General features: G+C 32.6%; 8 protein-coding genes and 3 long non-coding RNA genes across 42 annotated transcripts; 1 reads left to right on the forward strand and 10 right to left on the reverse strand.

The window, feature by feature from the left end:
* Positions 1–17253: 17253 nt before the first annotated feature.
* LOC148606942 (uncharacterized) lies at positions 17254–21401 on the reverse strand. Of its 3 annotated transcripts, XM_088545026.1 has the most exons (4): positions 21298–21401; positions 20695–20764; positions 18869–18970; positions 17254–18160 (listed from the first exon to the last, which is right to left on the reverse strand). In XM_088545026.1, the coding sequence occupies exon 4, from the start codon at positions 18158–18160 to the stop codon at positions 17330–17332; it is 831 nt and encodes a 276-aa protein (XP_088401152.1). In that variant the 5' UTR covers positions 18869–18970; positions 20695–20764; positions 21298–21401; the 3' UTR covers positions 17254–17329. The 3 variants fall into 3 exon arrangements, with proteins under 3 accessions (XP_088401152.1, XP_088401151.1, XP_088401149.1); XM_088545025.1 differs by lacking the exon at positions 18869–18970; XM_088545023.1 differs by lacking the exons at positions 18869–18970; positions 20695–20764; positions 21298–21401 and adding an exon at positions 18468–18776.
* Positions 21402–25572: 4171 nt separating this feature from the next.
* LOC148606943 (uncharacterized) lies at positions 25573–28141 on the reverse strand. Its single transcript, XM_088546583.1, has 2 exons — positions 28058–28141; positions 25573–26485 (listed from the first exon to the last, which is right to left on the reverse strand). The coding sequence occupies exon 2, from the start codon at positions 26483–26485 to the stop codon at positions 25664–25666; it is 822 nt and encodes a 273-aa protein (XP_088402709.1). The 5' UTR covers positions 28058–28141; the 3' UTR covers positions 25573–25663.
* Positions 28142–28170: 29 nt separating this feature from the next.
* LOC148606944 (uncharacterized) lies at positions 28171–30844 on the reverse strand. 2 transcript variants are annotated; one of them, XR_015915422.1, is made up of 3 exons: positions 30662–30844; positions 28743–28812; positions 28171–28295 (listed from the first exon to the last, which is right to left on the reverse strand). It is a non-coding gene; the product is annotated as an uncharacterized LOC148606944 (long non-coding RNA). The 2 variants fall into 2 exon arrangements; XR_015915423.1 differs by lacking the exon at positions 30662–30844 and adding an exon at positions 29488–30654.
* A 1980-nt stretch (positions 30845–32824) lies between these two features.
* Positions 32825–87737, reverse strand: LOC148606945 (uncharacterized). Of its 15 annotated transcripts, XM_088545292.1 has the most exons (5): positions 87595–87736; positions 81135–81277; positions 52672–52740; positions 39807–39959; positions 32825–35685 (listed from the first exon to the last, which is right to left on the reverse strand). In XM_088545292.1, exon 5 carries the CDS (start codon positions 35601–35603, stop codon positions 34617–34619), a length of 987 nt encoding a protein of 328 aa, XP_088401418.1. In that variant the 5' UTR covers positions 35604–35685; positions 39807–39959; positions 52672–52740; positions 81135–81277; positions 87595–87736; the 3' UTR covers positions 32825–34616. The 15 variants fall into 15 exon arrangements, with proteins under 15 accessions (XP_088401418.1, XP_088401413.1, XP_088401410.1 ...); XM_088545287.1 differs by lacking the exon at positions 39807–39959 and having other exon boundaries at positions 87606–87737; XM_088545284.1 differs by lacking the exon at positions 39807–39959 and having other exon boundaries at positions 87595–87735.
* An 8012-nt stretch (positions 87738–95749) lies between these two features.
* LOC148606946 (protein retinal degeneration B-like) lies at positions 95750–162588 on the reverse strand. Of its 11 annotated transcripts, none has more exons than XM_088543643.1 (26): positions 162492–162588; positions 152930–152980; positions 136622–136701; positions 136289–136388; positions 131647–131779; positions 127968–128171; positions 124313–124558; positions 122973–123332; positions 121881–121976; positions 120970–120987; positions 119284–119328; positions 116288–116395; positions 114560–114691; positions 113876–114056; positions 113185–113392; positions 112260–112770; positions 110784–110954; positions 109594–109740; positions 107832–107980; positions 106237–106362; positions 105794–105910; positions 105133–105278; positions 104633–104782; positions 103684–103867; positions 102500–102628; positions 95750–101429 (listed from the first exon to the last, which is right to left on the reverse strand). In XM_088543643.1, the coding sequence occupies exons 4-26, from the start codon at positions 136364–136366 to the stop codon at positions 101097–101099; spliced, it is 3972 nt and encodes a 1323-aa protein (XP_088399769.1). In that variant the 5' UTR covers positions 136367–136388; positions 136622–136701; positions 152930–152980; positions 162492–162588; the 3' UTR covers positions 95750–101096. The 11 variants fall into 11 exon arrangements, with proteins under 11 accessions (XP_088399769.1, XP_088399765.1, XP_088399770.1 ...); XM_088543639.1 differs by having other exon boundaries at positions 136289–136439; XM_088543644.1 differs by lacking the exon at positions 136622–136701 and having other exon boundaries at positions 136289–136439.
* An 8053-nt stretch (positions 162589–170641) lies between these two features.
* Positions 170642–171793, reverse strand: LOC148606947 (uncharacterized). The gene has a single exon (XM_088546285.1). The coding sequence runs from the start codon at positions 171791–171793 to the stop codon at positions 170642–170644; it is 1152 nt and encodes a 383-aa protein (XP_088402411.1).
* A 5-nt stretch (positions 171794–171798) lies between these two features.
* Positions 171799–175609, reverse strand: LOC148606948 (uncharacterized). The gene is made up of 5 exons (XM_088546297.1): positions 175507–175609; positions 174889–175037; positions 174536–174615; positions 173888–174218; positions 171799–171958 (listed from the first exon to the last, which is right to left on the reverse strand). The coding sequence occupies exons 1-3, from the start codon at positions 175607–175609 to the stop codon at positions 174541–174543; spliced, it is 327 nt and encodes a 108-aa protein (XP_088402423.1). The 3' UTR covers positions 171799–171958; positions 173888–174218; positions 174536–174540.
* Positions 175610–180240: 4631 nt separating this feature from the next.
* Positions 180241–180892, reverse strand: LOC148606949 (uncharacterized). The gene is made up of 2 exons (XR_015915408.1): positions 180762–180892; positions 180241–180339 (listed from the first exon to the last, which is right to left on the reverse strand). It is a non-coding gene; the product is annotated as an uncharacterized LOC148606949 (long non-coding RNA).
* Positions 180893–181037: 145 nt separating this feature from the next.
* LOC148606950 (WD repeat and SOCS box-containing protein 1-like) lies at positions 181038–211057 on the forward strand. 5 transcript variants are annotated; one of them, XR_015915406.1, is made up of 10 exons: positions 181038–181171; positions 183243–183338; positions 198675–198855; positions 202091–202353; positions 203877–204109; positions 204645–204817; positions 205730–205843; positions 206444–206557; positions 208483–208576; positions 209469–211057. XR_015915406.1 is itself a non-coding variant. In XM_088546469.1 (9 exons), the coding sequence occupies exons 2-9, from the start codon at positions 183281–183283 to the stop codon at positions 209641–209643; spliced, it is 1311 nt and encodes a 436-aa protein (XP_088402595.1). In that variant the 5' UTR covers positions 181038–181171; positions 183243–183280; the 3' UTR covers positions 209644–211057. The 5 variants fall into 5 exon arrangements, 3 of the variants coding, with proteins under 3 accessions (XP_088402595.1, XP_088402597.1, XP_088402596.1); XM_088546469.1 differs by lacking the exon at positions 208483–208576; XR_015915407.1 differs by lacking the exons at positions 181038–181171; positions 183243–183338 and adding an exon at positions 188865–189028.
* On the reverse strand, positions 184782–192487 carry LOC148606951 (uncharacterized). The gene is made up of 2 exons (XR_015915409.1): positions 192404–192487; positions 184782–186625 (listed from the first exon to the last, which is right to left on the reverse strand). It is a non-coding gene; the product is annotated as an uncharacterized LOC148606951 (long non-coding RNA).
* Positions 211058–213147: 2090 nt separating the features above from the next.
* On the reverse strand, positions 213148–226412 carry LOC148606952 (splicing factor ESS-2 homolog). Its single transcript, XM_088546467.1, has 7 exons — positions 226149–226412; positions 222412–222565; positions 221189–221296; positions 219990–220135; positions 217154–217630; positions 215773–215888; positions 213148–214713 (listed from the first exon to the last, which is right to left on the reverse strand). Exons 1-7 carry the CDS (start codon positions 226305–226307, stop codon positions 214347–214349), a joined length of 1527 nt encoding a protein of 508 aa, XP_088402593.1. The 5' UTR covers positions 226308–226412; the 3' UTR covers positions 213148–214346.
* Between the last annotated feature and the right edge of the window lie 17381 nt (positions 226413–243793).

Below are 243793 nucleotides of genomic sequence, written 5' to 3' on the forward strand. Positions count from 1 at the left end.
TAATACTAGTACTGTATAATAACACAGTCAAGTCATGTAGTAAATACTAGTAGTTACACTTTGAAGTCTAAGCATTCACCCATCGACTGGTAAAAAACGATCCTTTAGAGGTTTTTGTCGCGAAAATAAGTAATTATAATGCTTTTTTGACATACATGTAGGTTGGTATCAATATGACGAGTAGGAGAGACACAGATAGAAATTCTTTTTTATTTTTAAATTCACATGCAAATATAAGAATCTTTTTGAACTTTCTAGATGGCCCTGAAAAGGGCCGTTTTAATATGTGGAAATTGACAGCTGAGGCACGTTGTCAAGGGATTCCATTCTGCGTCTCAGCTGGATATCTTGATATCCTGTGGCACGACAAGATTTAAAGTTTGGCGCCGTTGGTATAAGAATTTGTTTCTTCGTAGATCGACAGGCATGGGGTTTGTTGACTTCACGGAGAACTCCTGTATCGTATGTCAGGCTTGACTTTAGTCTAGAAAAATTTCTATGAACCGGTCCCGCTTCTATGGTTTCTTGCTCAACTTGAAACTAAGACAAATAATAAAATTCGCATTGACTGGTCGTCTGTCATGTTCATTCATCTGAAAAGAAAAAAAAACTCAACCCACTAAATGAATTCAAAAACGTTATAATAGAGAACAAAATGTTCAATTATAGGATCGAGCTTCCCTTTTATAGGACGGATTGAACCAACGTATTAAGTATTATCCAATCGACTTGGTTGTTATAGATAATGAATGAAGCAGCGAAAATGTACAGTACAATATATATAGTCACAATGCGGCCGTGATAGAAAGACACGCACTTTAAAGAAGCTTAGCTGTCATTGGTCATTTTATTTTTTTAATAAAAGAATGCTATTAAGAGATCAAAAGGGGGGAGTTATCAACAGGCAGACATAGTTCTGACCATATTGACATCAATATACTTGAGATGAATAACTCCGACATCCGCCATTTGGGGGATGAGATACATGTATATGCTTCTCGCTATCTCAGTATCCACAATTTTCACATTACATACACTGTCCCATCACCCGTATGTTAGCAGTTCACCCAATCTCTCTCTTTTTTTTTTAAGTTTTGAGACAATCAACTGTTATTTAAATTCATCTGTGACAGTCTTTTTATTTCATTGGAAAAAGTTTTGTTTTGTTAAAATTTTATTTGATCCACATGTTGTGCATATGAAGGTGGCTAATTATTGCATGTACATGTACTTCACTGCCGTCTGCGAGTATGTCCAATCTAACAGTAATGGAGCGATGATATCTAAGACATCAACGTTTAGGGAAATGTATGAGGAACTCAGATGGACAAGACTTTCAGAAATTGCTGTTATCCATGGCTATTACATGTAGTTGAAATGCTTATAGGGAGATAGGCAGTGAGTAGTGTTCACGACTCCTAACGGCTATATACACAGAAATTTTTGTTTCATTGTCTATAAATGGGTTTGCCTTTGTTGTATAATGAGGGAACATGAAAGAAAATGAAAAGACCATTTTGCGTTTGAATTGCTTTGTCGTAATACTAGTACTGTATAATAACACAGTCAAGTCATGTAGTAAATACCAGTAGTTACACGTTAAAGTCTAAGCATTCACCCATCGACTGATAAAAAAACGATCCTTTAGAGGTTTTTGTCGCGAAAATAAGTAATTATAATGCTTTTTTGACATACATGTAGGTTGGTATCAATATGACGAGTAGGAGAGACACAGATAGAAATTCTTTTTTATTTTTAAATTCACATGCGAATATAAGAATCTTTTTGAACTTTCTAGATGGCCCTGAAAAGGGCCGTTTTAATATGTGGAAATTGACAGCTGAGGCACGTTGTCAAGGGATTCCATTCTGCGTCTCAGCTGGATATCTTGATATCCTGTGGCACGACAAGACTTAAAGTTTGGCGCCGTTGGTATAAGAATTTGTTTCTTCGTAGATCGACAGGCATGGGGTTTGTTGACTTCACGGAGAACTCCTGTATCGTATGTCAGGCTTGACTTTAGTCTAGAAAAATTTCTATGAACCGGTCCCGCTTCTATGGTTTCTTGCTCAACTTGAAACTAAGACAAATAATAAAATTCGCATTGACTGGTCGTCTGTCATGTTCATTCATCTGAAAAGAAAAAAAAACTCAACCCACTAAATGAATTCAAAAACGTTATAATAGAGAACAAAATGTTCAATTATAGGATCGAGCTTCCCTTTTATAGGACGGATTGAACCAACGTATTAAGTATTATCCAATCGACTTGGTTGTTATAGATAATGAATGAAGCAGCGAAAATGTACAGTACAATATATATAGTCACAATGCGGCCGTGATAGAAAGACACGCACTTTAAAGAAGCTTAGCTGTCATTGGTCATTTTATTTTTTAATAAAAGAATGCTATTGAGAGATCAAAAGGGGGGAGTTATCAACAGGCAGACATAGTTCTGACCATATTGACATCAATATACTTGAGATGAATAACTCCGACATCCGCCATTTGGGGGATGAGATACATGTATATACTTCTCGCTATCTCAGTATCCACAATTTTCACATTACATACACTGTCCCATCACCCGTATGCTAGCAGTTCACCCAATCTCTCTCTTTTTTTTTTAAGTTTTGGGACAATCAACTGTTATTTAAATTCATCTGTGACAGTCTTTTTATTTCATTGGAAAAAGTTTTGTTTTGTTAAAATTTTATTTGATCCACATGTTGTGCATATGAAGGTGGCTAATTATTGCATGTACATGTACTTCACTGCCGTCTGCGAGTATGTCCAATCTAACAGTAATGGAGCGATGATATCTAAGACATCAACGTTTAGGGAAATGTATGAGGAACTCAGATGGACAAGACTTTCAGAAATTGCTGTTATCCATGGCTATTACATGTAGTAGAAATGCTTATAGGGAGATAGGCAGTGAGTAGTGTTCACGACTCCTAACGGCTATATACACAGAAATTTTTGTTTCATTGTCTATAAATGGGTTTGCCTTTGTTGTATAATGAGGGAACATGAAAGAAAATGAAAAGACCATTTTGCGTTTGAATTGCTTTGTCGTAATACTAGTACTGTATAATAACACAGTCAAGTCATGTAGTAAATACCAGTAGTTACACGTTAAAGTCTAAGCATTCACCCATCGACTGATAAAAAAACGATCCTTTAGAGGTTTTTGTCGCGAAAATAAGTAATTATAATGCTTTTTTGACATTCATGTAGGTTGGTATCAATATGACGAGTAGGAGAGACACAGATAGAAATTCTTTTTTATTTTTAAATTCACATGCAAATATAAGAATCTTTTTGAACTTTCTAGATGGCCCTGAAAAGGGCCGTTTTAATATGTGGAAATTGACAGCTGAGGCACGTTGTCAAGGGATTCCATTCTGCGTCTCAGCTGGATATCTTGATATCCTGTGGCACGACAAGACTTAAAGTTTGGCGCCGTTGGTATAAGAATTTGTTTCTTCGTAGATCGACAGGCATGGGGTTTGTTGACTTCACGGAGAACTCCTGTATCGTATGTCAGGCTTGACTTTAGTCTAGAAAAATTTCTATGAACCGGTCCCGCTTCTATGGTTTCTTGCTCAACTTGAAACTAAGACAAATAATAAAATTCGCATTGACTGGTCGTCTGTCATGTTCATTCATCTGAAAAGAAAAAAAAACTCAACCCACTAAATGAATTCAAAAACGTTATAATAGAGAACAAAATGTTCAATTATAGGATCGAGCTTCCCTTTTATAGGACGGATTGAACCAACGTATTAAGTATTATCCAATCGACTTGGTTGTTATAGATAATGAATGAAGCAGCGAAAATGTACAGTACAATATATATAGTCACAATGCGGCCGTGATAGAAAGACACGCACTTTAAAGAAGCTTAGCTGTCATTGGTCATTTTATTTTTTAATAAAAGAATGCTATTGAGAGATCAAAAGGGGGGAGTTATCAACAGGCAGACATAGTTCTGACCATATTGACATCAATATACTTGAGATGAATAACTCCGACATCCGCCATTTGGGGGATGAGATACATGTATATACTTCTCGCTATCTCAGTATCCACAATTTTCACATTACATACACTGTCCCATCACCCGTATGCTAGCAGTTCACCCAATCTCTCTCTTTTTTTTTTTAAATTTTTGGGACAATCAACTGTTATTTAAATTCATCTGTGACAGTCTTTTTATTTCATTGGAAAAAGTTCTGTTTTGTTAAAATTTTATTTGATCCACATGTTGTGCATATGAAGGTGGCTAATTATTGCATGTACATGTACTTCACTGCCGTCTGCGAGTATGTCCAATCTAACAGTAATGGAGCGATGATATCTAAGACATCAACGTTTAGGGAAATGTATGAGGAACTCAGATGGACAAGACTTTCAGAAATTGCTGTTATCCATGGCTATTACATGTAGTTGAAATGCTTATAGGGAGATAGGCAGTGAGTAGTGTTCACGACTCCTAACGGCTATATACACAGAAATTTTTGTTTCATTGTCTATAAATGGGTTTGCCTTTGTTGTATAATGAGGGAACATGAAAGAAAATGAAAAGACCATTTTGCGTTTGAATTGCTTTGTCGTAATACTAGTACTGTATAATAACACAGTCAAGTCATGTAGTAAATACTAGTAGTTACACTTTGAAGGCTAAGCATTCACCCATCGACTGGTAAAAAACGATCCTTTAGAGGTTTTTGTCGCGAAAATAAGTAATTATAATGCTTTTTTGACATACATGTAGGTTGGTATCAATATGACGAGTAGGAGAGACACAGATAGAAATTCTTTTTTATTTTTAAATTCACATGCAAATATAAGAATCTTTTTGAACTTTCTAGATGGCCCTGAAAAGGGCCGTTTTAATATGTGGAAATTGACAGCTGAGGCACGTTGTCAAGGGATTCCATTCTGCGTCTCAGCTGGATATCTTGATATCCTGTGGCACGACAAGACTTAAAGTTTGGCGCCGTTGGTATAAGAATTTGTTTCTTCGTAGATCGACAGGCATGGGGTTTGTTGACTTCACGGAGAACTCCTGTATCGTATGTCAGGCTTGACTTTAGTCTAGAAAAATTTCTATGAACCGGTCCCGCTTCTATGGTTTCTTGCTCAACTTGAAACTAAGACAAATAATAAAATTCGCATTGACTGGTCGTCTGTCATGTTCATTCATCTGAAAAGAAAAAAAAACTCAACCCACTAAATGAATTCAAAAACGTTATAATAGAGAACAAAATGTTCAATTATAGGATCGAGCTTCCCTTTTATAGGACGGATTGAACCAACGTATTAAGTATTATCCAATCGACTTGGTTGTTATAGATAATGAATGAAGCAGCGAAAATGTACAGTACAATATATATAGTCACAATGCGGCCGTGATAGAAAGACACGCACTTTAAAGAAGCTTAGCTGTCATTGGTCATTTTATTTTTTAATAAAAGAATGCTATTGAGAGATCAAAAGGGGGGAGTTATCAACAGGCAGACATAGTTCTGACCATATTGACATCAATATACTTGAGATGAATAACTCCGACATCCGCCATTTGGGGGATGAGATACATGTATATACTTCTCGCTATCTCAGTATCCACAATTTTCACATTACATACACTGTCCCATCACCCGTATGCTAGCAGTTCACCCAATCTCTCTCTTTTTTTTTAAGTTTTGAGACAATCAACTGTTATTTAAATTCATCTGTGACAGTCTTTTTATTTCATTGGAAAAAGTTTTGTTTTGTTAAAATTTTATTTGATCCACATGTTGTGCATATGAAGGTGGCTAATTATTGCATGTACATGTACTTCACTGCCGTCTGCGAGTATGTCCAATCTAACAGTAATGGAGCGATGATATCTAAGACATCAACGTTTAGGGAAATGTATGAGGAACTCAGATGGACAAGACTTTCAGAAATTGCTGTTATCCATGGCTATTACATGTAGTTGAAATGCTTATAGGGAGATAGGCAGTGAGTAGTGTTCACGACTCCTAACGGCTATATACACAGAAATTTTTGTTTCATTGTCTATAAATGGGTTTGCCTTTGTTGTATAATGAGGGAACATGAAAGAAAATGAAAAGACCATTTTGCGTTTGAATTGCTTTGTCGTAATACTAGTACTGTATAATAACACAGTCAAGTCATGTAGTAAATACCAGTAGTTACACGTTAAAGTCTAAGCATTCACCCATCGACTGATAAAAAAACGATCCTTTAGAGGTTTTTGTCGCGAAAATAAGTAATTATAATGCTTTTTTGACATACATGTAGGTTGGTATCAATATGACGAGTAGGAGAGACACAGATAGAAATTCTTTTTTATTTTTAAATTCACATGCGAATATAAGAATCTTTTTGAACTTTCTAGATGGCCCTGAAAAGGGCCGTTTTAATATGTGGAAATTGACAGCTGAGGCACGTTGTCAAGGGATTCCATTCTGCGTCTCAGCTGGATATCTTGATATCCTGTGGCACGACAAGACTTAAAGTTTGGCGCCGTTGGTATAAGAATTTGTTTCTTCGTAGATCGACAGGCATGGGGTTTGTTGACTTCACGGAGAACTCCTGTATCGTATGTCAGGCTTGACTTTAGTCTAGAAAAATTTCTATGAACCGGTCCCGCTTCTATGGTTTCTTGCTCAACTTGAAACTAAGACAAATAATAAAATTCGCATTGACTGGTCGTCTGTCATGTTCATTCATCTGAAAAGAAAAAAAAACTCAACCCACTAAATGAATTCAAAAACGTTATAATAGAGAACAAAATGTTCAATTATAGGATCGAGCTTCCCTTTTATAGGACGGATTGAACCAACGTATTAAGTATTATCCAATCGACTTGGTTGTTATAGATAATGAATGAAGCAGCGAAAATGTACAGTACAATATATATAGTCACAATGCGGCCGTGATAGAAAGACACGCACTTTAAAGAAGCTTAGCTGTCATTGGTCATTTTATTTTTTAATAAAAGAATGCTATTGAGAGATCAAAAGGGGGGAGTTATCAACAGGCAGACATAGTTCTGACCATATTGACATCAATATACTTGAGATGAATAACTCCGACATCCGCCATTTGGGGGATGAGATACATGTATATACTTCTCGCTATCTCAGTATCCACAATTTTCACATTACATACACTGTCCCATCACCCGTATGCTAGCAGTTCACCCAATCTCTCTCTTTTTTTTTTAAGTTTTGGGACAATCAACTGTTATTTAAATTCATCTGTGACAGTCTTTTTATTTCATTGGAAAAAGTTTTGTTTTGTTAAAATTTTATTTGATCCACATGTTGTGCATATGAAGGTGGCTAATTATTGCATGTACATGTACTTCACTGCCGTCTGCGAGTATGTCCAATCTAACAGTAATGGAGCGATGATATCTAAGACATCAACGTTTAGGGAAATGTATGAGGAACTCAGATGGACAAGACTTTCAGAAATTGCTGTTATCCATGGCTATTACATGTAGTAGAAATGCTTATAGGGAGATAGGCAGTGAGTAGTGTTCACGACTCCTAACGGCTATATACACAGAAATTTTTGTTTCATTGTCTATAAATGGGTTTGCCTTTGTTGTATAATGAGGGAACATGAAAGAAAATGAAAAGACCATTTTGCGTTTGAATTGCTTTGTCGTAATACTAGTACTGTATAATAACACAGTCAAGTCATGTAGTAAATACCAGTAGTTACACGTTAAAGTCTAAGCATTCACCCATCGACTGATAAAAAAACGATCCTTTAGAGGTTTTTGTCGCGAAAATAAGTAATTATAATGCTTTTTTGACATACATGTAGGTTGGTATCAATATGACGAGTAGGAGAGACACAGATAGAAATTCTTTTTTATTTTTAAATTCACATGCGAATATAAGAATCTTTTTGAACTTTCTAGATGGCCCTGAAAAGGGCCGTTTTAATATGTGGAAATTGACAGCTGAGGCACGTTGTCAAGGGATTCCATTCTGCGTCTCAGCTGGATATCTTGATATCCTGTGGCACGACAAGACTTAAAGTTTGGCGCCGTTGGTATAAGAATTTGTTTCTTCGTAGATCGACAGGCATGGGGTTTGTTGACTTCACGGAGAACTCCTGTATCGTATGTCAGGCTTGACTTTAGTCTAGAAAAATTTCTATGAACCGGTCCCGCTTCTATGGTTTCTTGCTCAACTTGAAACTAAGACAAATAATAAAATTCGCATTGACTGGTCGTCTGTCATGTTCATTCATCTGAAAAGAAAAAAAAACTCAACCCACTAAATGAATTCAAAAACGTTATAATAGAGAACAAAATGTTCAATTATAGGATCGAGCTTCCCTTTTATAGGACGGATTGAACCAACGTATTAAGTATTATCCAATCGACTTGGTTGTTATAGATAATGAATGAAGCAGCGAAAATGTACAGTACAATATATATAGTCACAATGCGGCCGTGATAGAAAGACACGCACTTTAAAGAAGCTTAGCTGTCATTGGTCATTTTATTTTTTAATAAAAGAATGCTATTAAGAGATCAAAAGGGGGGAGTTATCAACAGGCAGACATAGTTCTGACCATATTGACATCAATATACTTGAGATGAATAACTCCGACATCCGCCATTTGGGGGATGAGATACATGTATATACTTCTCGCTATCTCAGTATCCACAATTTTCACATTACATACACTGTCCCATCACCCGTATGCTAGCAGTTCACCCAATCTCTCTCTTTTTTTTTAAGTTTTGGGACAATCAACTGTTATTTAAATTCATCTGTGACAGTCTTTTTATTTCATTGGAAAAAGTTTTGTTTTGTTAAAATTTTATTTGATCCACATGTTGTGCATATGAAGGTGGCTAATTATTGCATGTACATGTACTTCACTGCCGTCTGCGAGTATGTCCAATCTAACAGTAATGGAGCGATGATATCTAAGACATCAACGTTTAGGGAAATGTATGAGGAACTCAGATGGACAAGACTTTCAGAAATTGCTGTTATCCATGGCTATTACATGTAGTTGAAATGCTTATAGGGAGATAGGCAGTGAGTAGTGTTCACGACTCCTAACGGCTATATACACAGAAATTTTTGTTTCATTGTCTATAAATGGGTTTGCCTTTGTTGTATAATGAGGGAACATGAAAGAAAATGAAAAGACCATTTTGCGTTTGAATTGCTTTGTCGTAATACTAGTACTGTATAATAACACAGTCAAGTCATGTAGTAAATACTAGTAGTTACACTTTGAAGGCTAAGCATTCACCCATCGACTGATAAAAAACGATCCTTTAGAGGTTTTTGTCGCGAAAATAAGTAATTATAATGCTTTTTTGACATACATGTAGGTTGGTATCAATATGACGAGTAGGAGAGACACAGATAGAAATTCTTTTTTATTTTTAAATTCACATGCAAATATAAGAATCTTTTTGAACTTTCTAGATGGCCCTGAAAAGGGCCGTTTTAATATGTGGAAATTGACAGCTGAGGCACGTTGTCAAGGGATTCCATTCTGCGTCTCAGCTGGATATCTTGATATCCTGTGGCACGACAAGACTTAAAGTTTGGCGCCGTTGGTATAAGAATTTGTTTCTTCGTAGATCGACAGGCATGGGGTTTGTTGACTTCACGGAGAACTCCTGTATCGTATGTCAGGCTTGACTTTAGTCTAGAAAAATTTCTATGAACCGGTCCCGCTTCTATGGTTTCTTGCTCAACTTGAAACTAAGACAAATAATAAAATTCGCATTGACTGGTCGTCTGTCATGTTCATTCATCTGAAAAGAAAAAAAAACTCAACCCACTAAATGAATTCAAAAACGTTATAATAGAGAACAAAATGTTCAATTATAGGATCGAGCTTCCCTTTTATAGGACGGATTGAACCAACGTATTAAGTATTATCCAATCGACTTGGTTGTTATAGATAATGAATGAAGCAGCGAAAATGTACAGTACAATATATATAGTCACAATGCGGCCGTGATAGAAAGACACGCACTTTAAAGAAGCTTAGCTGTCATTGGTCATTTTATTTTTTAATAAAAGAATGCTATTGAGAGATCAAAAGGGGGGAGTTATCAACAGGCAGACATAGTTCTGACCATATTGACATCAATATACTTGAGATGAATAACTCCGACATCCGCCATTTGGGGGATGAGATACATGTATATGCTTCTCGCTATCTCAGTATCCACAATTTTCACATTACATACACTGTCCCATCACCCGTATGTTAGCAGTTCACCCAATCTCTCTCTTTTTTTTTTAAGTTTTGAGACAATCAACTGTTATTTAAATTCATCTGTGACAGTCTTTTTATTTCATTGGAAAAAGTTTTGTTTTGTTAAAATTTTATTTGATCCACATGTTGTGCATATGAAGGTGGCTAATTATTGCATGTACATGTACTTCACTGCCGTCTGCGAGTATGTCCAATCTAACAGTAATGGAGCGATGATATCTAAGACATCAACGTTTAGGGAAATGTATGAGGAACTCAGATGGACAAGACTTTCAGAAATTGCTGTTATCCATGGCTATTACATGTAGTTGAAATGCTTATAGGGAGATAGGCAGTGAGTAGTGTTCACGACTCCTAACGGCTATATACACAGAAATTTTTGTTTCATTGTCTATAAATGGGTTTGCCTTTGTTGTATAATGAGGGAACATGAAAGAAAATGAAAAGACCATTTTGCGTTTGAATTGCTTTGTCGTAATACTAGTACTGTATAATAACACAGTCAAGTCATGTAGTAAATACTAGTAGTTACACTTTGAAGGCTAAGCATTCACCCATCGACTGGTAAAAAACGATCCTTTAGAGGTTTTTGTCGCGAAAATAAGTAATTATAATGCTTTTTTGACATACATGTAGGTTGGTATCAATATGACGAGTAGGAGAGACACAGATAGAAATTCTTTTTTATTTTTAAATTCACATGCAAATATAAGAATCTTTTTGAACTTTCTAGATGGCCCTGAAAAGGGCCGTTTTAATATGTGGAAATTGACAGCTGAGGCACGTTGTCAAGGGATTCCATTCTGCGTCTCAGCTGGATATCTTGATATCCTGTGGCACGACAAGACTTAAAGTTTGGCGCCGTTGGTATAAGAATTTGTTTCTTCGTAGATCGACAGGCATGGGGTTTGTTGACTTCACGGAGAACTCCTGTATCGTATGTCAGGCTTGACTTTAGTCTAGAAAAATTTCTATGAACCGGTCCCGCTTCTATGGTTTCTTGCTCAACTTGAAACTAAGACAAATAATAAAATTCGCATTGACTGGTCGTCTGTCATGTTCATTCATCTGAAAAGAAAAAAAAACTCAACCCACTAAATGAATTCAAAAACGTTATAATAGAGAACAAAATGTTCAATTATAGGATCGAGCTTCCCTTTTATAGGACGGATTGAACCAACGTATTAAGTATTATCCAATCGACTTGGTTGTTATAGATAATGAATGAAGCAGCGAAAATGTACAGTACAATATATATAGTCACAATGCGGCCGTGATAGAAAGACACGCACTTTAAAGAAGCTTAGCTGTCATTGGTCATTTTATTTTTTAATAAAAGAATGCTATTAAGAGATCAAAAGGGGGGAGTTATCAACAGGCAGACATAGTTCTGACCATATTGACATCAATATACTTGAGATGAATAACTCCGACATCCGCCATTTGGGGGATGAGATACATGTATATGCTTCTCGCTATCTCAGTATCCACAATTTTCACATTACATACACTGTCCCATCACCCGTATGTTAGCAGTTCACCCAATCTCTCTCTTTTTTTTTAAGTTTTGAGACAATCAACTGTTATTTAAATTCATCTGTGACAGTCTTTTTATTTCATTGGAAAAAGTTTTGTTTTGTTAAAATTTTATTTGATCCACATGTTGTGCATATGAAGGTGGCTAATTATTGCATGTACATGTACTTCACTGCCGTCTGCGAGTATGTCCAATCTAACAGTAATGGAGCGATGATATCTAAGACATCAACGTTTAGGGAAATGTATGAGGAACTCAGATGGACAAGACTTTCAGAAATTGCTGTTATCCATGGCTATTACATGTAGTTGAAATGCTTATAGGGAGATAGGCAGTGAGTAGTGTTCACGACTCCTAACGGCTATATACACAGAAATTTTTGTTTCATTGTCTATAAATGGGTTTGCCTTTGTTGTATAATGAGGGAACATGAAAGAAAATGAAAAGACCATTTTGCGTTTGAATTGCTTTGTCGTAATACTAGTACTGTATAATAACACAGTCAAGTCATGTAGTAAATACCAGTAGTTACACGTTAAAGTCTAAGCATTCACCCATCGACTGATAAAAAAACGATCCTTTAGAGGTTTTTGTCGCGAAAATAAGTAATTATAATGCTTTTTTGACATACATGTAGGTTGGTATCAATATGACGAGTAGGAGAGACACAGATAGAAATTCTTTTTTATTTTTAAATTCACATGCGAATATAAGAATCTTTTTGAACTTTCTAGATGGCCCTGAAAAGGGCCGTTTTAATATGTGGAAATTGACAGCTGAGGCACGTTGTCAAGGGATTCCATTCTGCGTCTCAGCTGGATATCTGGATATCCTGTGGCACGACAAGACTTAAAGTTTGGCGCCGTTGATATAAGATTCTACTTGATAGCATAAGAAGCGATTTTCTGGTTTGTCTTCGTAAGTAACGGGTAAAACAGTGACCAAAATATTGGAAAGTCGTACAGACATCAATACTTGAAATGAATGACTCCAACAACTGCCAATTGGGGGATGAGATACATGTATATATACTTCTCAGTATCTACAATTTATCAACTGTTATATAAATTCATCTGTGACAGTCTTTTTATTTCGTTGGAGTTTTATTAAGATTTTATTTGATCCATAAGTTGCGCATATGAGTTTCGAAAGTACCAGTCGGTAAGTTTTTTGCATGTACATGTACTTCACTACTGTCTGCGAGTTTTCAGATTAAAATGTGTCCATTCTTACAGTTTTCCTCATTCAGGAAACATACATGTATTTTGGTAGATTTATATCTGTCTTGTTGGATAGTATCAGTTGTTTTTCCTACTTTAATCTGACATTTACCATTTCCACATGTAAACTTCGATCTTCTGATTTACTTACAATGTATCAGATTACAACGATCAACTGAACGCGATGACTAACTCAACCGTTTCTCAGTACTTCGGTACTGTTAGAAGAGATCTTTACTATTGATCACAAATCTTGATGTGATTACATGTTTGTCTACATATATGTTAGATGGTAAACTTGACCAAAGGTAAAAGCTTACTAGTTATGTGGTATCTGAAACGTTACAGTACTTATTGATCTTGAAAAGGAAATAAAAACAAATAACGGTACAACAAAGAATAATAATAGGTAATTGACAACTAGTTCTAATAATACACAATGTCATGAACGCACCTAAATCCAAAAGGAAGTCGCCAAAAAAGAACAAGAGAAAAAATGGATTGCAACAAATGGGATGCGAATTCGAAGGAGATACAAATACAAAAATAACTGAAAATTAACGGGGAATCAAGGAATTCATAGATAAGGTTACTTGGTACATATCCACACTGGCCTGTTGAATATAGGTATGAAAACAAGTCAGAACGCCAGTCCCCGTGGTGTTTCAACAAAATCTCGGGTATACCTGCCTTAGCATATGGCAAGCCAAAGTGGACAAAAATCAATATTTTGTAATATTAGAAAATGAATTTTTAATATTACAAAATCATTTTTTGAATATTAGAAATGATTTTTTAATATTAGAAATTCATTTTGTAATATTAAAAATTCATTTTCTAATATTACAAATTCCTGATTTAGTAATATTATTAAATATCACACATTTTGCAATATTACAAATTGAATTTGTAATATTAGAAAATCAGTCACATTTTTTAATATTACAAAATGATTTTCTAATATTAAAAAATCGCAACTGAAAACAGCAAATCCATTTTCTAATATTAGAAAATCAATGTCTTATATTAAAAAATCGTTTCTTGACATTAGAAATTCAATTGAATTTTTAACATTAAAAAGTGTTTTGTGATATTAGAAATCTAATTGGTAATATCAGAAAATGAATTTGTAATATTAAAAAGTCATTTTTTTAATATCAGAAAACATTTATTTTCTAATATTACAAATTCATTTTCTTATATTACAAATTCATTTTCTAATATAATAAATTCATTTTCTAATATTACAAATTCCTTATTTAGAATTATTATAAAATATCACACATTTTGTAATATTACAAATTGAATTTGTAATATTAGAAAATCAGTCACATTTTTAATATTACATAATGATTTTCTAATATTAAAAAATCGTCAAATCAATTTCTAATATTCAAAAATAGTTTTTTAATATTAGAAATTCAATTGAATTTTTAATATTAAAAAAGTGTTCTGTGATATAAGAAATCTAATTTGTAATATTAGAAAATGAATTTGTAATATTAGAAAATGAATTTGTAATATTAAAAAATAATTTTTTTAATATTAGAAAATGCTTATTTTGTCCACTTCGGCTTTTCATATTAGCAGCTAACGCAGCACCCCCGTGTTTAAGTGAATGGAATGAATACAAGGCTGGATCAAGATCAATAAGAACAAGCATCTCCTTAAAACGTGAGTTCAACACAGACTTTGAAACAGGAACGAGAATACGATTGACGGGAATGTCAATTAGGCACAATTAGTTGTGTCCGATTGTGCACAATGAAGCAGTGCAGTGGACAGTCTCGTAAGATAGTAGTTGCATTTGCTTGACACAAAAATTGTGATTTAACTGTAATACACATTGTATCAAATACAAGAAACAGAAGTTAGACTTTGAAAGCTATGTATCCATCTACCGATGATCAGATGCCTTTAGAAAATATGCTATTTTAACATAGATGCATATGTAAAGGCGGGTAAGAAAGTGAAGGACATATATTTCTACATGTACTATTTTTTATTTCATTTTCACCTAGATACAAACTTCAACATTTTCATCATTGTAAGTCCATCTGACATGAAATTCAGGACTCTCTAGTGCCTGAATAATACAGGAGACAACAGATTTGACATTTATGTGTCGCTCTGAGTAAGATCAGGCAATGGGTGAAAAATGGTATGAAAAAATCCACCATTTTGAAAGTTAAATTTGACTATATAATTTCACTCTCAGAATCATGCAAAGGAAAAGATTGTCTTATAAGTTATCACTATGATAAATTGAGTTATAATTTAATTGAAATACACTGAAAATGAATATTTCAAGGGCAGATAACTCTGTCAAAAATCTAATTTAATTTTTCTAACATTCTATTGAAAATTTCTCAGCAAATCAAATGATGTAGAAATCAAATTAATGGCCTATTCAAATAGAGAAAACATCCTTGAGTGAAATTATATTTTCAGATCATTGGGGTTTATACATGCATATTATATTTCTGATTTTCCCATTTTGCCTGATTCTTACAAAAACTTACATTTAAGGAGGTAGATTGCATTTGTAGTCTTGTTAGCAGAACAAAATGAAAACATGTTTTCATTACCACTGGTTTTTCTGGCTTAAGTGAAAGAGGCCTACGTGAACATGTGTGACAACATTTACAACACATATCACTCTCCAATCCTTTTTACGTGTACTATCAGACCGACTTCTACCAACAAGTTCCTAATGGAATTATGTTGTTCAAACGGCAAAAAAATTACCTCCAGAATGATTTTGGAGAGGTTGAGTTCTTTGCAGTCAGCTTTCACGCGCGGATTATTCTGGACACGCTGAAGTCGGTGCCAAGTCAAGAAATAAGGAATCTTATTTGATATCCCCCTGTTTTCGTACTACTGTATCATCTGTTTGGACCCCGCTTTCCGAAAGTATTTTTTTTTGTTTTTTTTTTTTGTTTTTTTTTTTGTTTTTTTTTTTACTCGGAAGTCACGTCAGTGGCTTCGAGTATTGTAAGTATAAGAATGAAAAAAGCGCCTCCGGCAGATAACTTCACCGACTGAAATGCTTTCTTCAAATTAATGCGTGATTCTCTTTTAAACTTTAAAAATTTCACCGATATCCAAAATGAATGATATTTCAAACATTTTAAGCGTTAATTTTCAGATAAATATTGTCGAACTGGTAAATCGAGACGCCAAACTATTTTTACTATTTTTTTACGCTTGGCCGCGTAATAATTTCATAGAAGATAGTTAAAAGCCAATACAATTTAATTGGAGTTATCTCTCTTTGGGTGGTGTTGGATTTTAACTATGCCCCGTGAATGGTATTATAATCAAAATCATTTTATCAAGAAGTGTCACAATCAACATCAAGTTTAAGGTCTCAAGAACGTAAACAAAGGCAATAATCTTATTTTCACGATATTTGTGTACATCTTGATTTTGTTTTGCTGCAGGTTGCAAGGGAAATATGGGTTCAACACCAAAACATTCTAAAACCTTATTCCATGTCATGACCGGCAATCTAGCACATTGCTTAAAAATAAACATCGGAAACTTATCTTGCAGGTTGCACGCCAAGCGACTTCCAAGTTTCAGCACCTACGGTGCTTTGACTTTTTTATTTTTTTGTTTGTAGCCTCTTTGTTTGAATGACCTTCAATGAACCGAGTTGTTTTATTGTGTCGTAATTGTTGAAGCAGACCTTTTTATACGAAGATCTTACCTATAAGGACTGCTTCTCAGACAGGCGGGAGGAAGATTAAGCGTCATCAGCTTTTCTTGAAACAAAATCCCAGTCACTCATGTTATGCCTAGTGCACTACGGAATTTTTTATTCTAGATACACCTACACAGTCGTTCATGTAGTGTGAAGTACACTTCGGAGAAATTTTCTAGAAACATAGCCCCAGTCGCTCATGTCACTACGGAATAATGCTGTCTACTGAAGTAGTATGGATATGGAAAAACGTATTGGTCGACAAACTTAAGATAGTGGAATAAGATCAATACATACGTATATGTATATAAATATTTTTATATGAAGCGCTAGCGCGTTGCATTGAAAGAAAATGTGCTAGGGTTTAAACCCTTTTACACACGGATGAAACATCAAATATGGGTGATCAATTATTAAATAGAAGGAGATGTTGTAGTACTAGAAGTTTATCCAAAGATTTATAATTTATGAAAATGCATGTTGTAAATAAAACTTTTATTAAAAAATGTATATAAATAACAAATAAAAAAATCGTTGTTCTGTGAAAAACACTGAACATTAAATAATGTTCTATTTAGCAGACCAATAAATCTTTTTTGCTTTAACTTGTAATAATTTCTGCTGGTTTAATAAAATACCAGTCAATGCAAACCCGTACAGGCCACCAGTATCTAATCCAGTTGCATATTGGTATTGCTGTAGTTTCCTACGGGCATCATGGCCGAAATAAACGTGCTCCGGTCCTTGCCACAACGATGCCCAAGCCTCTCCTTTGTCTAGGTGCTCATAAGGCTTTAGAATACCGTTTTCGGTATACAAATTTCTCATTGTAATAAAGATGGAAGTGTCATGATTTTCCAAGGAAAGCCCTGGTACTATCCCTGCATGAACTATAATGACACTTTTTGACGGAATTCGTATTGTATATGGAAGATCTCGTAGATATCTTAAATCATTCACATCCAGTTCTTTAGTCCAATGTAATTTTTCAGGCAATTCATAACCTTTATCTTCAATATATTTCAAACATCGTTTAACAATGGCGTCGTCGTGGTTGCCTCGTACAGCATAAGCGTCCATTTTTCGAATTCTCCTTAATGTAGCTAAATTTTTGGGTCCCTTGTTGGTTAAATCCCCCACAAATATTGGCAATAGAGTTTTGTTCTTTACTTCAGCTTGAGCCAGCCGTAAGAGCTCATCTAATTCGTCAAGGCAACCATGAACGTCCCCAATTATGAATATTTCTTTGTTTTCAACAACTTCTTCTCCGAGTATTAAATGTTTTAAAGGTGGATTTTCACTAAAACTGTGAGCTTCGACCTTTGAAGAGGATACACGTTTAAACTGTCTGTGAAATAATGTTTGTTGAAAATAGGCAAATAAAGCTGCTATGCTCAGCATCTGAAATTAAAGAGGATAATATGTAAAGTTATTAAGCATTTTGCCCAGTCAGAGATCTGCTCAATGATGAAAAACCATGAGAACACAATGAGTACTCACTGTGAATTGGACTCTTCTTTTATTGAAAATGTTTACACGCGACTCCGTTTAACGCGTTAATTGCTCGACCACAATTGGTCACGTCTGTATTCTACGGTACATTGAAGCATGAACATGGAGTTGTACATATTCGCTTACTACCACAACGCGACAAGTACATTTAACGCGATAAGTACATTTAACTCATAAACTTATAATTAGTACTCACTGAAATTCCAAGTAGTATTCTATTCCTGGTAAATCGAAGCATTCAGAAAGTGTTTAACAGAATTATTTGCTCAATAACTTACAAGATGATAGAACCATGCGTTAAGTCAACGATACGTGTATATACTGCCCGGGGTATACGTGTCTAATATGCCATGTGCATCGGATATTCAGTATTGATGAATTATTAAAGAGCATATCGATCCACTACGTTACAGTAGGCTTACTTCACGTGTTATTCATTTTATAGTAAAATATGTAACGGGACATTAATCTGAGACAAACCTTTTTAAAAAACAACCACCAGAATACAGCACACACAACGTAAAACTTACTTCTGTTTTAAAATTTTAAAATTTTCATGATTTTAAGCAAAAGATGAAATGATATAAGGCTACTTACAGTTAATACCCAATTAATGTTTGCAATAGAAATCCTTTCTTCAACCCACCAAAGTTATTCCGTGTGTGCTTGCCTGTTGATTCTTCCGTTTTTGGGATTTTACTAATTTTAGAAGTATAAATACTTTCATTAGAAGTGCTAAATGCACTAAATTACATAAGTTAACAAACATGTGCATTTATGTAGCAACGGAAATTTATTTTTCAAGTGGTTAAAAAACATTGCTTTTCTCCGGACATTTTTGTGCCTATTTGGCGATATTCGATATTCAAGTTCGTGGTAAAAGATTAATATATCTATCACAATTTAGGTCCCACCCTTGCACCTTGTAATGTCATTTATTTATATGGTTATTCATTATTATGTAAAATGTACTGTCTTGCTAAAAATCAAATATTGAATAAATGATTATTTCACTCAATTCTAGTCTTTGAAATGATGCAATCAAAACTGCGTATCCTCTGCGACCGCAAAGTGGTTCACGTCATTATTGAAAATTTAGGCTAACGAAAATATATACATACCACAGAAATTAAACAAACAACAAGCACGACATCTATTTGTCGCACTTAATTTATACTTATGATCCAAAAATATATGGTCTACACTTAAAGTATTTATTATTAAATGAACCGAAATTGGAAGTCACACCCAGCATCTAGTACCTCTAAATGTACCACCTTCCCTTATTATTTTGTTCATTTCTATCGCTACAAATGTTTGTTTTGAAAAATGTACAACAATGTATTTTGTATACTGTCTCGGTATGTAATTTCAATTTTTCTAAGCTCTGTCTGATCATTTTATCTTTCTTCTGTGGCAATAAATTCTGAAAAATAGCTTGCTCACTTAACTTGATTTATGTGTATGTGCTATAATAGATAAATCTGAAAAATGGTCTTTATAAAAAAAATCAGACTGGAGGTGAATCATGTATGTCAAAAACTCGCGGAATTTACTTTTATTTCTTATTCAGGAACAGTTACAGAGCACATAGTCATAGTTTTTCGTTTATTTTTTGCACTTTCGAGGTAATAATCATATAGATAATGTATGAAATTGGCACTTTGCACGAGTTATCGTTCTTGATTTGGTTGATTTTGGTTGGATGTAAATGTAGTTTGTTTGTTTGTTTGTTGGGGTTTAACGTCCGAGCAGCAATATTTCAGCTATATTCAGACAATGAACATGAAAAGGATGACAAAATGAACATGAAATGAAAAAAAGGATGGGTCACAAGGATAATAGGGTCGACAAATTTTGATTGCCACTGGAAAAAGGGGGGATGGGTAAGGTAGGGCAATTTAGCCTCCTGTGGCGGAGCGCAAAGGTTCCTACTCCTATCGAATACCACAGCAGGGTTCTTTAACGTGCGAGGAACGTGGCATCTTTCCCAACACGGTGCACCACTATGGTTTGCGGTCAGGTTTTCCGTTTTATAGCCTGACAACTCCAGCATGTAACACGCCAGGGGTACCCCATTCCACCACCTGGGGCACACATCCCAGTTGCTCTGTGGGCAGAGCGCCTAGCCCCCGGCTAGGTTTCTGAGCACTATTTAGTCGCCTTATACGACAAGCTTAGCGCTGCTGCAGGCCTATTCTTTTAACACCCGGACCTGCACGGGGCTGGATGTAAATGTAAGGTTTTCCCCAAACAGAAAAGACTATCGTTGCACAAACCCAATAGCATACGTAAACCGAAAAAGCATAATTTGTTCGCTGAGCAATTCTACCCCATTAATCACCTTTACCATAGGCAGTGTATGGATTGGTACGTAAGTTAAGTAAGGTCAAATTGGAGTGATCGGTTGTAAAGAGACTTACTATTTTCTGTGTTCCACCATTTGTATAATTCTTTTGCTGCGAGAAACAAATACATAGCTGCGACAATCATCTGTTCGAAAAAGACATTTATATCGCGCTTAATGTGTGTCTTAATTCAATATTAAGGCTATTACATAAATATATTTTTGCGTATGCATTATTATTTCTGAATATGCATAATTATACGCTTAATTATATTTGGTTTCTTCCTATTGTTATGTATTATTAACCGTTCATGTACATCCATGTTCTTACAGTTGTAAAAATTCAATGAAAAATAAACCGGTTTTAAAAATTTATGTTGTCACTACCGTGCAAAATATTTAATTTTGCTGCATTTTTAAAATTTTTTGTTATGGGGAAAAAAATTAAAACAGCTCGCCTGGACTCTTTTCATACAAACTATGTATGTCTGAAAACAAAAGGCAATATTACATCACAGGCACTCAATGTTATATCAAAGGCACTCAAAGTTACTTCAGTAAATATTGTGGGAATACTATCCATGAGCAGAAATACTATCCATGTGTTGGAATACCATCCATGTGTGGACGTTGAGTACCTGTGGTTACATGTACAATAAATCTTTAAAAAAATAACCACCTTGAGCCACTTGCATTAGACCAGACTATTAAGTTACAACGTATACAAAGAAAGCAATATTCATCTGAGGGTATGAGAATACCACGCAAGAGACTTTTGTAATAACGCCGCTATGGTAACAGGTAGCAACGTCTGTAGCCGATCACGTGATTCAATGACCTGCCATCCTTTTGCAATATTTTGCACACTGTCACATATCCGTTGGCTTTTCTTTCTTGGAAGGTAATTCAAGTTATAAAAAAAAGTCACATTTACTCAAAAATTGTCGCAGAAGATACAAATTAAAGAAGATAAAATAAGTTAAAAACAACAAAGCAGGCGGACATTCAAACGGAGCGGACACGGCGAACCCCCTCCCCGGAAAAATAGGTAAAATAGATTTTTTTTTCTGGCACGAACTGTTTTTTTTTAAATTACATTAAACAAATTCGTGCCTCCTTTTGCTCATCCTTTTATCTCTAATGTCCTAACATGAAATCCTGGATTCAGAAAGATAATGTGAAAGAAATCAAAAAATGAATTGCATTTTCGAACAATAAAAAAAGGGAAAAATAATTATCTGCCGTTATATTTCTGTATACTTACTTTATAAATATAGTACATAGTTTGAACATTTGAACATTAAGACGTTGATAGAAAAATGTTATAAGTATGTTGTGGCAAACTACTTAAGCAATAATAATTATAAGTAGTTGTAGTGCAAAGGAATTCATTACCTTGCAGAATGGATCCCCCCTCACATGAAGGATGCTAAATTGAGACCAAACATCTCCAATCAACGGGAAAAAATAGAATATTGCGTGTGGATAAAGTCAAATTGGACCTAAAGTTATAAAGGTGAAGAGAATGGATAAAAGAAAAGCAATACATAGAAAATGAACAATAACAACGACTACAGGAGCCGTAGATCTCTGTTATTATATATACACTGGTATAGTACAAAGCCTCCTGCTCACCTGGAACACACATCGTGTTGCACATGCCAATTTGAACATGGAAAAGAGAGACCATTAACAGAAAACATGTTGTTCTTGTGGCGCATACACTAAGTATATGGAAGTATTGCGCGAAGTTCAACGTAAAATGTCAATAATTTATACGGTATGCGAGATGCATCATGTGAAACTTCATTTTGGCATTTATATATACAGTATATATAGGGTATATATACAGCTTAGATTTCAATTCGTCATCCCTTCATGAATTAGGCCATCGTCACAATAACTTTGCGACTGATACAACGTGTGCAACCATAAAACATATTTGTTTGTCTTCTAGATCTGAGACATCATCCTCTCGGACGGTACTAGAAAGCAGAGAATGCTTACCCTGCTGACTACAGTGATTAATAAATACTTCTATATTTTTATCAATTTATATCGAAGATCAGAATTGATATAGCAGTCGCCAGAGCCTTTAGATTTGTAAAGCCTGTTAGCATCTGTAATTATCTTACACTGCCGCAGGAAATTAGTTCCATTGGTATATATATTGCAGATAGTTAGGTCCACTTTGTATGCATCTCTAATATGCTATTTTCAATTATGTGTTATTGACACCAATAAACAAACCCAATAAACAACTTTTACTGTGAACTAAATAATTATGCTGATTAATTTATGTTGCAATTTTTAACAGATTACCTCTTATCAGTACCTGTTTATTTCTATGAATTTACCCGAATAAACAAGTCGTTCAGTGTCGATATATTCAAGTTGCCTATTTATTTTCAAACGCATAATAAATAATTTGATGTTAAGCTAGAAATGAAAACCCTGCAAGATTATAAATAGTCTTCAACCATAGAATTGGAATGTAAAGAAGAATGCTGAGTACCAATTAGAAAAACTGTCTTCAGATATCTCATGCAGGCCCTGACGGATAAAAGGGGCAGTTGTTCCGATCAAGAAACATGTATAAAGAAGGGGATTTCAGGCTATTATTTGCCGCTCATCTTTTGGCAATTTTTGTCACAAAATGGTAGCATAACTCCCGAGACCATCCTGATGTATCATTCACTGTATCGTGTATTTTATTACGGTTACGGCCTCGTGACATCGGAAGCCCGGCGTTGGCAAATACAAATGAAACTTTGCATAGACGATGGCATGGAAATTTCGATAATGCATTTCTCGGGAATCGTCATTTTTGGTCTGATTTTATTGCTTTTTGCAATAATCATTCTATTTGGCTATTTTTGCCATGTGTATGTTATTATAATAGAGCTGCTGGTGTTCCAGAGTCTTAAAAGTGCATGTCTAATGTTTTCTGCACCAGGCATGATTGGTGAAATTATATCATAGGGTCTTGCTACCGCTATCAAATATGCAACCGACTGTATATAATAAAATGTATTTGGTGGTGATACCTGTGTTTATTTATTAAATTGGTTGCAGAGCAGTAAATAGTAATACGTTCGATTTTATTAGGGGGAATGAGTTGAAGCGAGTTACTCCCAAATCTGGGACCCCCCTTTTCGTGTTATATACCAGTCAGGCTGTATATTTGATGTTGGGAGCAATCCCCTGTGACTATATCGTTTATGTTAATGTACTCGTCTCTGGACTAGGTGCCCAGAAACTAAGCGCTTTCACATGACACATTGGTAATAACTTGTAGCATTTGAGCTATAAAGAGTAATCAAGGGAACCAAGGTTATAGCGGTAATCAAAAGAATGTAATCCAGGGACAAAGACCAGACATGGAAAACAGACATACACAACAAAGAACATAAAGTAACTAAAACCATACATATAAAGTAACAAAAGTAAATGAGCAACTCGGACTCCACTAAAAACTGGGAGCATGGACCAGGTGCACCGGTAGGGTAAGCGTCCTCTGCTTTTCTAGAAACACCCATCGAGTTGCTAATAAAAAAGTCAAGTCCGGGGTAGACAAAAAAGGAAAGGAAAACTATGACCCGTTGCTTAGCAACTGAGAAATGTATCTAATTGAGAGGAACATGTTTGTAAAGATAGGATTTATTTCAATGATTGTGACTTAAGTGTGAATGATTTAACAGACAGTTTCGACCCGGAGGTCGATTAATTGAATTTCAACCTGAAAATTCAAAAACCGGGAATGGTCAACTAGTAGTTTGTAGTTCAATCATGCACTATGTCGGAGAGTTTTGTGTTCGTTCATCTACGTGTTCCATGTAAACCGATATCGAACCCGAATATCACGCAAAATGGAGCATGAGAAGCTATTTTCTGGTTTATCCTTCGTCAGTAACTGGTCAAAATATTGGAAAGTAGTACAGGCATAGTTTTGACCATGTTGATATCAATACTTGAAATGAATGACTCCGACACCCCCAATTTGGGGGATGAGATACATGCACAGTATATGGTACTCAATATCCACAATTTTAACATGACAGACACGGTCCTTTCAACCGTATGTTAGGAGTCCATCTAATATCATGATAACACCGAAGACAGCAGAATTGACATTTAAGGAGGTACATTACATTTATGGTCTTGTCAGGTGAACAAACAGATTTTTTTCCCTTGCCCCTGGTTCTACCGGCTTGAGTGAAAGAAACCTACATGTACATGTGTCACAGCATATACAACGCTATTATTCTCCAATCTTTTCTACGTCTACAGTCAGACAGACTTGTACCAACAAGTTTCTAATAGAATTACGTTGTTTAAAGGGCAAAACTGTTCATTCCAAGTCGTTTACTTTTTTTTATTTTTGTGTTTGTAGTCCCTTTTTAAATTACTTCCATAGAACCAAGTCGTTTAATAGTGCTGTTGTTGATGAAGACTTTTTTATACGAAGATCTTAGCAATAAAGAATGCTTGTTGTTGGCGGGCGTAATATTAAGCGTCATCTACTTGGAATGGAATCCGCTTTCCGAAGGCCATTTTTTAATAGTGTAATAGTTTTTGTCTATAGTCCCTTTTCAATGAAAGTCTTATTGAATTAGACTTCCTAGAAACATATATCCAGTCGTTCCTGCCACGTCTGAAACATTAAGTGAATAAATCTATCTAGTAGTTTGAAGATGGAAAAACCTTACTGGTCGACAAATTTGAGATTATGGAATTAGATCAACACATAAGTCGGTTGCAAATTTTTCATATGAAGCCTAGCTAGCGGTTGCATTGAAAATGTGACACAGTAAACGCTTTTACACACCAATAAAACATCAAATATGAAAGACCAATTCTTAGATAGAAACAGTTCAACTATAGATGTTTTAGTACTATTAGTTATTCCACAAAGGTGCCAATATTTATAAATAATTATTCATGAAAATGACCGTTGTATTTGAAAATTTTATAAAAAAAATTGTATACAAATAACAATTAAAAACTTTTGGTTTTGTGAAAAACGTTGTACAATAAATAATGTTCTATTTAGGAGACCAATAAATCTGCTTGGCTTTAACATGTAATAATTTCTGCTGGTTTAATAAAATACCAGTCAATGCAAACCCGTACAGGCCACCAGTATCTAATCCAGTTGCATATTGGTATTGTTGTAGTTTCCTGCGGGCATCATGGCCGAAATAAACGTGCTCCGGTCCTTGCCACAACGAGGCCCAAGCCTCTCCTTTGTCTAGGTGCTCATAGGGCCTAAGAATACCGTTTTCTTCATACAAATTTCTCATTTTAATAAAAATGGAAGTGTCATGGTTTTCCAAGGAAAGCCCTGGTACTATCCCTGCATGAACTATGATGACACTTTTTGACGGAATTCGTATTGTATACGGAAGATCTCGCAGATATCTTAAATCATTCACACCCAGTTCTTTAGTCCAATGTAATTTTTCAGGCAATTCATAATCTTTATCTTCCAGATATTTCAAACATCGTTTAACAACGGCTTCGTCGTGGTTGCCTCGTACAGCATAAGCGTCCATTTTTCGAATTCTCCTTAATGTAGCTAAATTTTTGGGTCCCTTGTTGGTTAAATCCCCCACAAATATTGGCAATAGAGTTTTGTTCTTTACTTCAGCTTGAGCCAGCCGTAAGAGCTCATCTAATTCATCAAGACAACCATGAACGTCCCCAATTATGAATACTTCTTTGTTTCCAACAACTTCTTCTCCGAGTATTACATGTTTTAAAGGTGGATTTTCACTGCGAGTCCCGAAATTTGAACAGGATTCACGTTTAAACTGTCTGTGAAATGTTTGTTGGAAATACGCAAATAAAGCTGCAACGCTCAGCATCTGAAATAAGGAAGATAAAATATGAAGTTATTAAGTATTTTGCTCAGTCAGTGATATTTCAATTCTGCTCAATGATAAAAAATCGCAAGAAAAGGCCAATGCTATTGGGTTTTCTCTTCTTGATTGAAATTTCAGTTCAGAACGCAAATTTTTGTTCCATTCTAATCAACATCATTATTATAGCGAGCGCCGCGAAGCGGTGTGAGCTCTACGGTTATTACGTGTATTTTCTAAATTTCCCTTAAGGTTCCCCAATATACTAACGAAAAAATGTCATGTCCCGGAAGTAAAAAAGTGACTGTCCTTACGGAGAAAATTCATCATTTCCTTCAATCAAACAAATAAAAAAATATATGTCAAGATTACCTTTCAGTAAAAAAAAGTTCACCTTATCATTATAGTTTCCATGTCTTTTTCTAATTTGTTTTACTTATTTAAAGAAGTGAATGTTATGCCATGTTTTTAAAAACTTTGGGAAACACGTGGATGTACGTACGTGTATCTCCGTGGTTACACTGTTGCTGTTGTGGAGAACCTAACCCGCCTTGGAAAAAAATATAAATCCGATTATATTATCAAAATCGAAGCATAGCTTTTATAATATAAGAAAGGCAATCATTTTCTGGTTTGGAATTGGCAGCTGTCGTCTGAATTTTGTTTACTTCACATGATATGTGTAAAATATTCCCACCATCCGTGGAGAACTGTAATATTTCCGGTATCTGTTCATGACATGCCAAAATTGAAATGGATATTGCTAGAGATGTCCTTAAGGGATAAAAAATGTAAAGTATTGCGAGGTGGTATAAAGTTATTGACCATTTTGAAAGCGAGGGGAAAGGGGGTATGGGGTTGGATTTTTTTTTTGGGGGGGGAGGGGAATTGTTCAAGTTATTCATTTATTGAAAAAAACTTCCCCATTAATTAAAACGACAGATTTTAAAATAGAAATATTGGTTGCTGCTTAAATACAAATGAAAATATTGCATTTGCGAAGCAAACATTTTCAACAGGGTCGCCCCCTCTCTTATTTTTTACGAGTCTCGTACAGACGGTATACATATGGTAAAGCTCATGGTGCTCGCTAATTTAGGCAATACCTACCCCATATTAACTATTCGTTATATGTCTAGTTCACTATATGTAGTCATTGTGACTCTTAATAAAACACGACTCCGTTTAACGCGTTAAAAAGTAGATCACACTTGTAACGTCTGTGTCCTACGGTTCAATAAAGCATGTACATGGACTTGTACATATTCGCTTAACTTATAATTTGTATTCACTGAAATTCCAAGTAGTATTCCATTCTTTGTAAATAATCCAGGCATTCAGAATGTGGTTTATGGAATATGCTCAATGATTTACCAGATGACAAAATCATGAGTTAAGTCAACGATAGATCATTACATTTGTAACATGTAATGCGTACCAGTCATGCAGTTGTTCAATATTGATGAATTTAAAAAGAGCATAACGATCCACTACTTAACAAGTGGCTTACTCAACCTGTTATTCATTTAATACTCAAATATGTAACCATCTGTAACGGGAAATTAATCGCAGACAAACCTTGTAAAATAGCAAAGGTAGACAACCACCACTAGAATACAGCACGCACAATGTAAAACTTACTTCAATGTTTAAAAATGTCAATTTTTTTGCAAAAGATGAAATAAGACTACTTACAGTTGACACCCAATTATTTTTTACAGTAGGAATCCTTTCTTCAACCCACCAAAGTTATTCTTTGTTTCCTTGTCTGATGACTCTTCCGTTTTTGGGACATCAGCAACTTTAGATTTCTCCACTATATAATTTAGAAGTATGGATACTTTCATTAGAAGTACTAAATGTTAACAAACTCACGGAATTTACTTTTATTTCTTATTCAGGAACAGTTACAGACCACATAGGCAGTCATAGTTTTTCGTTTATTTTTTGCACTTTCGAGGTGAAAGTCATATAGATAATGTATGAAATTGGCACTTCGCATGAGTTATCGTTCTTGATTCGGTTGATTTTTTTTTAGACGCATTTGAATGCAAGGTTTTCTGAAGAAAAATAAAAGACCTGAACACAGAAAGGACTATCGTTGCATAATCATATGGCATACGTAAACCGAAAAATCATCATTTGTTCCGTGGCTAATTCTACCCCATGAATCACCTTTACCATAGGCAGTGTATGAATTTTATGGACTGGCACGTAAGTAAAGTAAAGAAATATTGGAATGATCGGTTGTGAAGACACTTACTTTTTTCTGTGTTCCACCATTTGTATAATTCTTTTGCTCCAAGAAACAAATACATAGCTGCGACAATCATCTGCAAAGGTGAAGCACACATCTAGATTGTAATTTGAAAAAAAAAACCGCTTAACTGTAAGTATTTGTAAGAATCAGACAAAATGGAAAAAAATCAGAAACATGCATGTCAAAAACTCACCGATTTGACAATAAAATTTCACTCCAGGGTGCTTTCTATATTTGAAAAGACCATTATTTGATCTCTGCATCACCGGCTTTGCTCAGATATTTTTCAAAAGAATGTTAGAAAAATGAGTTATTTGCCCTTGAAATGTTAATTTTCGGTGCATTTCAATGAAATTGTAACTCCATGGCCCAGCGTGATATGGAAAATCTTTTCTGTTTTCCTTGATTCTGATGGTGCAAATATTCAAATTACACTTTCAAAATGATGGGTTTTTCATACCAACTTTCACCGACTGTCTGATTCTTACAAGGACTGACACTTAATTATAGTTGGTGTTTAATCGCATTCATACATGTGCTTACAGTTGTAAAAATTCAGTAAAAATAAACAAGTTTAAAAGAAAGTTAGTAGTCACTACCGCACAAAATTATATTTTGGTGCATTTTTTTGTAACTTTTTGCTACAGGGAGAAAATTTGAAACAGCTTTCCATGACTCCATATTCAAAAAATGTATGAATGAAAAAAAACCTCATTTTTAGAATAAATCTTTAAAAGAAATAACTCACCTTGAGACCCTTGCGTTAAAACTGGTAACCCGAACTAATAAGTTACAACGTATACAAAGACAGCAATACAAATCTGAGCGTCTAAAAATACCAAGAGACAAAGCGTCTTTGCCTGACTTGTTAAATGTCGCTATGGACAGTGGACTGCGTAACAAGTAGCAACGTCTGTAGCCGGTCACGTGATTATTATTTTTTTTTTTATAAATTCAATCGCTGGCATTTGTGTGTTGGAAGCTAACTAATATATACGCAACACTCACTCAAATATTGTCGCAGAAGAAAATAAAGTAAAAGATTAAAAAAATGTTAAACAACACAGTAGGCGTAGATCCAAAAATTGGGTCTTTTTTGCGTGAGTTCTTGACTATTTACAAATTATACCCCGAGGCCTTGCCTCGCATTGCTCAGCCTTTTATCTCTAACACCCTAACCTGAAATCATTGATTCACCACTATACTAAAAGATAATGTGAAACAAAAACAAAACAAAACAAAACAAAACAAAACAACCAACAAACGATACTAAATATATTTGTACAATGTAAAGAGTTTCCCAACATTTAGACGTTGAAAGAATAAATTAGATCTCAGTGTATGTTGTACAAAAAAAAAAATGGCAAACTGCTGAATGCAATGTGAATTGTAATTGTTCACAGGGTAGTTGTCATGCAAATGAAATAATATTTGCCCAAAACAATTTAATTACATTTCTGAATGGAACCCCTTTACGTGAAAAATGCGAAATATAAGCACATAAATTGAAACCAAACGTCTCCATTAAACAGAGCCGTAGACGTATTATGTACACGGATAAGGTGTCTGGCCTCCTCCTCACCTGGAAACACATCGTTTTAAAATGTGGAATAGAGAGCCCATGCACAGAGAACAGTTTGTTCTTGTGGAGCATGCCGGTGGAGCATACACTAATTATATGGAAGTATTGTGCGTAGTTCACCGTAAACAATATTACAGACTTTGTCAACAATTTATATGGTATGCGAGATAATTCTTTCTGGTGGACTTTGTTTGCATCACGTGAAACTTCCTCCTGGTATTTGGAGCATAGTTATATTACATTTTTTTTTCAATTCAAAATTGAAGTCATCTCTTCAAAATTTAGGCTACCGCCACCATTAGTTTGCGAACGATACAACGTGTGCAACCATATAACATACGTTTTTGTCTTCTAGATCTGAGACATCAGCCTCTTGGTGGGTGGTACAGTACTAGTAAAGTAGAAGTTCCTCATCCAGTTGACCACGTCACTTCATATTTTACTCCTATATTTTAGGCTAGGTGACTAAGTCATTTCTATTTTTTGTGTGTGAGATTTTTCTATCTGTACCTGCATGCTGCAACGTTACTTCTGTGACGTTAGAATTTCTAATGTCGCTTTGAATTAACCGTGGGCGCCTTTGATTTAATTCAACTAGTAAACTTACTGAACTTACTTTGTTTCAACCAATCATCTCTCAATTTGCATTTTACTTCGTTGGTAAATGTAAATGCATCAACTTACTATAATCCACGAGATGCTCCTACGAAAGAAGCATTGTCCACGATTGAACACGGCACCAGATCACACGCAGGCTTTTATGGAAAGCTAGAGTGATCATTGGTGATAGTTCCAGGCAAAATCAATCACGCCAGGATTTAGCGGGATTGCCTTCGCACGCCGGTCTCCAAATCAGCCAGAGACAATACCAGATCGTATACATTATTGTATCTATATCTATCTATCTATCTATCTATATATGTATATATAAGGGTCTGAAAAATTTTTGGTCTTTCCCTCCGCGGGACTCGAACTCGCACCGCTGTGACAGCTATGGCAACACCGTCTGAACAGTCCAGGTCCTAGACCACTCCGCCAGCTAGGCTATGTAAAACAAAGCTTTCGCTGGCCGGGTCATTCCTCCTCGTAGGATTAATCTAGGGCTGTAACTAAGTACCATGCATCGTGTACTTTGTTATATAAATATATATTGAAGATCTCCCCATTACATAAAATTGCATGCTATATTTTTATCCATTGCCTACACCTACAGAGATTCATTTTCAGCTCCATTTCACGTTGTATGGTTGCTGCTAATAGGACCAGCAAGTACACGTGTTTTAATTGTACGCATTTTTTTTAAATTTTAAATTTTTATTTCACTACTAATTGCTAATGACATTGCATTTACATAGTATACTACCCTGTTGTTCTTTGAGTGTTGGTTTGATTAATATCAGAATAGTAATCTCGATGTTAATACAAAATAAAATGTTCCACAGGCGCAGGTTGAAAACATTAAACATCATGGACAAGTATAGAGACCGAGTATAATATATAAGCTTTACTCATAGTTAATGTGGATTGTCACTACATCATTTTCTGACTATATGTGAATATAATTTTATCCCTTATTGTACCAGAATATTTCTTCTTAACTTCAAGTCATAATATTTGGTGAAATTACAGATAATTATGCTTCTCTTCAATAGAGAATCATTTAAAATCGAAATACGGCTTTAAAAATGTTCAAAAGTGTTCGAATTCAGTTAAATAAATTCCAAAATAATGAGGTAAGTATTCCCTCCTTTGACACCTTTAATGGTATCACAGAAGTGTGCAGGCCATGTTTATAATCAAAATGATGCGGTCAAAATTGAGTAATTCCCCTTTGTACCATAAAAATCAAATTGTTTTAAAATACCAGTATATCTCAACAACTTGCAAAATCACTTAGAATATATCTAAGCAACATGATATACTTTTTTTTTATCAATTTGTTTGTCCTACAACTATGAAAAAATGGAAGACAATTGGAATACAAAAATGAGGTTCCTTCCATGAAGACACACACTACCAAAATATTATTAAAATCCATAGACATATTTTTGAGTATATGAACTGAGGCTGTGGTTACTATGATCCTATAATAATCCAAGTTGATTTGTAACAGGCTTTCTGATTGGTTGGTTCTCTCAATATGCAAACCAGGTTAATTTGTTTAATCCACCCTGGTACTATGACATCATTAATATTGACTGGTCTGTATTCTGCGATTCAAATAATCCAAAAACAAAATAATGTTTGAATCACACATCATTTATTAATATTAAGACTGTCATCCAAAAGGTATAAAATTATAAGAAATATTTCTAATTTTCAAACAGAATATACTCAATAAGCAGGTTAAGGCAGCAGGTTTACACTCTGCATAAAATGCCTCATGGTTATATTGAAAGCTGCTGCAAACCAGGTTATTTTGTAAAACCTGTTAAATAATTAGAAACATTCCTCAATTTAACTTTAGGCTCAAGACAGACCTATGAAAATACAAGGCAAAATATGTGTTGACTTTTTTTATTTGATTGAAACATGTGAAACAGGAAAGACAGATGTATGAAAAATAACATGAAGTAAATGTCATCATCAACTATAGTAAGAATAAATGCATAAATAACAAAGTCTGGATTGTTCAATTGTCTTTCTATTATCACAGGGTTGATGAAAATTTAACACTAGAAATTGGACAGATGTGAATGTACAGTGAAAACTGTGTAAAACAAACTCCTTTAGGACTTGAAAAAGGTTTGGTTTAGGCAGGTGTTCAGTTTATAAAGGTTCAAAATATTTAAGGAGTAGTGTTTGTAAGAATCGTGCAAAATCTGTTAAATGTGATACACCCCAAAAAAGGCTATATATTTTTATTTTTGAAATTAAGTTGTTTTATGGGTCTATATTATGAAATGTGTAATTATTCATTCAAATCTGTCTGCTCTTAGAAGATAATCAACATTGAAAATCCAATAGATTCTATTGTATTTCAGTGTCATTTAAATAGTAATCTCCCTTAATTTTGAAATCTACAGTACATTCTATGACTTTTATCTCCTAGAAGCACAGGTTATATGAAAAACTGAATGTTAATTTCTTTTTACTATGGCAATTCAAACATAATATCAAAATAAAAATATGTAGGCTTTTCACCCATGAATCACATTTTGCATGATTCTTAGCTGCAGTGCTACTTAAAAAAAATGATATACCGGGTATAGGGACTATAAAAAGTGTCTGTTCAAGACAGATTTAAAGGATTTCTCAGAGTTCAGTTAAGACAGATTTTACTGTACATGTATATGAAATAAATTGTACAGTACATTGTATTCAGTCTGACGACAGGGACTAGTTCCAACTCAAGAGTTTTCAAAAGGAGGTAATATAGGAGACAATTTCATCTGCTAAATTTGCTGCCTTCTTTACCAAGTTTTGCATTGAACTGTATGGAAATGAAGCCTGAAAGCCACTTAATTTGGAATTCATATCCTATTACTCCTGGAAATTTTGAAATTTTGTACCAAATTTCAGCAGATGTCAAGTAACGCAAGTTTTATTTCTTTAGAAAAAAAATTTATGGGTCAGAAGGTAGGGGAAGTCATGTTAAAATTTGAAAAGACAAGTCCTTAGAATTGCTTTAAAAAATGGTTTAGGACTTCAATGTATGAATAAAAGAATTTTGACTTAAGTCTGGCCATAACTTCTAAAACATAAACTTAAAATGTATGCCCTATCTATATAACGCTATACACCGAATTTGCAATCAATCCATCCATTCAGGGCTGAGATAATTCCAGTATACCACCCTCTTTTTGAGTAGGAGTATAATTACAAAAGAAAACAATACATGTACAAAGCCTGTTTTCCTCAAACGGATGTTTGCTAAGAAATTAAACAAAATTATTACATGAAATGAGTATAACTACCATGTAAATCTTGTCTTGTCTCATACCATACCCTAAAAAAGCAAGATTGGTTCTAGTTTCACACAACTGTCTATATGTTATGGCACTTTGTCATTTGTCATCATGTATTAGAAGTTTTAAAGTCCATAATCATGTTTCCTAAACTTAAAGAAAGATTCTTATTACAAAAATGTAAAATTTTGACTATCAAAGTTAGATGTTGGAATTGAGAAGTCTCTCCATTTCTGTCGATTTCAGCACCTCTAGGAAACCACATCATAAAATGAATAACATTGAATTGAAAAACAAAGACTGGAATGTACAAAATGACACAATTATCACATAAGGCAAGGGAGACAATTCCCTGATATTAATGGGGGATAACTCTGTCAACAACTCTCATGTCACTTTAGATGGTTCTGTTGGTGTTTTGTCTATATATCCTAGGGATTTGATTATCTTGTATTGATGGGGAATTTCCATCATTGAATGTAAGGCTAAACTTGCATCAGGATTTTTTGTTTTTGAAGTCACAGTGTGATAATTTACAAACTGAAAATTGTCAAATTTTCTATTTGGTAGAAAATCATCATAGTCCTCCATCATATCCCATGGACCATCACCAACTCCTACAACCACAATACTTAGCGGGTATTCAGAGGCACGGACTATTGCTTCAATTGTTTTACTTTCCTCTGTCACTTGACCGTCTGCTATGATAATAAGTATGTGATATGATTTACGTAAGTTCACTATATCAATTGCTTTGCTTATGATTGGTTCAAAATTTGTTGGCCCACTAAAACTGAGGCTTGTTGCATATTTGTTATATTTTTCTAACACTTCACTAAATCCTTTGCATGCATTTCCATTGCTAAGGAAACAAAACACATCTTCGTCATTAGTCACAGAATCTCCAAATCCATACGCTGGAATTAGATTGTCATCATCAAATGGCTCGAGAGTCTGCCCTATTATTGAGATCACTTTTTGATATGGATTATAAATTCTCCCTGGAACAATTTTATGTAAACATTGACTACTAAATGTTTTTCGTCCCTGCCATTCATTGCTTGCTGTAAAATCAACACCAATTATTAAACCACACTTTTCCAAGCCAGCTCTCTTACATGCATCACTAACTTCTGAAAAACTATGGAAATGATCTTCTATAGCTGTAAATGTCCGAAAATTATGTTGTATCCCAAGCAAAGCAAGTAATGACGGCTGATGTTTTAAACGTCTTTTCCGTATTATTTCATTTTCTACGATTTCTGATTCTGTTGGTTTTTTGGTTTTATCATGTTTTTTGTACAGCCAGAAGAGAAATATGCCCACCATATTGGCAAGAGTGTACATAATAAATGCTGTAACAGTCATGGTCATGCTCAATGTCTTCTTAATTCAAGATTATTCTAGTGTCGTCATGGTTTTTCTATAGGTTATGGTTTCTTCTCATGTCATTAATCTGAAAAAGAAAAACAGATAATTAGATAGGTTGATTGATTTTGGTTTTTCATGCAAATATTTCATGCACTTCAGGAAAAAAAACGTTTGGTCAAACATGTCATACTTAATTGTACTAGAACCACAACATTGCACTGAATTTTATTTGGACCAGCTTAAAGAAGCCCACAGGTAGGTATGTCACCCCTATGGACTCTATCTTCTATATATCAACTGATCGGTGGAAAAGCAGTGACCACCAATTTCAAATTTTTTGGTTCCTGTAGACTCAGCTGGTGATCTACAGTAATTGAAGTAACTATACTATCATTTGACCTGCTGGTGATTTGAAGTAACACACAAGTTGATTTTTGTCTTAAAAACATGTTCCACAAAATTATATTTCTCAAGTATGAAGGCCTTGATTCTTACTGCTGACTGGGTGACTTGACTTTCAAGATAATCAGGGGCCATACATGGATTTTTGGTTAGGGGTGACAATAAATAGATTTAAACAACAACTAAAGTGAGACAAAAACATTTTTTGAGGTAGAATTTGTGACTATGACCATGAAGTGCACCAAATCATTCTGTCGGAAATAATGCATGTAATACAGAAACAATTATTTAAACTACTAACACAGGCACAGAGCGGATATTCTAGGAAGTCTCGGTTATATATGCTGGTCAAGACATTAACAACAAAGCCAATATTTGACCACAAATAGCTCAACCCTTTTCTCATTCCATATATTGAAAATAAGTGGCAAAGTCCCATTAAACAGGAAGTTGATTCTTGAGAGCACCCAAAATTGCTTATTATGTATACCCTATATCTACATACCAAGTTTGAAATCAATCCATCCATTGGGAACCAAGATATTTGTGACAAAATTGGGATGGCCAGAATGATAGATGAAATGAGGGACAGAATGACAGATGGACAAAAAAGGTGATTCCAATACCACCAACTTGCTGAGTTGGGGTATAGATTAAAAAACAAGATTAAATACATAATGCTAAGAACTTTAATTAGTTTTTGGCATATTTGAATCAAACACATGATTGTGGTCAACAATTTGAATTGACAAAAACAGAACATCTGAACTAAAAATCAATTAGCATCCAACTATAAAGCGATGTAATCTCCAGCTAATCAAATTGAAGACCTGGGTCTATAATTGAAATTCAAGGAAATCATGGTTTAGATTGCGACATGATGAATTAAAATTCCATAAAAGATGTCTGATAAGATATTTATTCTTTTCGAAATCTTATAAATGCTGAATCCCATACCAATTTAACAACCTTCATGAGAGCACTTAAAAACTATTTTGGTGTCTTTCAGCAAAGTAGACTATTGAGTAAATGAAGCTATAGTGCCTAAGAAGTTAAATAATTCTGTACCAGAACATTTTGAAGGCACTTTGAATGAATTTGGAAATAAGAATTCTTGAATCTTAAAACATGGATTGTGCATATAATTTGTATAAACACTGCTATAATCAAGTAAAAAAAACACAGTTCGGATTCTTTTCAGCAGTAACAAGTTTTGATAAGTTAAGGAAAACTACTCACTGATCAAACCAGTCATTTAACTGCAAAGACTCCCACTCAATGCAATTATTTTACTGCAAAATCTTTAAAAAGTTCAATTCCTGATTCAAATCTTACACACAGAGAATCTTTAGTTTCCATTTTAGTCTTCAAAATTAGAACAATAAACTTCAATTACTTTAAAAGATTACTAGAGCAAGAGTGATCCTACATTTCTGTGACAACAGCTAAATGATCACTAGATACAGTAGTTCATCAGAGCTAGGCAAAAATGTAAAAATAGGCATTATTTGAAGATGAAGTGATACCTCACAAGTAATGGTTAAAAAAGGGGGTTGGCAAAATGTTCAAAATGAATAAGAATCAGGCAAAATGTGATTCATCGATGGATATCTTTTTTTTACATTTTGTGTAAGATATTATAGTAAAGAGAACTTAACATGTGGCTTTTCATAAAACCATTGTTCTTAGGAGATATAAATAAATAGAATGCACTGTAGAATTAAAAATTAAGGAAGATGGCTCTGTAAATGACACTAAAGTACAACAGAAATTGTTGGATTTTCAATGTGGATTATCTCAAAAGAACAGGCAGATTGGAATGAATAATGATACATTATCACATAGACCCATAAAGTAACTTTTAAAATAACAAAAATAATATGTGTAGCCTTTTTCAGGATGTATCACATACTACAGAATTTGCATGGTTCTTACAGGGACTTTTACTTAACATTTGTGCAAAGGTTAAAAAACAATCAATGATCCATCCCCATGTTATCAACAGGAAACCACTGGAAAGAGGAAGGGGATGACAGATGGACATATATGCATCTTTTCAGAGGGTATCACAAAATTATTAAACTTGCCACTTTGTGTGACTGCAAGCAGGGTATAAAAACTGGTTCATTGCATAAATTTTTGTCTGGATCTCTTTTTTTCTGCACTCTACTATGTTAGAACATTACAAATGAACTGCAGAAATACCAGTAAGGTGCATTAAAATAGATATATATCCAGGTCAGGCCTGGATCTATAAAATATTCTATGAATTCTTCCTCTATCTTAATTTTTAACCAATCAGTTCACTTGAAATAAGGCTTGTAAGTCTCGTCACATGACACTTTGAATTCATGAAAATAGGTCCTAACCTTTGTTCAAAAACATATAAAGTACAAAATGTAGTTGGTAATAGAATAAAGAGTGTAATATCATTATTGAAAACCCCTTAAGTATAAACACAGTGTTAATAAATAGTCCTTACCTATATCTTTTGTATGATAAGTTTGATAATAATACTAACTAGAAAATTCTGATAATTTTGCAGAATACTGATGTACCTAGATGCAGCAAACTAAGCACAAATCAATCTTTGGTTTTAAATGCTTATTATAGCAAAAAAAAATTCTAGATTATAAAATACTAGAACTAGACCTATAGGTTCTGTAAGTCTTGTTCTAGTTTCAGTTTCCCTTCGGGAATTTCTGATAGAGAATATATTGAAATCCGAAGACCGATCTGTATTTTATTGTTCACTTACGGGAAATCAAAATGCTGCATCACAATGCAAAATCATCTATTTTACGCTTTTCTTAAAATTTTTATCCTGTAGTGTAGGACTAGATATTAGTCATATTTTATCAGTATTTTTACGCAAAATGATATTTTGGTTTTAATATTAAACCCAAAAATATATTAATCTCCATGCATCTAAGTGGTAGATGAGGACCCATTCTAATGATTCCACATTAGATTCCACAATACCGCTACAACCTTGGTTCCCTTGATTACTCTTCCACAGAGTCACATGATCAGATTTACATACCCTATTAGAAGATTTAAGATCTGATGAAAATCACCATATGAGATTTGTTCATGTCTGAGATCCATATTTATATTAAAATTCAATTATTTTGTTCAATTCTATTTTTACATTTTTTAAACAATCATTTAAAGATAGAAGGGGAAGATGAAGATACTAACAAAAAAGTAGTTTTATTGATTGGAAACCAAAATAATACTAGTGAATTTTTCAGAAAATATAACAAAATGTGATTTTTTTGTTTTTGTTTCCAAACATTTATCTTGTTTTTCTTTTGACATCAATTTAAAATAATCAGAAGTCAACAAACCACATCAAGTTAAGCACATTAAGCAAATCTTCCTGTTAATGAGCCTGGAGATAAAAGGAAAACAATTTAATACATTGTAGATGGGAGATAACCCATATTAATCTCAGTCTAGCATTGTTTTTTTCCAAAGCTTCAATTTTCAGGATTTTTTATTCCAACAGACAAGACATTTTGTTCTCACTTTGCCCACATATTTCTATCCAGAAAATGTAGTAAATATTTTATTTTTCTGGTGCATTTAGGAAAAATAACAAATTTTGGAACACCAGTGAGAACAGGGTCCAACTATTTCTATGTTCATTATTATTTTTTTAAGCTTAATTTTTCATGAAAACATTGTTTTGCCTTAAAAATAACTTGAAGTGTTATAGTTAGAATTTGGATGAACAGAAGCAAAGATCTAAAAAGTTTTATTTTGATTTGATGAAAAACAAGGAATCTCTGAGCTACTCACCGAGTATACCCACACTTTTACCCCAAAATGTACTCTTTTTAAAGTTGGGAGACAGGAAGTGGTTATCCGACAGGACCGTAATCTGTAAGCGCAGTATTAGGACCACTAGCTGAGGCTGCATACCAAATATAAAGTGACTATGATCAGTAGTTCCTGAGAAAAATGTTAGGAAAGTTCTGGTTACAGACTGACTGACAGGAAGACCAACACAGCTAAACCAATATGTATACAGGGATATAAAGATAATCATTTGTAAGAAAACTAGAAAATCAACAGGACAAAAAGGGAATACACTAAATATACATTTCAATATATCTATAAATTATGGTTTTTTTTGTGTAGAGTACCTGAACCGATACATGCAACAAAAATTGCGATCAGTCGTCAATCACCGATCAGTTTTCGATCAGTCATTGGTCCATCAAACTGATCCATTAAACCGTTGATCGCATCACGTGACCACAGAGCGGTCAATGTATTTTACAGTTTTCGTTGTTTTATGCGTCAATTTTACACAAATTTACATAATGCAAAAAATTTAAACATCAATTCATACTTTTATTTCACATTTCTTTTATTTTAAACAGATCAACCGCCATTTTACATAACAAAACTGCGAACAGATCAGTCACCGGTCATCAATCTGTCAGTGATCAATCAATCAGCCATCATCGATCCATCGAATCATTGCGCATATCGGTTCAAGGACTGTAATTATATTCATGTTCAAATATGAAGACAAAACAAATTTTGTCCTGCTGCAATTCTGCAAATTTCTGTTCCAATTTCATGTAACAGCTTCAAGTAAAATTTCTTTAAAAAAATGTTAAAGTATGCCATAAAAATCAAATCTAATATAATTTTTCTCCTTTAAGTTTCCCAAGTTAGTAAATGAGGTTATATATTGTCATTAAAAACCTGTTAAGACAATTAAAATTTACTTACTTAAAATCTCACTTAAATTATGGTAATGGCCAATTAACATTTCAAGCTTTCTATAAATGTTGTTGTCTTTTGAAGCTGTATTCAATTTCAAACACCAAGACAAAAAATATTAGTCCTGCTGAAATTGTGAGCATTTCTGTTCCAACTTCCTTTTACAGTTTCAAAAAAAGAATGCATTTAAGACAAATGGCACACCAGAACAGGACTAACTAAAATAGACTTTTTAAATAAAAAAAAACCTGCCTAGAATTTAAATAGAGCTATACACAACAATAGTTCAGTTTATGAATGCCTGTCTAGAATCTAAATACAGTGATACACAATAACAGTTCTGTTTATGAATGCCAGCTTAGAATTTAAATACACGAATACACAATAACAGTTCTGTCTGTGAATGCCTGCCTAACGCTTAAACAGAGATAGACATTACAGCAGTTCATTTTATGAATGCCTACCTAGAATTTACATTGAGCTATACACAACAATAGTTCAGTTTTTGAATGCCTGCCTAGAATTTAAATACAGTGATACAAAAAAACAGTTCTGTCCGTGAATGCCTGCCTAGAATTTAAATACAGTGACACACAATAACAGTTCTGTTTATAAATGCCAGCTTAGAATTTAAATACACGAATACTGTGACAATAACAGCTCTGTCTGTGAATGCCTGCCTAACGATTTTAATAGAGATAGACATAACAGCAGTTCATTTTGTGAATGCCTACCTAGAATTTACATTAAGCTATACACAACAATAGTTCAGTTTGAGAATGCCTGCCTAGAATTTACATTAAGCTATACACAACAATAGTTCAGTTTGAGAATGCCTGCCTAGAACTGAAATAGATATATAACATAATAGAAGTTCATGCAGATAGTGAATGTCTGGCTTGAACTTTAGTAGAGTTATAAACAACAAGAAGTCAGTTAATGAATACCTGCCTAGAATTTAAACAGAGTTATACACAATTACCTTTGAGTTTATATTGCCTTCCTTGATTTTAAATAGAGAGTTCAGTTTGTGAAAGCCTGCCTAGATCTTTAATAGAGTTATAGACAACAACAGTTCAGTATGTGAATGCAATAATTAATAATCCTTACAATGTTAAACAAGAGAAATGGAGAATGTTTTAATTTAATTTCTTAGGTTTTTAATTAGGAGAATGAAACATTTATATTGACATGAACCAAAGAATATATATTTATGGAACATTAAGATATTGAAATTAAGGCAACTATTTTAAGTACATGATGTGACAGGTGAATAATATTGAGCAAGTCATACACATATATTTCAAACTATTTTATTCTCCATTCAAATGTTTGGTTATTCTCATTGAAATCATTGAAGAGTGCAAATCTTAATTTCTACATTCATTCATGTTAAATTAATTCATATTTATCCAATACGAAGATGAAAAATAGGGCATTAATGGAGCATGATGTGATGTTTGTTTGTTTGTTTGGGTTTAACGTCCGAGCAGCAATATTTCAGCTATATTCAGACGATGAACATGAAATGGATGATAAAATGAATATGAAATGATGATGAAATGAAAATAAAGGAACGGACACAAGGAGAATATAGGGTCGACAAATTTTGATTGCCACTAGAACAAGGGGGGATGGGTAAGATCAGGCAATTTAGCCTCCTGTTGCGGAGGGCAAAGGTTCCTATTCCTATTGAATACCACAGCAGGGTTCTTTAACGTGCGAGGAATGTGACATCTTTCCCAACACGGTGCACTGCTGCGGTTTGCGGTCAGGTTTTCTGTATTATAGCCTGATTACCGCAGCATGTAACATGGGGCACACATCCCAGTTGCTCTGTGGGCAGAGCGCCTAGCCCCCAGCTAGGTTTCTGAGCACTATTTAGTCGCCTTTAACAACAAGCTTATCGCTGCTGCAGGCCTATTCTTTTAACACCCAGACCTACACGGGGCGAGCATGAAGTGATATCCAATCACTTATCAACTGGTAAACAAGAGGCTCCCAGGAGCCTGAATCACTCACCTGGTTGAATTTTGCCTTTCAAGGGCAATAAATTAAACAAGAAGTTGTCCAACAATTTTGACTCAAGAAAACTTTGATATGACTTACCATAAAGATTATTTCAGTAAATGAAAGTCTAAATCTATCATAGTTTTCAAGACATCGGCTGAAAACTGAAAAAAAAAAAAGAAAATAAAACCTGTCATTTTCCCCTGTCAAGGGCAATAACTCTTATAAGAAAGTGTCTGAAAAATTTTATGCCGGAAGACTTTTGTAGTCCTAAAAATATGGATCATTTCAGCCATTGAAAGAATTTGGCTAAACCTAACCGTTTTGGAGATGTATGCAAAAAATTACTGTCTGACCCCTATGTTCTATTTTTAGTAACAGTGGCCATGTTTTTCGACAGATCAAAAAACCCCACTTCAATTCTATGCAGGATATCCCAAGAAACACTTATACCAAGTTTTGTTTCAATTGGTAAAATAGTGTCAGAGGAGAAGATTTTTGAAAGAAATAGCATAAAAAATAGCAAAAAAAAACGTTGAAAAAAGGCAATAACTCCAACATGGCTTAATACATTACAATGAAAATTTGACCGCAGATAAATCTTATCATGCTGAACACTTTAACCCTGTCAAAATTTGGCTATACCTAACCGTTTTGGAGATATATGTGAAAAACTACTGTCTGACCCCTATGTTTTATTTTTAGTAACGGTGGCCATGTTTTTCGATGGATCAAAAATCCCCACATCAGTTCTATACAGGATACCCAAAGGAACATTCATACCAAGTTTGATTCCAATTGGTCAAGTAGTTTCAGAGGAGAAGAGTTTTGAAAAATTGTTAGTGATGACGACGGACGAGGACAACGATGGATGACGACAAACGCCAAGTGATAGCAATACCTCAATGGCCTTGAGCCTGGTGAGCTAAAAAAGGGGAAATTGCAAAATGTTCAAAATGGCATTACTGGTTAACTGCTAGAAATTTTAAGTTAACATGTATTTTAAGGTACTAAATAACTGTGCAAAGTTCAAAACAAATTTACTGATCTTTTCTAGAAAAGCAGAGGACTCTAACCCTACCAGTGTACCTGGTTCATGTAACCAGTTTTAAGTGGAGTCTGAGTTGCTCATTTATTTTTGTATCTTTGTATAATAATTTGGTTATTTTATTGAGTGTGTTTGTTTTCTCTTGTCTTTTTGCTGGATTACATTCTTTTGATTTCCACTAGAATTTCATCAACTTGATTTCTCTTTCACAAGTTATCATCTGGAAACCTTCGGTGGACAGACATACAAATAGGTAAGAGGACACTTTTGGAGGGTACCCCATAAAACCTCACCATTTTTTGTGGTGTGGTATAAAAATTGGTCCTGTACATTATATTGTAAACCAATTTATTTTTTCTAGCAAGAAAATAATGAAAAAAAAATAAATAATAAGGCTCTTTATACTAGAATTTGTCTTTAAAAGTGTGTTAAATGCTAACATATATAGCTGATAAATTAGATTGACATCTCAAATTTCAAAAATAAATATAAATATATATATATAAAAATTTAAAAAAAAATTGTTGACAACATCATGTTTTCTATATAAATGTATCTGATACCAGTGCTCATTTTCAAAATAAATGACAAAAATATATTTTTTGCATCTTAAGAACATTTAAGCTGCAGTAATCAGCAGTAATCTAGCTTTCATGTAACACAGGGATAAAAATCAATGAGGCACCAGGCAGAGGAATATGTCCAGATTTAGTCCGATTCAATTCTAAAACTAGAGTTTGAATTTTTTACCATTACTTTTTTTTTTTTTGGTTCCTAATTGCTTTTCTCTGAAATTCTTGGAAGAGTTATTGTTCTTTATTTATTAATCTAAATTTTTAGCGCCATCTGGTGGATAGAAATTGATATGCATATCACTACTATAACGGCAAATTTGTCAGGAAGAAATTCTCTTTTCTGCATCAGAGGTTACTCGTTATTTTTTAGTGAAGCGAAAATGACAGAGTACCGGTAGTTCTGATGAAGCTGCAGTAATCAGATTCAATGAAATTATCTATTCCTGATAACAAACGATCAATCTAGGTAAGTCAAGGTCAATTATTCTGTATGAGCATTTTTTGTACCCATGAGACTGAAAACATTCCAAATTTAGATACTGACTAGATATATAAAAGCCACAGATTTTAATACTGGTAATACAAACAATCCTAGATAATTGTAACCATAATTTCCACAGAGATACAGTAATACAGTTAGTTGTTAATACACCCCCAACTTATAATTACTGAAAAAGTCTGATTGATGCTTTAATAGGAATGGATGGGCAAATGTTGTTCAGAGCTGCTTTGAATCAGAATTGTACTTTACACTAAAGAGCCACATTTGATTGAAGTTGGCACATTTTATGTTTTCATGAAGAAAATTGATATGTACATCAAAAATGCTGAAAAACCAAGTAATTTGGGATGATTCATACTAAAATAAGTTATTAGCTATCTGCATTGAAATTTCCCATTCAAATTCTACTCAGCAGAATATCTGCCTCATTAGCTTCTATTTATTCAAAAAGAAGAAGCACAACAAAAACTAATACATTCTAAAATACACAGGGAAGGAACTATTAAAAGACAAAACTGTTCAGTGAAAAAAAATCTTGTTTACAGGAAAATGCACAATGATGTCACATGACTACATGCTTGATGTATCAACCATGTTCCGATATATATGACCTTGAAACAATTTTTCAATCTGCCCTTTTGTTCTTATAATTGTATAAATACAGCAGGTGAGTTTTTTTCACATAAAAAGTTCATTGTGAAAAGTAATCCTTCTTTTACCAACAGAAAACACATGCAAAAATAGTGGTCATTGAAATCTTATATTCATCTTTGACAAAAGAATATTTGCAACAGCTTTTTACATACTATTGATATACTATAAAAATGTTTAAACTTTTTGCCTTCAGGGAAATTCATGGCCAATTGATTTATTGTTTTTAAACATATTTTTAGCATTTTAATATATACTTGACTGGCATACCACTGTATATCAAGATGTCTATGCATAATGCAGTAACTCAGAAAAATCCTGGGTTATTTTATCATTTTTTTAAGAGTAAAATATTTTTTAAACTTAAGAAGCAGTCTTTGTAAGAATCATGCCAAATCAGAAAAAAAGTGATACACCCCCAAAAAAGGCTACATATTTTTATTTTTGTAATTAAGTTGTTTTATGGGTCTATATAATGAAATGTGTAATCATTCATTAAAATCTGCCTGCTCTTAGGAGATATTCAACATTGAAAATCCAATAAATTCTATTGTATTTGAGTGTCATTTACAGAGTTATATCCCTTAATTTTGAAATCTTCAGAGCATTCTATATAATTTTTATCTCCTATGAACATGGGTTATATGAAAAAACCACATGTAACTTTAAGCTTACTATAACATTTCAAACAAAATATCAAAAATAAAAATATGTAGGCTTTTAACCCATGAATCACATTTTGCATGATTCTTAGCCGGAGTGCTACTTAAATATAAAATTGACACTTCAAGACTTGTGTTGTTTGTTTCTTATGTATGGGCATCAAATAATATTTTCCTCGTGGCACTGCAAATTTATAATATGCTCCTGTTTTATATATTATTAAGGACCTAATATCATAACGGGCAAAATGATTATGAATTAAAAAAAAGTCTGTAGCCATAATCTTTCTCACAATGTCACAAAATTTCTAAACAAAACTTACTGGTAATTAATCAAGCAAAAAGCTACAATCGTGTGAGAGATTAAGAGGCAAATGTTCAAAGTTTACACTGAAAACTTAAAAAAAAAAATGCAAAGAAAAGAAATAAACACCAAACTTACCCTTCCACACAGTAACCAATCCAGACCAAAACAAAAAACAAAAAAACAAAAAACATTAGCTTTCAGCGTGATAGCAATTATTAAACTACAATAAAGTAGGTTTCCACATGAGCAACAATACTTAACTTACATCCTTTGTAAATAAGTATCTAGTTCCAATGATTAATCCTACCCAATGTAATTGGGTTTACCGGGAAATATCTTGATTCATTTCATGGTTCAATAAAAAGATGATGGAGATAATTAAAATGCTATATTGGTCAAAATATGATCTCTTAATCAATTGTTTTAGTTGTGTTTGGTCAAGTACATATCGTGATGGTAAATAAAAATAATTGTAAAAGGTCTGTGGGGACAGTCAAGGTGATGCATCTATCAAAGATAACTGTTGTCAGGATGAAAGACAAGACTTGGGCAACATAAAACTCACACAATACTCAAACCATTTAGAAAGACTAGGACTGGGCAACATGAAACTGGTAAAATACTTAAACCTATTAGAAAGATTAGGACTGGGCGGCATAAATCTGGCAAAATACCCAAACCTTTTAGGAAAACTAGGACTGGGCGGCATAAAACTGGCAAAATAGTCAAACCTATTAGAAAGACCAGGACTGGGCAGCATAAAACTGGCAAAATACCCAAACCTATTCGAAAGTCAAGGACTGGTCAACATAAATCTGGCAAAATGCCCAAACCTATTAGAAAAACTAGGACTGGGCAACATAAAAGTGGAAAAATACTCAAACCTATTAGAAAGACTAGGACTGGGCAACATATATCTGGCAAAATACTCAAACCAATTAGAAAGACTAGGACTGGGCAAAATAAATCTGTCAAAATACTCAAACCAATGTCAGGACGAGAAATAGAAAAGCGACCAGGGCAACATGAAATACTTACCCCTGAGAATATTTTTACTTTCAATGATTCCAAACCAATGATAAGAATGCTGTGAGCAGGCTAATAAAATGTCATCCCCAATTGAATGTTTTAATTAGAGTCTTTGCAAACTTTTGATATTTATTTCTGCTCACATGTACATTTATACATGATACTTGTATGTAAAATTTCATCTAAGTCCATTGATACTTTTAGTATGAGTTAAGCTTATATAGTACATTGATAGACAGAGAAACAGACAGACAGACTGACAAACAAAAGTCAATATGTTTAAACTTAGTTCAATGTGTAAAATTGTGAGAGACACAGAGATAAGATGTCTTGTAACATGATCATTCTCATGCCAATGGAATACCAATCAAACTGTAATCTAACCTCCCAGTACTAACAAGCACAAAGTAGGCTCCACTTCAATTTATGACTCATATAAACATATGTTCAATAATCCTTTTATTGTCAAGCAATACAAGATAAATCATTTATAATTCTATTGACAAATGACAGAAAAATTTTATCCCTAGTGAACAATTCTATAATAGTTTAACAAATGAAAACAATACTGGTTCCGTTACATCAGCATTTTTTTATCAAGTTGTGCAAAGCATTTGCTCCAAGCTGAAAAGTTTCAAACGTTTTTTTAATACTGTAGTATAAGTCTAATTTACATCACATATAATGATGATGTTCAGAAGATAGAGTTGGTCTTACTTTGATCAGGACAATTGACACAAAGATTTTTAAATTATATCATTCCATAGGTATTTAAATCTGTGTTTAATAGAATATTTTAAAATCTCCTTGTCAATTATCAAGTTTACTACCAAAAGGCATTTCATTTGTTGATTGTCATTTAAACAAGGGAAGACCAACTTCATGAACCGAACAACATCATTTTATATGCTATAATCCTACAGAACGAGTATTTCACATCATTTCCCATAAAAACATTGTCATGCGAAGAAATCACAGACAAGGTATATTCCCAGCTTGAAGATACTATGACAGTTTTTCAAAATATTTGATATTGATATTCTGTTATTTTTTCACAACAGAGTATTTATATCAACTCTATTCATGTTACACAAGAAATGTTAAATGTAATTTTTTTTCTCTAATGCACGTGCCACAAAAAAAATTTTAATCTCTGACAAGTTGAAACTGCTGTGAAAGTATTTTCTTTTTGGGGTACCAATCTTCGTAGTTTTTTTGGTTGGTTGGCAAGCTAGCTAGTAAGATTCCCAGGATAAGGAATTTCCTATCCTGAACTTTAATGTTAGAGGGTGGGGGTTAAATTCATTAATTTAAGAAACTATGAACTGAAGTTTTTTCCATTACCACAAAATTTTTGTATCCATAAATTAAAAGAAATCACTGAAAAGGCATATTGAAAGGTCCTGTGATAATTTTTTTTTCATAAATTTTCTATTGATTCTGCCTTTTTCCCTGAATAAACTAAAATCAATTGTATTCATGTTATACAAGAAATGCTAAATGTTAATTTTTTCTTTAATGCATATGCCATAAGAACTATTTTAATCTCTGACAAGCTTTGAAAATATAATTGTTCTCAGGATTACCATGTTTGTGACTTTTGTGGATTTGACAAACCACAGATTTAAGTTACTAACAACATGAACATGATTAACAAAACAACTTTCAATTCATTTGATTGCAAACAAATACAAAATCTACACACGGACTTTTTCCCTAAGCCACAGAAACTGGTACCCAAAAACTGGTACCTAAAAACGAAAGTACAGTGAATCTGTCTAAACCTTTAGGAATAATGAATAAGTTGGTTTAGTCAGGTGTTTGGTTTAGACAGATGTTTGGTTTATAGACAGGTGTTTGGTTTACACAGGTGTTTGGTTTACACAGATGTTTGGTTTAGACAGGTATTTGGTTCATACATATTTGAAATTCATAAAGTTTGTGATAAAGGGACTTTAGAGTAAAAAATACCAATCATGTAGATAAAAGAAATTTCAGTTTACTGTACATATGTTACAGGAGTAGCCTCTCAGCAGCATTAGAACCAACTTTACAGGAATTTCAAGTTTAACGAATAAATTGTATTAAAGAGTAATCTAAACCAAAAATATCAAAATAGGAACCAAACAATAAGTTTTCCCAGGTTTCTGATTTATTCAGTGTTTGGTTGACAGGTTTTGTAGGAACCAAACTCCAATAAATTCTCCCAGGTTTCTGATTTATTCAGTGTTTGGTTGACAGGTTTTATAAGAACCAAACTCCAATAAGTTCTCCCAGGTTTCTGATTTATTCAGTGTTTGGTTGATAGGTTTTATAAGAACCAAACTCCAATAAGTTCTCCCAGGTTTCTGATTTATTCAGTGTTTGGTTGACAGGTTTTACTGAAGTAAAACACCAGCCAGGAACTTTTTAGTTCTGAATCACATTCAATATTTGTACTAGGTAATCATGCAGTCATTATACATCCAATCTTCATATAAAGTTACACCAAATCCATTTAAAGTTTCAGGGGAAATGTGTTTACAAGATACATATACATGGAATGATGAGTGAATGAACAGACAGACAGACTGACTGATAAAGTATGTACTAGTCAAAGTTTGTTAGCTAAAGTGAGGATGATTTATACAGTTTTTTTCTAATACCCATGTTAGATTTGAAACTTCCCACCTGAACAAACTGCCATAACAGGCAAAATTATTTCACATGATCTTCATCCGAATTGAGCAAATAAACTTTGTAACAAGAGTTCACATGAAATTCGGGTGAATTGAGCCTTCATGTGAAATTCACGTGAATTGTTCACATGCAATTCATGTTAAATTAATTTCATGTGAAAATAATGTTAATTTCATGTGAAGTTCACATGAATTTCATGTGAAGCTCATTTAACATGAATTACATGTCCAAAGTATTTGCTGGTGTAGACATCACATTTGTTAAAATTTTGTATACTAAGGATTTACAGTTGTTGTCAATAGTTTTTGTTATACAGTGAAACTTACATAAACTGAACCCTGAATAAACTGGAAACCTGTCTAATCCTGTTATACGGTTCACATTGAAGTCCCTTCTGATCAATTTCTATACATATGAACCTGTCTGAACCAAATACTTTCCTACACAGCCAAATGTGCCACATATGATATGATATATGATATATCATATGGTGCTCAATTCATATGATAATCATATGGTAATCATATGATTCTGATATGTTAATTTTGGCTTGAAAACATATGACAATCATATGTTTGTGAAAAACATGATTATCATATGATTATCATGTGCCCCTGTGCAGGTCCGGATGTTATAAGAATAGGCCTGCAGCAGCGCTAAGCTTGTCGTAAAAGGCGACTAAATAGTGCTCAAAACCTAGCTGGGGGCTAGGCGCTCTGCCCACAGAGGAACTGGGATATACGCCCCAGGTGGTGGAATGGGGTACCCCTGGCATGTTACATGCTGGGGTTGTCAGGCTATAATATGGAAAACCTGACCGCAAACCATAGTGGTGCACCATGTTTGGAAAGATGTCATGTTCCTCGCATGTTAAAGAACCCTGCTGTGGTATTCGATAGCAGTAGGAACCTTTGAGCTCTGCCACAGGAGGCTAAATTGCCCGACCCTGCCCATCCCTCCCTTTTTCTAGTGGCAATCAAAATTTGTCGACCCTATTATCCTTGTGTCCCATCCTTTTTTTCATTTCATCATCATTTCATGTTCATTTTATCATCCTTTTCATGTTCATCGTCTGAACATAGCTGAAATATTGCTGTTCAGATGTTAAACCCTAACAAACAACAAACAACAAAAGATAATCATGCGATTATCATATGTAAACTGAAAAATATGATTCTCATGTGTTGCACTTTTGACTGTGTAAACTGGAAAAAAATCCTCAAGTCCCCAAAAGGTTTTGTTTAGACAGATTTCACTGTACAATGAAACTGAAAAAAATATCTTCTTTAAAACATATAGTATGTGCTTAAAAACCTTGACAATTCCCATCATAAAAAGGGAAAAAATTAAAAACATAAAATAAAAAATCCTATTTAAAGATCACAATCATTTTAAAATTTATTATCTATAATAAAAAAAAAGGTAAGTTTGGTTGAAATGAACAAGATCCATCTCTTCAAGAATTTTTTAATCATCTTTTAATCTTACTTCTTTTAATTTTGATAAAGACTAATATTTTTAAAGTACAAACTCATTTCAACAATAAAAGGTTATTTTTTAAAAAGTAAAAAAGTTTTTTTAAATTCCCAATAAAAACTTCAATCATGGTTGTCAATTATGATGTCAAGTGACTACAAATTAATGACCTATGAACTTGACAAACATCAATAAAATACTCAATCCACTATTTATTTATTGTAAGCATATTTTTTATTTTTAAAAGCAAAATAAAAAGTACTTAATTACCACAATGCACTTAAAAAACGAAACATGAAATTGCTTGTGTTGTTATACAAGGCATACCCCAATGGTACTGGGAATTGATATCAGAGAGCAACTAAAAAGTCTAACCATGTATGTTTTATCTTTATGAAGCTACACACCAAGTTTGAAATCAATTCATCATTTGGAAGCCAAATTTTTGTAACAAAATTTTCTATATTATTCTACTGAGTGAAAAAAATGGCAAAGTCCCAAATAGCAGGAAGTTGTTATTAGACAGCGCCCAAAGTACCCAACAAAGTATCCTCCATTTATATGAAGCCACACACCAAATTTGAAGTGGATCCATCCATTGGGAGCCAAGATAATTGCAACTAAAATCTGGACCGATGGACAAGGTTATTCCAATATACCACTCACTTGTTTAGTAGGATCTGTTTTCTAATACATTAACTTTTGGAAAATATTAATCAAAATTAGCCAAAAATTATGGTCAGACTATGTTCCTTTTCAGCAGTTTAAGCAGAGGTAAATTGAAGATTTTAGATTATGGGAGACTGAAAGAGGCTTGAAATAATTCTGGTGAAAATTTTTGGGAAAATAATAACCTCAAGCAAAAAATTTTCTTTTTCTCTCATTTCATTCCCCTCCCTCCACTGCTTGTTCTGAATTAATCATTGCTTAGTTCACTCAAATCAACATCCCTCATTAATGCTGTCACCGAAGAAAGCAATTTAGACTTACCTTCATCTTGAGAGAAAGTCAGCATAGTTGTGTCAATAAATCCTAGTTCTATTGACTTTATTTCTGTTCCTGAAAAACACAATGTCAACAAAATATTAATTGGATGTTTAACACAATGAAACTGACACTCTTGGAGAACCATAGACAACTCCTCACATTTCTAAATTATTTGATTACAGTTTTTTTTAAGAGACAGGCAGTATTATTCTATATAATTAATAAAGCCTGGAGAGTTGATTTGAGGATAACAGATAATCCAACTTTCCTAATTTCTGAAGGAAGAAAGGGGAATAAACAGTTAATGCTAAATTCACCATAATCATAACCCTTTTAGGTACAATGGTGTTAGGTCTATTTAAATAAGATTATACTTCTTGAAATTAAGGCATTTTCAGAGCACAGTAAACAAACAGCTGCACTTTAAGCACATGATACACCCCTTGCCCTTATAATTTGTCCTTATGCTTTTAATGAATTTATATGATCAACTTAAAATACTGTAAATACCCTTCCCCCACAAAAAATGCACAAAAAAATTGATACTATCAAGACTACCTGTTTGTTGTCTTGATTTTTCACCCATACATTTCTATCTTGTTTAAAACACACTTTTCTGACAAGGTTACCAAGTACCTTTTATATTTATTAGTCGATCATCATAACAAATGGTCTGTTTTAAACAATTTTTCAACGTATAAAATTTCCTTGGCCATTTCTGGCCTTTCTTAAAGAGTAAAACTTCATAACATGGAAAAGTAAAATTTGACATTTATACAAATCGGATGGGAGCTTACTTCTACAGATATGAACAATTCACCAAAGTTTCATGAAAGTTGGTGAAAGTGTTTCTGAGTTATTGTTTAAAAACTTGAAAATCCCCCCTTTTTTAAGGAAGAAAATTCATAACATGGAAACGAAAAATCTGAAATTTATTAAAATTGAAAGGAAGCTTAAGTCAATAGATATGAACAATTCACCAAAGTTCCATTAAAGTTGGTGAAAGCGTTTTTGAGTTATTGTCCTAAGTATGGATGATGGATGGACGGACAACGGTATACCATAATACGTCCCGTCTTAGACTGGCGTATAAAAACTGGCAATGGCTGACCAAGATAGTGGCAAATGGCCTTCAATCTCCCACCACCCAAATAAGTCAACTGCATGACATCTTGAATTTCAGCAATTTTACCCCAAAAAATTCTTCAAATTCATTGCCTGAATATAGCTGAAATATTGCTGCTCGGGCGTTAAATCCCAACAATCAATCAAACTCTTTTCTCATCAGTAATTAGTAACATAAAAGCCAATTAATCTAATCTAATTAGAGATTAATTATTATAACATCATCTTATATTGTAAAAACATTAATTATTCTTCCAATGTTGGAATAGATAGAATATGAATTTTTTAAATAATGGAATAGCCAAAAGACACCAAAGCCAATCATTTTTCCAAGCAGCTGTAACCAATAACAACTAATGTGGCTGTGTTATGACCTCTGTTCCTAATTGTAAATTGCCCTGTCCCAAGTCAGTATAATATTTTGAAATGATTGCAAAATTGTGACATTTTCAGTGATTTATAGCTGTGACTATAAAGCTCCAGAGGCTGCTAAAAGTATTAGAATCTATTTGATCAGGTGTAAATTGCTGGAAGTTACTGGCACCAAGTTGATGAATGAACACTGGAGATCAGATAAAAACTTCAAACGCAGTACTTTATTTTATGCATTATTATTGAGTGGTAGGTGCTATTTCATTATTAATGACAGCAATTAAAGTTTTAAGGACCATTCTGTGTAAGAATCAGGCACTGAGTGCCACATCATTATTCTCAATTTGGTCTTTTTTGCCTCAAATATATTCAATACATATAAGAACAACTGAAAAGCTTTTTAAATTTAACCTGAAGCATCCATGACATATTTTTTTATTGCCTCTACAAGGAAAAAGTACAGGAAAATTTTCCTACCATTTTTTTCATAGTGAATCTCAACTAAATTTGACCTATCAATATCTTAAAAATTTTACAAACACTTTGATGGTTATTTCTGGAGGTTATCAGATATAAATATTTGGCTAATGCAATAAAATCTGTGTTTTTTTTCCTTCATGTGCCAAAGCTTTTATACATATTGCCTGATTCTTCGATGGAGAAATACTTTAAAAAGAACATACACTGTAAAGTATGGGTAATTTTCATATCTCTATTGACTACCATAAAATAAAACTAACAAAACTGTGAGCATGCATCTTTTGGCCCACAATTGATTTGGACCAAAATCTAAAACAGGGGGTGCACAATTGGAATATGTAATGAAGATTCTGTGAAAGTTTCATTCAATTCCATTCAGTGCAAGAGAAGTAAAAGAAAATGGATATACCCCTTGTTCTCACATTCATGAATGACAATGTCCATGTTTTGCAAATGTAAAACTCTTGAATTGATTTTGATCAAAATCTAAAACAGGAAGATCACAATGGGAATATGTAATAAGATTCTGTGAAAGTTTCATTTAACTCCATTCAGTGGTGCAGGAGCAGTATTGGATAAGAGATATGTACCCTACTGTGTAATAGAAGGACTGGGCAGGCAGGAAGGAAGAAAGTACTGATGGAAGGAAGGACAGATGCTCCTTTCACTTTATACCCCCACTTTAAGCAGGGGGTATAAAAAATTTAACTCAACAGTTTCTTACTGGCACTACACCAACTGTATCATATGATTTACAAAATATTTGGTTCCTACAGTTTTATTTTTCCAACTAATTTGTTAAACCAATTAAGTTTATCTAATTGAGATACAAACTGACAAAAGCATAGTAAAAATAATATTTTCATTTCCTAACACCATCTGTTTAAATTCTTTACACTGATGCACTACCACAACACAGTCATATCAAAATATCTTAATAAACTTGACACAGACAGACAGACAGACAGACAGCAGGAAGTCAGTAAGTACCCATCATTGTTTAGAAAACAAACAATAAACAAAACCATATTTGCCAATGTCACAGAAATTTATCAACCATGCTCCTAAAACGACACTCTGACATTTAAAATCAAATTATGTTCTACAAATAATTCTGATCCTAAATATCATGTATCCCCTCGTGTGTCGGAAATTAATAGGAGATTCAGTCTACATCATTTGGTTACTTGTAAGATTGTATAGCAGGCTTGTTTACATGGTGATTACATCCAAACTCAGCAGTGGAATTGAAAACTAGTGTTTTTTTTTTATCTTCTAAAAATTTGCAATGATGTATATATATTGTTAATGGAAATATTTTTTTTTATAAATGGAAATCACATATCTCTTCATCACTACTTAAAATATTCAGTTTCAAAATGTTAAAACATAAAAAGCATTTCTGACAACTGTAAACGAGCTTGTTATACATGTAGTTTGAAATCATTTAAAAGAGTTGAAATCATTGTATCAAATTCAGAGGCACACAATACAAAGCGATTTTGCTAATTAGGCACAGAAAAAGCATCATGGGCAATACATTCTGTATTTAAAAAAATATATATTGACTATGTTCTGTTTTATTTTTTAAACAATTATTTCAGTTATGGTGAATTACTTTATGTAAATTGAAATAATGAGTGAAAAACTATATTAGTAAAGATAACAAACAGACAAATTTTACAACAAAAACAATATCAACAAGCATTCTGAGAATATTACAAGGTATTACAAAGTCTCCTACCAAAAGAAATCCATGTTGAAGAGAACAGAATGCAAACTTCATGCATAATTTGATAAAGACCAAATATTTAATGTATATCTGTAATCATGACCAAAAAGGTGGAAAACTGTGCATGAATTTTCTTTGTCCATGGCAAAAAAACAATAGAGAGGAACAAAATTGGATGTTGATCTGTAACTTGTCATGGTTAAGCAAAGTATGAAATATCAAATGTTTATCTGCAAACATGATAAAAAAAAAGTGCAAAAAAATGAATTGTTGGACTTGTGTACTGATTGACCGATGGAACCTGGAGTCCTACATGGCAAAAGTCATCAAAAGTCATCAAAAGGGGACAAATAAAAGAACAGCATTCCAATGTCCCATGTTGCATTTATGAAAATTTTCAATTGGCAATAACTCTTACAAAAGTGATCTGTCAGCCTCTAGTTTCCAACTTGTCCAATATATTGTTGGTAGCAATTAATATAAATTTTGTGAAATTTTAGAAAGAAATGTAGATGCATGACAGAGCTTTTAATTTTTAGACAGACACATGGACACCATTATATCAATGTCCCCTCTGCATTGCTATGGACTAAAATAAATACATCAAAATGGCAACATAAAGCATCAAGCATCCTTCACCTTTATTTTGTAAAAGTGAACTTAACCTTTGACTTTACTGAATTTTCAAAGAATTGAAAATGCATACAGTTTTGTAATATAAATTGTTAATAAAAAGTAGTCAGACGGATAATGCTAACAGAAAGACAAATCAATAATTAAAAACTAAAAAGAAAATACCAACCGTAAAATTGACAAAAAGTCATAACAATAATATTGGTCATGATGTCATTATATTTTTGTATGTTAAAGTCCAGAATGAAAGAACCATAAGTAAACATGCTCACATACCCCACACACCTCTGCACATCAAATAGTTTCAGAGGAGTTGGGCTAACAAAGTCTTTTACCATTATGAACTGCTGAAAATTATCAAGTCCCATAACTCATACACAATTTGTTACAATCAAAATAGTGGTATATTATGCACATCTTTACCTTACAACAATACATCTTTCAAAATATGGAAGGAATCTTGAGCAGTTTTAGAGGAGTTGTGCTCACAAGGTCTTTTGCCTCTATGATCAGCTGAAAATACTGTAAGTCCCTAACTCCTACAAAAATTGTCGATCAAAATGGCTGTATAGTGTGCACATCTTCACTCTATACATCCTACTAAATATGGAAGGAATCCATCAAATGGTTTCAGAGGAGTTTCAATCACAAGGAAGTGATAACTGATGGAAGGGATGACAGATGGAAGGACCAGTAAAAAAAATTAAACTCTTTGCAACTTCATTGTGTGGGGTAATTACTGCTGATTTTACTTACAACTATTCATAAATATCCTTATAAATAGGTGCAAGTACGGACTTTTTAGATACACCTTTAAAACTATTTTCAAAACAATTGGAATAAAACTGATGTGAAACAAACATCTGTCAATAGTAACAAACTAACATTACATTAATTGTACAATTGATCATTTCATTTTTCCGATGTGATAAAAACTGACATGCAATAATTATTGTCCTATTTCAATTCAAAGCGTAAAGGCTTTAATTATGTATTCCAGTCAGTAAATGTTACATAAAATACTTACAATAAACACATTACAAAGGACTTCTTTTGCTCAATAAAAAAAAAGAGAAATTTCATCACTGTATGCATGTCCAACAAAATTTTACAGAAGCACCTGTCCAAATAAATTTAACCATATAACTGCTTGTACACACATACGGTACATGTAGTTCATCTTTAGAATATGGAGTAAAATAAAACTCTGTGTAGATTAAATTGTTCCTAACAAAAACATTTTGTGTACAAATCTTCAACAATTCAAGTATTTCAAAACTGAGAATTTTATTACCAATAATAATAAAAAAAAGATGCAAAGACCAGAATTTCTATTGTGCATTAAAAAAAAAGTTCAATTTTCAGAAAAAAATTCAAATACCAGAAGAAAGAGTAATCAAGTGAACCAAGGTTATAGCAGCAATCAAAAGAATGTAATCCAGGGACAAAAACCAATCATGCAAAACAGACAAACACACACAAAAAAGCAGTACCGGTAACTGAGCATTATAATAAATATTTATTCAACAAACATGCACTAAACATTGCATGACTAGTTAAGTGAAACAAACAGTTCAAATATTCATGAGTTTGGTTTTGTCTCCTGGCATTTATAATAAACATAAGTTTATGAGAAGCATATAATTGTTTTCAGAATATCCTAGCAGTAAAAATGATTGAAAAGAACAAATAGAGAATAATTTACACCTGTAAGTACTGTATGTCTAACACACTGATGAAATCCCATCAAGAGCTTACCAAAAGCTGATATATGAACGAAAGTTATAACAAAATGGTTTGCTCAAAACATTATGTGCCAGTCACACCCCTCCATTTTTCAGTGTTTAAAGTTGCATATCTCAGATTTAAAAAAAAAAAACAATTATCTAAGAAAAAAGCCTAATTGAATCTTTTCATGATGACATAGTACAAAAAAAATCATTAAAATCCACCAAATCATTTTTCAGTCAAAAAAGAAGAAATATCTCCCTTTTCAAAGGAAGACTATGTTAACAGAGACACATAGTTCAAATAAGTTTCATGAAAATTCCTGAAAGCATTTTAAGATTTCCGCATGCACAGCCTCCCATTTTCTTATACTTCAAAGGCACAACAGCAGGGCCGGATCCAGACACTTTGAAAGGGGGGTGCCAGCCATGGTTCCTTAGAAAGAGGAAGATGCAAGGACATGATTTGCCATTTTTTCTCAATTTTACACATAAAAATGAAAAATTTTCCAATAAAAAGGGGAGGGGTGCCAACCTCCTGCATGCCCCCTCTGGATCCACCACTGCAACAGTATATTGACTCTATATTGTGCCAGTATACCTCTATGATTCTTTTTTTGTTTCTTGACCCCAGGCCCTCCTCGTCTTGTTTTTTTTTCAACAGCTAATCATTTTATATTTTATTTTGTAATTGTTAAATGAGCCCTCAGACATTTATGATACACTAGAATGGAATAATAGTAGAAAAATTACATACCAAATTACTGTCCACAAATAATCCACATATCATAATTTCCATTGAACATTTCAGGATGTGAATCAAAAGACAACACTTGTCTACTGTAGAATATTAACAACTTCACAACCCATTAATCTTTCAACCTTCCCTCAAGGAAAAGAATCCTATGAAACAGAAATAAGCTCAAAACCACAAATCTTTCCGGACAAAACAAACTTCTCTGATTCTACATATAAATACTTTTTCTTCCAAGCAATAGTCTCTTGACTAAACAAATCACTAAACAGTTCTTCATTTGGGTCTAAAGTGCCGTATAAACGAGTATGTATGATCATTTAAATAAGAGAATATTATCGTCAGATCAATGTTTGGTTAATGGAACACCAGTAAACTCCAGTATCCAAGATTCATGAATGATTTGACAAATGACCCAAAAATTATTTTGTATTGATCTTAAAATAATATTCCATCTGCGGCTTTTATCTTTGGTCAAAACTTTTAGTAGTTTGTATCTTAAAAGTTACTTAGTTTTGTCCTTTAAGATTATGTTTTTGCCAAGAAACTGAGTAACTAGTTTCCTGATATGTATTTCATTTTAATTTCTAACTTTACATTCTTCATGCACTACTAAAAAACAAGTAAAGAATGATTGTTATATTTTTTTCAGTCTATGAAGAAAATAACCTCAATCATGTGGTGCACACATATAACCTGTATAGCAGCTTATGTTCAAATGTGCACCACAGGCATTGAGGTTATTTCAAATAGATCAAAAATATAACGGTTATTTCTTATACTGGTAATTTAATTTTAATATTAAAATTTTTAAAAAAAATCGTTCAAAAAGGTTGATGTCAGTCACTTTAGAAAATTTGGTCTATGAGATAATGGACAATTTTTTTTATCCAATCAGAAAGCGTGCTACTTCTAAAATTAAATTACTTACTTGTTAGAGTGATTATTTTTCCATAAATAAGAAAAAAAAAGAACAAAATATAAAAAAAGTAGCCCAAAAATGACATACTAAACAAAAGAATGTTTTCATTTGAGAAAAAGGCAGCTGAATAACAAAGCACAATGTGTTATATTCTAAAAACTAGTATTGCTGTTTAAGCCACCAGTCATAGGCAACAATCCAGTCGACTGACTTTGCCTAGTAAAAACATGAAGTTATAAATACCCCCCCTTGTACAGCATCCAAAATCACTTATAATGTAAGCCCCATCTATATCTTAACCCTATTCCCAAATTTGAAATAAATCTATCCATTGAAATCTAGAGGTGACATTTTTCAGATGAAAAATTTCTCTATCTTTACATACGTTAAAAATTCGCAAGAAAAGTTCTATGAAACAGGAAGCTGATATCAGGCAGCACCCTAAATTGTTTAAAAACTTATGCCTCATCCCCATAAAGCCACACACAACCAGTTGAGTAAGAAAAAAAAACCAGTTATTTTTAGTCAATATTTGAAAATAAGTTCTGAGAGTTTTGGTGCTGACTGGCCAGGCACCATTTACAGTGATAACTGTCTATACCAGATGCTGATTAAAACCTTAAACCTGTCTAAACCAGACCCTGATAAAAACCTTACACCTGTCTAAACCAGACCCTGATGAAAACCTTAAACCTGTCTAAACCAGACCCTGATTAGAACCATAACCCTGTCTAAACCAGACCTTGATTAGAACCATAACCCTGTCTAAACCAGACCCTGATGAAAAGCTTAAACCTGTCTTAAGCAGACCCTGATAAAAACCTTATACCTGTCTTAACCAGACAGTTTTAAATCCTTTCCTATCAGTTTAAATGTATTTTGCGTCTGAATATACAAAACACGTCGAAATAGGTCATATTCTTTAATCTACAAGGGGTTCAATTTAGACAGGCTCAAATGTACTCAATATTACTTGAGGTAGACAAAGTGTGAGGGACATAACTCTTGAAATCAGTGATATGTTTGTATTATATTCAATTTCACCAAAGCCTATCAAGTTTTCATTTGAAATAGTATGAAATCAATTCAAGTTACTTTAATGCTTACATGAGATTAATGTAAAATGCTAAAATACAAACGTTCCAATGATCTGTAAGAGTTGTGTCCCTTACCTTAGGTCTACCTCCTTAAAGTCTACTGTGTAAAACCACCACATGAAGTGTGGTAAAGAATTTCACACCAAAGAGACAAATATAATCCCTCTAAAATGCAAGACTAGGAGATCTAGAACAGCCTCGATTAAGATTTCATTGTTCCATAACTCTGAAAGCCTCCTTAGAGAACTTGAAATTTTACCCTTAGGTATCTGTGAATTCTCTGTCTTGCATTCCCAGTGGTGTTAGATTCTTCATATCCATAATCTCTTACCTTAAAATGAAATTCTCTAAAGCTAAGACGTAACATTATTAAATACAAAAATACACTTCTTCATAGAAACTGGAAAGTTTCTTAATTTAAATAAATTGAAATTATAAATCAATTGATCATACTCTAGGGCCATGGAGGCTAACTTTATAGGATATCAATAATGTCTGTAAAGCTGTTGAAATCATTGTGTTAAATACTATAATAATGACTTGCAAAATTATCGACTTAAAAGGTCAGATTAGTAATGTCTTCCTTGGGCTGAGTTTCCAAATTACTTTAATAACTGAATATAACTGTAATTACTGAAAACATTCAGGGGCATTTTAGAAATGGCTGCATGGTACCAAGATTGCAAAGGTCATAATGGAATGAATTTCCTAATATGTTTAAGTTGTTTGAGCACAACTTTAATCAATCAATCAATACATAATTTTGTGGTAAAAATCCAGTGACATTTTAGTGGTCCTTACATAATGGAGGCAGTAGCAGTGATTGATATAACATACAATTATGATAATACTCCCTTTTCAACTGATATTCAGATTTTCAAAAAAACAAATTGATGTTTTTATGTAATGGGACATTTGACCATGCTAAACACAAGAAGGTTAATTTTTATATAAAGAAATGGACATGTTTCAATGGCTGCTTGCCCCACTGCTATCAGGTCAGTTAACAGACAGGGACATGTTTCAATGGCTGCTTGCCCCACTGCTATCAGGTCAGTTAACAGACAGTAAAACACCACTGAAAGTTGAAGTCCAGCAATTGCTTTATTTAGGTTTACCAGTAACTTACCATACATTAAGGTTCAAAATTTTGTTCAAATCTAAAAGTCTCAGCTGTAGAATTTCAAATAATAATTAAGTTTGCCAAGTAGGATTCTATGCAAAGTTTTTTGTGATTCCATTTGACATTGCTTAAGCCTCTCTTACATCTGCATACAGATAATACAGAAAATATCATCTTCTAAACTACATGTATGTCAAATTGAGTAGGCTCAGGAACTAATTTTACTAGAGCATAAAACAATCATAAGCTTCCAGTGAAAGTTAATTAGTTTCTCCATATACCTATTACAATCTAAATGCTAAGGATAAAATTCGTAGATTTTATTCTGACTAAGTTAATGTGATATTGGCATATTTAAAGCAAGGATGGTATCATTCTTGAACATAGAATCATAAAGTATTGGGAAAATAGCTACGTTAACATAATACTGTCATTTTTTATAGCAAAGATATAGTTGAAAACGATAGAATCATAAAGTCTTCGGGCATATAGACAAGGTATAATGAATCCCTGGTAGCCGTATTTATTTACTTCTGTAATGAATAATAACATGTGATTGACCATCTTAACATCGCACAGCAATAATTTGCTTAATTGATTCAATAATGTAATTGACATGCAAGCGTACATTGCAAGTATTGTTATGTCATGATGACCTTTTTGATAGCTAGGTATTTTACTAGGAAATTGCCATTAGTTTTTTCTTCAAGGGAAGATTGGTACATAAAGTGCACATTTTTTAATTCAGGTTTTGTGTGCTAACTGCTAGTCTGTGCAATAAACTTTTTCAGTTAATAGCCCGAATAGTCTTTTTCAGTAATTTTACATAAGAACGCACCTGAAATTCTCAGATTTTTCACTAGCCCAAATCAATTTTTACTATCTGTAATCTCAGGCTTCCAGCTAGTGGCTAAATGTATAGACTGCACTTAATGCCTAAATAAACTAGAAAAACTGTAGACAAGCCCACTAAAGGATATTCCTTAATGCTCCCCACTTCAGAAACGAGTAATGGTAAAAATACAGACAGTTGTCACAAGAAGTTACTGAAATCTGAAATCTATCCTCACAATAGAGCATTCCTATAAAGTATATGTCAAAATGTAAAAATGACTGTGATAAGTAGTTTCAGAGAAAACTGTCATGAAAAAGCTGTGGACAGACAGACGCCATGACCACTATATACCTCCAGCTTCCAACTTAGCAGGGGTATGATAAGGGTCATTTTCTCCTGAACTTTAGATCTATAGCATCCCAATTTACATTGCTAATAATAGGCCAGAAGAAAAAACTTTTCTGTTTTAGATTACTCTACCTACCCTAGCACATTTTATAGGTATTTTTTCAAGAAATGCCTTCCCATAAGTATATTTATAAAATAATTTAAAAAAAAATAAAAGGATTTTACCCACCAACTTAACCTCTTTTTTTAATCCAATGTAACCTTAAATAGACATATGTTTTTTCTTGACCTAATGGAAAAGACATTTGTTGGCCATACTCTATCTACTGTGAAAGTACTTTAATTCATGGATACCAATTTTTGTGGATTATGGGAGAAACATAAATTTATGGATTCTTGAATTCATGGCTTTGGGGTTTTCAGTACATGCATCAATGAAAATCTCCTTTTCATTTGGAACCAAATTTTGTGGTTTGGCCTACCCATGAAAACTATGGAAATTGGTATCCCACAAACAATATTACTTTCACAGTATCATAAACTAGAAAAGTTATGAACAATTTTCACTTACCCATACAACCGGCTCCCCACCCGTTAACCAAATAATTACTTCATAAACAAAATTGTCAAACATGGAGTTAAAGTCTGAAATCTAATCCCATAAAATATCATATGTATGTATAAAGAATCTATCAAAATATCAGTAGTTAGAATGTAAATTGTTACAAAAAAGTTGTGGACAGACGGACGGACACCATGATCACTATATCCTTCTTGCAAAACAAAGGGTATCAACATCAGAAAAGTTTATATCCACGATATAAAGATCCACTATAGGTACCAGTATCGTATTGCATATCCCTGAGCAGGTGTACGTCAAAACATGGATGCTATAAAAATATAGTGCATTTTCTTTTTGCCTCTCTACAAACTAATATTTTGTCAAAAGATATGAACAATGACTTATAAAATAGAGCAAACATCACACTGTAAGATGAAGAACTTTTTTAAAAGAAAATCTAACATAATATCATAAAAATGTTCCACTGAAAAGGTTGGTTTGGTGAGTGCAAAACGAAAGTGGAAGTAGGGAAAATGGCTATTTATAGTTCGAGACTACTTTTCTGTCCGATCTTCGTGGACTCACCCTATTTTCTTTGCGGGAAATTATTTTTTCACATGTCCTTAGAAATGCTACATAAGTGAGTTTTATTGAATCAATTTACATATTTTTTTAAAAATCCTAAAAATATGCACTTCACTATAGAAGTCTATGGGAAAATTAATACGATACTGAGACCTAGTAAGCCAGTTTTTCAAGTAAAGTTGGATATTCAGCAAGTGGTCTTTACCAGCTGAAAAAGTAGTACCCCAATGCAGGTAACACTTTTAAGATGAATTAGCCAACTTTTGAACCTGATTTTTTATGGTAGCTCTGGTTTTTTGCATTTATGGTTAATCTTTACCAAATTTGGAAATGCATTTTGTTTTCATGAATTTGTATAATATCAGTTCAATAAAATTATCATCTTGACTGTTTATGATGAGCATATCTATATTCATGTAACCTAAAGCAAGTAATACTCCTGCATAAAGGATAGTTTTCAAGTTACAACACATTTTTAAGTATGTGGTTAGGACTTGAAAATAGTCATTTTCCATACATTGCCTCTTATATATGAAAAAATGAATATTTTTTTTATTTTTTGTTTTTCTTTCAAATGAATAGCTAAAGTGAGTTGCCATATAACTGTGTGGTTGATTTAAACACAGAAATGTCACAAAAGTCAACAGCCAATTTTTCAGTGGACTTTTTTTAGTGGTTCAAATGGACAGATTCTAATGTGGCAAGAAAAATAAAGGTGTTTTTTCATATAAAAACTGAATTTTTTCAAAAAGTATCTAAAGCAGACAGTTGTTATTATAATATTTATACCACAAAACTATTTTTCTTACATCATAGCTATCTGTTTTAAAGAAAAAGTCCTTTTCCTGTCATATTGAGGTCTTTTTGTATCTGCCTGGGGTACCAAAATGGCTTAAAATCTGTATTTTCTGCATATGAAAAGCTATATTTTTTTATAACTATGATATTGGTATAATTTTCTTTGGATTTATTATAATTGAAATGACCATATCTATAGTTTAAAACAGTTGGTTGTACCAGTCATTATACTTTACTTTAAACAAGAGGCTCCCTTGAGTTAAAGACAAAAAAGGAGGTTCGAATATTAATATTTCCATATATGGAAGTCACAAGTGGGGATTAAATAATGATTTGGAACTCATAGTACAGCTCATGTATCTACCATGTCAGAATAAACCACAAATTTGCTTAGCTTGACTAATGCAGCAGCTTTTTATCAAACGTAATATTTTCTGGCTAACACTGAGATATTAGTTTCATGCCTGGAATAGGGTACCTATATAAAAATTTTAATAGAAAACTCATGTTTATAGCAGGGAAATGATGTTCTGAATTTTCAGTATGAAAATGAATACTCTAGCAGAAAAACAACAACTTTTATGATTATATTGAAATGTTTATTAGTAATAGGTACCAGTATCGTATTGCATATCCCTGAGCAGGTGTACGTCAAAACATGGATGCTATAAAAATATAGTGCATTTTCTTTTTGCCTCTCTACAAACTAATATTTTGTCAAAAGATATGAACAATGACTTATAAAATAGAGCAAACATCACACTGTAAGATGAAGAACTTTTTTAAAAGAAAATCTAACATAATATAATAAAAATGTTCCACTGAAAAGGTTGGTTTGGTGAGTGCAAAACGAAAGTGGAAGTAGGGAAAATGGCTATTTATAGTTCAAGACTACTTTTCTGTCCGATCTTCGTGGACTCACCCTATTTTCTTTGCGGGAAATTATTTTTTCACATGTCCTTAGAAATGCTACATAAGTGAAAGTTTTATTGAATCAATTTACATATTTTTTTAAAAATCCTAAAAATATGCATTTCACTATAGAAGTCTATGGGAAAATTAATACGATACTGAGACCTATACATCAGTACACTGATTAAATTTAAATGCAGAAGATGAAAACAAGATCTTGAATGAAGGCTAAATTTAGCTCCACAATCCAAAACTAATGAATGAATTTCATCCATCGCTAGCAACTGGAATCAAGTTATTACAGTCTGGAGCTAATAAACTTTTAAATCAAATTTAACTTAAGGATCAATTTTGCTGCATTGTTTTAACAATTATAAAACACTTTGACAGAAGATAGTTATAAACAAGTAATAGCATAGCTAACAAACCAACTGTCTCTTAGTTTTATCTAATGTTGAGAATAAAATTTTATCCACATTTTTTTATAACAAAACTATTGGTATTCTGATTGAAACCGTATTAGGATCTTTTTAATATAGCTGTCTTTACAGACATCCAATGAAGAAAAAAGCCACTGATATAGTCTTGTATTATGTATTTTCAGTCGATTCTGTATACCTCCATATTATGTTTCTTAAAATATCTTTTAATATACACAAGATGGTCCTCTGTTTTTTTAAATTACTTTCTCCTCTAAGAAAACTTTAACATTTCATTTTTCTTTCATTTTTCTATTGTTCAGGTGTGCCTAATTTAAGAGCCACCATCCCGTGCCTTGTACAGATTCCCATCCATATTTCAGCCAAACCAATGACGTTATTTTCTGTTACCCACGTTGTGAGACTAGTTGCCCATTTATAGTATTTGATTATTCATATCATCTCGCATGCTGGACAGGAATAAAGCCGAGAAAAAATGACCAACCATTAAATACAGAAAAACCTGTCGAAACTGAAATTGTTTTGAACTTAAAAATTGGTTAGGTTTCAAAGAGGTATCTGGTCTACCAAGATTCAAAATACATCTATAATCTATTAAATAAGGGATTTTTTAAATGTCTAGTCTAGACAGGTTTTGGGATTTTCAGGGTTTGGTTCAGACAGATTTATTGTACATAAACAGGACAATTAGACTTTTACTAATAGGAAGACTATTCAAAAACTGCATTGTACCAGTAGTTAATTAAAAAATCTCTGGCCTGGTAATAACAAGTACTTCACCATTTCCAATTTAAAGTGACAAAGGGCAATAACTACTGAGTGCAGAGTTATCAAATTTTCAAGAGTATTTTAAGGACTATATAATATTTTATCTATAAAGACTTAAGAAGTATTCTAGAAGCCAAAATTTGACAGACAGACAGAATCACATACATTAAATCACAATATACCCCATGACTATGTGAGCCCTGACTAATCAAGCCAGAGTATAAATTGACTTAGAAAACTTTTGGATGCATATGACTTGTCAGTATGTATTCCTGAAATCTACCTATTTAGACTTCAACAGATACTAATCAGATTCCTCCTACATCCTAAATTAATACAAATTAAGTACAAACTGGTTTTCTCATAACTTATTCAATAGACCCTTTTGTCTTGACTGTAATGACGTAAATTTCAGTGAGGTAGGACCATGGGTACAAAAAAATATTCTTGCAGAAATATACATTTTAATGGCAATTTAAAAAAAAAAAGTGGGTGTATCTGTAATAATAAAAAAGAAGGTATTCAGGCTATTGCCAAAATATTGCATTTAATTGACAAAAATGTCCAACAAAAGGGGTTCAAACACTGGAACCACTTAGCTCCTCTTTGTATTGGACAAGTACAAAGATTACCCTGTAGTTAAGACAAATTGTCTACACAATATAACAGCATCATGTACAGTGAAGACATTTTTCACCCAAAAAATCTATCAAAACCCATAACTCATTACATCAATGGCCACTGAATATTACAAGGGAAACATCTGATTGATTGCACAACAACAGAAGAATACAATCTCTGACCTAGGCCAATATTTATACAGCCAAGAAGGATGAATGACATCGCATCATCTACTGTAATCCATATCATCTCAGATACATATAATTAACATTGCTGGTCAATTAAGTGTCAGTCTTTGTAAGAATCAGGCAGTGGGTGAAGCAAAAAACTTCATTTTTCTAAGATTCTATTGAAATATTTCTGAGCAAATCCAAAGATGCAGAGATCAAATAATGGTCTTTTCAAATAGAGAAAACATTCTTGAGGGACATTTTGTTGTCAGATCAGTGGGGTTTAGACATGCATGTTTTTGGTTTTTTCCATATTGCCTGATTCTTACAAATACTTATACTTAACAAAGTAATGGATCAATCTGCTACAACAGTTTCTACAAAAAGGTCAGAGAGAATAAGGAATTCTCAACAACTTCTACCAAAAGGTTGTGGTCAGTCTGAGATTTCATGTTTGAAAGCCATCCCTCACCAATTTATGATTTACAAGTAGAACTGAAGCTGATGGTAAAATGGGAAAATAAGAAGCAAGAAATTTTAGATACATAGAATCTACAACGGTAACGAGTTGATTATGTAATTTCTCACATCAAGTGAAATAAATTTTATAGTTTTGATCGCAAGGCTTGCCGAGCTATTCAAACTATAAAATTTATTTCCCTAAAAACGTCAAAAATACCCAAAAATGAAAAGCACGTGAAACATTATGATTCTGATTCGTAGGAAACATATGGATGTCATACAAACACAAACATTTCAAACAAAAGAAACCAGACAATTTCAAATGTTTTTTTCATTTCAAATCTTCCCGAGTCCCTTCATAATTCTTATTTAAGGTAAGAAAACACCAAATTATCTCATTTAACTGAAATATAACTACAATGGCAACTTAGGCGATTAAAGATGGAGTCCAAGTCAATAGATTTCTAAGCCAATCGAACTCTGAGAACAAAAAAGTCACTAGTGATGAGAACTGAAACAAAATTAGAGAAAATTATTTCATAAGCAGCCTTAAATGTAGTGACAAACAAAAGTCATTAGAATTGACATCCACATGACAGAGTTAATATAAAAATCATGTTATATTCACATGAATATCTTGTAAATGCAATATTCACATAAAAAGCCATTAGAAAATCTATTTGCACCATTCAGTTGAAAGTCATATGAAATTCACATGAAGATTACATGAAATTAATACACAGATTCATATCATATGTAAATCATTTTTTGTTTTTGTATTGGTTATATATTGTGAACAAATTCTTTAAAATATATTGTACTTTTAAAAATGTAACATAAGTGTGTTTTAATAACATATATTAACCTTCATTTCAAAGATGCCATCAAATCCCAAAAAATATAAATTATCAAAAAACTTACCCACATTTGTGCTTGTGTTAACAAGAATCATCATCAAAGATCATAAGAATTAAACTGCAAAAGTAAGGATCAATAACCTTAATTGGACCCTCCAAACCACTGGAACTTTATTTCTATACTAATACATGCTTCTTCTTAATTCTAAATAATTATATTTTCCTCAGCGTCATATTTGCCCATATGTTTACAAATGACATATTTTCCCTGAGACCAGACTGACCAAAGTCATGCTAAATATGATTATTGTATCATAAAGAGACAGCTAAAACTCAATAAGAGAGACAATAAATAATAAACAACAGTTCTACTAGCAATATTACCTTACAATAAAATACACGAACATCCCGCTAATGTCATTGATTTTGATTTTACTTGGCCTTTTACATACACTGTAATGGACAAATAGACTTCCTACTGCATCATAAAAGTAGAAAATACTTCATTATAGAAATTTAAAATATTGTTTCATCTAAAAATCGGGCAGTGATTTTCCGGTCATGTGATGATAGATCTTGAACTTTATGTACCAATACCTTATAATACTGGTGTATATTGAATACCCGTGTTCCTTCATATCTTTCTACATTAGTGTAATATTTAGGCCACACTTTAAATAATATTTGTTTCTCCTCACCTGGCCATACCTCCTGGCTTTGGGTAGGCAGGTACGGAAAATATTTCATAGAACATTTTGTCAGAGAATGGCAATAAAGCTATTTAAGTGGGGCCAATTTTTATTGATTGGTTGGGTAAGGGAAACAAACTTGATTTTAATTGTGGCCTTACAAATTGTCCATTTTGCTGTTTCACTGTCACCAAAATTTAGTTACTATATATTGTAAATACATGTATCTGTTTTACTGTCTGCAGTTGTTTAGTTTACTTTTATAAAAAGCATGCCTTTTGAAAAACAAGTATTTCAGAAAAATAAAATTTAAATCTCAGAAAAAATATCTATTACATTACTGGTTTCAGTATCATAATGTCCCCTTCTGTTTGGCATTTAGTTAATATCAAATATATAATTATCATGACTTGCCAATTAATATAAAAATTTCATTTTGATTGAAATACCTTTTATTTTTCAAAATGCAGCCTTCATGAACAATTGAAATAAAATTTATGAAATTGTATGACTGTGTCAGTTTTAGCTTTATCTTCCATGTCCAAATTTCATTGATTGCAGAAACCCATGTCTTTGTAGCCTAGCCAATTTTCATCCAGCAAAAGTGCATGAGATGCAAATAGCTTGCTTACTCTTGTTCTCTACACATTTTTTAGGTTGAGCAGTATTTTAAAGATCTTCCTCTCCTACTTATATGCAACATGTTCTGTTTTAACATTGATCTAATCATGCAATTTTCTTGAAACAGAAATTTCATATTCTTTTGTGTTGGTAGAAATAAAAAAATTGAAAGGAAATTACACTTAACAATTATGACACATACTCAAACGATAACTTTCAAGAGGAATAAAAAGTTGGTCTAGTGGAAATTTAAGGTCAAACTTAAAAAAAGCATGCATCATGCAAGCCTGATATACAGGGGTTCAATTCTAATTTCCAAGAATGCAGGGTCATGAACTTTTGCAAGTCTCAAATCAATGATCCATTTGATAACTTTTGTTTTTGTTGCATGTTTATGCTTTGGTATTTGGGTTTTGGGACTATCACTTGATGGGTTTAGTCAAGTAATCAATGAGTAGAATATCTGAAAATTTATCAGTAATCTAGGATTTTTTTAAGATTTGAGATTTCCACTGGAAAAATCTAAATTAAGATTAACCTTGCCAAAATTGAAGACTGCTTTCCAAACTTAACAAATCGTTTACAAAAATCAAGCTTTCTACTTGCCAAAGGGGAAAGTGGGACATAATAACCAACTTTCCCAAACCAAAATTGCACATGCTCTGGGTGACCGGGACGTGGAAATGTTAGAACACTGACTATGATGATTTCCCATGGAAAAAGGCAGCTGATTAATGAATGCTCCTAATGTGACAATATGTCTGGTCAGTTATGATTGCATTACTAATTGTATATGTTATGGACATAGGTTACCAAGGAAAAAAAAAGAACATTATTTCTGTTTATAAATACTGTTGCTCCTGTGTTGTGAGTGGGCCCATTACTATAAACCTAATAATTTTGGCTGCATGCTAATTTTCACTATTTTTATGGTGGACAGAAAATCGTGAGAAATCAATTAATTTTTTACAGTTCATAAGGTTTCTCATATTTTTTAAAGCGTGAAAATTGATAACTGGGAATATGTTCACTTGATGAAATCGGTGAAAACTAGCAACCATGAAAATTAATACAATTACAGTATTGTTATTTGACACCACTTGTGAAAAAAAAACCAAAAGTTCCTGATATAGTGTCAATGAAATTGGGATTGATTGATTGATGGTGTTTAACATCCAAACAGCAATATTTCAGCTATATCCAGGCAATGAACATGAAATGGATGATAAAATGAACACAAAATGATGATGAAATGAAAAATGGGATGGAACACAAGGATCATAGGGTCGATGAATTTTGATTGCCATTGGAAACAGGGAGAGGTGGGTGAAGGTCGATGACCTAGCTAAGTGAATGATCAAAACCTAAATTTGAAAAAGTTTTTGAAAAGTGGAGTAGTCAGAATGGAAAAGTTATAGCTTCATGCTCAGAACTTCATTTGCTTAGTATATTAGGCCAAAAATAATAAATGTCTTGTTTCCTGCTACCAGCAAGACGAAAAATAGGGTAGGTGGGTAGGCATGGAAATTAATTCATTTTTCAAAAACATTTTACATTGAGTTAATGGGACAACAACCTAAACTGTAAAAGTGCTTGAGCCAATTGGCCATAAAATGTTTAGGGTAGGGGTAAAAAAGTAGGGTAGCAGAAAACAGACATACTATTTATTTTTGCCTTAACATGAAAATGAATAAAGACCAACTGTACCTACAAGTGGAAATGTTTCCATCATTAAATAAACCATAGAATGGAAGCAATTTCTGCTTTAACTTTTTCTGGCAAAAAGGCACCACCACAAAACTAAGTTCAAATATGGTAATTAACCTATCCTTCACCTATTTTCATCAAAGTACTATAAAAAAGCTTACTATCAAAATGTCCTAAGGTCCCATATTTAATACAAGTACATGCAATATAAATACATTGTAAGCTATCAAATCCTAACCAGAGAAAATTTACTACCAAATAAGAATGTACTATCCAGTATCTATAATTATATGTAACAAGCCTTTAAGAGATTTCTACAGATCTTATTCTGGTAATTTTTTTGTAAATTTGTAAGAAATATAATTCAAAGGAAGATTTTTAAATACAATTGGAAAAAAATTGCTAATATGAGGAACCTATTAGAGGACAAAGTTGAATATACCATACGTTATAAGCTCCCAGGTGACCATCTATGATTATTTAGAGTCAGTAGATTCTGTTGGAGTGTGAGGCATAAGCCCAATCCCTCCAACAGATCTACTCACTGTTTTTAAGTAATCATAGATGGTTACCAGAGCTTATATCATTTTTGTACAATCTGCTTATCAATATTTTGGGGAAATGAATTTATCTTAGTATTGATTTATATTTCTTTTAAGGTTTTTTAGAAATCATTCAGTGGTAAAATCTATTTTTGTCTTTGCATTCAGGACAAATGTACACACTGGCCGGTGGCGTGATTGAACTGCCTTGGTCAAATTGTTTAAAAATGCACACTTAGCATGCGTCATTTCATTGATTGAGCTATATTTGTCTCATTGTCATTCTGTAACTATTGTCATCATTGGTGGATGGAATTTCCTTTAATGGTACATTTGCATATTGTTCATTCAAATATTTTCACAAATGGTGGATGGATTTTTCTTCAATTGCATATTGCTGCTTCCATTATTTAGATGAATGGTTTTATCCCATCATGAGTAGTCAAAACAACACCAAATCATACAAAGACATTTTTTCAAATAATACTGGGGGGGGGTGCTAACCCCTGGGTCCATCATTATAGTCATCCTCATTAATTCTATAAAATCTACTGATTTATTATTTTATTTCCTCAAGTACCTTATTCCTGAAAAGTAGACACAAAAACATCAAAATATACAGCTAAATAAGTCATACTTTTACAAATACAAATATTTATTCGTTCTAACACATTTAATGATAGATAATTTTATGGGTATCATTGTATCATTATAACAAGAGGCCAAAGAGTTGAAATATACAGTGAAATCGAAATCTGCCTAAATCCAACACTGAATAAACCCAAAAACCTGTCTAAAGCAGATATCTTTATGACCCCATCATATTAGTTTTAATGTATATTTAACCTAAGCAAACAGAACACCTGTCTATACCAAACAAATTTACAGTCCAAAAAAGTCCAAAAAGTCCACTTTTGACAGATTTCACTGTACATGCCCCTTTTTAGAGATATTTCATCTACTGTAAAAGTACTATTGTTCGTGGGGTACCAATTTTTGTGGTTTTGTGGGTGAGCCAGACCATGTAATGTGGTTCCCAACAAAAACAGATTCCCACTAATGTGTGTACTGGAAAACCTCAAAACCACGAATTCAAGAATCTACGAACTTGTGTATTTTTCCTAATCCACAAAAATTGATATATATGAATTAAAGTACTTTCACAGTATCTTCACTGATAATTTATCATTTAATTTCAACAACAAATATATTGGGATTTTTATTGCTTATAATGTGATTGGCTTAAACAAGATGCTTAAAGAAAAACTCACAAATGTTAAGTATAACCTGAAATGAAGCATGAACATGAAACATTTCTAAGTATATACTGTAAAGGGGGAAACTTTTGCTAAGATTTAATTTTTGCTACATTCACAATGATTTGAAAATAGGGAAAATAAAGGCTCGCCAAATTCAAATGCAGCTATTTCACAGTTAACACTTGGGTGACTGTATCTATGGACATGAAAACTAAAGACAGTGAAAAATGTAGTACTGCTATCCATAGAGTAGATTGCGAAATCTGGATCCCATGAAAATTACAGTATAATGAAGCAGCATCTTTATAAAAAAATTAATAACTTTCAAAACTTATTATGAGTACTTTGTTTTAAAGAGTTTTTCTAGAGACAGGTTTTATATAGGAGCTCCCAAGGGTATTAGCAATAACTGAACTGTCCAAAGAATGTAGGCGATGCCAAAAACTAGAAATAATACTTACATTGATAAAATCTAAATAATAAACAACAGGACCCAAAGACTTAATAAATAGAAAATTTTATCACTAATTAGGTACTTCTCCGCCTAAGAATCAGGCAAAATGTGTATAAGGTATAGCACATGAATTGAATATATTTGAGGCAAAAAAGACCAAATTGAGAATTATGATGTGGCACCCATTGCCTGATTCTTACACAGAATAGTAATTAAGACATGAAAAACTACTCCATGGAATAACAATTGAACTTTCGCAAAAACTGAATATTAAACTTTCATCAATGTTTTTTTCTACTAAAGGTATTAATGCTGGATCAATAGCTAGTACAGTCCCATACCATCCGCCAAGAAAACAAAATCGGATGACATACTGTACTTTATTAAATATTTATAACCTGCATTTCCGTCATTTGATTAATATCATCATAACCATATAGTAAAATATGCATTTTTTTGTGGTAGGCTTTCAAAAGAAAAACAAAATGAGACCCACACGACAGCATTGACATTTAAGCTAAGCAACTAGATTTTTTTCAATCAGATTAATAACTTCATGTAATATCCATACCCATTGTTCTTATTGGCTTTCACAAAAAAGGCATCTAATGAGACATTAAATGTAAGTGTTTGTAAGAATCAGGCAAAATGAGAAAAATCAGAAACATGCATGTCAAATCCCACCAATCTGACAATGTAATAACAGTCTATGATACTTTCTCTATTTGAAAAGACTTTTATTTGATCTCTGCATCACTGGCTTTGCATAGAAATTTTTCAATGGAGTCTTAGAAAAATGAGGTTTTTGACAGAGTTATCTGCCCTAGAAATGTTCATTTTTAGTGCATTTCAATGAAATTGTTACTCAATGGGCCAATATGATATGGAAAATCATGTCTGTTTTCCTTGATCCTGATGGTGCAAATAGTTAAATTACACTATCAAAATGATGGGTTGTTTTCATACCATGTTTACCCACTGCCTGATTCTTACAGGGACTGACACTTATATGATACTCCACCATGTTGCAAAACAATTGAGGGGGGGGACAAATTAAATTTAAAATGGCCATAACTTTCGTGTTAAAAATCCAATCAACCTACTTTTTTATGATACTGAATAAATATACAATGTATAAAGTTTGAAACAGATTCTTTCATAAATTTTAAAGTAATGATCTGGAAACAATGGGAAAATGGACAAATGGACGGACACACAACTTGTCAGAGGTACCACATCATACCCTGCTTCTTTGTGTGGCAAGGTATAAAAACTAAATACCAGTACTCACATATTTAGAATCAAACACAGTCTATGTTATAATCACTATGGATCTCGATAACTTTTCAATCCATAAATATTTCGCTATCAGAGAGGTTATCAATAAAATCAAAAACAATATCATGAAATGTTGAATACCACCATATATCCTCAATTAGAATATAACTTCATTTTCTTGAGTATGTTTTTCCAATAGATTGGCTTTAAAATATTCTGGATGAGGTCAATATATCCCAAGGGTCAATATCTAAACTGATTTCTAAAAAATATAAGTCAATGAAATATTGCCACTATGATTCATATTGTTGTCAACTCAAACCAGATATGTCAATGATAAATCCCATAATTTTCTCAATAACTTTTCTATCTGTAAATATTTTGAAGAAAGATTACTGGTATCCATAAGATCACAAACTATTTCCTAAATTAGACTATAACTTCATTTTCAAGAGTATGTATTTTCAAAATTTTTACTTTTCAAAAATCTGGATGTAATCAATATATCCCAAGAGTCTATACTGTAATTGCATATATTACTCACATTTCAAAAAAAAATCCTACTCAATGAATAACTACCACTTTAATTCTCAATAATTTTCCATCAATATATAAATCCCTACCAGTAAGATTGTCATTGGATATAAAACAGTAAAGCCCTAGAGTACATAGTTTATCACCGCCAGACAATTGGTAACAGATGGACTGATATAAAACTGATTTATAACTACATGAAAAGGGCTATTAACCAATTACCAATATCACATGGTCAATTTGTGCTTTGGCATCAACTTGTCATACTTGGAAGGTAGATCCTGAAATTTAGGCTAGGATATATTCCATAAAAATTATACTGCCAAGAAAAAACTTTACTGTTAAATATCTAACAGTAGATTGATTGATTGATTGAAATTTTATGTCCAGGGCAGCTAGCTATAGATATTTTAAGTACTTTAAAAGAGTTATATGGCAATTCATGAAGATTTACCATGTAATATTGAAGCCTATAAAGATACAAATCAATTCAAGTTATGCCCAAACCTGTTTTAACAAGATCTACACAATTAAGTAGTTCTATTTAAAAATACCATTGTTATCTTGAACTTTGACCTTGGATCTATGACCTACAAATCATCATGATATTGAACTTTGACCTTGGATCTATGACCTCCAAATCATCATTGAGATATTGAACTTTGACCCTGGATCTATGACCTCCAAAATCAGAACATTGAATTCCTACCAAGTTTTAGTTATATGTTTACAGGGGTGTCAGTAAAACTGGTCAATGACTAACTAATAAGCCTTTAGTTTCTCGTTATAACTAATCCAATATGCCGCTATAGCGGTACATAATTAAGTTTTTACACCGGATATAAAATGATTTATATTCAACTTTATGCCTATCACAGATGTGCATAAAATCTGTGAAACAAATTAACACAACATAGCTGACAAACTATAAAACATAAAACAACAGGCACAGACTGTTGCATACAAATATATGTACTTGTAAGTTTGAACGATAAACATTTTATTTAAACATGAAATAACTACATGTACATGTAAAGCAATCATAGAATTTCACCCATGGTGTCATGTTTAACAATACACTAGAATTGAGTTTCAACACAATGATAACCCAGATACCTTGTATATAAAAATATTTACTTTGGAATTTAAATCTGTAATATTAATTGCATTATATGTATCCTGGATTGTGTACAACCCTCAAGTTCATAAAATTGCATGAATATAGCTCAAATATTGCTGCTTGGGCATTAAACCCCAACAATCAATCAATCCATCAAGTTTATAATGGACAAGGGTTCAAATTCACTTTCAAGAGTGGGTGGTCTTTGGCTTTTCCAACTTGAAATCAATTGTGGTAAAACCAAAAGTTCCCAATTAAGCATCAATGAAAAGGATTGATTAAGATCCAGGATCTAAGTAAATGAAATTTCATAGGTCCATGGTCAGAAACTGAGGGTCAACTTGTAACTCTTTGAACTAATTTAACTTCTAATGGGGCCAACAATTTTACCAATTTGTTTTTTTTCAGTGATGCTTGAATAATACAATATGATAAGTTATTACTAACTCTAATTACTGTCAAATCCAAATGTTCCTGATAATTCTGCCTTAACCTACAGAGATGGAATCTAATACCTTTAGAATAACAATATTCATCCCAGTTCTAACATTAATATAAACATGCTCTTCCTGGTTTAATATTGATGTAATACAATATACTTTCTCTTAAAAAAAAACACTTTTATTAAGTTTACTTATGAAAACTTTTTAAAATTAATTTTAAAAAATAACAAGTCTTTTAGTGGTATATAGCATGTATTAGCAAAGTCCATGAGTAAATCACACACATCCAGAAATCCCCAAAAAGAGGGGCACAAGGGGCATAAGAAGCCTTAAAGTGGGAGGGGGCTTCTCCAGTGATTTCCTATTTTTTTTATCTATTTAATCAAGCAACTGTTTTAAGTAAAAGGAGGAGCACAAACCTCCAGGCCCCAATCAGATCTCCCTTGCAAAAGTTTCCTATAAAACTTTTTTTTTAGATTTAGTAAAGTTGTTACTGTGATTTTGTAAATGATTTATGAATTGCCCAATACACCCATGTACATGTATATGCTTTCCATAAATGTTTTTAATTTGCTAAATACCACTAACATAAAATCAAACTGCTTGTTCTAACAGCATTTTCTTAAATGAATGTTTATAAAAGAGCAAAAGGCTTACCAGGCAAAGCAAGTAAGTAGCTTTAGTAGAAACAACTTGGTACAAACCTTCAAAAACTTAATTGTGGTTAAAACCAGGGCTTAACAGTGTGCTTGACTTCCTTGCTCTTATGTCCTTAAAAACTTCATACCATTATTTTTTTTTCAGACAAAAAAACATGGAAGCTGACACCAGAAAATCTACTGGTTAGTACTTTCACAGTAGTGTTACACACAGGAAAAGAAACAAGTATTTACAGCTGCCTTCCAAATCCTTGTCGTTTTGCCCAAAGCTTCATGAAATAATGATAAGATTTATGTGGATAAGACTCAGTAAGGAATATCTATAAATATGGTTTAATTTATTAACCTCTTTAACTACATAATATTACATTATACAATATTTCTTAGATTTTTTACAACAAGAAAAGTGCTAGTTAAGCAAAGATTTTCATATATAAATGTTGAATTTCCATATTGAGTCTATAAGCAAGCAAGTTGGCTAACTTGGATAACAGCTATAGTACTTTAAAATTGTGTACATTTTTATAGACACCTCACTCAAAGTTGGGGATATTTAGTGATAGGTGAGTCAATCCTCCCTTCTTTCATTACACAAAGGGGTACCAGTCTCTTATCCATTACTCCTCCTATACCACTCAATAGAATTTAATGAAACTTTTCCTGAATCTTTATGACATATTCCCATTGTTCACCTCTTTTTTTTTAAGATTTTGATCCAAATAATTGGGAGTATCAAGTTAGTGAGCATTACTTACAGTTTTTTCTAGTTTGTATGATAACTTTATTTTTCCTCACCAACCTTACATACAGCCAGTTTTTCTTTATAAAATAAGCCCTTTATCAGTCAAAGATCAAAACTGCATTTGTATCTTTGAAAACATCTCTATTTTAGATCAGTAACTTTTTTTAGCTTAAGCTACCAGCTTCCTTGAATTATGACTGATTTAAAGTGTCTTCCTAGTTGATTATCAGACCCAACTTTATGAAAGATTATATCTATCTTTTTTCTTCCTCATTCTGTCAGTACTTTTTTAAAGGTTATAATATATCAATAAGATATTTGCCAATAAATAAACAAACAAAACAAGGAAGGCAAAGCCAACCTACAACTTCAGAAGATATTCAGTAAACCGGTCCCTTTGGAGCCATCTGAAAAATTTTCAGAGAAAAAAAAAACTAATAACCAGTAGAAAAAAAGATTGCTAGACATAGCCATGTGGTCCCATTCCCCCCACCCTGGCAGTAAAAAAAAATAGCATGTAAGTCCTATAACTCCAATCAAAATGGCAGTGCAATATGGTGATAAACAATCCAAACAAAATTTGAAACAAATCTGTTGAGCAGTTTCTGAGGAGTTGTGTCTACAAAGTCAAGTGTGACTGATGGTAATAATGAAGCGATGCAGCAGGGGACAAAAAAAATGTTACCCCTTTATGGAACCTGTATGTACCGGTATAATTAGTTCAGCATATGATAGTTAGTAATTAGTTGGAACTAAATTCCCTTCTTTAATTAAATTCATGTTCATTCAAACTGATGTATTTAATTTTAATGACAAAGTTCAAGGTGATATGGAGGTCATAGGGTTTTCAACAATTAATTCATCTACATACAACTATTCAAGTTCTAGCTAAAATCTTGCAAAAAATGTGTATTAAAAGAAAAAATAGAATCTTACTATCATGGTTACCTCTAAGCCTCCATTTTAGAATAATTAAGAACATGTTTGATGGAAAACATAACTGAATTACATGTCTCAATAAAAATGTCCATGTGCATTTTGTTCAAAGTTCAAAAACTAGGATGATTACAGTTCTGTTAAAAAGTACCACCTTACCTTTTCAATAAGATTGTCCAACTAGATTTTCACCTGTTAACACACCTGTGAGTCTCCTAAAATAATTTCCACTTCATTTAAATCCACATAAACTGGACATACATATAACCATGGGATTTAATTCTTCAACTGATACTAAAAAACTAAAAATGAAAAAGAAAACATTGCATAAAATCCTCAAAATAATTGTCATAACAATAGACCATAGCGACTGAATTATTTATGGTGTCTGTCATGTTTATCATACTGAATTTTTCTGTTCTGTTTCCTAGGATGACTGATAAAGCCTTTTGATGCCATTTAAGAGAGGATTAAGAATAAAGGTTGGAAAATTTGAAGTTTTGTCAATAAATATGCTACTTGTATCTAATAAGGTATTTGGTAATTCTTTTATTAGAAGGTAGGTATGAGATGTTTCGATTCTATTTGAGAAGAACTTGATGGTGTAGAAAAATATTGGAAACTCGATTATCCTATAATGAATTGTCAATAGACAGGTGTAATTATTTAATACAGCTAAGTACAAAAATCAGGCAGAATATTGTGAAATGTTTAATGGCAGTACCAACCAGTAAAAAAGGAAACCATTTGAGGGAGAAAAATGTGTGTTTTAGACAATTGTTCCTTTCATTACAATACTGTAAATTCAGAAATGACTGTGATGTTTTTTTTTAATTGTGAATAATGGGATTGATCCTAAATGGCAAAAATCAAATCTTGCATTTGTGAATTTATACCATAATTGATGCATGCAATATTTTTTAAAATTTTTTACATGACATTTTTCATTAGGAAGAAGTATAAGAAATGAATGCCTTAAAAACTTTAATTTTCACACTTTTCTGTTTTGAGATATATTATATATGAGGGGGAAACATATAAATGGGAAAGAGACGACAGTCCTATCAAACTATGAAAAAAAAAAACAGCAAGAGGCGTCTAAGGGCCTTTCATGCATAATGAGAAATTTCCAACATTTTCCAAATATAAGGAGAAAATGAGATACTGAAGTTCAAAACAAGAGGAAATCTGCCAACAAAACATTGTCGCAAACACAAAATGAACAACAGGAAAACAAAAAAACAAATGACAAACACAACAAGAAATAAATAAGTCAAAACAGAAAAAGAACAACAACAAAAAAAAATATTCTGGTACCACACTAAAAGCCAAGAACAATGAACACATGATCATTCTTCACATTTTCCACCAAAAATTGTGTCCTTCCTTACAATTTCACTGATTGTTTTACCTGTAAAAATTCAGTCAAAGATCAGTCCGACTTAAAAGCAGGTCAAAGGCCAGATTCCAGAATTTTTGGCCTAAGAAAGGGGTTCCGACTTACATGCCGATCGACTTATACACGAGTATATACTGTAGATGTCAGGGAATGGTGAGCCGTTTAAGGTCTATCAGGTTGTCCTATTGCCGAGGATAAGTAAAATTACCTTTCAGACAAATAAAAGTTAAATTATACTTGCCCAGAGATCATTTCATGTATTCTTTTCATATGCATGAACTTAAATTTTCAAATATGGAAATTAGAATGTTCACCAACTAGCATGATAAAACAAGTTTCACAAAATGATCACCTCATACTCTGTAGTTCTTAAATTTGGAAATATTTCATCAATCTTTTAAACAACCAGAAATTTCAAATTGTAGGTTAAGACTCCAAATAAAATTCAAAACTTTTAATATGATGAAGTTTAATCCATTATTAACCCAAAGACCTACAGGACCTTTTAAAGGCAGACATAATTAAATTTGTAAATATGTAATCAAACTAATTATGGAATAATGAAATCATAAACCTTTTAAATATAAATAGAATGGAAATATGTCCTTTGATAATTCAAACAGATACAGTTATCAATTTACTTAAAGAATGTCAAATATTTATTTATCTATATTATGTATGCCTTTGGGTATAGGACTCATAGTTATGGGTATGATGCCTGCTCGTTGTGTTTGGAAATATTCAAAAGTAGATACAGGATCCATGCTTGTTGTGAGCTGACACTCCAGCTTGTTTTTTAGGATAAACTATTTAGCAAAGGTACAAATTAGTGTGGGTTCCAGGTCTGGGTCCTCTATTTCGGGCCTAGGACCTTTGAAATTTTATTTAGGAAGGTCCTGGACCTTCAACCCTTTTCATTGACTATTTAAGACTTTTGGTTTCATCAACTGGACCGTTAATTTGATACTTGGAAAATTCCAGGACCTTCCAATCTGGAAAATAAATTTGAACCCCTGTTTAGGTTTACATTCAAACAAGAGGTTTCCCAGACTGTGTCAACAGGGACCTAGTAGGATAACAGGGACCTAGTAGGATAACAGGAACCCAGTAGGATAACTTGCATACTTTTGCTATTTTCAAGGTGGAAACAGAAGTACATAAAATAAGTACCTGTAAAATTGATTTGTAACACTGTAAATAACACTAATTATTTTTTCAAATCTGTGAAAACTGTATAATATGTTCACTTGACAGAATCTGCAAAAATATAGTAACCACAAAATGCATTTCTAGTACCTTCTCTAAAAGAGATACTACTTCAGTAATAAGAATTTTTAATTATTTCACCATTTGAGATGGTAAAATTTAGACTTTCAAAATGCAACCTTTAGCAAAGATGTTAAAATCTAAGTTTTGCCATAGAAAGTGGAGAAATTTTAAATCAAGAAAGTGTATAATGACAGGAGACGTCTTACAGAAATTTATAATCACTGCTGAGTGGTTAAAAAGTCACATGCATTCTCAACCTATGGAACAGAGATACTTTTTTTCCCTCTGTAGACTTGAGAATGATTTTCTTTCTAAATGGATTTGATTGGTTTTAGATATAAGAAAACATAAGACATAAGAAATTTCCAAAATAGGGACCTGGCATTTTTTTTGTTTTGCAATTTAAACAATCAAATTTTTTTAACATGCATTGGTGGAAGGAATACTAGTTCTTAGAGGGGTACATTAGGTAAGTCAACTCACTCACTAACAAATGTTCCTTCTCTTTGACAAACACAAATGTGTTGTTGTGCTAGGCATACCCCAACCTGTACAAGAAGTTGACATCTTAGCCTGAGGGCAACCAAAATCACTTACAACATAAGCCCTATCTATATGAAGCCAAACAACAAATTTGAAATCAATCCATCCATTGGGAGCCAAGATAATTGCAGCAAAATTTCAACAGACCGACAGAATAACAGATGAACCAGGTAATTCCAGTACATGGTCCACACATTCAGCAGAGGTATAGAAATATAATTAACGTGTGAAAATCTATCAATTTGGAATTTGACATCATTCATTTTTACCGAAAGTGGACAATAAGTATCTTCTTTTCCCACAATTTTCATCATGTAAATGATGCTTTTATTAACATGTAACTGCAAATTATGATTAGATGCAACACTGCATGCTAGTACATTGTATGTCATTTGGGAAAAAAATAACAATAAAATGCTTGATCATTTCGGTGTTTTTTTTTTAATACTGACCAAATTATACCTTATGTATAATTATTAGATTACAATTATTGTAAATGTAATGTTTCAAAAACAACATTTTTATGCTTCATAAAAACTTTTAAAAAATCTCACCAAAACTGCAAATTATTTCCATTACAATAATTTCTAGTGTTCAAAACTACTCTGCATTTATGAAATAATAAATTATTATAATACATACTTACACAACTTTTATGGCACATTAAATTAATCCAGGTTCAATGTTTCCATTTCAATAAAGGGCCCACCTGGTGTTAAATTTTTTATAAATTACATAACAATTGGTTTAATCAAATCATGGATGAATCTACCAGTGTTAAATTAATTCAACAATTCAACATGTTATTTCATATACATGTAATTACTGTAATATACATGTAGGATATATTGACATTGGTCAGTGGGACATTAAAACTATTAAAATTTTTCAACAACTGATAAAATTTGTGATTTTATTGGCTCTGATTATCACAAGTTGTTAGGGTTTGGTATTGTAAAGAATGTTAAACAGTCTAAGTGAAATGACTAAAATATTTATAAAATCTAAATGATCAGAGTATCTATGCCGTCATGTGACATATTCTGCTTTTATATGGCAGCAGAGACCTTCAGTAGCTGTCTTTGTAAGAATCCTGCAAAATCTGAAAAATGTGATACATCCCAAAAAAGGCTACATATTTTCTTTTTTGTAATTAAGTTGTTTTATGAGTGTATATTACGTGGTGTGTAATTATTCATTCAGATCTTTTTGCTCTTAGGAGATAATCAATATTGAAAATCCAGTAGATTCTATTGTATTTGAGTGTCATCTACAGAGTTATCTCCCTTAATTTTGAAAATCTACAGTGCATTCTATTTAATTTTTATCTCCTATGAGCACGGGTTATATGAAAAACCAAATGTTAATTTCTGTTTACTAAAACATTTTAAAGAAAATATCAAAAATAAAAACATGTAGGCTTTCCCACCATGTATCACTTTTTGCATGATTCTTAGCTGGAGTGCTACTTAATAATATGGTTCAAATTTGTGAAAATTTTGTTTCTTTTGGAGGTTTATATATTTAATGACAAAATAAAAAAATATAGGCCTTGTAACAAGATAAACTTAACGTTTGGTCAAGGACATATAAAATGAATAAATGTCCCTGGTTCAATCTAGAATAAAGTAAAACTCTGACCTTTACTGGATAATTCAATCATCTTGTTTAAAATTTAACTGATTCTCCATGGCATGTGTAAAACAGTCAAATTTATTAGTAATATATGCAGATGACTCTAATCTTGGTTTATATGTCAATAAATAATCTTTGATTCCTAAACTATTTAGAGAACGAAAATAGGATTTTTATTGGCAGTTCGGATGGAATTTTCTATTCTAATAGGCAGATCCAAACAGGGGGTCAGGGGCCTCCCCATTATTTTGAGAAGACATAGGTCCTGTACATGTCTTGAAAGCCCCCTAAACAAATCCAATTTGTATCCCTTATGACGTTTATAAACAAATCCAATATTTATCCCGTATATATGATGTTCAATTTTTTTTGCATTTGAGTGCTGAAATACGTCCAGTCCGAATACACAAAGAAGAATTTCCACGAAACAAAATCGTACCAAGTCACAATAATGAAATTACCACGTGCAAGTTCAATCAATTGTCATGAATTTCAAAACCAACAATGTGGATTTCCAGAAAGACACAAAAAATATTCTTCATCATAACTCACATGTCTATCTTTCCTCGTATAGATGAGTTTCCCGGCAGGGGAGCGAAACGGTAATAGCGCCGAAGGTTTTCACGAGGGTACGGTTGACAGGCCTCTTTTATTTACTTATTTTCCTTCATTTATTTTAATTTGGTGTTCAACGGTTCCTCGTCATTTTGACCTTTCCGTAAGTCAGCGGTCAATATGACTGAGCTTACTGAATACGGTATGTGGAACTGCTTGCATGTTTATTGTAATTTGTGGTATGACTTATTGCACTCAGTTATCTTACGAACAACTATTCATTACACTTACATCCTGTTAATATCTAATTTAATTATAAAAATTATTTTTTTAAAATATCAAATTTACATCATATATAATGATAATGATTTCGTTAACAAATCTGGCTTCTCCTCTAACATGTTTTTTTTTTTTTCTTTTTTTTTTTTTTTTTTTTTTTTTTTTTTATATCCACAAGAATTAAGAACCAAGCGACAACTTAAATTTTGTAAACACATTTAAATCGACCATAAAATGAGAGTAATATATTAACTGAAACAGAGTATATGTATACTCGGCGTCACATAAATAACATACTGTTAAAATTTGAATAAAAATATTTTCTACGACTTTATTGACACCTACCGTCGTTTAAATTGTCTTAAATGACTTGCTCATTCGTTTAGCCAAACGGTTTCTCCCTAAACATTGAATCGTTAAATTCCGGTCAGATTTTAATTCTCGGTGCCAATATTTACATTGTAAAAAGTCGGCCATGTTTACAGTGATCGGGTTGCTAGGAGATGTTGTTTACGTTTAAATGGTTTGTCCAAAAACCGAAGAACCCAGAATGCATTTCGGTGTTATTTCGGATATCTCGGATTTATTTTACGCGAACAACGTACAATACCGAGAAGTTGATCAAGCAGCCGATTGTCACCGGAGTTCGACGGGAACTTACGAACTTCGTTTGTAAACAAATCGCCCCGTAGAAACCAACATGGCGGATATTAGTATGGGATTTTCCCGTAAGGATTTGTTACGCATGATTTAAGCTAATAAGCGACTTGTTTAGGGAGAAGCCGTTTGGCTAAACGAATGAGCAAGTCATTTAAGACAATTTAAACGACGGTAGGTGTCAATAAAGTCGTAGAAAATATTTTTATTCAAATTTTAACAGTATGTTATTTATGTGACGCCGAGTATACGTTGAGTAAAGATCTCTTCCATTGAGCTTACCTGATAATTACCTGTACAAGGACTGTGGCTCATCAAGTGCATCGTACTCACAAAACAGAAGTTGCCTTTCACTTTATAATCATAACAATATGACTGAATGTTAGCGATTTACAAGCAGGAAAACCACACATACATAGCCACAATTGCCAAAATTACATTAGGAAACGTATACAATTAAACAAATTAAGTGTTTATTTTTCTTTCTATCCGTAACGTGATGGGGCGTTTTGTTTTGTTTTGTTTTCTTTTTATTATTGATCGAATGACAAACAATATGACATTTTGTTAAATACGGAAACAGCTATGAACTTGGATAAATTGCACCCACATAACACCGAGCATGACACACATACTGACAAGTGCAGTTATGTTTGTGGTATATATAAGTGAATTCTATTATGCATTTTGTTTCTTCATCTTAAACTTGGAGGTTTAACATCGACAGAACCCATGACTATTGGGGAAAAAAGACAAAACAAAAAACAAAAAACAAAACAAAACAAAAAAACAAAACAAAAACAAAACAAAACAAAACTATGAGATAATAAAAATCTTTTATCAAATGACATACCAGTGAATGACCTAAGTGTTCCTATGTAACATCCACTGTGTATCATCAATTCCTTGGAACTGCTATGTATCTTGAAATATTTTTGTACTACTGTATGTAGCCACATTAGTGGCATGATTTATGTACAAAGCCAGTGATTTAGAGATCAAATAATAGTCTTTTCAAATAGAGAAAGTATGCTTAAGTGATGTGTCATTGTCAAATCGTTTCTGATCTTTTTCCAGATTTGCCTGATTCTTACGTACCAACACTTACATTTTAAGTGTTAATGTTTCTTTACAACCAGAGATAAGCATGAATATTTGTTTAGAACCCAGAGTTTTCGAAGTATAGAATATTTATGAATGAAGAACAACCCTCACAAGTTCATGGCTTCTTGGTACAGTTGTGTACAGGACACTGGAGTACTTACACTCATTGAGACGTTTAGGTTTCCCGCACGCACGATACATAAACGAACGCTCCTATCGTGCGTTTAAAAGAATGCTCCTAGCGTGCGTTTAAACGAACGCTTCTATCGTGAGTTCATCGAGCGTTTAAACGAACGCAAAACGATGTGCAAACGCATGATAAACGATGCACGAACACTAAAATGGGAATCATGAACGCTTCAAGGAGTGTACATCAAGAGCAAGAAAGATAGGAAAAGGAATAGTATACAAAGTTTGTGATATTTTAGAAAAGAAATACAATTAAAGGAAATGTTATCGTGATATTTACTAATAAACTGATCATATAAATATGATAAACATGTTTTCATTTCCTTAAAGAAAATAAACGTTGACATGGCCTTGCTCCATTGCGTGCTTCATTTGGTTCATTTTAGTCATGCAAACCTTCCTGTTATTGTCATTGTATCACAAAAATATCTGTCCATAGTGCTTGCTCTGTACTTAATTTAACCTTTCGTGAAACTTCATACCTGGAGAGAATATTACAGTTTTCTTAAGCACTCTCTAAATTATTGTATAAAGTTTTGCTTCAACGCTGGAGAGTCCACCAGACCGATTCTCAGTCCGAATTTCTTTTTCATCGAGTGAAATCCTTCATATTACAATGGTGAATCCAGGGATTTTGGTCCCTCCCCTTTTCCGTTTCATAATTTTGATACTTATGTACGAAATTTGGGCAAAAATGAGCAGACAATAAATAGCCTGAACCCGCTTTAAAAAATCTGATGTATTGATATACTTAAATATGTCACGAGGGCAAGTAAAACCAACTTATGAAACACGATTGTTCTTTAAGTCAGAAAATAACTTGCCAGCCAAACCTCTAGTCTAGCAGAGGTAACATTAAAAAAAATATCAAAATCAACGGGACACTCGAATTTACCGATTGGTTGACAATACTTTTAACTTCCTATGTGAGATAGTGAACTTCCTGCATTTCAGGATGAGCGAACAGCCCTTGCTCTGTGTTCTAGACCGACTCGCTGAGCCGAATTGAACGAAAACAAAACCAAAACCGTTGCGCAAAAACTACCTTCAAGCACAGACCTGTAATTAAATTAAATTATTGGTTTCTGCGTCAAGTAACGATATCACTGCAACATGAAGGAAATTTCTGGTGAATGTATGGAACGCCATAGCTGTCGTATCTGTGAATGTATGGAACGCCATAGATGGTCAATTATATTTATACGTGGTGCTAATTCCTTTATATTCGGTACTTTCTTATATATATGCGGTTGTATTATCTTTATATGTAGTGGTTTTATCTTTATCTGCGGTGGTTCTACCTTTATATGCGATGGCTTTATCTTTATATGCAGTGAATTGACCTTTATGTGCGGTGGGTTTATCTTTATATGCAGTGAATTTATCTTTATATGCGGTGGTTTCATCTTAATATTCATATATGGGGTTTATTTTTCTACATCAGAACTCTCCTTTATATGATGTTTATACATCTTTATATGCTGTTCAAACTTCATTATATGCTGTAAAAAGCTTTGATTATCTCATTGCAAGGTTTGAATTTTCGGAACTTTGAAACATGATCAATTTTGCACAGCACAATGTGAAAAGAATGGAGGAAATATGGCAAGAATTAGGCTACGAGAATCTTGTAGAATCATTTTAAGGGTAAAAATAGCACCCGACATTATTTGATTTTTATCTATTTCTCAAATGGAACAGTTAGGCGTAAAGGATATGAATCCGAAATGATGATATTAGGTCTGAAATATTTGCCTTAAGGAAGTCGAAAACCAAGTAAAAATGGTGGAAATTTCGAGATTCAAAAAGAATTACTTGAAAATGTATTAGAAAGCAATTCACAATTATGGGCATCAGTAAAACTCTTTCGGTTTCTGAAAGTACAGTCTATATAAAAATGGAGATGTACAAGTTAAGCAAGCATGACTTTGATGACGTTGAAGATGATGCAGTATAAACCTGGTAGTCAAACAAATCATGCATAAAGGAATTCCTCCGTAGAGGGGAAGTGATGATAAGTCAGTTTTTGCGGCAGAAAAACACAAAGGCTTGTATTCCGTCAATTTCTCGCAAACCGTTACACAATTACATTTGTACTAACGTTTTACAATTTCCTGCGCAGATATTAATCAACTTTCTTTTGTCAGACATTTATCTCCAGTCTCCTATTCACTACGTTAAGGACAGACCATTTAACTTGGAAAGGGGGAGGGGGTTGTTTTTTTTGTTGTTGTTTTTTTTAGACCGATTATTTTTGCGCGTAGAGCGCGAAAATTCTTATTTGTTTTTTTTTTTTTCATTCGGCGGGATTATACTGTAGCTTCATTTAAGGTTGTTGTAGTTTAAAGGATTTATCTTAAGAAATATTTTTTTCAGGTTCCAAAATTCCGACTTAGTGACAGCCTATATACGCCAGATGAAGACAATACAAGCGCGAAAAATCGACGACGAGTTTATAACGTGGGTGGTGTCGTTTGTGGCACATAGGCACAAATCACAAGCCAATACGATGGCGGTTTGTCATTGTAGGAGGCATCGATTAAGAAAATCAAAGACTGTCGTCAAATATTCACTGTCACTAATTTTGGCATACTTTCAACATCCGATATGATACAAATGCGATATGCTCTAAAATCGGGTGAATTCCGCTGAAATCTTGGTTCCCTTGATATTATTGCGAACTCTTTCGTAACCGTTATGACCCGAATGATTATATTTAGATATCGGTGTCCTGATAATATATATGATCTTTTTATAATCAATTGACCCTTTTCTGCTAACGTTGGGGTAGTCGATGAGCATGCGTAAAGCATGCTCAATATACACTTCCGCGTAGAAAATTCTTACGTTCTACCCAAGCTCTACCACGCGGAAGAGTATATTGAGCACACTCTCCAACTTACCATAAAAGGGTCTATTGTAAGCACGACTGTGTTTGAATCAGAAACTGGCTAATATTACATAAATTCAATGCTAACTTATCATTATCTTTTAATGTAAACTTCCCATTCTAATACAAGCTAAAAACATAGACATGTGTATGTTATTTGTTAAAGAAGGTACGTTGTAGCGATCTTTGAGTCGCCTATGATATTGAGTGCAAGATGTCGCCAACAGTATTAGCGACTTAAAAAGGTCGTAATAAAAGCAAAGCAGTCCATCATGCAAGATGTCGCTAAAATTATTAGCGACTTAAAAAGGTCATAATAAAAGCAAAGCAGTCCCTCATAAAAATGTCTCTACAATCTTTCTATGCCCTGTTTGTGTGTGCTCTTTCCTGTTATCATGCATTTTTTGTCCATCAGCCCTCGCATTTTTACCATATACTCTGCTACTTAAATATTTTCCATTCCTTTGTCCGATTGAACTCTCAAAGAAAGGCCAAACTCTTGCACACCTTTCTCGATGCTGAACTCCCCCTCGTATTGTTTCTGCAGAACAACACAGTTAAGTTGTTCTTAATGACAGTGAGGTAGAAGATGTGCTAAAAAATGGATACAGGTAAAGCATTAGGTCCTGATTTGATAACCCCACCTTGTTAAAAGAAGCAGCTCCGGTGTTAAAGTTTCCATTAAGTGAACTTTTTAACTTGTCACTCTCATCCTCTGAATGGAAGACAGCAAATGTAACGCCCATTTTTAAGAATAATCACTCCTGTGAAGTGAAAAAATTATAGACCAATTTCATTATTATGTATTCTTTCTAAATGCGTTTAAAGATGTGTCTATAAACACGTCCACATTTTTTTTGTTGGAAAACAAGATTACTCCAAGTCAGTACTATATAATGCGTCTACAAAGGGTGATTCATGTGTAAATCAATTAATAAGTTTTTCGAATGATATTTGGTCGAGCTCTTGATAGTAGTCGTATTTTGTGATATAAATAAAGCATTCGACCGAGTTTGGCATGCTGGACTCTTATTTAAACTGGAAAAATACGGAATTACTGGGACGCTGCTACATTGGTTTTTACAATTATTTGTCGGGGAGGATTAAAAGGGTTTTCTTCTGCGGAAGTAACTCAGATTGGAGACCAATTAAAGCGGGTGATCCGCATGGCTCCATTCTGGGACCTTTATTGTTTATTTTATAACTGAATCAATATTGTTTCACGGTAGTCAGTAAAGCCATTACATCCACCTTTAGTGTTGAATGGGCAGGATCTTCAGGAAATTGAATCCCATAATTATCTTGGTATCATTTTTTTCAAATATTGGTTCTTGGCAAGACCCTATTGATTACATAGTAAAATAGGCTTATAGTTGGATTAATATTTTACGAAAGATGCGTTTCATTCTTGATAGAATCACCTTAGAGAAAATGCATTTTTCTTTTATACGGCCAATTTAAGAATATGGTGACGTTATTTTGGACAACTCGACAACGTCCTTAGTTAACAAGCTAGAAAGTGTTCAGATAGAAGCAATGCGCATTGTGACGGGAAGGACAAAATTAACAATAAATTTTGATATGAGGAAACGGGATGGGGAAAACTTTCGGACAGAAGGGAAAACACAGACTCATATCAGTATGTAAGATTGTCAACAAGGAAATACCAGAGTATTTACAACCGTTAATTCCAAACTCGGATGATTCATTTTTGCACTTACATTGTACTAGACAATCTCAAAATATTTCAGAAATTGGCGCAAGAACTAACTTCTACTCTGAATACTTTTTGCCTGCAACAATTAAACTGTGGAACAAACTTCCTCGGAATACCTGGAGTTCTAGCTCCATTAACATTTGTTGATATTTGATATATGGGTATATCACCTCAAATGAGGGTACAATTAAATTTCGCCAAATAAAAAAAAAATAAGAATTTTAAAAAGAAAACAAGCCCCATCCCCCTTTCCAAGTTAAATGGTCTGTCTTTAACGTAGTGAATAGGAGATAAGAGATAAAAGTCTGGCAAAGGAAAGTTAATAATTATAAAAATTAATATCGCGCATGAAATTCTAAAACGTTAGCATCAATATAATTGTGTAACGGTTTGCGCGAAATTGACGGAATAAAAGCCTTTGTGTTTTTTTTTTCGGCCGTAAAGCTGACATACCATCACTTCTCCACTATGAGGTACTCCCTCCATGCATGATTTGTTGGACTACCTGGTCTAGTGCATCATCTTCAATGTCATCAAAGTCATGCTTGGTTAACTCGTACATCCTCATTTTTCTATACACAACACTTTCAGAAACCGAAAGAATCTTACTGATGTTCATAATTGTGAAGTTGGTTTCTTATAAGTTTTTAAGTAATTCTTTCGGAATCTCGAAATTTCAACCATTTTTACTTGGTTTTCGACTTCCTTAAGGCAAAAATTTCAGGCGTAATTTCATCGATCTATATCCACTACGCCTAACTGCTCCATTTGAGAAATAGATAAAAATCCAATAATGTCGGGTGCTATTTTTCCCCTTGAAATGATTCTACAAGATTCCCGAAGCCTAATTCTTGTCATATTTCCTCCATTCTTTTTTACACAGTGCTGTGCAAAATTGTTCACGTTTCAAAGTTCCGAACATTTAAGCCTTGCAATGAGATAATCAAAGCTTTTTACAGCATATTATGAAGTTTGAACAGCATATAAAGATCTATAAACATCATATCAAGAAGAGTTCTGATGTAGAAAAATACACCGCATATATGAATAAAACCACCGCATATAAAGGTAAATCCATTGCATATTGAGATGAACCCACCGCATATGAAGATAAGACCACCGCATATAAAAGTAAATCCACTGCATATGAAGGTAAAGCCACCGCATATAAAGGTAAAACCACCGCATATAAAGATAAAACCGCTACATATAAAGATAATACAACCGCAAATAAATAAGAAAGTACCGATCATTAAGAAAATAGCACCACGTATAAATATAATTGACCAGATATGACAGTTATGGCGTTCCATATGAATGAATGACTATCTGAATTTTAATGAAAGAAAAAGGGGGTAGTATGTGGGTATAATAATTCTTCAATCTAGAAATTTTGCTAATCTATGGTAATTTCTGTCTATAATTGATTTCTTTTATTCTACTGTAAGAATGTTGTTTATAATGAAATGATTTTTACCTGGTGTAGAACAGTGTACTAATTAAGGTGAGAAGTGTCCTGTATTTTTTCTAAGTAGAATTCGACCAATTAAAATCTACCTGTAAATTTCTATACCGTACCTAATTTTCATTTACACTCATACTTTTGAAAGCATTTTTTAGGTTCCAGTTGGTGTTAAAGATAGAAAAGAGTTACTTACTTTGTGTCAGGTTTTCCATAATCTTTAAGTAGAACTATACACATTTTTAGCAACAGCAATGTGGACATTGCTTTCCATGTAAATATCCAACTTTGTGATAGGTTGAATTTTAACCTATGACTCTGAGTTCTAGATACTTCTAAGGAAATGGAAGCCATGATATGTTGACATGGCAACAATATGCAACTTGAGTTTTATGGTTTTGTATGTTATTTTTTTTTATCATATTGAAACATAATAAATAAAACTAATTATCAAAATACCACTATAGCATGCTTTGCATTGTTCTTAGGTAGAATGGTACTTAAAGGGCAAAATCTGCCAAAAGCTAGGATGCTGACAAGGGGATGAATGGATAGATGGATGGATGGAAGTGTTACTATACCAAATTACAACTTGGGTATCATCTTAGAAAGAGTATAAACATTCCAAAAACATCCTTGCATATGGACGTACCAAAAAACTAAATAAAACTAGCCACAGATCTAAGGGGGGGGGGGGTCAAAGAGTTGGACTTTCCTGGATATTCACACCATAATGGAAGCTGGAGGTTTGGTACTCTGTAAAACCTAGATTTAACCCTACACTTTATTTGAAATCCCTGAACCATCAAGACCATTGTGGTAGGTGTAATCATTTAGTCAGATTTAATTTGGACTTGACTTGATTATGGATCATATTAGTGTTCTATCATATTTTTGTTACTCTCATTTGTTGGAAAATTTGTTCGCTTTGTGCAAAATAACCACAGGAAGGAACAAATGATAGCCAGGAACCCCCTTTTATAAATTTGTGGATGGGAATGCCCCCTGGCCCCATTTAAAATCTCTAGACCCCTACAAACTAAAATATAAGACACAAAAAGACAAAAGAAATCTCTTATACCACCAAGTTTTTAATTATTGTTAAAGAAAACAAACTATTAAATAATTCATCTTTTTTTTACAATTAACAACAGATATTATCACAACATCTATATATAGATGTACCAGAATTAACACTAAAAATCAACAATCTACCAAGGTCTTAACAACACAGTGCTTTTGATGCTCAATGCAGACATGATAAGAGGACATCAGCAAACTTTGAAATAAATGTATGATAAAAAGTAGAAACTGAAAAAGGTATTGAAAAAAATTATATTAATAACAGAAGAAAATCAGGTCTAGCAGTACCTTCAATTATACTTAAAAAAAACCCATTCTTTCAACTTTTATTTATTCCTTAGAATCAAATACTTCATGACATTCAACTTTCACTTTTAATTCAGCAACTTTAAGAGACAGGGAAAAATTCAAATTTCTTCACACATTGAATTTTTGTAATTTCAAACCCATATTTTTTTCAAAAGACATAGAAATATGGATAGAACAGTACAAATTCAAATAAAAATCTTTAAAAAAACATGATTTTGAACATATTACAATAAATACTTTGAAAAACATATAAATATAAGATAAAATAAATGCAAAAAGCAAAAAAATACATACTAATACTTTGACAGAGAAACATAACATCTGAATAAGTAAAGCTAACAGTCTGATGCAATATACCAAGAAAATTCATTTTACAATTTAAAGAAATTGTTCTTTGTAGCCATTAAGCTGATTCTAAAGCTTAAAACACTTAGTAAATAAGCTGCTTTTATCACTAATAAAGAAGGAAGGGAAAATAAACATTAAGTTGCATGTTTTGTGGTATTAAATAATGTAAAAATACTTTTATTCGTGGGTATCAATTTTTGTGGTTTATGAAAAAATGTCAGTTTGTGGATTCTTGAATTCGACGATTTGACAACTCTATCAAACAAACAAATGGGAAATTTCCTCTTTGTTGGGAATCAGATTTTGTGGCTTAACAAACCCATGAAAACCACAATAATTGGTACCCCACGAACAATAATATTTTTAGTTTCCCCCACTTGAACAAGAAGTTGACACTGCACAGCAACCAAAATTACAACATATTTCTCATCTACATAAAGCCACAAACAAAATTTGAAATCAATCCATCCACTGGCAGCCCAGATAGTTGTCACAAAATTTAGACAAACAGAATGACAGGATACCAATATATACCATCCACTCATTGAGTGGGGTTTGATGAATAGGCTTGTTCAAATATATAACTATCAGTAGTGGAAAAAAGTACTGGTTGGGGGAATGTTTTCATCAGAATTGAAATAAACTACTTTGACCAACTTGTAAATTTTCAAATGATTTATTTTTTCAATCACTTGATTGGGTATAAAAAACTTATTGATCTAATTCATCCTTTGAACCTATTGACACACAGTCACCTTTCTATGATACAAAGCATCAGGACAAATCATGATTGTCAAATATCTCTTTGATTAAAAACAATAATAAAACAACAAGGGTGAAGCTTCATCAACATGGCTGAATACAAAATTGAGAAAACAAAATATTAACTCCTCAGGAAGAAGTTCAAAGCAGCTTGTAAAACAATTGGAAGATGAAAATAGGAACAGATTGACCTCAGGAAAATTTCCTTAAATCTTTAATTTCAAGTGATCTGATTATATCAACATTTGTGTTGAGGAAGGAAGTGAAGAAAATCTCATACTGGATTTTTTTCTGAAAGTAGGTCTATTTACTATAAGCAATAGAAATTGAACACCAGTAGAATATGGGAGCACTGCAGATCTGAAACAACTTAAAAATCTACCAGAAGGCTTGTGAATACAGAGGTGAATTAAGTACCAATCTGTGTAAGAATCAGGCAATGGGTGGAACATCATGTTTCTCAATTTGGTCTGTTTTGCCACAAATATATTCAATTCATCTAGAAAACAACTGAAAAGCTATTTAAATTTATCCTGAAGCAAATGTGACTTAGATATTTTTTGACTGCTTATATAAGGAAAAAGTATGGGAAAATTTTCCCACCATTTTTCCATAATGTATTTCAACTAAATTTGATCTATCAATAGGCAAATTTTACAAACATTTTGATGGTTATTTCAGGAGGTCATCGGGTATAAATACTTGGTTAGTGCAATAAAATCTCTGTGTTTTTTTCCTTCATGTGCCACACCTCATACACATTTTGCCTGATTCTTAGACGGAGAAGTACTTAAAAAAAAAATAAAGAAAATACGAAGAAGTCGCAACAAAACAAAATACATGTTGTTTAGAAGATTAGATTTTATAAGTAACAATTCACAGTTGTGCTTAAAAGAACATTTTTCTGTCATTGCTTTTTCCAGAATTCAAAGTTCCATAGCTGAAAAGAAAGGGAAGACAACAAATAATAAAAGGAAGCTTCATGTCGTCAAAGTAAACATTCTAACAGAAATTATTAAAATTTCTCAAAGATTTTGAATTTATGGTACATGCAAATGGAAACCTTTTCAGTTAATCCTCCCAGATTAGGAGGGAGACTCCCGAAAAAACAACGAAAAATTTTGAATCTCCCTCATAAAAAAGTAAGATATGTGTGAGGTTTTTGGTTAAAATTACTATATTTTCTGTGAAAAATTCTAAATAACTGATGTTTACATCCAAAGTTTTATGTAAAAATTTTTGTCATGAGACAGTGTCAAATGGGGTATAATCTCACACATTTACAGTTCCGAAGATTAACATGTATGTGGATGGATAGAGAGGCAGTAAGTGGTACTTATAAGACGTCCATAAATAGGACAGGATAAAAAAGGTGTTTATTGCACACTAATTTGTTTAATATGACCCCCAATAATAATAAAATAACAAAAATAGACTATAGAAAAAGTACACAACAAAAATCCATTCTGTACCATTCATACATAATAAATCATAATATACATCTTAAAAAATATAACAGTAGCATCTAAGCCCTATGATTTAATATGTAAGTATAATATATGATATAATAAAATAATATATCTCATGCATGAATTAAAATCGGCAGATATAGAAGGGATTTGGTTTTTCACTTGTTAAAGGTTATTTTTTTTTCTTTTTTAAATCTCTCAAAACTAAAACTTAAAAAACTTAAAACTTAAAAATAACCTCTCTGTTGTTTAAAGTACCATTCTTTATAAAACTCTGACAGGAAGTGATTCATGACTGTAAAACACCCTTTAAATCCACTTTTATTTCTAACTGGGAAAGAGTAAGAGATCACATAACTAGTCTTAGTTTGTCCTTAAGTTGATGCACTTTCAAGATAAAAATTATATAGATTGTACATGAAGTTGGCACTTTGGAAGAATTATTGTTCCTCAATAGATTTTAGTGGGGAATAAATGAATATTTGTTTTTTTTTCTTCAAAAATGCTATTGTTAATGCAGAAAGGACAACATTTACTTAAAATATAGCATATGTAGACAGAAAAAGTATCCTTTATTTGTTGGGTTTTTCTACGTCCTGAATCACCTCTACCATTGGCAGTGGCTGAATGTTAAATGGGCTGTCTTTAAGGACTGTGTGGCTAAGAATGTTTTAACACTTTGGTAGGTTAATTTGCAGTAGGAGTACTGGACTTTTTAAAACACTTTGTTAACTGTACATTGTAAAGTAAGCATTCTGAAATTTCAAACTTTATAGATTTATCACCCTATTGCGAATGTGCTTATATTTGTGGGGTACCAACTTCCGAGGTTGACTTGAACCACAAAATTAAATTTCTGACAAAATACATATCTTTTGTTTATTTGTACTATGAGAAATGTCAAACCAGATATTTAAGAATCCATGAACAAACAATATGTCTGCAATCCATGAAAATTAATACCCATGAATAAAAAGTACTTTCACAGTAACTGTTATTCTATACAAAATTATCATTTTTAAGAGTTGTATCAACTCAACATAATCTATCAATAGCCACAATGCACAGAAAATAGGTAATTGATAAATGAACTTCTGATTAACAAAGAACCCACCCCCACCCCACTGAACTTGATGGTACAATTTTAGGAGGTTATTTGCAAGAACAAAATATTCATTTTCAATAAATTTACCCTCCAATTAATTCTGAACATATATGTACCATATAAGTTAACAATTTGAATGTTAACTGTGATAATTGTAATCATATTTATTAAATTCACATTTTGAAATATTCACCAGTAAGGCCAAAATTAAAAATATCCCCTCCTGACCTAATTTTTTGTCTCTCTTGAAGAATTTTAAATGGATTTTTTTCGCATTTTAGGTCAATTTCTTTCATACTGACAGCATTTTGCACTTAAATCAAAGTCAATAAAAATATCATTAAAAAAATAAAATCTGCCTGCTGGCCCCTAATTTTGAAAAATGAATGAGAATTTTGGAAATTTTTTCAAGATGGCTTAATATAAATGTTAGTAGAACTTTTCTCAGCATCACATTAAATGAAATTGCAATTTGGTCCAAAATGATAAAACTGCAATAATTTCTCAATTTGCAATACATGTATACATTATATAGATACAGTTAGAAGTAAACTGTGGTTAGTCTCAGAGACAGATAAAAAGTTCCACCATATTTTATTAAAAGAACAGCTTCCAATGCAAATCTTTCTCAAGATCAATTGAAGATTATTGTGCATGTACATGTATAGTATTGGTTACAGGTAGTAATTTATGAACTAGAACTAACAATGTCAAGTGGGGGGCAAAAAAAGTGGGGGTAGTGCACATGACACCCATCCCCCCACCCCTGTCACTAGACCATCCTGATCTACTGTGATGTAATACCAACTTTATCATTTGAAAATGAATAAATTTATTAAATATTCAATACTTCTAGAAATTTATTTGAATGTATTTCAATGAAAAGGTTTTTGAGACATCAAGATAAGCTTTGGATTATTAATATGAAAAGCTCTTTATCCAAGTAGACTGAAATGTATAGATCTGACCTTCCACAGAAAACGCCCTATGAACAAGTTAAAATTTGAAAAAAAAATAATACACAACTTTTTCTACACAAATGACAAAACACAAAATGTTAAAAATAAGTACATATATATTATGCTAACAGATTCGATTTCAAACATTACTTTGAATGTTCAAGTTCACCTCTCTAAACCTGTTCTGCTGAGATCTTTAAATTTCATCTTGTGACCTGCACTTCACTATTTCCCATTGAAAGTACTCATTAACAACATGCCACCCATATCTCCTCACTGAACAAACTTGCCTCAGCACCACAGACTTGAATCTATCAAATCTTGGTGTACCACAATATTATGAAGTTCTTTATCAATAAATACCCCTATTGAATTCATCTATATATATTATCTCAAGCCTTCAGGTAAACTTGACTTTAACCTAGGGGATGAGCCCCTTGGTCTGACAATCCCGCCAAAATCACCCTGTCCTGGTTGTAAAATTGTGTTCCCATGTTCTCCGATTGTAATTCTGATCTGGGAGGCACTGTTTTCTAGTTGTTTGCTCAAGTCCTTTCCTGAAGGGTTGCTTGATGAAGTACGCTTCAGCTGCTTTTTGCCATCTGCTTTTTCTGGATAAGCTATACACCCTCTTCGTAAAATTCTGGCATTGCTGGCTGGTCTCAATGATCCTACTACCATCAAATCATTAAGGTGTGAACCATAACCATCTGACAGTACCTATTATAACATTAAAGATAGAATATGAGGAAGTTATTTCCGTTTTGTGAAAACAAATGAAAGAAGCATTTTAATCAGGGAATTTTAATAACACAGTATACTGCAAATTCAGTAAATATTGTGTGCACTTAAAAAGTTTTTATAAGAATATTTTTAAAGACAATTTTTTCCATTTTAACTCTCTGAATTGTAAAAATAAATATCATGAAATGGAGTGATCAACATTTATTTTGAAATAGTTTAATTTGATTTATAACAAGCCTTCAAGTAATTCCGTATAACTTGCTTAGGTGTTGTGACATTATTAATGATGATTGGTCCACATTTCTCAATTAAAATATGTTTTGATAACAATCAACTTCTTAATATTTTGGAATTCAATTAATTAGAAGTTAGAAAGTTTATAAGTGTATACTGCTGCAAACCATGTTAACTGGTATAACATGATCAAAAATTAGAAATATTGCTTAAAAATGTGTTTATAAGGAGGTTCTTTATCTCAGCATTTATTATATAAACAGCAATGATTTCAAATGTAAAATAACTTTCTGCTTTTCATCATCAGACTCTATCATGTCAATGTCACTATTTTTCTTGTGACATACATGTTATTTCATGCGCTAAATGGTTGGATATTCATACACCAGTCTAAAAATCATGCTTATTGATTGAAACAACAACCAATGATTAAAAAAAAAATGGGACAAAGACAGAATAACAGGAAGTAGATGTCCACATGCCTGAAATCAGATCCTGTACCTGATACTTGATAACAAATATTAAGAGGGTGTGATTAGTAGTTGATGAGAGAAGTGTTACGAAAATAATTTCCCTGTCAAACCATCTTCATTCATCATACTATAAGCTGCTTCTCATATGTGAAATTCAGCCAAAAATCTTTCAAATAAATAGGATAATCAATTGGTAGTTGTTAATTACCAAAATATGACCGTGTACGCTGATGTTCTAGATAATTCTTAGTCTTCTTCAAAACTTGTGATCATACATTGGTTAATCATTCTTCAAAATGAACTACTATTATCTTATATGTATATACTCATTATATATACCTGGGCTTTCTGGGCGTCTTTCTTTGAAGCCTTTCCTACAATAAATATTTGGGCCTGTGTGAGTCCCAGCTCACGATAGACATGTATATCTTTACTGGATCCATAAGCTGCTTGTATCTGTACCTGTGTCTGAAATATTAGCAAGTAATGATAAATAAGAATTAAATAAAGCTTTGATATCGCAGACAAAAATATTTCATGATGTTATATGATTCAATGAATAATCTATTATTCTTAAAGTTTCTTAACTGAAATTTATTTGAAGTACATGTCTGTAAGCAGAAAAACAAAAAGACAAAAAACAAAACAAAAACAAAAAATAACTGAGACTGTTATGCTAAACTCTGCAAATATAAAAAGGGTATATTTGTTTAAGGGTCTGTTATTTACTAAAAGTTTTAGTTTATGGGCTAAAAAGTCTTACTGAAGTATTTTTGAGTTAAAAAGATGACTAAACCAAGAGAAAAAAGATTTACAAATTGTTATAACATTTATGCATCAAAATTATGTAACAAATTATCATTTATATTCAACGTTCTGAATTTCTTACAGAATTGGGAGGTTTGTGTGTGGTTTTACCAATCAGACATATCGATCACAACGAACAAAACATATTGTAAGAAGTTGTATTGATACAATAGGACTCCATGGTTGGAATAATCCACTTGTTCATACATGTGGCTAAAATTTTCTACAAAGAAAAATGTAATGAAATTTTCCCAGAATTTACACATTGTGACTCTATTTTGTGCTATAAAGGTTCTCATGTTATAAACATGGACGAATTGTAAAAAAAGTGTTGTTGGCAACAGCACACATTTAACTAAAAATTATGTAATAACTACTTATTTGACTAATTTATTTTCAGAACAGAATTTGATATAAACCAAGCATAACCCTTTGAATATCATGAACTACAAAAAATTGTTCAGTTTGTTTATTGAACAATACATGTACAATACAATACATTGTACAATCCATGTACAATACAATGTACAATACAATACATTGTACAATAGATGTACATGGAGAAAGGGTAGGAATGATGGTTCATACATGTATATAAACAGGTAATTTCTATTAGTGCAGTAAGTTTAGTGGAAAAGAAAATGCTCTTTTTGGCAATTATGATCAGAATTTCATTTTATCTTATCTACTTTTCTTATTTTAATTGTCTTAAATACCTCATTCTGTAGTCCTTTTAAATAGTTCAGTTTCTGTCTGAGTGGATCTTTAGTAATACCTTCCATAAATGCTACCATCCCATGTGGGAAGTTATGCATGGCTAACCATGAGACAACTTTTCTATGCTGCATGTCTGGACGGGCCGTAACATATATTATCAGATATCCTTGGTCCTGCCAAGCCCTGTTCATGGAAAAGAATATTTGTTCATGCATATATCAGTAATATTTCCATTTTTAAACTTTTTTTTGAATAGCAATTTTCATTTCATTTAATTTGGCACTAAAAAAAAATTGCTCCCAAATCTGATCCTTTTTTTTTCATTTTCACTGACTTTCAACAGATGTAAAATTTAAACTCTGTGACATTTGACCCAAAACCTTAAAAGTGGACAGGATTCTAGTTATTCATGAACAGTGATCACAAACATAGTACAAGGGGGAAAAACCAATGGTCTAACAGTGCATTTAAATCCCTTTGCTACTTGATTGGCAGTCATAAATTGGGAAACTTATATATAGGTAGCCTGACAGACACGGAAAATACCCAACACATTAGGAAAATACCTCACAAAGAAAATACCTAACTAACTAGGAAAATACCAGCCCATTGAGGAAATTCCTGAAAAATGAGAAAAATACCTCAATATATCAGACCAATGAAAAAATGACTGACAAATGTGGTAATATCTGACAGACAATGAAAATTCCTGATAAACTAGGAAAATACCAGACCAATGAGAATGTGGTAATACCTGACAAGTGTGGTAATATCTGACAGACAAGTAAAATACCCAACAAATAAGGAAAATACATCACGAACTAAGAAAATACCTGACAAATGAGAAAATACCAGACCAATGAGGAAATGCTTGACAAATGTGGTAAAACCTGACAAATGGGAAAATACCTCAAATATGAGGTAATAACTGACAGATGAGTAAAATACCTGACAACATCTACAGCTCCTCCTCTGACTTTTGGATCCTTCCCTGATATTGATACACTGGCAGTAAATGAACCATCTATACTGAACACAACAGCTTCAGTATTGGGTGGTAGTACAGCTAGGAAGAAATCAGCAAAAGTGTGGTCCCCTCTGCAAAACAAACAATAAACCATATATATAAAGAACACAACAGCTTTTGTATTGGTTGGTAACACTGCCTTAAGGAATTCAACAAAGATGTGGTTCTCTTTGAAAAAAAAAAACAACAACAAAATAATATAGCTAAGACTTTAAAAATGTCCTGCTTTATGTGAGAAAAATATTCGCTACATGTGTATAACACACTATTCTAATAAGATGTAACATACACATTTGGCTGATACAAAAGTAGTCTAAAAAAAGTTTTGCATTGTTAATATGTATATCACTGTTAGAAATATTTCAAATTTTCTTTTATTTTTTGTATACATGTATGTTCTGAAAAAGAATAACAAACTAACCTAACAACAACTTTGACTGGATGCATGCCTTGTGGTAACATTTTCTCCTTTGGTACTGTAAACTGGAGTCGACCATGTTTGTCTGTGACAGCTGTTCCCAAATACTCCCAATCACCTGTGGACTGATTGTTAACATGTATGTCTACCTAAAATGAAAATGGAAATGTCTAAAGTACTAAACAGAAAAACTGTGAGCAAGCTTTAAAAATAATAATAAAAAAATCATTGTTTCATGTAGACTTATGGAGAACCCCAAGTTGGATTATCTCCCTTTTTCAGACAACAATCATTTCATTCCTTCATTCATGACTAAGATAATGTTCAAAGCCCAAAAAAGGTGAAGTAGGAGTTGTGCTTAAAAGATATATGGACAATGTTTACCCATCTACAGCAAATGTAATGATGATGTTCAGGGGATTAATTAAATGACATTCGCCTGATTAACTGCCAAAAGCAGTTAACTTGACATTTGTTTAAGAGTTTAAAAATTCTCTATTATCCGGAAATATTTAAATCTGTGTCTGCTAGGAAGTTAAAATCACCAATTTTAACAATCTAAGGCAGTTTATTGGGTGACTGTCATTTGGTCAAGGGAAAAAACAACTCTGTCCCACGAATATCATTATTGTATTTATTGTACGATCAATTCAAGTAGACTTACTTTCTCTCCTGACAATGACGTAACATCAAATGATCCATACATAAACCTGGCTGTGATCACCTGTTCCTTCCCATCAACAACCATTACATCATTACCACGATGATTTGCTTGGAGATTCTGCAAAAAAAAAAATAAAATAAAAAATCAATATCAAAAAATTGTTTTCATGGGTGTGGTGTATTCCTGCCTTTTCATTTCGTGTTGGTTACAACAACTTCATCCATATATATACATGCATTTAACAGAAGTGAATAAACAATACTTTTGTAAGATCTTGAACTTAAGTAGATGGTAAAAATATATACAGAGTCGTCAAACAAGAAATTGTTGTCATATCTGTAGTCTGAAATCACATTCCATGATAAAGAGCATGTATATAGCTGATGAGAAAACTTTTACAAAAAAATATGACAGACAGACAGACAGACAATGGTAAAACATACCTTCACTTTGATGGTTGTTCTTCTCTTTAACCACTTCTCCTTTGGTTGTTTGGCAGATGATATAGAATCTGGTAGAGAGTTTAACATCTTGGCAGCATCACTCATTAATGTGTCATGTCTTAGAACCTATCAAACAATATCACCCATCATTAATGTGTCATGTCTCATAACCTATTGAACAACATAACACATCATTAATAAGTCATGTCTCAGAACCTATCAAACAATATAACACATCATTAATGTGTCATGTCTCAGAACCTATCAAACGATAACACACATCATTAATGTGTCATGTCTCAGAACCTATTGAACAAGATAACACATCATTAATGTGTCATGTCTCAGAACCTATCAAACAATATAACACATCATTAATGTGTCATGTCTCAGAACCTATCAAACGATAACACACATCACTAATGTGTCATGTCTCAGAACCTATTGAATAAGATAACACATCATTAATGTGTCATGTCTCAGAACCTATTGAACAAGATAACACATCTTTAATGTGTCATGTCTCAGAACCTATTGAACAAGATAACACATCTTTAATAAGTCATGTCTCATAACCTATTGAACAACATAACACATCTTTAATAAGTCATGTCTCAGAACCTATCAAACAATATAACACATCATGGCAGATCTTCTAAATTTTATTTGTGGTTAATTCAATTTTAAAATTATGTATGCAACTGATTGATTGATTGTGGTTTATTTTTTTTATGCAGACATTTCACACATATCAAGACAAGAAAATTTACTCAATTGAACATACTCTGTTTTGTACTATTCCTACTACCTAAGCCAGATTTTTACTGTGCTGATCATCAAAGGAGCAGATTGCTGATACGGATATACCCCACTGATACACATTATTCTGAATCAGAACAGATCAGTCATCACTCTTTCTCCTATATGGCCCATGCTTGGTAGAAAAGTTGTAAATACACGTACCAATTTCAAAGTCTTAGGTGTGATTTAGCCAGGGATCAAACCACTGACCTTCCACAATCATGGTAAGCATGATAAAATCAGACCTTCGGTTCTGGTTTTGAAATTATTTGGCTTAATTTTTAATCATAAGATTAATGGTAGCATTGATTTTACATATATTTCTTTCATTCACTATGCTTTCTGAAAATTCTCTTATCAGTTCTAATCTATTGCTGGAATTATAGTATTATTTTTTGTAGCTTACTAATTTTGCTATTTTCGCAATGTACAACTAACCACTAAATCATTGTTTTTTATTTTTACATCATGGAATACTTATTTTTTTTTTCTAAATAAAAAAAAAAGTCTTCACAAACATGTTATTCCGTAAAAAAATGATAAAAATAACAGCCATGTCATTAGATATTTCAACAAAGTAAACAAGGTACATTGTATTATTTGAGTTTGGAATTATTTAAGTGTTTAGAAAACAACTAAAAAAGAATTTGCAAAACTTACCCCTACTAAGGGCATGGCATGATTTCCCCTCCCCCCATTAGTAGGGTAAATTTTATATCTTTTAGTATTTCATTTTTCCTAAAATCTAAAAGAATTCCAAATTCAAATAATACCTTGATTATACCACAACTTACCTGTCTAAGTATGAATGCTGCTAGATCTGATGACTCCCAGAAACTGGCATGGAACAAGGGAGGTAATGCAGATACAGGAAAGGAATGGAGGATATCTGGGCTATATAAAACATAGTCTAATCTCTTGTTACCCCACCATTTACTGGTCACTGTAATAAAGGAAGAAGCCATGAAGTTTGGATATTATTGAGAAAATGTGACTTGGTTGAGATAGCAATAATTGTAATAAGTCCCCCATCAAAAAAGAATGAAAAATCTATCCCATTTAAGCTTTCATTGCCACTAACCTTCAGCAAAGTTAAAAAGAAATCTGATGACTCCCTTTTCATTGTGTTGGATATAAAAATTATCTTTCACTTTCACATTAAAGTCTAATTGTAATTTAAAAAAGCCCCTTCAACAATAAAAACAACAAGAAATCTGTAAGCCATGGCTCACTAGTGTTACCCACTCTTTCAATCATGATATAAGGTAAATGAACAAAGTGCTTGCTTAACAGGAAAGTGTTTTCAAATTTTTCCTGAAATGGATCCCATTATATGGCATACCTACAGGAAGAATTTGCTAAGATGAGTTGTTGCTGAGAAAAGTGCAAGAAAAATTTCAATTTTCAAAAAATATAAAGTAAAAAAATAAGTCCTCAGGAAACAGAAAGTTGTTTTTTTTTTTTTTTTTTTTGTTTTTTTTTTTTAAATGGATCCCACCATATAGCATACCTACAGAAGAATGTGTTAAAATTTCTACCGCTGTAATGAGTAGTTGCTAAGAAAACTATGATAGATATATTGTTATGGACACACAGAAACAGAGACAACTATAAAATGATATACCCAACTCACCATGGAGCAGGTGTATTATAAATCATTTCCAAACAGATTTATAAGGGTACATGTCTCCTTTTATAGAAAAAACTATCATCTAAATAAAACCACAATTATTAATCACTATACTAACAATTATCATCCATGTATGCCTTTCTCTGCCAGGTAAAAAGTGCAAAAACGAAACAAACTTGATGTTGTATCCCTTTATCCCTTTCTCTGCCCAGGTAAAAAGTGCATAAACGAAACAAACTTCATGTACTAACTGATCTAATTCAGTGATTTTTCAACTTTTGTAAAAAGGTTTCTGCGCATTTCAATTTGGTAAAAATATAGCTATATAAACAAACAGGTAAATTTACAAGACAATCGTATTTCATCATACAGCTGGTTACAAGAGTCCTGAAATTGAAACCTTTTTACACAAAAGATGAGAAATGAGAGAAAAGTGAATTTTTCAGTTCTTTTAAAGGCAAAAATAGAAAGTTTTCACCTAATTTAGTAAGCCATGACTTGACATGTCAAATTAAAAACAAGTACCATCTTTGAAAAAGGATAGCTTTTTCTCGCTTTGTTCATTCCATATTAATTTTGTGAACTGTGTGAACACTGCTTTGTTTAGTAATTCAATTATTTAATTGGTTCAACAAGTAAGATATTTCCAATTATTCAATGTATTTAAGATTATAATTCAATGTATCAACATGATTGAAATATTCCAGACACCAATGCCCCTAATGGAGCCTTGAATTTCACTTTTGTCCAATGAAATGCGAGGTTGTAAGCTCTATCAATTACATTGCCATGGTTAAGTATCATGGGTACCCCATAATATCAAAGCAAACTCAATACTAATATGGGAAAATGATGTTTTTAGCATTTGGTAAACAGGCCAATTTTGGTTCCATTTCAGATATAGACAAATCATTGAAGCATCATACCATTGGCGATAATAGAGACAGTAGATTCTCCCATCCCAGACATATTACTGGCTACACTTGAAATGCTATTTTGTCGTTGTAAAATATGGCCGCTAGAACTCTTCCTTGTTGTCAAGAACATGGACATATTACTTTGCACTGTCTCAACTGAAAAAAAAAGAAACATTCATGTTTTTTTTTTGTAGATTTAACTGCAGTCTTCAAAACAAAAGTTAAATATAAATAAAAATATATAACTAATGGGGTACAGTAAATTCAGAAATCATCAGGTGCATTAATTATCATGATTTTGTCATTTAAGCCCAGAATGCAGAATTAGTTTAGGCAATTTTGTGAAAATCTCACATAATTGAGTTAGAAATTCCACAATGCCAGTTCTTATATATGAAATTCTAAGTCAAATAATTTTTTTGCAATAATAAAACATCCCAATAATTTTTTGAATTTACAGTACAGAGATGTACTACAGTTCAATTAAAATAACATGAAGTTACCCCCGTTGTTGTGTTAGTTATAACACCCCCTCCAAAACTGTACAGGAAATTGATATCAGACAGCACCCAATACTGCTTACAACATATATCCCATCTATATAAAGCCACACACTAATTTTGAAATTAATCCATTCTTTGGGATTCAAGATAATTATGATGAAATTTGGATGGAGAGAAGAAATGACGGACAGACTGACAAGGTAATTATAATATACCATCCACTCACTGAGTTCCAAAAAATAATATTAGCATTACTTGGAATGACCTTTTGACTGTCTCAGGAACTGTGCAATTTAAAACTGTGACATAATTAATCTAAACACCAGGGTACTGAATTATTTTATGCATAATGGCTGACATAAATGTAAATATGTTTATCGTTCGTAAAAATCAGGCAGAAATGTTCACACTGATCATTAGTTTCATATATTTTTTTTCACTAAAATCCACTGCTATGATTATTTCAAATAATTTTTGGTATTGGTTCATGTAATAAGAGCGGATTTTTACAAGGTCAACAGACAAAAAGAAAATGGCAAAATTATAACAAATATACAGTAAAAAAAGAATCATAACTTAAAATATCAAGACTTAAAAAATAACAGTAAAAGAAAAGATGCATAAGTAATTTTTTGCCATTTGATGAGGCACTAACAAGACCAAAGTACCTTCTGCGATATGACCCCTGTAACTTACCAACATGTATTGGTTCCCCGTCACCCAAAGGATATTTATTATACCGGGAAACTTGGACTGGAGTGATGTTTCTAAATGTACCATTAATTAATGGTTCTAATCTGAATGCTGAAGGATCGCTATTATGGAATATATTATACACTTGGCTACATCCAGGACTGTACGGAGAGACTGGAAAAATAATAAATATGGAATATATTATACACTTGGCTACATCCAGGACTGAATGGAGAGACTGGAAAAAAAATCAATATGGAATAAATTATACACTTGGCTACATCCATGATAGTATGGAGAGACTGGAAAAAAATCAATATGGAATAAATTATACACTTGGCTACATCCATGATAGTATGGGCAGACTGGAAAAAAATCAATATGGAATATATTATAAATTTGGCTACATCAATGATAGTATGGAGAGACTGGAAAAATAATAAATATGGAATAAATTATACAGTTGGCTACATCCATGATAGTATGGAGAGACTGGAAAAAAATCAAACCTGAATCAATTTTTTTCAAAACTGTTTAACAGAGAAAAATTGTTCAGGATCAATTTGTAAGAAAACCAGATTAGTCTTAATTAACACTACTTAAACACTAAAAGTTTTTTTAGCAATTTATTAATTAGTGTTTCGTTCAATTCATTTACTTTATCTTCTCTGAAAATTCAGTATATTTTAAATTTTCTGACCAATCCATTCTCAAATCTGGTAACACACACTGATACATTTTCAAGTGAGAAGTCACTGATATAACTTATGAAAGATGTTGAATATACAGATATTTTCCGTAAAAAGGTACATTCCAAACAAAATTTAAATGGCCATGGATTACTCAGCTTTCTATCTACGTTCTTCCTGCAGTACAGGAATTCTGTATTTCGAATTAGAAACATAGTATTTTTTCTGCAATATTTGAACAATACCACAAATGTTATGCCTTATTTTACAAAATGAAAAATACCTATAAGTAAATTGTATTACTTATAATATAGCTTAAGTATTTGTCAAAACACTGTTTCATTTTGTTAGCCTTTCTCAAATATGCCACTGCAGTAAGTATTAGATGAAGGAAGGCTCTACAACCAAGACTTCAGTCAACTTTGTTTCATACATAATAAACAATCTCCATTGAGAAGTAAATTTTGAGCGAAGTTATTTCATTATTCTTTACAGTCTTTTTAATTCTTTTATATACTCTGTTAAGGCAAAGAAAATATTGCATTTTAGGAACTACATGTAACTTAATTTTTTTTTTAAGACCCAAGAACAATCACTTTTGTTCATATTTTCAAAATAAGATTTTCTGTCATTCTTCTAAATCTGTGGTCATTTTCACAAAAAGTTTGTAGCGATTTTCAGTTATAAAGACAAAATGTTCCTTTTTTTTATGTCAGTTTTACAGATATGGCATTTGTGAAATCAACTTTACAATCTTAAAATATATGAGCACCACATAAAGATAGATTACCTGTTCTGTCTTCCCCCGATATCATCCTACGATACGCTAACACAAGTCCTAGAGGTGAACCAAGAATGAAAAAGTCTGAAATGTCAAAATCCAATTTCAAATAAGTCCCTTCAAAGTTACTACCCTGACTAGTCCGTCTAGAAGGATCCTTCTCATTTACATTTAGATATGAGTGATGTGAGTGGTCATTAGGCGGATCACGAGTTGAATGAGTCCGCTTTATTTTATAATTCAGAGAAACTATATCACTTTTACTACATGAATTATTTTCCGTAGGATTATTTAATGTTAAATCAGGGTCACTATGACTCAACTGTCGGCTATTGTCCATGTTTGTTTTTCCGCTACAAGATTCTGTTTTTGACCTCTCCCGTCTGAATGATGCAGCTGAATCCACATCTGGCAGTGCCTCTCGGCTGTCGTAGGTGCTCAAAAATCGACTGCAGGATGGACCATGAGTAAGGGCATCATAGGCTAGAATAGAACTTGTACCATCAGCAAGGAAACATACCTAGAAAGAAACACGACCGTTAGGTTTCACTGACGATAATTTAAATCAACAAATTACCAGTATGTCACAATTTTTTCCACAGCAATGAAATTGTTGTATTTTTAGTAATATAGTTAATTTATTTATTTTCATGATTGCTATATATTGCTTGTAGATAAAACATGAGTATTAATTTTCATGGTTCTGAAAAATCAATTTAGCAGGATTTTTTCTTCTCCATCAATGACAATCAATATGTTTACAGTATGGGAACAGGCAATTCTAAGGCTAAGAGCCAAAGAAAAATAAGTGATGCAACCTGATAACTGCTGGAAACTCTATAGCATTACTACAAATAAACTACTTTTTCTATACTTATCATATAATTAGTAGCAGCTCAATTTTTACAGGAAAAGTAAAATGATGAACCCATACCTGGCCATTGAATCCTTTGCCCTCATCAGATATAAGGAATTCCTGATATACAAGATTGGCTTTGGAAACAAACTTATTTACGCATTCATGGTATTCCTGGTTAGAACTAGCAAATAATGCTATTGCACCAAGGGGAACAAACTCTTGTGTCCATAATGGTCCATCAACACTGTTGGGGGTCTGTGATTCAAAAGAAAATGGAGCTATGCTGAAAAAGCAAGAGAGACAATCAAACTCAATTTTTATATAGTCCAATACAAACTTATCCGTACTTTGAATTCATCATCTCTAAATGCTAGGACAGATCTTTACATTAAATGGAAAAAATAATTTCAAAACATTTATTATACATTTTCCTCCTGTGGCATTGTACCTATAATCCTACTTTATTGATAGTTGGAGTTTTTTCTCATTAATGTTTTTGTTTGTTTGTTTGTTTGTTTTTTTTCTTGTAACTTAATGTGTTCTTTTTTTCTTGTATTCCTTTAAAGGTTTTTGTGGTTATGATAAATTATAAGTGTACAATCAATTTTATTTAATCATTGCAAAAAAAGCAAAAGTTAGTACTCCATGAAAGTTAATAAGCTTACAGTTACCTCTAGAAAACTTATAAAAAAACATAACTTCTCACAAAGACATCCAGAAAGTCAACATAAATACAATGTTAACAACTTATTATTAATGATCATACCTAGCAATAATATCTTGTACTTCTGAACATATTTGTGGACAGGGAACAAGTCTAAATGCAATATGGCCGTAAGCACCAGGGTAATGTGTCCGTATCACATTTTCAAATGATGTTTTCATTGTGACAAAATCATTTCTTTTGGAAGGATGTTGATTTTCTACATGTGTATCTACCAAGCAACCTAAAAAATAAATGATCATTTAGTTGAGTAAAGATTGAAAATAAAATTATTTATCAAATTTATCTAGAAGTTAAAGTTACTTACACAAAGTTAAGCACATCCCTTTCTATAGCAAGCCTGCTTTATGTAGCAAAATGAATAATTGATGGATTGATTGTAGTTTAATGTCGCATGGAAGATATATTTTATGCATGTTTGATCAATCTGTATTAGCACAACACACTGTAAACGATTTCGAATGTGTAACAGCTATAACAGGAAAACGTGTAACTCCACAAGGATCAATATTCTGACCCCAAACCAATCAGTCATCACTCTAACACCTATAGGCTGTATGCTTGGTTAAAAAGCCGTGACTTCCAATATTGTAAGATCTCCCTTCAAATACAGGAAAAGATACATTACAGCAATAAAAGTCTTACATAAGGCTGACATATGTCACTTCATGTAAGGAAGAATAAAATGGCAATGTGTTAAGTTGGTTGTAGTATTTTTATACTTACCTCCGTGAAGCACCATAAACAAAATACTAGAACGACAACTAGCAGAGTCTGGAGGCGAAGTCTGAGGATGTGTTGTATGATCTATACTGTAGTGCTGGCGAATCTGTTCCATACGTCTTTCTAATGGTGTGTCTGCAAAATAAAATAAATCTTCAATAACAACATACTAGAATCTGTTTCACCCAGTCTTTTATTAATTGGCATAGCCCATTTGAGTAATGTACATCTGTTTTTAAACTGCAAAATTTCCATAGTGTGAGGATTCAATAATTTATAATTCAATAAAACAATTTAATTTGTCAAATATATTTAAATGATCATTGGTCAAATGATGTAACATGGAGCATTCAACAGTAAAACAAATCAGTTTAACAGATCGATGACGGATCTGAAACTGATTGATGATCAATGAACAATCGCAATATAGGTGCACAGATCCATTTAATTACTGTAAACTGAATGTTTCATGCTGTCTTTTTTATGCTCCCGCAATGATAAGTTGGGGGGCATATTGTTTCACCCGTCTGTCCGTCCGAAATTCTGTCCATCCCCTAAGTTTTCCACACTTTTTTTGAAAATCCTTGAAGATATTGAACTAATTTTTTGTATGTCAGTCTTTCATGATTAGTTACAGATCCAGTTAAAGTTTCATTCCACTACGCTGAGTTTTACCAAAATTATGGGCCCTGGACTTAAAAAATTCCATGGAAATAACAGTTTTCCGCACTTTTTTTGAAAATCCTTGATAATATTGAACTGATTTTTTGTACATGAGTCTGTCATGATTAGTTACAGAATGAATTAAAGTTTCGTTCGGCTACGCTGAGTTTTACCAAAATTATGGGCCTTGGACTTAAAAAATTTCATGGAAATAAGTTTTCCGCACTTTTCTGTAAACCCTTGAAGATATTGAACTGCTTTTTGGTATGTGAGTCTGTCATGATTAGTTACAAATCGAGTATAAGTTTCATTCTTCTACGCTGAGTTTTACCAAAATAATGGGCCCTGCACTTTAAAAATTGTATTGAAATAATAATAATAATAATAATAATAATAATAATAATAGTTTTTCGCTTTTTTTTGTAAATGCTTGAAGACATTTGACTGGTTTTTGGTATGTGAGTCTGTCATGATTAGTTACAGATTAGCTATGCTGAGTTTTACTCAAAACCACATGTGGGGGCATCATTTGTGTCTCACAGACACAATAACACATCTGACAAAGTGCTTTTTACAATTATGAGTTACGATATAGCTGTATGAAGGTTAAATGCGGGGGCATCACTTTATCTAGTTTTTTTTAATTTAATGCAATCAATCTACTTTCTGCAGTTTTACACTTTTACATTTGGGATGATTCTACTTTCTGCAGTTTTACAGTTTTCATTTAGGATGATTCTACTTTGTGCAGATGTACAGTTTTACATTTGGAATGATTCTACTTTGTGCAGTTGTACAGTTTTACATTCAAGATGATTCTACTTTCTGCAGTTTTGCAGTTTTACATTTGGTATAATTCTGCTTTCTGCAGTTTTACAGTTTTACATTTGGGATGATTCTACAAAGAAAAGTTTCAACAATGTAATTTTGCTACTTGATGTCTTTAAAAAAGTGAAAAATACAACGGTCAGAAAATTTTACAGTTCACAGTAAAAGATGGATTAAACCTTTAAAACACATTAAGCATGAATTAACTTTTTAATTTCATTTGACCTTTCAACTTTTTACCTGATGGATCAAGTGAGATGGTAGACCTGGCATCAGCAAACTCATCATTAAGTGACTGCCCATCAACAGGAGAGGATCTTACCAACAGGGGATCTGTTGTTCTCTCATCTGGAAATAAAATATAACATGGAGCTGCAGAGATTGATGTTGAAGTGATATTTTTTTTCTAAATGTTAGAATTCATTATGTTTTTTCTTCTTCAAATTTTTAGAGTTCTAATATCTTTGCTTTTCAAAAAAATTGTGAATGAAGAAGCAAATCAAATATATTTGGACTTAAATTTAAGAAGATTTCTTTTGTACATTCTACTAACCTCAAAAGGCCTTATTAAAAATATAGCTAAAAATGGTCCACTATACTGTATTGAGTTTCATTGTAGCACATGGTATGTGATAGTGACTGAAATTTATAACCTCACCAAAGCAGACCAAAGAAAATTTGTACAGAAGATTTTTCGTAACAAGTAGTCAGTTCTGAAAGTTAACATTTGTGTATAAAACTTCAGAAATAATTGTGCTGATGTTGTTATAAAGAGAAATAGAAGTAATCTCATCAACCATTCTTAATTAAGCTTTCTCATTAACATTTTTAGGCTTCTCTCTTTACAGAAGCTTGCAAATTGCAAATAAAGAATCGAAAAAAAGTCCAAGTGTAAGATGAGTCTTGAACAAACTAATCATTTAAGCAAAAAAAAAGCAAACTCCTATTCTATATTTTCTCTACATCTTATTTGGGCAGCTAAAAAGCTTGGTTTCTACATTGGAAGCAAAGTAAACAACACCCTTTTACCACCTTTAAAAGAGGAAATCTTACAGCATTGCATACTTAATTTCATAATAATGATACACTACTTAATACTACATGGACATACCTATTAAATAGCACTCCAAAAAAAATCCATGCAAAATGTGATTCATGGTTGGAAAGCCCACATATTTTTATTTTTGATATTTTGTTTAAAATGTCATAGTAAACAGAAAGTAATGCGTTGCTTTTCATATAACTCTTATTCATTAAGAGATAGAAATTCTAAAAAATTAAGGGAGATAACTGTAAATAACACTGTAAATACAATAGAAACTGTTAGATTTTCCATGTGAACTATCTTCTAAGAGCATACAGATTGGAATGAGTAACTATACATTTCCCCATATAGAACTATAAAGCAACTTAATAACAAAAATAAAAATATGTAGCCCTTTTTTAGGTGTATCACATTTTACAGATCTTACAAAAACTGCTACTTAAACAGTACAAATATAATTGCATATACAGTGAAGCCTGTCTAAAGTGAACTCTGAATAATCCCAAAACCTGTCTAAAATGAACTCTAAATAATCCCAAAACATGTCTAAAGTGAACTCTGAATAATCCCAAAACCTGTCTAAAATGAACTCTGAATAATCCCAAAACATGTCTAAAGTGAACTCTGAATAATCCCAAAACATGTCTAAAATGAACTCTGAATAATCCCAAAACATGTCTAAAGTGAACTCTAAATAATCCCAAAACATGTCTAAAATGAATTCTGAATAATTCCATAATGTCAAAAAATAAACTCTGAATAATCCCAAAACCTGTCTAAACCAGATGACTATTTAAGTAAACTTAGCCATTATATCAATTTAAATATATAATGAACCTTGCAAAACCAAACACTTGTCTAAACTGAACACCTGTCTAAACTAAACACCTGTCTAAATTGAACACCTGTCTGGACCAAACACCTGTCTAAATCAAACCAATTTTAAAGACCAACAGAGAGTTCAGTTTAGACAGGTTTCAGTAAAAGTCCACATTATATCTTGAAAGAGTTTCAAGGGTACATCTATATACTATTAATTCAGAAATAATTGCCATGTTTTTTATTACTGTGAAGAATGTGACTGACTGAAAAACGCATAATGCAATTTATAAGATTATTGATGCGGACTTCTTTTTCAAAACCACAAAAATTTAAATCATATATGTGTCTAAAGACTTAAATAAAAAAAAATGATGTACTCAATAGTTTCTAAATGATGCAAACCAATCATCACAAAGAATGACATAGTTTCACCAAATTGGAAAAGCATCATCTGGACAGGTAAATATATAAAAAAATATTTAGTTAAGTATTCTAAAGGGGGTTGCGATGCAATTTACACCAGTTCAAGCAAACCCCACTGGCCTATACCAGTCAGGTATTGATTCAGCGCTCCAAACCATTATATATTTTGTTTACCCCAGTATATATGTACAAATACATGCAAAATACATATTAGTGCTAAAATCAATACATGTGAAAAGACATAGGTTTTAAAGATGCTAAAGGTCATTCAAATTCATTTTCTTGGTTCCAAGACCACTTCTAAGGATAGGACCAGGTATGTATTTTTACCTTTTCATTGCCCCCCTCCCCCCAAAAAAACATAAAGAAGTTATAAGGGGCTTTTACAATGTCCATTGCAAGAAAAATCAATGAAGAGATGCTTTAGTTTTTTTTTTTTTTTTTTTTAAATATTTCATTATTAATTCATAATTCTTTTTAAATACAGTATACCAGGTGAGAAAGTAAATAGAAATTTGTTACAAGAACTTTAAATAAGTTTAAAAAACCACAAACATAAAAACAAACTTTCAATTACTGTAAAAGTTATCATTGTTTGTGGGTTACCAATATTCATGGTTTTCATGGATTGGCTAAATCTTGAAATTTGGTTCACAACAAAAACGAAATTTCCCATACATGATAGAGTTGTCAAATCCACATATTCAAGAATCCACGAACTGATAATTTTTTTTTACTAAACCACGAAAATTTATACCCACGAATAAATGTACTTTCACAGTATATGTTGCAAACAGATGTTTTTTATTGTACAACGATGTACAGATACCATTTATTTCTGAAAACTATGGTTACAGATCTACAGTGAGAAACATTTAATACAGTGAGATTAGATAGATCATCTGGCTAATTAATGAGAACTAGAACAAGCTCAGGAAATACTTACAAAGATCATCATCAGAGTCACATATATAAAATTCTATAAGACTTTCTGAAAATATATGTTACTTAATTCTTAAGACTTACACATGCAGTAAAAGTTTTCAAGTACAGATCTATTCAAGAATCAGGCAAGTGTCAATAACCTAATATTATGAAAGTTTTTATTGCTGAAATGCTTTCAACACATCTATACAGCACATACGTAAAATGTCACACATGAGAATCATATGAAGTGTAACATACAATTATCATATGAACTGAATGTAATATGATGAACACATGTTTCAGTTTACATATATGATTATCATACAAATGTATGAAAATCATGTTTTTTACTAACATATGAAAATCATATCACTACATATGTAAATAATCATATGATAATCATTTAAGTTCAGCCACATATGATTATCGTATATGGCACTTTCAACTGCTTTATAGCATTAATATAGCTCAGACAAGATGGTGAAAAAGAGAATACTTGACAGGTGATATAAAGGGACAAAATATGACAGGAACTGATCTGCATTATCAAGAGCATTGGATATATTTCTGAGGTGAAACGGTAACATTTAAGTGATAAAAAATACTACAAAAATGTATCTATGTATCACAATTAATATAGGACCAGCCTACTTCTTACATAGATCTATACAGCTAATACAAATATCACATATTTATGAGCAAGCTCACAAACCAAATGACTATATATTGTCAGGAATAAACTTTAAATTTAACCAATTTGAAGAGTAATAGCCAGGTTCTTTAGATCTTTTTTTTTCATGAACTGAGACAACAGTATACGTTTCTTATACCCAGGGTTTCTTTTAAATGTACGCAAGATAAACAAAAAATTGTGAAACTACAACTTTGTTAAATCAAAAATTCCTATGAAAATGAAAATCTGAAGGAAAAAAAAAAGAAAACTTTCAATTTATCAGAATTTGATGCTATGGATTTCACTTACAAAATGTCATATAATGAGTAAAAATACATTTGTATTATACCTTCCTGACAACTTGGCAAGTGGGTTAAATTCAGAAATATTAAAGACCATCATGCCACTTGAAAATGAAGATAAATAATATTTCTAGGAAGTTATTGAAAATAATACTGACATGCAAAATATTTTGAATGTACAGTGAAACTTGTCTAAACCGAACCCAGACCTGTGGTAAGGAAAGTAACTCTTGAAATCAGTGATATGTTTGCATCATATTCAATTACACCAAAGCCTATCAAGATTTCATTTGAAATAGAACGAAATCAATCCAAGTTACTTTAATGCTTTTATGAGATTGATGTAAAATGCTGTACACAAAAGTTCCAATAATTTGTAAGAGTTACGTCCGTTTACAAAGTTTCAAAATATATATTTAACTTCATATAAAGTGACTAACAAGTTTCTGGATTAGACAGGTTTTCAGACTTAATCAGTGTTGGTTTAGACAGGTTTCACTGTATGAAACTCATAACTGTAAGAACATGCTTTAAAAGATACAAATTTAACATAATAAAAATAAAACAGAAACATGAAGTGTAAAGAAACACACAAGTTCACACAATAAAAAATATTGCACTTAGTACCAAAATCTGTCTTTCAATGCACATTTGAAGTTTGAAAGTTCCTATTTGATCTGCTAAGCCAACCTTAAAACTAAGCCATGTCCCAAAAAAAAAAATGACTCACCTGAGTTGACAATTTGTTCTGTAAGTACAACTCATTTGAATTTCTCTAAACATATTTACCCCTGGGAAAGTTACAGATTGCCAACTTGAATTAGATTGCTGACTTTAATTTAAATCTTTTAAAACAAAGTGTCTATTGATACATAATGAGAATAGGTATGGTGTATATGACTAAGAGACAAAAACCCCTTTGTTCAATGGAAACGGATTTCTGCTATGTCGTTGTTAGGAACCTTTGTTGCCACCCAAAGAATCTTAAATAAGGGAGCTAAATCTATTTATATACAGTTGATCTGCAGTTGAAGTATTCCCAGTCCTGTTTATGATACCCAAACTTTTACTAAGACCCTTCTACCTACTATTTTTATCCTATGTTTCGTACATGTATGCTGTAAATGTACTAATTTTTGTGGTGTCTTTATTTTCACTATTTTCTAACAGAATAGGAAAGCATGGGTCAAAGACAGAAACAGTGAGGTTGTTGTAAACAGGAAGTATAAGTGCAACAGACCTGAAATCACATTCCATTAAATAGTTGCATACCAAATATCTAGTGGCTCTGATTTATAGTTGCTACAATAATATTTTCGCCTCTTGCCTGCTTGACATTTATCATTTTGTAAGCCAATTTGAATGAAAGCAACCAGCCATAATTAGTACCAACGAAATCAATTTTTAACACTGTATAACACTTGTCATTTTTCAAACTGCTAAAACTGATACCTGCAAAATCATGTTCATTTGACAGAATCCACAAATATCTACCAAAATTAATACATCCACCGCATATCAATGTGAGAAAAATCCAAGATACACGACACTGCAAGTTAAATAAGTCTATTTTGTTGATATTCAATGAATTTTAAACCTGTATCAAACATACTCAGCATTACAAATCAAGTCTTAAATTACCTTCCGCATCAAAGAACTCCTCTTCATCAGAGCTGGATTCTTGCAACTTTTCTAAACTCTCAAATATCCTTGTAGTAGACATTTCTCTGGCTGAACCTGTAACATTTATTTATTTATTTCATTTAGCTCTTAGTATCTTCATTAAGTCATGTAAGTGCTAGTTATAATAACACATTAATATTGTTTCCATACTGGTAATTTAAGCATATTTTATTTGTGAAATCAGACACGTTATACCAAACTCACATGGTCTAAAACATACATTTTCTGGACATGTGCTAAAGGCAGAACTTTTCAAGGAAAAGAAATGTTTACACCACCATAGGATTGATCATATGAATGTCCAGATGTAGACAGAATATGATATGTTTTTTTGTAAATTTCACATACAAAAACACCCCTTCTACCCATGTAAGCCCTAAAACAAGCTCTTGGATGAATATGGGCATCTGAGAATTCATGGCATATTATGGGGAAGCTAATCATTATTTAGATTACACAAATATTCTCTATCATCAGTATTTCAAAGTGAATTTAAGTAAGGTATTTTCCAGAGAACTGATCAGATTGATTATTGTTGAGATTGATCTTCTCCCTTGAGCTGGCTGGCCAAGCAAAAGCAAGAAAAGCAACAGTAAAAATGGCCAATTATAATAAGCTCTATTTTTCCTAAGATATAATTGATGTTAACATTGATAATTATACATGCAGTCATAGTCTCAGCCACAATGTCAACTCTGATACTACTGATAAAGGAAATAGTTTCTAAAATCATAAATGTCACAAAATAGCAAAATATTTTGTAATACTTTTCAAAAGGTCCTAGTCTTTGTTTCAGGTCATTATTTAAAATAAAAATGAACTAGAAATGGTTACATTTTCAATTAATTCATTGTGCAGCAATCATCATGTAAAAATATAGCATAGACAGAACATTTCTACACAATGAATCACCTCTACCATAAGCTGAGCCTGAATACTACAATGGACTGGTACTAAAAAAAAATATGTTTTGTACATCAACAATTTTCTATGACATATTTTTGGGTATAACATCCAAGATATAATCTCATTAAGAAACCAAGTACATACTACCAAATGACCTTGACTTTGACGAAGTTGACAATGATCTACGTTCCTTTATAGATGGTGAATCCTTGGACTGGTGCCCTGCCAACATTTTGCTGTCGGAGGATGTTGATACAGTATCTTCGGACTTAGAAGTTGGAATTTTTGGACGTTCCTCCACAGAGGAAGAAGAGTTTTGTTTATTTACAGGTTCTTTGACCTGTTCCTCACTTTCTTCATTATCGCTAGAAAAGTGCATTTTTTCCGCCAAAGCTTTTTGTGTCTCTAATTCTAGCCGACGTATATCGCTGATCTGAAGGCCATACCATTCGTCCTGCCAACACCATGCCTGTCTGTGTGCTCTAAGCATAGTTTTCCTAAGACCTGCAAGCAGAAAGGTATATAAGTAAATCAATATTACATCAGATATTTTTAGAGCAATAAACAATGAAAATTATAGATATTCTCTATAATATCACATGTGACCTTTTTGTAAAAGTTTTACTTGTTTACTTTTTTATCTGTTAGTCCATATATACCTTGCTTTCAAATTAAAGACGATGACATCATTGGAAGTTGTGAATGCTTATTACTTTCTTCCACTCAAAGGACTCAGAGTAAACTAGATATAAAAAGTATAATATAGCAAATAGTATTCAGGTCCAATTGCTATACATGCACTGATTGGTGACCTTAAAATCAAATGAACCACAGCTACACTTTAGTCCATTTAGTTTTTATTTTTATATTTTCTTTCTTTCTTTCTTTTTTTTTTTTTTTTGGGGAGGGGGGGGGGTTGGGGGTTGGGAGTGGCAACTTTCAGCATAATGACCTATTGGTATATGAAGTACTACTGGTAGACACTATGTCAGGACCTTTTCATCGTACAATTATTGCAGTGCAAAAATAAAGAACTCATCCAAACCTGTCCTATTTTTCTCCAAAGAAAAATCTCATATTTTTTGTGTTCCTCAGGTAGTTGTTTATTATACTATAAAATGCCAATCATTTACCAAAACTGTGAAGACTGATACACACAACTACATGTATGTTCATTGGTTTTCAATTTTTGCAGATTAATAGAAACAGATTTTATTTTGTCGGATCACAGGCATTAGTTCTTCCAGAGCTTGCCACTGAATGTGAATTCTACCCCTCACCCCCTGCATGCTTGAATAGAAAAGAAATAATAGAATTTGCAAGTCCTCATTTTTTTCAAAGTTAGAAAGTAACCTTAAAGTTCCTATTGCATTACTTAAGCTATATTATGGTTGAAATAAACATGAGCTATACCACCATGTGAAATCAGTTGAAAAAATATCACAAGAATAGAAGGATGCCTCTATTCTCCTATTCTACTTTACCTATTTCATGTATAAATCTTTCAATTTTGTTCTGCATGCCCCAATATTTAAACTCCACACGACACAGTTTATATGCAGTCATGATTGTTTTGCCTGAAGCGCCATCCTCAGAAGCCTTTGTGTATTCTTTCCACCAGTTATCCAACAGAGGACCCCTTTGTGTCTTTGATGATTTGTACAATTTAGGGTCTTCCTCTTTTCTGTAGTCCCCACTTGATATTGGGTCTTTGACTATATCTAGATAATCTGAAATAAACAAGGTTCAGTTACATCAAACACAGTTCACTCTACACAGTGACGTACTCCTAAACAGAGTGGGGAAATGCTCTTGGACCCACATGGGGTCTAGGTGTAAGCCAGGGCATCAACAGAGCAGCCCAACACTAGTAGGATAAACTCTGAGTCGGGTATCCCAAAGGCTGGGCTCCGCTACCTCCAACAACTAACAGAATCCCCGTAAGGGGCGGTCGTGTGAGATCCATAATGACAATCAAGACTGAAAAACCCCTGATCATCATCAAACACAGTTCAACAAAATGAGACAAAAAATCAACAACAACAAAAAAATTAGAAAGAAATATTTGAATAAGAGGACAAATTAACATTTCTTCATTTTTTCTAGAATCATTCATAAATTGCTTCTGATGTTTTAATTTTTATAGGGATCAAATTTGTTTGTTTTGAAGGGGTACCTTACATCTTCTCTGAAATTTAATTGGCTCAAATTTCTTTAACTTTTATTCAGTGTTTTACTTTGATAAAAGAAGTAAAACATACAACTTTTCAGAAATTTTAACCACATGGGAATAATTTCAATGAGTATATAGTAGCTCTATCAACAATTCTTTTGATTACTAAGATGCTTTGAGTTTGATATTAAAATGTCACAAAATAATTTCACGTTTTGCTGAGTTATTTCCCTTAGGTGTTGTGAAACCCACCCCACCTCAATATTGGAAGGAACTTTGTTGATACCATTTAAAGTGCTTTGTAGAATTTTTTTAAGAGGCCTTGTCCTACTTTTATAATTCAAATTAATACTTAGTCCTGCAAGATAAATATATGAAATTGCTGTCTCCTCATCATGCATGCAGTCATTGCCAATTTTGAGAGTTAACTTTCAAAAATCTTTTTTGCAGTAAATATGATCATTTCTGTTGGTCCTGTCCCAAACAATAGCAATGATAAGTGCAAAGTGTTCCTTCATTGTGTGAAGCTTGTGATCTTGGCATTTAAATTTGATAATTGATTGGGTTCCAGATTTTTGAAAGGACTAGTTCAGTTATATTCAGTTAAGTCAAAATCCATCCAAGAATATTAATACTTGCATGTTCACAGAACTGTTGTAGAGTAAACAACAAATGGTAGATAACTTACATGTAGTAATAAAAGATTCAAAAAGCAACTTAAACCACTAACTTTGCCAAAGATGAAAATCATAAATATGGAGTGCAACATATGATAATCATATGAAAGGATCATGATAAAAATGTATTGTTACCATATGTTTCAGTTTACATATATTCATCATATGAATATCACATGATACTCATAGGCAAGTAAGTGGTAGTGTCAGAGGTGAAGGTTTTTGAAAGAAATAACAATAAAAATAGCAACATTAAGGTTGAAATAGAGCAATAACTCCAACATGGCTTAACAGATTAAAACAAAAAACTTGAAACACAGACAGATCTCATCATGCTGAACACTATAATCCTATGTCAGAATTTGGCTAAATCTAACAGTTTTTGGATATATGCAAAAAACTACTGTCTGACCCCTATGTTCTAATTTTAGTAATGGTGGCCATGTTTTTCAACAAATCAAAAATCCCCACATCAGTTCTATGCAAGATTCCCTAAGGAACATTCAAAACAAGTTTGGTTCCAATTGGTCAAGTAGTGTCAGAGAAGAAGAATTTGGAAAAATGGGTAATGATGATGAAGACTGACTCCAAGTGATGGCGATATGACCCTAGGCCAGGTGAGCTAATAATTGATAAATATATGATAACCACAATATATGGTTATCATATGTTGCACTTTAACTTGGCTGTGTAGTGGGAAGAGAAATTATACCCATAAGGTCCAGTGGTTCAAATGATTGAAAAGAGTTTTTACTTTTTCCCTGACATCTATACAGTGCACCAATACCTTCCTGAAACAGCTATTTTCAAATGTATTTTTAGACAACTGAATAAGATCAAGCCAGTGAGTGCATGTGGATAAAATTCGGTTTAGATCTAATACTACATCTTGGCTCAAAAAAAAATAAAAAAACAACACCCAAAGACTGTTCCATCAATAGAAAACTGTCAGATAAGTCAGCAAGAAATATTATTGCACAGAGAGCAACTGTTTTCAATTTCCTTAAAGACAAATGATTGCAAGTACTTTTAATCTTATCAGAACAAAGCGTGCATAAAAACAAAAGCCTTTTGGAATTCTAGACAATAAATTCTTTCAAAAGAGCACTTCAGTACCTTAGAGTAAGTTCAAAACAAAATCTTAGTGCAGAAATTCTAAATTCAATTTAAAAAAAAAATGTTATTTTGATAACGCCCACTACATGTCATCAATTTAAACATGGGATGGAATTGTGTTTATAATTTCCACTTTTCGGGGTGAAATGAGCCAACATTTTTTTTTTTGTTTCCCAACTTGCACAACTTATTGAGTGAAGTATTTGTTGATGTATAAAATATTCTACTTTTAAAATGATAATACCAAAATTATCTCCAACAAGACAGCAAATCTGATAGGACAAAAGGGGACCACAGACCAACAAGTCACAGAACACGAAGGAGCTAAAAAGTTTTTGTTAGTGTTTGAAGGTAGCCATATATGCCAAATCCTACTTAAGCTTCAAGTGTCTTAGAAATCAAATTTTAAATACATTTGCCTCAGATATTTCTATGCCTTAAATCTTATAAAAGTGTCGCTAATGCAAATTTTCACTATATCTAACACAAAAATATATACACTGGAACCCGAACAGAAAAGAACTGAGGTGCTCCAAAATGATAAGTAGTTATTGTTTCTTAATGAAGGACAACTCCAGTGGAAGACAGGATTTCAATTCTTTTCTCAATAGTGTAGGTAGCCCACAGGACTCTTTGATAGATAATTAAAGTAATGCTCAGAATTACTTTTTCCCTCCTGCCCTCAGGACTAAAAAAAAATAAGAATTAATTTACATAGCTAGCCCAAAGGACTACCAATTAGCATTTTAAGGTACCTGCAGTGCTCCTTCAAATAAGGTAGGCATAAGATTACTGAACTACTGTTAGTGCTGAAGAAGAAGTATATAATGATAATGGAAATGGTGAATAAGTCAAAGAGATAACAACCCCACCAGTATGAAAAATGTCAGCTCAAGGCCACTCATGGGTCTTCATAGAATGAGAAGGAAACAGTTACACCACAGATCAGGCTGCAGCTGGCCCCAAAACAATATTATACACAGGTACAGCAAATAGTTGCCCATATATACTCCAGGGACATAAAAGTAAACTGAAAGTGAAAACAAAGCAATAAATACTGAGGCAAGAAATTCCTGTTTTGGGATAGGCCCAAAAACTGTTTGTCATATTGGAAACAGACAATCCATATTGGCCAATCAGACCATGGTTACAACAACAGAACTTAAATCTTACCAATTTGCCTCTGTTTTAACTCATTTGATGCAAGTTTAAACACATTATCCTGTGCACCACCATCATTTAAGTATTTAGTTTCTATCTCTAGAAGAAACTTCTCGACAAATGGACACCTGTAGCGAGTCTTGGTATATGGGTATGAGTTCCAGGCTTCCTCCTCTACCCTTAATGCTGACTTTGGCAAAATGGCTCGAAACCAACCTACAAGAGAAGATGAAAATTTCTTAAATTTATTAACTGGTATATTTGTTGTGGAATTGTACGTCTTGAGCTTCTTTGTTATAAAATTATTTTTTTATACAGAACCCTAAAAATTACTCAAACTGATTCACAAGTTCATCTTTAGAAAAGGAGCATGTTATAATTCACTTCCATGAGACCCATTTCTTTTTTTCGTCTTACAGGCTGCAAATCTTTCATATCTTCTAGAAAATTCTATTTAACTGAATGTAATAGTCAACAGCGGGATATTATCTTTATTTTACTACAGTACACATAGGTTGAATTACATCTTATCACTTCTACATGGTGGATAAGCATGGGCACATGATGAACTTTTTTTAAAACTAGTTATCTGACACATCATTAATCTGATATGAAGGTATGAGATGGGACAACTTTTTTTGTATATATATGTACTCAATCTACATTTTCCAAAATGACAAAATCCAACCATATGAACTGACAACTTTTTGAACACTTAACTTTCACATACAATTAGAGCACAGCCATATTTAATTATTACACAACAGTAGTTAGTGTACAAATATTCATCCACAAAAATTAAATATAATGAACTCTGTTCAACAGTGCTCGCCGTTAGCCACTAGCTGAAAGATGGGGATAGTAACAATTGATTCGGGCTAGTGAAATGATGAGTACTTTCCTTGTTTTGGACAAGTTGAATCCTATACAGTCCTCTATTATTCAGGCTAGTCATTGAGAATTTGAAGGAAAGGACAGAAACAAACAAAACAAGTAATGATATATAACCAGGTGCAGCAGAGAATTCAGTTTAAAAACTTATTGCTTCCACCGACATTGACCAAGATAAGTGTAAGTAGCAACATCCACACCAGATGTACTGTACATGTCAATAGCATTAATGTCTTAATTGTCTGAGTAAAGTACATCATTATATTTTTCATGACAAACTAATTTACTGCCTGCAAAGATTCATAGCAACAACATTTACTCTGTGTCCCACTAAATCTTTAATTTATGATGATTTTTATATTTATCTACAGGAAACAGATGGAATTTTATATGATTGTGCTTATAAATATGCTATCATGCCATCATAACAATATTCAACTATAATAAAAATATCAAATCATTGCTATTTTATTTGATTTTCAAATATCTTTGGCATCATATACAGATACTGTGCTATTCTATTCATCAACCTTATTTGTGTCCAGATGGATGCTACATGTACATGTTCCAGTGAAGTATTCTCTAACTGTATATTCAGACTGAGGTACCACCTTCACTTCCTTTTTATTCTCAACAATCTCAACAAAATTCTTAGATTCAGTCCTTGTGAAATGTATTTTAGAAGAGGTCATTTTCAGTATTTCTGAAGAAATATAAAAATGTAAACACAGCAAGAAGGACCTGCCAAAGATTCTACATTTTACACCCTATACTAATAATATATGCCAAAAGTCATTCTATCCTTTTTCTATCCTTTCCTAATTGTTAATGGAGGACACATTTTTAAGTAACATTTGTGTAAATGAAACTGGGATAACCTACATGAAGAAATACTGAAAACTTAATGAATATGCAAAGTATACTATTTAAATACTGTAAACCTATTAATTTTTGTGGTTGAAAATTTTTGCAGATTCTGTCAAGTGAGCATATTTGCAGGTATTAATTTTCGCAAATTCAAAAAAAAATGATATGCATGATACAGTGTAAACAAATCAATATCACATATACTATTTTTCACAGTTTTCTGCCAACCGCGAAAATAGCAAAAATTACTACACTGTGAAAATTAATACGTTTACAGTACACAAGACTGACAGATAGACAGTAAAGATTGGTTGATTGACTACTTATGGTTTAATGTCCTATGGTCAATATCTCATGCATGGCAGGATAGAACAATTATCCAATCAAACACACCCTGTTTCATTCTAGTCTGACATGCTGAGTTGGATATTTATGGTGCTACCTCACAGGTAAGCATGCCACCCCTATCAGACACATTATTCTGACTTAATCACTTGAATACTACCTACTTGGTGGTCAAACTGTGACTACCAATTATAAAGTCTTTGGTACAACTTGGCCAGGGATCAAACCTACCACCTCCTACACACCAGGTGAGCACACAACCCAGAGACATTCATGTAGTAAAGAAGTTTTGTTCAACATGAAAACAATCACTTTGAAGCATTGATAAGTCTATTTACATTCACACAATAATTTGCAAAATGGCAAAGTTCAATGAAACAGGCAGTTGATATCAGACAGAACTCAAAATCATTTACAGTATATGCCCTATCAATATAAATCCACACACTAAATACGAAATCCATCCATCCATAAGAAGCCAAGATAACTGAGATGAAAATTGGAAGGACGAAATGACAGACAAAAGTGGCATAGGAATGGACAGACAAGGTTGTTCCAATATACCATCCTCTTGTTGAGTTGGGGTAAAATCATAACAATGCGCATGCATCCATTGTTAGTGGCATTACAATCTAGTCATATTTCTTGCAACAACCCCATATCGTAAGAAACAGCAGCAAGCTTTGTTGCAAGTTCAAGTTGCTCATTTACTTTTGTTATTTTGTGTGTATTATTTTAGTTACTTTATGTTCTTTGTTGTGTTTGTCTGTTGTCTATGTCTGGTCTTTGTCCCTGGATTACATTATTTTGATTTCCACTAGAATCTTGGATCCCTTGTTTATTCTTTGTATTAAGAAATAATTCTCCACTTTTTAAGTCATGACTTCTTCAGTAATGTATTTACCCCCATCTAAAATTTGCATAATCCCACAAACAAATTTTAGCAATTAGAAATGATTTCTACTCTGTACTATAGAACACCCCCTCCCCCCAATTTAGAATTTAGGACCTGTTCCAGGACTTCAAGGATAACCTTGACCATCAATTGGATTGTTATTATAAAGTGGCCAAAGATCAATGGCCTAATGTAACAATCCCTGCTTTGTTGTACATCCTTTGTTCACAAATTGGCTTCATGGATTAACTCCCCAGAATCGAAAGCTAATTAATAAGATGGGGAAAAATCTATCTTCAAGAAAATAGACTTGACTTATACCATTAAACTTAGGCAAGTTAGTGTCTTAGTGATGAATGCAAAATGGAGGTAAACAAATCAGGGTCATTAATTGTAGATTTAATGATTCAAAATATGTTTGAGGAGGAAGAGGGAACAGAAGCAGATAAAACATTGTATGCTTTCACCAATTCATCTATTTAACTTAAAATACTGGAAGTCTAAAGCATGTGTACATGTTTGTTCCCTGTTTACACATGTTGAAGTAGCAATGTATCACAATGCACCAGCAACCCCTCCTTTTTCCATGATATCTTTCTTCATCTGATGACCAAATTCTGAATGGTATATTTTGTGTGTTATATACCCATTGCCACCACCTGACATCCCACCCCGCTTTATCTCTTTCTTTACCTGGTAAATGAGATCCTATATGGTATATTTTGTATGTATATTGTCCATTCCCACCAGGTCCATCTGTGTAGGGTTCATTGACAATTATCTCCACTCCACTCCCCTCTCCAGAACTTTCCTCTCTGCTTTTTTTCTACAAAAGAAATACAAATATGACCATTACCATCTAGCTTATTAACCATAGCCAATTTTCTTTCTTCTTAAATTTTCCTATGAAAGAAAAAATGTACAAATAAGTTATAGGGCCTCTCACTTTCTAGACTATTTCAAGAATTGTTTATACAAAAGTGCAATGAAATTTGACAAGCACACATTTAGCTAGGGATTACCTTTTAGATATATTATATCCTGATTTGTAATGACAACTTAGTGTGACGATAAGCAGACGGAGTAAAATGATAAGACCAGACACCATCTGACATCCCATGAAGCAGTCATATTCCTTAAGTCTTCTGAGGTTCAAATTTACTTTCAACAGCGGAAGGTTTTAAACTGTTTTCTAATTTTCAAATAAATAGTCCACTTAAGAAAATCATAAAACCACATTAAAGTGTCAAATTACAGGAATGTTAAAAGTCCAAGACATTAATGACCCCAATAAAGGTAGGACTGCAAACTTTTACTCCAAGACTTTGGTTGAGGTAATTTACAGGTGAAACCTGTGCCAAAAAAAAAAACATAAACAAAAATTTTAAAAACTTGGTTTTGCAGTCTTGTTTTTTTAATTTCATACCTCAATAAACATTTATAATACAATTTTTCTTTGTATTTGAACCCTGCAGTTCATGGAATCTATGTCCATTAACAAAAGAGTAATCTGTGAGTCAATGCCAATTAGTGATACTCCTGAAGTGTATGGTATAATAGAACAGAAAGTTACACAACCAAAAAATTTGGGTTTGTGATTGCCTTCAAAAGTGTATGTCTCTTTCTGTTCCAAATTCAAAGGAGTATAACTCTCACAAAATTCAGTGGATCATAAATTCTTAGTAGAATTGCCTGACCAGTGCTCGATAATTTTTTGTAATGTTTTGGTAAAATATTATTGAAGATTTTAATTTCATCACTGACATTTCGTTAGTTAAAGTAAACAATGGTTCCATCAATCTTAATGACAAGAAAGACTCCATAAGGGTGTTACATCATCAGTGGGCAAACTTGTTTACAACCACTGAAAATTCCTAAATCAAAGCATCACTTAGCCAGTGCTTGATAATGAAAATAAACCTTGAAGGCATTAACGTTTTTTATTAAAAGTTTACATAGTTTGTCATTTACAATATGCATTTTGCTGATAAATAAGCAATTTATCACAGAAATTGAAATAATTGAAATTCTTTGACAACTGAACCAAGATATGTTTTTATTGTTATAATGGAATGGCATCTACTTTTTACAATTACAGAAAGGTAATTTACCTCGTCAAAGAGTAACCCCCCCCCCCCTCCCCCCGAGCCTATGTAAAAATATTTACATTTAATGTCAAAATTATTATCTGCCACAGACATTCTCAATCATTTTCCTTATTGAACTTTTATATTGGAACATGATAAACAGAAAAACACCAACATTTAAGACTATTACCCATTAATCCAGGAACAATACCAATCAAATTATTTATCATCGAGCACTAGTTGCTATTGAGCACTCATGAGGGTAGTCTAATATGCACAACTGCATATCATGTCCTAACTAAATGTTCCTACAAAGTTTCATGAATTATGGTGCAGTAGCGCTTACAAAAGTGTGTTATACAGACAGACATATATACAAAAGTCAGACTTCTGAAATTGCACTTCTATCTTACTAAGGAGTATTGAAACTACAATTATACAAGTATGGTAGGTACTAGGTGTGCTATCATACATCATTACACAAATTAACATGCAAACTTTTGACCTACAGGCAGTACCCTCAGATGCCTCATTATTACCAGTAATTTATTGTCCATCAGTGGTCACATGAGACACACAGGTCAATATCTACTGAGATTCATAAGAATGTTCCTGCTATATATCATGTCTGATCCAGGAAAAGATGGACAGTCATTCAACTTAGTCATACTTCATTTATATCAATAATGATTGAACTAGATTTTGCATTATTTTTATTTCTATAATATTTATGTGGGAGGATTTGAGTATCTTATTACAATACTACATGTGTGTATGGATAGAAATCCATAAGCTTACTTAGCATTTATAAGAGAAGCAGCATGACACAAATATATAAATGTACAAATGTACATGTACATTGTAGCAAAACCTACAGGTGTACTGTAAATGTACAGTTGTATTTTAAAATATGGGTAGGTGGGGAATGTATCAACTGAAGCAAACTTGCATGTACATGTATGAATGCTTATTGCTAATTACATGAATAAATAAGGGACAGATATGAGTTGTTCATTTACAGGGAGTCTGGTAGTCCTAATCCATGTTGAACATATAAAGATTGTATAATCATTGTGTATATTTATGACAAATAAAAATTCAGGATAGATCCTACAAATAAAATACATTTTTTGAGGTAAAAAGTATATAAAATGTCCATTCTTACCACTCCAGAAAATTCATGTAAATGTATAAAGTATGATGTGTATATATACATTAAGTCATGACAACCAGGGAAGAAATGATGCGCTAAAAAAATTAGCTTACTGTAAACAATTTCACGGCTTACATACTAATCTTCTCCATTTTCCCTGATATACAAAAGTGCAAAAAAACAATTCACAAAAATTGTAATTTTATCTCTATGATATGTATAGATGTACATCAACTACTCTTTCAAAACTTTGAAAATAGTCATTTGACAAAATCAATAAAAAAGACAACCAGGAAAAATTATTACACCAACAGCTGGAACATATATCTTTGATGCATGTAATTTGATTAATGTTTCAACAACCGGGAAAGTCTTTCTTCCAGACAGACAGACAGGCAGGTGGATATCATCAGATTTCAACACAAAAAGCCAGACAGCTCAGCCTCAAGATGAAGTATCAGAGCATCTACATGTTAACAAAAGTTCATCGCTTATAAAAGCATAAGATTATCATAGTCATTAACAAATATCTATTGTATTTATTTTCTATAGTGATCTTTTCATCTGTTTTTCAAATAAAACAGTTCTTATCACACTTTAGGGATAAACTTTGATTTGTCTATTTAAATACACTGATAGAGTGCTAAAGGATCTAAAAACATATTGAGAAGCAAATTAACCCTTTATCACAAAAAAAAAGAAAAATCACTTCATAGTGTATCTCTTCAAAGTAATTGTCTTTGATTTTTTGGAGATATCTGCCAATCTATAGCTTCACCACTGATTGAACGGCAGTTCATTATTTTAGTAATGTAATATATAGTAACTGCTACTTTTTGCACAAAAATTGGCAACAATAGCGGTTACGATAACCTCAATTATAGGATCTGCTTTGATGAGATCTTTTATTCAAGTGGAACAAATGACTTTTAACTCATTTCCCAGTTCAGTTCCTTAAAGACCTCATAACTAAATTGTATAAAGAATCATTCTATTAATTTTCATTTTTACCAAATTGTAGGCAAACGAATGGCCTAGGGGCCACAATAACTTTCACCTGCCATGTGTATTCCAGCAGAGTCCTACTGCAACCATGTTCTATTACATGTACAAAAAATTTAGGCCATGAAAAAAAATTGTTTTAGGTGCAGTACCTAACACATTTTTCTGATACCCTAGCACATTTTATTTGTATTTCATATAAAATGCCACTAAACTGTCAGTTTTTGGTTGAGCATTATAAAAGTCAAGAAATCTTCCAATTGGTGTCTGTATAAATTTTTTAGAATATAAAATGATTTCACCTACCTTCCCAATTTTTTCATCATATGTTTATATTAAACATATTTTGTCTTGGCCTTATTTGGAAAGCACTGTGAATACTAAACAACTGGTATGTTTGAATGTACTGCATTTCATTGCTCATGGATTAGTCAACAAATTTTCTTAGTTTTCACAGTTTACTAAAACTACCAAATTCAATTTCAAACAAAATGAAAATTTACATCAAGAAAAACATCAAACAAACAAAGGATATTGATAAACTTTAAAACTTATAGTGCCCAATATCCTTAAATCAGTATGACCTGTTAAAAAATGCAACCACAGTGACCATTGGCAGGGATAGATCCTAGAAAAATTTTAAAATAAGAAAAAACAGGAGTGGGGTCCAATAGGGTAATCTATAAATAAAGTTGGCCCCTAATCTTCTTAAAATTGGACCTACATGTATCAATTGTTCCATTAAGTCACAGCATACCCATGAAGTGACTGAATGGAACAGTTGATAAGTCTTGTGTGGGTCCGAAGCAATAAGTCCCCCAAAACCCACCAAGCTGTTAGAACATACCTGTAAAGTCCCCTAAAATCCACCAAGCTGTTAGAAAATACATGTAAAGTCCCCCAAAATCCACCAAGCTGTTAGAACATACCTGTAAAGTCCCCCAAAATCCACCAAGCTGTTAGAACATACCTGTAAAGTCCCCCAAAATCCACCAAGCTGTTAGAACATACCTGTAAAGTCCCCCAAAATCTGCCAAGCTATTAAAACATATCTGTAAAGTCCCCCAAAATCTACCAAGTAACTGGAACATACCTGTATCATATAAAGCTGGGCAATTCTATATTCCTCCACACTCATAGGCAAGGCAATTCTGTATTCTTTTACCAACATCTTAGCTAGTTCCTATTACTGGCTGTAAATAATCCTTAAATCGATCACGTCAGAGTATATTCCATGTTATCAACTTTAAAAATATATATGGATCTTATAATTTTACATCCTTTATACCACTATTTACAGCAATACTGTAAGTCTATGTCTCAATACAAATTTGAAATCTTAAGAAAATGATCACTTTTGAGAATGTACACTTCCATAAGCCATAAAACTGTATAATCCGTGACCAAGCAGAAAAACTGTAAGTACCTAAGTAATCATCTTTAACATCTTAATTTAATCCCAATCAAGTCTTTCTTCCAACAATAAGTATTAATACTTAACCAGACCTGGAAATAGAAAGAATTTATTTTAAATTACAGGAAGATAATTTTTTAAAAACATTTCCTATACAGTCTCTTGCCACTAAGAGAAGTTTTCCTGCTTTCCAAACAAGACAATGCATGTAAATGTAGATATATACCATTTAGATGAAAAATATTGTATTTATTCTTTTTTTTTGATAATATCAATAAGCATTATTATCACTCAGTTATTCACATTAAATTTTGAAACTTCACCATATTTCTCTTTGAAAAAATCTTTCTAAAAAAAAATAGCATGATTTTAAATAAGTTGACTACAGACAAACAGACAAATGGAACAAACTGTTGGTTTTAAAGACAGCCATGCCTTAAGTAGCACTCCACATAAGAATCATGCAAAATGTGATTCATGGTTGAAAAGCCTAGATATTTTTACTTTTGATATTTTGTTTAAAATGCCATAGTAAACAGAAAGTAACATGTGGTATTTCATATAACATTTGTTCATAAGAGATAAAAATTATATAGAATGTAATGTACAATTCAAAATTAAGGGAGATAACTCTGTAATTGAGACCAAAATACAATAGAAACTACTGGATTTTCCATGTGGATTATCTCCTAAGAGCAGACAGATTGGAGTGAATAATTATACATTTCATCATGTAGACCTATAAAGCAACTTAATAACAAAATTAAAATATGTATCCTTTTTTTTCAGGTGTATCACATTTTACAGAATTTGCATGATTCTTAAAAAGACTACTACTTAAAATCCCAGTTAAGAATTCAATTGCACCAAGTAAGAGTAATCAATATTCGGATCTAATCTAAATCATTAATTCTTGAAAAATCTTCCAAGCCAATAACTCATATGAAAATCAGCTGTTTTAATTACCTTAATTAACTTTTTCAATTAAGATATGCCTCTTCTGATTTAAAAGAACTTAGTTTAATGCATGTTTAAAAGCTTTTTATTAGACGAAAGTAAAGTAAAACTATAAAGAAGATAAATAATTGGAAGCATCCCTTACATAAGTAGGAGATAACTACTGTATCATGGATTTGACAGAAGAAGTAAACAGATATTTGCCCCTGTCAAATCTAGCTTGACAATGACTTATCTTTAAATACAGTTCAGTTATCTCCATTCTAATGCCACTGTCAAATATATCTGTGAAAAAAAAAACAATTACAAATCTTTAAAAACCGCTCTATATCTGAGCATACTTTGAAAACTGTGGAATTGATGTCCTGCAATTTTTGGTTTCAACCACTGAAATCCCTCGATACAACAAATGTTGCATAAGAATTAATAAACATCAACCCAGAAGAGGAAAGTTCACAACAAGAAAACCAACAAAATCATAAATCCACTCTAGTGTACACAACATGTTTTTTTAAATGGTTCTTTGTATTTTTTGTTCATGTGAAAAAAACAAAATTTATGAAATGACTTATTTTTTCCAATCAGATGAGTATTGGTTTTGCTTTCCTATACATATTGATCAGAATTCAAATTCATGTTTCTGTTAAAAAAAAACCCAATAATTTAACTACCAGTATATATATCTAAAATGAATATTTAAGAAAACAGTGATAAGTCTGACCTTTGATTCCAATAATAGGTCCTATCCAGTCTGTCAAAACTCGAAAAATATTTAGCTCTGTATTTAAGTTGAATTACAGTATGTCATGCCTGCCTTCAGTCATGACTAAGGTTAAAAACTATATTTACATTACACATATTTCAAAATGTAAATAAATCAGAGCTATATAAACAACTTTAAGGTGTTTAAAAGTTCAATTACCCAAACAGGCGGTAGTGACAGGTATGCAGTTTATTTAAATACACCTGTCATCCATTGATTTAACATAAGCTTGAATTCAACAAAATTTAGGAAATTCCTCATAGAAGTAATAGCTTCAAGAGTTAAAAAAAATAGCAGACTAGTATTCAAGGATCAATAGTTTTGCAACTATAAGGGTATTCAAATTACATTAATGAAATGTCGGCTATCATAGAGTTCAGATATTATGAAAGCAAGCCACTATTTATGGAAAGTACTTAAATTAAAGTTCGAGGACAGACCCAAGTGGAAAGGTCAATTCATAGAAAATTAAAAGTTTTTGCCAATACAATAAGGTGGTGCAGTCTCAATCACAAAGGTCCCTTTCAAGAAAATATGGACCAAGGACTAAATACATGTATATAAACTATCTGCAGTTGAACCAATGTGTGGTTTTCAATCAGATATCACAATAAAATGCCTTGCAGGGTGCAGCTTGATACAACAGCAGAGGTTAAATATTGAACAGTAGGGACATTTAAGTATGGACACACTATCTAATCATGCATTTGAATTTTGATTGCAATTAGACATTTGACAGAGCCTCACAGAATATGAATTTGACCAGATTTAACCTAGCCCCTTTTCAGGCATAATTGTTAAATGATTATGGTCATAACCTCCAAAATAAATTCTTTTCTTTGAGGGTAATTGACATCTTGTGGTACAATATCAAAGAGTTCCATTCCCTTTAAGTCAAGTTATCATTCAGAAATCAGCAGAATGCTTGTTTCTGGATCAATTTCTGCCCTTAAGCCTAAGTTGGTTCCTGTCACAGCCCTAAAAAATTAATCTCAGCCTTCCTTTGGTGGTACGGCACCTTGTGGTACAATTTCAAAGAACTACATTTTAACTCTAAGTCAAGTTATTGTCTAAATATCAGAAAATCAGGAAAATGCATGATGTATGCTTCTTTAAAGACCATCGTCACTCAGCATTTAAACCCCCCAAACCAACCCGGGTCTGACCTTTGTGGTACATGTATAGAACACAGTGAAAAAATATCTGGACATCCACATCAATTTTATTGCAGTTATAAAGTAAATTCTATAGATGCTTATTTATGGTCCCTACATTCTCTGAACTGGTAGGTGCAACTATTTGACGAATCAATGACTGATGAATGATTGAATGATCACTGACGGCTTGAAAACAGATGACCAGTCTGATTGATGTTTTGCTACCGCTATGAGTAATGATTGGTTCGTGTAAATTTTAGAATTTTGATCGAATCAAACAAAGTGACATATTAAATTTACTTTGAACTTAAAATGATAAAGTTAAGATTTCATTAAAAATAGTAAATTTAACAAACATGTTAATTGAATAATGTCTGAATTTATATGATTTAGTAAATTTGTGAAAAATGGAAAACCAAATCAAACCAATCCATAAAACATACAGTCCACTCATTGGTCACAAGATGAAAAAAGGAAACAATCACCTGTTTAACGGATTGTTTTGTTAAATTTTTTGACTGACCAGAAACTGATCAGTGATTGATGAACAATCCCAATTATAGTTGCATGGATCCGTTCAGGTACTGTAATTCAAAAACAGTTGGGACTGAATACTTACCTCCTTTTTGCAGTATGTAAAATTTTATAAAGATAAGCCAACTTGTTTTCAAGTTATCGCATGAAACCAAGAAAAATATGGACAATGAAGACACAGAAAATGATGAAAATTAACAATATGGACCACGACACAGAGTTGATGACAACACCATACATACCATATTATATGACTGCTATTTTTTTGGCAGTTGTATATAAAATACATAGTGTTCTTCACTCCATGGTTAGAATAATACATTTTAAAAGTATATGTATATATATATAGAGCAAGAATTCAATATGGGTAATGGATTGCTTTGAAATCCAAATGGTGAATATTCACTTCACCATAATAACCTTATAGTAAATAGCATGTCAGTAGGATCATTAAAGTCAATTTGTTCACACTGTACATCAAGCTAAGTAAAGTAACTCAATTTATGGTGTATCTAAGTTTTAGCATCTCTATCATGATTTACAGAGAAAAAATGAATTCAAACACATTTCCTGCTATATAAATCACTTCAGATTAAAACAGTTGAAAACACAATAATTCATTTGTTCATTCATATTTCCAATCAATCTTTGCTGAAAAACTATTCGCAAAATGAAAACATGTTGACAGGAACAAAAATCTCAGAAAATCAAATACAGTTGAAATTATAGTTTTTTGTTCATTTCTTTCAAAAACAAGAACAGAAAGGACGTTTAAATAGTTCTATAATAGTTCTTTCATGTCTTCTTCAAAAGTTAAACCTCAATGTACTTAAGTTAATTGAATTAACACATCTTCCCCAAAACATTGACCTTTCACATTTAGAGGAAATCCCTTAAAGAAAATTAGCGCTAAAGTCTAAATAAACTTTGACATTTAGAAATAGACATATATCAGCTAGCTTGAGAAAACATTTTATGTAAGATCAATGAAACAACTTACGATCACAGAAAATCAAATGGCAAACAGAGAGTATCATGAGTATTGGAATAGTGCCACAAAAGCTAATTTCAAAATTGCTACTAAATTTGCTGAAGACTGGGTCATGTTCAGAGCAAGTGCACCTACAGTAGAGCTACCGCCAGCCTATAATAGAAAGGCTCAACTTTTTTTACCCTTAATGTGCAACGATGTGATTCAGATCATGCCCACTATTACATACCATCTTTACTCATTTGTATTAAATCTGCTGAAGACTGGATGTTATCTAACACAATGCATTTACAGAAGAGCACCAGCAAGCCAATAATAAAGGGACACTATAACAGTATACACAAAATTGGTTCAGAGACTACTTGACCAAATTTCAAATTATGTACTTTTCTCCTACTTGGCCAACTAAAACAAATCTAAAATTTCTGCTAGACCGAAGACATATTTAAATGAAAAAGATTCCAAAAGCTCTCTGCATTGTTGCAGAGATCCTAATAATACCTACTTGTATTGAAATGCAAATACAATACAACAGAACATGGAGCAGTTTTCATGATATGACCAGGAAAGAACCATTTGAAAAGTTAGTAAATTTATGTTTTTTAGCACTAAGTACCAAGGTACACTTGTAGTACATAGAATATGTCACAAGTTTCCCAAGACAAAATACAATGCTACTCTTGTGTAATTTGTTTAACCAAAACATACCTAACACAAGACATGCAAAAAAATACTAACATTCCTACAAACACAACCTGTTCCCCCTTACCTACAGCATTAGCCACTCTAAATCACCAAACTCTATAAATTAACAGGTCTGGTTAAAATATCTGTCAGGCACAAGTTTGCAGACATACCTATCTGCAGCATGTTAAAGTATGCTATTACAGACATACCAATCTGGAACATGTCGAGAATGCTGATTACAGGTACAAATCTACACCTGTCTAGGTAAACAGGTTAATTACCTTACAGTAATCAGAACCACACCTGTTGATTGGTGAACTGATATCCCATTCATCCAGAAAATGTTCAGGAACCCAGTGCCAGAGATAAAACATAAACAATCATCTGTTTTATGTACTGTCAGAAATGGGAGCAAATTCCAGTGTTTCTAGGAGATGGTGAAACTTATGTACTGTAAATAACTAATGACTGAAGACACTATACCATAATCTTAAGATTTCCATTGAATGCTAAATTTTTTTAACTATAAATGATATATTACTGATGAGATAACTAGATACTGGACTTGTGCACAGCAACAATCAAGTAAACTATCAATAATTTTGAATCTGTAAGAGTCAGACAATATTTAATAAAAAAAAATTGCAGGGCACAGCTTGATAAAACCACAGAGGTGGAACCATGAACAGTTGAGGCAAGTATGGACAAACCATTCAAACTTGATACAGCTTTGAATTTAAGTACAATTAGATATTTGACAGAGAAAAAGAATTTGACTAAAATTTAAGAGCTCACTTTATGGCCCCTAAATGGTTTAATTCAAAATCTCCAAAATCAATCCAAATCTTCTTTTGGAGGTTTGGCATCTTATGGTTTGATTTTACTATACTTATTATCCAGACATCTACATTTCAGACAACATTTTGAATAAGATTTCATGGAAAGATTGTGTTTTTTCCACCACGATTAACCCATTGTCTGATTCTTATAGAGAATAGCACTTAAAAATTCAACCCCCCTGAGAGAGCAAAAAAGAGAAATATCAGACGCCTAAGGGTAACATTTTAAATTCTCTAAGGGGGATCTGCTAGCAAATCTTACCTTAGGGAGTAAGAGGTTTCCTGGTTTTACAATTGCATGTGGTGTTTGATTCTTGACACAACAGAGAAAATTTTTCAGAATTATACATAACTCAAATCTATTGTCAGTAACCTTCCAAGGGAGAGAGGAAAATCATAAACACACAGGACAGGTGGTCTTTCTATACAGGTTAATTTTATACAGAATGCTTAATATAAGGCTATTGTAATCACAGTGTTTTAAGACTGGTTATTGCTGAATATATGTGATCAGCTCAAGGTCACCCATGGGTCTTCAATAAATGAGAAGGAAACCCTCACACACCACAGGGCAGGTTGGTCCCAAAACAACATTATACACAGGTACACCCTCAAGCCACAGGGCAGGCTGGTCCCAAAACAACATTATACACAGGTACACCGTCACACCACAGGGCAGGCTGCAGCTGGTCCCAAAACAACATTATACACAGGTACACCGTCAGACCACAGGGCAGGCTGGTCCCAAACATCATTATACACAGGTACACTCTCACACCACAGGGCAGGCTGGTCCCAAAACATCATTATACACAGGTACACTCTCACACCACAGGGCAGGCTGGTCCCAAAACATCATTATACACAGGTACATCCTCACACCACAGGGCAGGCTGCAGCTGGTCCCAAAACAACATAATACACAGGTACACCCTCACACCACAGGGCAGGCTGGTCCCAAAACATCATTATACACAGGTACACTCTCACACCACAGGGCAGGCTGGTCCCAAAACATCATTATACACAGGTAGATCCTCACACCACAGGGCAGGCTGCAGCTGGTCCCAAAACAACATAATACACAGGTACACCCTCACACCACAGGGCAGGCTGGTCCCAAAACATCATTATACACAGGTACACCCTCACGCCACAGGGCAGGCTGGTCCCAAAACATCATTATACACAGGTACATCAAAACTGTTGTCCCACATATACTCAAGTAACATAAAAGTAAACTAGAGTGAAAACAAAACAATACATACAGAGGTCAAACCACAGGGCAGGCTGGTCCCAAACATCATTATACACAGGTACACTCTCACACCACAGGGCAGGCTGGTCCCAAAACATCATTATACACAGGTACATCCTCACACCACAGGGCAGGCTGCAGCTGGTCCCAAAACAACATAATACACAGGTACACCCTCACACCACAGGGCAGGCTGGTCCCAAAACATCATTATACACAGGTACACCCTCACGCCACAGGGCAGGCTGGTCCCAAAACATCATTATACACAGGTACATCAAAACTGTTGTCCCACATATACTCAAGTAACATAAAAGTAAACTAGAGTGAAAACAAAACAATACATACAGAGGTCAGAAATTCAAGACTTGGGGCAGGCACAAAAATAAATGCAGAGGGTTTAAGTACAAAATGTACTTTGACATGATCACAACTCTCCCCCTTTTAAATCTGGCCACTGTGGAAAACATATAACAAAATTAAACACATTAAAAAAATCAGTTCAAAAAGTTCTGGTTCCTTTGTTAAAATGTATGTTCATACAATACAGTGTAACCTAACCAAACTTCTGAGTATTTATTAATCCTGATTAATCTGAAACTTCTTTTTGGTTTAAACAAATACTTTTCATCCTATTAATAGAAACAACCTGTCTATACCAAACATTGTTTTCTAATCTATTTAGACAGATTTGTAAAAAAAAAAAAAAACAGTGCTAGCTTAAATTGATGTCAAGAGTATAATTGGCATTGACAGTACTCCAGACTGTTGACAATGGTAACTTTAATGGCAGGCAAAACGGATGTTTTAAATAGTTACTGAATATTTATTACAAAATGTACAAATCAGAAAAAAAGGAAATTACTACAGTCAAACAAGTCCTCAAGGGATTGAAAAAATACATGTTATTTCAATAACTGGGCAACAGCTTGTCCAGCATTACATGTAGGTCATGTACATACATGTACTTCACTAAGCTTTCCTTAAAGGATGATGAATGTATTAACATTTCAACATGTTGCCAAAACAAGCCAGGGGATGTTCATGCACTTAGTTTGACTTGCTACAAGTCTCTCTGTATCAATATTTTAGTAGGTATCTACATTACTAACTTTTCATTATCCGTCTGCTGTCTCTGTACTGCAGTTGGATAGTGAATGAATATTTGATAGTGATGACATTATATTTAAAAAAAAAATCATACAAAGAGACTTGTGGTTAGTACACATTTCTGATAAAAAAAACAAAACAAAAACAAAAAAAACCTGCCTCTCCATATTACCAATCTCTGCAACCTGTTGATCTTATAAAGTACATTTACAAAATTTCCAATTAAAAATCAATCACACAGAAGCATATGTCTATAAAATTTCAATATGATTAACACATTTAGTAAGAAAGACCTTGTACAAGTTAAATTATAAAAAAATTATAATATACTATTCAAGAGAGACATACTGATTTTGCACTGATTGCTTTAATGAACCAACCAAAACTAGAAGAGAAAAATGTAAACAAACAGGAAAAGTAATCTTCAATATATTACCGATCAGACGTGAGTTAATCCACACTAAACTATTCAATATGGTATTGAATAGTTATAACACTCAATTTGACCAATTCACACCTCTATATTCCTTTGTATTAATCAAATATTCCAGGGATAATTAAAGAGGAAGATTCATAGAAAAACATAGACATTCATTATAATACACTGATATTTAAAGCCAGATCAATACAATGCTTCTATCTTCGGCAAAAATCTGACATGACTCGGATACTCTGCAGTATTGATCGCTGTTCGACTTCAAAAACGTTGGTTTTCTTAATGACAAGAGGCGCTCCGAGATTCTCACTTTTGTTGAGATTTATTTATAATTACTGGTTGATAAGGTTTGTATGAAACATAAGGGATAATTTACTTAGAAACAAAATGAGTATGAAATAATGACAATGTAGCCTGAGTTACTGCCTCTATAAAGGTGAATTAAGAAGTTTCTAATGAATAAAATTTTCTTGAAAATAAAATGAATTACCAGTATATGGAATAAGGACATTTTTTTTTTGCATACTTCTGGCAAAGAGTAATCAAGAGAATCAAGATTAAAGCAGTAATCAAAAGTATATAATCCAAAGATATAAACATGGAAAAAAAACATGCACAACAAAAAACATGAAATAACCATAGTAACATGAGCAAAAAATATAGTAAATTAGCAACCCAGACTCCACTTAAGACTTGGGACATGGACCAGGTGCACCGGTAGGATAAGCACCAGAAATGCACACATATAATAAAAAAATTGAGGAAATGAAGCAAGAAGATTAAATTGCAATGTTTAAATTGCAATATCAGTGAAAATATCACATTTACTGCATTCATTTATTCCAGTGTGGTTGCAAATTTAATGTGTAAAAGCCACAAGCCATATTGATAACAATAATAAAAAACAGTGAAGCGACACAGTTACAGTTATACTTCACATTCTTTAAAGCATGGTCACAAAACTTATTTGGAAGATTGTCCATGGGAGATAAAAAGTCAGTATAAAAGTATGAAATTAAATACCTGGTACTACAAAAAGTATGAAATTAAATACTTGGTACTACAATACAAATGTGATACAAGTAGCTTTATGCATGTATTTATAAACGTCTCAGAATGTGACGACTCTATTCGCTACACAGCTCCATCGGATCAAATTGACACAGGGAAGATAACATAAACTTATAGAAGGGTTTAATAAATTCCCGACGATGTCAGAACTGTCAAATTTGCAATGCAAATTTTTGGTCGTTCCCTCCTCTGGACTTGAACTCATCCGCTGTGACATCTATGGCTACACGGCTTGCATTAAGTCCAGCGCCCTAGACCACTAGGCCAGCTAGGCTATATAAAATATAGCTTTCGCTGGCTGGGTCATTCCTCCTTGAAGGATTAATCTAGGGCAGTAACTTAGTACACGATGTACAGTAGTATGGGACAACTCATCTAGGTTTTATTATGTAGGATAATTAAATCCATTTCTTTAGAAAATGATACATTGATTGATACATGGCCATACATGTATATTTTTTAAATAACCAGCCTTAAATGATATTCCTAAAAAAAATGCATTTCTCGTTACAGTTTCATGAGAATCCAGCAAGCAATATAAGAGGAATTACAGAAAATGTTATCTTTGAAAAATAGAAATACATTTGAACTGACAATCTTTATTTGAAGGTAATATAAAAATACAGACTTTTAAAAGATACTTCAGGTAATTAGGACAGAGGTTATTTTTCATTTTTTTCTAAAGGACAGAAAGGCATTGGCAGGAATGCTTCAAATCTCTGAAGATCACTTATAGTTACTATATTTCCTCTAGTAGACATTCAAAATAATTAAGAACAGTGTCCAATACATATTTAACATGAACAAAGTTAATTTGAACCTCTGATAAATTACAAAATCTTACAGGTAAACTATAAATCAATCACTATTACCTGTAGGCATCTGATTCTGACAGGCGAGATTGCATCAAGGTGGATCTAAAATAATACCTATTTAAAGTTGCCGAGAAAAATCAATTCCTGAAACTGTAGAAGAGATGCCTTAGAGCACAATGTTTAGCCAATTTCAGGAAAATTCAACTTCAATATCGCCAACCCACACATTCTTAAGAAATGTGTTCTCGCTTCAATCAAGATTTTCTAAATCTTCCAACAAACTTAAAATAAAGATCTACTTTAAAATTAAGCCATCACATTTGAGGAATTCTAATTGAGTAAGACTGACATATACATTGTACTTAAATAAATCTTAACCTGATGTAACCATGAAAGTACAGTTCTCAGACATAACTCATAGAAAATTTAAATACATTTTAGATTTTCAAAAAATGCAAGGTTTCAATCCCAGAGGGTCCATGGTCAGTGACTTACAAATGCACCTCATCATGAGCATAGGGACCTCTGATGAGGAAGCCCACATCCTAGACTTTTCATCATTTCTACACTTTATAAAGAGATATTAAAGTTTAATTCTTGACTCATTGTATATTGAATCTAAAGTACTTGGAAATTGTACTGCTTCACAATGTAAAATTCTACTAATATTTACAGCACATCAATTGAAGATTTTAAGAGGATATAGTTGGATTGTTTTCAATTAACCTGTCTAAACCAACTTTCTCTTATTCTACTTCCGGATTGTCTCCTTCAAAGTCTGAAAGCACACTATTTCGTACAAACTGATAATGGAATATGAATCTGTGGTTCTAATGGAACGAAGTAGTTATTTTTGTGGTGATTCACTTTGTATTATCACAATCAAAGTTTGAATGCCAAAATTAAATCATGCGAAATATTTATGAAGATAAAATAGACTTATTCATCTCATCGCCACAATTGTCTGCCACTAAAATTACATAAAACACAAGAAAAAAAAACAAAAAAAACCTCACCCAGTTTTGGACGAAAAATGTGAAATCTTCCACACACGATAAAAAATCACTTATACGGGAATGAAAAGCACTGCTAGTTTTCTACTGACTAAATGACAAACACCTGATGAATTTCTTTATGTACAGTGAAAGTACTTTAATTTGTGAATACCTATTTTTGTGGATAAGGGAAGAAACACAAGTTTTCATGGATTCTTGAATTCATAGTTTGAGGTTTTCAGTATACACACCAATGGAAATCTCCTTTTCATTGGGAACCAAATTTCGTTGGTTTGGCCTACCCACAAAAAACACGAAATTTGGTACCCCACAAAAAATAGTCCTTTCACAATACATACAATTAATGGATATTTCATCTTCCTATCATATACATAGGCATTTAAATAGAAAGTTCATAATACTGCAATTGTTCAGTTACAGTGTATAACTACATCCAACTTTAAGGAAGTTCATCAGGTAATTGCCATTCAATCAAGGGAGAAGATTACCTCTATCACCTGGACACCATCATTGTATGGGCTGTAAATGTGGACCAGTAGAATGGAACAGGATGAAAAAATAATGATAACAGAAACACTAAGGACCAATAAAACAGGTCAAATTAAACAGGATTCTGAAATAATTTAGTGTCAGGTCCGGCAGTTCCTACTGTACTATCTTTCTACATACCAAGAGAATATCTTACAATGAATCTTACTTATTAAAGTCACATGTTCATGTGCATACTAATTATATTTAAGTGATGCCATAATGCTATAATTCATTTTACACCATCAGGCCACTCTATGTTTGTTCTTTGATTATTATCAAAAGTTTATTGGTATAAAAGAGCATTTTTTTTGCTTTTCTTTTTTAAAGAGTCAGTACCATTTAGACAAGTCTCTCTTCTTATTAACCAGAGAAAGGACTCTGTAAAACAATACAAATTTTCAGTCCAATATCAAACTGCCTAAGTTATCTAGTGGTAGTGCATTCTCAATGTCATGCTTAAGACTTTAAAATTGGCACTCATGGTTTCTTATCCATGAAGCATGCAATAAATAAGAGATTGAGTGATGATTCAGGTGAACTCGAATCTCAAAATAGTCAGAGTTGGGTGACATGCCTTCATAAAACATTACAAATCCACCTCAAAATAGTACAAAGGTCTGTTGATTGATCAAATTACCCTGAAATGAATAAAATATCTACCATGTATAGGACATAAAACCAAAATCAATCAATCAGCATTGTAGTTTGAAAAAAAAAATCATGTACTGTACATTAAGAACTGTTCATTCCATCTGTAGCTAGAACTCACAGAATGTTTATTCATGTATTAGCTTATTTTAATTAATTAGTTGGTACTCACCAAAACAAACATACTAACTATTGGCATGGTCGTGTAGTATTTGTAACCTTTCTATAATGAGTGCAAATCAAAGATTTCTTACAAGAAGTGAACTGGAAAATGAACTACTAACAAGTAGCAAATCTAATATCTGGAAAACAAATGCTCAAAAACTGATTTACAACACCAAGACAAACTGGTAACTTAATTCTGTTGCCATTCCGACATTTGTACACTAGCTTGTGCTGACTGTGGTGGATTCAGGTCGGGACATTAATATTTCGCTTATACTGAACTGAAATGTACATATTCATGCTTTTGTACAAAATCTTGTTTTTCAACCAGACATAACCTAAAAAATTCCGAAGTTGGAAGAGTAATCAAGGGAACCAAAATGCTAGCGGAAATCAAAAGCATGTAATCAGGGGATGACAAAGACCAGACATGGAAAACAGACAAACACAACAAAGAACATAAAGTAACTAAAATAATACATACAAAGTAACAGAAGTAAATGAGAAACTCAGACTCCTCTAAAAACAGGGAGCATGGACCAGGTGCACTGGAAGGGTAAGTGTCCTCTATTTTTCTAGAAACACATGCAAAGTTGCTCATAAAAAGTCAAGTCCAGGTTAGATGAAAGAGGAAAGGAAAACTATGACACGTTCAACAAATCAGTTTTCATGGTGCAGATGGATACACCGTCACGATCCACCAGTTCTAGACGACGGCCATAAAATATTTGTAGTGCATTTCATATATTTTCATCTATGAATATAATACACATTGATGAAAACATATCAAATACAATAAATTCCTCCCTGTAGCTAGCCCTGCATCAGGTTTCATAACTTATATTGAAATCAAATAAGTGCTGTTTTGATCTGAATCCGAGGCAATATCAAATTTGATAAAAATAAGAACTTTTCTTTTTGCAATACATGCACTAACATCTTACAAATGCCTCTCCTAATTTAGAGACTCTAAAGTATACTTTGGATGTTAAGCTATGGTATAAATGTTACCACTTAATGATAAATGAATGTCCTTGTAAATCTATGATACATGTACATTTTGTACATGTGTATGCGTATCATAATATTTTGTTACTAAGCATAGTGAATTTAAAAGAGTGCATAATGCATTCTTACCAAAAAAGTTTCAATCAATTTCAAATACATGTAGCATATAGCACTGCGAACCACAATGACACAAATACTTCCATCAAATTGTCAGTCTCTGTAAGCATGAAGCACTTGGTGAGAAACATGGTATGAAAAAAAAAAACACTACATTTTGAAAGTTGATTATTTGCACCATCAGAATCAAGGGAAAAAAACAAGATTTTCCTCTTTGGTAACTTGAGTTATAATTTCATTGAAATGCATTGAAAATGAACATTTCAAGGGCAGATAATTCTGAGAAAAACCTCATTTTTCTTAAATTCTATTGAAAAATTTCTGAACAAATCCAGTGATACAAAGATCAAATAGTCTTTTCAAACAGAGAAAGCATCCTTGAGTGATATTGTACATCAAAATTAGTCAGTATTTGACATGCATGTTTCTGATTTTTCCCATTTTGCCCGATCTTACAAAAACTTTACTTACATATAACAAAGTAAGAACATAGAAAGTCAAGTTCGCTGTACATTTACAATTATTTCCTTGCCCTAAACCCAAGTCAGTGCCAAGTAAATTATATATCACAATAATATTAATTATTTCTTAATGACCCAGAAATAACACATAATTGTCTCTTATTGTATTCACATTGGTGTACATATGAGCAATAATCAGTGTATAAAACATATAATTGCATTCATCAAGTCATATTACTAATCAAGGATTTTTCTCAAGACTAGCTTAAAGGGAACATAAGCAGGGTTCTCTCAGACAATAAACAGGTACATCTACATTTACATTTTTTTGTAACTATGTATTTCTTCATTTTACAAACACAAAACTATCAAATGGAAATGGAAATTTTAAGGGTTTAGATCACTATTCCTATGTTTTGTTTAGAAAAGCATAATTCAATGAAATACTTTAAATACAGTGTATATGACGTGTGATAACACATTATTGTACATTATCTCAACTCTCATAATTTTTGAATGAAATTTTACCACTTAAACAATATGCAGGTAAACAACTGCACTTTATACATGTGTACATTGTAAAAAAATAGGCATGATCTTATTTGTTAAAACCTTTCCTTTTTTTCATAATAAACAATGCTATTTAAAAACTACTACAGTTCCTTGAATTATCATAGATATCAAACTGGTATGACAAGTTACCTGTAGCTTAAATTGTCCTTTAGTGAAAATATCTCTGAAGGGCATAATATTAAAATGACCATTTCTTTAAGTCCTATGTCCGTCTTTTTTTTTTTTTAATTTTGATCTTATTAGACTTGTATTACCACAACCTTCCTAACTCCTAGATTTTCTGAGCAAAAATGGTTACTTAGAAAGAACCCATTTAACAATATAATGAGAATAGGTATGGTGTTAATGTCAAAGAGACGACAACCCCACTGGAATAAAAGTGTCAGCCCAAGGCCACCTATTCTTTTTCAATGAATGACGAGGAAATTTTCATACCACAGGGCAGACTGCAGCTGGCTCCAAAACATCATTATAGTATAAATTATACACAGGTACAGTGAAGGAGTTGCCCCTATATACTCAAGTAACACAAAAATAAACTAAGGGTGAAAATGAACAAGAAATATATTGTTCTGTTCATTTGTATAACAAAAATTGAAATTACAGCAAAACACTTATGACCCTTTCATTAACTAAAATACTACTAGTTTTCTTAAAAGTCTTAAAACATGCTTCCACATAATTTTTTGCAAAAATGCCTAATTACATACATGTACAAAGAAATACAATGCCTAATTACATACATGTACAAAGAAATACAATGCCTAATTACATACATGTACAAAGAAATACAATGCCTAATTACATACATGTACAAAGAAATACAATGCCTAATTACATACATGTACAAAGAAATACAATGACATTCAAAAGAATTTTTTTCAATGTGTAAAGTTTGAGACAACCTCTTATCAATTACTTTTTGTATTGATTATAATACATTGTATTTTGATATTTAAATGAGAGGTTTTCCAAGGCTACCAAGCCTTGAAAATCAGTTGTGACTCCAGCTGTGCTTAATGTTTTACTTTAAAGTCTCGACAACATATTTAACAAAAAAAAATTAAATTAAAATTAAATTTCCATTGTTCCATATACAAATTTGCTACTTGAGTCATGACTCAATAAGTCTAATAGTTATTGGCAGCGCTGAATCCAAAATCTTAAATTCAACATGACTTACCTGCTTGACACCCCTCCTATCACCTATCTCTTGCCAGGGCAGGCTAATACCCTGAAATAACAAGACTGATATTAATTAGAGCTTTTAGAAAGCAATTGATTTCTGTAACCCTATAAGTTGATTAACCATGATGTATTATATTTCCATTTCTAGCTCCGTTTAGTATTAGTCTGTCATGTCTATAGGGGTATAATAGACCGGACAGGTAAGATAGGACTCAATCAATAACTACATGTACATGCGCGTATAATGTTAACGGACCAGGTACTCGTAAATTCTAAGAATTTTAAGTAAATACATGCATTACAAGAAATTAACAATGCACTTGTACAAAGCTTCATTTTAAATGATTTAAATCATTGAGTCTTATTGATATAACATTTAAAATCTAAGAAAAGAACAGAGAATATGAGATCCTGAAAGAACCAATTAATAATCATCTACAATAAAATGTTCAAGAAATGGAGACAAAGCCAAATTTGTCAGTTTGGTCTTCTGTCTTAAAGGCAACTTTCTATAATGCTGTCTAGTGTAGTCCATTTTTTTTTTATTCTGAACCATCCTTAATACATGCATGTGCATGTATTTAATTGCAATATTACATGTTTGTGAGCACATTTTAGAGTATGCCATAAATAAATTCAAATACCTCCAAGAACTTCGAGTTTGGAATGAAAATCTTGTAACACATATCATATAAATACCAATTCATCTAAGAATCATGCAGAGGTGATAAGTCAATATTTTTATCACCTCTCTTACATTTAAAGCATATATCGAGACAATTTACATGGGATATAAGGAAATTTATCAGATGGATGTTATTTAACTGAAGGAAAACCATCTCTGTTCCTGAACATCATCATTGTATATGCTGTAATTGCATAATGACCCAGAAAGTCTCATGACAATTAATCAAAGAAAATCCATCTTTGTTTCCTGAACATTGCCATTATATGTGCTGTAATTGCCTAATGCATCCAGAAAGTCTCATTATTGATTTGATAATCAACAAACCTTATGAAGGAGGTTGGGAAAGTTGAGTCTGCTTTGACTTGTTTTATTACTTTCCTAACATTAGATGCAACTCTTATCATATTTTTATGATAAATGTGAATTGCTGAGTCTAAATTTTCAATTTACAGTGGTTGAAAATGTTTCTTCCTTCTAACCATGTTGCACATATAACTAGAAAAGGTACAGTGTATATGTCAAAGAGACAACAACTCCACTGGGGTGAAAATATCAGGCTGAGGCCACACACTGGTCTTCAACAAATGATGAGGAAATATTCATACAACAGGGCAGGTTGCAGCTGGCCCCAAAACAGCATTATACACAAGTACAGCAAATAGTTTCTCCTATATATATTTAAGTAACACAAAAAATAAACTAAAGGTGAAAAAGAACAAACCATACAAAGACAAGAAATTTCTGTCTTGGGACAGGCGCAAAAAATGTGATAGGGATAAAGTACTTTGGCATGACCACAACCCTGTCTCTTCAAAATCTGGCCACTGTGGACAAAATTTAACACAATTAAACACACCTTATAATTTGTATTTAGTTAGAATTGTTGTATGTATGTAAGTATGTACAAAGTAGTTTTTGTAGTTCAGTCAAACTATGAAATTAAATTCAACCAAAAATGAAAAAAAATCCATTTAAATCTGTATTTTTTCTATAGCTCTACAAATTTATATACTTTTGGATAAATGTACCTTCATATTACAAATGTGTACTAGTACGTTAATGTATGTACATGTAGTTGGATTCTAGCTCCATTTATTATTAATCTGTTATGTCTCCTAGTTATGAAAGTGCAAGTATATTAGCCTGAACAGGTACAATGTACATGTACAAATGTACAAGGTTTATCGGTTAAGTTGACAGATTGGTACATGTAAAGATTTGAAATGAAATTCTAGAAAGAATAGATGAAATAAATACTACATGGAAACCTAGATTTGTAACAAGAATGAGGTGAAATTCATAGACTGAAACAAATGTACAGTATTCCATGAAAGTTTCTAAAATTCCATTAGTGAGCCATGCTTTGCAGTAGTACATTTGCACATGTAGCTGCACAAGTTTTTTAGTACATCAATAAAAACAATTTTCATTATGACATTCTTAAATGGCTTTCTGACCACAGCCATGGTAAAACTCTGATAAACAGATGACCAGTGTCAAGGACATATGATGGTCTTATTTCCAATGTTTTAGGTATGTTTTACTAAATTCTACTGACATCACAACAGAATTTTACTCCATAATGATGACCATTTGGAGTAACACATAGGCTAAATCTTTTAAAAAATATGAAGAGGCTAGTCGTATTAGAATCAAAACAAATCACATAAACTTACAGAGACACCATTTTAGCATTGTTTTACCATGGGCTATGGGCCTAGCCATTTATGTTGATATTTAACCCCTTGCTGTTGCTTGGGGTAAAATAATGAGACATAAAGGCCAGCCTGCTGTAAAGCAATGATAAAATGGAGTTTCTGTGATTTATTTCTTAATTAAATATTTTTGTATAAATACCAGGATACAAGTTGCCCTTATATCAAAAGGATTACAATACTGAACTAAACATTTTCAGTAAGCTTCCTTCATAACGTAATTAAGTTGTAAATCATATTTTTTCACAAAAAATTTAATTCTAGTGAAAGCACCATTATTAATTACAATTGTTACAGTACATACTGTTAGCTGTCATTATTTTCTTGTTTCCCATCTTTTAGATATCTATGGCCTAATCTTAAAACACAAAAAATCTACCAGTATGAAGACACTGTTACATTTGTACATGTACAATGCATGTATAATTGCTACATATGCAATTACAGTATCATTGTTACATTTGTAATTGTATCATTGTTACATTTGTAATTGTATCATTGTTACGTATGTTATACATATGCCATCATTACATGTGTAGTGTCAGGATCATTGTTACATGTGTAATTACTGTAACATTGTTACATGTGTAACATCCGTACCACTGATGCATGTGTAATGCCTCTATCATTGTAATAATGTACATGCGTATTTCCTGCATCATTGTTACATGTATGTACATGTGTAATGCCCTGTACATGTATTAACATTCAATGTACAAGTATATCAAGATTCATAATGGTCAAGAAGAAAAAAACGATGAAATGAACCAAAAACTAAAAATTAAAATCTAATGGGTCACTTATTTGATAATTTTTTTAAATTTCTTTGGGCATTTGATATATTTCTTTTACAAAATAAAATCTGATTTCACACTAAGATTTCTCTAAAATAAAGACTTCCAGTTTTGGCAAGTACATTTGTAACTAGCAATTTGGGATACAATAAGTCTGTGATAATCTGATTATCTGTATATTTATTAATGGAAATCTTGCTTGATTTAATTACCTTTTCCTACTTTGTAACTACCAGTACATGTACTTGTACATGAAGGTGAAAAAAACTGTTTTCAGAGGTACACAAATTCTGGACAACAAATAACAGTGATTAATGGCAAATGGCAATATGACATACATGTACATGTAAATGTAAACATGTGTACTACACATACAATGTACACTAAATACCTGTAGAAGTTTAAATATTTGTTACTTGGCTTTTGGTGGATGATTTTCACCACTGGTTTTCTTCAACAAAATTTAAACTGAAGTGTCCATGATTATCCTGGCAGCTGGCACTGTGAGCTTACCCAAATGAGTACATGTACTCTATTTCATGCATGTGTATATTATCCTGATTATGTAGCATACATGTAGCTTGTAACAGAAGTAAAGTAAACAAACAAGTGCACAGAAGTCATGCCTACAAACTTGAACATATCAAAATGGAATGGCTAACCCAATAAGTTAAGATCAGGGCATGACAATAACATTTTATTAACCTTGTCCTATGGGGCAAGTTAATGAAAATTCTACGCAGCCATGTTGAAATTTAGCTTGACCTTCGCTAAATGTTCTCTGAGCAAGTATGATTTAACTTTCATTCGACAGAATGATATTTTCACTTGTTCCGGGCAATAGGACAACCTTTAACTTCATACCCAAGAAGATGATGATTGCAGTAGTAATAGTGACCAAAATATAAATTCTTAGCCCCTAGAAATGAAAACTCAGTGGCAAAAAAAATTCAATGTTACATGTACAATGTACTTTCAAATAAAGTGAAATAAAAGAACAGCGTTCCAATGTCCCTTGCATAAAAAGATTCACTGAAATTTTCTAAGTCTAAGGGCCATAACTTCTGTAAAAATCATTTAAACATAACCAGGGTCAAACTTAATCTGTAACTTCTTATAGTAAGACTTCATATACAAAATAAAATCAATTGGTAAAAGCATTACAAAAAAGTGTAAAAAACTTGAAATTTAACTTCTGTAAAAATCATTCAACTATAACCAAAGTTGAAGTTAATCAGTAATTTCTCATAGTAAGACTACAAACAAAAGATAAAATTAATTGGGAAAAGCATTACAAAAAAGTGCAGAAAACTTTAAATTCACTGAAATTTTCTAAGTCAAAGAGCTGTTACTTCTGTGAAAAATCATTCAACCATGTTAACTCTTCATAATAAGGCTACATGTACATACTAAAAACAAACTTACATGGTAGGAGCATTACAAGAAAAAAGTGCGGAAAACCTGGACGGACAGACGTATGGACCCCCAACATTTCCATTACCCCTAGTGATTGCTATCGATTTCATGATCTCCAATATTATCCCACAGATATGCATTGAAGTGACCAAAATAGGGGTCAATGAACCTAAGCTGAAATTATAATCTCATTACTGAACATGTATACTTCATGTATTTGTCCATTCACAGGACATTGCAATTCTACAGCAGGGTAATTAAAACAAGCACTGTGAAACAATGTCAGCAACAGTGTTCTCCCCAAGCTCCATGCAGCGGTAGTCATTTGTTTCCTCTCTTACACTGCATAAAGGCCTTTCAAAATTCTCAGACATTATTCAAATCAAATGTTCTTTGACAATCACATAATGTCGTGTAAAATCATTAACATTTTCCCGAATTTTCAAAGTTCTTGAAACTTCTGAGAGGGCTGGCTGCAGCGTTTAGAGTGAATATCAAATGTCAAACGCTGTTTGGAGCTTGTGTTCTCCCGAGAATTTTTGGATAGTGCTGTATTTAGCATGCATGACAGGAAATTATTACGTCATGTGTCGAAACGTACCACTTTCTATTTATTTGATGTATATATTGATCTGTGTATACAAAATGTATTATATGCTGTTTATGTTTATCTGAATAATTCCTTGGTTAATAATTTGACACTGCAGTAATAACTGCTTTTATACTGTCTTATTTTCTTTTATATACATGTACACATATTTAAAACAAAAATAAAAAAATCTTTTAATACTCAATCAAATTAAGATTATAGATAATTCTTCATAAATATTCCTTCAAAACATACACACAATCAGGAATCTCTATGGATGATGAAAATTTTACCTGCAAAATTTTTGCTTGTAGTCTTTTCTAGTCTTTGTAACTTTCAATATACATTGTTACATATATTTAATGATTTAGAATTAGAAAAAAAAATCAGGTACATGAACATATACTAGAAACTCTCACCTTTAAGGTATCCTGAGTTGAATGATAATGGTGGATAGGTTAATTATAAACCTTGTTTTACTTCAGCATCTGTTTTTTTCTGAATATTTGTGTAAAGCAAACTATATAACTCAATAATACAGGGTATAGGTTTTTCTGCCTTTTGTGCAGCTGTTGGGGCAACAAAGGACAAGGAGGCCCATAAAACACATCATATTGTGTTACCAGTGTGTAGAGACTACATTATTATTGGCAAAATACCACCTACATGTAAGAGAAATCCAATAAAATTAATTATTTCAAAATATACATAGTGTTATTTGATACATCTGACATGAGGGAAATGATAAATTGGTACACCCTAGAACTTAAAATACTGGCCTATAGTGCTGGCTTGTAATTTCCTATTTAAAAGTACCAAAAATAAAACAAATTTCCCAAAAAAATAAAATATTTTACCTACCTACCTATCCACACCTGACTTGATAGGGTTGGATTTGGGGAAACAAACATTTGTTTATTTTTGGCCTTAACTTAAAAGTTATGTTGCTACAGAAGTATCAGTTTCATTATTTTCAGGAAGTCATTAGTGGAGCCAGAAACAATTGGTAGAAAAAATACACTGCATAAACATTCTTTCGACACAATGGATTTTTTTAAGTCCCTAATATTGTTAGGAACTTCTTGCACTTGTAATTTCAGTACTTAATATTCCCATATGATTGGCATAAATACATGTATGTAGTAATACGCCACATAATGCTGCACATCCTAGCCATGTTTACCTCCAAAGTTCTGTATACCGCAGCATTTAAAGGGCCTAGGGAGAAAAATGCATGTACTTGTGCATACATGTATGTGCATATGTACAAAAATATTTATGTTTCTTTATTTCCCTTATGGTTCCTCAATACACAAAAATGTATCAACTGAAAAAAGTCATGTCCAAAAAGTAACAAAAAAGTGGCAATACAGAACAATAAACAAGTCCTTTCACCCAAAACAAGTAATAATACATTTGTTGTCAATGAATGCAAAATTAAAATCTTTTTACAGGACATTCGGTACAGAAGACAAGAGAATTCTATGTGAGTGAACCAATTTACACTGAACTGAATATTTTCAGAATATTTTTGCAGCAAGTGAAACTTATTACAATGTACAGGTACATGTACAGTCCACAATCAACTGTATTTTGTACTTTGTCGTAACCTTAGACAACCGAAACAGAAAAAAATAGCATACATGTGAACACCAAAACCAGATTCTGGAGCGATACTGGACACTCAATCTAGAAATCAATTTTCAACAAACCTGCCACAATTTTATCAAACTTGTCAGTTGGACAGATTTTCGTTTTCACTGCAAAAAGATTTTCAAAGTTGGAAATGTAAATTTCTTGAAAAAAATCTATTTCAGGACCCAAACTCATTCAATTTTGGCATAGATCCATCCCATTATGATGAACAATATTACCCAAGCCAGATTTAAGCTAAACACAACTCTTATTGAGTTATTTCCAAAATTCTGCAACATGACCCCTATGGTCTATTTTTTAGTAACTGCAGCCATGTTTGTTTGCCGAATCAAAAATCCCCAAATAACGATTGTAAAAAATACCCTAAGGAATATTCATGCAAAGTTTTGTTACATTCTATCAAGTAGTTTCAGAGGACAAGATGTTTGAAAAAGTTATCAGACGACGACAATGAAGGATGACAGACAAATAGTGATGGCCATTTGGCCAGGCAAGCTAAAAAACCCATAAGATTACATTTCAGTAAAAATAACTTTGTCTTTCTGAGCCTTTTTCAATTTTGAATATTTGAATAAAAGAAATAAGCATGCTCTGTTTAAAAAGTCTGGGAATAATTGGATGTTTGTACAAATGTAGCCCTCTCTCTGATGTTCCAATGATCTCTACAGGCTTTCCAAGAAATTACCCGGTCTAAAAAAAAAATACAGCTCCAAATGTATTTATCAAATTGGAGAATAGCTAAAGCAATCATTATCTGTTAGAAGTTAATACCATCAGTTTTATCAGAAATTTGTACATACATGTGTAAATATTCCTGTCTGTCAGTCATCAGTGAATAACTGTTATAATGTGTAAATATTTCTGCCTGTCGGTCATCAGTGAATAACTGTTACAATAACTAACATGTATATTTCCATAATCGGTATAAATTATCATTCATGGAGAGATAATTTGATTAAAAATCAGACCCACTAAACTAAAAAGGATATGATTGGAGCTTTTCATGAACAGTGTGCACCCTAAGATTTACAGATAGCACACTGAAATTCAAGGTGGGTTGGATGTTTTGGCCTAGGATGTTTCGGTCTAGGACATTTTGGCTTCTGATGTTTCAGCCTAGAACATTTCAGCTTAAAAAATAAAAACAGAAAAAGTTTATACAGTATTTGTTAAATTAACACTTGTATCTGTAGATAACATGCATGTGCATTATTGAATATGTCACCAGTCTGGTTCCAAAAATTCAAAGGTTAAAACTTGACAATAACAAAAAATTTCAAAGGATGCGTATGGCAACAGATGTACAAATGTAGCAGGTCCTGCATTTTGTCTGCAATTTAAGACTGTCATCATTATTTTTTTTATTGGTCTAAAAAGTGAATGAACATAATGAGTAGTAGTTTACAGATATTGATGGGTCAATTGGTTGCCCCGCAAAATTATTTCATAATAAATTTAAAACACTTCTTTATTCACATAATCGTAACTTTCAAAATTTTTTCTGTGATCTGAGATTTATTAATAAAATCTTGTAATGCTTTGTCTTGATAAAGTTATTTTTTACTGTATTACTGTACATGCAATATTGAATTAATTGTAATAAATAACTACTTAAATACCTCAAATGAAATTAAAAATTATTAGTAGATGTTGTTTATTTATTATGGCACTCTGCTGACTCAAATTGTCTACATTTTGTTGTTGCAGCTCTACTTAAAAATTAAGAATCTTTCTGTTCTTATTGGTATCATATCCCACCCAGGCCCACAGACATTCAGTTTTCCATTTTACTCAAATTTTCTAGTCACCAGCTATTCCCTTTATTTTCAGTCAGGCACCTTATCCGTAATTCATTGAGTGCCATCAGGAGAGTTAGTGGAAACGATGGTGTCCCTTTGGGCATCGTCTACAGTTTCCCTAAGTTGTTTGACCAGAAAAAGTTTTACTTTCATTTTTTCTGTTACAGTCAAGACCACTGGTGCATTAAATAACAGAAAATATGCGTCTGGACATGGAACCCAACAAAATTCAGATATTCAGAGATCAACATACAGAATACTGTGTGCTTGCAAGGCACACATGCCATTTTTTGTGTACCATATATAAAGTATCTGTGCCAATGGTGCAAGGGCATAGTCTTGAATGAAAACTGGCATGCTGGTAAAAATATAGCATCAGGGCAATGTGATGCAACATGTACATGTATATGGCTCTGGGGAGATCACACCATGAAGGTAAAAAGAAATTTTGTTCAAGTAACTGAAGTAGTTGAAGCTTATTGTGCTGCAAAATTTAGTTAATATAGGCAATACCTACTCCATATCAATAATGAGTACTGTGTGTGCCAAACATATTGCATTACTGGAAATTATAAACTACAAAAAATGTACACTGTACATGTAAGTGAGCTTTCAGCGAGTACATGTACATCATGTGTAGATAATAAAATGCAGAAAATACATGTAAAACCAAATGGATAAGACATGATATTTTGATATTCAGAAAATAAGATAAGCTAAAGTATTCTTCAAAAACAGCAACCGGAGTCACAGATTGTGACCGTCCGTGATCAGCTGAGCTGATTACGGATGATCATGCCAGAGCAATTTGTTTTATAGAATTATGTACGCCTACCGGGTGCAATCATAGAAAATAACCACAAACTAGACTATCGAAATTAGCTTAAATGACATACTTGCCTTCAAAAACGTACAAATGAATGATTCTAGAGCTCATGAATAGGTTTCTGTGAATAACAAATCAGGAAATGTCGCTTACAGCATTGCAAAATAAAAATTATGTCTGTCGATTCCGATATTGTTAAAAGAAATGTAATGAAATATACGTTACATAGTATTTTAGTTGTGCCAGCATCTGGAGATGTTCAGTTATGTATTGTTAATTGATAAATTAGTCACAAATGGAATTCTTTACTTTTAAGTCGCTAATATTGTCAGCGACTTCTTGCACTCGTAAATTCAGTACTTTATAATATTCGCATATGATTTGCATAATAGTCCTTTTCATATTCCCGACTTTGGCTTCGTTTATTAAGATTTTAAGCAAAGGGGTAACTTTCTACAAATTTGTTATCCGACAGGCTGGTTACTGTCAAATTGGAGCAATGGATAGCCGTAAACTTCAATTTCAAGTATTCTATTTATTAGAGCCGCGGTAAGTACTTGGAAACTTTTAAATAACTTATTTCAAACCATTCAGGTACTTACCGAAGTGAAAATAGTTTCAGTTTGCAAGAAAAATATTTACTGTTTTCCATTTCCCCAATGAGACTGCAAACCAGGTTGTCGGGTATTGGTGGGTTACGTCCCTTTGAAAAACGTGCGAAAATGGATTGCATTCGGTAAATATGAAAACGACTATTATATATTTATACTCCACTTAATGCTGCTGATCCTTGCCGTGTTTACTACCATAGCGTCATAGTTCTAGCTTTAATACAATATAAAAATGTACCTCTTAAAAATCATACGTTTTCTACGTGTTTTTCTCGCTTGTGTGAGAACGGGAAGTTTACATGAAATGATCGGTAGTTTCCGATTCAGGTACTTGGGCTTGTTACAAGACTATATCTGGTTCCCTAGTCCCCTATCATAGGCGACCCAAAGATCGCTACAAAGTACCTCTTTTTTAAAGTTTATCATTCACATATCTATGTGTGTATTTTTGCTTGGAAGAGAACGGGAAGTTTACATTAAAAGATGAAATGTTCGGTCTGCATTGAATTTATGCAATATTACCGAGTTTTTAATTCAAACGGAGAGACTCGGTACAATGGACTATATATATATATGTCATATATATTATCAGGACCCCGATATCTAAAAATAGCCATTGCCAGTTATTTAACAGTCTGGTTTCGGGTAATTGATAACATTCGGATCATCACGGTTACGAAGGAGTACGCAATTATATCAAAGGAGCTAAGATTTTAGCGGAAGTCACCCGATTTTGGAGCATATCGCATTCGTGCCATTTCGGATGTTGAAAGAGTAATCAAGGGAACCAAGGTTATAGCGGTATTCAAAAGAATGTAATCCAGGGACAAAGACAAGACATGGAAAACAGACATACACAACAAAGAACATAAAGTAACTAAAATCATACATACAAAGTAACAAAAGCAAATGAGCAACTCGGACTCCACTAAAAACTGGGAGCATGGACCAGGTGCACTTGAAGGGTAAGTGTCCTCTATTTTTCTAGAAACACCCGCCGAGTTGCTCATAAAAAGTCAAGTCCGGGGTAGACAAACGAGGAAAGGAAAACTATGACCCGTTGAATAAATCAGTTTTCATGGTGCAGATGGATACACCATAACGATCCACGAGTTCATGATGACGACCATAGAACTTCTGTAGTGATGACTTCAATCTTGTAGCAACATAACCCTGTTCCAGAAGCCTAATTGTTAGAGTTCTAGTGCGATACAAAAAGTCTGCGTAGTTTCGGCAAGCTCTGGCATAACGTATGAGTTGTGATATGAACACTCCATACGCAGGTGCTGAAGGGATGTTGCCACAGATGAAAGGAAAGTTGACAATTCTGAATGAAAAAGTCATCACGTTTGTCGTAACGTTTGGTTAATAGTTTTCCTTTACCATCGATTTCTAAGTGTAGGTCAAGATAAGAGGATGAATTCACAGTGTCTGTAGTATACTTTATCTCAAGTTCTTTTGGGTAAATGCGATGTATCAAATCCCCGAAATTAGGATGAAAGTAAGCCAAAATCAGTCACAGAGAATATTTGACGATTAGCGACTTTGAAGACTTCTACGTTTTATGCTTAATAAAATAAGGGTGGTAGACTAAGAACTTTAAAACTACGCATGTAGTTTGTCATTTTTAATTTCACATTTGCAAACAAGTTAAACAGTAGATAAATATGTTAAAATTCGTTTGACCTTCAAAAGACCGCGAAAAGAAATCCCTATAAATTCCTTAACTATGGAATTCATGTTAGACCGATTATGTTTTAGAGCAATTAAATAGCCACGCGAAATTAAATTGACATCCTTAAACGCGAAAAAAAAGTATCCGCAAAAAATAAATTAGTGTTAGCTCTTTAATACTGGCATAGGAATGTTACAAGCATTCCAAATGATTTTACGTAAAGCAAAAAAAAAGATGGCCGATGCAGTAAAATTTTACTTCTAAGTTCCAATATTTCTTTCAAGAAAATAACATATGGCACGCAATTCAAATTTTCGATACAGTTTTTGACCGCTATTTCAAGTTTTCGATACCGTTTTTTTTTTTTGAACGCCACTGAAGAGCGTCTTTAGGGTCAAAGGGTAAAAAGCGAAACTATACCGACTGCGTCGGAAAAAGATACAATGAAAAACAATTATCTAACTGAGTAGCACGTGTGGTTGTAGCACAAAATACTGGAACTGCTCAACTTGAGTTCACCCCAGCTTCATGCCTGGTGTTCCGATACTTGGAACCGGAGCCGACACAACTAACGCGGACACCACTATAGAAACGCAAGATATGTGGGTATTTTTTAAATTCTGTTTTTTTCTCTGTTGGAGATATAATCGTTTGGTAAGAAATAGAAATACAAACTGTCTTCAAACAAATTCACAACATCAAAGAATGTGTACTTACTTGGCAATACGAAATTCCTTTTGTCCTTTGTCGATTTTTCGGACAATTTCGAACTTCTTTCCATAATATTGCTACTCAATAAACGTTATTTCAAACACGAGTGGACTTAATATGGTAAAAATATGTCCTGTAGCATCGACAATATAACTTCTGCAATAAGCTATGCAAATCTGTTCGCTACAACGATGAACGGGTGTTTAGTTAGGGTAACAAAGCAGTGGCGGATTTTCCGAGGGAGCTAAGGGGCTTTAGGCCCCCTCCACACCCTGCGTCTCTTAAAATTTATAATCATCACCATAAAATTTAGTCACAAGTGTTATATAACTTAGTCTATCTCGTACAACTATGGGTGAAACCAATTAACACGCAGCCTGTGTATATCTGGTCAAACATGTTTCAGTCGATTTATCTCGCGTCGCATGTCACCCCTAGAATGTTTACGACTACTGAAACGGGTGGTTCAAGTACATGTACCTTATAAACAGACAAATTCCAATGTTTTAATTAGGTAAAGGATTGTTGATAGGTAAGTGATAATGACTACAAACAAGCGGAACTATAAAGCAACTCATATGTAATGTATCTTAATATCTCCAGCATTATCTTTAATGGTACAATGTATAAAAAGGACCATTGCCTAGAACATAATGTGAATTGGAAAGTAAAGCCGATTTCACATTAAGCATTTTAATTCTAGTAATTTGTTGGAGGTTTGCCTTGCGAGACCCAAGACTTGTGGTTCTACTAGACATTTTGAATTTTGAAAAGAGTCGACGTTGGACACTTGATTTGTATATTTTAACGCAGGGGCAAAAAGACAAAGAGAATATAACGTAAGAAATAGACAAAAGACGCAAAAGAAATGACTATATGAAACTTTATAGGAGGCGTTCCAAAATATCAGAATCTTCTTATAATTGTGAAGATGATGCTGTATTTCCTAACAGAATGGAAAAAGCAAGGTAGGCCTGAAATAGGACAAAACTATACAGTAAACAAAAGGAACTTTAGTGAGTTCACGATCTAATGGTGAACGAAAATCCTCTGGAACAAAATCTGATAAAACGTATTCCTGATATTGTTCCCGCGCTTTCTGTAGTGTATATATGCTCGGAACAAGAACTGGGTGACGACGGACAGTTTCTATTGACGATTCCCTCCAAAGAAATATACTGTGCCGCCTTGACGAGTGAGAGGTCGACTAAAATTTAAGTAACGGTTAATAAAGTTTAATTTTGTTCATGGTTGTGTTTATTTAAAAGGAGAGTAAAAGGCAGATATTTGATTGTTACTATGATAAATGTGATTCATACTCATCCTCCAAATAAGGCCGTTCGAAAAAGAAATATTCTCAAAACAACGAAATATAAAATCACACCGCAATTGGTGTTGAATAGTACGCAAACATTAGGTCATATTTCGAAATTTATGGTATAAAAAGTCAATAAGACAAATCATCAGCTAGCCTCCTCTTAATAACAAACACACGTAATCATAAAATATACAAGTGGATTCAGGTAGTGAACAGGAAAAAATGCTTGCAAATGAGGTAACGTTTGATGGTCAATTAAAAAAAAGAAAAACGTGATTTGAAAACGTTACATTCGTGGAGTCAAGTTTGTGCGCGACGTCTTAAATGAATCATGACACAAAGAACCACGAATAACATACCGATCAACTAACAGTTTAGGAGGTACATTTATATTTTTCACCGTATATATATTTGCTTATAAAATATACCTTGTTGCAATATTCAGTTTTGTATTGCCTTTTTGATTACATGTACATGTACTTCACTGCATAAACCGCAGTTTAACAAACATATGCATATGCTTACATGCCCGAGGAAAGTAACTTTCTATATTATGGTATACAGGGGTGTGCCGGAAATTCAGGTCCATTAAAAATAGTATTAATTTGTGTGTGTGTGGTAAATGTTTTCAGTAATAAAATTAAATGATAAGTATTAATACTCCTTCTTAGTTGTATTAATTCCGGTAATTGACCAGATTCTTCGCGCATGCAATATAATGATCACTATAATATGTATTCTACGAGTGCTCGTGATAATGTTTATTACCGACGCGGGTCAATATTGTCTACATCTTTGAACGCGGATGTATATTTTCTAAAAAAATGTATTAATTCGGATATCCATTTCTTTTGTTATAAATATTAATTCAGTTGGGTCTTCTAGCAAAAAAATGCGTACACCCCGTCTAAATATTTTGGAGTTAACCTCCGGGCTTGAATGTAAGTACATCATGACAGCTTACCCTACCGGTGCACCCGGTCCATGCTCCCAGTTTTTAGTGGTGTCCGGGTTGCTCATTTGCTTTTGTTACTTTGTATGTATGATTTTAGTTACTTTATGTTCTTTGTTGCGTATGTCTGTTTTTCATGTCTGGTCTTCGTCCCTGGATTGCATTCTTTTGATTGCCGCTATGGCCTTGGTTCCCTTGATTGCTCTTTCATAATACAAATAGTACAGATAAAAGTAGAAAATGACGATTTTGGAACTTTCAGTTATCAATTTTTGATTAAAAAATCGGAAAGAATAAGGAAACAAACCAAATGGAGAATGTATGCATTAACTTACTGAAATATTATTTTCCAATCAAAAATAAAATTGCATTCGTTGTGTCCAATGTCCGAATTTCATATGTCATTTGTAGATATTTACCTGCGTTCCTTTTTGGCCCAAATTGCTTAACCTGGACATGTTCGAGGTTGCAGCGCACAGATTTGAGTAGCTTTTTTGCCGATGCTACAGGAAATATTTTTAACTATTTTCAATCCATTCGTGATTGAAATTGTCCGAAAAAAATAAAAAGGACAAAATGAATATCGTATTGTCAGGTAAGTGCATATTTCAATATTTCAATATTTTTCCACATTGTTATGTGTTCTAACACATTTACAGTAAATGGTCATAACACAAATAATTGAGACAAAATATGTAAATTCTGACAACAACAACAAAGAAAAAAGTAAGATATAAAGTTTGATTAACGTAGGAACTTGCACGGTTGGTGACTCAATTGTGCAAAAAAAAAAGCGTAGTAAGAAAATGCGAGAGGTGACAAATAGACATCAAAGAAAGAGTGGTTGTACATAATTACAGTATAATTTGGGGTTTAATATTAATTATTTTGAAAACCGAGTGTCTTAACATCTCATTATCTAAATTTAAAGTTCCTGGTCTTGACATTTACTGATATATTCAATGAAAGCCTTGAGGATTATTATTGAACTGCTATTAAAAAAAATGTAATTTGTTTTCTGTTAATGAGTTAAAATTTTCATAATTACTTTTAAGCTTAGTAATTAGTTCTTATAGGCTGGGCAATGAATAAAGAAGTGCAATTCATCAGTGGTACATTTTGTGCAAATTCTGTTATTTTGAGGAATATTCTTATAGCGACCTTTCTCTATTGCTAGAGAGTTGGCACTACAGACATCAACATAGGAAGGCCTTTGGTTTTGTCTACATTAGAAAGATATAGAAAGATGATTTATTGCTTTCGCCTATACTACTATTTGGGTTTTGTAAGTTTTGATAATGGAGTCTTTGTTTGATATTAGATAAGAAATTTTTGATATTGCTGTTATTATCATTTAAGTAGCCAAATCCAAGTTTCTTTATCCATAATTTAATTGTTGTTAGCCATTTATTTCAACCAGGGATATTTGTATATATTTTGTTTACCAATGTATTCGCTGAATTGGAGATATGTTCCCAAAATTTTATTGCTAGTATTTGTACTCTTTCTTGTAAAGGATGTCCATTTAGCTCAGTTAAGCATGCAACATTTGTTGCTTTACTGTGTATTCCTAAAAATGTCTTTAATAAATTTGATATGCAAGTATTCAAATGGGTCAGTATCATTCAGATTGCAATATGCACTCCACATTTCACATCATATAATGTAATTGGACTTACAAGTGAGTCAAATAGTTTTTCCAATATACAACTAGCATTGTTAAGTCCCATGGTTTTTTTAAATTTGAACCAGGCTTTGTGGCCCTTTCCCATAAATAGTTTTGTGGACACATTTATATTACAGTTATATTCAAAAGTTATTCCAAGATAGCAGTATGTTTTTACAGTTTCAATATAGGTATTATTGATTTTAAAACTGTTTAAATGGGTTTTACCATTTGAATTGAAGACCATTATTTTAGACTTTTGTTTGTTTACATCTAGTTTCCATGATGAACAAATTTTTTCTAATACGTCTAGTGATTTTTGTAGACCACTTTCGGTGTTGGACAGTAAAATAATATCGTCTGTATACAAAAGAGAATTAATAGTAAGATCACCCTGAACAACTGGATCAGTTTGAGATTCATTTAGATTTGTAACAAGGTCATAGATGTATAGATTAAATAAAATGGGGCTAAGAACATCCCCTTGTTTTACTTCCACATCTTGATACAAATGTTCTACCTTGGCCTTCTTTTAACTTGATTCTGCAACTAGGGTCTCTATACGTTGAATATAATATATTAAACATTTGGGTAGGGAATTTATTTTACAAAGTTTATAAAATAAACCTTCTCGCCATTACTGTGTCGAAAGCCTTTCTTCGATCTAAATGCTGCATTCTTTTAAGTTGTAAATTTATCCTCGGATGCATGAATATATAAGGATAAAGAGTGTTTATTTATTTCTTACCATACGATTATATCCAACAGAAAAACAAAACACAAGTATTGAGCTATCGACCTTGCTTGCGTTATTATCGTGATGTTTGCATTCGTTGTGTCGGCTCCGGTTCTAAATTTCGGGATAACGACGTGCAGACTTAGGGGATAATAACTATTTCTGTGTGTGTGTGCGTACGCGCGTGTGTATGTGTGTGTGACATTTATTCTTCGTCAACTGAAACAAATGAAATCTCACACTAGCTTTTCAACGATGTTTCTGCATATGATATTATAATTCAGTTGTGTAAATATACCAGGGAAGAATATATATTTGTGTTATTGCAAGTAAATTATTCTGTTTACCGCTATGAATCGGGTAATATAATTATGATTATCATGATTGTCTTTATAGATGAATATTTGAGTACATCAATTCAATATTTTCAAATTTTCACTGCATATAATCTCTTATATGTAAAATATGCTGTCCCACAACATAGTGAATGAGTATTGCTGGAGATCCGGCAACAAGTCTTGAGTATTCGAAATAGAATCGATCATCATAGTTTGCTCATAGTGAATACACCGAGCTATTCTCATCGTTATTTGAAGAACATTCCCCATTGCAGGTATACGCTCCACCGAATTCAAGCGCTGAGTATTTCACAGTTTGTCTATCGATTTCTTTCCATGTAAAGTAGCTTCTTTCATACACGACGATCTTTACGACAGCATCATAGCTCTCGGTACACACGGGCCTAAATCCTGTCACTTCAGGTCCATACAAACATTTGCTAAATGTCTTTGGTTTTGCAGAAGCAGAAAGAACAACTTTGTGTTTTAAAATCAAGCTTTTAATCGTCACATGAAAACTTCCTGAACATCCATTGCGAAGGACAGAAAAGATGGAATTTCCCGGTCGGAAATTCAGCACGATGTTTTTGTATGGATTACGGTAACCAAATAAAAACTGCTCCGTCGTAATATGTGCAAGAGCCACAAGACCTCCGGATAAAGCAAAAGAAATATGTCTTGGAGTTACACCCTGTGACCACATCCACCCTTTTGGAAAAGAAACTCCCCAGTTTTTCTCCATGTGTACAACACCATTTGTTCCGACTAGAGTTCTACCCGTTTCAGTATCCAATATCTCGTATGATATAACAGGTGATCGCAAACTAAACACAAACCAATGCAGTGGTATGAATGGCAATTTATCAATCCATCCTTCGGGGCCTTCACCATCCGGGCCCCAAGGGACGGTTGCTCCAAATTTGGCACGAAAAACGTACTTTCCGAAATCAAACTGGAATGATGTTCTATTTCCATTTTGCATGAAAAATCCAAACGGTGTTTTCCAGCTGAAAAAAGACGGACTTTTATCGTCTGGATTTGCTACAACTGGGCCGTTTTTCACGGTGACATTAAGATTCTTTACATCACAGATGACATTGGTTGAGTTCAGGGCACACACATTTTGAGAAGAACAATTTGTTCGCAACAGCAATGATGCTAGCACTTTCGGTTCAACTGTTTGACCGACAGGTTTTGGCAAAACATGACCGAATAATATTCCAAAGCTGTTTCGTTTCTCAAAGTCTACGATTCGCATATACCAGCCCTCAAAGAATGGTCCATTTTTCGGATATACGTGGGGATCAAACTGGTTAGCCAAAACCCAAACTGGAAAAAGTACAGAGATCGAAAGTACGTTGAAATCCATCTTTTAGATTCATACACTATCATTGAATGACGATTGGATTTGTATTAAACACACACATTTACATGTGTATTGTTATATGATTAAATAATATCACATGTGTTAAGTGGCGTGACTTCCTCGGTTTTTGAGTGCTCTTGTATAAGCTTATTCCAAACTTTCTCTCATCTGAAAGATAAGGTTCAGTTATTTTCCATGTCCAGAGAAGATTTAATGGTCATAAACAAGGAGTTTTGGAGATTATAAAGACAACATGTATAAAGGCATTTATCAGTACGAATTCATCTGACCGTTCATACCTCCCCGTGCCAAACTTCTGAATCTGTTTGGTATGGTCCATAATGCATGGGGATTTTATAGAGTTTTATACTTGTGCAAATATGACATACGAAATTCATATCAAACACGGGCCCAGTGCAACAGTACTTGATCAAAATGTAATAGGTTTTAAATAAGCTCACAAAATCAACGTATATTATCCACTCTGTATCAAAATAAAAATATATGAATAAATAAATGAAGTCGAGTACAACCCAGTTCTTTAAGTTTAAAAAAGGATACGCTATAATTAATTGTAACCATACCGATAAAACCATTATTCGTCATGAAAGTTGTTCATGTTTAAAAATCTTTTGGAGGAGTTATCAAGTGAACCAAGAATCTAGCGGAAAATTAAAAAGAATGTAACCTAGGGATAAAGACCAGACGTGGGAAACAGACACACGCAACAAATTAAGAACATAAAATAATCAAACTCAGACTCCACCACAACCCCCAAATAAAAAAAAAAAAAAAAAAAAAATATGGGAGCATGGTCCAGGTGCACCGGTAGGGTAAGCGTCCTTTTGCTTTTCTAGAAACACCCGCCAACTGGCTCATAAATAGTCAAGTCCAGGGTAGACAATAGAGGAAAGGAAAATTATGACACGTTGTATTGAACAAATCAGTTTTCATGGTGTTGGTGGATACACCATAACGATCCACGAGTTCAGAATGACGACCATAAAACATCTGTAGTGTTGACTTCAATCTTCACAAAAAGGCTGCGTAGTTACGGCAAGCTCAGTCATAACGTAAGGATGAAAGGAAAGCTGATAATACGGAATGAAAAGTCACCGCGTTTGTGGTATAGTTTGGTCAATAGTTTACCTTTACCATCGATTTCCAAGTGTAGGTCAAGATATGAGGTTGACTTCACAGTGACTGCTGTGTAGTTTATCTCAAGTTCTTGGTTGGGGGGGGTTAAATGCGATATGTATATAATTCCCAAAACTAGAATCGTTTAACTATAATACGTCATCTATATAGCAGCAACTGAGATAAAATGATCTAGCTAAACGATATCCCTTCTTCAAGTAGAGGAGCACAATTTGTCCCCATCGGCATGCCGACCGTATGTTGAAAATGCCATAATTTGGGTGGCACAGGGCAAATTTTATCCACTGAATGTTTTGCTGGAATGTAATGTATATACCCTATGTATGTCAAATAAGAAAAACGTGAATAAACCGGATAAATATATCGAGAATAGTGATGGTGTACATGTATATGTACAAGAGACAACAACCCCACCAGGATGGAAATGTCAGCCCAAGGCCACTCATTGGTCCACAAAGTTTGTTTTCAATCGATAATGGGTGGCTAGGAAAATGGGTATTAAGTTCCCTACCAGAACAGAAAGCAGAAGACGCTTACCCTACCGATGCACCTGGTATATGCTTCCAGTTTCAGTAGAGTCCGAGTTGCTCATTTACTTTTGTTACTATGTATGTATTATTTTGGTTATTTTATTTCCTTTGTTGTGCATGTTTCTTTTTCTGTCTGGTGTTTGTCCCTGGATTACATTCTTTTAATTTCCGCTAGAATCTTGGTTCCCCGCATTACCCTTACCAAATATGTTGATTATTTTTATACCTAGTAAATTGCTACATTTATTTTTTTTATTTCTTAAATCAGTAGAAATCTAGTTCAGTTCAGCACTAGACATGTTAAGTATGTAGCAGTACTAAATGTCTTTATTCGGAGTCGGAGTCAGAGTAGTCGGACTCTGGAAGGTCTCTATTTTCAGGAATAACTGGAGCATACAGATTAACTTACCCTCGACATCATTATTGGTTCTAACTATCTGGCGGTAGACGGACCACTGGCGTACATTACATACACTGCTAGAAAACCAGGTCCTCCTTAAGTACGTTAGTAGTTGTTTCATTTGCTGTGATGCGTTGACTGCTGACTAGATAAGCTGCATGAATGCTGGTCTTATATGCTGTGGTGGCAAGAAAGGCAGTGCAATAATCTTCCGGATTAAGATGTGAGTTGTCTGCTTCTGGTTGTAGGCGGTCTTTAAACCAAGAGTAGCGACTTTCCTCATAACTGCTTGGCACCAATGGAAGGAGTATCCCTTTATGTCAGCTGTTGGAAACGTCGCCTTAATAGCAGACCATACACCCGTAAGAAAGAGATGTAATTTAAATACTTATTATGAATATTTTGCATTCTTGATATATAGTTAAATAACCTAAGTTTATATCATTAATCTCAGTACCAATTACACCAAATTTCTTATAATAGTATTTCTTCTTTCAATCTATTTTAATTAGTTATATCTCATTAGCAATTATTCAAAATTTCGTATAACAGTATTTTTTTCTTTCAATTCATTTGAAGAATTGTATCTCATTAGCAATTATAACAAGTGTTTTTCTTTTCAATCTAATTTAATTAGTTGAATAATTGTATAAATACCTGACTCAAAGTGAAATATAAAAGGCTTCTACTCTGCTGTGTGGAATCACCTCTTTCAGTCTGTTGCTCGAACACATTATCTATAAATGGTTTTGGCATTAACATAATAGAACAATAAAAAACATTCAACAAATACATGTATATCATACAAGTCACTATTTGTTCGTGTACTCAGCTTTCTATGATGGATTTACTTTGGAACAGTTAATGTTTAGTAATAGTTTCTTGTGTAATTTTCTAATGTAATTCAAATATTAAAACCGACTTTTTATAAATTAAATCTATTTAAGTTTTAACATTAAAGATACCTCAGCTCTTATCTTACATATAAATTACAGTTAATTATAAATTACCTCATGTTGCATTTCTTCTGTGGAGTCTTTGTGTTGTTCACCGTCTTCACCATTCAAAACACCCATTATTGGTGGTTCACATTCACTACACTCAAAGAGGATTTCTACCTCACCGTTGTTTAACCGCTTGTAAGAAGCTAGGGATACACCTGAAATGAATGGGTACTTGTAGGACAAGAGTCAATTACAAAAAGTTACAAAAACGGGAAAACATGTAAAAAATAATCGAGTCGAGTTGATGTCTCTTTGGCATATTTCACATTTCAGTTCATAATCTTAATTGGTACTTGTAGGACAATGTACACAAATTTTAAAAAAGGCAAATGTTATTAATCGGAGAAAAGTACCAAGAGTCAAATTAAAAAACTTACAAAAACGGAAAACGTGTTAAAAAATTGAGTCGAGTTGATCAATGTCTGTTTGGCATATTCCCCATTTTAGTTCTTAATCTATTTACGTGATTTAGTTTTTTCACATTATTATCACACTTTATGACCTTTATATATCATTTTTCTCATTACACTTGACAATTTTTCTGTATTATCAAGTAATTATTTTATACCATCCAGAACGAAAAGAAAAAAAAATAAAATTAATAAACAGAACTAAAAGAATAACCTGTGTTACACAAACGATACTGCCATCTGTTACAACTCTCACACTCCAGAGCATGTTGTCGAGGTCGGACCTCCTGCTTGCAAAATACACATGGATAAGACATGTCCACATGAACAATAATGACGATGTTGTAACATGCTTCAGCTTTTAAAGCATTTAGGCGGCGTATCAAAGAAAGGACTCAAATATTGAGTATATGATTTTATTGCATCCCAATAATCACATCAATTAATATAAGCGTGTGCTTAGCTTGTGTTAAAAAGACCGTTATAACCAACATTCAGTTTTAAAAACCGAACGATTACTACTTCAAAGCAGGTAATTTGTGTTCATTAATGGCAATGTAAAACAGTTTATATTAATTTAACAAATAAATTAATTGCATTTTATCTGCCGATTAAGGTTATGTGTATCGCCTTCCAATATTAATTGGATTTGATTAATAACAAATAAAACCTAATTTATTTTAATATTTTCATTTCTTTAAATACAAATGTAGTTATAAATATCAGTTGAGACATATCATATCTTTGATAAAACAAGTTGTTACCAATTAAATAAAGAAGAAAAACTATGGCCTTTTATTATATGGCCGAACTGGTACACGGCCGAAACAAAAGCCAGAATCGACCAAGGCCGAACTTTCTCCATAGCCGAAACGTCTTATTTCCTAGAAATTAACACTTTAGGTATCAGTCTTGTATTACATATTCCTGAGCGGGTGTAAACATAGATTTTATGCTTCTTTACATGAACTAGGATTTTAATCAATACATAAATATAAATGATAACTCAAGTTTCAAGTTTTATTAATACTCTCTGACAGGTATTACACTGTAACAAGAGGCAGATAACTAACACATTTACAATACAACAATGACAGAGAAGGTAGACATTCATACAAATAAATAGTAAATTTTCATACACATAAACAAACATTGTATGAACAATATATTGACCAACATAATCAAGATCGTTAACTCAAAAATTATTCATGATCAGGAAGCACGTGCTAAAATCTGAGCTCAGACACTGTATTAAGTTTATATACAAGTGGATTTAACATGTTACCAGAGAGACAGATGGAATCTTATTATTCTTGAATGTAAGTTATAGTAATTTCATAAGATCTTTGACAAACAATGCCAATTTTTTAAGCAATGTTATATTGCACAACGTCAACAGACCATACATTTTTTCTTTCGATGGTCTATTTATATAATATGCCGAAATATACTTATCACGGATTTCAGTAACTTTTGCACATTTACACAAAAACAAATAATGTAATTCGTCCCCAACTACCCTCTCTATACACAAATGACAAAATCGTTCATCTCGTGGTACCCAAACCCATCTACCATTCTCTACCGGTATTTTTACGTTCGAACATAAGAGTTTACAGATCAATTTTCTGAACAAATTTGGCAGTCTCAACAAATATGGTTCAATGGACCAGCTTATCTTTAAGTTTGAATGAAGTTGGCCCCTAGTAGAAACATTCATATCACTGTACATTTTCTGACAAAATTGGTCAATCAATGTCTGTTTTATTACATATTTAACATCAAATTTACTTAAAACTGATAGTGATTCCCTAGGTTATCAAATAATGATTTCATACTCAAAAGCCAGGCTATATTTACATCATTATTAGAAAACATCACATATGCAAAATTACACAGAGAACTTGATAATTTACTATGGTTCAATAAATTTGACCAGAAACATTACATTCGTTGCTTTTTATAAGTATATCCAACGGGAATCTCCCGTTTCACCGTAAACCATGTAATTAGGAGTTTTTGATCTAACATCTAAGTTACGTTTCAAATAATACAAATGCAACTTTTCTATTTCCTTATTGCAATGAAAACCCCATATCTCTGATGAATATAATAGAATGGGTACTACTAATATATCAAAAAGCTTCAACTGTATATCAATTGGTAGACACAATCCTTTAGATTTATGTATCAATGCGTACATGACCTTTCGAGCCTGTTCAACTAAATGTTTTTGTGCTAGTGAAAATTTGCCGTTATAGTTGAACAGTATCCCTAGATACGGAAAAGAATCAAAAACTGAATAATAACGCCATCAAATATGAATCTATTTTTTGTTTGATTTTTTTCTTTGAGAAAACCATGATTTTTGTTTTATCCAAGTTTACAGACCGCCTCCATTGCTTACAATATTTACTAAATGCATGTAGAAGCAGCGGTAAATCTTCTTCATTTTCAGACAGTAGAATTGTGTCATCAGCATATAATAACAAATTTATTTTCATGTACATATCAAACTCTATTTGGAAATATTTATCAACTCTGTCGAGGCATTTTATATCATTTTGAATGAAATCTTCTTCCAAATCTGATAGAAATATTGAAAACAAAAAAGGCGATAAATTTCGCCTTGACGCCCACCAATTTCTGAAGCAAAGAAACCAGATAACTCATTCCCAATTCTGTCAATATTCTCATATATTCAAAGATGATATTTTGGAATAGAATAGAATATATTTTAATTTGTCAATTTGATGCCTGTAGCTGAACAGAATTCAAAACAATTATCAAAGCGAACAGATAAAATTAAATATGGCGTTTTTTTTAAACAATATAATTGAATATTTAAATCTGTTTTCAGCATTCTGACTCCGCTATAAGTCTTATACATTATGTAGTATTAACTACTTGGTGTCTTCCACTAGGATATTTGACCTCTTATCACATTTTCTTGATAGTGAAGTCGTCATCATGGTTCATGAACCAAACCTATTTTTCATGCCAGGTCGTTCAATATTTTATTTTTTTTATTTACTTCGCATAGTGGTTTTGTTCTTTCAGTTGTCACAGTCTGGTATTGAATTAAGAATTGGATGTTTATATGCGTAAATTAAATGCATGGAATGTATTTGGATGCAGGGGTTATGAAACGCCCCTGTATCAGAATATATTTCATTCATTTATTTTGCGCATATAAACATCTAATTAATTCAGATTCACGTTTTTGTTTGTTTGTTTGTTTATTAAACTTTTTAAACTAATTTGATCTTGTAACTTTTTGCAACTCGTTTACCCCAATAAGACAATGACTTTATATTCCTAATAGTAAGTATTATATAGTCTCTGAATAAAGCTATATCCAACCTCTGAATTCCACTGAGTCCACGACAGAGGTATTTCGGCTTTATCATAGACGTTAACGGGTCCAATATGAGTAAAAATCAATGACATCTTTATTGAGAAGTTGTGTAGGGTATGATAACAGTTTAGGTGTACATCTGGAAGACTACTAGAATTTTCAATTTTTGTGTGAACACATTCTGTTTTTGTTTCGGTTTCTGCATGTAGTAGAAACAGGCTCTTTTCCTTTGTTTTTCGTTCGTGTCTTTATTTCCCCTTTAAGAGATATAATGACAATACCTTAAACAATTAAATACAAACTAAACATGCAACGTAATTAGAAAGTCAACATGAAAAAAAAAGAAGAAATCATTGAAGAGTACACGTCAAATGATGCATATTATATATATATATATATAGAAAGGTCTGAAAAATTCCCAACGATGATAGAACTGTCAAATTTGCGATGCAAATTTTTGGTCGTTCCCTCCGCGGGACTCGAACTCGTACCGCTGTGACATCTATGACAACACCGCCTGCACTAAGTCCAGCGCCCTAGACCACTTGGCCATAAAAATATAGCTTTCGCTGGCCGGGTCATTCCTCCTCGAAGGATTAATCTAGGGCTGTAACTTAGTACACGATGTATGGTAGTACGGGACAGTTCATCTAGGTGTTATTATGTAGGATAGAGGATCAAATTAATGATGCATGTCACAACAAATCAATATTATACAACGTCTCAGAATGTGACGACTCTATTCGCTACACTGCTCCATCGGATCAAATTAATACAGGGAAGATAACGTAAACTTTTAGAAGGGTCTGAAAAATTCCCAACGATGTTAGAACTGTCAAATTTGCGAAGTCGTCACATTCTGAGACGTTGTATAATATTGATTTGTTGTGACATGCATCATTAATTTGATCCTCTATCCTACATAAAAACACCTAGATGAACTGTCCCGTACTACCATACATCGTGTACTAAGTTACAGCCCTAGATTAATCCTACGAGGAGGAATGACCCGGCCAGCGAAAGCTATATTTTATAGCCTAGCTGGCCGAGTGGTCTAGCGCGCTGGACTTAGTGCAGGCGGTGTTGCCATAGATGTCACAGCGGTACGAGTTCGAGTCCCGCGGAGGGAACGACCAAAAATTTGCATCGCAAATTTGACAGTTCTAACATCGTTGGGAATTTTTCAGACATATATATATATATATATATATATATATATGCGTGCGTATACCTAGTATATATAAGTTTTATTAGGTGTTTTCTGCATTAGCGTTTGACCCGGAACTCAGGAGTAAATTACACTTTCCAAGGCATTGCATAACATGAATTGTCTCATGAAATTGTATGTATCGACCTCAGTTGATGTCAATGGTTTTACTAAAAGTACTTCAAGACCTCTGAAGATTTTTTTTAAATAAAACAAAAAGTCGGTCTTAAAATAAACTCTTGCAGTTTTTAAAAAGACTGATTTTTAGGTTTGCTTAAAAATAAGTCTCATGATTACACCAAGATTCATCTCACATGGCCTGTCAATTAATACTTATCATGTCTAATATAGTCATTGACTGGGCTAGAATTCATTCATAAATATATATTTAACTTCTATATTTATTCAGATTGAAACTTGATCACAAATATGTCCACAGCATAGCGAGTATACTACAAAGTATCCCTTCCTCCACATATGACCTGAAACACAGAAATTTAAATACATCAATATTCATAGAAAACATATCTGCAAAGGCATCAATGAACATAAAAAATATCAGTCGAAATTTTAGACTTTCTGAGGCTATTTATCCTGTTCAACCCATGGTATTTATTGACAATATTTATAAATTCAATGTGAACTCATCGAATGGTATTATGCAATATTTTTATATGCAAAATTATCAGAAGTACTACATGATTTGACACTTAAAACATTTTATTTAAAATCAAAAATATATATTATCAATATAAATGTTAATAATATAACTATAACATCATGATTTTTACATTAATTGTTCAAAGTAATTCATTAACGACCACTAAGACAGACAACTCTGTCTGAGCTGAAGGCATTAATTGCCACATAAACAAAGGGAGACAATTTGTAAACAAACACATACTATATTAATCTTTACTGATGGTTTTAGAACGACCAAGTTTAGTAGTAACACTTTTCTACACAGTTAAGAAGCCATAGACATAGCCATGAAAGTGAAATCATACGAAGATATTCAATGTTATTCCGAAATTTCTTTTCCGACAAAATTTGTCGTTGAAACTCTCCGTTACTCCCCATTATAACCAAAATCTCAACTGTTGATTTCGGTATTGTACTTCATTGCACAACTATAAAAATAGATAGTCAAAATCTGTAGGCACATATAAATTTCCGTTCCAAAAACGAGCCTGATATATACAAGAAGTTAAGAGAAATCACACTTATACCTCGCAATTTTATACCTACTTGGTGGATCCGCCATCTTGGTATCATGGGTTGCACATGCCTGTAGAGGAGAAAGACTTGACCACTGTAAGTTAAACTTGCGATTTTATATTTGTGTATTTTTCATTTAATCATGCATAGGAGTGTTGTGTATATAATGATTACATGTTTCTGTGTTCAAGAACATCAATTCGGTGTTACATCAATTTTTTGTTAATATTTGCTGTGATATTGCAGAAAATACAAAACAAGATGTTCGTCACTTGTTGTGTTTACAAATTACCAGAAAAATAAACGGAAGAAGTTTTTTGTTACAAATATTGGGCCCTTAACCTGAAAAATAAATACCAATATTTTGTATTTTTGCATGGCTTCAATTTTTGTATAAGTTTTAAGTAGAAAAATCAATGATCAACATTTCTGTATTTTGACAATTAAGGGGGGATAACTGCTATTTGACTATTAGCATATTTAAAAAAAATCAAAATTAAAAGCTGTTTTAATCATTACATGAATATTTTTGTTGTCTGGTAAGTAGAACCTAAATATTTTGCCTTAAGAGCGACTTTCCTGACCTTATTTTGGGTCTGTATTTCGGCCCATTGGCTGAGAGTAATATGCGCCACATATCCCTTGACAACCTACAAATGTACACTACTCTCAACACTAATTTTAATTTCTCCACTCTCAGCAGTGGTGACTTTATGAGTGGAGTCACAATGTCTTCACTATCCACAGAAATTGTCAGAAGTTTACTACTTTCGTCTTTATACCAAGGTGTATTTAATGGTTCTAGCAGTTAATTAACATTTCTCAGTTATGGACAGAAAAAAACGATTGATAAGCAATGAAATTAAGCCATTTTATACTAATTTTTACTTTGATGGAGTCACAATGGAGGATATGAATAACTCCACTGTGAAGATTGGAGAAATTAAAAATTTTGCTTGATGGTATTGTAAGTATGTAATACATTTTGTAAAATTAAAAAAGAGCAAAAAAAAGAATGTATGAACATTATTTTGTCGGCAGTACCTTTTGTAAAATCAAATCATATACAAATGATGCAAGCTTTGAAATGTAATGAAAGGCCCAAAGTTTTGAATTGGCATTAAACATCATGTCTCGACCAACAAACTGACAAGATGTAGGTTTATACATGTAGAACACATTAATGGAAACAACTCTTAGAATGCATTCCTATATTTCACAAAACTGGCCACCCCTATAAACTGGCCATTTCCTCTTGTTCCAAGTAGTGGCCGGTTTGGAGAAGTTTCACTGTACATGTATAGTTAGATGCAAGCTGTTTTATTCACCACGTAAGAGTAGAAAGTAGTGTATAGCATTATCTCTTAACTGCTATTGGTAGTGATTTTCCTGACTTTGTTTTTGGTCATAATTTCAGCCCCATTTACTATGAGAAGTATGCTCCACAGTTCCAAATTTCATCAGTGAAATTCATAGTTTTGACTTGAAACATTGTTTCCAGATTGTGTGCCTGATTATAATGGAGATTTGTAAGATGTACAAAATCCTTTCTCCACTCTACTGTATCATACTATAATCCTGAAGTCACATCATGGAAACTAATGGTCCTCATGAAGGATTTTTATTTTTAAAACATTGAATAAAAACCCTTGCCCTCATGATACATAGGTTGCTGGGAAAGCCAAGGTGATCTTCCACTCGTGATAGAAATTTTCTGGTCGTTTTGCTCATTCTGCTGTGCTCCACTTGTGAAAAGACTGAAAATTTATATTACTCATGGAAGATCACCCAATCTTTCTCAAGAACATGCATAAGAACCTTTTATTCTTGTGACAAGTTTGAAAATCAAGAATGACTGATTTCGAGTTTTCTCCATTTTATACCCTGCCACATAAAGTGGTAAGGTGCATGTTTTTGTGTGTCTGTCCATCTGCCTGCCCCTGACGGTGTCCAGATGATAACTGGAGAATGGATCAGCAAATATTTTTGAAACTGCACTGTTGTTAAGTATCATCGAACAAAGTAATTTTCAGCAAAATCCAAAATGTAGATTTCAATTTAATTTGAAAATGTTGCAATCCTTTTTTCACTTTTTGTTTTATCATTTAATGCTTTTTTGATACCCTATTTTTTAATTTAATTATGTGTCTTTAATTGTTTTTTTCAGATTGTCAGTTGTGGAAAGACATAAATTGAGCCTAATAAATGAGAACATTCTCCTCCCTACCTTCTGGGTTTTGTAGGAAAGAAGCTGATGATATAGGTAAGTTTATTTTAATTTACTTAAAAAACATGTCATGCATGTGGTAAACATTAAGACTAAGATCAAGAGATTTTGAAAATTTGGTCAGGAGTTTCAATCTAAGAACAAATATTACAGGTTTTTAAATCAACATATTTTTTGTATCAAAAAGTCATAACTACCCAGTAAAAGTGATTTAATAGTGACATACAACTTTCTGAAGAAGTTTCATTGACCTTAATTGCCAGCACTCCACAGTTTAGTTTAGTTTTGCACTTTTGGCTAGGGATGAAAAATGACATAAATGGAAACAGGTGGTTGCTATAGTGATTTAAAATGAAGAATCTATTGTTGATAAAACATTTTCTGAAAAAGGGGACTTTTAAAAGTATTTTGCAATTATTTTCAGTGTTGATGGGACTTTTTTCAATGACAATTTGACTTCATTGTGAAAGTGAAAGTGAGTCAATTTTTTACCATGCTAAATTTAATAATTGGATTACAAAGTGAAATAGCTCAAAATCTAACCGGCGATGCCTATATGAGGTAGGGGTTTTTGAAGGAAAAAGTTTGGACAGTTTCAGGGGATGAAATAAAAGTTTAAGATATTTTGCGGGAAATTTGTTATTTTAAAATCTGATTTTATTAACTTTTTCTTGTGAATTTTCACATATTTTTGCATGGTTTCTATTCTATTTTTTTCCAGAAAATTTATACTGCATCCTGAAGTCCTTGGCTTGAGCTATTTCTAAATATATAGATTTACAGATGCTTGACAATTTTTTAAAGTGATAAATGTTACAAAGCATCAGATTACAAGACCAAAATTAGGCAGTTCTACAGTACTGTGGAGTGCTGGCAATTAATTATGGCATTAACCTTTGATATATGTCAAAAGGTTGTCATTTGTCTGGGTAGCATGCTTGTCATTTCATGGTTTCAATCCCTAGCCAAGTCAATTTTAAATTTCTGAATTTACAGTTAACTGAGTTAAATTGTTAAATAACCTTAAACAATGCACTCAACGCACTATTTAAAACTCAATTGAGTGAGAATTTCTTATTTTAGTTTTTAACTTGAATTTTGTTGATAGATAGATGATTAAATGTCTTCTTGAGTTTTCGGCAGAATAAATTGACTTACAATGTACAAGTTGCAATAAACATCTAGTTCAGATTCTTAGTAAAATTACTGTACACAACATAAAGGATGAAACAATTCATTGCGATATCGATGTACTAATGTATCATGATACTTTTGGTGACGATACAATACTGTAAATTTGACTGAGGTTTCTATATGATACAATACAGGTCAAAATACAACTTTTTTTTCAAACAACTGATGAAATAACATTGTATTATGCAAACATGTCTTGTGAAAAATCATTAATCTTTGTGAAGATCAAAGTTATATAGACTTGAAGAATGAAACCTGGCTTCAACAAAATTCATAATATTTAAATATGTTGAATATTCTTTATTCCAAATTGAAGAAAATATATAGGCAAGCATGCTGTTGTGTATCATATTGAAATGTTTTATATAATCACCTTTGTATCACAGTACGTTTCATGTCGTGAGGTAGATGTATCCTTGCAGCCTACAAAACATGTACATTGTACATTTGTACATGTATATTTGAATACTAAAAATAACTGCTTAAAACTCTTTATTTTGTACACTTGATTTTCCTGAACTAACTAAATGTACATGTATAGAACAGTTTAAGAAATAAGATATATTTACATGTAGATCAAAATGCTTCATTTTGGCCAACTTTAGTCCTCCCTCATCTCTTTTTTAAAATGCTTCAATACCCCTTTTTTCTCCATTTCAATAAAAAAAGGTACAAGCATGTACCTCATTATATTTCCTGGCCATGAACTATCTAAAATTAAGTATCACCACTTTCTGGGGGTAGTGAAAAGGTACATGTAAAAAGAAATGCCCACTCCCGTAATTTGATTTTATACAAAATGGACTGAGAATCATATAAATGACTTTCAATTGCCTTTCAAGCAATGATATAATATATGATTTTAAAAAAAATTAAGTTACTATACTATGACTTACATGTAATAAGTGGGTAATCTATAAATACAAAATGTATGCAAGAACTGTATCATAAATATGAATTTTTAACACCAATAAGCTGAAAAAGCATTGGTGCATACATGAGCAATTCTAAATCAGTCTGAATGGTTTTGATACATATGTACCTGGCCCCATCACCACAAAACTAAAATACCTAATTCTGAGAATATTCTTAACTCCCTATGAAAATATTTGAAATTGATGACATCACAAACACTTAAAACTTCTCTGACTTAAGTAAGTTTTGTGGCACAGGGGCCTGATTCAATGAGTGGATGGCATATTGGTATCACCTTTTCGTCTGTCTGTCTGTCTGAATTTCATTATAATTATCTCAACTCCTGATGGTCAAATTTAGTATTTTACTAATTATATGTAGATATGGCATGAGTTGTAAGGGATTTTGGTTGCTGTTTAATATCAACTTCCTATTTTGTGGGACTTATCTGACCACAAACAATATATCATATATTATTTACCGAATTTGCCATAGCACAAAATTCAAAATCCCCTCAAACACTGAGGCTTTGTTCCTTGTATTGAACATGAGGCTACTGTAATGTAGCCCCTGTGATATACTCTGGTAGAACATATCAGTGCTGGATTTGGATTCCAATTCGCTTGTTTTTTAGTTTTGAGTACTTCAGATTTAGTTTTGAATCTTGAACTTCCTAAGTTCCTGGTTCTAATGCTGTTGATAAGACATTACTCCTTGAAATATGTGTTCAGCTGCTCAGCATACTGAAGTTTGCAATATCTGTATTTGTATTTCTTGGGTATACCATATATTTATATTCATTATATGGATTTATAGAAAAAATATTCATCACAAAAATCTTGGCTGCCACTGGACATATTGATTTCAAATGTGTATACAGATGAGGTATACTTAGTCAATTATTTTACAGTACCTTGACCAATCCATCCCACTACATGCATAATTATGATCTGTCATTGATCATCCGTTAGTCATTGATCTGTCAACAGGTACATTAAACCAATGATTGCTACCGAAGGGCCATGTGAGCTATTGCCATCACGGCATCCCTTGTCGTCTGTCTTTGTTGTTAACAATTTTTCAAAACTCTTCTCCTCTGAAACTACACTGTACTTGACTAATTAGAACCAAATTTGGTATGAATGCGCCTTAGGGTATTCTGCATAGAACTGATCTGAGGATTTTGGATCTGTGGAAATACATGGCCGCCATTACTAAAAAGAGAACGTAGGGGTTAGACGAAAGTATTTCACATATATATCCAAATTGTTAAGTTTAACCAAATTCTGACAGTATAAAATATTCAGCATGATTAGATCTTTCTGTGGTCAATTTTTCATGTAAATCTTTTCTGCCATGTTGGAGTAATTCCCCTTCTTTGACATCTTTTTGCTATTTTTGATGTTGTTATATGTATTTTAAAAAAAGTTCTCCTCAGAAACTACTGGACAGAATTAAAGAAAAATTGATATGATTGTTCCTGAAGTATGTATGTGTGTTAGAAATTTTTATCCAAGAAAAAACATGGTCACTTTTACAAAAAAAAGAATGCTGCTTTTTGAATTAGGTGAGCAATTCAGGCTCTCTTGAGCCTTTTTTAGCTCACCTGGCCTGCATGGAACTGATGTGGGGATTTTTGATCTGTCGAAAAGCATGGCCACCGTTACTAAAAATAGAACATAGAAGTCAGACAGTAGTTTTTCAAAAACTATAAACCAAATCTGTAAGGTTTAGCCAAATTCTTTCAATAGCTGAATGATCCTTATTATTAGGACTACGAAAGTCTTCAGGGATAAAAGTTGTCAGTCGACTTCTTATTGTTCTTGAAAGGGGAAAAATGGAAAGTTTTTTTTTACACTTTTCAGTCAATATCATGAAAACTATGATAGATATAAAGAAACTCTCAGTTGCTGAAATGATCCTTATGATAAGTCCTACCAAAGTTTTCTTAAGTCAAAATTGTTGGACATCTTCTTGTTAAATTTATTGCCCTTGAAAGGCAAAATTCAATCAGATGAGCGGTTCAGGCTCCTGGGAGCTTCTTGTTTTTACTGAAATACAACATGTTGATTTAATGTTTTAATTTCAAAATTAAATTGGTATTGTACCTTATTGAATTTGTTCTAATAAACATTCCAAAATTTACGTGAAATAATCATTAATAATAGTCATTTCACATACCAAAACAGTGATCATATTGGTTATTGTTCATCGGTTTTTGATCAGTCACTGACTATTCAATTATTGGTTGTTGATCTGTCAAAAAGTTGTGAAGATCGGTTCAAGGACTGAAGTTGGTGTTCATTGTCCACTTTCTGTTTTGTGGCAATGCTGTACGAGTTTGGTTTTACCTATGTGTGCAACTTTTTATTTCATTTGCCATTAAAACATTCATAATGTGAATGTAATTGGTACAAACTTCCACTCAAGTTTCAGTTGTATGGTAATATGCCATATTATCTGTTTGATGCAATTTTTCAAGGCTAATATTTTACAGATACAGCCAGGTACTGCATGTATTTGATGTAGCAATGTGATTGCCGATTTCAGTACAGCCAGTAGAGCTTTTAAATTTACTTTTTTGTTTTTTGCGTATTTATGGTTCGTAAAATATGGTCCTGTGGCTAATTATTTACTTTTTGTGACTGTGCAACATTTTTAAAGTTTTTTTGGACTTTTATTTGGTTGTTGAAACTTTTGATGGAAAGTTTGTAGAAATGAAAGATGATTCAGCACATGTTATTCAGTGTAATAAAAGTACAATGGTACTTTAAATTAAAAGCTATTGATATGGTCAACTTAAAATTGGTACACTGATCCTAAAATGCAAAAAAGATGTGGTTATAGTTTTATATATGCAAACTTTACTTACCAGATTTATTTTTAAGCTCAATAATATTTCCAGAATAGCATAGGGAGATTACTAATATATAAAAATCTAGCATGAAACATGATCATTCCCAAACATTAATTTTCCATTCATAACTTTGGTTGTTAGATGGAGAAATGATTCCTTACATGTATTCAACATCTTTATGTGTTTATAATGTTCAGCTATATCATTACTCATTGTTGGAGGGCTGGAAAGTAATATATTGCCCCTGATGAGATGCAAATTTGTGAATATGACATCACTAATCACCTATTCGACTGTTACATGTATATCTACATTTGTATATAACTAATTGAAGAAAGTCAGATTTTATCAAATTTCCTAAATAGTACATTATTTTATTGTGATTAAGAAAAAACATACTTTGTGTCAAATTTTGAAAATACCAAATGAATTAGTTGCAAGTTCAAATTGAAGTGTCAATTATGCCATGCAATATACATGTAAAACACATGTACATTTTGTTTAAACAAAAACTGAACCCCATGTGGATTTCGCTATGTAAACATTCAATTGAGTATCAAAACTGGGTCAAGTTTGTTATTGTTTTTGTGTACATTGTGGTCATGTGATTATAGTGTGTTTATGTACATGTAGTAGTCAGTAGACAGACAGTTATAGTGTTTTAAAGAAGGAAATTAATTCATTTGACTTAACTATAATTTGGATTGGAATATGACTATAAGTTGTACAAGTTTTAAAGAGGAAAACACAAAGGAAAAAGGTATTTATAGATTTTTGGTCAGTTGTGGGTTAACTCACTATGAGAAGTTGATTCTCTTACAGAGAAAGATTCTATACATGCATGTTTAAATCTGAAAATAGATGTCTTTTGGTTTTTTATCACTGTGCAAAGAGGTTGATGCAATGTGGGGTTTTTAACTTCATTCTGTTTAGTCTCATGTCACCTACTTGTACATGATAATATAATATATGTATCTTAGGTTTAACATGAAATTGGAAACTCACAATGGACTTGTGAATTTATCCAATTTCCATGAAAAATTAACATATATGTACTAATATTCTAACTGTACATCAACATGTACTGGTAGATTTAAATTTGAGCTCCCACCTAGGGAATTCAAATAAGTGCATGACTTGGACTTATTTATATCTTACAGTCTGTAACCCAATATGTTTTTTCTGTAGGGTATGTAAAGTTTAGGTACATTATTCTATTATGATGATATGTGTACTGGTAGATGCGGTCATTTCTTTATATACATGTACCGGTACATGTAACATGAATATGTCTTATGCAATATTACACAGGTCATCTACATCAGGCTTCAAGGACATACAAAGCTTGGATCTGTACATTTTATCACATTTTTAGCTCACCTGGCGAAAGGCCATGTGAGCTATTGCCATCACTTGGCGTTCGTCTTTGTCTGTCGTGGTCGTCCGTCGTCGTTAACAATTGTACAAAACTCTTCTCCTCTGAAATTACTTGACTGATTAGAACCAAACTTTGTATAAATGTTCCTTGGGGTATCCTGCATAGAATTGTAGTGGGGATTTTTGATTCGTCGAAAAACATGGCCGCTGCTACTAAAAATAGAACATAGGGGTCAGAGTAGTTTTTCACATATATTTCCAAAACCGTTAGGTTTAGCTAAATTCTGAAATGATCCTTATTATAAGGCCTTCAAAGGTCTTCAGGCATCAAAGTTGTCAGACGACTCCTTGTAAGAGTTATTGCCCTTGAAAGATGATTTTTTTTTTTTACAGTTTTCAGCCAATATCTTGAAACCTGTAATATATAGAAAGAAACTTTCACTTGCTGAAATGATCCTAATGATAAGTTCTACCAAAGTCTTCTTGAGTCAAAATTGTTGGACATCTCCTTGTTAAATTTATTACCCTTGAAAGACAAACTTTAACAGGTGAGCAATTCAGGCTCCTGGGAGCCTCTTGTTTTCATAGTGGTATTTAAGCTCTAAGTCATAAATGATCATTTAGTTATTGTTTTCTAAGTGTTTTGGTTATGTCTACGTCAAGTAAAAATGTATGTTTAAGTACATTTACCTGAGTATTTTGTGGTCTTTTGGTCAGTTGAAATGTCGTTTTTAGAATATTTTACAATGCCAAAATAAATGCTGGTAGAGGGACAGATTTATTTAAAATTAAGATTCACATTCATACAATGCAGCTTCCTCCACTCACAAATGTAAATTATAGGAGTGTTACATGTACATGTATATACAATCTTGTCATTGACTCATTGTTATGTTGTGTGTTGTTTTGAAAAAGATGACAAAATTTGTTATCATGTCCTTCCGTTATTAAAATTTCCTGAGGCCAAGAAAATAAATGTGTCTATTTAAGATTACCCTACCTACCCTATTTTTCTGTCTTCCCTAGCACATTTTATTGTTATTTTTTTGTGAAATGCCACTAAGATATCATCATTTAGTTGTGCACTTTTAAAGTCACAAAATCCTCCTATAATAATTTATGGAAATAAAATGATTTGACCTACCTTATACCCTAGTTCTTCCAATATCACTTTAAACAAACATAGGCCTTACGTTCATGAGGTCCTTCTATTAGCCCTGTTAAAAAGGTCTTTCATTCATGCTGGTTCTACAGTCAATTAGACCACACTATGTACATGATGATCTCTTTCTTGCTACTTACATTTTGTTTATGTAACGTCAGCAAGAGTTAAAAATTGTTTAGTTCTGTAGAGTTGTGCCTAGATTGGGCATGACTTTCATTTTGACACATTTACCCCTTTTGGCTTTAGCCTAAACCGTGGGGCTTAAACAAGTGGAAATAAAGTACGACTTTTGTTTACATATTGCAAATGAAAATTTGCCTCTTATCGTTTCATTACATTTATAATTTTTTTCCCCAGTTGAATACTTAATTTTATTCCTGAATATGTAAATAAAAAAATATGGTCTCCTATGAATCAATGAATCTGTGTATTTCTTATTTTAGTTTGGTATCAAAAGCATCAATAAATTATTAACATATTTCTTAAGTGAAAAATTTGTAAACCTAAAAACAAAATAGTTATTTTAGATTATTAAAAGTAAAAGTATTGAAAATACATAATTTAAAATGTGAGATTTGTCACATCATCTTTTTAAAATGTCACTAGCACTTATAGTCTTTCATGTTGCAGAAAGGAAGCCATTTAAAATGAAAAATATTTATTTCCATAAATGATCCTATGTGAGTGAAATAGTATTTAAAAAATATATTTGATCATGCAAATAGGAATGTTATTTAAAAAACAAAAGAATGTTGTTTATTTTAATTCAGAAATTAATCAATTGAGAACCTTCTTTTCCTCTCCATAGAAAAGATCAATTAACAGTTGTTATATTAAGTCTTTTTGGGCAAAATAGTTTTTTTTCCATAGACTAACTTGGTACTATGATGTCATTAATGCATTTTGGTTCATGAAGCATGAGGTCTTAGTCTTGTATTCTTTGCCCCATAGGCTTTTATAGTATACCTTAAATTTTCATGATTTTTTAAAAAATAGACAAGGAGTTTCAATCTTGACCATGTTTTTCAATTTAGGAAATGTCAAAAATAATTTTTAGGTCCATTTTAGAAAAAAAAGGCACCAACATTGGTACACCAGGACAGGTCAGACTAAAAATAGACTTTTTCTACTTTCACTTTTATTTTGAGTTCATAAAATAGACCCCTTTTCTGAAGCATTATTTTTCATGAAAATACTGTTTTTTCTCAAAAAGAATTTTTTTGTGTCATAGATTTATATTTACCCTGTACTTATGATGAAAAATGATAGTCATTTGTCAAGAAACAAAAACAGGAAAAGGCAAAAAAGAAGCGCACTATATTTTTTAGCCGCCATATTTTGATGTACACCCTCCCAGGAATATGTAATACAAGACTGATACCATGAATTTCCCCCAAGTTGGTTATTTCCCATAACTTGATCAAAAATTAAAAACAATCCTTGAATAACTTATACAGGAAGGCAGCTGTTAAGAAGGATGTGATATTGTGTATATTAGGTACCAAAGAACCATATGTATTTTAAATTAATCTGGGTTATATAGATGTAAATAAATATATTGAGGTTAGGCCAAGCCATAATGTACTATATTACCTGGAAGGACTGCCTCCTTTAATATGAAAATCGGTGAAACGTGTCCTGTATCACAGTTCAATGTCAAAGCCACTAGTGCTTTACAAATATAATGTTCACTAGAAATTGTTAGTTGTATGTTTTTGTTTTCTTTGGATAAATCACAAGATTATGACAATATCTTCAAGGAGTTTTTCAAAGGCTAATTGTGATATTGATTTAGGTAAGATTAATTAGTGGTTTGCTTGGTATTTATTCGGTTAATTGCTAGAGTTCTTAGCTGGTTTATTGATTAAATGTTGTGTATTGGATAAGTTCATACATCGGCCATGTTTTCTCACATATGATCTGTTTTATTTTGATTCTGAAATTGAAATTTTTTTGAACATAATTGAAATTTTAATTTTTTTGAACATAATTGAATTGTTTAATTATTTGACCAAGCTTTATTGATGAATGGAATTAAGTTTTGACATTGCCGTAAGTTAAGGTACTTAACCATGAAAGAGTGTTTTGAGAGAAATTTAAACCCTGGTCATTTATAATACATGTAGAAGTTATAAATACATGTAGACAGTAATCTTTCTGTAGCCAGAATCTAGTAACATGTAAATGCAGTCTATGAATGAAGTGACAGATTGGCCAGTCAATGGCTTAAGAGGACGACCATTTGATTCTGATGGGAAAGGGGGGGACAAATTTTGTGGGGTCTGATTGTTTATTTTGTGAAATTTTGCTGGTCAGAAATTTAATTTCCAAGGGGTAAGATTATTTATTTCCATTTTCCCTGTATATAGAATCTGTACTGAAGCCAGTACAAAATTATTTATTTACTAGGAGGTGTAGGCTAGAAGTGTTATTTTCAACTTTTTCAGGGGCAGAATATTCATTTCCTAAAACCTGCCAGCCCACCTTAGAATCAAATGGTTGTCCTTAAAAGGTCTGTGCCACTATTGAGGGTGATATTAATATAAAGGGAGTGGAAATTTATTGAAGCTTTGTTCACTCAATTTTATGTAATACAAACTTTGAAATTTCTCGTTAAGTCTAAATGCTGAAATGCTGGGATAGTCTTTGGCATTGGCTGATTGTTGTATAATTGTATCACTTGGTGTTTTTGCATTCATTATGGACAATTATGGACAATATTCTGCTGCCCTAACTCAAAAAGTTTTATAACAACGGTTGAGGTACATTTATGGTTGAAATTGGCAAACTTCCACTTGCTGAATAAAAGTGTTAAACCCAGAGTTTAATTGCATATATTTTTAACCTTATTTGCACATTTTAGTCATAATCATTGGTCAGAACATAAATGTAGTTGGTTTTTCTTAAACTTTTCAAAAACTACACATTCCACATGAAATATGAGTGTCTGTACCAATTTAGACCCATGTAATACCTTGATATTATGAAGCATTTTTACGACACAGTCAGTGTTGAGTTTGCTTTGACATCATGTGACATCCATGATGCTTAACCATGGCAACCTAACCGATGTAGCTTACAACCTCACATTTTATTTAACAACTGTGATAGCAAATGTGAGATTTAAGGCTCCATGGGGGCATTAGTGTCCGAAATATTTTCAATCACTTTTATATATTGAATAATCTTTTATAAATTGAATAATTGAAAATACATTTCGTTTTCTTGTTTGGCCAAGAAAATAATTGAAATATGAAACACAGATTTGGGTATTAACTAAGCGACAATATGCGTCCGCTTTCTTTTCTTTTTTTTGAAAGGTAGTACTTGTAATCTATTATATCAGAAGATTTGCTGGGTCTTTTTTGGTGCTGGCATCACTAATTTGAAAATAATGATCAAATTTATACTAAATTGTCGTTATTTTTGAAAAATCTTGAGTTTTTAACTATGTTTGACTTGTCATTACTCAATCAAAACTTAGTAAAACATTCTATTGTGGTGATGTACTGCATTTAGTCCTTAACAAAAATACAGATTGTAACATTCTATTACAAATGTACCATGTTTATAAATTCAATTTAGTAGGAGATCAAAAAAATCCCCTGGTGTTCTTTGTCCTTGTTTTCTTGTTCATTTCAAAGTAATAATTGAAAGGAAATGTAAGTGTCAGTTTTCATGTGTAATTATATTTTATTCTGTTGTCTGAATAAAATTATGATTAATTGTCTAAAATCTACAGAAGATCTTCTGAAAAATACATGTATTGGAACTTCTTGTTTGGCTAAGTTTGAATAACTACATATGTAGATAAATAAAGAAACCAAACTGTGAAAGATGTAACAGATGTCTTTCATAATATTATTACCAATTTACTACGTTTTTAGCTTAACAAACAATTCACTAAACATGTTTGTTTGAAGTTCCTTAATTGTCTGTATTTATTTAAAGGTAAATTTATATTTTGTATTTATAGCCATGACTAATTGAGAGAAAGAAATACTTACACATAAATGGTCATGAAAAGTTCAGATAAGGTTTATATTAACATCATGTGAATGTACATGCATAATATTTTTAACCCTATCAATGTAAAACAAAATAATGCAGAAACTAACCTTAAGTGGTTCTCATAAATCATGCTTATGAGAATCAGCTCAGTGAAAGTCCCTATTAAGTGGCATCGAGCACATTTTGTATACATGTGTGCCATGTACATGTAGATAACAGTTTCTTCCATTTTTGGTTAAGTTTATGCTAGAAGTTTCCTACAAATTCATATTTTCAAGTACTTAACTTTTTATGGAAGAAAACAATTGTCCTTTACTTATGCTAGTGTCATGCAAATGATAGGGAAATGTAGTTGTAAAGCTGGGCAACAATCAGGCAATCTGGCAAAGATCTTCACTGGTAGATAGAGCTTGGCAAAATATCAAATAATCAGGCAAAGTTTGTCACTGGTTGATAGAACTGGGCTAATTGTCAAACTATAAGAAACTCATATAGAGCTTATCAAACTACTTGGCAAGACAACTGGTATAAAATGTATGAAGAACTATGCAAATGAAAGGGTAGATACAACTGGGCAAACCAGTACTTGTGCATTTTTTCTCTCACACTTCAAATGAAATAATTTAGGAAGTCCAGGATCAAAATGCTGCTATTTTGTAGCTTATAGGAATACACTCCTTTAAATATTTTATTTGTTTGTTCAGGACTTAACATATTTTGAAAGATCACTGTAAACTTTTTAATAGACAGCATAAATAACAATCATTAAGTGATGTCATAAAGGTAGATAACCTATTTGTCATTGTCATAACAAGGTGAGCTCACCTATATAGTTTACCTTATCTGTACCTAAATAATTATAGTCCTTTTCTTTAAATGTGAAAAATGGTTATGTGCTTTTTTTCATGTAATTTTATACTTGTACATGGTAGACTGTGTAATCTATTACTCATTTAGGCTATGGTCTGTTGGTTCATCCTACATTTTGAAGATCAATACAAAGTCTGTTGCATAATGTTCTCACTGTTACAGCACTATAATGATATCCCCTGACCCACTCAATGAGCTTATGGTATATTGGAATTACAATATCTGTCCATCAGGCTGTACATCTGTCTGAATTTTCTTGAGGTTGACTCCTTTTAAATGGATTGATTTAAAATTTGGTATGCGGCTTTATATGGGGACATAGGTTGTAAGGTATTTGTTGACAGATATCAACGTCCTGATTGTGGGATGGCTGTACAAGTGAGGGTATACCTATTTTGTTGACTATACCAGTAAGTTTACACAATTTCTTTTGAAGAGATATGGTGACTTGGAATTTTGTTAAAATCATGTGACTGAAATGCAAGTGTCATGTCTAAAGCAAGTTTAGAGAAACAGGGAGAAGTGACTTCTCTCTCAGAGAGACAACAAGGAGAAGTTGGTATGGGTCAGGGAGAAGTGAAATTTTTTTTTGCAGCTACTCACATCATTTTCAATTTCTATTTTTTACAAATGTGACAGATGACAAAACATCTTTATAGTTTATTTGTGTACATGTATGTTTACACATGCAGCAAGCAGGCATGTCTTTATTTGTTGATGTACATCATTGAGTGTAAATTAGAAAAAAAAAGTTTTAGCAAAAAGGGTTTTAAGGACAGTTAGATGCAGACTGATTGTTTGACAGTGTATACATGAGATAGAGTTACTATAACTGTACCCTCAAGTCTTTTTATATATATATAAAGATGTGAAAAAATATCAATAAAATAACAGTCATCTTTTTTTAATTATATCAAATAATGAACAATATAAGTAACCTGTAGCAAATCTGATTCAAGTACTATAAATGTGCTAATGAAAAAATGAAGTACAAGTCCATGTAAAATTCAGACACTGCCAATGGTAAAGTGATTCAATCATGGTGTAGAAAAACCAAACAAACAATCAAGCTTTTTCAGTCTACATATGCTGTATTTATATGTAGTAAAAGCTCTTTCTGTATTCAGGTCTGTACTTTTGAGAAAGTCATACATTTACCTCCCACTATGATCAACTAAATCTAATCAAATCAAGAATGATAAATCTTGTGAAGTGCCAATTTCATACACAATCTATATAATTTTTTTTCAAAAGTGCAATAACCAAATAAAAAAACCTAAGACATTATATGATCACTTACAGTTTTTGAATATGAAATAGAAGTGAATTTAGTGGGTTTTTGACATGCATGGATTGCCTTTCTGATTTTTATAAAGACTGCTATTTAAGTACAATGTATATTATTTTTTTTCGTTTTTTTTTCTAAACTAACTGCATTCAGTAATTGAATGTAACAGTTTATAAGTTTCATGTATGAAATTCCTTCTTCAAGTTGTATTAAAAACAGAAAACCATCTACTTTCCATAATACATTAGATACTTGTGATAACATAAAAATCAGTCAAGTGGTGAATCAGAAAATACAACATATGTCAATAGAGACTGGTAAATGTATGTACAAGTCATTGAGGAACCCATCATATAAAGATTTCAAGCTGACTGACCTTTACATGTTGTTGATTATTTGTGAATCAGTGCTTCATGATCAATGTTTTTAATGGGACAAGTTCAGGAGATACTAGTATCATGATCAGTGTTACAGGAAACTATCAGTATATATAAGTTGTTTGTGATAAATTGATGATGATTTTGGGTTTTTAATGACCTTGAATACCAATACAGGCCTCTGAAGGTCAATGTTAGTGGGTAAGTAGAATCACCAAGTGTTGGTGGCAGAGCCCAGCCTTCATGGGTCTGAGAGCATTTCCCCACTCTAACTGTTTGGGAGAATGTCAACATGTAGAGTGAAGTGTGATAAATTATAAGTTAATTTGTATACTGGTATGTATATCCACCATTTGAACAAATATGTTGTCGTCTGCTGCAAGGCAATAGGAGGGACATGGTAATGGTATCAATTCCCCAGTCTATCTGTTCACTGTACTTTTACGATTCACTTTCTCTGGAACTTCTTTCATATACATGTACATATACACAGGAAAAATTGTAACATATATGGAAGAGTAATCAAGGGAATCAAGATTTGATATTGGAAACATATGTTTAGGACCATGTGAATATTCTTGTTATTCATGAATAAATCTGTTTGCCTTGAACATATGTTTTTCATGGTGGTCCTAAACATATGATAAACATATGTTTTTTCATGTGTTTTTCAAACATATGAAAAACAAATGTTGTGAATTTGTCCTATGTATGGTAGGATGAATTGTTATGAAGTGTTGATGACCATGCTCTAATGCTACTTTTTTCAACAAATTTTGAAAGAGTTATCGGACAGTTTGCAATATTTCTATGGATTTGACCTTCATCAGTGGCAGGGGACATAAACCAATCTTGGTTTGTCAGGATTTCGTCTCTTACTTTTTCTACGAAGCATGTAATGAACACAATACCCTTTTCAAAACCAGAAGAAATTAAAAAAAGAGAAAAAATTAAACACCCTAGAACGCAATGAAATTTATGGGCTGATAAAAAATTCCAAATGTGGATAATTTTTGGGGCACAGTTTCAAGCAAAAACAAAATTGATGTTTAAAAGGGTGTTATAGATTTACTCCTTAAATTATTTTTAAGTCCTGAAAATTTGGAAATTATTGTACCATGTGAAAATTGTGACCCAGGCTTGAATTCACAATGATAAAAACTTGCACATATAATTTTATGTATTAGTGCAGGAATTTTGCTCAAATCCTTAGATAAAATAATACAGTCACAAGTTTTGGCTGAAACTGCAAAATTACAATCATTAATGCATGCAATAATTACTAAATTCACTGTAATTTATTCTTCTTTTTTTAAAGATCATCTGAAGCAGACAGACCAGTTATGTCACCATTTAGCGCCAGTGTATCACAGATCACTACGACAACAACAGACTGTTACTAAAACATGTGCATGGTCTCCAGATAACTCTTACTTTGCTTGGCCAAGTGGTGGAGGGAAAGTTGAGCTGATACCCTATGACAACTTACAAGATAAAATGTAAGTATTAACTTGTAATGTTTAGTAAAAATATTAGTTTATAGAAAAGCATAGGACATTGTTCCTACCGGTGCATCTGGTCCATGCTCCCAGTTTTTAGTGGAGTCAGAGTTGCTCATTTACTTTTGTTACTTTGTGTTTATTATTTTAGTTACTTTATGTTCTTTGTTGTGTTTGTCAGTTTTCTATGTCTGATCTGTCCCTGGATTACATTCTTTTAATTTCCACTAGAATCTTGGTTCTCTAATTTCTAGTCTGTTTTGCCAAGATATGTAGGCATGTATACTTTAAGTCAAGGGTGTGAAATAAGACTTTTGAATTTACTTGCCATAAGTCTAAATGTTACTAGAAAAATTTTTGTTTTGGTTTACGGAACTGAAAAATGTCCTGAACCAGTTTACACTTAGCAAGAACAGCACCTTACCTGTATTGAAATTGAACACTGGTTTACTAATTCTGTAATTAGTACGGATTTTTACTGCAAATGATCCCATACTAATTGTGATTCTGCATAAAAAGCTCTACACATATATATTTATTGTGTAAAGAGTCACAAACTTCAAGATTATATTGCATTAGGGTAAAATTTTTTACTGGCATTTGTTCAAATTGTCATCGAAGTTTTTCACCAACTTTGTGTACAGTGTATTAAAAAATATTTAAAATATATTGAAATCTGTCTAAACCAAACCTTTTTTAAAGGGGGAAACAAGATATTGGAGGTATAATGAAACCAACTGTCTGCACTGAACCTCTTTTAGATTTAAGGATTTGTTTTCTATAGGCAGGTGTTAGGTTTGACTCAGGAAATCAATGATTATACCTCAGAAGATGTCTGTTTCAGAAGTGATTTCCATTTTGTTTTTCCAAAGTTATTTTTATTCACTATTTGACAAGAGTCGTGATCCTCGCGATAGACTACTGTTAATTAAGATATTTTGGTGACTGGTTATTTTGGTCATTTTCTATCAACATATGCATTTTTGGTGTTGGTGTGTTTATTTTTGGTGATATTGTTCATTATTGTTTTCCTATAAGTGGAAACAAACAATCCTTCATGTATGGTCCTAGAAGGAATCTAATGCTACCAGTGCCAAATGTATTTCTACCGTTTATCTTGAAACGAAGTGTCATTATTGTTTTATTACTCAATAATTTTTATATAACAATAAAAACATAAATGTAAAGAATATTTCACCGTAGAAACTGTTACATTTTTAACATCTACCAATACAAAGATATATGTTGGCTTTTTTCTAAATTTTGACATAGGTGATATGTTGGTGTGTTCAATTTGTGGCTCTTTCGAGAGAGGTGCCAAATAAAACAAAATAAAACTATGACCAAAATATCCCAATTTACCATAATAATGAGTTCCATCCAGTATACTTAAGCTTTGAGATGGTCTTTTTAGACTCTTACTTTACACTCAGAAATAATGGCCTTTTGGTTACTCGAATGTTATGAAATTTGAGGTTTCAAGAATAAAAATTTAAAGTATCACTGAAACCCAAACTACACATATTTTGAACCCCAAAAGTAGTCATATATGTGGCAAACAAAAATAATAGTCGTGTTTCCTGCTACCAGCCAGAAAAAATATGGGTTGGTAGGTCAGAAAATAATTTTATATTTAATTTTTTTTCTTTATCATTATTATACATGTGCTCTACAGCCTCAGACATAATGTCTTTAATCACTTATTACTCACTCCCTAAGTTACTTTTCTTTAAATTCATAATATTGCTTGTTTCAATTTATTTACAATACAATGGAAAGTAAACTGGTGGCCAACATGGCCATGGCGTGTTATCATACATTTAAATGCTGAAACCAGAAGATGTTAAAGACCCTGAAAATCTGAAAATAGAAGTTTGGAAATATGAATTTTTTAACAGTTTAAAAAAAAAAACTTTAGGGTCAGCAGCAAAAAAAAAGGGTAAATCATGTTTAAGTACTACTGTGTTTACAAATCAGGCAAATGGTATGTAAGGTATGGCACATGAGGAAAAAAAAAAACACTGAAATTTTATTGCATTATCAAAGTAAATACCTTATACCCTCCAGAAATAATCGTCATAGTGTTTGTAAAGGTCACAGATACTTCAGGATAATTTGAAATAGCTTTTGGGTTATTTTCTAAATGAATTAAATATTTTTTTTAGGCAAAAGAGACAGAATTGAGACAATTATGTGCCACAAAATGATATTATGTATCAGTGTTAAAGAGTTATGGGCATTTTTTACTTTTAAGAATAATTTAACATTGGCATAACTGTGGTCTGACTTTCAACTTACCTGGTCAAAAGGTCAATGTGAACACCTGCTATCACTTGGTGTCTGTTGTTTGTTAACTTAAAAAAGAATATATATTATTACTTTTAAAGTCTGCAAAGGTGGTAATTTATTGTTCAAAATAAAATAATTTTTTAATGTATTTTCATCTGAACATTTTTAAAACATATCTTCATGCCTAAGAAGCAATTAAGTAGCACTCCAGCTAAGAATCATGCAAAAAGTGATTTATGGGTGAAAAGCCTACATATTTTTATTTTTGATATTTTATTTGAATTGCCATAGTAAACAGAAATTAACATTCGGTTTTTCATATAACCCATGTTCTTAAGAGATATAAAATATATAGAATGCACTGTAGATTTCAAAAATAAGGGAAATAACTCTGTAAAAAACACTCAAATACAATAGAATAATCTCTTTGATTTTCAATGTTGATTATCTTCTAAGAGCAGAGAGAACGGAATGAATAATTACACATTTCATAATAGATACCTATGAAACAACTTATTAACAAAAATAAAAAATATGCAGCCTTTTTTGGGGTGTATCATATTTTTCAGATTTTGCATGATTGTTACAAAAACTAGTACTTAATACTGTTAAAGTATTAGCTTTTGCAGTTGCTAATTTACGCAGATTCTGTACAGTAATCATGTTCGCAGGGATCAATTTTTCACTGTTTTAACAAATGATTAGTGTTAAATAGTGTTAAAAAGCAATTTTGTGGTACTATTTTTTCATGATTTTCAATTCACCACAAAAAGAGTGAAAATTTGTACACCCCGAAAATTAATGCATTTATAGTATATGATTATGAAATAAAAAAAATAATGATCTGATGGGACACAAATTTTTCAAACAGGTACAGATAAATAAAATAATTAGAAAAAAATATTACAGCAATATAATTTTCTTCATTTCTTGTTATTCATTCCAGTGTATACAGTGAGAATGAGGTTATAGAAAACAATACTGCTAACGATATAACGATTCATCTGACAAAGCACGCAGAATGTCACATAGAACGAAGACCAACCAGGGTTCTGGATGGCATGGAGAATGTGTGGTCTGTGGCATTTGGGTCTGGATCCACAAAGGAGGACAATGCATTGATGTGGAAAAGGTTTAAGGTGGACAAGGGACTACTGCTAGCTACTGGGCACCAGAATGGGAAAATAAGAGTGTGGGACTGCTCCACTGGTATGTTCTTTATTTATACATTTGTAAATAAAGTTGTGGTTTGGTAACATTATGGATTCTTTTACAATCCATGTGAATTTTGAAGAATCAGTATCTTCTAAATAAATATTGACAAACTTCTTTGCTTCATCACATAGAAATATCATACTTTGGCTTCTTTTTGTTCTTAGTCATAGGGGGGTGTGTCAGGATCCCAGAGTTTATATTTGGATGATTGGTGAAATATGAACAGGAAGTCTCTTCAGTTACAACAGCTAAGACTAAGACGGAACATAGGATCATTAATATTTATCAACACTAGCTAATCTTAATGTATTTCCTAAAACATATGGATGAAGACCATTTAAGAAGAACATGTATTTACAAAGTACATGCATGTACTTTAAAAGAGAACTTCTAACCACCCATTTTTCGCAGTTTCTTTGATAAGTCTACTCTTTCACCCAGTTTTAAATTAATTTGTGAATGTTCCCCAAATGCATTATAATTTTCTATGATGATTATATTCACTATGGGTTAATTTTTGCTTAACAAGTCTTACCGCAAAAATAATGAAAAGAAAATTGCTGTCAAAATTTAACAGTTAACAGTACATATAACAAGAATAGGTATGGTGAATATGTCAAGGAGGCAACAACAAAATTCATGTTTCACAAACAAATTTGACAAGTCCTGTTAATTTCTGAATAGAGAGGATTCTATTGATACTGAAAAATGAAATAATGAATAGGTGTATCTGTTCTTTCTATACCCTGCACAGGGGTTTCATTATTTTTTGCAATGCAGGTACCTTTGGTTTTTTTTTGGTAGGAGGTACTATTCATCATTTTGTTTAATAAAAATATATGAAATTTTAAATTTTTAAATTCTGGAGGTACCTTTCAGTAGTTTAGAAGGGTAAAAGTACCTGGTATCGCCTCTTAATGTAAGGCCTGCCCCCCACCCCTCACCCCGGCTAGGTGTTATTTTATACCCTTTCAAAAGTTGCATGTCTGTCCGTCAGTTCATCCCCCGATGATTTCCAGATTATAACTTGAGAACGGATCTATGAATTTGTTTGAAACGTAGCACAGTTGTTCAGTAATGTAAAATACTGGCTAAGTTTGATTTTCAGCAATATCCAAACTGTAGTTTTCTAGATAAGCCATTTTGAAAATTTTACCATCACTTGGCAGGTTATCACTTGATGTTCCATTAATGCCCTATTTTTTTCATTTTTATTTATTTATTATACCTTTCTGCATAGTATCAGGGCTTAAAGAAGTGATCTATCAAAAAAGCGGCATTATTAGCATGTTCTTTGAATAATGTATTACGTGTCTCCATCCATCTGTCTCCTCATTTTTCTGCCCTTCTCTCCACATAAGAAACAAATTCTGTGCGCTATTTTTAAAAAAGAATCTGCATGTTTTTCCATTTTCTTGTATATAATCATATTTTGGTTACTCAGTGTAACAAGTTCATCAGCATTTAATTAATAAATTCAAGTTATAAACATTTAAACCATGAATTTTTATTTTCAGGCAAGCTTCTCTTATTGTTGAAAGACCACAAAGATATTGTAAAAAGTTTGGATTTTGCACCTGACGGAAGTCTAAATTTAGTATCAGGGTCAAGAGATGGAACAATAAAGTTTTGGGACTTAAATGATGACGGCAACATGAGGAAATCTGCTCGAGCCAATATAAAATGGGTTTATGCTGCAAAGTGGTCGCCAAAATGTGATTTTGTTGCCAGTGTTGGCAGTGACAAATCTGTAAGTCATCCTTCTATTTAATTAATATAGTTATGCACTAGAATTTTATTGTATGGATGAAACAATGCTATATATATGAGATTTTTGGCAAGGAGAGTACGCTACTCTTAAATTAGCTTTTTATCAAATTTGTATTATATTTTAGAAATTGCTCACTTAGTTTTTTAGTTATTCTGAAATTTCATTTAAGATAGCAATGATTTGTCAAATGTTCCCTGTATAAAATTTTTTATTATTCACACTGTTAAATCAGTTCAGTAATTTTACTCTTGAACTTTCTCCTACCAAAACATCACATCACTAATATGAATCTGCTGATCACAAATTCTAAAATTTTTGTTGAAAATAGCAGTTACTGGTGCCAAGATTTAAGATCTAACTTGTTGCAGGGAACAACTTTTGCGCATTTGTTAAATTCACGTGTTCTTCGGGCACTTGTGATTATATTTTGGTTATTCACTCCTTCATACATGTATTAGTTATCCTGTTATTTTTTTATGCATGTTGGCACACTTTATTGTCTGTACTATTTCAGGTGATACTCTGGGATATGTGCAAGAATTACAGTCCTTTTCATCTCCATGGACACTATCATGATGTTGTTGGTTGTTGTTTCTCACCAGATGGCGCTCTTCTAGCAACTGCATCATGTGATACAAGGGTTATTATCTGGGACACTTGTACTGGACAGTCATTGAAAGAGTTGTGGTGAGTTTTTGATCTTGCATGCCTTACGATTACAATATTAATTTTTTGATGGTATGGAATATTTTCTCTTCCTCATTAAAGAAAACAAACTTGAATTGAGGTAGAGTCAGTGGACCATTTTTACCAGGTTCCCATTGTTGCCACCCTCAATTATGACTAACAATATCATGTTTTCTTCCAAAATTCTGGAAATTGAAGAAGTAATAAGTATTTAGTAATGTAATTTAAAAATTTTGTTTTTTATTTCTCAATTTAGGAAAAAGTAACCCTGAACAACTGGTAAAACCAACAATTTGCTTACATACTACATTTGTACATTGTAACAAAGAAAAACAAATGGTCCTATCTTGTGATTTTAAGATCAGTTTATACCCTTGAATTATTTTATCACTGAGCTTGAGATTTCTTTGGAGTCATTACTTAAGTCATATTCATTGGACAAGTATTCTTCATTAATTTACTATAGGGGATTTTATTTAAAATAAATAAGTGTCGAAAATGGGACTCCCTAGCGTGTCTTTAAACACCCGTTTTAATAAATGTCATTTAACTCTGTACAATCTAACCAGTGATTTATGTTTGCTTCATTCAAATCAGCAATAAATATAATTTCCCATGAAGGCATATTTTGGTCAGTGTACAAAAATGCTTTTTTATGTTGTGAAAATGGTCTCCCGACTCAGAAGCCTTAAGAAATTTTAAAAGAGTTTTTGAAAAGGATTATGCTGAAATAAATTGTTAAATATACATATCTACGATTTGAATCTTATTCCGGCTGTGTTTTTTCTTGGATAATTTTTATGAACTTTTCCTTTGGTTTATTCAATTTTTTTCAGATATTATTTGAAGCTGTCTTCCTCAATTCATTTACAACTGCTACTTGGTAATTTACAAGTATTTATATATTTGTAGCCACATGTTTCCCCCTCCACGACCTATTTATGCTGCTGGGGCCAACGATTTCTACATCAGAGGAATCTCATTTCATCCACATGGTCACATGATCACCACCATCAATGATGACGGGTAAGTACACAAATGGTTGATCGATTCTTCTGTTTATATGTATATAGATTCTCCTTCGGTAACTAGTGGTTTAAATTATTTCTTTGCTTGAGCTTGATATGGTATATTAATATTTTCAACCTGCAAGCTTTAGCAAGCATGTTTAAATCACAACTTTATTACAGAAAGTGGAAAAAATAATTGAAATCAACAATAGACTGAAAGAGAATTGGTTTTTCCCATGGAATCTGAAGAAAACTTGAAAGATGTAAAATAATGGGAAAACTCGTGCAAAAATTTAATCACCTCCCTGACTCAAAATGGGAGACAGTGGAATCTTTAGTTCATTTTGTCCAATGGTCATATTAGTTGGTTACGTGAATATTTCTTTACTGAAAGACTGGCTTGGAGAAAAAAAATAATTAGTGAATTTAGAAGAAAGGCCATGGTAACTCTTTTATAGCAAAAAAGGTGTATTTAAGGCTGAAGATTTATGATATATCTATAGCTTCTATGAAGAATATGTGTACATGTATACAGAGGTATCTTGAAAACAAAAAAATGTTTTTCAAAACTTGCAAAAAATGATAGAATGACATTTAATTTTGATTTTATTTTCAGTTACGTCAGATGTTGGGTATTAGAAGATGAAGGAGAGGATCCAGCATTCATTACAGAACAACAGAATGCCGTGTATTGTGCTTTCTCTCCTAAAGGACATCGAATCTCTGTCGAGTATGTATACCGTTATTGCAAGTTTACATGAAACATTATGTAAACATTATACCATGTATTAAGTGGTACCTCATAAAGGGAAGTAACTGGATATATATATTTATGTGTTTTGGTGATTGGACATTATAATAAACAGAAAAGTGTTAAGTAAATATGAATATAAGGTTTCATTTCAGAACAGGTAAAGTATATTTTGAAAAAGAACCCAGTTTCTTGGACTATCGGAATCTATTTTCATTTGTAGAAATTTTAAATTTCAAACACTGGTCTGAGAAATTCATAGCACCAGTAGACATTTTTTATTGACCAAACTTTATAACAAACATGATGACTTTTCATTCAGAATTGTCAACTTTCCTTTCATCTGTGGCAACATCCCTTCAGCACCTGCGTATGGAATGTTCATATCACAACTCATACGTTATGCCAGAGCTTGTCGATACTACGCAGACTTTTTGTATTGCGCTAGAACTCAGACAAATTGGCTTCTGGAACAGGATTACGTTGCTACAAGATTGAAGTCATCAATACAGAAGTTTTATGGTCGTCATCATGAACTTGTGGATCGTTATGGTGTATCCATCTGCATCATGAAAACTGATTTATGCAACGGGTCATGGTTTTCCTTTCCTCATTTGTCTACCCGGGACTTTACTTTTTATGAGCAACTCGGCAGTTGTTTCTAGAAAAGCAGAGGACGCTTAGCCTACTGGTGCACTTGGTCCATACTCCCAGTTTTTAGTGGAGTCCGAGTTGCTCATTTGCTTTTGTTACTTTGTATGTATGGTTTTAGTTACTTTATGGTCTTTGTTGTATTTGTCTGTTTTCCATATCTGGTCTTTGTCCCTGGATTACATTCTTTTGATTACCGCTATAACCTTGGTTTCCTTGATTACTCTTACCTTTGATTTTGCACACTTGTCTTCAGTTTGAAATCTTGTCTTTGTACCATTTATTCTCACCTTTCTTTTAAGAGTACTAAAAATTATGACTGACTTTTGATTCATTTGGGATGAAAATAGTTATTTTTTATATTTATGGAATGCAAGCCATTTTAGCAAGTTTTTCAATGGGTCGTAATCCACCAACACATGGCAACCTGGTTGTTAATTTCTTTGGGGAAAGAAAAAACAGTATAAAACATTTTTCCAACTTGAAATATTTTCTCTTGGGTGAGTAGCTGAATGGTTTGAAATAATTTATTGAGAAGTATCCAAGTACTTAGATGTTCCAATTATTGGTAGTCAGATATTTCAATTTGAAGTCTACTGCTGTCCATTGCTTAAATTGGACAATAAACCAGTCTGTTGGGTTGGAGAGTTACTTCCCTTTGCTCAAAATTTTAGAAATGAAGTCAAAGTCGGTAATATGAAAAAAAGTCTTTTCAAACCATTTTTCTTCACATAAGGTTCATATAAGAAACTGAGTTCTGAGTGGTTATTATATATTACTGGAGAGAATTAAACATTTAGAATCTATCATCTATTTTGAATTAACAAACCATTTTATGTAGTTATTATGTTATGAATGTCAAAACATGTTTCATTGTCATTATAAAGCAGGATAGTATCCTGTGAAAAAATATGTTTATTGAAGTGAACAGTTTTCAAGGATTGTTTTTCATTTTAAGTATGAACTGTTTGGGAACAGACAGAGGAAAGGCTTAAGAAAAATTATTGTCTGTTTCCTTGTTAATCACGTCATTAATTATCATTCTGTGATGTGCTCTGTTGAATAGTGTATTCTTATATTACAGGTTAAATACTGACTTTGATATTTTAAAATAAACCTTGAGATCATGATTCAAATTCTGGTAAAAAATCTTATAAAAAGCATGTCTTTGATAAGTTTTGTATTCTATGTTCTCTCTTTCTTTTGACCTTTAAGGTCAAGGTCATATGCTATAATAGTTGTTTGTTCTGCAGACGGACCACTTAAGAAGGAGAGAAAAGGGCTGGGAGAAAGTGAAAAACCTTTCTTATCCAGCATCATGTTTACCTGTCTCGATTGTAGGTCAAGGTTGGTAAGAACCAGTTATGTCTGGTTCAATTCCTTACTGTAAAGTTTCATTTTTGAAATTGCATCATGGGTAATTTCACAGTGGTAAATCAAGATATCAAACTTTTTTTTGTTTCTGTTTATTAATGATAAACTTTTATATATATATATATAGTCAATGTTCTGTTTATTTTATGTTTCCTTAATTTAAGATTTCCATAACTTCAATTTTTGCTGCAAAATACTTCTGAAGATACAGTTTGGTTAGTTTTTTTGTTAAACATATGGTATAAGGTGTTATCGTTTTCACATCTTCTGCTCTGAAGACCAATTTTTGGTTTTCAAACAAAATACCCCTTTTGTCATTCAATTTTTCTTCTTGTCTCTTGGTAAATCCCATGAAATAATCCATGATGGTTCAATTTCTTAATGAAATCTCGGTACCTGTTGTGAAAATAAAGATATATAGGATGAAGTTCTAAGATGCAATACCACAAAAATCTGATAATTAAAAAAGTCTTAAGTACCGAAAATATTAGAAATATTTCAGAATATTTTGACTTTGCTTGTAAAAGATTTAATCTTTTTTTAAATCTATTTGCACAGCTTTGAAAAAAAACCCCAAAAAACATCTTATTTTAATATAGTTTCAAAATTTGCTTGTTTTCGTTTAAGCACAGACTTGTTGACTTTTTTTTTTTGTTTTTTTTTAGATCTTTAGCTAGTTACAGCTTTTGTTTTGAATTGATTGCAGTCCTTGTTTTAAATTCCCGTAATCTGGCACTGTATTTGTCCATCTTTATTCAGCTTTCACTCATAAAATAATCGTGTGGTGTGTGTCAGAAACTAAGAAACTTTATATATTATGGTATATTTCTCTGATTCTGTATCCATTCATATTTTTTTTCGACAGGGACAAAGATGGATTGGTGATATTCTACCAGACACCACCGAAAGTCGCTCGCCTACAGCATTTATGCCGTACTGCCATAAGAAACTGTGTGAAATCACCAAAGGTGGACTTCCTTCATTTACCATTCCGTATGAAGGAGTACTTGAAATATCACAGCTATCGCCAAAGCAGCTGAAGATGAAATACATAAATTTCTCTTTCGAGTGCTAATTTATGATTGTGAAGAACAATGCATACTGTTTTATTGAACATTATAATTTCCATTCTCAGTATTGTATGTGGCTTGTGTATCTCTACATGTAAATCTGTTACATTCATGTTAATACTGGTACAGTGTACATGTACTTTTGAATAGGGTGATAGAAAATAAAAATATACATGTACATTCAAGCAGTGCAGCATTTTAATAGAATAAATCTGAAGTATGTGTGATCCTGAAATGGAGTTCAGAAATAAAACCAAAATTGAAAGTACAGGTCACGTTTTTTAAGTTTTCCAGTAAAGTCTGATTTATTGTCAGAAGCAACTAAATAATGAAAATAATGCTCCAAAAAACATGCAGTAGTTATCATCCTCTCATTACATTTCTATAGAGGACTTTTTCAGCCGTCATTTGACTGTTTTACTTGTGTCTAGGTTTGTTATTCTTTGTCAATACAGTTGTGAGAATATCAGTCATTATATATCATTCTCATCGTATGAAAGGCAACTGCTTTACTTATATAATGTAAGATAATTGTTAAGTACCATTTTGTGTAAGAATCAGGCAATGAATGTCACATCATTTATCTCAATTTGGTCTTTTTGCCTCTAATATATTCAAATACACCTAGAAAACATCTGAATAGCTATTTAAATTTATCCTGAAGCATTGATGACATAGATGTTTTTTGACTGCTTATAAAAGAAAAAAGTTCTGGAAAATTTTCCTGCCATTTTTCCATAGTGCATTTCAATTAAATTTGACCTATCGATATCTTAAAAAGGCAAACTTTACACTTTGACAATATGCTGTTGATGTTATGAGATATAAATACTTGGATAATGCAATAAAATCTCTAATTTTTCTTTATGTGCCACACCTTATACACATTTTGCCTGATTCTTAGATGGAGAAGTACTTAAGTAAGACTTATTTTACACAAATACTCATCTCATCCCTAAAAGAATTTTCTCTATTTATGTTTAATGTAAATGCTGGTGATATTAATTTTTTTTGTGTCACTCAATCGTGGTTATCTCTAAATCATGTGCTAAATTACTGTAAATGTTGGTATGATTTTTTTTTCACAAACATTAAAGTGATTTCAATGGAATATTGTTAAATTATGCTAAATTTTTTAGAACATTTAGCTTGGTAGATAAAGTGTGATTTATTATGTAATAAACTGAATATGTATTTAACTTTTCGAGTTCTGGTTCAAGTTTTTCAAGTCTGAGAGGATAGAAATCTCATTTTATATTTTTTTTACAGCCAATATTCTAATTATAGTACACATTAAAACCAGTGGTGTGTGACAGTGTATTTATAATTGATAAGTTTGTTTGGCAATTGCAGATTTTTTTTGAATACACAAATAGAAAATGCAGTTGTGGTTTTATTGGTTGGAGAATTGTCTGAACAAAACCAAATTATGACACTTTTTGATATGAAAAAATGTCAGCGTTAATGACAATTTCTGCCCGGCTAATGAATGTAAAGTGTTAAATCGTACTAGTGTTTGTAATCTGGTTTGAGAAGAGAGAAAAAAATAAGTAAGTTGGTCCTATCATATACAGTATGAATGTAAATTGGTAGAAATAATTGGATAAGAAGTAAGTTTTTTAAATGATGGGTATGTGAGGTAATGAAAGTGATTTGTATGATTAAAGGGAAAATGAATGCATATGCTATTGATCTTTTTGAAGTAGAGTATTTTTTTTTAAATCTCGACTCTGGATTTTTTGTTGTTGAAACGGCTAGTTTTGCAGCACTAGTTATTAACTCATATAAAGTTCTACATCTTTGACTTACATTGCATGAAACAGCTTGTTTGAATTCCTTTTCATTTTCTTGTTTATATCCTTAAGAAATTGAGTATGATGTAATATTTTGTAAATATAATGTTGTGACTTATTGCAAATGTACATTTTAAATAAATGATAAAAAAAAACATTTTGTGTTTTTTTCTGATTTGTCGGAAGCAGAAATTGCTGTGGTATTCCAAGGTACAAGTATTGTCATATATTAAACATATCGAGGTAGAGGTTAGCATTACACAGTTTGAGATCAGTTTGACAATTTGAAATTTTCCCTAATGCCATGTGTATCATACAATTACAGGTACATGCATTAGTTTTTTCATCCCCCACCAAGTGAGAGGGAAAGTAAGCCATACTGTGCTTTAGTATGACAGGTTTGGCAGCATTCTTTTTTTTTAGTAAAGACGACACTTGCCAGATTAGATCACACATCTTCATTATTACTTGTTATAAAGGCCAATCAATATAACAGGACTTACTAGTTCCACAGAACTTGGCTTGTGCAAAAGATTGAATTCCTCAATACATGTGTAAGAAATCCCATCAAGCTGTAGACTGCCCAGTGTTTTATATTTAGACCTTCAACATCAAAAAGGGCAGGAAAGGATGCTCAAGTGCAGCTGTTTACAACATGATGAGTAGTTCAATACTGACTTCAATTCCTTCTGTTTGATTGGATTTTGAATAAGTAAAAATACAACATGAAGTTGCATGCATTTTAATGCAATGCATATCCCCCTATTTGTACAGGAAGCAAGGAAAATTGTTTACTATATATGCCCCATCTGTATGAAGCCACATCCCAAATATGAAATCAATCCAGCCATTTGCAACATAAATTTCAGATGAACGGAATGACAGAGGGATGGACAATGTGATTCCAAAATATCACTGACTTGTTGAGTGGGGTATAATATACCACATTAGATTTTTTCACTCACTACTGTACTAAAAGAATTTTAAATAAGTGGTATAAAGCCAAGTACAAGTTGTGTGTGTTCTACCTCTATGAAAAAGTTTATAAACTTACTACAAAAAAGTATTTTTTTACTGTCCTATATGTATATCAATTTCAAGTTTCTTGGGATTGTAACAAGCTTTCTGATTGGATAAAAAAAATTGTCAATCATCTCATAGACCAAATTTTGTAATATGACTGTGATGTCATCAACCTTTCTTGCTGAAAGGACTTTCTTTAGTCCTCGAATGGTGATACTAAAATTGATACGGAAGGACTGATATACATGTATTTCTTCTGTCTATTTGAAATAACTTCAATATTTGTAGTTCACAGTTGAAAATATTGCTATGCAGATTATGTAGTGTGCTCCACATGATTGAGGTTATTTCCTCATAGACCAAAAAAAATATGTCATTCCTTGAAGGTTTTGGTCCAAATTGATAGAGAACCTCGACCTGAGATGTTTCCATGACTCAAACACTGACTAAATTGACTAAATTGACTAAATGAGACATTTTAGGTCTGAAAATGAGATTAATCTCAATTTGTTGATACTTTATAATGTTCTAGTAGATCTCAAATCATCTTCAATCTTCATTTATATCAATGCTTTCATAATAAAGAATTTCCTACATGTACATGTAGGAAAAATTGCAACATATGTTTTTCTTTTGCTATGGATCAACATGAAAAACATAAGGAAAACATGTTTTTACTAACACAATAAATTCATGAAAATAAGTCAATGAAAATAATGGTTATTACAAGTACATGTTTACCATCATATAATAATCAAAGACTGAAGTCTTCAAAGTCGCTAATCATCAAATATTCTGTGATTTTGGTTTGTTTCAACATCCGAAATGGCTCTAAAATCAGGTGACTTCCACTAGAATCTTGATTCCCTTGATATGATTACTCTTTCTTAACCGTGATGATGAGAATGCTTTCAATTAAAATAACTTGCTACCAGGAAGAGCTATTAATGTTTTTATCTCAAACTTCTAGCGATCTTTGGCTTTCCTATGATACTGACCAGGGAACCTGATAAGGAATCACATCAAACAAATGGCATGGCTATATATATATTTAACATCACCATAAGATGGTAAAATTTACATTTAAAATTTCGGATAACTGATATCCTCCTTCAGCATAAAACTCATGAGTTATCAGTTATCCAAAATATTCAATGTAAATTGTACCATCTTCTGGTGATGTTAAACATAATTAGACGTTTATTTAATTTGAATCAGAAACTGGGTAATGTTTAATGCTAACTGATCATTTCATCTTTGAATGTAAACTTCTTGTTTTCATACAAGCAAAAAACACACATAGAACATACATATGTGTATGATATTTAAGAGGTACATTTTGAACTTGTATGAAGCTAGAACTAAGAAGTTTTGACGGTAAACATGGCACCAATCAGCAGCATAATGTCGTATGAAGCTAGAACTAAGAAGCTATGATGGTAAACATGGCACCAATCAGCAGCATAATGTCAACTAAGAAGCTATGACGGTAAACATGGCACCAATCAGCAGCATAATGTGGAGTAGTATTGTATATAATAATGTAAATCATATGTAAAGTAATGAAATTAGAAGTCGCTAACAATATTAGTGACTTAAAAAGAGATGGGTTTTAATTAGATTTTGATAAACATGCTTTAATCTGATTTTAAAGTACATATGTTTTTATAAATCTCCATATCAGGCATCAATATGTTGCAGTTCTTCCCATTAAGTACACATTTTGGATTGAATTTGAAGCAGTCCCGGACTAGTTCATTGCTGGAGGCTAATATTAGAATCCATAACAATTTGAAACCAATCTTTTTCCTACAACTGGAAACTAATCTTTTCCAACTAAAGTTCATCACCAACGGATCAAAAGAAATCTGAAGCACTTTTCCTTACAGTTGTGGTCTGTTTTGGTGAATCTGGTAATGTTTCAACACCTCTCCTTTTTGGTAAATTCAACAAATTGTCTGTTAAGGATGAAATGTCACTTCCCTCCCTCTTGCTCCCAGGAGTTCGGTTAGGTGTTCGAACATTTTTTGGTGTATTTCTTGGGGTAAGTCTGACAGGAGTTTTGTCTCCTGGTAGTCTATGTAAGGGAGAAGGAGAATAACTCTCTCTGAGGGCTTTGTCTGTACTAGTCCGTATTTTGAACTGAGAGTTGACTAATCTTTGAGCTGCCGGAGACATTGAGCTAATTCTGTCTGTAGTACTCATACCAAACTTTAATGACGGTCTGAAAATTCAAAAAAAAAAAATTGTACCTTTCTAGTACAGTGAAACTTGTCTAAACCAAACCTCCTATGGACTTTGGACTAGTTTAAACAGGTGTTTGGTTTACAAAGGTTAAAACAGAATTTAACTGTTATAAAAGAACTATAAATAGTGTCTGGTTTAGACAGATATTTAGATTATTCAGTGTTCAGATTAGACAGGTTTAAATGAAGAATAAAAACCATTGAATTTACCAAAATTCTGATGGAGTAATATTTTTCAGGATATAGACCCATAGATTTCAAAATGATCCATTGCATGATGTAGGAGTTATGGCTCCTAAAACCAGATTTTTTTGTGGTCATTTTTCACATGTACAACTTCGAAAATCTCTGAAATCTTAAATCTTTTTATATTTGGATGCTATGTAGTGAAATCTCTACAAAATAATAAATATAAACAGCACATGTAACGTCAAATCTGGGGTTTTTCTACTAGGTTTCATGTATACAACTTTGAAAATCTTATCCTCTGAAACCATGCAACATCAGTTTGAGCAATAAAAGTTACAGCTAATTTTTACAATCATTCTACTACATAAATGATGAAAAAAAAAAATTTCCCAATTAAGACTATGTAACCAGTAAAATAGTATCTCTTAATATCCAGGAAATATTCCTTTGGTTTGGTCTATTGAACACATTGACAATTTTAATGGTCTACTGGACCTATGTTTACTACGTTGTTACACTTAAATATGAGAAACAATACATGTTAGCAATCAATCAACCACTGCAGGAGTTTTAGTCATATTTTGATATGCTTTGTTTTCTTGAAACCTGAAATGCTTTTATTTTTATGACCTGAATTAGTCATTTCTATAAACATATCTATGTATTGAATATGCAATTTTTTTGTTGTGTGTTATGTGTTTATAGGTCCTGTTTGCCTTTGTAGATATGTTATATTGTCTGCCTCTTCATGCAGTTTATGTTATGGTCAGAGTGTATTAAATAAAACTTGAAAACTTGAAGCTCTATAGAATGTATGCCTAAACACAGGTATATTAAAGTAAACCTACGTAGAGAGTCTTGATTGCACAGTTTTGATCGCCCTTCCTTTTTTATCCCTGTGTAGTTTACTGGCTTTCTCTGCTAACTCTAACGCTATCTCATCTCTCCTGGGTACATCTGGGATCTATTAAGAAGCAATCTCTGTAAGAATTCTACTAATTCTGTACTGTGTGATACTAATTCTGTACTATGTGATACACTCCCAAATAGGCTAAACATTTATATTTTTGTTATTGAGTTGTTTTATCGGTCTATATGATGGAATGTATAATCACTCATTCCAATCTGTCTGTTCTTATAAGATAATTCACACCAAAAATACAAGAATTTCTGTTGTATTTCAGTGTCTTTATCTCCCTTAATTTTTATTTCTATAATACATTTCTTTTAATTTCTAGTTCCTTTAGAATTAACAGGGGTTTTTATAAAAAGCCACATATTTCTGTAAAAAATTAACAAAATGTCAAAAACAAAAATATGTAGGCTTTCCAACCATGAATTACATGTTGCATGATTCTTAGCATGAGTACTTCTTAAATATATATAGGTCAAATTTAAAGCTTCTTTTAGAAATGTATTTTATTTCAATACCTGAGAAAATTTGGTATCAAACTGTCAAGCTTTGTACAGTAAAACCTGCCTAAACCAAACTTTTAAAAGCACCTTCATGTCAACATAAAAAAATTTAAGGGGGTAGACCTAGGGTAAGGAATACAACTCTTACAAATCATAGAAACGTATTCAGCATTTTACATCAATATCATGTAAGCATCAAAGTAACTAAGGAGGCAGACCTAGGGAAAGAGACACAACTCTTACAATTCATTTGAATGTTTGTATTCAACATTTTACATCAATGTAGTCTAAGCATCAAAGTAACTTGGACAGATTTCATTCTGTTTTCAAATGAAAGCTTGATAGGCTTTGGTGAAATTAAATATAATACAAACATTTAACTGGTATTGGATGAAAATGTGTTTCACACAATAATCAGAAACTATAAGACTTATCTTTAACCAAGATTAATAACATTCATGAAATCGCACTGCAGGACCCCAATCCTCATCAGGTTTATTTCAATAGTCTCTGCAGGAAGCATCTTAATGATCAGAATACATTTTTTAAACCGGGAATGGCTCAGATCAGAAGCATTTGGTAATCCATATAAAATTGACTGTATGGTCTGAATATAGCTGAAATATTGCTGCTCGGACGTTAAACCCCAACAAACAAACAAAGAATTGACTGTTGACCATACAATTGTATGAAATTCTGAAATTCTTACAAATCACGGACAAATTGTAAAGTTTGGGATCTATGCTACTTTTCCTTTTGTTCCATGACTCACAGAATCAACCCACCATGTCTCATTTATCTACACTCACATACCTTAAATGTTGGACCAGGTGTGGCTGAAATAGAATCAGCAGGGTCAAGTCTAAAAGGTGTACTCTCAATTTCTCCCCATGTCATCAAAGGTGACTCTTCTACACCTGGTGCTGGAGAAGGAGTTCCAACAAAACCATAACCATTCACCTGTGGTGATTCTGAAGGCAAAATTTCCTTCCCATCATGCCCTATTTTGCCTGCCTCTGCCATTGCCTTGGCAGAAGCAGCTTGTTTCATCATTTCTCGACTTTTGTTCTGGTTCCAAGGATTAATTTGAAACCTAGTATTGTCATGAACAATTTTTCGAGGCTTCTTTTTCTGCATATCAACTAGTTCTTCGTTACTGAAATCAGCGCCATCTGGCACATACATCAAAGAGTTGCGGGCTTGATATTTCCAGCTATTTATACACTCATGATTTCCTTTTATAGCAGCCTGTTGCTCGACTGATGGTAATGCTAATTGTTTCTTTTCATCCTGTAACAAAAAAAAAGAGAAGACACATGCATAATATACAGTAACTTTAACAAGAAACTTTCCATGTAACCAAAATTATTCCAAAATGGAACATAAACCCTAACAATAACATACTATACGTGTAAGACTTGAAATAAAAGAAGAAATTAGTTTGTATTTTGGGCAGCTGTTATGATTGTCTGATAATTTTCTTTTTGGTTAAGTTGTAATAAAATTGAACTGCTGCTAGCACAGACTTTTTTATACTAGTGAAAATTATAGCATGAACAAAAGTGCAAAGATTACATGATGAAAAAGTTAATGAAGGTTAGCACAGATTTTTTTATACTTGTGAAAATTGTAGCATGAACAAAAGTGCAAAGATTACATGATGAAAAATAAAACTATAATCATTATTTTGCATTTCCAATATTATTTAGAACTGTTTCTTCCTAAAATGCATAAACTGAATGTCATTAATTACTTCTGATTTCTGAAGTACAAACTGTAATTGATATTTAAATAGTATCCAACTACAAACACATTTACAAATTTTGTTCTGTTTCACCTTATTCCCAAATTTTGTTCTGTTTCACCTTATTCTCAAATTTTTAATTTGTAAACACATTCAAAACTATTTTAACAGATTGTTTTCCCACACTGCATCATACTGAAATAAAACCAATTTCAGCTTATGAAAATAATTTCCTTGATGAGCATAGGATTTTATAAATCTAAACACTTTTTTTCATCAATTTGAATTTTCCTGCTAATTTAATTAGGTTAAATTCACTGCTCTTCACCTCCTGTTTATTAATCATAAAATATTAATGATAGGATGGAAATTTTGATTGATAATTCTGTTAAACAGAACATGCTTAGCACATTTAATGCTTCTTAACACATTACTGCCTAAATGCAAATTTATTGCTTAACATCTTTTAAGGTAAAAAGGAGTCTCTCAAATCTTTGTAGAAATAATAGAATATTATTGAGCTGAATAATTGTTAGAAACATACTTACAGGTTATAAAAGATACATTGAATCATATAAAAAGAATTATGTTTGAACTTTGTTTTTGTGTAGTGTTCAGAAACAGTAGGGAAATTCCTATAAAGCATACATCTGCGACATGAGGTAATTTGATCCTAAAGAATAAAAAAAAAACTGAAAAAGAGCTTCTAAGAGTTCAGCATGATACCACCACAGTCATCAATCTCTTTTCACTTGGGGCAAGTGTGGACACAATATCAGTTTTTGACACACTTAACTTAAGCATAGGGACTTGCTTTTATTATGGACACATCAACTTGTTTGGACACAATTTCAAAATCAGACCAAAAAAATAAGAAGTTGATTTTTTTGGGTGTGGCCTTTAACACTTTATATTGTACGTTGAAAAATATCTGTATTCTCATTAAAAACTGCGGACACAAATTTTCATAATCCAATAAAAAATGATTCATAATACATGTACATGTAGGACAAGAAATAAATAATAGTTATTGTCTGGACACCAGGAAAATGCATGTTTCTGGCCTGCTCCTTTTGGCCCTTAAGTTCAAGTCTTTACCCCGAAAATCAATCCAAGTCTGAAGTATAGAATATTGTGGAACAATTTCATAGAAATTCCTAAGCTTTTAATGGATATATACATATAGTTGAATTCTATGAAATGCTTGGTTTAGGTCCCTTTTTAACCCCTGATTCTATAACAATAGGGCTAAAACCCCCAAACTCAATACCAATTTTCCTTTTATGGCTTGTAAACTTGTAATATAGTTTTATAATGTTCAACAAATTAATACTCAAGTTACAGCATGAAAACTTAGTGTCCACCTACAACGATAAAAACATGGACAGCAACAGCACCATACCAATCTATGACAGCAAATTTTTTGGGATTGCATATGACCCAAATTGTGAACTTTTACTGAATACAAAGAATGGATATGGTGAGTACTGTGGAAGTACTATTGTTTGTGGGGTACCAATTTTTGTGGTTTTTCGTGGGTAGGCAAAACCATGAAATTTGGCTTCCAACGAAAAGGAGAATCCTATCGATGTGTACACTGAAAACCTCAAAACCACAAATTCAAGAATCCATCAAAATTGGTATCCACAAATTAAAGCACTTTCACAGTATGTCCTTGAGACAGCAACCCCAATGGGATGATGAAATGTCAGCACAAGGACATTGTTGATTTTAAAACTATAAAGTCTGAAAAACCATATGGCTGATCAATATCTTTTTTACTTCTTTTTTTTTTTTAAATTCTCAATCCATAAAGTTTCCCACAACAGTCTTCAAAAGTATATTAAATTGAAAAAATATTCTTTGACTTTAAAAAAATGCATTTTTTTTGGTTCTAAAAAGTACCTCAGTTCTAGATTTCTCATTATCAAACAACCATGAATGTTTATCTCTGTGTTTCTTCTGTGTCTCCTCTAGAATCTCGCTGAATGATGCATTATCTTCACTGGTGTTCTTAGCTAAATACTGATCTAACTTTAATCTGCTTCCTCCTGCAATGGTAATCCTAACTGTAACACTAGATTGATTAATTGTGTTATAATGTGCTGTGGCAGATATTTCTTGCATTTCCATGACAAGAATGTTTGACCAATCAAACAGACCCTGCTTTGTACTGACTAGTTTGTCCTGGGCCAGAACAGTGACATGCTAAATCAGAGAAGCAGCAACCCCTCCCTAAGCAGATATGTCATCCCAGCGGGACACATTATTCAGACTACTAGACAAATAATTTTTTCTCTATCCACTGCTTTCAAAGAAGCGGTGACTACCAAATTTTAAGACTTGTGACTTGGCCAGGAATCAAAGACAAACCTACAACCTTCTGCATTAAAGGCAAGCAAACTTCCCTGAGATCACTGAGGAAGTAACAAAAGGAACTGTCAATGAGGCATTCTTACCAACTTCCTTCAGTAACAGAGGAGATAAGAAAAGAAACTATCCATGTGACACTCTTACCAACTTCCCTGAAACCACTGAGGAGGTTAGAAAAGGATCTATCCATGTGACACTCTTACCAACTTCCCTCAGTAACTAAGAAAGTAAGCAAAGGAATTATCCATGAGACACTCTAACCAACTTCAAGAGGACATTGAGGAGGTAAGAAATGGAATTACCCATGGGACACTCTTACCAACTTCCCTGAGACCACCGAGGAAGTAAGAAAGGAACTACCTATGTATCAATGAGACACTCTTAACAACTTCCCTGAGACCACCGAGGAGGTAAGAAAAGGAACTATCCATGAAACACTCTTACTAACTTTCCTGAGACCACTGAGGAGGTAAGAAAATGAACTACCCATGAGACACTCTTGCCAACTTTCCTGAGGTCACTGAGGAGGTAAGAAAAGGAACTATCCATGAGACACTCTTAACAACAACTTCCCTGAGGTCAATGAGGATCAAAAAATAAAAAAAGTTGATTTTTTTGGTGTGGCCCCTTTGACTCCTTCGAACATAAAAACAGTAAGAGGTTTCTGAAAAATCTGAGAAAAAAAATTTTGCAGTCATATAAAAAGGTAGTCAAATGGTTTGGCAGCTTACCAAGTTTGTTTTCTTGTTTTTCCTCTTTCTTCTGTTTTTCATCATTATGACTTGGTGATTGCTGTCTATGACCTGGTTCAGGGGTTTCAAAAGTTGCAGGTGTATCATCTAAAAACCAAGCAGTCATTCATAAGTTTTTATTGCACAACTGAATTGATTCCAAGTGCAGTTACATGTAGCACTGAAGTTTTTGATTCTTATGAAAATAGCAGCATTCACAGTCAATTTCATAGATTATATGATGTAAAATAAAACTGTAATCATTAATTTGCATTACCAATATAATTTAATTTTTTTTCTTGAATGTTTAAACTGAATATAAATCTTTAAAATTGATTTCACAGGTTAACAGTATCCAACTTCAAACACATTTACAAATTTTATTTCGTTTCACTTTTTCACAAACTTTTAGACCTGACCAAAAGTTAATTTGCAGTAGCATTCAAAGACTGTTTCAACAGAATATTTATTCCTACAAAAATTATTGAAATTAAAATCAATTTCAGCTAAAGAAAATAATTTCCAAGATGAACAAACAAGATATTATTTGAATTTGGAATAATTTTTGAATTTAGAATATGATGCCCCCCCCCCCCCAAAAAAAAAAAAAAAATTGCAAAATTAACCCTTTCTAGGGGGGTTTAGTCATGCCAGCATGCCTAAGGGATAAAGTCAGTTGGACAATAAAAGGCGAGAAAAACATAATAACCCCCTTAGGTTAGGGTGGCATGACTAATCCTATTACTAGGGTAAGCATTATAAAATCAAGCAGGTCTATGATAAAATTGGCTCAATTTCCTTTGAAATGTACAGTGTGGTCTACATAAAATTATGATGGGTCTATGTTGACCAAAAATTAATTTTCTTATACTGCAGTGTTTACGCAAGATTTTTCAAAACTGACACTACATTTTCCTGCCACTTTTACTTGCTAAAATAACTTGACTTTTTGTTTATTAATTGTAAAATATCAGTTAGGTAATGTAGAACTTGACGAAAAGGCATGTTAAATGGAACACAGTTAACACAGTAATGTTTCTAGACACATTCTGCAAAAACTAAATCTACATTGTATTAAATGCACAGTTTTTAAGGCCAAAAAAAAAGGAAAATCCCTAAAATCTTTAATTTAAATAGATCATTAGAAGACAAGATCTTAATGTATCAGTAAGGTAGTAGTTCTTATAAATCAGATGTACAAATGTACATGTACTTTTACTTACATACGGTTGAAGGTCTCCCATCAGTTCTATATTTTAATTGAAACTCTCTTAGTTTTGCTAAGTCATTGCATTTCAAAGCCTCATAATATTCTGTCTTTTCTTTCAATGTGGGTAACTCAGGATAAAAGTCTCTTACTATAATATCTTCTAAATCCTAAAAAAAATTAATTATATACAATGCAACATAAAGAGAATGGGCATTAAAGTTAAATATGTCAGAGAAAACAGCACAATAGGTTTAAAAAATGTCAGTCCAAAGTACACATGTAGCAAAATTTTAGATGAAGAACACATATACAAATGTAAATATCTGCAAAAAAAAAAATACTAACAGGTCAACAGGGGGATGATTCATATGCATGTACATTTATGTCAAAATCTTGAAACATTGCCTAAATATAAATACATGATACAAGGACAATCTACTTACACAATGTAGGGTACCAAATAAGGAAGATTACATATAAAAACTGAAGATAATGGAACAAGAAAAACTGAAGCACTAGCATTTATGAACTCCCACAAAAAACCGGGAGTGAAATCAGGTGCAATTGTACATGAACTTGGAAAAAAGTCAACAAACAAGAATATACATGTGTATCATGTGCTGATCTGACACTAATTATAAGCTCACATTAATACTACATTTATTACATGGATCAGAATGTGTACAGAGAACCATAAAATGTTAAATAGCACTCCAACTAAGAATCATGCAAAATGTGATTCACGAGTAAAAAGCCTACACATTTTTTTAAAAAAAATATTTAGCCTGAATTGTCATAGTCAACAGGAAATAACATTTGATTTTTCATATAACCCGTGTTCTTAGAAGATAAAAATCATATAGAATGTACTGTACAATTCAAAATTATGGGAGATAACAGTGTAAATGACAATAAAATACAACAGAAACTATTGGATTTTCCATGTGGATTATCTCCTAAGAGCAGACAGATTGGAATACATAATTATACATTTCGTCAAATAGGACTACATTTGTATGAAGCAATTAAATAAAAAAATAAAAATATGTAGCCTTTTTTTGTTGTATATCACATTTAACATGATTCTTAAAAAGACTGCTACTAATATTTACCACCACAAATTACAAATACACTAAGTTGCAAGTTGTGATGTCATAATACATCTGTAAATCAAAGTATTGTCACCTTTATTCTGGTAGATGTGGCCTCCCCCTTTTTAAATACATGTAATAAGTAAAATCAGGAACTAAATGGCTTCCTTGCCAATTGAAAACAAAAATGTTCATTTTGAAACTGTTTATGTTCTGTAGTTTGGTATATGATGTCTGCAACATGTCTTTATAATAAAATGTATTGACCAGTAGACATATAAATAAAACTAACCTGGAAGGGACAGTTAAAAATGTAAATTCCAATGTGGTCAATTCAACTGACCAGTATTTGCCAGCTTTTACTGGTATTTACTGTTGGCATGGAAGACACAGACAAATGCCTTAATTTTTCAAACCATGATCAAAGTCCCCCTTAAATCAATGTTAAGTCATTTTATCTCTCCCAGACTGCATGTGCTTCTTCATTTCAAAATCATGAATATGCATGAGCAGTTGGGGTGTGGCATAACTATAGCTACATTGTACATGTGTACCATGCTTATCATAAAAAATCCACTAACCCTAATTACACAAATACATGTGCTTCTTGAATGATTTTCTTATCAGTTACTTTAAAATGTCAATTTAATGTGTGAAACATACAAATACAGTAAGTCATGTAAATGTCCATTATGCAAATTATGTAAACATCATATTTCATACAAATTTCAAAAAACATTCACAACTGCATCATTACCAGCTCCTCAGTGCTAATTCAAACAATTAGCCTAAATAAGCAGGGTGGAACACATATTTCTTCCTTTTTGTTGGTTAGTGTTGTTTTTGATTTTTTATTATACAGTACATGTACATGTATCTTCTGTTAGAGGAAAGACTTTTTTCTACCAATATTTTGTTATTCAAATATTTAACCTGGCAATGACATCGGGAAACTTTAGGCCCAAAGTGAAGCTTGCTCTTTAACATTAAAAATTCCTCTAAAAATTTATCATACCGAGTGACACTTGAGAAACTTTCCTAAAAGCAAAACATTACATTGCGATCTACTGAAGTTTTAGAAATACGAAAATGTAGTTAAATTTAAATGCTGCCTCAACAAAAGTTTACCAAGACATCCATATTACATATTTGTTTGAAACTACTCTGACATTTTCAAAAAAGCTACTGTGGGTTGAAGAGTTAATGATATAACCCTGCATTCATTACCGAAACCGGAACTGCTTGACTGATAAAAGTTTTACAAATACAATGCACTTGGAATATAAAAATAACAGTTGAATAAAGAAAATAATGAATGAACAAAAATAATGCTCCTACTGTTCGTTTAAACAAACACAAAATGATGTGTAAACAAACGATAAAAGATGCAAGAACGCTAAATTAGGAAAAATGAACATTTCAAGGAGTGTACATGTACATTGTATTATTCAAATAGAAGCATATCTTTCTAAGATGAAAAGGCATTATCTTCTTGAAATAGCTGGTCAGTTGCATGTTAAATCTTTGAAGTACGTTTTTTTTTACTTCATACATGTAGGTTACACTTCAGAGAATAGTTTTTGCATCTAGCAAATAATTCTCACCAACCAATTTTTCATCCTTTTCTGCGAGTTAAGTTCAAGCCTAAAATTTAAGAAAAAAAATGTCTAACAGATTGCTGATATTTTGCTAACAAAAATGAGCTATCACAAAACAATTTTCATTCCGGAATAAAATTGGTGAGAATTGCTTCTGCCTTGAAAATGACGAGATCTACTCTCTGACTATTACATGTGTAAACCATTAACCCCTGTACATGGAGAACTGATGAAAAAAAAAGATATTGCTGGAGCTTGTGAGGGTAACATAAAATTTCAAGTATGCTGAAATCAACGGTGCTTACTTTTTAGGCAGTGCCTAGTCCATATTATTAAGACTCTGTTCAAAAGCTCTAACATGTAAATGTATCTACAGATATTCACCATACTGACACTTGAGAAACACTCTATCATAACCTATTGATGCTTTAGAAATTGTCAAAAATAGACAAAATATTTCATAGATGTCCATGTTATTTGATCAGAACTATTTAGACTTTTTCTAAAATGTTACTTTACTAAAGTTTAGGAGGAAGAAATTATGATAATAGCTTATTTTAACTACCCAGACTTCTTGTACTGTGCTTGACTTTTTACATTTTTTATGTTGCTACAAGATTGAAGTCATGACTACAGAAGTTTAGTAGTCATTACCATCAACTCTTGGATCATTGGATCATCATGGTATATCCATCTGCACCATGAGAACCGATTTGTTCTCAGTGTCATAGTTTTCCTTTCATCTTTTGTCTACTTCAGACTCTACTTTTAATGAGCAATTACGCTTTTCAGGAAAAGCAGAGGATGCTTACCCTATTGGTACACATGGTCTATGCTCCTAGTTTTTAGTGGAATATGAGTTGCTCATTTACCTTCGCTTAGACTTAGTTCGTATTATTTTGGTTGTTTTATGTTCTTTATGTTGTGAGTGTGTGTTTCCCTGTCTGGTCTTCGTCCCTGGATGATACTCATTTGATTTCCGTTAGAATCATGTTTCCTTCATGTTTGACACCGGATTTGACAGATTATTTTACATTATGCTTCGCTCACACTTACTTTACCTTAGTAAACGTTTCCTCGTCAAGAACGTTGCGATTTTTTGCATCATTTGCAGCAGAGGCATTTTTCTCTTTACTGGAGATTTGGGAAAGTTCTATCGTACCCTCTAGTCGCTTTACAAGGGCTCTTGTCGTCTCATAGTCGTTAACAATTTTTGACATTTCGTTTCTTTTCACAGGCGTACTAAAATAGTAAACAACAAACTTTACCAATAATAAATAACAACTTTTTCACAGCAACGCACCATTACGTTTTGTTAGATAAAGTTTGGCTTAAAACCCAAAATAGATTTCTGAAATCGTACACAATGACGAACTTAAATTAGTAAAAAGGAACCAGCTAATGATAAATTTAACATATACTCTAACTCGCGATCGGTAAATGTGAAAACAGTGCCAGTTTCTTGGGTTATTTGTTTGCACAGAGGTCTCGTTGCACCTTTCCTCGAGGTTATGGAAATACCGAACAAGTAACCACACATACTCAACATATATTTAACTGGAGTGCTCGAAGTCTATGAAAATCCTTGATCCGATATAGAGGACGTGAATAAAGAAAATGCATCCTCCATTAAGGCACATTGCGACAGGTTTTGGTTGGAATTAATAAAATTATCTAATTTGATACTTTTCACATGGCAGACAAGTACAGCCGTGTTCTAAAACCCAGTTAAAATTTCATTCGGTTAATCAAACCACGCCGTACCCCGGCAAGATGTGTTCCACGTAAGGTCTAAGAGTTTCCGAGGTCAAGATTTTGGCTTTTATTATTTGCATGATGAACATTTTTGTGTTTGTTATTTTACCTTTTAAGCAAGATATGACTACTTCCGTACGTAGTGATATCGAAATATCTTCTGAAAACCCCCAGTGCTAGATTATCATCGAAAATAATAACACCAAGACTTAAGGTTCTTTTTTATGTACTTCTTTTCCCTATATTCAGTTGAAATTCCGTCTCAAGAGCATTATACATTATTGTTACTCTAAAAAGATGGGGTACCTGGATACAAATACGCAGTTCTCCATATTTGTAGGAAAAAAATCCAAAATCGTCTTCTTAATATACCGAAGAAGTTGTTGTTGAAATGCTGGAATTTCATATTGACAACATATTTGTCCAAAGCATGCGGTTGACGTGGTTTTCAACAAACGCATTTCAATGTGAAAATACGATCCACTCCTTGCTGATCTTTTCCCATACTCTCATGAGAACGGGTATCGTTGAGTCAGATCCTTTGATCTAAACAATTTCCGGTAAAAGATAACGTGATGGCGTCGATCTTTCTACAATCCTAGTTTCTTGGATTTTATACATCTCGTCTACACTAAAGGGCACAACATACATCATGAAGTCAAACCTGATATCTTGACCTATTCTTAGAGACCGATGGAAAGGGAAACACTTTACGACAAACGAATGTTTGCCACAGATGAAAGGAAAGTTGACAATATGGAATGTGGAGTATCCGTTCAGCACTTGCATATGGTGTTTTCAAATCACAACTCATACATGTACGCTATGCCAGAGCTTGCCGAAACTAACCGAACTTTTTTTGTACCGTGAAAGATTTCTTGCAATTAGGCTTCCTGAACAAGAATATATTGGACAAAGTTTGAGCCATCACTACACAAGTTTTATGGTCGATCATCATCTTGAACTCTTGCGTCCAAGGATCATTATGTTGTTTTCCTTCAGCACCACGAGAACCGATTTTGTTCTCCGTGTCATAATTTTTCCGTTAGTTGTTTGCCGATTCTGTCTATAGTTCTTGTTTTAGGTCTTCTTTTGTGATTTCGCTCCACTAATGGTTTCTGTATCCTTGATACTAAAATTTTAGCAAATAGATTGATTTTCTGTTATCAATACCTGTTCAAATATATAAATATTTTAATTTCTTTTATTCTACATATATTCTTGATACCAGGATGTGTATTACCAAATTTTTTTTTGAAAAAAAAATCGTGAAGAGGTTGCTGTCACTGTCCGGCAAGTTATTTCGTTTTTTAGACAACTGTCTACAAAAAATATATGGTTTTAGAATTTGCTATATCGGTTAAAACTGAACGAATTCAAGTACTTTTAAAAACGATAAAAATTATATAATTCACGTCAACAGTTCATGTTGCTTCGCTATCAAATTATCAAATTCAAGCTGAAAACGACACTTATTATTGAGAAATGAAAAAAACAAAATGAAGCAGCTGGTTAGGATGATTCAGACCCGATTCACATACTTTGAAGTTGCAAATTTCTGCACTGCTTTGTAATAATGTTCTTATTGTTTTAAAGATTTGTCAGATATTCATAACGGTTAAAGATATTGATGTACTCAGAAGACAAAAAGCTGACACCGTATAATTATAGGTAGCTTTCAGTATGTCAATATGTATATATGTCTTCTAACTCTTATGCAGTAAGTAACATGAGTAACATTTGAAAGACGTTAGTTGAGCAGGTTACAAAGTAAGATACCAATTTAACATTAATAACGGTGGTGGTAGGTTCAAACTGAATGTATAAACTAACGATGACTCAAGTTATATTTGTATTTGAAAAAATACAGTGTATGCTAGTGGTTTTTATTTTGTAGTCTATCATATGGAACGCTTAGACTGTCTGGTGAGATACACATTTGTTTATGTGTTTGTTTATGTTTTGTAAACTTTATATTACTTGCTGTGGTTTTATAATTACATGTGGTCATTTTGTATTTACGTTATGTAGGAGCATCTTTACAATATGTCGTTTTGTCCTTACGTTCTGCCATTTCGTCTTTACGTTTTGTCATTTTGTCTTTAATACGTTCTGTAATTTCGTCTTTACACTGTGTCGTTTTATGATTACGTTATGACAACAGAAATTTACATTATGTGGATTTATTTTTACGCGCAGTGGTGTTTTTATTTATTGCGTGAGGTCGTTTCGTCTTTAAGTTGTGTCGATCTCCAAATACTGTATGTGCATTTTCTTTTCTTTACGTGATGCGGACAAAAATATCATGATGACGTGTGACCCCGGAACTTTTCGGTCGTGTGAACTTCAAATTAGACTGAGACCAGTTTTCTTTGGGTAGGGGTAATATTTTTAACATTTTTTTGAAAATTCTTGAAAATTAGTTTTGGTGGTTTATTAATGTAGAAAATTAAATTTAGTCACGCCATAACCTATAGAGTCGAATTTATGTCAATTTTCGCGGGAATCGAAATTCCCATGTTTTTGGATTTAAAAAATATATTCTGACTACGAAAATCGCCACAAGTCATCAACAGAGTCCCAGAAGTGTAAATTGTGATGATTATATCGAACGGTAACAACAAATACGCCATTTTTACTGAAGAGTAATTACTCTAGGGGTTTTGCGATTTTTCTGTCAGTAATCTGACGTTTTAGTGGTAAAGAAAAGAGAAAAAAAAAATCAAGAAAATTGTAAATATATATATAGCGATTTTTCTTTATTTTTTTTTCACTTTTCACGTCAAATTACTACATGTGGCTACTTCAAAGCATTAGTAGTTAATGGCCAATTGAATTTTCCTTATTTTTTTTGTCGTTGAATTACTCTTTTATTTTGTACAATGATGTGACTGGATAGACTACCCAAGTGTATTTGAGTGACGTCTATTTTGCCTTGTACGGTCTGATTTTAAGTTTACACGTTCGAAAAATTCCGGGGTCTCACGTCATCACGATATTTTTGACCACATCACGTAAATAAGAAACCACATCATATAAAGAAGAAATCACTGCACGTAAAGAAAAGAAAAATGCACATAAAGTATTTAGAGATCGACATAACGTAAAGACGAAACGACCTCACATAATAAATAAAACCCACTGCACATAAAGACAAATCCACATATCGTAAATATATGTTAACATAACGTAATCATAAAACGACAGAACGACAACATGAAATTACAGACCGTAAAGACGAAATGATAGAACGTAAAGACGAAATGGTAGAATGTAAAGATGTTCTTACATAACGTTAATACAAAATGACCATATGTAATTATAAACCCACAGCAAGTAATATAAAATTGACAACACATAAACAAATATGTATCTCATCAGACAGTTTAGGCATTCCTTACTATCACAAATATGCCTTTTTCACGGAAAATTCGCAATTTCCCTGACTCACCGTTTTGATTGTTATAACGAATTTCTGTTTTGAAGATGTTTATCAAATCGACTTCTGTTTCTAACATAAACTTAAACTATTACACTAATTTTTATCGATCATTAACTGTAAGATGGTCTCATGTTTGCAAGAAGATAATCGGAACTACTCGGCCATTTCCGCTATATTAAAATATAACTGCTTTTGTGGAACTAGAAAGGCTGAGGAATGGCTTGGTAGTATGATGCCATTAACGTCGATTGATCCGCACTCTACGATTAAAATAAACCCTTTTTAAAAATCGTTTTGATTACGAATCAATTATTGATATTTTTACTTATATTGAATACAAACGTGAATTGTAAGAGTTGTGTACCTTATCGTAGGTCTACCTCCTTAATTTGTCGTGTCTTCAAATTCATTTCCTTTATACTATTTTGCCACTTTTTAAAAGACATAATTGTCTTTAAGTTAATTTCTAAATGATCAAGCAAAATGCAATTCAATTATACCGACCGTAACTTATTCATCGAATTGCAATTTTCTAGATGTTATAACATTACCCATGGTTAGTGATTTCACTACAGGATATATATATATACGTGTATTTGTCAAAATCATTATAGATTTTTTTAATTGAGTTAAACTTGTTTTAAGTGAGAAAAATTCGTGGTCACATAAAACAGATGGTCTTTACAGACGAATACTGTTTACATACAATGCACTTTTATTATGGTCTTTTAAGAATACAGGTGATCCTTAATCAGGATTGACTGTATCATATGATGTTCAAGAGTCTGTCCTAGAGAAGATCATGCAGATGGACCGAAAGTCATTTTGTCCATTCCATACAAACTTTAGTGAATCTTGAAGCATACCATTAAAAACTAAAGATTTAAAAATATTTTTTCTCGAAAATTAAAGACTATAGATATGGCCGCCATTTTGTTACGTGTATAAGATAAAGTCCTTCAAGAAGACAACTTTTCATGGATAAATCATGCACAGGAGTGTTTAAAATAACGCATTAAGCATACCTACATGTATATGTAATAATTTTATCCAGCGTCTTTCATATAGGCTAACTTTTCATTATCAAACATCGAACAGTAAGATTTAGTGATGACCTTCAACATTTTTTTACCCATAAACTTTGGCAAAAATCCAAAATTTGGATTTCCGATATTTCCTAAAAATACACCAAACCACCTAACTTGCCAATAGCCCTAAAATGCACCCTATATAAATAAAAGACAACAGTTGATTAATGGACATTTCATAAAGAGAAGACTTTACTGAAGTAAGAATAAGTAAATAGAAATTTAACGTTTTGTTTTAAATATAAAACATCATGTTCTGATTGGTCTTGATCAAAACGATGATGAATCTACATCAACTTTGTTTTAGCTTTTTCTATGATTTTGATATTTTGCATGTGTAGACAATGCCAAAATGCTATGTACTTTCCAAAACTGATGACCTATATATAAACTAGAACTTTCACCGTGATGCCCAATTTAATGTTTTTCTTGTTTTTATGTAAAACATCTTGTTCAGATTGTAACTTTTAGTCTTGATAAAAAAAGACGATGGATCTAAACAGGCAATGACTTCTCATTCCGTATTGTCAACTTTCCTTTCATTCTAGGTAACCTGCGAAAGACGTTGATTTCGAAACTCGTACATTATGCCGTAAAACGAAGACCTTTTGTACTTTTGTATCGCACAAAACTTCTTTTATGCAATTAGGCTTCTGGAACAGGGTTATGTTGCTACAAGATGAAGGTCATCACTACACAAGTTTTATGGTCGTCATTAAAAACTTGTGAATCGTAATGTGCATCTTTCGTCACCACGAGAACCAATTTATTCACATAATTTTCCTAACCATTCTCATGTATTCTGGGCTGGACATTTTATGAGTAACTCGGTGGGTATCTCTGGAAAAGCAGAGGACGCTAACCTCACCGGTGCACCTGGTCCATGCTCCTTATTTTCAGAGGAGTTGGGATTGCTTATTTACTTTTGATTCTTTGCACATTTTATTTTGGCTCAATATGTTGTTTGTCTTGTTTGCCTAATTTACTCGTTTAGTCAAAGATGCATAAAGTATATGTTAATAGAAAACATAATCATTGTGAACCGAATGACAGGTATAGATGTAAACACACGAACAAACATACAAAACAAAACAATAACAAAACGTAATCAACCCCCACAAAAAAGAAAGATCCCAAAAATTTGACACTCATTGAAACAAGTCAATAAGCAACCAGGACTTTATATCAAAAATTGTAAGCATTGGCAAGTCGCATTGGTATATTATGGTAAAGACAAAAGTGTTATGTAAACAAATAAAAATATTAATGCTCCAGTAGATTAAAATAACATTCGGAATAATCCACATTGTCTCAAAAATACAGATGACTGTCAGAGGATATGAGCCCATTTTCCTTAAAGATCCATGATCCCGAATAATATAAAATTTTATAAATTTAGTGTTGATGCACATATAACGTTTGCAAAACACATTCAACAAACTTGATAGTAACAATAGTGTTAAGATTGTTTAACGTTTTGTTATTTTATTTGACAGATAGTGAAAAGAACTTTGAAAGAGTGTTAATATAAAATATACAGGGTCTGTTTATGGACCTTATGGGAAAGTTATGCAGTAGGGAGGTTTACAAAATATTGATGTATCATTTTCATTATTCATTTCATCAGATTTCGATAATGGAATGTACTAACTCACGAACTTACAATTAATATATTCCTGTACTTCATTACAGATCTCTAAAAAGAAATAATTTTTCTACCTTGCCGGAATATACTTTTAAGGATTGCATTAACCTGGAAGTCTTGTAAGTGAGTCATATACAAAACTACATGCATTGATAAAATTTTCAACATAAATCACTGCTGGGGGTTAGTAAACATCATTTAAGAACGGAAAGTTGGGGTCTTAAATAAATATTTGTGACTAAGCAAGCAAAATATATATACGTAAAACGGTATGATATATGCGAAAGACATCCAATAACACAAGCACTAAATTTGATTACTGTATTAGGATTTTTCTTTATAGATATTTTAGTTTGAACATTAATGATATGAGATGTGATGTAAACAAAATATCGATGAGAGTGCGTTAACGAAATACAAAAAAAAAAAAAAAAAAAAACAGAAAAAAAGTATAATGGCCAATAGTAATCATGTCGTACTTTGGTAAATACAATTAATTATTAATTGAAACAAAATAAAGAATGAGGAATTCAGAATCTTCCAAGGTCTAGCAACCACACACAAATGTAATATTTACTTAAATATCTGAGATAAATTTAACTCTTTTCAAGACTTCAGGACAAAGTCATATATTGTTCAAAATATTATGTTTAATTCTGAAGGCGTTTAGATGATAATGAATTAACAGTGTTATCTGTGAATACGTTCAAAGGCCTTGTAAGACTTCAACATTTGTAAGTAACAATGTACTTTAAATCCGCAGTGCGATACGGTACTGGACTATTAGGAATTTTACAACCATGAAGAGTAACAGACACAAAACAAACAAAGAAAGATAAAAAATGAAAGAATCCTTAAATTTGACACTCATTGGAAAAGTGACCGTCTTCTAATGGAGAAATACTAATGCACTCCAGTTGATTATTATCATTATTAGGAATTTTCAACATTGTCTCACAAATTATAAAACACAAACATAGAATTTGAGCCGAAATTCCGTATTGAGATCCTGAATAGCATAAATTTTACATGTGAAGGCATATTTCTATACAATAATATATTTTGTGCTGATACACCTCAAATATGTGCAAAACACACACAAACAAAAAAAAAAAAAAAAAAAAAAACCACACACACACATTGAAGAATAGATATATTATAAATTCTTCTTCAAATTGAAAAAAAGTGCAATATATGATATAAAATGACTGTGTATGGGCCTTATGAGAATATTATGCAATATTAAGGTTTGTAGTATATTGAAGTATCATTGTTATTATTGGGTTTGCCAGATTTCGACATTGCTATGTACTAACTTTCTAACTTACGATTTATTACATACTTCATTACAGATTTGTTAGAAGAAATAAACTTTTTAGCTTGCCGGAAGATATTTTGAAAGATTGCATTAAGCTAAAAAAGTTGTAAGTAAGTCATGTTGAAAAAAATCATGCATTGATAAAATCTTCGACAGAAATCAATGTGGCGTTTGTAAACATTTCTCACTGATGACTCTAAAGCTGATCGCGTTAGACTACTTACGATTAGGCCTCGGGAACAGGATTATATTGTTACATGATTGAATTTATCATTACAGAAGTTTATGGTCGTCACCATGATCTCGTTGGTCGTTACAATGTATCCATATGCACAATGAGAACTGATTTATTTGTACAACATGTCATAATTTTCTTTCCTCTTAAGTCTACCATGGACTTTTTATGAAAAAAAACTTGGCCAGTGTTTCTAAATGCAGGTGCACCTGGTCCATGCTCCCAGTTTTTAGTGGACTCCGAGTTGCTAACTTACCTTTGTTACTTTGTATGTATTATTTTGCTTTATTTGATGTTTTTTGTTGTGTTTGTCTATTTCCCATGTCTGGTCATGCATCGATTACTGATTTTTCTATTTAAGTATTTTGTTTTGATTATCAAATGCTATGATATGAGATTACAACAAAATATCGATGAGAGGCTGTTAATTAAAAAAAAAGACATACTGTTTAAATCTTCCTGTTCATTTCTGAAGGAATTTGCAAGATAACAAGTTTAGCTGTGAATACCCTCAAAGGCCTTGCAAGTCTAAAAAAATGTAATTAGCAAGTTTTAGTAGACATAGAAACGAACGAAAAACAATGGGAAAAACTTGGATTCAATAAATTCTACAGGTTTGCACAAATCTGATAGTGATAACAGAATCATTCAAATGGTTAAACCAATGGTTTAGAAAATCTCCGTTCACATAGAGACTCCATAGCAATTTTTGATATTTGTAGATATTATAATCAAACTAAAATTGTAGTTTTCTTTCATTCATTGATTAATCTTTTGTTCTGGATTTGAATTTTACATTATTTAAGATCAAATAAACGCACTCAATCCGATGTCCACGTTATCCTCATTCAAAATAACCATTTTCCCCGTTCGGAATCCACGTTTTTCATCCCAATTACCTATCTTATAATGACCCGTTCCCCATCACCCCATATAACATGGGATAGGAATTTTTTTTCTCATAGAAGAACTGTATACAATACATGTGCAAATTACAAATCCACAAGATGTTTGTTTGTTTGTTGGGGTTTAACGTCCGAGCAGCAATATTTCAGCTATATTCAGATGATGAACATGAAATTGATGATAAAATGAACATGAAATGATGATGAAATGAAAAAGGGATGGGACACAAGGACAATGGGGTCGACAAACCCCGACTGCCACTGGAAATAGGGAGATGTGGGTAGGGTCGGGCAATTTAGCCTCCTATGGCTGAGCACTATGGTTCCTACTCCGGGAGAATACCACAGTAGGGTTCTTTAACGTGCGAGGAACGTGGCATCTTTCCCAACACGGTGCACCACTATGGTTTGCGGTCAGATTTTCCGTATTATAGCCTGACAACCCAGCATGTAACACGCCAGGGGTACCCCATTCCACCACCTGGGGCACACATTCCAGTTGCTCTGTGGGCAGAGCACCCTAAGCCTCGGCTAAGGTTCTGAGCACTATTTAGTCGCCTTTTACGACAAGCTTAGCGCTGCTGCAGGCCTATTCTTTTAACATCCGGACTTGCACGGGGCTAAAAATCCAATAAGAAACATGTATGTTAATATGAATGAAGGAAGAGTCTACGCCAAATAATTACAGTTATAGAACGGGTTCAAATACCTACAGAATTTAAGTAGCAGTCTTTCTAAAAATCAGACAGAAGGCGATTCATGCATGTCGAAAACCCACTGAATTCAGTTAGTTTCTTCTTCAGAAAAAAACTTCACAAATCCAGTCTTATTTTTTTTTCATTTGGTTGGTGCGCTTTTGAGACAAAAACCGTGTACTATGAACTGTACCCGACTATTCGAAACCATGCTCAGTAACGGACTTTTCTGGTCGTTAAACTCATCAAATGATAATGAATGTAAGATATTGCCTTAACTCTGTTGAAACGTTTTAGAGTTAGCGCGGAACATATTACATTGTTGTGTCTTCCATTAGTAATACCCTGATATATTATATACAATCCAGCGGTTCGGCTATTGATATTTGAGTGGGGAGCACTAAAATAGTTAAGTTTAGATAGATTACTACATCTTTGAAAGTGTTTCCCATAATAAAATCCATCCATGGTGAATTTTTCATGGAAGTCTATGAACCATGTTGGAGTCATTACCTGTATTTGCGTTTTAAATTCCCCTGGCCGTAGGCCATGTGAGCTATTATCATTACTTGGCGTCCGTCGTCAGCGTCCTTAACATTTTTTTAAACATTTTTTCCTTAAACTACTAAATAGATTTGAATGAAACTTAATCGAATTGATCCATGTTTAAAAATAAGAAGATATGGATCAGACAGCATTTTTCGTAATTATCTTCAAAACTCCAAGGTTTCACCAAATTTTGACATGGGGTAAAAGTGTTCAGAATGATGCGGTCTATCGATGATCATATTTTGGTTTAAATATGTTACCCATGTTTGAGCTTTCCCCCTTTTCGAACGTATTTTTTTTGCTGTTTTGATGTTATTATTACAAAATCATCTACAAAAACTACTATTTAGGATCAAATTAAACTTAGTAAGATTGTTTCTTAGGGTATTTTACACAAACTGATTGTTTTAAATTTTTGAAACCATCGGAAAACATGGCTGTTGTTACTAAAATTAGAACATATGGGTCAAAACACACTTTTTTGTTTTGCAAATAGTTAAAAATACATTAAAATTAGCATAATTCTGATAGTGGTTTATACTGTTCATTCTAAGGAGATGGATTTATGCTGAAAATGATATGTCGCTCGATGTAGGAGTTATGGCCCCTGCAACATATTTTTTTTGGTCGTTTATCCGTTTTTCACGTATACAACTTTGAAAATCTTCTACTGTGAATCCGTGTGACAAACTTTAATGGAAATTGGCACAATTGTTTATAAGGGATTCTTGTATAAGCTGATCATTTAAAGTTTTCATGGAACAAAAACATGGCCGTTGTTATTAAAAACAGAATAAAAGGGGGTCAATTGTAGGAAAATAATGAAAATGACAGCTACTCATAAGAAAAACATGATATTCTAAATTGACTGGCAGTATTGAAATTATTTTTAGACAGCCATTTTTCAAAATGGCTGTCATTTTCTAGTTAATTTTAAAATTGCTTTGATTTCAACGATACATGTTTTACACAGTAAGCATCGTCTCCTGAGTTGAATGGTCAATGGTGAAAATGTTGTATAGTTATGGTTTAACTTCAATCCATGTTTCCGTTCATTAAATGAATACTAGCAATGTGCCCCCTCAGACCTATAGGTATAACAGGGCAAAGGGGCCCTTCACATTTTTTTGCCAGGGGTTCTAACAACACTTCTGAAGGTATTTTCAACATTCAATTGAACTTATAGCATTCATCAAGATAAGCTCTTTTTCAGCAATTTGTATTAAAACACGGTAACTGACTTAGACAATACGGCATGGTTTGGTAGGTGAGAGATTCAGGTCATTAATTTTGTTATATGCTATTTTCGTGTTACTTTTTAAAAATCTATGTAACAATCAGACATATCTTACTTGAACTGTTGTTAAGAATTTCGATTTCCAACAAAAAAACAAGCTGTCATTTCTATCAGAATACAGCAGTTTTTAGGCATTTTTTTTAATAACCATTAGATTGAAGTATTCAGCATGATGTAATTCAACAATGAAGTTATATATTTTTTAAAATCTATTGAACTATGTTTGAGAAATTTTCCTTTTTTACGTTTCCATTTGCTTCATATGATGTTTTCATATTCCGAGATAAATCCTCCGAAACCTCAAGTGCCAATATCTTGAAAATTTACAAGGATGTTGGCCTCATTGTACTTTACGAATAATTAAATATTGGTGTCGATCAAAAGGTAAAGCGAATGATGCGAGGTGGGTGATTCAATTTCTTTATAGCCCCTATTTTATTGTCCGAAGAATATGTAATAATTGTCAGAATGAGATGCATCAGTTATATGTATTCAAAAAACATAATCAGCCACCTGTGTCGTCTTAGAAGACAAAGATCAGAAAAGTATTTCACTGATCAAGATTAGGTCATGAGCACATACAAAATGCCGAATAGTCAGTTACTTTTTCGGAACCTAAAGTCGTCAAGAGCAAAACCGAATAGCAAGTATATATATGAACGCATTAAAAGACCCAAAACATCTTGCTGATCTGTAAACGGCATTCCCTGAATAAAATTCCATTTGTTGATTAAGAAAACATTTTGAATTGTACTCTCTCTTACAGTAAGGTATTTTTGGTAAATGATGAAAATGATGTTTTAAATAAATCATTTTCATTGAAAAAAGTCAAGGGATAGCAACTTTACAAAACACACACACACACACACACACACACACACACACACACACACACATAAAACAAACAAACGAAAGGAAAAAAAAGATAAAAGAAGCCACAAATTTGACGGTCTTTTTGGAATTTAAGCCCATATCCCCACATGGAGTTCCCTAATAGCTTAGTTTACATAGTAAGTCATATTTCCCTACAAATATTTACTATATGCAATCAAGAAACTTAATGAAAATAGCAACACAGTTTTATGTTTTGGGACGATATTTGAGAAATTGCCCAGTAAAGCACACAATGAAAGAACGAACTCGTTTTGAATCCATAATCACCATCACAGAGATTTACTACAAAAATAAGATAGCTAGCGCCGATACCATCAAATTTGCAAAATGCATTAAACAAACTTGATGCAAATAGTAACAGCAGTGTTAAATATAAAATGAGTGTTTATAGGCCTTATGAGAACGTTACGTAATAGGAAGATTTTGTAAAATATTTAAGTATCATTCTTTTTATTGGGTTCATCAGATTTCGACATTGCTATGTACTAACTCATTAACTTACCACTTATTATATACTTTATTACAGAGATCTTAGCAGTAATAAACTTCCTAGTTTGCCGAATGACATTTTGAAATATTGCATTAAGCTGGAATACTTGTAAGTGTGTCATATAGAAAACTACACGCATTGATACAATTGTCGACAGAAATTTCTGTCGGCGTTTATAATCATTTCCCATTAGAAGTTGGGGTTTTATATAAATATTTAGGACTGAGCAAGCAAAATAAGTCGATGTAACACGAATTTATGATGTAATTGAAAGACAACAAATAACACAACAACTAAATTGATTACTGTATTAGGATTTTTCGATTTGAATATCAAATACTATGAGATGATCGAGGAAAGAATTGTATTTTGGCCAACAGATATCCTGTTGAAGATATTTTGAAAGATTGCATTAAGCTGAACTACTTGTTAGTGTGTCATATAAAAAAATACATGCATTGATAAAATTGTCGACGGAAATAACTGATGGGGCTTATAAACATTTTTGTCTGCTGATCTGATCCAAAAAGAAACATCGTTTAGCTAGTTTTGGGGATTGTATACATCGCATCTACCGTCTAAAGATAAAGGATACTTCGTATACTATAAAGTCTGCCTCTTATCTTGACCTACACTAGGAGATGATGGTAAAAAAATACTATTGTCCAAACAATACGACAAACGCGATGACTTTTTATTCCGTATGGTCAACTTCCTTTTCATCTGTGGCAACATCCCTTCAGCGCGTGCGTATTAAGTTTTCATATCACTAACTCATACGCTATGCCAGACCTTATTGTAACTACACACACCTTTTGTTCCGCGCTAGACTTCTTATAATTAGGCTTCTGGTACACACTGAAAGTATGTTAACAAAAAAGAGAAAAGATAATAAGAAAAAATCGTATTTGGGAAAACCTGGCGAAACCGGGTGAATAAATTTAATTCTTAATTGAAACAAAATAACGAATGAAGACTTCAGAAGCTTCCAAGGCCGAGTAACCACACACAAATGTAATTAAATAAGCATTTAAATTATTGAGATAAATTCGACACTTTTCAAGGCATCAGGACGAAGTCATATACTGTTCAATATACTATGTTTAATTCTGAAGGCAATTGCAAGATAACCAAGTTTAGCAGTGGATACCTTGAAAGGCCTTATTCTTAGATCTTTGTAAGTAGCAACTTTTAGTAGACAAAAACGTGCGACAAATAATTACAAAAATACTTGGATACAATAAATTCTAAAAAAAATGCACAAACTTGATAGTATTAAGATAAATAACAAAGACATATGGGTTTATCAATAGTTGTGATACATGAAATTCTTTTGACTCTTTTTCTCCAAAGAAAATCCCAGATACCATAGAGACTTCTAAGCAATTTTCGATATTTTAGATTACATCATCAACAGAAATTGTTTTTCCTCTTTCAGTTGCAATTTTTGAATTTTATATTATAATAGATAAAAAACATACATACAATCCACTTTTTTCACATTTTTCCCATTCAAAATAATATTTTCATCCGTTCACAATCCAAGTTTTTCACCTAAATTATCTATCTTAATGTAATCCGTTTCCCATATTCCCATATAGCATGGAATAGAAATGTTCTTCATAGAAGTACTATATATAATATGAACAACAATAACACAAGAAACATGTATGTGGATATGAATCAAGGGAACCAAGGTTATTGCGGTAATCAAAAGAATATAATCCAGGGACAAAGACCAGACATGAACAGAACAGAAATACACAACAAAGAACATAAAGTAAATAAAATCATACATACAAAGTAACACTAGTAAATGAGCAATCAGACTCCACTAAAAACTGGGAGCATGGCCCAGATGCACCGGTAGGGTAAGCGTCCTCTGCTTTTCTAGAAACACATGCCGAGTTACTTATAAGAATTCAAGTCCGGGGTAGACGAAAGAGGAAAGAAAAACTATGACATGTTGAACAAATCCGTATTCATGGCGTAGATGGATACACCGTAACGATCAACGAGTTCATGATGACGACCATAAAACCTTTGTAGTGATGACTTCAATCTTGTAGCAACATAACCCTGTTATAGGAAATATCTATGTAAAATCATTACAATTCAAGGTAGGGTTCAAGTAGCTATAGATCATAAAAAGATGTTAACTGAAACATTATGGGACAGAGGGAAATTAATACGAATAAGTAAAATTATTTCAATCGATTAAAATTCCATAATAATTTTGATGGTTTGGATATATACAATATTTATTTATATTTATGAACAAGCAACTGAGAGTTGTCAAAAAAAAAAAAATTAAAATTGTATAAAAATAAAACTTGTACACGTTAAACTTACCGTATCCGATGTACTTTCAAGTCCATTGTGCGGATCTGTACCGGAATTTTTGGAATTTTACAACATAGCTGGGTATTGGGCTTTTCGCGATAGTTAATGACATCAAATAATAATGAATGATCGATATTGCATATACTCTGTATGTCACTGATCACGGTTAGCTCATGAGCACATAAAAAGTTATTTGTGCAGTCGTCTACAATAGAACTGAATAGCAAGTACAGATGACAACGCATTCAAAGACCTCCCACATCTTGTTGAATTGTAAGTAGGATTCCTCAACGAAATTCCATTTGTTGATGAGGAAAACATTGCCAATTGTGCTTTTTTCCTAAAGGAAGGTATGGTTGGTAAATGATAAAAATGATGTTTTAAATAAATCATTTTTCACCGAAACAGTCGAGGGATAACTTTGATAAAAAGAATAACACACACACACACACACTACAGCAAAAAGAAAAACAAATGTAAACAAAAACAAAACAAATGAAATAATGAAGTATCATTGTTATTATTGAATTTACCAGATTTTGACATTGCTATGTACTTACTCAACAACTTACGATTTATTAATACTTTATTATAGAGATCTTAGAAGAAATAAACTTTCTAGCTTGCCGGAAGATATTTTGAAAGATTGCATTAACCTGGACTCCTTGTAAGTGTGTTATACAGAAAAAAAAATACATGCATTGATATTTGACAGAAATCACTGTTGTCGTTTGTAAACATTTCTCACTTCTGACTTTATAGCTGGTCTGACACAAAAGAAGGACATTGTTCAGCTAGATTCTTTAATCTCAGTTTACGCCATATATAACGCATGTATTATCGTTAAACAGTCCTATATTCGGGAATTATATACATCGATTTTACCCCCAAAGAACTTGAGATAAAGGATACTACAGAAACGAAACTGTAAAGTCTGCCTTATATTTTGACCTACACCTAGAAATTGGTGATAAAAGAAAAAAAGTTGTCCAAACTATACGACAAACGCGATGACCTCATTCTGTATTGTCATCTATCCTTTCATCTATGGCAACATCCCTTCAGCACGTGCGTATTAAGTTTTCATATCACTAGCTCATTCGGTATGCCAGTACGCACACTTTTTGTACCGCGTTAGATTTCTTATGATTAGGCCTCTGGAACAGGGTTATATTGTTTAGGATTGAAGTTACCACTAAAGATGTTTTATGGTTGTCCATATGATCTCGTTGATCGTTACGATGTATCCATATGCACAATGAGAACTGTTTTGTTCAACGTGTCATAGTTTTCTTTCCTCTTTAGTCTACACAGGACTGAGCTTTTTATGGGAAACTCGGTAAGTGTTTCTAGAAAAGCAAAGACGCTTTCCCAACCGGTACACCTGGTCCATGCTCCTAGTTTTTTTGTGGGGCTGAGTTGCTTATTTACTTTTGTCACTTTGTATGTATTATGTTTTGTTATTTTATGTTTTTTATTGTGTGCGTGAGTTTTTCATTTCAGGTCTTTGACTCTGGATTACCATCTTTTGAATTCTGCATTAACCTAAGTTCCCTTATGACTTAATGAAAACCAGAAAGTTTGTTCTTATATAAATATTTGTGCCTACTTAAGTAATATATATAACTATAGTGATTACTGCATAAGGAATTTTCTATTTATGAATTTGCTTTGAATATTAAATGCCAACAGTTGAGATTTCAACAAAATATTCATGATAGTCTGTCAAAAAAAAATATGCAGAAAATCCTGCTTTGGGAAACAACTATCCTGTCGTAAATTGGTAAAAAAAATCTTAATCAAAACAAAATAACGAATGAAGACTTTAGAAGCTTCCAAGGTCTAGCGAGCACAGAGGAATATAGATAAATAAGTATTTAAATTATAGAGATAAATTCGACACTTTTCAAGGCTCCAGGACGCGGTCATTTACTCAAAATATTTTGTTCAATTCTGAAGGGAAGATTGGCTGCAAATACATTCAAAGGCCTTGCAAAACTTCATTATTTGTAAGTATCAAGTTTTAGTAGACACAGAAACACACGCCAAA

Source organism: Perna viridis, chromosome 9 (genome assembly GCF_037379345.1).
Source record: "Perna viridis isolate PV_CMFRI_1.1 ecotype Kerala chromosome 9, ASM3737934v1, whole genome shotgun sequence".
NCBI classification, from domain to species: Eukaryota; Metazoa; Mollusca; class Bivalvia; order Mytilida; family Mytilidae; genus Perna; species Perna viridis.

What these genes read in the sequence shown, in the direction of transcription:
- LOC148606942 (XM_088545023.1), bottom strand. Translation starts at nt 18,509, where the DNA reads ATGCTTCGATTTACCAGGAATAGAATACTACTTGGAATTTCA. An exon ending in GAATACTACTTGGAATTTCA is followed by an intron (nt 18,161 to 18,467) that starts GTGAGTACTAAT and finishes CTTTAATTTCAG; the next exon opens with ATGCTGAGCATAGCAGCTTT.
- LOC148606943 (XM_088546583.1), bottom strand. Translation starts at nt 26,485, where the DNA reads ATGCTGAGCGTTGCAGCTTTATTTGCGTATTTCCAACAAACATTTCAC.
- LOC148606945 (XM_088545287.1), bottom strand. Translation starts at nt 35,603, where the DNA reads ATGACCATGACTGTTACAGCATTTATTATGTACACTCTTGCCAATATG.
- LOC148606946 (XM_088543644.1), bottom strand. Translation starts at nt 136,366, where the DNA reads ATGTTGGTAAAAGAATACAGAATTGCCTTGCCTATGAGTGTGGAGGAA. An exon ending in CGGGGAACCAATACATGTTG is followed by an intron (nt 109,741 to 110,783) that starts GTAAGTTACAGG and finishes TTTTTTTTTCAG; the next exon opens with TTGAGACAGTGCAAAGTAAT. An exon ending in TAAAAGGACTACAGAATGAG is followed by an intron (nt 102,629 to 103,683) that starts GTATTTAAGACA and finishes CTAATATTTCAG; the next exon opens with ACACAGGTACAGATACAAGC.
- LOC148606947 (XM_088546285.1), bottom strand. Translation starts at nt 171,793, where the DNA reads ATGGATTTCAACGTACTTTCGATCTCTGTACTTTTTCCAGTTTGGGTT.
- LOC148606948 (XM_088546297.1), bottom strand. Translation starts at nt 175,609, where the DNA reads ATGTCTTATCCATGTGTATTTTGCAAGCAGGAGGTCCGACCTCGACAA. An exon ending in GTATCGTTTGTGTAACACAG is followed by an intron (nt 175,038 to 175,506) that starts GTTATTCTTTTA and finishes CATTCATTTCAG; the next exon opens with GTGTATCCCTAGCTTCTTAC. An exon ending in CAGAAGAAATGCAACATGAG is followed by an intron (nt 174,616 to 174,888) that starts GTAATTTATAAT and finishes AACCATTTATAG; the next exon opens with ATAATGTGTTCGAGCAACAG.
- LOC148606950 (XM_088546469.1), top strand. Translation starts at nt 183,281, where the DNA reads ATGAGAACATTCTCCTCCCTACCTTCTGGGTTTTGTAGGAAAGAAGCT. An exon ending in CAGTCATTGAAAGAGTTGTG is followed by an intron (nt 204,818 to 205,729) that starts GTGAGTTTTTGA and finishes ATATATTTGTAG; the next exon opens with CCACATGTTTCCCCCTCCAC. An exon ending in GGACATCGAATCTCTGTCGA is followed by an intron (nt 206,558 to 209,468) that starts GTATGTATACCG and finishes TTTTTTCGACAG; the next exon opens with GGACAAAGATGGATTGGTGA.
- LOC148606952 (XM_088546467.1), bottom strand. Translation starts at nt 226,307, where the DNA reads ATGTCAAAAATTGTTAACGACTATGAGACGACAAGAGCCCTTGTAAAG. An exon ending in ATGAGAAATCTAGAACTGAG is followed by an intron (nt 217,631 to 219,989) that starts GTACTTTTTAGA and finishes TTTTTGTTACAG; the next exon opens with GATGAAAAGAAACAATTAGC. An exon ending in CACCTGGTCCAACATTTAAG is followed by an intron (nt 215,889 to 217,153) that starts GTATGTGAGTGT and finishes GCTTCTTAATAG; the next exon opens with ATCCCAGATGTACCCAGGAG.